The following is a 250,897-nucleotide window of genomic DNA, read 5'->3' on the forward strand; positions in this document are numbered from 1 at the left end:
ATTTTGAAGCAAAGGACAAATCGTACTACAAAAATGGTATCGAAAGGTTGGAGAGTCGCTATAATGACCCTTGTATCACCCTTGAAGGGAATTATATTGAATAAAAAAAAATTGCAAAAGAATGTGCTTTACTATGGTATGCTGGAGACTTTTCAATTGACCTGTTATTTCAACAGAATCAGAACTGATCATATATAATCAATCCACAGACATTGCAGCTGAACAAGAAAATGATCAGGTATTCATAAGAGCACATCAAAAGTGGTGACAATACGAAAACACTAGATATATTGACGCATAAAAATGTATATAATATTCAGCAAGCAAACCATTTCAATTCCACACTTAGAAAACATAAAATTAACGCTACAAGTGTTGAAGCATGGATAAATGAGGTCAAAAATACTGGATGTGTGTTATATAAGCCATAATATTAATTTCTGATTACCTACCCTACTTTAAAGAAAGAAGATTTTTTGTTAATTATAATAAATGAGGGAAAATATGTCATTAAATATGTTTATAAAAGGTTAAATATCTTACACGTAATATATAAGCTTAAAATAATAGATAACAAACTTAATTAAATTTGAAGTTAATCTCAAGTGACATTTTAGGTAAATTCATTAAATTATTCGTATACTTAAATAATATAATTTACAAGAACTATAACTTTGGTTTGTTATTGTAGTATTTATATATTGATAAATGATTACCTATTGTTTTATTTTCTCTTTTTTTCTTTTCAAAGTTATTTTAAAATGAAAGAAGTTTATAGGAGGTTCATTATATTACATTTTTTATATTATAGTGGACGAAAAATATATTAAAACATTTTTACTTGGGTCTCAAAAGAAATATTAGGTTCTATGATATCAAGTTAAGTTGTGAATTCAAGATAATTTATTTTGTTTATATTATATTCTTCAAATATACGTATAATTTTCAGCAACTGGCAACGTTGCAAACTCAAACCCTTTTATGCATGCGGTGAATCTCCAGAACCAGACTCTTGTTTGTTATTGATGACAAGTGTCAATTTTCTGTCAATCCAAGTGCATTAATATTTTGATAGCTACCTTTTTACGCTACACTTTCCATATATAGCAACAATATTTATATTAGTTATAACTCCTATTTGATTTGTAAATGGTTTCAACATTGACTTCTTCAAGACATTAATGTCATCCTTTGCATTATTAAATTATCGAGTTAATGATGATGCTCACTTAGACTTATATCCTCCGGCCAGAACACATATACGCACAACAAATTTGCGGATAATTAATATTCCAATAATTAACAACACAATAATTTACTCTTTAAACAGGGATACAACTTCATTTCTGCAATATCGTTTGAGTAGCCGGGGAGAATATCCAAACTCATTTAAATTTATGGCACGACCGTTTTGTATAAAATTTGTGGAGTCGAGTAACATTTCCAATATTACCTTGTCAACCTCTTAAAGAAATTTTAAAGTAGCCGATAGGAGGCACGAAGCGCTCGATATAATTTATTGTCTCGTAACGGTCGAGGAAATGTTTTGTTCTCCATTTAGCTTTAACAGTAAATTAATGTGTTTTAGTTAAGGGGGAAATTTTTCATACCAGACGATAAGAAAAACATGAGCCGCGGCAGAATAACAGCTCACAATGGAATTGCAACGGAACAATTAGAAAGTACGCTTAAGTCTTGCACCATTAATTATAACCATTATCATTTTCGATGTTCTTGTTAATATATGAAAACGCCATTTGCAATTAAACCAATTAAAGATTTATAACTTATTTGTACAAAAACGGCACTCAATACTATACACATCCATATTTAAAGCATCCACAACCTACATATTTAAAAAATGCTGTCACGTCTTATTAGTTCGGTTGCCTACTAACCAAAAACTATACCAACTTGATTATAAATTATATGATATAATTATATATAAAATATACCATAAAATAATGTTCCTTTTATTTAACAGATTACTTACATAATTTAAAACCATTTAAACTTTTATAATCTATTGCATAAAAACATTTTGTCTATACATATTTCATTACTTTATCTAGTATTTAGAATATATGTAACAACCTACTTGATATAAATACTTTATCAATTTATATAAACCCTCTAAATACCACAACTTTTATGATTTCAACTTAAATGTATAGGTTTTATAACCGCAATAGATTAAAAAACTTGTTTATCAATTAAATAAAAATTAAAAGTTTTTATCATCTTTATTATAATTATAAAATATCTACATTTGATATAAAAGGCAATGTAAATCATTTTTTTGCATGTATATATAAGATTTTTGCATATAAGCTACATATTTATATATATCGAATATCATTCAATATATATTAAAAATTGTTAAAACAATAAGAAATATTATAAAAATATATACTTCAATACTGTAATTAGTTTTCAAATAAATATTCATATAAGATTTTTGAAATTCGACAATATTAAGTTATTAAACATATTTTATACAATAAATATTACATTAGGTATATCTACAACATACCATACATTGTCATGAGCATAACTACCATTATGATCATCTATGGGTTCTACAATCAAAATTACTTTTTTACTAAAGTATATTTACCAATCGACTGTAAAGAGTTAAAGGAAGAGCATAAATTAATGATAATATAACAAATAATTATTTAGGGTATAACAAAATAGGATTACTTCTTAATTGAAGTAACAATTATAGCAATTAATATAGAAACAATAATAATACCAATTAGCACCAAAACAAACAATTTCATCCTAGACCTGTTTTGATACGTGGATGCTTTTATTAACTGCTCTGCACCTTCTTCAATATTTCCTACAGCATGATCAATATTATTCTCCAGTGTATCTGAATTTAAATAACAGATTAATTAAACATATTAAATGGAACTAGTATTAAAATTAACTACCTATAATTTCCCCTTGAGCAAATGTGACAGATTCTAAAGATCTCATAATGTCATTAATATTTAACACATCTGCTTCAATATTTCTGACCCTTTGTTCTCTTTCTATCATCATCTCCTGCTCAAATTCCAAATCTCTTGTAATTTGGGCTTGCTTCTGATACTCTTTATTATCCTCATCATCTGAAACATTGTGCTCGATGCTTGCAGCAACTAGGAGATGTGCCTTTTGTTTATCAACTAACTCCTGTAATGTGTAAAATAATGCTACAAACTACCAATAAACTACTGTCATTTAACCTTTTGTAACCTAAAGTATTTATTGACTGTATCACAAAAGCTCTCTTCGAGTTTTTCAACTTGAAGTTGTTTTGGTTTGTCATTTCTTGATATTTTGGATTTCAACGTGTTGATACCCTTTGTTGTAGCAGATACAACTTGGTTTGTGCTAGATTGAGTTTCATGACTGAAATATACATCATAACAATAGGATCAAAAATGCTGTATAAAAAGTATAGTCATTACTTACATATTATCTCTAACGCCTGCATTATCTTTAGGTGTGCCAATAACTTTTAAGGCATCTTGTAACTTTTTTATATTTGTATTTATAGTTAATACTTGTGTACCAATATTATCACTTAAACTATTAAATTCACTATCACTATTACCACCACTAAATCCAACAATTGGATCCGTAATAGAACCGTAATTTGTAGGGTTTCGATTCATTTTCAAAGTTATGTATGAGTAATTATATACTAGAATATTTTGTAACAACGTATTTTCTTCCTATGGTATTTAAAAGTCCATAATTAGCGGTGTTAATGGCATATTAAAAAAACGATAAGTAAAATCAACTGAACAAAGATAAAGAGAACCTAAATTTATTTTACTCGACTTCCGAACAAAAATCAGGAAATAACTATATTTCTGTATTTTGCCAAAAAATGTTATTGTTCACAATATTCTGTAAAAGTGACAGCAAACAGGTGATTAATACGTCAAGATAACGACAAGCAAATATAATCATTCATATTTATGGGTTAAATTATAAAACCCATAGAAAGATTAAAAATGTTTATTTTCTATTTATATACAGTCTAAATTATAAATATTATATACATATTAAACATGTATTTAATAAGGTATGTGTGTTTTATTAGTTGCATATATATGAGATAGTATTATTTAATTTTTATAACAGTTAAATTATAGTTTAAACTAAATTTTAGATTTAAATTCTAAAAATATATTTAAAATACTAAAAGTTTTACTATTTCATATTTGGGTATTCCAATGTAGAATTAAATAAAGACCTAAATTGATAAAATGTATTTTTATCAATAAATAACAAAAAGTAATAAATTCTCTTATTATTTAATAGTTAAACGTATGCTGGAATTGTTCAACAAAGATCTCTACAACGTTACATCAACATTGTTATTGTTATATCAACATTGATAACATTAAGCGACTGACATCAATTCCATATTGACATTTCTGTTGCAATAACTGAGTTGTCAAAGAAACAAATAATAAGAAATCTATAATAAACAAAAGAAAATTCATTAAAAAAATTGATTTGTCACTATCATAGAGTTTCCCTGTGATCACTATTTTACTATCTCAACTCTTCAGAAATCAAATGCGGTGAATCTGATTGTAATCAATATCAAAAGCCAACTTTCAATATAGAACATCCAAGTTTCTGTCTATTATAATAGAAAATATTCTTTATTTTCTTTGTTATAGGCAACTATCTCATTTATTCAAAACAACGTCTGTTGACTTAGTGATATTGGATTTTAGAATACTAATAGTGCTTAAGGGTATACCAATAATAGATACTTTTCACACTTCTGTTCACTCCTGATGTAGAAAACCAAAATTTATGGATTAATAAGGAATTAAATAAAAAAATACAAAGACTATAAAAAGTTTATTAATGCTGTAAATGTGGAACATGTGTTAATATGAATGAAGAAATTATGTAAAAACAATTTTAATAAAGCTACAATGTGAATTTAATTACATTAAAATTAAATTTAAGCGAAACAAATTGAGATTAGCATTGGAATTCCAACAAAATATAATTGAATTTGTTCAATGATAAAACAATGAAAGCCAAAATTTAATTAGAATACCGCCTAACCTTGACATTCGTTTGGCGAACGAACATCATCAATTTTTAAAATCATTTTAACAAGTTGTGTCGCCAGTAATAACTGTTGCCTTTTCGACCTTAGAGATTCAATCACATGTTGTTCCCTCATGTTAATGTTGCCAGTAAACATGCAGTCAATACCTAAGGCAGGATCATTTGTGGCAGCTTGTTTTGCTTTTACTTCACCAAGGGTATGAATGGCAGATAAACCACTGTTTTCAGCTAGAGCCAATGGTATTGCTTCCAAAGCTTCAGCAAAGGCCCTGAAGGCATACTGCTCCAAAGATGCTAGTTGATCAGCTTGAGCTGCTACAGCTAAGCTGCATGAAATTTCAGCAGCTCCACCTCCATAAACCACTCTTGGTTCCTACAGTAAAACAAAGTTAATTTATCTGTGATTGATTATTTTGTATTAAATTTACCTGCACCAAACTTCTTATGACACATAGGGCATCATGTAAACTTCTCTTGGCTTCTTCAACTAACATTTTATTACCACCTCTCACCAAGATAGTAACAGCCCTGAAAATTAAGTTTCATTTATTATTTATAAATATAACACAATCAATGCTTTGTTATACCTGGAGTTAGAACACTCTTCAATTACCAACATTTTATCACCAGTAGTTCCAAAAGATAGTTCACGTACTAAACCAGCACTACCCAATTTCTCAGGACTAAGTTCTTCAAATCTAGGTACTATGCGACCTCCAGTTGCAATTGCTATAAGCTCAATTTCAGGACCACCAACCTAAAACCCAGACAATATAATAAATGAAATGAATTTCTAACTGAATAGACAAAGAGTGTGTTAAACTGCTAATTGAAAATATTTAAACAAAAAAAACATACCCATCGGACAGCTGGTAACTGCTGCTGCAACAGAAGATGGTTCGCTTCATCATCAAAACCCCACTGACAAATTGCCAAAGTAGCTCCTGCTTTCTTAACCAAGTCAACCTGTGAAAATAAAAAATTAGTAATCTATAAGATACCAATAATTTCATGTAACTTAACCATTTCTTTAAATTTATCCTGCTCATACTGTCTGAGTTCTTTATAAGCAGCCACATCAGTAACATCCAACTTATGTTTAGTCTTGGGTTTAGGCGGCTCAAATGGGCAGGTGAGGATTGCCAATTTTACATTTCTAAGTTCTTTTGGCATTTGAGAATGTGACATAGTTTTATCTATAACAACTCCTTTTACTAATACTGTGTCCTCCAACTTTCCACCCACCTACAACATAAATTTACGCTAGGACCCTATTATTAAATAAATTATAAAATGTATGTACCTTTCCTTCAACTTTGATCAACTCAAAATTTACATCCTTTTGTTCTAAATCAGCTACAGCCAAAACACCATTAACTGCAATTTCAGCCATCTGCCTGTGGCATTTATTGATTATTTTTGACCCTAAAGTGGTCATAGCTACTTTAATTAGAGGTTCAGTATTCTTATCAGACACAGGAAAGAGTTCAGCAATTTTTTCCAAATGAGTTACTGCAGTTTGACAGGCCAATTCAAAACCATCTGCTATTCTAATAGGATGAATTCCACGATCTAATAATGCAGCAGCTTGTTCCAACAAAGCTCCAGCAAGAACAACAACTCCAGTTGTTCCATCACCTTAAAATTACCAATTTAGGCCACACTAGATATTGAAATAAAATCACTATAATACCTATTTCATCATCTTGTGATTGAGATAATTCTACTAAAAGCTTTCCAATTTCATGTTCAACATCCATCATCTTTAAAATAGTTGCTCCATCATTGGTAACAGTAACATCACCTAATATTAATATACCTCATTAATAATTCTCTTACAAAAATTATCAAATTAAAGTATTTTTAGTCGGAATAACTATTTAACGATATAAAACTAATATAACTTACCATCTGGTGAGATCATCATTTTATCCAAACCCTTAGGTCCCAAAGAAGTTTTAATAGTACTTGCAATTTGTCTGGCAGCCAAGATATGCGACTAAAACATAAATTATTGTGTAATTTAGGGTTGTTAGTACTGCCACAAGACATTTTTTAATCAAATTTCATTCACTTTTAATAAATATGAAGGCCTTAAAAAACATTCTTTCTGACACTCCTACACAAATTTGTAATAAAAACATAACCTACCTTTAATGCATCTAATCCGGTTAATCGATTATTCTTATCCTGATCTCGAAGAATGATAAAAGGTCTGCCATATTCGTCAAAAGCTATACTCCCTGGAAAGGCTGCCATGATTTTTATGAAATTCCAAGTTTAATTTTCTTGGATGATTCTGGATTTTTCTTTTCGTATACTTTTTAATAACTACACCTATCCTTCCCCAATGGCTGTCACCGGACAACTGTCAAATATGTAAACAATTCTTCTTTTCATATATATAAATCGGAATTAAAACGAAATATTTTAATATAAAATAATTCATATGCCGCAAAATTCATATTAAGAACTTATTTTAATAATTTAATCCGTATATAATTAGAACTACATAACTTAACACATATTATACATTTTTAAAGTTAATTGAAAAGTAGAGTTGGGTATAACCAATTGATATCCTCATTCGCTATATTTTAGTAATGTAAATGTTTAAAATATATATTTTTGCAAATATATAAACTTTTATAATGCAATATAATGACTACTTGAAATTAAAACAAAGACAGAAAGTAAAATATAAATATTCTATTAATTATATTTTCCGCAAGTTTTAATTGATTAAAATTTCATATTTTCATGCAGTGTTTTCACTTACTGTACAGATTCAATGTTATATCCGAATTCTATATATTCAATGTATAAGTGAAAAAAATCATTTAAAACAAAACTTTTCGATTATATGACAAAGGAGTGGTGATAAACATCGAAAAATACATATCGATAATAATGTATATCGATATGTTATAAAATAACGATATATCAATATATAGGAGAAAAATCGATATATGTTATTCAGCAAGTATAAAAATCTTGAGATGTTACAACAAACATATTGATATTTTTAAGAAAAAAAAAATAAATAGAACTCTAGCGAAATTTTTTTGCATCCCTATAGCAGTGTTTTAAAAAGAAGAAGAACTTTTAGATGAATAAAGAAGAGGTCTCCATTTTGAGGTTTTTCAAAAGAAAGTCTATAGTTAAACGTGTGAGTTATTTCAAATAAAAATGGCAGAAACTATGAAACAGACAGTAGCTGCCAAGTTAAATGGAATCGAACGGTAGGCCATAAAGAGATTTATTCCAATTTATTTGCTACTTATATTATTTTTTAGGTATAATCCCGAGAACTTACCTACTTTGGAAAGATATGTTGAGTTACAGTCAGTAGAAAATACATATGATTTGGAAGCTAATTTGGCCGTCTTAAAACTATATCAATTTAATCCAGCCACATTTAATATGCATATAACTTGTCAAATTTTATTAAAAGCCTTGACAAACCTACCACATACTGATTTTATTTTATGCAAATGTTTATTAACATCCAAACAAGTATGTAGGGTCTTAATATTATTTTACTTAATATTTAAGTATTTTTTTTGCTGTTAGTTAGGTGTTGAACCAATTAATCAAATTATATATCTGGCTGATATCTTAGAACAATGTGATTTTCAATTGTTTTGGACAAGAATTCGAAGTATTCCAGAATTAACCCAAAAAATCACAGGGTTCTGGGATTCTATTAGGAAGTTTGTCTGTCATGTTGTTGGAATTACCTTCCAATCTATTGAGCGGGGACATTTGGCTCAACTTCTAGGTAGTATCTGAAACAGTTTTTTTTCCTGTAATGTTAAAAAGTTTCTTGTTTTAGGTGACATTGATGATAAAACTTTAGATATTTGGGTAAAGAAATATGGTTGGAAATCTGAGCCAAACAATTTGATTTTTGTTGGCAATCAAGATGAAAACATTAAAACTAAGAATATCAGTGAGAAGATTGATTTTGAAAGTGTCGGTCATATAATGGCATCCTGTCTTTAATGTGTTTTTGTATAATTTTTTGTAAAAAAATTCATAATTTGAAAATATTAAAGTATTCATTATACCTTATTTGTTTAAATCAATACAGTTTTCTACCGTATTCACCTTGTGTTTTTATTACTATTTGTAAAATTCAGAGAGATAGGCATTTGATATACATGTTCAGTCATGAAGTTAATGAAGAAGGATTCTATAATTAAAATTAGTAGATTAGGTCTATTGCCAATAGATGTCACGACTAGCACGGTTTTTAATGGTTTTTGTAATTATTGAAATATCCTGTTTCAGTATAATTAAAAAAAAAAAATGTTTAATGTTTTTTAAATAACTCTAACTTTGTAACGAAATACTAAATAATATTAATTTAATTTGTTGATTTAAATACTTATGATAAATCTTATCAAAACATGGCGTAATAATAATTTATTAGAATAATAAATGAAAAAAAAATCAAATAAAATTTTGAAATTTTTAAAGTAAGTATACAAGAAATTGAATATGTTAAGTAGAAGATGTGTAAATAAACTACCATTATACCTGAATTAATTAAATTAGTTTGATCTAGTTAAATAATAAACGAATTGAAAATGTAGTTGTTATCACTTATGACGTTATATTTATATTTATTTTTTATCGGCCTTCGAAATTAACAAGTAAATCTGTCAAAATTTGATGTTATTTCAAGTGTTATTGATTGTTGAATAAATTTTAAAATTGATTTTTTTAGTTTTATATGTTGTTTGTTATTGACTGAAAAATTGCAACTCAAACTGTCAAAATTACCCACAACGTATATCTAAAAATAAATAAATAGACATTAAGCCTACTTGAGATGGTAATTTAAAAAGTGTTAATATGATGGGAGATATTACGCCGTTTGTTTTGGAATACGCTTATATAGGTATCTTTTTCTCAATCAAGTGCATTTTAAGACTGATAACATAAGCATTCTTATACATTTTATTTATATGTATACATATGAATATTTACAGTGTATTTAATAAATGAAATGCATGTAGGTTTGTGGAAAACCCAAAATAAAAATGTTACAATACAGTGAGGTTTAGGTATAAGATTTAATTTTTTCCTGAGAAGTAAATATTATTTAATGATTTTGATTATCTTTCGAAAGGTCAAGAATTGGAAGTAAATATGAAATTAATAAGGTGAAAAGCGTGTTAAAGATTAAGCCTAAAAATGTAATTTTCAACCAATATCTTGATTTCATTAACAAGATGAGATTGATATTTTGTTATACTTATTTCAGTCTACCTAGTATATAGCGCTTTAACAACTTAAATACAAACTTTTCAGGATTTTCTCAAAATATTACCCATTGTATATTCGCAATTATAATGGATATATTTACATAATTTTAATATTAATTGTTGGGTCACTACAGCAATTTCGCAAATGATCTGCGTAAATGTTTTAAAATGTTGTTTAATAACAATATTCTAAATAAATTATCGTATATTAATTAAGTTGTACGGTTTTACATTTAATGAGATATCGCTTTGGAGTTTTGGTATTAGACATTTCTCGCTAGTTATTTTCTTGTACTCCATGTTATAATAAAAAATCAGTTTACCACACCTTGATTGATTGTCATTTAAACGAGATACTACTTGAAAATTAATAATGAGTATATTTATTTCAAAATTGTTTTCGAGAGCATACTTCTGAAATGACAGGTGATACATTATTGAGTATATAATTTCAAAATGTTAGTGCAACTTTGTTTCAAATAAACAATATGACGTGAACATATTTTAACAAATGTTTTGGTTCATCAGATAAAGTATAATGACCAAAAATATTTATATATGACATAGACAATAATTCCTTATATGGTAATTTCGCAAAAATTCTTTCAAAATTAAATAATTATCCTAATGGTGTCTAGAAATTGTATACGGTTGATAATGGCTGTTTAACAGATGACATTTTATGGCAAGTAAAGAGTTTGTTAGTTTGTAACCTTTGGCATTTTAATTTAGCAACATGGCCCATATCAACCCAAATTCAATATGATAGACCGATTCCGTTACATTCCGATCTATTTTTAACTAGGATAACATGAGAAGAAAGGATTTCCACCGTGTTTAAAACAAAATTTACATTTTTACAATATATATGACGTCATCTATGACGTGCGTTAACTATTTTTTTACATGATAGAGCATTGCGATTTTATTTTGAACAATATTTTAAAGTTTTTCAAACAATATAATGTTATGAGATGAACCTTAACAGGTCAATTGAAAAGTCCCCGGCCTACCATATTAAAATACGCTTTGTTGGTAAAATTACCTTTTTTTATTCAACAAAATTCCCTTCAAGGGCGATATACTGATTATAGCGACCCTCCAACTTTTCGATAAGATTTTTGTAGTACGATTTGTCCTTTGCTTCAAAACAGGCCTTAGATTCGGTGATGACCTCTTCATTCGACGAAAATTTCTTCCTAGCGAGCATTCTTTTGAGATCTGAGAACAGGAAATAGTCACTGGGGGCCAGATTTGGAGAATACGATGGATGAGGAAGCATTTCGTATCCCAGTTAACTAATTTTTGCCATCGTTTTCACTGACTTGTGACACGGTGCATTGTCTTGGTGAAGCAGTGCTTTCTTTTTCTTCAAATGCAGCCGTTTTCGGCGATTTCGTCCTTCAAACGGTCCAGTAACATTATGCAATAGTCGCTGTTGATGGTCTTTCCTTTTTCAGGTAGTTAATGAAAATTATTCCATGCGCATCCCAAAATACGGACGCCATAACTTTGCCAGTCGACTGTTGTGTTTTCCCACGTTCTGGTGCGGGTTCATCGTGTTGGACTTCGGAGAGAAATGATGGAGCCATGTTTCATCCATTGTCACATATCAACGCAAAAACTCGGATTTGTTACGCTTGATCATGTTCAAACACTGCTCCGAATCATTAACTCGTCGTTGTTTTTGGTCAAAAGTGAGCACGCGCGGCACCCACTTTGCACAGAGCTTTCTCATACTCAAACATTCGTGAATGATATGATGTACACCTTCAATTGATATCTTTAGTGTCTGTTATTTCATTCAATTTTCATTTACGGCCATTCAAAATCATTTTATGGATTTTTTTAATGTTTTCATCGGTAACAACCTCTTTTGAGCGTCCACTGCGTTCACCGTCTTCGGTGCCCATTTCACCACGTCCAAACTTACAGACCAATCTTTGATGGTTGATATTCCTGGGGCCGGAAACTCGGCATCAAGCCAAGATTTTGCTTCAACTGTGTTATTTTCCTTCAAAAATCAATATTTTATCAACACGCAAATTTCCCTTTTATCCATTTTTTTCACAATAACAAAAGTTGCTTCACTCAGAATGCTATAATTCACAAACTAATGATCCGACAGCTGTCAAATTTATACACGCATCTTTTGAGGGTTAGGGCTAATTACAAACGGGGACTATTCAACTGACCTGTTATTTTCGCCTCATTAGTAGTTGAAATTGTCACATTTTGTGTACAAAGAATGTCAAAACATATAACATGTCAATATGTCAAAACTTACTGTTACTAGTAGTCGATGTTACCATAAGATAACACGGTTATGTCTGAGAAATTCGTTGATATTGGTGTGGATTACATGTACCTTCAACAAATCATATTATAAGTAGCGAAACAATTCAATTAGTTCATAAGGCATTCACTATTGTTTTGGTGAATAGAATGTACCTTCCCCCAATAAGGATAAGATCATTAATAAGTTAAGTAATTTAAAACCCCTCGACCTTGTAGTCCATAGCCATGGAGTATATTGTAGGAGGTTTAGGTTATTCAAAACTGCATCAACAAAATTCAATCAAATTTATACCAAAAGGTATCTCATACATAATCCAATAATTTACAGTGATTATGTAGTTTGTGATTTCTGTATATATTCGTTATAGTAATACTCCATTTGTGCTGTTTAAGTAAATAAAACCATTGAACATTTTTCAAAATGAAATACTCAGGTTACAACTAAATATTAATAGTATTTCCTTTAAATGTCATAGCTATTGATTTAAAAAATATATCGCCCTTATATTTAAATAACATAATAGTTGAGAATATACAGATAGGTACTGCAAAGGACTCCACTGGTCTCTAGCAAGATGAAGTCATTCCCCCAAAAAGAAAAAATCAAAAAAATTACAAAGGACAATTGTTTCATTTTCGAAGTTATCTTTAATATAGCTGATAATCTAAAGAAAACAATTTTAGCAAAACAAATAACAACAATAAATCATATTGGACTGTATTAAGATAAGACGCTATTTTGTTACATTTTTGTACTAAATTAATAAACAATCAAATATTAAAAGCTTCCAAATGTCAAGTAGACTCCTTATACTTTGCCATAATGCAAAACTCGAGATTTCACTATTTATTATTTACCCTTTTTAGTACTCCATTTTATTCTATTTTAGATCTAGAGGTTTCAATAAGGGGGGGAAATTTTTACAGCTTTTGGTAACAATGTTGATTTGGTGGTGTTTTAGTCCTATCAACCAAACTATCATAAGTTTACATGGATCGTCCAATAAAACAATCAAAGTAATGCTTTCCATTTTTCCTAGTTAAAAATTAAACAATAAATCCAGTTTCCAGACAGACAATTTTCCCCAAATTTTTTTTTTAATAAATTATGTTTATATCGATAAAATAATTTGTGTACTTACTGTTCTTGTACATTTCGTATATTTGGTCTCGAATAGAGCCAATATCAAGATGGTCAAGATTCGTCAACCACTTTGTATATAGACAGATTTTCTTGGGTGAATCTAACATATTGTTCTTCATTTTGTAAGCGATGTCATTCACAGTAACCACACTAATATTTAGCATTGAATTTATTAATTAAATATTATTAATATTTCATAAAATTGTAGGGACTTATATTATTTAATATCATCAATAATTATCTTTCTAACGGAAATTATAGGCAAAAATGGCGCCTCCATTATCTCCTTCCTTTTCAAAATATTTTATTAAAGCCGCAATCAATTTGTGAACCTGACTATCTATTATTTTCGGCATTTTCACACGAAATGATATCATATATTACAGAACTATTTAAAATTTATTAAAATATTCAAAGCACTGAAATAAAGTTTGTCGGTTTTTTAATTTGTAGTAATAATAACTAATACTTTTAAAAAAATTGGGTATGTCTGACAACCGGCCGCCGTCCGTTTGTCAGACAAAATGTTAAATTATCTAATGCAATAGTGTTAAGAGGTTTTAACTCTAACCTATTATTGTGGGTGTATAATTAATTGTAATTTTCAAATATACTATAATGTTAAAATAAATTTAAGTTTTGACAATATTTTTGTTCAATTATTTTATTTAGATTAGAATTTTCTTGTACGTCGAAGCCAAACCGAACTAAAACTCAGATTTGGTGCGGCAACATTGCAATGTTTCGACGTCACAAATATCCATGACGCATTACTAAAAAAAAATTGAATAGACTATATGGAGTTAGCAATTCTTATTTTTTAAATAGATATGTTGAAACATAATTAAACTGAATAATGAAAAAACTAAAATAATGACTAAACTAATATGAAGATGAAAAAAATTGATACTAAAACCTATTTTCGTAATAAACAAACGTTTTAGAAAAACCCGCTTACAATACTAAAAAACTATTTACAGCAACCAACAATGGTCAAAATAAGAATGATAACCATACCTAATCAAGAACCAACATTATATCGACAACAAAGGTTCGTTTGATTTTATTCTGAAAATTTGATGCTCTGGTTAGTTCGTTTCCATGAGACGATCTGGGACAATTTGCAGAAAGTCTAGACAAAAAATATCGATATTTGGCATTCCAGAAAACCGCTATGACTGACAAATTATAATGATTTTATCAAGAGTAATTTTAATGCGTAATCCTAGGCATACCTCATGTATGGTAACGTAATTTGAAATATAATAACCAAAGAAACATTACAAATAGTTGTAAAGCCAATATCGTTGCTAAACAAGACGTGTTTAATAAAATTTGAAAGGAATTTTTTATAATACACTCCAAATGAACTAAACTATTAATTTGGCTCTCTATTTTCTACAAATAATGTGATTGAAGCACGCCATTAAAATGAACAGCTAGAAGTGATGAATAGGAACGACATCTCATCATCAATCCATAGCAGGTGCTCACGGTGAGTGTCTACTTCTTTCAATAAACTGCTGTTGGTGCTACAGGACTTATTCAGGAATAGGACAGAACAGGAATATTCTTCACTTTAGAGACTGCCATCTGTGGAGAGATCGGAGCAATCGCTCTCAACTTCATCTGTTTCTTTCGAAGCCAACAGCCGCGTCTTCCACCACACGAGTTTGTAAGGAATTCACTAACCTTTCAATTATTAAACTTGTCAACATGATTGTAATCTGCATCCCTGAATTTGTTCCTCTACTGTTAATTTATTGTTGCTTCTTAAGAGTTTCAGCACGATGTCGAAAAGAAACCATATTGTTTTCCATCACGGCAGTACTAGACTAGATATTTAGTAGAATTGAGCCAGATTGGCTATGAAGTCTTAAGGCAACCACCGTATAGCCCAAACATTGCTCTATTGGAGTACTATATGTTCTGGTCTCTGCAATTTCGCTTTAAAGGTGTACAGTTGGTTTTAAAAATGACTTGTTAATGACTCTATTCAATTTTTTACCTAAAAATCTCATTTCTTTGTATATTTATTTTGCCCCAGTATTGTTAAATAATATTAATTTTGATCTGCATTTAGGCGGGTTATATATATATATCACGTAAATCAATAGTTTTTGTTTTCTAAACCTTTTCACATATTATTACTGGCACAGTGTGTAGGAGTAGTGTTCTATTCTGAATTCAGTCAATTAACTGGAATCAAATTGATTATCAAGAAAAGAAGACAGGTTGACGTTGGATTGGCCATCGTTCCGCAGTTACTCGAAGCGTTCCTTGGTGTAGTATTTTAGGGTTGTTTATAGGGCTCGGTGAATGGAGGTAGGACAAAATCAAACTGCGGTTTTTACGTTCGAATTACAGTAGATAATAGGGATTGGCAGCAGTGTTATCTAAAGACCAGGCTTCGGCAGTTGATGGTGGCACGTCTGAACTAAACGATGGTCAGTGACTGAATGATCCAAAATAACCTTTAATAATATCCAGGATACAATGGTCCACAACATCTCAGGATTTGGAGCATGCACATTCTCCTGCATAGAATAAACCACATAAAAGAATAAATTATATGAAACTATATTCCCTCGCTTTTCCAATGCTGGCCCATTCTTTTCGAGTCGGTCGGTACGACTGATCTCTAGCCGTTAACTAGTCCAATTATTCCAAGCGTTTCTTGGTGTAGTTAAGTGGAGTTCGCGCAAAAGTGTCGTAGCTGAAGCTGTAACTCACGTTACAAACAAAAAGTGACCTTGAAAAGATTGAAGGTACTCTACATCCCCTAGCCATAAAATATTCCAAGTAAGAAACGCTCAAGCTTTGAAAACACCCCTAGTCTTGCAAAAGCTTGCAGTTTAGAGCGAACAGCCACCAAAGATGCAGTAGCTCTGTCTGCTGGAAAACCATTCTATAGAGGGACACCATGGCAATTTGAGCAGAAACAGCGCCCTTTCGAAGATTCTCAAATGCATACTGGTGGACGAAGCTATAGGAGATACTTCAACATAATTGTACGACAACTATAAGCTGTTCAGACGAAATGACAACCACCTACATCCTTGTGGCCGTTTCTTTAAGAGAGAGGTGATATATAATATAGCCTGACTCTCCGGCAATCTGTTTTTTTTACTACCTGAATGATGAACAAGTAAGACGGGTTGGTCTCTTTTTATCTATAGTATCTCTTTGTATCTCCGTTCAATTAGTCGCCTCATCTTTCTGTTAAATAAAATAATGTTTTCAAGTAAATTATTTTTCAATTAAAATAGATCTTGTTCTTTAAACCCTTTAACATATTTCAACTTCCAGGGAAGTCCAACTAAATGAAAATGTGGACGTTCTGTAGGCATACAACAAAATTTTAAACTAAATAAAATAATGGAACAAAAATGTTATCAAATATAATTTATTTTAACATTATAGTACATCTAAAAACTACAGTTAATTATACAGCCACTATAGTTTATAGATTATAGTTATATCCTCTTATCACTATTGTTTTCAAGAATTTTGCATACGTCTGACAACCGGGCGACTTTGACAGGCTCATTCGTATACGTATTCGAACTAATCATACAGCATTATGTCTCTTTTTAACTAGAATAAAGTGAGAAGGAAAATATTGTCTGCTTCTAAAACGAATTTACAAATTGCGGCAGGCGATACATAAAACATCTTGATGACGTATATACAAACAACTTTGAATATACTATATGTTACAAAAGATGTGAAGACCTACATGAAAATGTAGTCTAATATAACATAGACCACATGCCATATTGGCCAGATATTGCTTCCTCCAATATCATCATTCGATCGATGATGGGTCTGACAGAAAAGCATTTCTATATTACAAAAATATGCAAAAATTTAAAGGTTTTGGGATAGCTCTTTTGAATATTAAATTTATAGAAAAATGGCTCTATCAAAAGTTCATTTTTCAGAATACTACGCTGCGAGAAAGACGAGAAGTAATGACCGTACTTTGTTTAGTAACTGAACATTTGAGTCTATAAAGGTCATATCGAAAATTAATTAGTAATCCTGAAAAAAGGCTTAAAATACTAAATAAACTATGTACTAGTAGATAAGATGTTATTTTTCTGCATTGCGATCTGTAACAAATAAAAAATTCAAAAAGATTAAGAATATTTATTATTGAGTAGCACTTTATCTAATAATTTCATTAAGTATATTTCGATACATGTACAAACACCCCTCTAGGTCCGATAATCTTCGATGATACGTTATCAAAATGTTTTATTGAAAAAAAAATGATGGACACTGGGTATAAAACACAACAATTTCCCACCTGCTCTTCATTTCACAGCTTGGCACTCTCGATTTCGGACAAACTGAATCGAATCACTTAAAATGAAGTGCCTGCTATTGTTGATTGGTTTGGTAGTGGCAATAAATGGCGCTGTCGTTCAACAGTCCGACGACGAGCTTGTTTCTCATATTCTTCACGAAATCGAACTGCTCGATGCTGCAAACTACACGGTGGTAAGTCAGGCGTGAATATTCTTCCATCATTTAAAATCATTCAATTGTTAATAAACATACATTTTTTAAAAAAATTATCATTTTTACGTAAATTGTTTTCGGTCAAGGACAATCAATCAACTGAAAAACAATAATTATTGACACAGTCGATTTACTTATAGATCAAAGCAAATATGAAATTGTATAATCTATTGATAAGTTTTCATTTACTATAAATTTTATTATTTCATGCCATTTATTACAGTTATAAATAACTAAACTTATTTAAAAATCCAACCACAACAATATTCGATCAATGAATTTTCTAATTTTCATAAATACATATTATAACGTAGTATTTCAGAGAATATATTAATTTTAATATATGAGCTACATTACATTTTCAGAATCTGCACAATTTATAGATTAAAGTATGTTTAGTTTTACTTTACATTTTAACTGGTTTCTTACTATTTTTCAATAATATGAATGGTTAATAAAAATAACTATATAAGCCATATATATTTTTTTTTTCTATAGTGAAATCCATTTATTATAAAACTAAGTACATCTTATAGATTGAAATGTGTTTAGATTTGTTAATTCCATTTAACTTTTGTGAACTGAAATCTATCAAACATTAAATTAAATTTTTCATTAATTTTTAAATAAATTAAACAGATAAAATTAAGAACTTTTATTATTTATATATTTTAATATTTCTTTACTTTCACTATGCAGTTCTTTTTATATTTACTCTTTAGTTTCTTTTTAGAATCTTTGATGTATATGTCATTTATGTACCATACATAACCTCAAATATTGGATATTTTTTTAAACCTATTTTTACTAATTTTTTTTGAAGGTGTTTGTATCCCAGTTCACTAGGTTATAACAAATAGTTGACCATTGAAGGAACATTTTGTATGTGCTGTAGTTTAAGATTTTAATTGCAAAAGTACCTTGGTGCTTGTAATCTCCTGCATCTTTACAATCGTTTCTTGTTATCTTTCAAAATAATTATTACATTCGGTCATTTAATGCGCACTTGACATTGGCTTGAAGACAATGAATTGGATAGTTTTTCAGTTGTTTTTTACGCACAATTTTTCTAGTGATAATGAACTAAAAAATTCAACTTTATCCAAGATTTTCTTACAATTATGTATCACTAAAACAATGTGATTTTGCTGAATTCATAATTGAATAAAGGAATAACTGATTAAGACGTGCTAATTAATCAATGCGCAGTAAATTTAAAAAAGGATTTTTTAGCAAAATGAATATATATTAAAAGAAACTAGATAGCTCAAGGCACAAAGAGCGATTTGTTTTATATGAAAAAATTTGAATTGCACCATCACATAATTATCATTTTTTTTATAAGTATCCAGATGGGTCTTAGAAGTTTAGTTCGAGATTCTTAACTGAAATTTAATAGCGTTCGAAGTAGTATTTTCAAACCTGATGTCACTTCTACGATTCATAAAGTAGTTTTTACAATTTTATATTAAAAAAATTATAGATTATAACGTGTACAAATTATAGATTATTCATTAACATCAAGCCTATTCATTAAAATTCATTAAGCCATTTGTTGACATTATTTTTGATGAAGCACCAATTTCTAAATGGACCAATTTTATTTTGGTTTTTATTTTAGGAAAACTTAATTGAAAATGATGGTTATCCAGTAGAAACCCACTCTGTCACCACATCGGATGGCTACATTCTTAAATTACATCGCATTCCGCATGGTAAAACCAGCAAAAATCTTGGAAGAGTGGCTTATCTTCAACATGGCATCCTGTCATCATCTGCTGACTGGGTAGTTTTAGGACCTGGAAAAGGTTTAGGTATAATTAGTATTTATTTGATAATACCAAGCAAGATACTATCAATTATCTTTTGTTTTAGCATATATGTTAGCTGATGCGGGCTACGACGTCTGGATGGGTAACGCCAGAGGAAACACCCAGTCCAGAGCCCACGTCAACTACAACCCAGATAAGGATTCGTCGTTTTGGCAATTCTCTTGGCACGAAATCGGGGTTATTGACCTTCCAGCCATGATTGATTATGTTTTAGAAACTACGCAAGTGGAATCGGTAATACAAAATGGATTTCCCGCTATTAATCGATAATTATCTTGATGATTTTAGGTATATTATGCGGGACATTCTCAAGGAACAACCACATTCTACGTAATGACGTCATCATTGCCAGAATACAACGACAAAATCAAAGCGCACGTCAGCTTGGCGCCGATTGCATTCATGAACCATATGACCAGTCCCTTGATGAAAATCATGGCCTTCTGGAGCTCATCACTTGAGGTAAGAAGTGTTGCCACATCAATCAAGAGTGCCATCTGTTCGCTTGTTTTTGATAATGCCACTGAAACCACATATAGACTGTTCAAAGTTATTTGTACATACGTCATCTAAATTTGTGACATCAAAACGTCGCAATGTTGCCGCATCAACTCTGAGTTTCAGTTCAGTTTGGCTTTAACATATAACAACATTCTAATTTAAATAAAAAAATTGAAGAAAAATGTTATCAAAAATAATTTATTTTAACATTATAGTACAACTAAAAAACTACAGTTAATTACACCGCCACCAATGTTTATAGGTTAGAGTTATAACTTTCGTTTACGTATTCCAACTAATCAGACAGCATTCTTTTTAACTAGAATAAAATGAGAAAAGAAATGTTTGATTATAAAACGAGTACCTATTGTACCAAATGATGCCTTGCCCTGTAAATTTTAATCAATCTTCAACTATAATTATAAGATTTTCATTTAATTTTTCTTGTGCTTACAGATTTTGCTCAATATCATTGGAATCAATGAGTTTTTTCCCAACGACGACTTTATTAAAAATGTCATGTCCGATGTAGTATGCAAAGAAGATTCAATTACCCAGTTACTGTGCACCAATGCACTTTTTGCTATATGTGGATTCAGCAGAGATGAAATGAACACCACATTGCTGCCCATCATGATGAAATATACTCCCGCTGGGGCATCAACGAAACAATTAATGCATTATGCTCAAGAAATTAACTCAGGTGATGTCGTAGATACCTTTTACGTCATGAGATTCTGCTAAATTAATATCACTACTTGAGAAAAATATTTTTAATGTCAAATCCCGAAATATAAAATACATCTCCTGTATAAATTTAAAACATGATCATTATATTTATACTCATTTCACAGATATATTAACTTTTATTCATACAAATTTATTGTTTTAACACAGATTTGTAATACTTTTTTATCATTCTCTTTAGTGCCATATCTATATTTTAACTAATAATATGATAGTAATTATAGCTAATAGTGTGTCATTGTCATATCATCGGCTATCACTTTTTTGTTGATATACTACAATTGGGATACTACAATTACATCTACTAAAATAACTATTATATGATCAACTCGTAATTTGTTTTTAGGTCAATTCAGACAGTACGACTGGGGGCTGCTGATAAATATGAGTAAATATGGATCATTATTCCCTCCAAGTTATGACTTGAGCAAAATAACAGCTCCAACCTATATGCTGTACAGTAAAAATGATTGGTTATCGGCTGCAACCGATGTCCAGAAGCTCTGTTCTCAAATGACCAAGGGGTGCAAAGGAACGATCCTATTGAGCGACTATAAATTCAACCATTTAGATTATATGTTCGGCATTCACGCACCAACTATAGTTTATAATAAAGTTATCAGCTTATTTGCAAGGAATTAATTGATTCCTATCTATGACGATTAATGCTATGTATTATACTACTTATACCTGCAATAATATATTTAATAAATATATTAATTTTTATATGAGATAAAAGAATTTTGATTATCCTGTGCCCTCTATTGCTTCAAAAAATTACTATAACAAGTGTGCTTCGTGTGAGACATCTACTGCTTCACCCTATTACTATAAAATAACAGGGACATCTGAAGTTATTAAAACGCATTAAAAACATTATCGAATTATAGAAGATAGGATTCTTTTAATTTGGTACTCAAAGTTCAAGTGAACGCTAACGGATGGAGCAAGATGATGAGTTTTTAAAAAACGATTACCTATTTCTATCAAAATTTGAAAAAATGTTTGTATAGATATATAGTATAATGATAATAAATTAAAGAAGTCAATTTTAGTAAAAAACTTAAATTAATTTTGTTCAAAATGTCTGTATGTTTAGTTGCATACCCATATACAATTTTTTTTAATACTATACATATAATGAATAATTTAGCCTTAGTTCTTTCTAATGTTAAAAGAAGTAACACCATAATTATTTAAAACAATATATACTTATAAGAATTAAAGAATATTTTATTCAATTAACTTAGGAAGATTATTTAACCAAGCAGACCTTTAAGTTCTGCTATGCTACAGTTTTCAAACAGCTATATATATATATATATATATATATATATATATATATATATATATATATATATATATATATATATATATATATATATATATATATATATATATATATACATATATATATATATATATATGATGTAAAATGCATAAAATGTCATAACTATGATTTTTGTCGTTAAATAATAAAAGAAAATCTTGGATAAAGTTGAATTTTCATTAACAATGTTGTATATCTGGTTGAACAAACTTCATAAAAAGTTTATAATTATATATTTTAATGTATTTGCATATATACATCTAAGTAACTTCTCGTATAGAATCTAATACCTAAAAATTATTTGTTACAGTTGCTTATAGAAAAGGAAAGCAACTTTAAAGTTGCTTTCCTTTTCTTAATTATTATCGATTTTATCAATAGAGTAGGCAACTAACTATTATTCAGTTTGACGGTTGTTAAAACAGTTTTCTGATATACAACTTCTTTTTGTCGAGATAGCTGTGGCACATGTTTTGAGCATCGGTAAGTTTTAAGTTTTTCTTATAAAATTGCAGCAATTAATTATTTTGCAGCATTAAATATATTTGTTAAACTAATCTTTGCTAAGATAGAAGAAGATTTTTATTACGAATTTTCTTTTTTAAGTAAATATAGCTTTAGCTTGACTCTCAGCTTCAGGTTATGTCAATTTCACCCTGACATAAAATTTTGTTTTGCCTTTTAGAACGCCATAATGCAAATTTTTGTGAAAACACTCACAGGAAAGACTATAACCCTCGAGGTTGAACCTTCAGACACTATCGAAAATGTGAAAGCTAAAATCCAAGACAAGGAGGGCATCCCTCCAGATCAACAACGTCTTATTTTTGCTGGTAAGCAATTAGAAGATGGCCGTACTCTTTCGGACTACAATATCCAAAAGGAATCGACTCTCCATTTGGTCTTGAGATTAAGAGGTGGTATTATTGAACCATCTCTTCGTATTCTTGCACAAAAATATAACTGTGACAAAATGATTTGCCGTAAATGTTATGCAAGATTACATCCAAGGGCTACCAATTGCCGTAAGACCAAATGTGGACATACCAACAATCTTCGCCCAAAGAAGAAGCTGAAATAGATAATTTACTGTTCGCTTATTCTTACATGAACAGCATAATGTAAGAGTTTTTTTTAACTTAATACATGTTTAATCCTGAATATGTTGTTTTTATTTCTCTAACTCCCATACTATTGTATTATATTGAAAGCTACTTTTAGTAAAGGATACTCTTAGCAGATTATAAGTCTTAATTATCTATATTTATTATTATTTTATGTTGAGTAAGTAATCTTAATAACAATTAGGGGAGTATATGACAATAGTCTACTAAACAAAAAGGTTTGGGTAGAAAATGCATAGTTTAAGTATGTTTAATCTGATGTGGGTTAATTTTGTACACAATAAATTTGTTTGTAAATGTATATATTTTCTAGGTACATTTCTGGCCTTTCAACCAATATCGGACTAAGCCACAACAAAGCATGGCTGGGTTTAGTTAGTGATATTTTAGTAATAATTGATTTCATATACCAATGTATCCATATCATTAAATGGGATTCATAAAAAAATAGTGAAAAGTAATTTTTAATATTTTATTTTAAATAAATACATAATAATAGTGGTTTTTGCGATTATATATTTAAGTATTGTTTTTGCTTTCCTCCTAATATTTATTTCAGACTGGCATATTTTCTGTAAACTTCCATATCTGCTTCGTTAGGTTTTTGTGGCCCATAGATACCAAGATTAACATAGTTTTTATATACTTCGATTGATTTTTGACTAACGGTTGGTGGTTTTACTTCGCAGGTTGTATCATTGGAAAAGTGACTAACAGGTTTTATATCAAACTTGTTAAAAGAAAGTACGTTTAAAGTAGTTCCATTTGCTCTTTTTCCAGTCAAAACGTACCTATAAACATTTGGTATGTTATTAAACCAAGTGATTGATTGTTTTACCTCAATACCAACCTTTTATAAGTTAGAATGTCTTCATGGCTGGGTTTCTTTATTACGAATCCATATACTTCTTTAGTCGAGGGGAACAACGATTTAAAAGTAATTGGTTCTGGAGTACTGGCTTTCGAGAATGATTCAGTGTTTCTGTCTGAATTTAAGCTCTCTTCATCATCTGATGAGTCTTCTTTATTACTGGAGCTAGAAGTAATGAACGAGAAACAAAGCCACTCAATCATGATTCAGTTATTTTTGTTCTCGGACTAACCTCGGGCTAGATGTTGTCGAGCTGGTTGAACTCTGTCCGGTAACTGAAGGGCTCTTGATTGTATTTCCCTTGTGCATCACATCTTCTCGGCGCTTGTCCGGTCTTGTACGTACAGCAAATGGACTATAGTTCACAGTGCAGTTCGGCATGAAATCTCTTATAGAATTACTAACAGTGAAGGCAAAAACATCGTCCAAAGCACTGACTTCATATGGCCTGAAATCCAATAATTAGGAGTCACAAAATAGGATTTTAGAATTTAAAACGACCATATGATGAAAAGTCAGTATTAATTTCATAAAAACCTGGATTTTTCGGTATTTTATAAAGAGGACAAGGATGATGATTGCTCTTCAGCCTTGCTGAAGATATTCTTAGGAATGGCAGTTGAAAATCTATCCCCAACCCATCATACCACTATAATTTACAGTGCAGTTCGGCATGAAATCCTTTATTGAATTACTTATAGTGAAGACAAAAACATCGTCTACTGCACTGACTTCATATGGCCTGAAATCCAATAATTAGGGGTCACAAAATAGGAATTTAGATTTTAAAACGACCAAATGATGAAAAGTCAGCATTAATTTCATAAAAACCTGGATTTTTCGGTATTTGATAAAGAGGACAAGGATGATGATTGCTCTTCAGCCTTGCTGAGGATATTCTTAGGAATGGCAGTTGAAAATCTATCCCCAACCCATCATACCACTATAATTTACAGTGCAGTTCGGCATGAAATCCTTTATTGAATTACTTATAGTGAAGACAAAAACATCGTCTACTGCACTGACTTCATATGGCCTGAAATCCAATAATTAGGGGTCACAAAATAGGATTTTAGAATTTAAAACGACCATATGATGAAAAGTCAGTATTAATTTCATAAAAACCTGGATTTTTCGGTATTTTATAAAGAGGGCAAGGATGATGATTGCTCTTCAGCCTTGCTGAGGATATTCTTAGGAATGGCAGTTGAAAATCTATCCCCAACCCATCATACCACTATAATTTACAGTGCAGTTCGGCATGAAATCCTTTATTGAATTACTTATAGTGAAGACAAAAACATCGTCTACTGCACTGACTTCATATGGCCTGAAATCCAATAATTAGGGGTCACAAAATAGGATTTTAGAATTTAAAACGACCATATGATGAAAAGTCAGTATTAATTTCATAAAAACCTGGATTTTTCGGTATTTTATAAAGAGGGCAAGGATGATGATTGCTCTTCAGCCTTGCTGAGGATATTCTTAGGAATGGCAGTTGAAAATCTATCCCCAACCCATCATACCACTATAATTTACAGTGCAGTTCGGCATGAAATCCTTTATTGAATTACTTATAGTGAAGACAAAAACATCGTCTACTGCACTGACTTCATATGGCCTGAAATCCAATAATTAGGGGTCACAAAATAAGAATTTAGATTTTAAAACGACCAAATGATGAAAAGTCAGCATTAATTTCATAAAAACCTGGATTTTTCGGTATTTGATAAAGAGGACAAGGATGATGATTGCTCTTCAGCCTTGCTGAGGATATTCTTAGGAATGGCAGTTGAAAATCTATCCCCAACCCATCATACCACTATAATTTACAGTGCAGTTCGGCATGAAATCCTTTATTGAATTACTTATAGTGAAGACAAAAACATCGTCTACTGCACTGACTTCATATGGCCTGAAATCCAATAATTAGGGGTCACAAAATAGGATTTTAGAATTTAAAACGACCATATGATGAAAAGTCAGTATTAATTTCATAAAAACCTGGATTTTTCGGTATTTTATAAAGAGGGCAAGGATGATGATTGCTCTTCAGCCTTGCTGAAGATATTCTTAGGAATGGCAGTTGAAAATCTATACCCAAACCATCATACCACTATAATTTACAGTGCAGTTCGGCATGAAATCCTTTATTGAATTACTTATAGTGAAGGCAAAAACATCGTCCACAGCACTGACTTCATATGGCCTGAAATCCAATAATTAGGAGTCACAAAATAGGATTTTAGATTTTAAAACGACCAAATGATGAAGTCAGCATTAATTTCATAAAAACCTAGATTTTTCGGTATTTTATAAAGAGGGCAAGGATGATGATTGCTCTTCAGCCTTGCTGAAGATATTCTTAGGAATGGCAGTTGAAAATCTATCCCCAACCCATCATACCACTATAATTTACAGTGTAGTTCGGCATGAAATCCTTTATTAAATTACTAATAGTGAAGGCAAAAACATCGTCCAAAGCCCTGACTTCATGTGGCTTGAAATAAAATAACTAGCAGTCACAAAATGGAATTTTAGATTTTAAAAAGACCAAATGATGAAAGGCCAGTGCTAATTTCATAAAAATTTGGATTGTTCAGTGTTTTATAAGAGAACAAGGATTGCTTGATTGCTCTTCAGCGTCGCTGAAGAAATATTTAGAAATGGCAGTTGAAACTTTACCTCCCAAGATGCTTCTTCAATCAAAATGACCTTAAAAAATGGTCCTAGAGAAAAATATTTTGATTTGGCTAATAAAAAAACCTCCAATAAAGTGTCTTAAAGAGCAATACAATAACAAACACTTAATCACATATTTTTGTTGTGTTTAAAAGTAGTGTAAAGCAGTGTTAAAGTCAATTCTATATTTTATTAGAGCTAATTAGACGTGAGCAACAAGAGTTGAAGAAGAGTTTTGTTCGTCAAATAATAAAAAACTTGATAGTTAAAATTTAACCCTAGTCAAATAAAGTGCTTGAAGTTAATTTTATTATACATTTTAAAAGGGCGACTATCTTGCTTTTGTATAATGAATAATTATTGAAGTAACTGACTGGGACTAGACTGAAAAATATTTCATGGGACTGCTTAAATTGGGTGTACAGTCACCATGAATCAATTGTAAAAAATTTCATCCTTTAAACATAAATATTGCGGGAAATTCGACAAAGGTGCTTTATTTTAATACATTTCTTTTTATCTAGAAAATCATCTTTTTTATTATTACCCTGAAATCCTACCATTAAATTTTGATTAAAAAATGATTGATTAATCTCTTAAAGTTATATCTTCCAGAAACATCAAAAATACCACTTTCGTATATAATAACATGGCTTAAAATGAAGGATAGGATTATCAAATACCTGTAATAATCAACATATGAATCTATCATTTCGACATCTTTGGAATGTACTTGTATCAGTTCAAAACATGATTTGGTCACATCATTATAAGCATAAGGTAAACACTTAAACACTCCTTGATCCCACCATTGTGTCAACGACTTCAGACTAAAGATGATCGGTTTATGATGGAAATAGTAGTCGTTCACGTAATCCCAAATCTGCGGTTGGTTTTCTTCCGGTTTGAACAAACCCAAGAACAAATTAATTGCATTCTGTTTTTCCGCATCTGAAAAGGTGTTGCTATAGTAGCGACTGAGGGTTTGCATGATATCGTTTCCTTGCGACGTCCAGGGGGCTGTTTTGCGGTAGGTTTTTATCCTATGTACCAACTGAGACCCGCCATATTGCAGAGCCAAAGTATCTCCATGGTCCTCATACAGGGATTCCAACATTCGAACGCAATCTGTATCAAACTCCAAGTTCGGTGTGTCTAATATACCTAGTGCACATAGTTGGAATCCAAGAGCACATTTACCTGAAATAACATGTTTTTCTTAAACAGTGGTTTGAAGTTGATCTGCTTACCGATGGCGAATTGTGCGGTATTTGTTCTATCTAAACAATCGACACAGTTGGTCCTGATAACACCAGTTTGTCTACTGCTAAAAATGCTTTCTCTGTGTCCTATGATAGTAGAATTTCTTTGTGAGAAATACTGTGGCTGATTATGAAAAATCCCAACTTTTGTAACGGCGTTTTTCGCTATGCCGGCTAATTTCTTCATTACGTTCGCGCTACTCTTATTTTTTCTCGCCATATCGAACGTTTTATAAATAATCTGATGTTCAACAGGTAAAAATTGATTCAAGTATTTTACCGCAGAACTTAATTGATCACTCAGCATGCTTTCTTGGGGTTTTCTTTCCCGTTTTTTCACGAGATTCAGAATTACTATCGGAGCGCCGTAACGCTTCAATAACTCATTGAAATGGGCACCAGCAGTTTCAGCAAATGGGTCATAAAAGTCTATAGTAATGGCCGGTTTTGCCACCATTTTCCCCATTTCTTGTTTCCAGTGACCTAAAAAGTTTATCATATCAACCATAGTTACTACATAGTATGTTATTTTTCCCTTATTGTCTCATTCATTTGTTTTCAAATACGTCAAATGTTAAAATGTCAAATTATAAAATTATTACATTATGTGTTTTTGAAAAACACAGGTGAGTTAATTTCAAATCCAGTACTACATTTAATTAATTTATTTTGTTTTATTTATTTATTTATTTTTGTTGTTTAAATAATTTTATTCTACATATGTTCGCGGTAAATCCGTCTTCGGCTATATTACTAATGTTTAATTGAATTTAGTCAGTATTTCATAAAATATCAAACTTTTTAAACTAGAGTTGCTAAAACATAAAATACCTGGTATTGAGCCTCTCATTTGTACAAAAGAGGTAAAGTGACTTTTAGTAAATGATGAAATGCATGAATCATGTACTATTTGTTCTGTTTCAACTTCGTTTGCTACATCGCCTTGAAAATTTGCGCCTCTCTTGAGAAACCTTGTCCCAGCATATTTACTTGATCTGTAATATAGTGGCATTTAACATAAATAACACTAAAACATAAATAATTCACCTTCTGGCTATAAGAGTAAGATAAATAGGCCTTCCATAAACATTTATGTTGCTTTGCCCTATAAATCCATGAGTAATAAATAAAACCCAATTAGGATGTAATTCAGATTTTAACACTAAAAATTACAATACTGTTAAGCACTGTACAGCACTCAGGCAATAATACAACCTTCAGATAATAAATGCAAATTCCAAACAAACTTTTTATGTGGATGAGTTCTGATGCCAAAATATTGAGTTTCTTTATTATCACTACCATTTGAGCCCTGTGAAATTATAGAGGTTCCCAATAATTTGGAATTATCCGTGTTTGGTACATTGTCTTCTGAATCTGTGCTATCATTTCTTGTTGAAAAATTTTTCGGTTCAGTAAAATTATGTTGTAAACTGTGAGTTAAATCATAACTATAACTAAAATATAACTTTACATATAAGTGGTCTTGTTTTATAGAATAAATATTTACAATTTTACCTAAAATAAAAATTACTTGCTAAATCTATACTTTGGAACATCTTCACATATCTTGATTCATCTGGATGTATCACTCTAACTGACTCATGTGGAATGTAAATCATAGTTGTATCTTCTATTTTATAAATTGTATGGTGTCCAATAACTGCAACTTTACGTCTCTTTGTGATAAGTATAATATAATATCCCTCCAAGAACTTTATAAAGCCTGGAAGCATTATTCCCAGTCTTCATATAATGCAACTTATAAAGCATGTTTTACCAACAATTCCAAAAGCTGATATTACTTTGGAAAATCCTCCACTACCTTTACGATTGCCAGACTCTATCATGTTTACAAGAATGTGAATTTCTTCAGGAGAGTACTCGACTTTATCATCTATAATTTCTAGATCTTTTGGGTCGGTACGGTCTATTTTCAATACACGAAATCGTGTTTGCGTATTATTTGACCCCACTAAGTAATATTTCTTATAACATAATAAAGTTAGTATATTTCTTATAATAAAACATTTATTTATTTATCATTACTTACAGATTTGGTCTCATATAGTGCCATTTTTTGTATGGAACTAATAATAGGACAAAATATAACTCCATTGTTTTCCATTTAGGCTAGATAAGCCTTTTAAACTTTGAAATTGATATTTAAATATAAGAAAATAAATAAATAACCTATATTTACTTCTTAAATGTCACTAGCTGAATTGATATATTGAAGTATAATTGGTTATCTAATGTTAAAAACCAAAATAAATAAATTTAGATGTTTTGTTTCTTAAATGTTCAGGTGTTAAAGAAAAAAATATTAATATTAGACGAATTGAAATATGAAAGTATATTGCTTAAATCAACCTTGTCTCTAATAGACCAAAAACCACAATATTGGTGTATATGACGTATTACTATTACTTTCTTGTAAAGTAAATATAATATAGCTTTTATATATAACGTAAATAAAATATTCCATTGCAGTAATGATTATGTTTCTCAGGGATAATAGAAATTAATTTGGTAATGAAAACTAGTTCCAACAAAAAAATTGTATATGAAATACAAAGGTTATTTTAAACATTAAAATAAAAAACATAAAAAATTGATTTTTCTCTGAAGATACAACATTTTTATTGTATTATTAAGGTGTATTTATGTAACATAAATATGTGTTATATTTCATATAGTCAATAACATTTTATTTTGTAATTATGGAATTAGTAAAAAAATACCTTTATCTCTTGAATTTGTTTTTCAAAATACTATAAAATGTTAAAATAGAAAATAAAATTTGGCGCACTTTTTCGATGTTTCGATCGGTCTTGTACTTGTTGAATTAATTGTATACCAATGCGCTTAAGGTCCAAAATATCAGTCCCAATGATACAATCGAACTAAAAAATAATTGTAAACCAACTGCCAATATTTTGGCGAGGTATACTTTGGCTTGAGTACCGAACTGGATAAATAAATGGCGTTTCAAAATAACTGAGAAAAAATCGATTTACGTCAATTTCATCACAAAGAAACATGCCATCGTTCTGAAATAATGTGTAAATGTAATTGTACGGTTATCTCTAGGAAAATTATTTAATTGTCATATTTTTTTCTTGTTAAAATGCGAAACAAGTTGATAGGTTAAAAAACAATCAAAACAAATTATTGACGCCAATTAACTTAATTATTTCTACGTTGCATTTATTTTAAAGTATTAGACATTAATGTTTAACAGTAATAAAATGTGGAAAACCGCAATTTGCTATTCTGTTCTTATTATGTCATTTAATTTATTTAATCATAATATTTATTTATTTAAGACGATATTTGGCTATGTATAATATGTAAGAGATAATCTCTTTATGTAAAAATAATTGGTTTGTTATTTTATGCTGACATGATTGTTCCCTTATATATTATGATCATTTTAACACCTTAAGACGCTATTTATCGAGAATAATTGGTCAGTATATGGGCGTTTTCACATCTGGCGGCACCGACACGACACCGACACGGCACCATATTTTGTTTTTATCATTTTCATTAGTGTTGTCCCATATAGAAGACTTTGATTCCACTAATTCAGTTAGTGTTACATCATATTTAAAGCTAGACATTTTCCTCTTTAAACCTTAAAAATATATTTGTACACAATAAAAATCGGCACCGACACTATACCGATATATCGGCGAGAGTGAAACGGTTCCATTTGTTTACGTGAGATTACAGGTCCACCGATATCGGTGTCGTGTCGGTTCCTTGTCGGTGCCGGCAGATGTGGAAACGCCCTATATTAATCAAAATATTTTCGTGTCCATATTTTATTGAAGGAACTACGTTAACTTGAAAGCAGCCCAATTAGCAATGTATTTTTACACTTCTTCAACCTTTTGAAACCGAGTGTCAGTCAAACAATGGAACAATGACAGGAGGTGCTATGTCTGGAGAGTAAGTTGGGTGATAGAATTTCTCATTCGAGCTGTGAAGATGTAGTCTTCATAATTCTGTTCAACGTCTTTTTTTTGTCACAATAAGTCGTTCAATTGATCCAATTAACCATTGAAAAATATTTAAAACCAGTTGTTAAAACCAAATATAGCAGTTATTTATTGTCCAAGAGATAGCAGCGTTTCTGAGAGAGTATTTCAGGTAAGCAGTAGGGATGCCAAAAAATATCGATATGTATATATATATATATATATATATATATATATATATATATATATATATATATATATATATATATATATATATCGAAATTTTATGAAAAAATATGGATACCTTTTTAGTCGTTATTTTTCGATAATTTTTAAAATAAATTAAAAATAATTTTTAATAAACCTTTAAAATTAGTATTTAATTTAAAAGGTTTAGTGAATTTTGGTGCTTAATTTTGAAGGTTCATAAAAATATCACTATTCTTTAAAATATTTGGAAAAATATATATTTTTAGGCAAATATTTCACTATTTTTATATTTTCCTAAATATATCGATATATTTTTCGTCAAATATCGATATTTTTTTATACTTGTTGCAAAAAATATATCGATATTTTTTTTTTCTTCGGATATATTTTTAAATATATCGAAAACGATATATCAAAATTTTTTAAAATATTTTTTTCGGTGGCCAACACCCTTAGTAAGCTGATCTTGTAACATATCATCTCTTTCACTTTCTCGGTCAGAACCCGGCTCACCTGGCTGGTTGCTGTACTTGTAAAATACTCAATTTTTAAATTAATTGAGAATGGATAATTTTTTAATGACTTTTGATAGGCTTAACATCGGTATATATCGAAATTTTTAGCCGATATTTTTTTGACCGATATATCGATATATTTTTTATATTTATATATTTTAAAGTCTCCTTTTACCAACGAGGGTTTATCTGGATTTGACCTACAACTGTTTAACATGGGCTCCGAATGACGGTCTGACGGCATTAAGCCTACAGAGTGGCGAGTGACCAACGTAGAATTCATCCCAGAAGACATCCGGTCTTACCCAGCCTAGTTACTGGCGTAACTGTGATCATTTTCCTTGTCGGATTTTGCACTCTTGCCTAAGGACAATCACGAACGTAAATTTACGACCATGTCCCGGCAGGATTCTAATCCGCCACCATATATATATGCAAAAGATTTCAATATTTTTTTCTCCGATAAATCGATATTTTAAAAAAAATATCGAAATCGATATACAAATATTAAATATCTACTGACAGCACTCTTTCAACATACCTATTTTATTTTCCGCACTTAATCAGTGTTCCTTGTTATTTAACAATAGAATTGTTGTCTGGCAAATTAATTTTCTGTATTTTAATATTTAAATAATGTCATATAAAAATTACAACAGTACTGAAATAATTTGAATTTTTTTTATAGAAAAAAGTAGTGCCTGGCACATTATAAATAATCATAAAAATGTCTGGCAATGAATTAAATAATTTCAAAAGTCATTAAAAAAAAGATCCACTTTTAATTAATTCCAAATCCCTTCCGCCAGCTGGATGGGTCGGGTGCTGACCGAAAGAGATCAAATGCCTAAAGATTCTCTTACTTGAAATTCGTGTTTTCTCTAAGTTGCTGGCTCCCGTACTATTACATTGATACTGTTCATTTTCTTCAATAGATATAGTTGATGCTAAATACATGCACAACTTAATAATATCGAGTTTTTAAGCTTAACTTGGATTTAAATAATGAAAAAATAGTTTGTTATGTCAGTATATATTTGTAGGGAAAATCAGATTTTTGTTTTCACGCAGTCTAGAATCGTCGATATAGAGAAAACGATGTAATTTCGATTTCAGATCGTTTTCATCTTGCACAACGTGTTAACCGCAAAATTGAACTTCGCCTTCGTTGATTACTTGTGACCAATCAATCGTACGAAATAAACTAACCTTTTGGGTTCGACCACTATAATAAGATTTCGAAATATACATAGTTTTTGTCTTTTTTAATGTAGTTCAATGCCGGATAATGTATAAGTTCTTCATTACTATAAAATGGAGTACATTCCCATTATTTGACAACAGTTCGTGTTGGAGTTTGATTTGTAGTTCCACGTGTTTCAATAATGAAGAGGAATTTACTGATTGTTTGTTGTCTCGGTCTTTGTGTTGTCGGTGTTTTCTCTAAACCAGCTGATTTTGACTTACTTGCTGACGATAGTAAACATTACGTACAAGGTAATAATGATATTTTCATATTTCACGTAATGACAACATCATTTGCCATTGATATTAATGCACTAAATTAATATAATAATATTATTATCATCATAATTGTATGTATAAGTATTCTCACCATTCAACACAACATTATTCAAATTATTTCGAGCTTAGAGATTGGATTAAAGCGTATTTCGCTAAGATCATTCTGCAAAATCGACCAAAATAACTGGTAGTCAGAAGGCACTAAGTTTGGATTATCGACGGGTTTAGTAGAACTTATAGGCTATTGCAAGTTGTTTTTAAATGATCATGTTACTGTAGGTTGAATATCCCATGTGCTAGACCAACTTTATATAGTGTATCGAGTCCAAAAATTATATTTTCGAACCTATGAATAACTATATTATCTTATTATCTTATTTATTCTCTTTTAATTTAATAACATTAAATATTATTAATCGCTGGATTGGTTGACACAGTGGTAGAGGCGACAGGACGGGCGACTTACTGTTGCGATAGTCGCGAGTTCGAATCCTGCTGGCCGTGGTCGTGGAAATTTATGTTTATGATTGTTTAATATTTGTGATTGCCTTAGGCAAGAATGCAAAACGAATTCCCGACAAGGAAAATGATCTCAGTCATGCCGGGTAAGACCGGATGTCTTCTGGGATGATTCTAAGTTGTTCGCTCGTCAGTAAAAAAATAGAAAATAAAAAAAAAACTATTAATTTATCTTTATATACTGGGATGTATGATAAAGTTGATAAGGATTAATAACTGCTTGCAAAAAAGTTGAAAATCAATAAAGAATTTATCTATTTGATGTTGTTTTAACTGGAAAATTTAATGTAATTATTTACTGCAATTAATCTAAATTTTACGCTAAATTAAATTAAATTAAATTATTTTTAATTATTTAAACTATTGTGGTTATATATGCATTAATAAGTTTTGCTTTTGTTTTTTTTATATTATATTGAAATTTTTAATTACTTTTTAAATCTTTTTTTGTTATCTATATACCATTTTACTTTTCATTAAACAAGAGAAGAAAAAACATTACAAATAATGATTTATTGACTTATAATTCGAAACACTTGGACCCTAGAAGGAAAATAATGGTTTCAAATTCTGTATTTTTTGTGTTAATTACATCTTACATTAAATATGCTTAGTACGGTCTTGATTTACAAAATTAATTTTATACTAATGTCCTGTTGTATTTGCATTAATAAATAAGCAAAACGACTACGGGGTTAATACATCAGTATATAATTCCAAAATGAAAGTAAAACTAAACTACTTAAACTAAAGTTAAGAATACAAGTATGGTGTGGTTTGGTTTGCTTCAATCTTCTGATTTCGAGCAGATTCTTCAGGACACAGGAGTGATCTCTAGACATGACCCTGCGGAACTCCTACTGAAATAGGTTTAAGTGTTGAGAATGGTATACCCAGTTAAAAGCTTGTGAGACTTCGAGGAATATTGCGGGCAGTATTTCTTTTCTTCGAATGCCTTTTCAAAAACCGCTGTTACCCTGTACAGCTGGTGGATTGTCGAGTGCTGATTTCGAAATCCAAACTGGAAATCTGGTATTTCTATAAATGGTTTAATACGTTTTAGCAGCAGTTCAAAGCTCTCCCTTTGTCTTCCAACAGTAAGGACTGTTTAGTGGTGATAAAATCGTTTCAAAGTTTCTAAACCTGCCAAGTTTCCTACCTCTACAACTTCTTTCGTTCATAATTTATGTACATTTATAATTATGTTTTTATCACATTTTCCTGTTGTTGTCTTCAGTTTTTCTCATGTGCCTCTATATTGATCCATCTCATTACCAATGACTGTTCTCGTTTGGTTTAAATTCATTACACTTATCTAAGTTTTGTTGTAATTATTTTTTTATTATACTTATTATTTTAAGTTATATATTGCTTTATACTATTTTTAATGTTTTGTTTTGTGTTATCTCAAGCGACAAGAGTCAAATAAAAAGAAACAAAATGCCACTTAATAATATAAAGTGATTTACGACTGATATTTTTTGTAATTTAGCATATGTTGTTATGCCATTATTTGTAATTTATTGTTGAAGTTTTAATAATTTATAGCCTTAACAATTGAAACAACTGATTACGTCACATTACTTAAAGGATTAAAATGTTAAAATGTACAATATACTATCAAATATTCCTGATAATCTTCGATTAGCTAATCGAGCGTATAATTTAAAGTACTAATAACAGTAATTTTATTAAGTATTTGTGGAACATTGTTGTAACTATATTATTAATTAAAGACTTTTAGGTCAGTTTTATTACTTAACTTTACATCAACAATTATGTAATTAAGAAAAAACTGTCGTATACATTGTTGACTGTATAATCATTATTTAATAAAAACCTTTTCATCATATATTTTTGGACGCAACTGTTTTACTATTTCCACTATAAGTCATATAGTTTCTTGAGCCATGAGACGCAAACCTTGGGATACAGTGTCATAATTGTGTTAGATGGTAATTATATGAATAAACAGTATTGATTAATTTTCAACAACCTAGGCAGAGACAAACAATTATGTTAAATCTTACCGAAAATATTATGAAATTGTTCAAATATTATGAAATGGATGATATTAGATGTATGGTAAAAGTTTTAATATTTCACTTACTTGAGTTTAAATATGAAAATATATGGACTGCAGAAGGTCCATTTTTTTATGAGATTTTGGTAGTTTTGATGTAAAATTTTAATGCATCTATTATGAACTTCCTACAGTTTACATTATTGGTTATAAAATATGATAATTAGCTTTATTTATTAAGTAATTAATATATGACTAAAAAAATAATATATTTCAATTAATTATTAGAAAAACTAAATTATCGTACTAATAAAATTTAGATTTTAGATACATTTATTTATTACATTCTTACTAGTCGTTGACGACGAACCTACAGTTTGTCTCCGCAATAACTTAAATCTTGGTATATATTTAGCAAGACGCATCGGCCCTGTCTTAGTCTCTAGTGTAATAACGTTTATGTATTAACATTACTGTTTTTCTATTAAATGCATATCACTACACTATAGTACGAAATATCAAATGGTTTGATCCTTTTGAGTCTGTGTCCTGTTATAGTGTTATCCAACAGTTCTATTACTTCGATATTAACATGATAATGTAGTCCATCCTCATATGTCGTTGCAGTTCAACTGATTTCCTGAGTGGCAGTCGGTATCTGAAGGTCTCGATGTAGGTAGTCAGTCCTGTAGTATTTGGGTGCGCCCACAATACTTCTCAGGACTTTGTTCTGAAATATTTGTATCTTGTTTATGTTACTCTTTTCAGAACATCCTCATAAGTGAACTCCGTATGTCCATATATGTTTCAGCATTTGTTTATACAATAGAAATTTATTATATACTGATAATTTGATGGATTATTAATATACTTTTAGTCACACAAAGAATAATATAAGTACTTTAAGAACTACTAGATACATATACAATATTTACATATATTCGGACTATATAAGCCTTATATAATAATCGAGGAATTTTATACGACGATCGTTATATAATATCGACGAAACTTTAGTTCAAATAACTACATAGTACTACTATCTATATAAATTATCAGAATTTTAAATTATTTAGGAAAAAATTTCAATTATTTCAAATGTTTAACGTCTAATTTTTTTGTTTGTACAGGTGCTGGACAATCTTACAATGAAGCTCAGCATTCTGAACATGGAGAAGCCGGAAATAAAGCGTACGATAGCAAGCACGAAGCCGAGCGAGGTCTGCAGGGGCATCACGATAAGGAGCGCCATCAAAAAGAGTACGCCGAAGAAGGTGAGTTCATCGAGGTCCAGTAATAATATATTCTGATTATCTTTCGTGGGTTTTTATGGCGACTGAGGATTTGTTTATTGTTCAGGTGGCAGCAAAAAGGCTCACAATCATGACGACGGGTATTACGCCTCCGGACATAAGGGTTCGCATGGAGAGAAGGGTTATAGTTTTGTAGATAGTGGCAGTTATGCTAAAGGTCATAGTACTAAAGGTAAGAACACGTTTTATAGAAATTTTACCAAAAATTATTGTTATTTATCACTTTTATTGCCTATTTATTGCACAATGTTTTGGGATTATTACAATCCTATTTACAAATTAATTTATTACTACTGTTGTGTTGTACTTGCATTAATATACAAGCAAGGCGAGTACGGGATTATTATATTAGTTTAATTTTCCCAAATTAGGATAAATCTAAACTACTTAAGCTAAAGTTAAGAATATACTTAACAGGTCAATTGAAAAGCCTCCCATAGTAAAACACATTTTTTTAACAAAATTAGTTTTTTTTATTCAACTTAATTCCCTTCAAGGCTGATACACTGATTGTAGCGACCGTCCAACCTTTCGATACCATTTTTGTAGTACGATTTGTCTCAGTTTCGGCGATCACCTTTTCATTCGACGAAAATTTCTTCCCAACGAGCATTCTTTTGAGATCTGAGAACAGGAAATAGTTGCTGGGGGCCAGATTTGGAGAGTACGGTGGATGAGGAAGCAATTCGAAGCCCAATTCATGGATTTTTGCCATCGTTTTCACTGATTGGTGATACGGTGCATTGTCTTGGTGAAGCAGCTCTTTCTTTCTTCAAATGTGACCGTTTTTGTCAGCGATTTTGTCCTTCAAACGTTATTGGACAACGCTATGTAATAGTCGCTGTTCATGGCCTTTCTTTTTTAAGGTAGTCAATGAAAATTATTCTAGCGGGTTCATCGTATGTAGTCCACTCGGAAGACTGTCGATTAGACTTCGAAGTGAAATGATGGAGCCATGCTTCATCCATTGTCACATATTGATGCAAAAACTCGGGTTTATTATGTTTGATCATCTTCAAACACTGCTCCGAATCATCAACTTGTCGTTTTTTTTGGTCAAAAGTGAACTCGCGTAGCACCCACTTTGCACAGAGCTTTCTCATATCCAAATATTCATGAATGATATGATGTACACTTTCAGTTGATGTCTTTAGAGTGTCTGCTATTTCATTCAGTTTCAATTTAAGGCCATTTAAAATTATTTTGTGCATTTCTTAAATGTTTTCGTCGGTAACAACCTCTTTTGGGCGTCCACTGCTTTCACCGTCTTCGGTGCTCAGTTTAACACCTTTAAACTTCGCATACCAATCCTTGATGATTGATTTTCTTGGGGCAGTGCCCGGAAGCTCGGAATCAAGCCAAGTATTTGCTTCAACTGTATTTTTTCCTTTCAAAAAGCAATATTTTATCAAGAAGCGAAATTCCTTTTTATCAATTTTTTTACAAAAAGAAAAGTTGCTTCACTCAAAATGCTATAATTCACAAACTAATGATCTAACAGCTGTCTAATTTATACACGCATCTTTTGAGGGTTAGGGATAAATAAAAAACATATGGATTTAATTCTAGTAGCGCCATCTATGTGCCAGGTCGGGGACTTTCCAATTGACCTGTTAGTGAAATATTTCCACATTTGGGTCCATAATCATTTTGTGGACCTGAAATGCAAAGAATAAACATTTTTGTTCGGAAGCTTGAGGAGATTGTAGCAGATTTTAAGAATTTTTCCCTCTAGACCAGAATCTCTTGGAAAACAATTATTTTTACTTGAATATTCATTGAATTTTCAAATAAAATAAATATTGAATATCAAATATTAAATATTCATCTTGGAAGATACCAATCTTATTATGACTTTGTTAAATGCAAAATAGAAATAATATTTATTTCTAATATTTAATAAAAAGTTTCAAAAATGACGCCAGTAAAATAATAAGTCCTTAAAATTATAGACAAAATAGAAAAAAAAATCAATGATAATATTTCAATACGTCTAAGAATGATTGATACGTCTGGGTACGTCCAAGAATTTCATCGACTTTTCCAGTGACTCGCTGACCATGACCAAGCCAATTTTGATACTGACATTGATTTGAATACCATACAATGAGCTTGTGCTGCATTTTTCTCTTTTCGTAGTAAAAAATGTAATCTGATGAAACGCTTCAGTGAGTAAATATTACTAGAGATATGCGACATTAAGGCCATGTATTAAAAAAATCTAATATAATTGTTTTGGCTATATTTTTTGGGTTTATTTAATTTTTTTGAATTGCCAATGCAGTTTTTTAATGTTATATTCTAATTTATGATGTAAATTTAGTCACAGAAATGTAGAAAAATGCATTCTTCTTTATGTACTGCACACGGAAAATGCTTTCCAAAATAAAAAAAAGCAACGAACCCACCATATAAATGAAATAAATAAATCAAACTAATTAAATTAAATAAATCAAAATTACACCATTCAAACAAACCAATTGAATGGACCGAGAGGGTGATTGTAGTGCCATCTAGACACTGTTAAATCATAAATTAAAAGTTAAATCTCTATTTACTCTGTGGTTAGGTCATCATGACGTTCACAAACTCGACGAATACAAGAAGAAAAAGGAGTTCTTCGATGAAGATCACGACGCAGCCCATAAAGAGCGACACGGCGGTTACGAGCTCGGAAAAGACTTCAAGAACGGCGAATTCAAATACGGAGGCCACGCGAAGAAAGTGTATTTCGAAGGCGAGTTCGGAGCAACCGGTAAAGCCGAAAAGGGCGCCCATGACTTGGAGGACGCCGGACATCTTCACGCCAAAGGCCGGGACGAATATTTCAAGGACGCCGAGGAGTTCGTGAAGAAGGGCAACGCCGAATTTTTCAATAACTTCGGTTATGAACTGAAGAAGCCCGAAGCGGTTTATTAATTTTAACTGATGCCGGTATTTTTTGTATAGGTGAGTTATTTTAGATAATAGCATAGTGTGATAAGTTTATTTTTGTTGTATGATATCCTAAAATGGCCTTTTTCGTCAAATTGTACCTGCTGAATACAAAAACTTAAACTGATTTTTTTGTAATACTTATTATTTTAACGTTATCATAATTTAAAGTACTGTGAATAAATAAAGACACTATGAAAATTTTGAATTAGTTTTATTTATTTAAATTATTCATTTTATAAAAAAATAGTATTATATATTTACAAACAGACAATAATTCAAAATAGCTCAGACTTAAGTGGTCAATACCAAATAAAATATTTTTGACAATTTTTTAAAAATATATTTTAAAGTCTCCTTTTAACAACTATGGGTTTATCTGGACTGGACCTACAGCTTAACGTGGGTTCCGAACCACGGTCCTCAGTATTAACCCTACCGACTGGCGAGTGACCAACTTTAGAAATCATCCCAGAAGACATCCGGCCTTACCCAGCCTGGTTACTGGCGTGACTGGGATCATTTTCCTTGTCGGATTTTACACTCTTGCCTAGAATATTCACACATTTTGAACAATCACAAACATAAATTTACGACCATGGCCCAGCGGGATTCGAACCCGCGGCTATCGCAACAGTAGGAGGACCGTCCCATCGCCTTTACCACCGCGCCACCAAGCCGGCTAACAACAAAAAAAATTAAACCGCCTTCAAAAAGTAACTAAGGAACTCACTGAAACTTAAAATATAATCAAACTTTTTGACACAAAAAACATTTTAAAATAAAATATGTACATAATAGTTGTAATAACTAATTAAAAATAAACAGGAACCTTATTTAACATATCTATTGCACGTATTTTATATTCTACTATATAACAGGTTAATTGAAAAGCCCCCTGCCTTACACACAGATGGCGCTACTAGAATTAAATCCTTATGTTATGTAGTTAGCCCTAACCCTCAAAAGATGCGTGTATAAATTTGACAGCTGTCGGATCATTAGTCTGTGAATTATAGCATTTTGAGTGAAGCAACTTTTGTTATTGTGAATAAATTGGATGAAAAAATGAATGGAAAGGAATTTCGCGTGTTGATAAAATATTGCCTTTTGAATGGAAAAAATACAGTTGAAACAAATATTTGGCTTCATGCCGAGTTTTCGGACACTGCCCCAGGAAAATCAACCATCAAGGATTGGTATGCTAACTTTAGACGTGGTGAAGTAAGCACCGAAGACGGTGAATGCAGTGGACGCCCAAAAAAGGTTGTTACTGACGAAAACATTAAAAAAAATTAACAAAATGATTTTGAATGACCGTAAATTGAAATTGAATGAAATAGCAGACACTCTAAAGATATCAAGTGAACGTGTGCATCATATCATTCACGAATATTTGGGTATGAGAAAGCTCTGTGCAAAGTGAGTGCAGCGCGAGCTCACTTTTGACCAAAAACAACGACGAGTTGATAATTCGGAGCAGTGTTTGAGGATGATTAAGCGTAATTAACCCGAGTTTTTGCGTCGATATGTGACAATGGGTGAAACATGGCTCCATCATTTCATTCTGTAGTCCAATCGACAGTAATCCGAGTAGACTGTACACTATTTTGGGATACGCATGGAATAATGTTATAGTGTTACTGGACCGTTTGAAAGACGACATCGCCGAAAAACCGCCACATTTGAAGAAAAAGAAAGTGCTGCTTCGCCAAGACAATGCACCGTGTCACAAGTCAGTGAAAACGATGGCAAAAATCCATGAATTGGGCTTCGAATTGCTTCCTCAACAACCGTATTCTCCAGATCTGACTGCCAGCGACTATTTGCTGTTCTCAGATCTCAAAAGATTGATCGCTGGGAAGAAAGTTTCGTCGAATGAAGAGGTGATCGCCGAACCTGAGGCCAATTTTGAAGCAAAGGGCAAATCGTACTACAAAAATAGTATCGAAAGGTTGGAGGGTCGCTATAATCAGTGTCACCCTTGAAGGGAATTATGTTGAATAAAAAAAAACTAATTTTGCCAAAAATGTATTTTACTATGGTAGGCCGAGGACTTTTCAATTGACCTGTTACACATAATTTAGCTTAATACCTGCCTAAACCTATTTATCTATTGACAATATTATTTTACCAACTACCACCTGATCATTTAGAAGTCGGTGCCGAACCCGAAGAGTTATATTAATTTTGATTTGTTGTGTTGGTAATTTAATTTTTTGTATGTTTTGATTTAAAATTTTGGTTTTTGTGGTTTACTATTTTTTAATTTTTAGTGAGTTCCTTATTTATTTTTTGAAGTCGGTTCAATTTTTTTGTTAAAAATATTTTATTTTTCTCTTTTTAGTGTTAGATATTCACTTAATAAATAGCGCAGTTATTTTATTATATAATTGGTAGGCCAAGTAAAGATGCAGCTCGTATGAGGAAAAGTAGGAAAAAAGAAACAACGATTGAAAATAGGAAGCGTTTCAGTCGTCGGGATACGTTACCTAGCCTAGGTGATTTGAAAAATGTTCTATTATCAACAAAAAGTTAATGTTCCTCTGAGAATCGAACCCGAAACCTTCGTTTGGGAGCTAAACACTTTAAGCATTACGTCATAAAAACAGTTGCCCAGAATATGTCTACGAGGTAGAACATCCTCCTTTTTCGAAGTCTGTTAAAAAATGAGCCATGTATTCTGAAAGAAAGTGACGAAATATTAACCTTTACTCTTGTGAACAGTAGATTTCCCTTTCATTACAAAGCAGCAGTAATTTGCTAACATTTTAGCATCCCATCTTCCTTGATAACGCTCTTCTATCTATTTTATATCCTGGTGAGAGCGTTCACTTTGTTCGTCACTCACCATTCCAAGATTATGAAGAAAAAATCGAAACGCGAATGTAAGAACTGTATTTTTAAAGATATTCTGCATCCTATCGTTTTAAATTGCCCTAACAAGTCATTCACTAAAAACTCGAGACTAGCCGAGCCGCTAACCCTTTCGCGGTGAGATTTGCATCGAATTCATTGTTTTTATAAGTTTTCTTCTTTGTGGGCCAAATGCCTTCTTTTAATTTAGCATCACTTAATTTAGAGAAGAAAGTTTTCAAATACAAAAATCCTTTATCATTTTTATCCATGGCCTTGACAAAACTTTTCATTAAATCAAGTTTTACATGTAAAGGTGGAATAATCACATTTTCTTGTGGAATAACAGGTTCATATTTAACGTTTGGTTTGGTTTGGTATAACGGTGGTTTTTGGTATCTCCACTCACCCGCAAACAGAGAAAAGGGCAGTAGTCTAAAATTATTTTCATGTTTTCATAAGTTTCTTTTAAAATTACTGAATGTGCAATAGGTATGGAAAGATATCGTCTGCCATTGTGGAGTACTACAGCTTTTAAGTACAAATGGTATTCACACTATTACTAACGAACGTGACGTGTTTCAAAAATGCGTGAATTCAAAAAACGTAGTATTATTTATGTTAGAAATATTATGTCACACAGTCTAATTATTATATTCGTCTATTACACTGTTAAAAACTGTGTTAAACCCCCGAGGGTTATCTAAGGTGTAAAATATTTCTCTAACGTTTCATAAGACCAAGACAATATAATGCAAATGTCTAGGGGATCGCAAATCTTGTCTCGCCTAATATTTTTTTGCAACATTGCCAGTTCTTGCAAATTGTATGTATACTCTAAGAATATCATAAACCACACAATGTTATTCCCTGGCTTTTCTCAAATTCACTTAAACTATCATTCAAATATAATTGTAAAGCAAGACAAGGTTTTTGGTTTTGTGTTAACACTTTCAACAATTTTATTTATGAATTGATTTATTGGAACATTTTAAGTAAGAATTTTGTTTAATGTATTTACAAACCTTACAGAATATAAACATTTTTTGTAAACATTTTTAAAGATGCATAAGGAATGCACATCAATATATTAATGAACTTAACAAAAATGTTGCCTCTGTTTTTTTGAAGAAAACGGTGGCATCGGAGTGTGCGTGAAATTTGACATGGTTAAATTTATATGGCAAATATAGTTTTTAAGCTTTAAATTATTAATACATATTTGTAACAATCCATTTAGTCTCACTAAAGAAATATTGAAAGAAATTTACTTGATACTTTGACTCTTGGCATATGATTATGAAGTTTAATTAATATTCTTACTGATATTTTGACGTAGAGATATTCATTCTGACCGATACTCAGGGTAGGTTTGAACAATTCTAAAAAAATTGAGTTCCTTAGATCCAAGAGGATCTGCCAATGGATAAAATGTTTTTATGTTCAGTAATAAATATACTTTACTACGTATTAAAGATAATTATATGCTTGGCAAATATAATAGATAATATTGTTGTTATTCATATTAGTAAACGTGTGTTTTTTCTTTATAATTTTAAAGTTTTGCGTACTTTTGACGTTGTATGTATATTAGCATCGTTATTATGTGAAATTATTCATTACGAACCATTTATAGTCATTATAAATTATGTGTATAATGAAATATCCGACAATCTTGCTGATGCAATAAGCGGTAATGACCGCTCGACTTTAAAAAAGCAAGTTTGAATTCTGTTTTGGGTGTAACTCTTGATTTATAATTGTTTAAGTCAGAGTTTTTCATGCCTCCAAAAGGTGTTAAACTAGGATAATCTTTGGCTGAGTTTCATAGTTGCCTCAGGTAGTATAATGAGGCCTACAATCAAAATCTTAGTTATAGTTGATATTTAGACACAACAATTTTAGTCTCCTAACGGGGACACCATTTCTCTCAGTTCCATCTTGCTTTTTTGGGAAAGCGCAGGGTGGATACTAAAGAAATATAACAGTACAGTCATCTTTAAACCAACAGGAAGATGTCGATGGAGATGGAATATAGTCTTAACAAAGATAAAAGGTATAAGAACAATTCTGTCATACTCATCATCCTAATGGCCTTTTTCAACACACTATGAAAAATCAGGGCAAGTGCAAGTTTTCAGTATTCAAAAAGGTCCCTGTTTGTATACTTCATATTCGCCGAGTGTCATATGTGATGATTTTTTTTTGTATTTTGCTTGTAAGTATCAATATGTTGTATATTAATATAGCGGCATTTTGGAACGATATTTTTCAAGATTGTTATTATAATAGGACAAAAAGATTACAATTTTGAATGACAAATAGTAAAATACTTTTGACTGTTTTTAGGGCAATAATAGGTAATATTTCTATTATTCTCTCGATTTTTGTTAAGAAAATATTTCCGTTCGATAATAAATAAAGCATTTACATCGTTTCATTCAGACCATTTTTATTATGTCAAGATCAGTTTCTTTCTATGATTAGATACATGTTTAATTTTTATTTAGTATTTATGGTTATTGTACATCTTTACTTTTTAGGTTTTGTTTAAGTTCTATTGTATTGTCTATATTTATTATAGTATATTATTTTAAAAATAGTAATTAACGATAAAACAATATATATATATATATATATATATATATATATATATATATATATATATATATCGTATCGAAATATTCCGAATACTGAGGCGACTGGTCTGGTAACTCCATCATACCAGTGAGACGAGATTCCTTTTCAAATGTTTTAAGTGATGACAAGTTATAATACCTGTCATGTTTTCGGTTAAAATCTGTTCGTATTGGCAGTATTTTAAGAGGTTCAGTGCTTTTAACAAGTGGTCAGTTCTTATTCTTGAAATAAATTATTTTTGTAATTTAAAAGTGTACAGGAATCTAAACCACATAAATACCAATTTTTCTTGATGTTAGCATTAGTTTAAGCAAGATAATCTGCGAATCTAATTAAAATATAATTAGAACTACTATTGCTAATATATTTTACGTAAATTACAATTAGTGAAAATTATAGCTGTAGTTATTCAGTTTTTTGTATTATTTGTTTTTTTATCCCTAATTACTTGTAATAGACGTATACCAAGTTGTTAATAGGCTTATTTATACTGTTAACGACCAATTTACACATAACAATTTTATTTTTATGTTTTTTGAGATATACAACACTTCCTCATTGGCTAAAACAAATATACGATGTGACACTTCAGATTCCAAATTAAAATTAATATTTTTGATATGTGATTGTCTGTAGCAGAGCTCCATGATTGGACTTGCTTTTATTGTAATCCGATTATATAAAATACAATAGGTAAATTTCCTCTTTAGAGAAAGCTTCAGTTGACGCAGTATAAGTTATTTCTCTCTTATAGAAGAGAAGGCCTTAAGATAGGTATGAACAATTTTGAAGCCACATCAGTCCATTTTGCTGCTGCATCATCTTCATTGGATGATTGTAGGAACTGTGAAAGCTTTCATATCCGCGCGTCAATTAAGTGCAATTTTCAGTAAATTAATTCCCACAAAATAACGTTATATAAAAAGCGATCTCCTATATATAAAGCTGTAACCAAGTTTAGCCTATGGGAATCATCAGAGGGCATGACATGCGACTTAAATTTGTATTCTTTAAGATACTAAATATAAATTATGTGAAAAATATTCCCTTCATTTAACATTAATGAAAAATGTTTCATTTATACAACAATATCTAATGCGAAAATAGACATAAAAGCGTGCTTTGAAATTCTATTGAATTTTTCGTTCAGCAAAACCAATAATACTTAATTATTATATTTTTTATTACAATGTCCTGTTGATGATGATATAGAGAATTGATTGGTTGAAGTTATAGGCAAAGATTTATCAGTTTAAGAAGAATATTTTTTTAAATTAATCCTTTAGAACTTCAACAATCTGTCCGTGGGCAATTTGTATTATTATATGTATTCTATTATACAATATAACTATAATGACACACAGAAGATGGCTTCAGTAAGTGATCTGCTGTACAAATTTATAATCTAAATCTTATTCTAGATACTATTCTAACTTATTCTAAAGACTATTTAAACTTATTCTTATATTATTATGTCTCACTCTATGTGTCTATTAATCAGTTCGTATGGTAGTTTGCGTTTGAGCCTATGCACTACAGAGTTTATTAGAATGCACTAACAGTCTTTCAGAGTACTTCGCACTAACACTTCGAATTACACTAGTTATGGGTTCTTTGAATGATTTTCTCTTTGAAGGATAGCTATGTTAGAATTGATAGTAGTGCCCCACACTTGAATACCATAGGTCCAAATGGGCCTAAGTATTGACATATACAGCAAAGCTTTGTTATCTAAAGATAATTTAGATTTACGCCCTATCAGTCAAACATTTGCTTTAGTTTAAGTCCAAACGGTTTTATGTGCCCGAAATATTAAATTAATGTTTTTATGCCTTGTTCTCTTAGGTAATATAGTGTTTTCTAGATATGGTAAATGCATTAGACAGAATTCACTGATTAATTTTAAGAAGAATGGTGTACACATATAGTAGCAGAAGAAATAAAATATACAGTGATGATACCAAGATGACTTAACAACTGGCCACACCATCGAAGGAAACAAGAACTAAACCTAAAAAGGTAAATATGCTCTCGAATGAAAGTAAAATCCGTTTATCAGATATAGAATTGTTAATTAGGTGGATTAATCTCCAGGGGGATACAACTACATAAAAAACGCGCCTAGAAACTCTACCTCATGGGTGGAAAAAGTTTAATGTGAACAAAACAAATCTAACCTACAGACCATTATACCTGTGTTCTTAAATGTATTTTAAGTTCTTCGATAATATATATATATATTAGATGTACTATAATGTTAAAATGAATTATATTTGATAACGTTTTTGTTCAATTATTTTATTTAGATTAGATTTTTCTTGTATGTCAAAGCCAAACTGAACTAAAACTCAGAGTTGATGCGGCAACATTGCAACGCAACGAAATCTCCATGACGCATTACTAAGAAAACTTTATAGGTACGACATATTTAGTTAACGAAATTCTTTTAAATTTTATCATATGATCATATTTAAAACATTTACAGGTATAATAAAATGCGCCGTATAGATAAAAATCAAACGATTATATTAATATGAAGAATTTAGTTTCTATTGAAATACCAATGACGAGTAAAGGTTAATTAAAACAGTACATAATAATTTTTATAGTAATATGGATAAAAAGTCAGAGAAGAAAAAATCGATAGTGTTTCATTATAGTTTTTTATTTATTATTTTTTATATAGTAATTATATTGTTATGTTTGCATATTTACGCAGTAATTACGTACTTATGTGCAAATAAAAGCATAAATAATGAACTTGTGAAATATAAGAATATAACAATGTCCATCAAACACAACATAAAATAACAACAAATTTAATTAGGATACAATTAGTTCCAAAGACAAAATACGAATAGAATTACTAGTAGTAGTTTTGTTCTAAATAAGATCATCCATTTCTTTTATTATTCAGGCGTGCGGATTGATTTTGTACTAATGGCCAATTATGAAGCAAGTGCAAGTAATACTATCTGAAGTTTACGTTATCTAAACGACTTTTCATTATGGATATGTTGTAACGCTGAAATGAAATAAAACAACTAGTGCGTGAGATTTTAACGAAATTCTTTCTTCCTTTTATTTGAAAGGCTTTTCACATGATGATATGGATTCGATTGTTCCAATTTTCAATGATTCTGTCGAATACATTTAAGTAATAGTCTGAATTTTGCTGCCTTTATGTTCAAATTGTTCATACGTAATATTCATCGTGCCATCTACTTTAAAAATACTGTTTTTGGAAGTAAAAGAGTAATATGTGATCAAAATTACCTTTAGGATTCTTTGGGATGGAAGACTGAGTAAATGAACGACCTTAATATTGAGAATGTTCTTTTGACTTTTATATTTCCAATACGCCATAGTGGCCCAATTTTCATTTCATTTTCAATGACTCAGCAAGTCAGATCAAATTCGAGCAGTAATCTGAGTAAGTCATCTTTAAGAGCATTCGTTGATTACTTCTATTAAATTCCACAAAAAAATTTATCAAAATCAATTATGGAATCAGTTTGTAGCACTTTTAGTTGAGGACCACAAAATTCTCACCAGACAGTAGCTTGCATATTTCGTCATCATTATCATTATCTTGAAGTTTGAGAAGCTTACTCTACAATAAAAAAGTTAAAGCAGGTGTACCACAACTTTATCTACTCTATACTTGTGATATACCACAAATGGAGAATATTACGATGGATACATTTGCTGATGATACTGCGATTGTAGCTGTCGGAGACAATAGTGAAGAAGCCTCACGAAAATTTCAACAGGCAAGTGACAATATAAATAATTGGACACAAGCTTGGAAAATAAAAATTAACGAAAGTAAATCTGTGCATGTGAATTTCACCTACAATCAGACCGTACAAGCACCATACCATTCCATATAGCAACAACGCTAAATAGCTTGGATTGAAACTTGATGCAAAACTTCTTTGGAAGGAACATATAAAAAAGAAAAGAAAAGAACTGGAATTGAAATATAAGAAAATGTACTGGCTAATTGGAAGTATATCCTAATTATCAATACATAATAAATTGCTATTATATAAGCAAATACTGAAACGTATATGGACATACGGAATTCAATTATGGGGATGTTCTGGAAAGAGCAACATAAATAAAAAGTAGATTTTTCAGAACAATGTCCTGAGAGGTCTTGTGGGCGCACTCACACTACATCGAAGCCTTCAGATTCCCACAGTCAGTCAAGAAATCAAGAAAATTGCAAGGGGGCATGAATAAAGACTACATTTTCATGTGAATGTTGAAGTATTGCAGCGTTTGGATACCAGCAGAACAGGACACAGACTCAAAAAAATCAAACCATCTGATCTTGTGTAGTGTTGTGTAGTGAGGTGTATATAATAAAAAATACAGCAGTGACATGTATAAACATTACTTCACCAGAGATTGAGATCGGGCCGATGGGTCTTCCTAGTTATATAAATAAATTTAAGTTATCATAAAGACAAAAGGTTAGTCGGAAACGACTAATAACAATGTAATAATTAAATAAAACAAAATCCTTTTTTTACACTTAGCTTTCACTCCGAAAATGTATAATTAAGAACTAAAATACACTAAAAGATTAAAAGATTATTAAATGGTTTTTATAATGTTTAAGAAATATAATTATTTATTTTGAAAAAATATCGAAATATTTTGGCTCACAGAAATATCGATATATCGATATATTCCGACTTTTTACCAACATAATTTTCGGCTACATTGCATCTATTGTGTTGTGTAATGGTCTAACTATTCGTGGTGATTTAAAAATACCCACTGCATAATAAACAACAAGTTAATAACAGGCCATTAACAATGAACGGTCCTTTTGGAAAACCAAACAAAGTCAAAGCTAATTTGGTCCAATTGGTTGAATAGCTTGGTTATGTAGGCCTTCGGGTGTTTATATCTAAGAGGAAACTTAATGGAAGTTTGATATAAAGAGGTTCCAATAGATGGAGAAAGTGAACTTAATTGAGTTTCAGACAATTAGCAATTATAAGTTTACAGCTGGACCTTGTCGATGAATTGTGGAGTGGAGCTAAAAATGTTTCACGTTCCTTTTAAGACTATCCAAAGAAATTGCCTTAGGAGAGAGGTTTTGTCTCTTCTATTTGGTCCAGGAGTCTTACAGTGAAAAAGTTAAGATTCATGTTAAATTTTCTTCTTGAATGATTGATTTCTGTACCACTAAAATATTGTCTATCAACGTCGAGTGTCATTATTATTGCAAAGTTGGTAAAAGTTATAAATACTAAAATTAATTTGTATTTAAATACAGATACATACGTGTTAATAAAATGTTTTTCATTAATAATTATTAGAGCGCATAATATGAATAGTATGCAACAGTTTGAACTGATACATTAAATAGTACGACCAATTATTAGAATCTCGGAATTTGGTCATAATAAAATGAAGTGGTGGGATGATGAAGGCTCCCTAAAGCGTCTGATTCTGTCAAATTTCAAACATGTTTCAGTATGTTTTAATTCCTCTTGTAAAACTGCTATTCGAAAAGTTCTCAGACTAAAATGGAAAGTAAAACGTCGAAATGTATACTTTTGGAGTACCCTTTTTGCATTCGTTTTGAAAATATTATTTTCAGTGCAAAAGGATTCGATAACAAGCACGGTACGTATCATATATAATATATGTAAACCATCTACAATCACTAGTGGACTATAATTTATAGCAAATGCTTATATAAATGAAAATATTTTTAAAAATACATTCAATGAAAATATTAATTCATAATTATTGCTAATTAAATTTAATTTACATATATTTTCGAGCTATAAATTATTTATATTTAATGGATTTTGTTACAAAGTAATGAAAATAATGCATTTATAGTAACTTATTGGTATTTTATATAGATGTAACTTGATACTTATATTTTTGAATGTACTAACTAAAAAGTACATAATATTTTCGATGTTTTGTGATAAGATCAGTAGAGATGCATGCTGTATTTGACGACTTAATTAGTGTTCTATAACAAGTCTAGTTGGTTGCATTAGAATATTAGCGAGTAAAGTGGTTTGTTGTTATATGTAAAACAAATTCGGGTCAAGTTTTTGTCCATTATTGTATCTATTATCACATCTAAAGCATCTTTATTTTTAATTATTGTTGACGTTAGCACGTATTATCATGATTCACATTGATTTCAGTTATTACCTTTGATTTCCTTTTGGTTTTATTCGCTTTTAATTTCATCAAATGAACAAACGACGTACTTGAGAAATTATTTCCTTAATTTAAGGAATAGTTAGAAAACTGATGAGGCTAGAGGAAGTGGATCCTATTGCAGTATAATATGAGTATTATTTTTGCTGAATAGGTCGAGAAAGTACAATGTGTAATTAAAAACACTACTATTATTAGCCATTAACGATGAACGGTCCTTTTGGACAACCAAACAAAGTCAAAGTTAATTTGGTCCAATTGTTTGAATAGCTTGGTTATGTAGGCCTTCAAGTGTTTCTATCTAAGAGGAAACTTAATGGAAGTTTGATATAAAGAGGTTCCAATAGATGGAGGAAGTGAACTTAATTGAGCTTCAGACAATTAGCAATTATAAGTTTATAGCTGGACTTTGTCGATGAATTGTGGAGTGGAGCTAAAAATGTTTCACGTTCATTTTAAGACTATCCAAAGAAATTGCCTTAGGAGGAGGGTTTTGTATCTTCGACCATTTGGTCCAGGAGTCTTACAGCAAAAAAGTTAAGATTCATGTTAAATTTTCTTCTTGAACGATTGATTTCTATACCACTAAAATATTGTCTATCAACGTCGAGTGTCATTATTATTGCAAAGTTGGTAAAAGTTATAAATACTAAAATTAATTTATATTTAAATACAGATACATACGTATTAATAAAATGTTTTTCATTAATAATTATTAGAGCGCATAATATGAATAGTATGCAACAGTTTGAACTGATACATTAAATAGTACGATCAATTTTTAGAATCTTGGAATTTGGCCATAATAAAATGAAGTGGTGGGATGATGAAGGCTCCCTAAGCGTCTGATTTTGTCAAATTTTAAACAGGTTTCAGTGTGTTTTAATTCCTCGTGTTAAACTGCTATCCGAAAAGTTCTCAGACTAAAATGGAAAGTAAAACGTCGAAATGTATACCTTTGGAGTACCGTTTTTGCATTCGTTTTGAAAATATTATTTTCAGTGTCAAAGGATTCGATAGAAAACACGGTACGTATCATATATAATATATGTAAACCACCTACAATCACTAGTGGACTATAATTTATAGCAAATGCTTATATGAATGAAAATATTTTTAGAAATAAATTCGATGAAAATATTAATTCATTATTATTGTTAATTAAATTTAATTTATATATATTTTTTCGTGCTATAAATTATTTATATATAATGGATTTTGCCACAAAGTAATGAAAATAATCCAATTTTGGTAACTTATTGGTATTTTACATAGATATAACTTGATAATTCTGTTTTTGAAAGTACTAAATAAAAAGTAAATAATATATTCGATGTTTTGTGATAAGATTAGTAGAGATGCATGCTGTATTTGGCGATTTAATTAGTGTTCTACCAGTCTGGTTGGTTGCATTAGAATATTAGCGAGTTTGTTATTATAGGTAAAAAAATCCGGGTCAAGTTTTTGCCCATTTTTAACCAATTTCGAAAAAGGAGGAGATTCTATGTTCGGCTGTATATTTTCTTTAATGTACATTCGTCGACTTCTCTGTCAATTATCCATTTTCAAAATTCTTTTTTTATTCGAAAGAAATTCCGAATGGGTCCCATTGGAATCAAATCAGAATTTGCTGGGGGGAAGGGCGGGGGGAAATCGAGGGAAACGTTCATATATTAAAGGCACGTACAAAGTTTTCACATATTTTTTATCTAAAATAATCAGATATTTGGGTATAATGTTATTGCCTAGCTGATGTGACGGAAAATCGGAAATGGTTCAGTATAAAAGCCATACAGTTTGCTTTTTAAGCACTAACTATAGCATATATAACCCCATAGATATGCTCCAGGCAATTGCTTCCATGATGTTATTGTTAAAGCTTTAGCTCCCAATCGGAGGTCGCGGGTTCGATTCCCGGCGCGGACGATAATATTTTTGATATTCTAGTTTTGTTAGAACGTTTGTCAAATCACCTAGGCTAGGTAGCGGACCCCGACGACTGAATCGCTCCTTATTATCAGTCATTGTTTATTTGTCCCTGTTTTCCCCATACAGGCTGCATCTTTACTTGATAGTTGTTGAAATAGTATTGTAAATAGATAACTAGATTTAGGTCGGTATTAAGCAAAATTGTATATAGTAGAATATAAAATACCTTTAATAGATACTGTAAATAAGGTTTTTGTTTATTTTTATTTAGTTTTTACAACGATTATTTTGTACAAATTTTATTTAAAAAAGTTTCATTATTTTTTTATTTTTAGTAAGTTCCTTTTTTTGTCGGCTCAATTTTTTTGTTAACAATATTTTTTGTATTTATTATCGCATCTATTGCATTATTATATTAAACTGTTATCGACGTTAGCATATACTATCATGATTCATATTGCTTTCACTTATTAGCTTTGATTTCCTTTTGGTTTTATTCGCTTTAGATTTCCTTAATTGAACTTCCTAATTATTTTCTGAATTTAAGGAATAGCTAGAAAACGGATGAGGCTAGAGGAAGTGAATCTTATTGCAGAATAATATGAGTATTATTTTTGCTGAATAGGTAGAGAAAGTTCAAGGTATAGTGAAAAACACTACGATTATTAGGTCTTACTATCTCATTTCTTTTTTAATATATGACGTTGATTAACATTATGTTTAAAATTAAATAAAAATGGGACTAAAGTAAATGTTAACTAGATTCTTATTTGAAACTAATTTCGCAAAGATTTACTGGTCAAACTAGTTTTACATATTGTGGTTTGATTTAATGCTACTTATTTCATAAATATTTAGTTGGTGGGCTAAATAACATATTATTGTATTAATTATAATTATCTATTATGAATTTTAAATATTCCTTATTAAGGGAATTTTAATCTATGATAAATTATGTTTGCTGTAAGATTTTCTTTTTCGATGTTAATTATGTTCTATGTAGAGTATCACCTATTTTAATAGAATATTGTTAAAATAGATTATTACCGATGGAGCTTTCGTTTCTATGCTTCTATGGGATTTTAATATCTTCTGTAAAACTCCAACAACTTTTAAAATCTTGAGTGACAAGTTCTATTTGATTATTTATTCAGTTGATTCATATCGAAAGCATATATGCATATTTATGGCAAGTTTTAATAAATAGGTGATTATTTTCAGCGGTAATTTCCATATTATTTGCATATCTCTCATGTCAAATGTTGCCTTTTGTTATTGAATTCTTTGTTACTATGAAAAGAATCTATACAAAATGATCAATCATTAATTTAGAGGGTTAATTATGGCACTAACAACAAATATACTGATAAATGTCCAGTATCAATTTTCCCTGGTATTTTCCCGATTTTCATTCTCTAGATATTAAATTACAGAAATTTATAAAAATTAGTTATAATCACCTGTGGTAAAACAAATAAATACTGAAAAATTGAAAATGTTCGAAAATTCAAGCATCTATTGGTATTTGAGATTAGCTCCAGTTATAAGAACATCATATAATTTATCTCATATTTGAGAGACAATACAATGGCTTGATGGGGAGAGATCAGTCTTTTATTGATGACATTTAATAGACAATTTTGTCATTGTTTCTTGTTAAAATCCTGGATTTGATGGAATGTTGCAGTCCTCTTATTAACCGTATAATTAAAGACATCGTTGTGATATCTTTCTCCCGATAACTCAGTGGTCATTATTTCAATGGGCTTTAAAAGTTGAACACATTCTGTTAAGATAATCCATTCGTTAACAAATAAAAACTGTGGTGCTCTTCTTAATAGCCAACAAAATGAATTGTTGAATATTAAAGTAGAGTTTTTCTATCAGAAAATGTATTTATTACAAATATTTAATATACTTTATTCACCTCTTTACGGTTAATATTTTTAAAAGAAATTTAAAAACTGCTACTGTAAAAAATTCTTCAAATCTTTTGGATCTATGCAATTTCTGAAAACTTTGGAATCTAATTTTAGTTTTCAAGATTTTGGGGAAAAAGTTTCGACAATCAAGAGGCTTGGACAAAAATCGTGAAAGTTGATCAAAAAAGTATTACCTATTATACCAGTCCAAAGTATTACCTATTATGCCAGTCAAAAGTATCTTACTATTTATCATTTACGATTTAATTTTTTTTTGCCCTCGAAAAGTAGCGTTCCAAAATGCTTCTATATTAATTTACAATATATAGTTATTCAAAAGTAAAGTACAAAAAAAGCATAAAACCACATATATTACATATAAATCTATATAAGCATAAATTCGGCGCATTACTTTCAAGGTCGCGGCTAGGACGGAAGGCCAGAACGTTAAAAATCAGTCGAATGAACTAGTAGAACTGAAAATAGTAACTAAAAGTAAACGACTGAAACAGTCGATAGTAAATAGTAATAAAATCAGTCGGACTGAAAATAGTGAAAACAGTTACTAGTAAAAACAGGCGAACCAAAAATAGCGACTGAAATAGTCGATAGTAAAAAGTAGTCAATTACTGAAGAGTCGCTAGTCGATTTCAGTCGATTGTTCCCAACACTAATTATTATGTACATGTTTTTTTTGTGTTAATAATTTAAGTTTGATTATTTTTTAATTTTTAGCAATTTCCTTATTTATTTTTTGAAGTCGGTTCAATTTCTTTGTTAAAAATATTTTATTTGTTTTTTTTTGTTAATATTTACTGAATACATTACGCAGTTATTTTATTTAATATTACAATCGGTAGGCCAAGCAAGGGTGCAGCCCGAATGAGGAAAAATAGGAGTAAAAAAACAATTATTGAAAACAAGGAACCCTTCAGGCTCCGGGATCGCTATCTAGTTTAGGTGGTTTAACAAATGTTCTAACGAAACTAGAACAATAAAAAGTTGTAGCTCCCGTCGGAAATCGAACACTCGACCTCCACGTATGAGTTGAACGCTCTGACCATTACACCATAGAAGCAGTTGTTTGCGATATTTCTACGGCTTCTTATACGATATGGTTAGTGCTTAAAAAGGTGTTTAAAAAAGTGGTTTTTATACTGAACTACTAATACTCAAATATCTTATTATTTTATAAAATATGTGAAAACTTTGTACATGCCTTTGAAATTTAGGACCACCTAGGAAGTGCACTCTTTCGAATAAAAAAAGAATTTCCAAAATTGGTTCATAATTGACGGAGAAATCGGCGAAAAAACATTTAAAAAAATATACGGCCAAACGTAGAACCTCCTCCTTTTTCGTAGTCGATTAATAATAATAATATTAGTGTACCATGTATTAATTAATTCAGCAGTTCGATGTTAGCACCACTAAATTTATATCGATTGGATAATTATAAACTAAAACTGCACACTTGATGCAATGGTTCATCATATTTACACAGTTCAGTTATCTTTATTTATAAAACGGGGTCGATAACGCTCATAGTCTGATGTGGAAAAATCAATTGATAAATGTTGAATGTTTCTTTGTCAATCAATACCAGTAAATCGAAACTGTGCCAAGCATTATGAGTTATTTTCTGTGATAGTATATATGTATCTTTTTACCATGTGGTATATTTAAAAGTGTTGCAGAGAATTTACGAAATATTCAAAGTAGGGGGGTTATTTTACCAGCGCTGTGTGGTGTTATTGATTGGTGTTAACTTATAGATGAATATATTTAGTTAAATTGTTTTGAAATTATAGTGTCGTTTAAGATGCGATAGTCGGGCTGCAGGTATATTTTTAAAACATATTTGGTGCTGGTTAAACGAGGTTTTGTGCTTTGGATACAGTGACGATGGGGAGGAAATTGATGAATTATTTACAAACTCCGTATAGCTTTTGTATTAACTTTGAACATGTTACTTTCTGTGTTAAAGAAAAGGAGGGTAAGTGATCCTGACTATTCTAAAAGATGGGGCCACTAAAGAATTATACCGCTATTTGTAAATATGGTCACTTCTTTGTAATTGACAAATTTACTTATTGATGAAAATATTTAGTTAAATTGTTTTTAAAATAGAGTGTCTTTTAAGATGCGATAGTCGGGCTGTAAGTATATTTTAAAAATATATTTGGTGCTGGTTAAACGGGGTTTCGTGATTTTGATACAGTGACGATGGGGAGGAAATTGATGAACTATTTACAAACTCCGTATAGTTTTTGTATTAACTTTGAACATGTTACTTTCTGTGTCAAAGAAAAGGAAGGTAAGTGATCCTGACTATTCTAAAAGACGGGGCTACTAATGAATTATACTGCTATTTGTATATATGGTCACTTCTTTGTAATTGACACATTTACTTATTGATGAAAATATTTAGTTAAATTGTTTTGAAATTAGAGTGTTTTTAAGATGCGATAGTCGGGCTGTTAGTATATTTTAAAAATATATTTGGTGCTGGTTAAACGGGGTTTCGTGATTTTGATACTGTGACGATGGGGAGGAAATTGCTGAACTATTTACAAACTCCATATAGTTTTTGTATTAACTTTGAACATGTTACTTTCTGTGTCAAAGAAAAGGAAGGTAAGTTATCCTGACTATTCTAAAAGATGGAACCATTAAATAATTATACAATAAATAATTATAATATTTCACTCGTTATTTATATCATATATTATTGCAGTTTAATCATTACAATTATTAATTATTACTTTTTAATTTGTCAGTCTATTGTATATCTGCCTTTTTTTAACTTTTTGATCTCATTCACATTTTTTCACATTCACACTTTTTGAGTTCGAGATGCTATGAGCTGAAAAATCCCGGATCTAATACATAGATGGCGCTTGTTTGCATTCACTGCTTTTTTATTTAGTACTAATCTTCAAAAGGAAGCTGTTAATATGTTATGATATTCTACTGATAAATTTGTGAGTTATTGTGTTAAGAGTGGCACTAATATTGTTATGTTAAAAAAAATGGATCAAGAATAATTTCGTGTTTTAAATTTACACTGCTGATGGGAAAAAATACCGTTCAAGTGAAGCAATGGCTTGACGAGTGTTATTCAATTCAAACGTGGACGTCGATACACCGTAACACAACGCGGTAGACGTCCAAATGAGGTGGTAACACCAGAAAACATAAAAAAATCCACAAAATCGTTTTGAATGATCGAAGTTGCGTGAGTTAGCTAACATCGTAAAGATATCAAAAGATAAAACTTGTTGGTTTTATATTGTATGGGCATTTATCTATGAGAAAACTCTGTGTAAAGTGGGTGCCGCGTTAGCTCACTGTTGACCAAAAACATGTTGATGATTCTCAGCAGTGTTTGGCCATGTTTAAACGTAATAAACCGGAATTTTTGCGTCGATCTGTGACAATGGATGAAACATGCATCAATCACTTCAAAAGGATCGTCATCTGAGTGGACAGCAGCAATTTGTGACAGGCTTATTTTGAGGTAAAAGATAAATCGTTCTATAAAAGCGGCATAGAAATGTTAGAACGGCGCTGGAATGATTGTGTGACTCTTGATAGATATTATATTGATGAATAAAGCCGAACAAAAAAAAAACGCGTTTACTTTGTTTCATGTATTAATATAAGCTTTAAGTTGTTTGTCAGAAATTGACCCTGTATGGTATTTACTCTTAGTATGTTAAAATGGTTGCAAACTTTCCGTAAAAGATCATTAGAATGTTTCTATGAATACCAACTTTATTTGATAATAGGGCCAGCCATTGAAGATGACAATATACATGGTGTTTAGAAAGTGGAGAAAATATTGAGAATATTTCTATGAAAATCTGAAATTCTGAAATTTTCATCACTTGAATTAGTATTAGAGATCACGAATTGTAATATGTTTCACTAGCCATGAATAATATAGCTATAATTTAATAAATTTTTTATTTTATTCTACCTCAGAGCTAAACAAGTTACGGTCCAGCAAAATAATAGAAGGCTGATGGTAAGTTTTTTGCTTTTGCCGTGCCTTTGAGGCACACATTACTTTTATAAAAGTGTCTGGTATAGGCTAATCCTAGACCATGCTCAAAACCATAATAACATGCGAAAGGTGATTTCAATAATTGAAATGTTGCGATTACAAGGTTCAAGAGAAAGAGTCACAATTTCTGAAGGATTACAAGTGATGGAACGATCCACATGAACTGGATTACGCTGAAATCAATAATTCAAAGAACTTAAAAAATGGCTCAAATAATGGTTTAGCTCAAAGGAGAAATATTCGTTTGGAACGATATCCATAAATTCTGATTGTCTAAGAGATGGGTTTATGGATATATTAAATGGCAATTCGAAGTATAATAGATGGATTTCAACATTTCATTCATTGTAACCACTTTTAAGTCAATGCCGAGCAACAAATTAGATTTGTTTTGTTCGTATTTGGATTTTGTGTATATGTCGGAAACTTATATTATTATTTTTGTTTTGTTTGGGCTCGCCATCGACTTCCAACTGATCTGTTGGTAGCAGTTAAAATAATATTGTAAATAAATAAATATAAATATAGTTAGTAGAATATAAAATACGTGTTGTAGATATGTTAAATAAGGTTTTTGTTTATTTTTATTTAGTTATTACAACGATTATTTTTTATATATTTTATTTTAAAATATTTTTTTTGCCTTAAAAGTGACTATTTTTACTTTTTAGTGAGTTCCGTATTTATTTATTTTTAATGTTAGATATTTACTTAATAAATTACACAGTTATTTTATTAAGTATTACAATGAGTAGGCCAAGTAAAGGTGCAGCCCGTATGATGAAAAATAGGAATAAAGAAACAAGTATTGAAATTAAGGAACGCTTCAGGCGCCGGGGACTGCTATCTAGTTTAGGTGATTTGAAAATTGTTCTAACTAAATTAGAACAATAAAAAGTTGTAGCCCCCGTCGGGAATCGAGCCCTCGACCTCAACGTATGAGCTGGACGCTCTAACCATTACACCATACAAGCAGTTGCTTGCGATATTTTTACGGTTTCTTATACGATACGGTTAGTGCTTAAAAAGCAAACTAAATGGTTTTTATACTGAACTACTGTAATAATATTATACCCAAATATCTGATTATTTTATAAAATATGTGAAAACCTTGTACATGCCTTTGAACTTTGGGACCACCTCGGAAGTGCACTCTTTCGAATAAAAATATAATTTTGAAAATCGGTCCATAATTGACTGAGAAATCGGCGAACATACATTAAAAAAAATATACAGCCGAACATACAACCTCCTCCTTTTTTTGAAGTCGGTTAAAAACTGCAAAGGAACAACTATGGGTACTTTCCTGCTTTTGTATAATAAATTATTGCTGGGATGTCTCGATTAAATTAGATTGAAATAATTATATTATTGTTTAAACGTATATTTTCATTGATGTCTATGTTCTCAACAGATCCGGGCTTTATCTTGATAAGCATATTATGTATTGATAACTCAAAAAACATATTAATTGATAAACTAATGTTTGTTTAGTTTAACAAACAGCCTTTTGTACAATATCAGCATTAGTTCGTTTAATTATAAATAATTTAGACCATAAATTAGATGCAAGTAGATTTATATCCATACAATCAAAATAATTATATGCATTTAAAAAATTGTGTTTACAGGAAACGATACGGAGAAAATAATTGCTTCTCTAATAAGATATATTTAGCGATGTATTAATAGTGTTCTAATGGTGTATGTGGGATCTTTCTGATATTCTGTAGCAACAACCATTTGAAATTATATAGTGACAAAATTATAGTTTAGTAGCAGTTTAAATTAGATATTATATATAGTCTATTCAAAGTTATTTTGTACGTACGTCATCTAAATTTGTTATGTCAAAACGTCGCAATGTTGCCGCATCAATTCTGAGTTTTAGTTCAGTTTGGCTTTGGCATAACTTATAACAAAATTCTAATCTAAATAAAATAATTGAACAAAAATGTTATCAAATATAATTTATTTTAACATTATAGTACATCTGGTAATATCTAATACGTAATCATCATCTAGTAATAGTTAATAGGTTAGACTTATAACCTCTTATCTCTATCGTTTTCAAGAATTTTGCATACGTCTGACAACCGAATGACTTTAACAGGCTCGTTCGTTTACATGTTCGAACTAATCAGACAGAATTGTGTCTCTTTTTAATTAGAACAAAATGAGAAGGAAAATATTGTTTGAATCTGAAACGAATTTACAAATTGCGGCAGGCAATACATTATATATCTTGATGATGTATGCACAAAAAAAAACTTTGAATAGACTATATCTAATTTTTCTGATAATTATTTTAAAGTTTTATTTATCATAATTATTACTAATTCAACACTTTTAAACGTATAGTAGTTTTCTACGGTTCTTACAACACGTATTATTGTTTGAAATGGGTATATTTTCAATAAAAAGCATATTATTTTTTTAGAATTTTGAGTGTGTTTAGCTGCTATTTTTGATTGATGAAAAAATGTTGGTTTGTTTCTTTCTTTAAGAAGCAAGACGAGTTCGACATACATCAATATGTATTTCCAAAATTCAAATTAGATTAGACTAATGGAGCTAAAATTAAGAGTAACACTATACAAGTTCCAGTAATTTATTTCGTTTCATTTTTTTGATTTCCTCTGTTGTAGCTATATCGTAGCTATATTATTTCCACGCTGCGGTTCTTTTGTAACTTAATTCATATATTAAGGCGAACTCTTGGATAGTTTTGTAGTCTTTTGATTTCGAGGTCAAGTTTCAGTTCTTCGTTAATTACGTAGTTAGTTTTAGCAATGTTGAATTACTAATCGGTTTGATGTTTTACTGTCCATATTTGTTCCCCATAAGTTGAAATCGATTTTTTATGTCAAGTTTCGGAGTATCATTCGATTGATCAGTACAGTTCTGTTTTGATCTACTTTTTGTTTAACGAGGTGTATTTAAATTTAATGTAGCATTTGAATAAGCTTCGGTTGGAAGAAATAATATCGGGAGAACATTGCGTTATTTTCTTTTAATCTTTTAAAAACGATTAAGGGATCGTGGGTGTCGAACATTGCGTAAGTTTTGATATAGCCTTCTTTAAAATAATCGCGAATATTTTCATTGGCTTCATAGCTCAAAAATATTATATTTTCCATTAATTAATGTTCCTTTTTTCAGAAAATCTTTGCAAGATATTCCTTTTGATTTGTTGCCAAATATGCATTAGTGATTTTTTTTAATCTAACACAGATAATTGGTATATCACCTGCTTGATTACACACAAAATACAAGTAGCGGTTATCAGATATTGCATTTTATCACTAGACGTTTCAAAAATGTTTACTTACGGATATTTTACAATTATTTGGGTAGTAATATATTATTTTGCAACAAAAATTCTTGTACCCATGTGTGCTTAAGTGATATAAGTGATTCAGTGATATGTCTATTAATATTTTTAATTTAGGTAGTGTTGTAACACTATTTACCGTGTTGTTTTAACTCCGAACTATATTTTTATGTCTTAGGAAAATGTCAAGATCATTTTTACTAGAGACACAGAAATTTCAATCATACATTTTTACTAGCCATTGTGAAATTTCGAATATTACTAAATACTATTGACCTTTTCCTTGGATTGAAACTTGGAAAGGAAATCTGTAACTAATTAAGGCAGTACAAGGACGGAGGTTCATGTTCGATATTTGTTTTTCGTGAAAACATCTCGGTTCTCATATTAAAAATAAAAACATACACGGGTATGAGTAAATTTAGACTACACCGGTATTTTTATTGAATTCGTTATGTGATGGGAAATTTATGGTGATTATAATTAAGGAGGTTCTAAAACCACAAAAAATAATACAAGGTCTCGAATATGTCCGAACATAGGCCTATATTAGTCGTTTGTTTCCCAGTTAATGATTTCAGTTTGTGCGGGTATCTATTGCCAAAGTGAACGTGATCGCATCGGAAAGTTAAGAAGTCCGTTATTATGGAAAAGAATGTGTTAAAAATGGTGACAACTAAAGATCGATTTAGTTTCGAATTTAAAAATATAATTTATACTGTGAAAAATTTTACAGGTAAGCATATATATATATATATATATATATATATATATATATATATATATATATATATATATATGAAATTAAAAGTACTCTGTAGATAAGATAATTTTTTTATTATGTTTTTTTATTATATTTTATTATTTATATAAGTGTTTCTTATGATAACTTTATATTAGGACTACAAATTAGTTCTCAAAATTTTTTTTTGGTAATTTGCGGATTACGGAAATCTGGAAAGAACGATGTTCGTTTCGATGCCATCTTCTTAAGACGTGAAGGACTCAGAAGGAGCAAGGTCTTGAAAATATGGCGGGTGGAGTAGCACTTCCCTTTTTAATGTTTCCAAGTATATTTTATATTTTTGTATATTTTTTTTCATAAGTTTTGCAACATGTGATCGAGCAGTGTTATGCTGAAGAATAATATTATAGTGTATCTGCTTATATTTCGGTTTTATCCAGATTTTCATTGTTATGCCTTCAAATCCTTGTTTTCAAAATCATCACATTTAAAACGTCGAAACCATTATTCACATGTTGAAGCAGATGAAGCATTAGTCACCTTTTTTTTTAAATTGTTGTAAAAAAGTAAAACTTCCCACAAATATGATTTACTCGGTACAAACTGAGATATTTTCCTTCAGATTGTTTGTACTGAAACAGTCTGCCAGTGAGGCTTCAACAAGAAGTTAACGATTAATTGTAAATATTTGACATGCAGAGTAAGCAATCGTTTGTGTGAAATATTTAGTTCTAAATCATACGCTAAAGTCTATATCTAACTATTGATCGGATATGTATTCTAGTCAGATAGAAATATACATTTTAATCTACGCACTGTCATTATGCAGGTTTAGCTGATTGGCAAGTACATTGGGTGCTCTAACATCGTATAAAGTACAACAAAAAATTCAATATCTTCAACGTATTTAAGACAAGTACTTTATATTATACTTTGTACTTGCATCTGTTGAATGATTGCTATACTAAACTTAGTATCATTACCCTATAACTGAATGACTCAAATGACTCTGGGTATTTATCTATTTATCACATGCTAGTTTTGTCCTCCTTGTTGATTATCACTTTCAAATGTTGTAGTAGAAAATGTAGAAAATGGTATATAGGATATGAAATTTTATGAAACGAAAAGAATATTGAAATACGTTAGGTCAATCTGCTAGTTCTTGGCAAGCCTTGAAGGCGATCAACCATCAATGATTTTCAGAATTCTACATTTTCCACAACATTTAGACTGGTAAAAAGATAAATTTAAATTTTCTTTTAATCTTTTGAACCAATTCCTAAAACATCCACAAAATTATTTTGAATGACCGCAAATTGAAATTGAATGAAATAGCAGACACTTTAAAGATATCAACTGAACATGTACATCAGATCATTCATGAATATTTGGGTATGAGAAAGCTCTGTGCAAAGTGGGTGCCGCGCGAGCTTACTTTTCACCAAAAACAACGACGAGTTGTTGATTCGGAGCAGTGTTTGAAGATGATGAAGCATAATAAACCCAAGTTTTTGCATCGATATGTGGCAATGGATGAAACATGGCTCCATCATTTCACTCTGAAGTCCAACCGACAGTCATCCGAGTGGACTGCACACGATGAACCGAAATGAAAAAAATGATGAAAACGCAACAGTCGGCTGGCAAAGTTATGGAGTCTGTATTTTGAGATGCGCATAGAATAATTTTCATTGACTACTTTTAAAAAGGAAGGACCATCAACAGCGACTATTATATAACGTTATTGGACCGTTTGAAGGACGAAATCGCCGAAAAACGGCTGTATTTGAAGAAATAGAAAGTGCTGCTTCACCAAGACAATGGCATCGTGTCACAAGTCAGTGAAAACGATGGCAAAAATCCATGAATTGGGCTTCGAGTAGCTTCCTCATCCACCGTATTGTCCAGATCTGGCCCCCAGCGTCTATTTCCTGTTCTTAGATCTCAAAAGAATGCTCGCTGGGAAGAAATTTTAGTCGAATAAATAGGTGATCGCCGAAACTGAGGCCTATTTTTTGGAGGATCGCTATAATCAGTGTCACCCTTGAAGGGAATTATGTTGAATAAAAAACTAATTTTGCCAAAAAAATGTGTTTTACTATGGTGAGCCGGGGACTTTCCAATTGACCTGTTAGATAGGTTAATTAAGGTTTTTGTTTGTTTTTATTTAGTTATTATAACGATTATATTATATATAGTACTTATTGTATTTTAAAATGATTTTTTGCGTTGAGAATATAAGTTTGATTATTTTTTACTATTTAGTGAGTTCCTTATTTATTTTTTGAAATCGGTTCAATGTTTTTGTTAAAAATATTTTTATTAAAGTATTTTATCTTTGTGCCTGCAATATTTCTCCATTTTTGTCACCATACTAATCCCAGGTTCTCCATCGGTTTCTTCGTAAAAAGTGAAGCAATTCTCTGCAAATAGTGGTGATCGAAATAAGTGACAGTGGAATGAAGCAATATCTGGTGGATATTCGTCGTAGGATAGCGTGACTCTGAAAACAATCAATGTATCTCGTCTGTTCATTTGCTTAAAAATTAATGAAGCAAACTTCAAACTAAAATAGAATAGATGATGCCGGTACAAAATTCCTGTCGCTTGATTGGAAGTAACTTAATTGATGTTTGTTTTATATACATTTAATACCTTCTTCGTATTTCTTTTCCTTTTCGTTATATACATTTAAATTATAACAGCTGTTAATTTATTCGAAGTAGTTTTCGTCTCGTTTTTTTTCTTGCCTATTTGGTATACATAAACAAGTTTTGTAATTAAAATAAACTTGCGCAATCATTAAGTGGGACTCTCGCTACCACACCAACATCATTATGATTTTTTTTGCTTCTGATTATTAGCATAAGGAACGCTGCTGAAAATTATTATTGGTTTTTATGGCAAAATTCCTTTTGTATTAAAATATTATTTATAAATAACAGCACATATAGTATAGTTACAAAATATTCTATATTTTGTAGTATTTTACAAATATTATGTTATACATTATATTCTTGTTTAATTTATTATATTAGTTTTTTACAAATAATTTTAAAAATGTTTTTAATTATAAATGGTAATATATTTTCGCTACTATAATTTATAATAATGATTAACTATAATCATTGCTGCCATAATATATTAATATATTAATACACGTGTCTTCAATCCTTTTTTTTCGGCGATCGTTTGACCGAATAATTATTAAGATATTATTAGAATGTAAAACAACCTCCTAGTATGCATTATCTATAATTTTTTGGACTTTCATACTCATACTTAAATAAACCCATGAATAGATCTTACTCCTACTTTTCTATTTCTACGTCACACTTATAAAGATTTAACAAGAAGCATCTGTAATAGGATCGATATTGTTCTTTAAAACGATACACTGTTCAATTTGTTTTCAATTTTTAAATTTTACAATAAGCAGATTATTGGTCTTTTAACTAATACGTTTTCTGTGACGCATTATTGTGCTAGTTATTACCGCATTTGTTATCTGTTAACAGTATGTTACGGTAATTGTAAAAACTACGAAGAATTAATATCAAAGTTCAGACATCTGTTCATATTATAGATATTATTTTAATTTTAATTTACATATATATAATAAATTTGCAGAATTTGCAGTGTATATAAGAATGTTGTTACGATATCCTCTATAAATATCTTAATATAGTTTGGATTGCTTTGTAGTTCCAATAATAATGATTAAGGCATAGTTTCTGTAGCTACTGGTCTATTAGTATTCATATTTATTTAAATTCTTATCATCATTATTCTTCATAATATCATATATAGAGAATAAGAAAAAAAGATACCATTAGGGTTGAATTTAGAGATGTGCGATTTTAATTTTATCACATTTTTATTACGGTTTTAAGTTTTATATCACGTTGCTAAAAGAAACAAAGTCCAAAGTATCTATATGATCAGTGGTGAGGGAATAGTCTTGAGAGCATTGACCCAGCTTAATATTAAGTGATAACTAGTAAATATTTTTCCTTTTTAACCTAGTTCGGATGCATTATAATGTTTCCATAGTTCAAACTTTATGTTTAATGAACAAACATAATTATAAAAGTTAATATCAATCAAACTATGTTTCACTGTTTAGAAATATAGGGTGTATCAAAGTTTACGAATAATTGTCTTTAATAATAGGTCAATTGAGAAGTCCCGGCCTACCATAGTAAAACACATTTTTTTTGTCAAAATTAGTTTTTTTTTTATTCAACATAATTCCCTTCAAGGGTGATACACTGATTATAGCGACCCTGCAACTTTTCGATACCATTTTTGTAGTACGATTTGTCCTTTGCTTCAAAATAGGCCACAGTTTCGGCGATCACCTCCTCATTCAACGAGAATTTCTTCTCAGTGAGCATTCTTTTGATATCTGAGAACAGGAAATGTTCGCTGGGGGCCAGATCTAGAGAATACGGTCGATGAGGAAGTAATTCGAACCCCAATTCATGAATTTTTGCCATCGTTTTCACTGACTTGTTACACTGTTCATTGTCTTGGTGTAGTAGCACTTTCTTTCTCTTCAAATGCGGCCGTTTTTTGGCGATTTCGTCCTTCAAACGGTGAAATAACGCTATGTAATAGTCGCTGTTTATGGTATTACTTTTTTCAAGATAGTCAATTAATATTATTCCATGCGTATTCCAAAGTATAGACGCCATAACCTTGCAGTCCACTCGGATGACTGTCGATTGGACTTCAGAGTGAAATGATGGAGCCATGTTTCGTCCATTGTCACATATCGATGCGAAAACTCGGGTTTATTATGCTTTATCATCTTCAAACACTGCTCCAAATCACCAACTCGTCGTTGTCTTTGGTCAAAAGTGAGCTCGCGCGGCACCCACTTTGCACAGAGCTTTCTCACACCAAAATATGCATAAATGATATGATATACACGTTGAATTGATAAATCTGCAGTGTCTGCTATTTCATTCAATTTCAATTTACGGTCATTCAAAATCATTTCGTGGATTTTTTAAATGTTGTCGTCGGCAACAACCTCTTTTGGGCCTCCACTGCGTTCACCGTCTTCGTTGCTCATTTCACCACGTCTAAACTTAAATCCTTGGCGGTTGATTTTCCTGGGGCAGTGTCCGGAAACTCGGCATAAAGCCAAGTTTTTGCTTCAACTGTATTTTTTCCCATTAACACACTTTGCTTCACCCAAAATGTTATAATTCACAAACTAATGATCCAACAGCTGTTAAATTTATACAAGCATTTTTTGAGAGTTAGGGCTTAAAAACATATAGATTTAGTTCTAGTAGTGCCACCTATGTGTCGGGCCGGGGACTTTTTAATCGATCTGTTAGAAAATGTAGCCATTTTATAGTCGTATATTTTTATTGAATTTTTAAGCAGCGTGCTTAGTTTCATATCTACCTATCTATAAAATTATCTGTAAGTCATGATTGAAAAAATTGAAAGAATTGGATGAAATAATTGGACAAGAAATTTTAGATGAAAAAGCCTTAATGACTTGGTGTTTTATCAAATATGTCTTAGATGAAGGCCAGGTGCTTAAAGGTAGTGAAGCTGTGTAAGGAGACGAAGAACAAAGGACAAGGAAACAAAGTATATTAAAAAACACAACCGAATACAGACTAATATTATTAGTATTACAAAACGACCGAAGAGAAAGTTATTCTAAAAATTATTTGAATAGTATAGAAAAGAAATATATTCTTAAACGAATAAAAATGATCAAATCAATGGTCAATAATCAAATAAAAAATGTTTCTCTTGTAGACAGTTCTGAAGATTAATTTATAGTAGAAATATCAGAAGAAGAGTTTGACGAAGAGGGTGTGATTGTGGTAAAGATTATAAAGCTTTCAAGCTCTTTGCACACGTGTTTGATACAAGAAATACTGTTGAGCAATATATTGGCCGAATTGTGTATATTAGTTACTCAATGGCACTAATTAAAATTATGCGATAGAGCAAAATACAAAATACTTTTCTGCCCATGTCCAAACCTCTCTATTATTTGGAGCTTTTGACATTTTTAAAATGTTTCAGGAATTATAATTCTTCGACACTTGAAATAAAAACCAAGTTTAACAAAGCTTAGACAGCTTTAACAACTCAAGATCTAAATAGTACAGGACCAGCAAATAATGCATCATGCAGTAACATGTCTAATAAAAGAAATGTGTCACGATCTGCCTGGCAATTGGCAAAGTATTGCTGATACCATATATCATCTATATGTCAGCATTATCCACTTCATCATGTCTCGATAACAGGAACTAGTACCAACAGCTGCTTGACCATCCTGATTTTCGAAGAACTAGGTCAAATAATACACAAACTTTAGCTTAAAATTCGCACCAAACAATGCCATGTTTTGGTTACACTTGTTCTGTTATCTGTGCACAATTTCGACAACAAAGTAGCGGTGAAGGTGAAAATGAGCTTCATCATAAGATGACTTTGGTCGAAACATCTAAATTCATCTGTTGATGTGGTTGTGCATCACTAATCTTTAATTATTAAGAAAAAACAAATACTTACAAAACAGATTGGGTTTATTAATAACCGTTCAACAATTGACCAGGTGCATAGAATAATAGATGCAATTGAAAAAGCTTATAGGGGTAGTTCAAGTATATTCTTAAAGGTAGTACGCTTCATGTCATACCTTAGATGAGGGTCTTGTTCATAAGCTACAGAAAATATTATTGAAACAACCCAATGAGCTAAAATTTTATATTACAGTGAGAATGTTTATAAACAGACAAGAGGTAGGTTATTCCTCAATAAAATAAGTTAAAATAGATGAATAAGTATCACATGGAAATGTAGTGGGACCCATTTTTTACCTACTTTACATTGACAATGATAATAAATTAGAAGGAACTGGCGTTTAGATATATGAAAGTGTACTGGTTAATTGGAAGAAAATCACAATTATTAGTATATAATAAATTGCTTTTATACAAGCAAGTATTGAAACCTATATGGACAAACAGAATCCAGTTATGGGGATGTTCTGCGAAAAGTAACATAAATGCAATACAAGTCCTGAGAAGTATCTTATCGCACCCATGTACTACATGATTGTTTACTTACCCAGAAGACATGGGGAGAGACCCGATTCTCATGTCAATATCGAAGTATTACAATTATTGTATATCACTAGAATACGATACAGACTCAAAAGATTCAAACCATTTGATCTTGCGTAGTGTAGTGTATTGAAATGCAGTTAATATAAAAAACAACAGCGTTAAGACATAAACATTATTACACCAGAGACTAAGATATGGTTGATGGGTCCTCCTAGATATATACCTAGATTTCAGTTATTGTAAAGAAACACACTGTAGGCTACTCGGCAACGATTAGTAAAAATATAATAAATACATTTTAGAACATAATCTTAATATTTTGTTTAAATGAAAATTTTAATTGATGCTCTTTGATTCTCAGTAATATTCTGGCGAACGATTTCGAAATAATATTTGAGTAACTCGTTATTGGATAGCCAGTAGATTTAGCATCGTTAATTTTTCTAATTTCCTTGAATATTTCAGTAATTCTCTTCGCGATTAACGAAGTTAAACCAATATTACGCCCAAACTTCCGCGAGATTGCGAATTGTACAGTACAAATTGTATAATTGCGAGTTTGAGATGGGTGTGACTGTTTAGCATTAACCGACAAATAGTAAATAATGCAACAATAACCTGATAAATGTTTCAAGTGAAAAAGGTTAACCAGTTCAATTTTTTTATTATAAAAAACTCCTCATTTATATTACAGTAATAAATAAAATCCAATGGGGAGCAAAAGACCTGTACAAAGAGACAGGATGTATTAAATTTAAGAATGATGTTCGCATATTTCAAAACTAATTGAACTACCGAAAGAACGTTAACAAGGCTAAGGTTAACTAGTTTTAATACTTAAAACATTGTTGGTAAATTATGTTTTATAATTGATTGTCATATTGTTATATTTTTATGATAACGTCGTTTTTTAGGAGTAAATAAAATTTTATTGTAAACAGTTATTACAAAAAGTACAAATAATTATATAACAAATTGAGGTTTCACTATATAAACTTTGTATTTTTATTTTAAATAATAATTATTATCTTTTGTAAATCTAAGTTATATTGCTTTAGCAGTTTATACAGTCCAGCTCATGAACAGTGGTGATATACTGTAGGACAATCTTAATTTAAAAATTAATTTATTACTACTGTTCTGTTGTAGTTGTATTAATAGACAAACAATATATATATATATATATATATATATATATATATATATATATATATATATATATTTATATTTACTAAATTTACTAAACTATTAAGCTAAATTTAATAATACACTTATAAACTAAACAAGTGCGTATGATTTGGTTCACTTCAATCTTCTGATTTCCTGCGTGCTGTCCAGTAGTTGTATTGCTTTCATGTTGCTGTAATTTAGTAACATTATTTCATGTTTTAAGGCCTAATCTTGAATCACTTCGTGTATCTAATTGATTTCGGGTCCATCGTGTAGCTCTTCGTTGGTTAAGTACCCACTGATAATTACTCTTAGAACTTTGTCTTCGCTGCGTTGGATTACTAGCTGGTTTGATGTTTTAGTGCAACCCCATATTTGCAGCTCACAAGTTCACAATGGCTTTAAGATTGATTGATTGGTCTCTTTAATCTCATGCTAAGTGAGAGTATCTTCCCACTAACCAGTACAGTTGCTTTACTTTCTGTCTAATCTTCTCTGTTTTTGTCTAACAAGATATTTTCAATTTTGAGCTATTAAGCTGTACTTTCTGTTCTTTACACTGTTCTTTTTGTTGTCGGGATATCAGTAGTGTAGAGAAGATACAGAAATTGTCCCAATATACTACCCTAGAGAACTCCAGCCGAAATTGATTTAATTGTCGAGAATGCGTCTTCATACTAGACGCTATATTTTCTTTTGAAATATTTGATTCCAGCACTTGATAGTAATTCGGCGGCAGCAATTCACTCAAATTGTGAATTAATCCCAAATGTCATACCCTGTCAAAAGTTTGTGAGACGCCTAGCAATATTATATAGCGATATTGTTTTTCTTCGACTGTCTTTTCAGTAACCGCTGTTACTCTGTGCACTTGGTCGATTATCGAGTGGTGATTTCAAAATTACAACTGGAAATTTGGTATTTCTATAAATCGCTTAATACTTTTTAACAGCAGCTTGTAAAATAATTTTGATATCGCAGGTATTATGAAATCATTTTTATGAAAGTCCTTTTAAGGTCGAGGAAGAGTCTGGTATATAATCTGTAACAATAACACTTCCTATTTTAATTTAGTGATTTTGACCATGTTACTTTTGAATTGCGTGAGCAGGTGCATTGGTTTATATTATCATATCTGAATTATATAATTTAAAATTTATGTATTACCAGCTTGAAGGCAATACAAGTGTTTCGACAACTATTTATAGTGTTGAAGCAGTTTCAGGATGTCTTTCGAGTGAATTGGCTTCAAAAAACTTAATCACGTGAGTGATTGATGTTTGATTTGGCTTTAACTACTTACATTAGAATTAGAATACTTTTATTTTAGTTAAACTATTTTATTTCAAGAATAATAATGGGTGGCATGTTGGATACACCGAGATACTAACAATACTGTAATATTAACAACTACTAACAATATTACAATACGGAGGTACTATCAATATTATCTTTTAGTATTTTTACTAGTTAGTAAAACTAGTATTTTAGAGAACAAACACTTAGTATGATGGAATTACCAGCAGTGCATCAACACGCTGCGTAAGATATCCGCCATAGAAAAGACAAGAGTGGTTGATGAATTGGCGAAGGCGAAGACAAAAACAGATTTACTAACTAACGAATAGTAAATTAATGTAACTAGTTATTAGTGAGGTGTGACAGATAATTAATAGAATGTGTTATGCATGTTTTTACGTTAATACACCTTCATTTCCTAATTAATTTTATTATCAATTTATAGAATGGAATAAAACAATTTGTTTGTTAATAATTAAACGTTCTTTTATTTGAAAGTTTAAATTTTATTGAAAGCTCTAATATTTGTCAATGATTTTACCCTAGAGATTCCGCTGAATTTCGGCGATGGCCATGAGTGTTAATTTTTATCGCATTTAAATTGTTGACGCTGTATCACTGAGGCTCATGTAGTTCCATTCCGCTGGAACCACATGACATCCATTCCCATATCGATTTTATTCGATTCTCATTCGTTTTTTTATGATAATGATTTGAATAATATCTGTTTAATAAATGGGGGACTTGAATTATTAAAAAATAAATATTAGATTATCTTAGGCCTTGACAACACTCTGTTTTCGCTGCTTAGTTTAGGCACTAATACTACACTATACCAGCTCAATAGTATCAACAATATTTGTTAATGTTTTGTTCCGAAGCCGCTCTAAACATTGAAATAATGTTGCTCTTACGTAGAGTGCGCTACTAAGCTACTAAGGTACGAATGCATATTTGGATGCTATATGTCTATATCCGTTTAAGACAGAGACATGTTTGGGTTGAGATAGAACAATATTTTAACATTTGTAGACACAGCAGAGTTTTTAATTGGCGAACGCTATAACAAAACGAGATTTACTAACAAATGAACACTAAAAAGTAGTTCCAATAAAACTACAGCAACCTAATATTTAATAGTATCAATATTTACCTTTCTAATACATTTACTGGCAAGAAAGGGTTCCCATTAATTCAGTCTTGTTCCAAGTAACTGATTAGAGACACAATTAGTTCCTAACTCTGACTATCTAATGGTTTTGGCATTTTTCAATCAATATCAAAACAAGCGCCAAAACAACCTTTGCTGGTTTGTACACATATGACAACAGTGTCGGTCAATACTGACACAACATCGAATTTTTAGACTGATTCGGTTACAGGTTTTGACGTACCGAACAGCGTTATGTCTCTTTTTAACTAAGGTAATGCTAATTAGTAAAATGAGACGAAAAAATCGGCTTCGAGTTTAAAACGAATATAACGTTTCTAGTAACTGAATTTGGCAGTACATTCGAAGTCATCTAAGACGTGCATTGGATATTTTATTGAAAGAACTATTAAAGACATCTCATTCATAACTATAGCTGCAAGATTTATTGGATGAAGATTAGGAGCAATGGTAAGATGGGTGCCACATCATTTAAATAACCTTCAAAGGGCAAAACGAAGAATCGTCTGTAAAATGCCCCTTCAATGGTACGATCGGAGGTCATTTCTGCATCGAATAATGCAGTGACGGGTGATTCCAAGGCCAAATTGTTTTGGTGGCAAGAAAATGCTCTGTGGCTGGTGGAATTAGAGTGGCGTGGTGTGTTACGAACTATTGAAACCTGGTGAAACAGTTAATAGTGATCGCAACTGACAAGAAGTGATGAATTTGAACCATGCATTGATATAAAAACGCCAGAGTGGTCACGAAGACATGGTAACGTTATTTTACAGCACGATAACGCGCCGTCTCATAGAACAATGCAGGTCAAGGAAGTGTTGAAAGCCCCTGGATGGGACATATTATCACTCGCCGTACTTTCCAGACCTTGCCCCGTTCCATCAACTTCTTATCACATCAATGGGACACGCGCTTGCAGAGCAGCACTTCGCCAATTCCGAAGAAGTTAGAAAAAGGCTTGATGAAAGGTTTTGCTCAAAATACAACAATTTTTTTTTGGGATGGCATCCATAAATTACTTTAAAGTTGTGTAGAATGAAACGGCCAATATTTTAAATAAATAAATGTTTTATTCCAATTTATTTATTAAATATTAAATTGATTTTGTAATGAAAACCTTTTTACAAGTTTTTGTATCATTTACATTAAATTTTGATGCAAAAACGTGCATCATCATTCTGTTCCCATCAATCAAAAAGCTTGTTTTCGAAAAAACACGGTCCAATGACCCCAACAATTTGGACCAAACTTTTTGTGGTCATTATTTGGCGCACAACCATTATTAATATTGACGCCGCTATTGGTACAAGACCAGTTGGTAAGATATCCAAAGTTGATATATCATATTAGCTTATCATAGAGAACCTGAGGAAACAGAATAATTTGGTATATGGTTCATAATAAAATAACTTAGCGACTAAAATACAATGAACTATAAATTGTTATCGAACAATTCCATTATGAGACGCGAAATGTTGAGGAACAAAGCGCATATCGTTTCCGTGACCTCGTCAAATTAGCAATGACCGCGTGTACCCGTCTGTACTTTTTTAAATTCCCGTACGTGTGTGCGCCTCAGTAGCGTAAAAGTATCGCAGCTTTTTAAGAGAAGAGCTCAGTCAGGTCGAAATAGAACTCGATCATTGGGGCGCGCGATTCCTTCTCAATACCAGTTAATTGGGTTTATGTTGGTGAATGGGGACCTTACCGGTAATCGCTATGGATGGTGAATTTTTGGGATGTGGCAAGAGCCCCAAATATTTGGATTTAACTTTTGAGAATATATTTTTGAACGTTAGAGCAAAACGCGGTAAGTTTAATCAGTAATTAGTTCTACTAGCATTAATTCATTATTGATAATTTATCTAATTTATCTTTAAAAACACTATAAAATAACAGATCAATTGAAAAGTCCCCGACCTACCATAGTAAAACAGGTTTTTTTTGGCAAAATTATTTTTTTTATTTAACATAATTCCCTTCAAGGGTTCGATTTTTGTAATACGATTTGTCCTTTCAATATAGGCCTCAGTTTCGGATCACCTCTTCATTCGACGAACATTTCTTGCCACCGAGAAATCTTTTGAGATCTGAGAACAGGAAATAGTCGCTGGTGGTTAGATCTGGAGCATACGGTGTAGGAGGAAGCAATTCGAAGCCCAATTCATGGCTTTTTGCCATCCTTTTCAGTGACTTGTGACACGGTGCATGGTCTTGGTGAAACACCACCTTCTTTTACTTCAAATGCGGCCGTTCTTCGGCGATTTCGTCCTTCAAACAGTCCAATAACACTATGTAATAGTCCCTGTTGATGGTCCTTCGTTGTTCAAGGTACTTAATTTTTTTTTACTACTCTTCGTGAGTCCACAATCTGCCCTATTGGCAATAAGTATTTCTTATGTAGATATTATATATAAATGGCATGTAGAAAATTATTCTAAAGTCTACATATGTCCAGTAATCAGATCAGGTGGTGTTAAACGTTGTAGTCTATGCACTTCACTATCACGTCGCATATTTAGCTGATTAGTGAGTACATTGGGATGCACTGACAATCTTTCGAAATACTTCACACAAACACGTTGAATTACACTCGTTATAGGTTCTAGAGGAATATCGCCTTGTATCATTTTATTTGAAATATAGCACGGAGCATCAACAATGGCACCCAACACCTTATTTTGGAACCGTTGAATGATGGATATATTAGATAAGGTAGTTAATGAAAATTATTCCATGCGCATCCCAAAATACAGACGCTACAACCTTGCCAAACGACTGTTGCATTTTCCCACGCTTTGGGGCGGGTTCATCGTGTGCAGTCCATTTGGATGACTGTTGATTGGTCTTCGGAGTGAAATGAGAGAGTCATATTTCAGCCATTGTCGCTGCATCTGCTATTTCAACCAATTCCAATTTATAGTCATTCAAAATCGTTTTGTGGATTTATTAAATGTTTTCGTCGGTAACAACCTCTTTTGGGCGTCCACTGAGTTTACCGTCTTCGATGTTTATTTCACTACGTCTAAACTTAGCATACCAATCCTTGATGGTTGATTTTCCTGAAGCGGTGTCTGGAAACTCTGGAAAAAGATTTTGCTTCAACTGTATTTTATTCCTTCAATAAACAATATTTTATCAACACGCAAAATTCCATTTTATCAATTTTTTCACAATAATTAAAGTTGCTTCACTCAAAATGCTATAACTCACAAACTAATGATCCGACAGCTGTGTGAAATTTATAAACGCATCTTTTGAGGGTTAGGGCTAAAAGCTTTAACTAAAAAACATATTGATTTATTACTAGTAGCGCAATCTATGTGTCAGGCCGGGGACTTTTTAATTAACATGTTATTAAAAATTAAATTATTTATTACATTGTTACTAGTCGTTGTTGACTAATTTACAAATTTGTCTTGTGATTGGAATCTGTCCACATGCGATTTTCTTGATCTCCTGAGTGACAGTCGGTATCTGAAAGTTTCGGTGTAATCAATCAATGCTCTAGTATCTGTGCTCTTAGGACTTTGTTCTAGAAAACTTGTATTATATTTACATTGCTTTTCGCGAAAAATCCTCGTTGAATTTTGTAGATTCATAAAGGTTTTAATACTAGTTTATACTAACTAATAATATAGAGATAATTCTGATTTTATTCCAATTAATCAATATATGTACTTATAGTTCAATCCCAGTTCTTTCCTTTTCTTTCCAGCATGTTCCTTCCAGGTTCCAAGTTTTTCATCAAGTGTCATTCCAAGATGCTTAGTGTTATTGATATATACAAGTATAGATTTATACTCGCGTACAGATATTTGTCTATTTGCCTACTTTTAATGTAGTCCTTCACTCGTCTCTATACACAAGATTTTTAGATTTTATTTACTTATCTCGGCAAACAATTATATGACTTTGCTTCCGCATATGATTTATAATATTGGTTTTAGTAAGCAGAACCTTGATAAAAAGTCTTTTCCTTCTTTAAATAGTGCTTTTGAAAATCGATTCAAAATGATATAATTAATCTGTGTTTCTTTTGTTACTATTTTGGAAGTAATCTATTCCCAAATTCAGTTTGTATTATAAAAACAGATTCTAACAAAACATTCCAAACTAAAAAAATGTTGAACAACATTGGAAAGTTGTATTAGATCCATCCGCTCCTGAACTTATTCATATTTGCCAGGAAGTAGATGATTACTAAATATACAGAAACATTGATTAATGGACAAAAAATGGATCAAAAATTATTGTACCATAAAAAACGTTAAACATTTAGCTACATTTTTCTAAAAGAATTGAAACTGGATCACACCGGAAATGCTATCTCACTTCAGGTTCATATTTAAATTCACTTTGCGCGTGACCTACATATGCGCAGATTTAGTTTGCTTAATAAAATAAAGATAACTAAATACATTCTAACAAAATAAATTAAATTTTAGGTTTACATTCACGTACAGATACTTGTCTATTTGCCTATTTTTAAGGGTTATCCGAATCTATTTTGTTGTGTTGGCATATGGAATTTGCATGACTAATAAAGACACGCTGCGGCGTGGTTCTCCTTTTTATGAAGTCGATGTGTATAGATTTTCCTTCGTTTAATTTGGTTCGCCATTTTTTGGTCCAGATAGCAATTTTATCAAGAGAAGATTGGAGTTTCCAGGTTGAGCTTTTCGCAGTTTGTGCTATTGTTATATTATCAGCAAAGGTAGCATTTGTGCTGTATAATGTTGTGGGGATTCCTTTGAGGCACGCCATCCCTTGTCGGTATCTGCTCAGAGTAAGTTCGTTCGAGTCTAAAACGGAAGTATCGATTAGTTAAATAATATTTAAATAGCAGGTAGAAATGTTGAAGGATAAGCGACTTTATTTTATATAGAAGGTCTTCATACAATACTCTGTCAAAAGCCTGTGCAACACTGAGACAAACAGCGGAGCATATATCTTTATTTTATAGAAATTACATCTGTAAGTCGATGTACTTAGTCAATTCTTGAGTTGGCATTCCTGAAACCTAACTTATGAGATGGAACTTACAGCTGGCTCTTGGGGAAATTGTTTTGAACCATTGTAATTTGCATCTTTGAAATTGTTCTTCAGCTGTATTGATTGTCGCATATTAAAGGAATGACCTCACTTTACTACGATTTAGGCTTTAAATATGCCATATGGACATATTTTGGAGCTTTTTGGTGTTAACTTTGAAAGCTTAAAAATTCGGAAATTTTAAGCTCTGGTGATAATAATTAATGATTAATTATAATTTAATCATTAGCATTAAAATATATAATATATAGACAGCATATATTAAAACTAAACTTTGATTTTCTGAGTCTTATATAAGACTGTAGACCTTTGAAAATTTCTATTAATTAAGCCAATTTGTGCCAATTATCCTTTTATTCTGTATTTGGTTTTTATTTTTGTGTTGAAATGTTAATAGGTATTCTATGTAACAAAGCACTTTTATTTAGCAAAATAATGTTTCTAATTAAGTTAATGAAGCGGTTCCTCATTAAACAATGTGTGCTATTTGACTTGAATTTTGAATCCAGAAATACTTAATATTTTTAAAATGTACTTGCATAACGCAGGCTTTTATGGCTATAAATTAAAATCCTTTGTTGAAGTCTGAACATCTGATTACCTTACCATCTAATTTGTTTACTAATTAGCTGATTTTAATTGATATCCAAACCAAATTGTGGTTTTCAATAAACTGGTTTTACGCCAACAAAAACTGTAATAAGTCATTTTATGAGACAATATAATTAATATACTTGTATCATCAATAATTTAATTCAAAATCTTATTATGGATAGATAATAGAACTTTTCGATATTCTGTCGTTTTTTTATTGCCGTTTAAGTATTTTTTTTTAAATAAGAAATATTATCCATTTAGTGTTTTTGCCAGTATTTAATTGATATGTTTCATTAGGATTTGTATGAATTAATCACAAGAACATTCTACATTCAGTGACACTTGAGGCTACTTAGGCTTTACGTTTGAATTGTTTAATTATCTATATATAAATAGCAAAACTTAAACTTAGTTTATTAAAACTAATACATCATGTTATAATATAATAAATATGTGTAATTCTATAATAATAAATATAATTTATGCAATAATATATTTGGTATATACTTTTATGTTAAATGTAGTACTCGCTGGATTCAAAATGTTAGATATGCTATTTAATTTAATTAAATAAAGCTCTCCGATTTCCATTTCACTTATTAAGAATCTAAATTTATTTTTTATTTCTTCCTCTCTTATTCCTATTTACAACTATTTTGGTTTTTTTAAAGACAATCAATTATTAAATGTTAAACATCTACGCCTGATATTTTTGACCTTTGGGAAATGCGCGCTGCAGAATATATATATCATTCAGAGAGTTCTGCTTCAGTAGCAGTTTTAAAAATAATTCATTCATATTCAAATCGTAGACATTTCTTAAATTTATTTATGGGTATTAAAATAAAATCTGTAATTAAATAAATATGATATCACGTTTAAAATATGGCTACTTGGATATAGTATTTACGAATGTTTATTTATCCGTAAAAGATAATATAGGTGAGTCTTTAGAATATATATAACAGTAATTAGTTAAACATAAATAATTTCTTTCTTGTTTTACTTTATACAAACTTGTAAAGCAAGTTTAGCTAACATAAATATTATAATATTATAATTTGGATTAATAAATGGAAACATAACCTTTTTTTAGAACAAATTCATGGTATTTAATGTAGTTTTTACTGATATACGTTTAATTTACATAAAAAGAAATAAATATCTATAAAATAAAGATAATCTATGCACGTGTATCAATAATAAAATATGTTAAAAGCATACAAGGTCAATATAATATAATACTACATTTGAAATGTATATAATAGTATTTTTAAGGGGTATATATATATATATATATATATATATATATATATATATATATATATATATATATATATATATATATATATATATTATTGATAATAATAATTATAAGGTGATTGTTTTATATTAAAATATAGATTCAATAAGTTTTCGGTTTACCTAATAAACTAATGAAATTCAAAAATTGCAGTAAAATAAAAAAGATATTAATTGAGTTACACAGATAGTAATGTATGTATACAGAGTGATATAGTTAATGAGGCTGGGCAAGGAATCATTTATCCTGCGTATTACTATAGGTTTTAAAATTTTCAACGATCACAAAGTAAATGGTTTTCCAAAACAGCACAACAAGGACACATTTTTTGCGGGGTAATTACGGAATAAAAGTTGACTTTTCTGTATCAATTAGTCTTTATTACCTAATTTTATTAATAACGCTTACCAATCAAGTTCTTGTCTCGAACATCAAAAAATTAATTTAATCAATTTAAGAAATTATGTTTGGCTATATTGTTCAAAAGCTTGTTTCTTTGAAAAACTTATACACTAATGATATTAAATGGTCTGCTAACTCTTTTGAGCGGCTTTTTATATTCATGTTTTAGTAAATTTTTGAAATACTGTGCACCTTTTTTCTAGGAACAAGATTACTGAAAAATGTTACTAATTATTAATATAATTCACATTAACGCCAATATAACTTGAAATACATCCACTCTAACTTCTACGAGCATGTAAAATGTTAATATTACTTATATTTAGGTGAGATAAATAAACAATATCAAGATAAGTTATTTAATATTCTAATAACGTAAAAAATGTATACACAATTATAATATATATTTCTATAGCAATTTTGAACTGAAACTGAATGAAAAATATGTTTTAAAATAATGTAAATTTTGTTTACTTTTTTGTTTGTTTTTTTATACATATATTTTGAACTCACTTTTTACCAACGAGGGTTTATCTGAACTGGATCTACAGTTCTAACGTGGGCTCCGAACCACGGTCCTCGGTATTAAGTCTACCGACTGGAGAGTGACCAACTTAGAAATCATCCTAGAAGACATCCGGTCTTACTCAGCCTGGTAACTGGCCTGACTGAGATCATTTTCCTTGTCGGATTTTGCACTCGTGCGTAAGGACAATCACTAATGTTAAACAATCACAAACATAAATTTGCGAACAAAAATGCCCTAACAGGATTGGAACCCGCGACTATTGCAACAGTAGGAGGACCGTCCTGTTGCCTTTACTTACTTTACTTATACTGCGCCAACCAAGACGGTACTTTTATTTTTAATTCGAATTGGAATAAATAATTTAAAAATATATTTCAAAATCATAATATGCTTTGATTAAACATATTGTTAGTTTTGTTTTGTGGTAAGAAAATAAATAATGTTGATGATTTTATAATTCTTGAACGAAGAAATTCACAATGAAGCATTAATTTTAATTGACGACATGTGCCTGATGCTTACCAACGACGGATTAATACAATTAGGAACGATAATGACCAATGTAAAAGCCATTTAATCAAGAGTTGAGATGTGAAACCCAATATGATTCCGAGGCATTGAACGAAACCGTTCAAAGAAACGTTCCTCTTTTAAATTAGCAATAAAAATATATCCACGATATGTTCATGAAAGTAATAAACAGACAAAGAAGAGTTTAGGAGCCAAATTCAAACGAAAAAATAGAATTGACTCTCTTAATCCAGCAAGTTCGGTATCGTTATCACAGCTGGCTTAAGAGTTGTGATTATTGGGTACTCTCAATTATTATTGTACAGGGTGGTAATGACTAGTTTGATTATTGTCTCGATTAGTCTTAGCAGGGCTTAAGTTCACGCTGTATTACTTATAACACGTCATATGGTATGACATACTATATTATTAACGTTTACTTGTAATTATGACTAAATTTTTGTGTGTGTTGATTTAAGATCAAACGAAATTCCATGTGTTTTTTATTATTTAATCAGTTGCTGATTGCAGTTTTAATTATAAGATATTTCAATGGTTCAAGATCAAAGCAATAGTCCGGTAATTATTCCTTGATATTAACAGCCATTATTCTTTATGATATTATTATGAACTGACCTCGTTCGATTAGAGAACAGAAGATAATACTTATTTGCTTATTGAAAATCAAGGGGGATCCTGAATATACCAGAAACAGTACCAGAATTGAGCAAATTGAAATTTTAAATATTCAGATAGTAGGCTATTGTCCAGTATTTGTTGATTTGTTTCAGTAACATAGTTATAATTTTGAAATGATTAAAATCTAGTTGATATTTTTAATATTGTCAAAGTTTAAAAAAAATAAGGGAAATTCATTTCCCTTAATTCACTAGTTAGTCATTTTGAGTTAGGCTTTGTAATATTTTAACTTTAGATTTTTTGATGTAGAATAGATTAACATTTTACATTTTAAAGAAAATATCAACATTTAAAGACTAATTCACATTCTCTGACATGACATTTACATTCCAAAAATGACTTGGATCTGTAAACAATGCAATGCATCTGCAAACAAACAATAATTCGTACCTCATGATATTGTTAGTTTTTGTTCTGTTCTATTGTAAGTAACCCTTGGAACATTTCAACACTAATAACAGAGGTCTTCAACAAAACGCTATTTTAGTATTTTCAACTGATTTATATGAATTTTAGTACGCTGAAAATAATATTTAAAAAATCTAGGACGTCAGGAGTTAGTAGATTCATCAGGATATTATTAACAGATTCATAAAAAAAGAAGCTGTTTTGTTTTACAATGACAGATGTATTCCTCTTGGCCATTCCATATACCTAAAAGATATCTACAACAAGACAACCTATAAACCAAACCAAACAAAGCCAAATCAAATACCCCCAAATATCAGAAATCATTGCAGGAAGAAGATCTGGCCGTTGAGGGAGTTTATAGTTGGCGAAAAGAGCGTCCTCCAAGAAATATTGGTACCTCCACATAAAGTCCTTTTACCACAGATGCACGTAAACTTGGGATTGCACAAGTAATTCTCAACTATGGAGATTGCTTCAAATATATAGTTTCAAAATTTTTCAAAGATGGTTTATGATTCTAAAACATTTTTAAAATTTTTACCTCGACAACTATGTAAAAGTTTTATATGTTTATTGACACACACTTCATTGAAGAGCAAGGTGAAAGATTCACTAGGTCATTGAAATCATGAAGAAAAGACAACAAGGAAAATGGAACACCTTGATGATATCAGATTACTGTTGGAGCTTGACAGAGATTTTCTAGATTTCTTGCAAAAGCAGAAAAAGGAGCACTTACACAGCAGAGTACTTAACATACTTACACAGCACATCCAAAAACATGAAGATTTATGATACAAAACTTTAACAGCTCTTAGAATTTTTATGCAGACTTAGTTGGTCATTATATCTAACATGATATATTGGCATGGAAAAGGAACAATTGAATTCAGAACGAACATTACGAAATAAAGTATATTTAGACGAAAATATATGATAATAGATTAATTTTAGATCTGAAACAATTTCATTGGTCTGAATTGTATTCAGAATTTATTATTACCTCTTGTTCTTTTAAAACAATTTTAAACATAATACACATTATGTATCAGGTGTGAACGTGGTGGAATGGAAAAAGAACAATTGACTTCAGGATAATAAAATACATGTAAATAGATTATTTTTGGGGCAGAACAATTCATTCTGTTTTTTTAAGAAACAACAATTTATTTTTAGAAACGATTTAAAGAGCAGCACAAACCTTAACTGCCATTAATTATTATTAAGTTGTCTTACATATTTAAGTTATAAGGTTCGTTATTTATCAATATTTTGTTGTCTTTTTCCTGCCTTTCATAGTATTCATAGTATTTTATATGAAAACTCTTCATTTAATTTAAATATATTCAAGGACTGCAGGTAGACCAAGAATCACGCTTGCTGTCGTGTTATTGTGATAAAAAATCAAGTCTTATTTGCATTTAATGTCAATGTATTTCTACACAAACATAAGCACCAAAGATACCAGAACCAGAAACATAAAATGTATTCGATATGACCATAGAACAATTTTCAAAAAATAATAATTAATGCTGGACTTTGATTATAATTATTTTTACTAATTCGCCTAATACTGTTGACACGTGGTTAATTATAAAAATTACATAATTTAGTAAAAGTTTTATGTTTTTATTGACATATCAATGAAGAGCACGGTGAACGATTTCAGGACATTAAACAAATGGAGAGAAGATACCAAGCAAAATTGAAAATCTTAATGTTATCAGACTACTGTCGGACGCTGAGAGAGATTTTCCAGATTCTTTGTAAGAGCATGAAAGAAGCACTTACACAGTACAGCACTTCACATACTTACGCAGCACATCCAAAAACATGACTTTTACGTTACAAAACTTAAACAGGTCTTAGAATATTTTTGCAGACCTGTGATATTGGCAAGAATTGCTTCATTCCAACGGAACCCTAAACATAGTTGGTCATTATACCTAACATTGAACAATTGAATTCAAATCGAACATTACGAAATAAAGTATATTCATATGGAAATATATGATAATAGATTCATTTTAGATCTGAAACAATTTCATTGGATTTCATCTGAAATGTATTCAAAATTTATTATTGATCAGGTGTGAACGTGGTGGGATCGAAAAAGAACAATTGATTTCAGTATAAGAAAATATATGTGAATAGATTATTTTTGAGGCAAGAAAATTCATTCTGTTTTTTTTATTTAGAAATAATAATTTATTTATAGAAAATATTTAAAAAGCAGCACAAACCTTAAGTACGATTAATTATTATTAGGTTGTGTTATATATTTAAGTTATTAAGTTCCTTATTTATTAATATTATGTTGTCTTTTTTTGCTGTCTTTTTTATTTGTTTTGTTATGTCATTGCACTTAGTATGTAGATGAAATTTCGGATCAAGGAAAATGTAGTTTCTCAGACCAAACATTTAAAAATATATAGTATAAAACAATTTAAAAAACAACACAAACGTTAACTGCGATTAATTATTAATAATTTGTGTTATACATTTAAGTTTTAAAGTTTGTTATTTATTAATATTTAGTTGTATTTCTAATGTATTTAATAACTTTTATTCATTTTGTTATGTTATTGCATTTAGTATATTAGGTGACATTTTGAATCAAGAAGAATATAGTTTCTTAGATCAAACACTTTAAAATATATGATTATATATAGAGAGATTTCGATTCGTAGCAACATTTTATTAATCTAGCTTTATAATTTTATATAAGATATATTAAAAAATTCTCCATCATGCTATTTTTTCTGTTCATTTAATTTAAATATATCCAAGGACTGCAGGTCGAACAAGAATCGTGCTTGCACTCCTTTTAGTGTAATAAAAAATCAAGTCTCATTTGCATTTAATGAAATTTAATGTAATGTATTTGGTTCCAAATATAAATACCAAAGATACCAGAACCAGAAAGAAAAATGTACTCGATCTGATATTAAAACAATTTTCGAAAAATAATAATTAATGCTGGACTTTGATTATAATTATTTTTAACAATTCGCTTAATGCTGTCGACACGTGGTTAATTATAACAACTATATGATCAAGAATTAAGTGTATTTTAAAATTTTGTATAACCATTATTTTCCATATTTAATTGTATAAAAAGGATACTTATGTAACGTAGTTGATATAAAATAACTACAGAAAACCTTTACACGTGTTTTAATCCTCATAATTATTTACATACATCTTTATATACTAATTGACATGTCTTAAAGGATTATTATAATTAAAGGCATAAACGTTTTCAATGCACTGGTTGTTATTATGTATAGATTTCATGCATAACATTTATGCTTTGATATGATTATGAATCATATCTGCTTAAAAAAAAACAAAGAGTTTTATTAATTATTACTTGTTTGTTGTACATTATGCTATATCATTGGGTCTTTTAATAAAGTAATCATCAGCAAACTTAGAGTTTTAACACAAAAAAATCTTTAAAAAATATAAGTACATAATAATCGTTGTAATAACTTACCTAAATCTATTTATCTATTTACAATGTTATTTTAACTACTACCTATTGATAAGTTTGAAATCGGTGTCGAGCAAAATATTGGATTTGTTTTGTTCGTAATTTAATTTTGTAACAAGATTATATTATTATATATGTATTGTTTGGGCAGGTATACATAAACATCTGATTATTTTAGATAAAAAATTATGTGAAAAATTTGTACATGCCTTTAAAATTTTAAGTTTTCCCTTGATTTTCCCCTTTCCCTCATCAGACCTTGAATTGGTGGTTCCAATGGGATCACCTATGAGGTGCACTCTTTCGAATGAGAAAAGAATTTTGAAAATCGGCCCATAATTGACGGGGAAGTCGGCGAACATACATTAAAAAATATACAGCTAAATTATACCTAAACCTCCTTCTTTTTTCTCGGTTAAAAAAAAGATTTAATGTTTTGTTTGCTTCATGATAACTATTAATTACATTTGCTGATGATTACAAATTAATTTTTACCCTAAAAGTTATTTTACTTTTGTAACAAATTAAGATCTTGAATGATTATTCCCCTCCAATTAGGTCCAATCTCTGTAGACTTTTTCTTCAAAATCAGAATCATGGGATTCTTAAGGCTTGTTGAGTTATTATTATTTGACGCTGTCTTGATTTTCTACTTCGAATTTATAATAATTTATTTTTAACGCATTGTCATATATCTATACAAGCCTATATAAGCTTCAACGGACTGTATTATTTATGTTCAGACATTAACAAATTAAAATATCAGAAAACATATTTCCCACAAAATAATAATGCGGAATATAGGAAATATAAAATGACACTTTATATGAAAATTTAGTATCATAAAACAATAATAGTGCATAAAATAACTATAGCTTGTTCATGCAAATATTTCTAATTTAATTGTATATTACGTAGAATTATTTATATGCATATAAATTTATAATTATCCTATATTTTAGTTCAGAGTTGTCTGCTTTTATTGTTAAAATAAAATTTGTTGATTCAACTTAATTTATAAAATTAATTATTCAGTAACTTTTAAACAAATAGGTTAATTAAATTTATTCTTTATGGAAGATATTCACGTTTGTCATTATTTTTGATTTTGTATTTATGACTTGCTATCTGCTTGAATATTAAGGTATATATTCTTCTGCTTCAAAAGAGTCTGTGGAGCAGCACATCTTCACTCTCAATTTATTTAATTTGAAAACATATGTCTACTCATTAATTCATTTTGAAGATTCCAATGCCAAGTGAACAACGTCTGCTAGTTCCAACACTGAATTTATATGGTCTATTCAAAGTTTTTTTTTATATATGCGTCATTGAAATTTGTGACGTCAAATCTTTGCGATGATGCGATCAACTCTGAGTTTTAGATCAGTTTGGCTTTAACATACAAAAAAATTCTAATCTAAATAAAATAATTGAACAAAAATGTTATCAAATATAATTTATTTCAACATTGTAGTATATCTAATACATATATTATCGAAGTATTTAAAATTACTATTAAGAACAAAGGTATAATAATATTTTGAAGGTTAAGGTTGGTTTATTATATTTACATTGAACTCCTTTCCACATCACCCATGAGGTAGAGTTCTGAGCAGATATGTTTAAGTAGTGGTATCTGCTTGGAGGCCTAATACACCTAGTTAACAATTATGTATCAAAATAATGTATTTTACTTTTATTCGAGATCATATTTACCTTTTTATATTTAGTTCTTGTTGCCTTCGATGGTGTGTTTACTCGTCAGGTCATCTTGATATAACTGTAGTTTTATTTCTTCTGCTACTACCTGTGTACACCATTCTTGATCAAATTAATCACTAAATTCTGCCTAATGCATTTACCATATCTACAAAACATGTAGTATTCATTCTCTCCTCATATTTAATTCTGAACAATTACAATCATATCTGTGAACACAAATCTTTCACGCCCTACAATTCCATTTTTTACAGTTATATTCTTCTATTATTTCCACTCTCACCACTCTGTCTTAGGAACTTCCAGCATTATCATATGTCCTGAAAGTTTTCTTTAGTGAATTTCACTTTCCGAGTCACTGTCCAAGGCAGTCACTAAACCGTTAATTTTCAATCTGCCTAAAACATTTTCACGATCCACCATTTATCAATTACTTCCTGTGTATGTCTTGTCGAGTTCAAAATAATAACTGACGGTTCCTCCAGATTTTTTAACAATTGCTTTTCAAACCATAACAAAAACAAGTTATGGTTTATTTCTCCATGGTAGTTGCCCTTAGATTTGTAGGAAAACACTAATACCAAGAATAAAATCATAACTGCAATTAATTATTAATAAATATTATGATCAACAAAACCTAATCAAATGCTATTGTAAATTTTACATTTTTCCATCAATTTTTGTTGTCTTTAGACTTATTTTTGTTACTGTCTTGCCAAAAGTTCCCCAATGAATCATTTTGACCTATCCAAGTTTCATCAAGATACACAAATTCAAATAATTTATCTTCTTTCGTCTTATTGTATGCCTTTAAAAATTGAATTATTTTTAAGGCAATGTCTGGAAGTTTCATCAGACCTCTTCGAGGGTTATCTTTACAACATTTAAACCCTATGACCTGTAAGAAAGTATGAAAAGATGTGTTATATCCTTGAAAAAGCTGCATGTTCCTCTAACTCTTTTATGTATACTTTCCAGACTAAGAATTTTCTCTTAAATACATTTATTAAATTATGTTTATATCGATAAAATAGTTTGTGTACTCACTGTTCTTATACATTTCGTATATTTGATCTCGAATAAAGTCCATATCAAGATGGTCAAGTCTTCTTGGTTGAATCAAACGTATTGTCCTTCAATTTGGAAGCGATGTTATTCACAGTACTTACACTAATATTCAGCGCAGCGGCAACATGCTAAAACATTTTTAATAAAATTTCATCAACTTATATTAGTTAATATCATCAACCCTTTAACTGAATTTACGGACAAAGGGGGATCTCGTTCCTTTTAGAAATAACCTACTAAAGCCGCAATCAATTTGTGACCCTAAATATCTTTTGTTTTCGGCATTTTCAAACAAAGTGATGTGATACATTACGGAACGACTTAAAATTTATTAAAATAATCAACGGGCTAGAATAACGTTTGCTGGTTTATAACCAGTAGTAATTGTAACTAATATTTTGAATAATTTAGTGTCTGACAACCGGATGGCGTCCAGCTCTCAGACCTATGCAAAATTCTTGACAGAAAGAGTCATAGGAGGTCTTAACTCTTACCTATAAATTATTCTGGCTGTATATTTAACTGTAGTTTCTAGATATACTGTAATGTTAAAATAAATTATATTTGATAACATGTTTGTTCAATTATTTTATTTAGATTAGAATTTTCTTGTATGTCAAAGCCAAACTGAACTAAAATTCAGAGTTGATGTGGCAAAATTGACGTCACAAATATCCATGACACATATATAAAAAAACTTTGAATAGGTATGGTCATATTTGTCTTTTCGTTTTTATCTCAATTCAATTTATTCATTTGAATTCAGTTATGTACATTGTAAGACTATTTAAAGTTTCTCACCCTCTACTTTCAATCCATGGGCTAGTTTTAAATCCTTTGAAAAAAAAACTTTATTTGAACTTTCACATGCTATAATATCACAAATTTTATAAAAATCAGGTTGCAGGTTATACGTATACACTACCTAATTGTAAATAAATAATTTTCATGAATAAATAAATAATATTAAAAGAATTATAAATTAAAAAACAAATATAACCAAAAATTTATAAAAGTTCAGACCAAAGTATAGAACCAAAAATATTATATCCGTCACATGCTTGCTTCTATATCTCCAGCTCTCTGGTTAAGATTTTAATTTAAATTCATTCTTTATGTCTCTATGTTCTATGATTGACCTAATATGGTGTAAATAAGTACATTCGAAAATGAAAAATTAACTAAAATTCATGTAAATATATATTAATTTCGTGAACAGTAGGTAATATTTTGTTGTTATAATATTGTATTTTGTTATACAATAATGGAGTACTTATAATTGAAATGCCTTGTTTTATGTCAGATTTTTAAGGATTGTTCCGATACAATATGTTTGTGGTTTTACGACGTTGTTTTTACTATTTCACGAACCTTATTATTTTTGACATTGATCGATGATAAAAGAGGAACGCAAACAACTTATGTGAATCATATTAAGTTTCCAAGTATCTCTTTAAAAAAACAATAAAAAATAATTGTGTATATTTTAGTATTAATTAAATCTCAACATATGGATGTTTTTTCGTACTTTGCTAAGTTTTAGCCGTGTGTGAATATATTTTCTGAATGTCTTGTATATATTTTATGTTAATCAACAAGCAGACGCTAATATAGCGTTTGACGAATAGTTCAAAAGTTAAATTCATTCTAACAATAGGCATGTCCTTCATAAATACATAGAAAAGCAATTTCCTATACAAATTAGATAACTGCATTCGTAATGAGGTAAATTTTATATTTTTTACAGTATTTTCAATTAAATAACATATATTTATCCGGTGTTATAAACGCGAAAAAGACAGTTGTTGTTTTTAATGGTGTCAATGACTGAATATCCAGTGCCAGAGGTTAATCATCATTAATAGATGAGGCCAGTCGAATTGCTAGTAGGGACTCTCAAAGGAGATTGGGTCTTATTCAGCTTCTTTATGGGCTACGTTCAGATATGTGGACATATTATTCTGCTTTTACAGAACTTTTGATTCGAATCCGCGAAGTATTAGAAACCAAACGGTTTTGCTGTATTTGAACTAATTCATCTGCAAGATGAATATACCAGTATATTTTTTCCAAATTAAAATTAAATTTATCTCAGTCAAGATGTGGTAACACTTTATAATATATATAGTCTATTCTTCTACATGCGTCATCAAGTTGTTTAATTTATTGCCTGCCGCCAGTTGTAAATTCGTTTTAGAATAAGTCAATATTTTCCTTCTCATTTATACTGGCTAAAAAGAGACACAAGGCTGTCTGATTAGTTCGAGCACGTAACATTTTGATTAACGCGACATTTTGATGTCCCAAATTTAAATAAAGTATGTACAAAATAACTTTGAACAGGCTTCATATAATGTACAAGTTATGTGGTTTGGTTCGCTTCAATCTTCTGATATTCTGGTCCAGTAGTTTTATTGCTTCCACATTGCTGTGACAGTAATATTTTTTCATTTCTTACAGCAGAATCTTGTATAACTTCATATCTCCTTCATAGGTTACAATATATTCGCTGGTTAAATAGCGAAAAGCATTGGTAATTAATTGAAGACATTTGTTTTGGCTGCGTTGGATTCCTAGTTGGTTTGTTGTTTTAGTACAACTCATGGGTTGTTATTTACACCCCATAGGTCCAAATTGGCTTTATGATTCACTGATAAACCAATCTTTTTGATTTTAGGTCAAGTTCAGAGTACCTTCCGACTGACTAACCAGTACAGTTGCTTGAGTTTGACTCTAATCTGCTCTGCTTTTTGTCTAACATGATATTCCCAATTTAACCCAAATCATCGAGATGTATTCCGTGGTATTATGGTATTCCTGATTATGCTTCAGGAATCGGGCATCTCGAGACTGATAACCAATACAACATTTTTGTGCTGCATAAGCCTGATAAATCAGTTTCTTTGATCGTAGGTCTAGTAGGGAGTTTCTTCTGACTAATCAGTACAGTTGTTTAAATTTGAGTCTGATCTACCCAGCGTTTGAGTTTTGTGTTCTAACGTGATGTTATTTATATTTAAGGCACAAATATTAATGTATTCGATAGTCTGAGTTGACTAATATATAATGGTTACTGTATTCTGTTTGAAAGGATACGGAAATAAACTCAAAAATTAAACGTTTTTGTATTAGCCGCTTTCTGAAGACATTTTCAATCAAAATGTTACTCTTTGAGAAAAATAGAGAGAATAATATACTAGGTTGTGCAACTCATACAACATACAAATCATTTGGTCATAGAAATGCAAATTTATGGCCTGAAATGAATTTTTAAAAATATTACATTATACGATACAATTTTTCCGAATTACACTACAGCTGTTTCAGCCAGTCTGTCTGTTATCTCTGATTTTGAAAGACTACCGGAAAAGCTTCGAGAACTATTATTTAATTTTTGACGAAAATTGATACTCACGCCAAAGAGAGTTTCACCAAATCAGGGGAAGCAAAGTTTGGCGAATAGAATGGACGTTGCACAAATTCGAACTTCAAATCATTGATTGTCGAGTGGGTTTTTGAGGAAGTCTGAAAAAGTGCATTCTTTTGATGCAAACTATTTATCTTTTGTGGTTTCCATTAATTTTAATACCTATGTGTTCAAAAAGTTTACAAAAATAAGCCGAGCTTATTATTTTACTAGCTTGAAGGCCAAACCATTTTTTTTATTATTTAATTATTACATTGTTACTAGTCGTTTCCGAATAACCTAAAATTTGTCTTTATGATAACTAGGAGGACCCATCGGCCCTATCTCAGTCTCTGATGAAATAATGTTTATACATATCACTGCTGTATATTTTATTATATGCACCTCACTAGACAACACTACACAAGATCAGATGGTTTGATTCTTTTAAGTCTGTGTCCTGTTCTGCTGGTATCCAAAATCTGCAATACTTCAATATTCTCATGAGAATGGAGTCTTTCCTCATGCCCCCTTGCAATTCTCTTAATTTCTTGACTGACTGTGGGTATCTGAAGGTCTCAATGTAGGTAATCAGTCCTATACTATTTGGGTGCGCCCACAATACTTCTCAGAACTTTGTTCTGAAAAGAAGGCCAAACCATGACCAACATTTCTTTTGCAATCCAAGCTCTCCAGATTTCTACACTATTAACTCTCTCCAGGTTTTTAATTGTTTCCTGATTCAGCTGATTATTTTATTTCCATTAATATATAGTATAGTCGGTCAGTTTATACAAAAATAACGATCTTTCCAATATTTTTAATAGGTTTTACTGTTTGCCAATGTAGCATCAATTGTGGAAGAAACAACAACATACCTTATAACTCAATCTCTTCTCAAGCTTGAAACATTCAAGAATCTACTGGTATATGGTTGTTGTTATTTTAATTAAATATTAACAATGCTTATTTTAATTTTGTATTTTGAACTTACATATTTTTACTCTTAAGTAGTTTTAAGGTGTTTTTCTATAACTAATAATTATTAACTAATAATTATTATTAGCAACGTGTTCATCAAGGTTTTTGTTGCAGCGTACAAGAAAGTTATTAAAGGAGTATGTGGCCGTTTTAAATCTGGAGAATTGACAGCCATCATGGGACCATCAGGGGCTGGCAAAACATCACTCTTGAATATATTAACAGGGTATCAGTAAGTAATTTAATAACCAAATTTATATATATGTTACGCGAAATAAAATTGAACGTCCTAATAGCTTTTTGAATAAATTGAAATATAATAGATTTTCTTATAGGTCTTATTCTTATAGTAAATGATTATCAGGATTATCCATAATAAATTTGATTTTTTGTTTCGTGTCGGTTTATTTTTATTAATGTAACAGGTTAATCGAAAAATCCCCGGCCTACCATAGTAAAACACTTTTTTTTTCTAAATTAGTTCTTTTATCCAACATAATTCCCTTCAAGGGTGATACACTGATTATAGCGACCCTCCAACTTTTCGATACCATTTGTGTAGTACGATTTGTCTTTTGCTTCAAAATAGGCCTCAGTTCGGCGATCATCTCTTCATTCGACGAAAATTTCTTCTTAGCGAGCATTCTTTTTAGATCCGAGAATAGGAAATAGCCGCTTTTGCAATCCGTTTCATTGTTTTGTGACACGACGCGTTGTCTTGGTGAAGCAGCACTTTACTTTTCTTCAAATGCGTTTGTTTTTCAGCGATTACGTCCTTCAAACTGCCCAATAACGCTATGTAATAGTCGCTGTTGATGGTCCTTCCTTTTTCAAGGGAGTGAACGAAAATTATTCCATGCGCATCCCAAAATACAGACGCCATAACCTTGCCAGCCGACTGTTGCATTTTCCCACGCTTTGGAGCGGGTTCATCGTGTGCAGTCCACTCGGATGACTGTCGATTAGACTTCGGAGTGAAGTGATGGAGCCGTGTTTCATCCATTGTCACATACCGATGCAAAAACTTGGGTTTCTTACGCTTGATCATCTTCAAACATTGCTCCGAATCATCAACTCGTCGTTGTTTTTGGTCAAAAGTGAGCTCGCGCGGCACCCACTTTGCACAGTGCTTTCTCATACCCAAATATTCGTGAATGATATGATGTACGCGTTCAGTTGATATCTTTAAACTGTGTGGTCAATTTCAATTTACTGTTATTCAAAATCATTTTGTTGATTTTTTAAATGTTTTCGTCGGTAATAACCTCTTTTGGGCGTCCACTGCGTTCACCGTCTTCGGTGCTCATTTCACCACGTCTAAACATGCTAAGTTATCAATCCTTGATGGTTGATTTTCGTGGGGCAGTGCCCGGAAACTTGGCATTAAGCCAAGTTTTTTCTCAACTGTATTTTTCCCTTCAAGACGCAATAGTTTATTAAGAGGCAAAATTCTTTTTATTAATTTTTTCCACAATAACAAAAGTTGCTTCACTCAAAGTGCTATATTTCACAAACTAATGATCGAACAGCTGTCAAATTTATAGAGGCATATTTTCAGGGTTAGGGCTATCTAAAGAACATATGGATTTACGTGTCAGGCCGGGGACTTTTCCATTGACCTGTTACTATGCTTTATATATTAATGGTGTCTTAAACTCTTCAGTACGTGTTATTATAGGAATCAACATTATTTTTTTCTAGAAAATCAGGTGTTCAGGGTATAATCAAATGTACCAATGAAAGAAAACGGAAAAAAGATCCTGTTCAGTATAAAAATTATTCCTGCTATATACTCCAGGACGACCATTTATTAGATTATTTTACGGTATCCGAAATAATGTATTCCACAACGAAGCTGAAAATTGATGGGCTGTCACACGAGGAAAGGGAAATCTTGGTAAGTTATCACATAAAATTGAGTTGTTTTCGCTTACACAATACGAAATTTATTCTTTACAACATTTTATTTGTTTCAAAGAAAACTTAACAATTATATTTATCATATATTAACAATCTTAGAAGAAATATTGTTAATATATTAGATATTGTTAATACTCAATGGAGTAAAAAAATATTTAATTGAACAATCTTATATAGGAGGATTTCCTAGGAAACAATTAAATTGGATGGCGGGTTTTTTGAAAAAATATCTGGCAGTGATTTATGGTAACAATGGAGATTTTATTATTGATAAATCTGATTAACGTTCAAAAAAAAGCCCAACATCATATACATTTCATATTATTTTTGACCTTTGGTATTCAAGAAAAAGTATATATTGATGATCAAGGTATTTCATTCATGATTACCTCTATATTTTCATTCAAATATACAAGAAGAAGAATACTTGAATTCGACAGTAGTTAATGTAAATATTAGCAAAAAATTGGCTGGCAATATATATCGTGCCAAAAGGATGATTTGCGAGAATTAATGACATTTTTTCTTAAATTTTCTAGAATCTATATAATGTTAAGAAATATATAAATCTCTTATTTTAAGATAGACGACATATTATCAACATTGGGTTTAATAAATCAAAAGAACACTCAATGTGGACGGTTATCGGGTGGGCAGAAGAAACGTTTGTCGATAGCCCTGGAGCTCATTGATGATCCACCAATAATGTTCTTGGATGAGCCTACAACGTAAGTTTTACATTGGTATAATATTATTGGAACTAGAGTAACTAGCATTAAATTTGTTAGAATAACTTTAACAGAAGATTTAAGGTGATATTTTCAAAATTATTATTTGTTTACACGTATTTTTATCAGCGATATCTATCGGTGAAATTTCACGATATTAATAAACAACCTAACCTAACATAATTGTTAAATTTGATGGATTGACATTTCTCTGCACATTCAAACATTTCAAAATACTAGTGTTTCATTTCCTATTATTAAGTCATTTAGTGTATCGTGGATTGACTGAAATTGCATTTTCTAAATTCATTACTTTCGTTTTTGTTGACGAAATTTGCTACCGAAGCCCATAAAACATATTTAGAAATTTGTGTTTATGCTTCTCTATTATGTCCCAATTGTCGGCACTTAGATGTGGTGATTTTGATGTGAATAATAACAAACAGTCTGAAGCACTAAAAAAGGTCGAAGACAAAGAATTGCAATACGTATTGGATGAAAATCTAGCCCAAACTCTCAAAGCACTTTCTCAAACTTAATAGTTTATGAAACAACATATTTGACAAAGGATATATTATAGTTATTAATTTTTTATCCAAATAAAATTTGATAAAATAGACGCTTTATAACATGTACTTTTCCGGACTTGTTTTGGTTTTTTAAACTCTTATGTAATAATTTCTAAAATTGATGAATTTATTGTAGGGGTTTAGACAGTAGCTCCTCAAGGCAATGCCTGGACATGTTGAAATCCTTAGCCGAAAAGGGTCGGACTATTGTTTGTACTATTCACCAACCTAGTGCTCCTCTATATATGATGTTTGATCATATTTACGCAATGGCGGATGGAAGATGTATCTATCAAGGTAGACCAGAAGACACGGTTTCGTTTTTAGCATCCCAAGGATTCTTATGTCCACAATATCACAATCCCGCTGATTTTTGTAAGATTTATTTAAAAAATCCTTAAATAGTAAGTGTTAAGAATTTCTGGTTGTTTTAGTAATGGAAGTAGCAACTGGTGAATATGGAGAGTCTATTGAAATGCTATCATCTGCTGTAACAGAGAACAATAGTGTTTATATAAGTCGAGGTATAAAATTTATAGTGATGATAATATATATGATGATATATATATATATATATATATATATATATATATATATATTACTTAAAAAACAATACTGTTTTATATTATACATAATTTACTGAATATATTTTTACATTTTTGGATTATTTGATAATATACTTCTACCCAATATTATTACATATTTGTACAAATGTGTTAAATATATACAGTGGGTGGCTCAATTATTGGGGAAAATACTGAGATTATTTAATTTTCTAGTTTAATTGGATTTCATTAAGAAATAATTGGGTAAGAGTCTTATATATTTTTTATTTATATTTGTAATCAATTGGGATCATAAAAAATACAACAAATGTTCCAAACAGTTTTATAATCTTTGTTTTAGTAATTTTAATACAATTAAAAATAACAGAATTAATTAGAGTTTATTAATTTATTAACAATTAGAGTTTCTATGCATCGGGGCATGCTTTCAATACATGTTTTCGCATCTTTCTGGACATTGGAGTGCAGTGTTGCTTCTGTTCATTCTCTGATAAGAATTTCAATTAACTGTTGTTTGGTGGTAATCACTTCTTTTGAAATCGTTCGTTTCGTGAGTTCCCTTATGTTTTCTATGGAATTCATATCTGGTAAACTCGCTAACTAAGACAAAACACTTCTGGCTTTATGGCACGGTGCCAAATCATCCATAAAATGTAGTTATCATCGTCAGGGAACCATTCGTTGATCTCAGGTAGTTTCTAGTAATCGCTTGTATTCGTCTTGATTCATTTTCCGTTCTACAATGTATAGTCTCATGCCTTTAGCTGAGATAACAGACCACGCCATGACATTAACTGGATGTTTAAACCTCTCTACAAAGAAATCGGCATAGAATTGCTCATCAGGGCGTCGCCTTATAAAGGAACTTTTGTTAACCAAAATTAGGAATGTGAAATTCCTGAAAAACACACTTGTAAATTAATAAAATAGATAATTGAAAATCGTTATTGACCAATTGTACTGTTCAAAAAAGTTATACATCCTCCAGTATGGACTCCAGTATGGAAAAGTCATATTTCGATGTTGTGTCTAGCCCATTGGAGTCGTTTCTTTTTAATGCTTTCGGTTAGGTGTCGTTTTTGGAAGACCTCCGTCCTATTAGATTCTTTCAACCAATTGTCTCCGCATTGTCCTCTCCGAAACATTTATTCCCTCGTCGTTTATTGTCAATACTATTTGCCTCAATCTTATCAATTTTAACTTTAATTCGAATGATGACAGACTTTGAAACCCCAGCAATAGCTGCTATCTTTCTCTGGGAATGTGCTGGGAGCAGTATCAACGTTTGTATCTCTCTACGTGTTCGTTTTTTGTTTGGAAACCTGTCCAAAGCCTTACACATCCTGAAGATTTGAAAATTTGAGATAACCAATGATTTTTGATTAGTTTAGACACAAAAGTCAGTTAAAAGTAATGAAATTGTAATGTATAGGCAATACAACAACAATACTGCAATGACTGAATGAGAAGAAACGTTACACAATTGGCAAATGACCCGTCTATGCTGTGTTGCCACTTCACACAAACATTAATAATGACATCAGTATCTATTTAAGATAAAATAACCCTTAAAAACATCATTTATTTAAGCAAATATAATAAATTATAAATTGCATAATATGAATACTGTCCCTAATAATTTGTTCGCCTGTATATGCATTTGTTTGATATTTTAGAATCTAGTTTTTATCAAGTACGCTTTATCTAGACTGGAACTACAGCTTAACGTGGGCTGCGAATCATGATTATCAGCATTGAGCCTACCGATTAGCGAGTGACCAACTTAGAGATCATCCCAGAAGACATCCGGTCTTGCTAAACCTGGTTACTGGCGTGATTGGGTTGATTTTCTTTGTCGGATTTTGCACTTTTGCCTTATGAACAATCACAATTATAAATAATTATTGTCTTGTCGCCTTAGTATTGGTTGACAAGTAGACACTCTTCCCTAACACTGGTTTAGGCTTGATGATTATGATGATGTCAATCTGTAGGCTTAATGTTGAACTGCACGGTCCAGATCACTTTAGGTACAGTTCAGGTAAAATACGATTGGTAAAGAGGAGGCTTTAAAACATGAATTAAAAAGAACCTTAAATATGTAATTACAATATAGATATAATAATTTTGTTCTTCAGTGTACCTTAGATGAATTATAATTTTGGTAAATTAAAATATGATTATCATCATTTTTAACAACCTGTTTGTTAATAAATTATTAAATGATCATGTTAGCTCATTAAAAAATGATGTTTTTTTTCATATTTTAATTAAATTTATGTTTCAGATGAAGATAAAGCAAGAACTACAGAATCTATTGCGGCTATAGAACCAGCGATTGTTGATGTTGACTTCAGTCCGAACAAGCCGCCATCAGAATGGAAGCGCTTTAGAATATTATTAAATAAACAACTAATATATGTTTATAGAGACTGGGTAAGAGATCCTCCACCAAAATGTTAATATTATTACTGTTGAATTATTTTTAGACAATGGCAAGGTTAAAGTTCCTTCTTCATTTTCTAGTAGGGTTATTTTTAGGGGCAACTTACCAAAAAAGCGGCTACGACGCTTCTAGGACAATAACAAATGTGTCTTTTTTTCTTGTTAGTGTCGTGTATTTGAGTTATACTTCTCTTATGCCTGCAGTTCTAAGATGTAAGTATCTATAGAGTTTAAGATTATATTAAATTTCATAATATAAGGGAAAATATAAATATGGTACATTAATTTTGAAGGTTTTCGTAAAAGTATTGTCCATCGCTTGGTACTAATTTTTTTCTGTTTTTCTGTTGAACTAAATTTCATACCGAAAGCATAATGATGAAATTCAGTTTATAAATAAAAGTCCTTTCGATTGGAACAGGTGGTAACCTGGTAAAATGCTATATATGGTAAAATGATGAATATAGCTGAGGTAGGGATCTCTATATAATTTTATTATATAGGCCTTCACGAACTTTGAAACAGATCTCAAATAAGTTATTACAGAAAATTCCTATATATATATATATATATATATATATATATATATATATATATATATATATATATATATATATATATATATATATATATATGTAAAATATATATATATATATATATATGATAAAAACAAAAACTCTAAATATACAATTTACATGATATTTCAGCTTTTATACTTAATTGTATATATATATATATATATATATATATACATATATATATATATATATATATATATATATATATATATATATATATATACAATTAAGTATAAAAGCTGAAATATCATGTAAATTGTATATTTAGAGTTTTTGTTTTTGTTTTGTTCTTCGCTTTTGGTTAACGGGGCTTTGATAAAAGTAAATCTTATAACCTTCAAAATTAATTCATTTAATTCACAGCGGGAGCATCATCTGAAATTATTATAGCTATTAATTATATTATATTCATACGTTATATATCATAATTGCTTATATTTCCATTTTATTTATAGTTCCATTAGAAATAGCAATTTTGAAGAAGGAACATTTTAATAGATGGTATAAATTGAGAACATATTATGCCTCATTCTTAGCAGCAGATACACCCTTACAAGTAATTTTCTATATATAATTTTACAGTATATCATTTACAAAATTATATAATGCTAACTTTTCATACAGGATATTGTTAAATAGATTGGATTGTTTTAGATTATATTTACGTTAGCCTATACAGTAGGTTCATATCTAATAAGTTCACAACCTTTGGAGTTGTATAGATTTGCTATGGTGTTCTTTATCCAATCTATGGCAGCATTAATTTCGTCTGGAATGGGAACCGTATTTGGCACTTTAGTAAATCCTGTGGTAAGTACATTTGAATATTTAATAAAACAGGTTAATTGAATAGTTCGGCTACCATAGTAAAACACATTTTTTTGGCAAAATTTGCTTTTTTCATTCAACATAGTTCTATTCTAAGGTGATACACTGACTCAAAATGCTATAATTCACAAAATAATGGTCCGACAGCGGTCAAATTTATACGCGCGTCTTTTCAGGTTAGGGCTAACTAAAAAACATATGGATTTAATTCTAGTAGCGCCATCTATGGGTCAGGCCGGGTACATATCAATTTACCTGTTAGGGCTAGAATAAACTTGTAACTAAATGTCGTTTATTTACTAAAAGTTGTGTTAAATCATATTCGTATGCTTATGATGGACATTAAATATTTTTCAGAATGGGACATTCTTAAGCGCCGTATTGACAGCTGTCAATGTCTGCCTTGCCGGTTTCCTGTGCACGTACCCTCACATGAATAAAATCATGTACTTCGTTTCAAACTTCCTCTACATGAGCTTTTGCTTGGAGAGCATTATCCAAGCAATTTATGGGTACAACAGAGAAAACTTAATTTGCCCAGAAGAAGAAACTTATTGTATGTACAAGAGTCCCAAAGAGTTATTACGAGAAGTAGGCATGGAGAATGTATCGTATTGGGTGGATGTTGGGTGGTTGATGTTGAATTTACTATTGTTTAGAGCATTGGGATTTCTGGCTTTAAAGTATAAGTTAAGAAATGCGTGAGAAAAGGGAAGATACTCGTAGCTAATGAAAATCTGCTGTAGTATGCAGCTTAAACTTGCCAATAATTAGTTCTATATTAATCAATAATTTGGTGTATAGATTATCAAAACTAATTTATATTATCAAATAGATCTTATTATAAAAATTGTGTATAGTATCTATAAAATAGGTGTAGATTAGATTGTGTTGGCTCAAGTCTGTTTTTTAATTATAGTTATATAATTGTGATTATACGTATACTACTTAATTTTGGTTGAATGGCTATTTATTTTGTGTGTTATAAAGTTTAAATATGTTTTATACAAATGTATAATTTTATTCTATATTTACCATAAAGCATTTGTATATTTTCTATATGTATATTAGATTCTACATTATGTCACAGTAAACCAATGATGAAATTAAATAAATTATCCATTAAGTGGTTGTATAGTTATAAGATATAATAAAGTTTATAATCTATTTATTTAGCTATTATTTGAACATACGTTATAAAAATTTTCCGTCACCATTTTATCAAAAAACGTTTCAAACGAGCTGCAGTGTTTCTTCATTGAATAAGTATCGCTATATGGTTTTTTTTTCACGAAACTGAAACCGTTGTATTTTTACACATAGTCTTCATCACTATCCAAATTTCATTGTGAAGGTTATGTAAGTAGGCAAAACTGCAGATATTCTTTCGCAAGTAATTCAAAATTGAGACGTCGAATATTGTTAGATACTTTGAGAGTAATTCGTGTGCTTTACGTTTTTCGTTAGAACATTATGTAGGAATTGATTGAATACTTTTGGAGGGCATGTCATACAAAGAAACAATAATATCCCGTCAAATTATGAACATTTTAATATATAAATACTTTTACACAATTACTTTTGTTTTAATTATAAACCTTGGAATTTTGAGCTTTCTTAATAGACACGCTGTATTTCCAGCTATTCATCAATATACTTTAATCATTAAAAACGATATTGTGGATTTTGTTGATAATTTAGGGAGTAGTAATTTCAACTAGAGGCATATAGTTCTTCGTTAACGACGTTAACGTTATAGTAATATTGGGAAATTTTAATATACTACAAATAAAAAGCTAAATGTTATACCACAAAGATCTTTGTAGTTAAATTGACTCATTTGTCCTGATGTTGAGTTGTGCAGTAGCACATTATATTGCAATAGCTCAAAATCTCAGATCCACATTAATCAGAAGTTGGAAGCCTCGACATCGACGTATAGAAGAAGTTATTGTTCATGATAGGTCCTATGCTCATGGTTATAGGTAATAGTGTCCCTTTCTACGTCTATGGAGATCCTTATTTTTGAAGTATCACGGAGCATTAGCTGTACTTTGATGTCGTATAACAATGTTTATGGGGCGCATGAATTATGTTAAATTTTTTTTGGATGCACTATCCTGAGCACTCTCATTTACTTAATTTGTAAACAGTTGCAAAGAGAGGTTTAAATATACTGGGAACTATATTCAACTCTGCTTGGACCTCTTTCAGTGCTTTTTTAGTTAACTTTAATCATTTTTCCATACTTGTTTTTCGTTTTACTAAAAAGTAAAGTTTTCTGACTCCATCAATGGATACAACTGACGTTTTTTTGGTATTTTAGACAGCGTTGTGAACTTGTGACGAGTTTCCCAAACTGCGAGAAATGTCATGTTGATTGGGGATTAGCGCTAATGGGTGAAAATGAAGAGAGCTTTACAGCTCATTGTAAATATAATATCGATTACCAATTCACTGTGGTATATTTATAATTTATATCTTATTTATTTTTACTGCTAATGAATTTCATTACATTGTTTCTGTCAGAAATATCCCTTCTTTACAAATTAAAATTGGAGATAGCTACAGTCTATCCAATAAAACGTGAACTCACGTCATCTAAATTTATGACGCCAAAACGACGCTATGTTGTCAGGTTTAACATCGAGTTTTAGTTAATTTTAGCTTTGATATATAACAAAATTTTAATATAAATAAAATAATGGAAAGAAAATTTTATCAAATATAGTTTATTTTAACGTTATAGAACGTCTAAAGCATCATAACATCAATAAGCATTATAGCTAAAAGGTTCTTGAATCTTGACTGAATCTAGAATCTCTTAACTGTTATGGGTATATTTTGATGTTCGCTGTAGATGCATCGTAATTTATTGCGGAAGATCCTCCCTCGGGTTCTTGGCGGTGGCTGAGAAAGTTGTTTCAAGAAATCCTTTCCTGCATCCTGATTTGTTTAATTTATCGGGGTGTTTATATATGAATTATCAAAATATTCCAGCTAGACCTTCTCACGCAGACGAAATACATGCGCGTACGACCTTGGGCCAGTTACAGTTTTATGGTCATGCTCACACTAAGGGATGTTCCACCAGATCCAACTAAAATTTAGGTAAAGAAATTATTCTTTTAATTAGCCTAGTGTATTTATGGTTTTTGTAATATATATTTCAGGAGAGAAATATGGATAAAAGACAGAACAGGGCAGGACATTTTTTATTTTAATTAATGTTTTATATCAAAAACATTTCTGATATTATATTCAAAATGTTGTGACAAGTTTTAGTAATGTATCATTTTTAAATCAGTTGTTTTACTCTATTATGGAAACAATATGATTATTCGATCATTAGCGATAACTAGTTTTCTTAGATACAGATAAATATAATTACGTCGCAACACTAAGGAAATATTACATCACGTATGTTCGATTATTATAGCAGTTGAAAAACTACATCTCCTAATAAATTTAACAATATTAAAGTAAATATGTTACTCGGAATTTATTTTATTAATTGGTCGTTTTTTAAGCGTTCCTCGTTTTGAACTTTTAATTGAAAACGCCGAATATTTTCACCCCATAATATGTAAGTTATCTAAAATTTACTAGATCAGTATCCTTCTTTCCGATATTTTCCCATCCATTATCGCGTTTTCCCTTTTTTTCACCCAAACGACACAAAGCTATCGGCGCATGACGACCAACATAACTGCAGGCCAATATCAGCCCGTAAATGGCGCTTGCGTCGCGCCATGTTAGAAAAGCCTTGAGTGGAAACTCGCTGGTGGTTTAGGGTCAGAACGACATGTCAGCTTTTCCCGGCCAGAGGCTGGTGTAAACGTGAAAAATATGTGCCTGATATGAGTGTCCTTGAAGGTAAGACATGCCAATCTAATTTTCATTTTCCATTGGTGTTTATTGTGTTCCCTTTTCCGTAACTGTTGTTTTTATTTCTTTTTATGGGATATAGAGTTATGCGTATATAAACGTTGGGAGCTCTATTTATGGCTTCGCTTAATTTTACTTGTGATATCATACCGCCGGAAGTTTAGTTCATAATGCCTGGAACCATAGAGTTTAATTCTGTTTAAATCAATAGCAAATAAATTAGTTTTTATTATTTTTAATTTATTTTTATTTACTTAAATCTGAGTGATATTATATTTGGGATATATAACCTAATTAAAACATCGATATCATTTGTATTTTTTATAACAAAATAACTTGTTTAACAATATATAACTTCTTAATAATAGTTTCTGTGAAATAATTTTTTTAACTCACTGTACTTGCAACATGTGTTTATGATATATGCGATAATATACTTCCAGATCTTATAGTTTCATTCTTTTGTTGTTGTGGCCATTTGTAAAAGTTTTTTTTAAAAATATATAAGCAAGAATCATAAAGGCATAAATATGTATATATAAACGTAGTTTAAAGTAAGTGAAGTTTTGTGTATTTATATCTTCAATCAACGAGTAGTTCTTGCTGCCACTTGTTTTTAATTTTATACCAGGATTATAAACTTAGTTACAATATTTTTTAGATCAAAGCATTACTATCAGTAATCGTGACCATCATTATTTCTCAAGGAATTGTTCATTGTTAGTTTTTATCATCTTTTTTATAAAATTTGAATGTCATGCCGGAAGATTACCACATCCTTTCAGGACTCATAAAAGGGAACTTCATGAGAACGTTTCAAAAAAACACAGCCATACTATACGGCATATATGATACAACGAAATCAGGGATACTTAATGCCTGTTAATACAAATATTGCTCTATTGCAATATATGTCTCTTGATCTTATTTTTGGATATATAATGACAAAAATCACTAGTTTTGGTTAATTTGTGCCTCTAATTCTCAATATTAAAACATTTGTTTCATTACAAAATATAGCAACCAATGTTTTTCCTAAATTTAGAGTAGAATTAAATGACCAGTCGTATTGCAGGGCAACAGAATAGTTGGTGTATTCTTTGTTGAAAAAAAAAATATGGCAAAAATATGTTGTTTACTCAAACGACAAATAGGAAGACGCAATGCCTAATAACAGAGGTTTGACCTTAATATAGGTACAGAAGTGTTCCATGAGATGTAACTATTTAATACCTCGTAAATATCTGGAAATAAATTGTCAGTCTATAAAAGCAATTGGCAGGCTTTATAGGTTTCTTTTAAAATATTCCTTTAAGGAACTTGGATATGCTTAATATATTGATATTGTATTAGCATGATATACTGAATCGATAGTATGATTATTTTAGATAGTTTTTGTGATATTAAGCGTTGGAATTAATTTGTAGCGTTTAAAATGAGGTTGGAAAGGCGGAATTGTGCATATTCATTACCATCGGACAAGAGTATAGACGTCCATGTTGAATTTAACCTACGCTTTTTTTTCTGTGCTTAATTTTATTCTATTAGATTGATTTCTTATCACCGACGACAATTTTCTCTCCTTTAAGTGGAATCATAAATCAAAAAACTCATATCAATGTGTCTTGACTTCATTTGACAAAGCAGGCAACCTCTTTTGTTCGTTATTATTCGCAAGCTATTAGGTATTTATCTACTCTTGGTCAGGGTAGTAAAGCTTTATTCATTTAGATCATGTTTCAAGTATCTAATACAATAGCCATTAAATTTTTCCATCTGTAGGGTTAGTTCAATATTATTATTACTTACTTATTGTTGTCTAACTTATTGTTTAACAAAATAAAATGTGCTGACATTGATGTTTATTGACAGATTTTTTTGGGGAATATATATGTTGTTGGGGAGAATAATTGAAGTGTTTCATTTAATCGGCTTATCGGGTCGATTTACTTATCTTATACTAGGACTAAAGAGATCGGTTAACAGTTGGTGATCAACTGCTCTTGACTACTTTTACATGAGATGTGACATATTCAAAAAGAGGGAAAATACACCGTTGAACCAGAGCGCTTTCATCGCTTGTCAGGTAAAAAGGAAGAATTTTCCGTGGCGTATTGTTATTAGTAGTGAATTTTCAATTTTCGCACAGGATCTGCTATGCCAATTTAAAGCTGGAAAAGTTATGGGTTAGCTGAGTAGAAGAAGCCGTTAGAATAGCGGAATATTCATAATCATAATCATAGTCATCGGTAAAGTGTAGTATTTTACCAACTGCTAAAATCGAATGAAACTGTTAGTGTTGATCTTTACGGATACCAATTAAACAATTCGAATAAGGTATAGTTACATGCGTATGTAGTAAGGTATGGTTAGTGCGAAAGGTGATCAAAGATTGGATCGCTACCAAACCATGGATTTGCTAAAGGAGTCATGCTGCTAAAGATATAGGAAAAATTTTCTTCTCCCAAGCTCGTTCTTTAATGTAACTGAAAGATATAAACAAATTCATTAAAATGGATAAATGATGATTTCTTATGGTACTAAATACAAGTTATATATAAGAATTTATATTATTTCTGTAGATTTGCTCGAATATTGGTATTTCTAACAAAATACAAAATGAAAATCAATAAAAAGTCACAGAAAATACTTATTTCAACATTTTCTCATTATTATTCAAAGTATACGACGTTTTTCTTCTAGCTGTAGTAAACACAAAGAAGGAAACACTCCAAGAAAACAATATTCAGTCAGAAACGTGTTTTTACATGAAAATCCCTCTGATAAAAAGGCTTTCCACGAACTTTAAGATAACATTTACCATTTCTTGTTTTAATAATTCCTTTGGGTGCAATATTTTGATAAAACACACGATATATTTATCGAACGCGTAATTATATAGTTTCGGTATATAAAAACAAGCTGTAAATAATGCCGTACCTATTTATATTAATATTATCTCAAATATACGTGGAAAAATAAATATTTCCGGGAAAAGATTTATCTCCGTCAATATATCACGGTTATTCTTTTATATCAGGTTTTGCGCTTTCCCTATTTTTCAACGTTCGTTTTTTTTATTCCATTTCCAATAATGTTCGAAGCTTAGAAACTAGCTGGTGAAACTTTTTTCTTTGCTACATATAAAAGTTTAATTCCCTGAGGATATACACTATAATAGCAAGTTACTTTAATGTATTTATCTAACTGGTAAGTTGCAAGACAACTCGGTTGTTCTGGGATTAATCACATAATAAAAAAGAGATATGTTATTTATTATTTCTAAATTGACTATTAATGCAGTTAATAATAGTGCTATAGTTCTCTAGTCTGATTAGCTTTCACAGTATTTTTCACCATAAAAAATAACATTTCATTAATACACGGATTTTCTTTTTTTTCTGATTTTTTTATCGTTGGTCTAGTAAAATCACTGGAAGTTAATAACTAGAATTACCTGAAGATATTGCTATGTAAGTTTAATACAATATGGATATTATATGGACCTGTCAACAATGGTTCCATATATATATATATATATATATATATATATATATATATATATATATATATATATATATATATATATATATATCAGATTAAATCTTAATAAGAACAGAAGTATTTAGAAGCAAAGCACAATTTCTTGATTTATTTAATGTTGTTATTATATGAAGCATGAGCTGAATGATGAGAAATCTTTTAATGTTTCTAATCGTTTTAGCGCGTTATCATGAAGTATCAGAAATATTTCCGGGAAAAGATCTGTTTATTGATGGTGCGCGTTTGTGTAGAAACGATTTTCATACACTACAATTCTGTGCATTAGTGGTTTGATCACTTGACAGTGTTTATAAACTATTTACAAAGGCGTATTGGTTGTCCATCTCCTTTAAATTTAGCACAGTAAATCCTTACCTTCTCAGACAATTTATTGTATTCCTGAAACTAGATTTCTTGGGCTTCAATATATTGGAAGGATTACTCGAAACTAGCAGATATAATCATATTTTGATAAGGCATAGAAATATTTTTCACTATCTTTAACGTCTCTAGACGGCATTCCTTCAAGCTTCACTTGCCGTGGGAGAAGAAGCCAGATAAAGTAGCGTTGCTACGCCTTATTTCATGAGAAACTGTGCTTTTCTTTGAGTTTCACTGGTTTATTATCGTTTTGTACATTTTACATTCATAATTTATAACCATTCTCTCTCATTACTTTTCCAGACTTCCATGGCGATTGCAGTCTTCTTTAAATTATAGGTTTCCTGAGCCACATGCTTTTCTCAATGATTCCTAATCGTTTTTAGATTAAGGCAAAATTTGATGGAGATAATAAATTATATTAAATGTATTTTTGAGAGAAACATTACTATCATTTATTCAGAATTATTTTACTGGAAGTCCCACCAATCTTCTTCATCATTTGTCATTATCTGGTAACCTTACTAATGCCCTGGAAAAAATACAGGAATCTTTTAAGACATCAACCTTTAATCTGTCTTTTATATACTATATATTAGCTCAATTTGCTAAATTATTTAAAAATATTTTCTAATTGTTGAGCTTAGTTTACAGTTAATGGACATATTAAACCAAAAGCATCAGAAATAAAAAAATCGTAGAGGGTTTAATACGTGGTTATTATTTCCGATATCGCATCCAAATCACCGCAACCACAGTACGCATTCTCAAATGAATTCTACATTTTAAATATCCAAAGTAATCTTTTACGATTATGTACTACGTATGACAATTTCTTTTATAAATATCTTTAAATGTTTTCCTGTTTATTAGTGAAACATAATGAGAAATTGGAGACAATTGATTTAGTGCTTATGAAAGAAAAGTTAGGAGCTAGATTACTCTATCTATAAAATTCTTAGACACCTAATTAATCAAATAATTACTTTGTTCGTATCCTATAACGCCGAGGGTACGATTCTGTAATCAATAGTCGTTAACTCCGGAAGGAATATTTCATCTTACATTTTGAGCGGAATTTCCTTACTGTGAACCTTTCAGTCGAAGATGATATTGAAACAACCGAAACATTTTAACAGTAAACGTTATACAAAGGTTTGTTTTTTTTATGACTCGTTTCCCGATAATTGTTAATCGATATAATATTCGTGTTTAGTGGGACAGATCTTTTGATCGATAATTACGCATTGTATTGCGTAATAAGTCTTTGATTAGATTATGTTTGTAGATGATAAAAGCTTTTAAAAGTTGGTAAGTAACTATTGTATAAACGTAAGTGGAGTATTGTCTTCCCCCCAACACCCACCGTACATAACAAGTTTTTAATGGCAAAAAACTGGGGTGGCATGTTATATTTCTGTAATACTTTTAAATATATAACCTGTCAATTGAAAAGTCCTCGGTCTAGTATAACGAAACACATTTTTTGACAAAATTAGTTTTTTTTATTCAAAATAATTTTCTTCAAGTGTGATACACTGATTATAGCGAACTTCCAACTTTCCGATACCATTTTGTAGCATGATATGTCCTTTCCTTCAAAATAGGCCTCAGTTTCGGAGATCACCTCTTCATTCGACGAAAATTTCGAAAAATTCTAAGCCCAATTCATGGATTTTTGCCATCGTTTTGACTGTCTTGTGACACGGTGCATTGTCTTGGTGAAGCAGCACTTTCTTTTTCTTCAAATGCAATCGTTTCTCGGAGATTTCGTCCTTTAAACGGCCGAATAACGATAGGTAATAGTCGCTGGTGATGGTGCTTCCTTTTTCAAGGTAGTCGATGAAAATTTTTCAATGCGCATCCCAAAATACAGACGCCATAGCCTTGCCAGCCGACTGTTGCTATTTCCCACGCTTTGGAGCGGGTTTGTCGTGTGCTTTGTCGTGTCGGGCACTTTGGAGTGAAATGATGAAGACATGTTTCATCCATTGTGACGTATCGACAAAAAAACTCGGGTTTATTACTCTTGATCATCTTCAAAAATTGCTCCGAATCATCAACTCGCCGTTGTTTTTGGTCAAAAGCGAGCACTTTGCACAGATCTTTCTCATACCCAAATATTCGCAAATTATATGATGTACAGGTTCAGTTGATATCTTTAGAGTGTCTGCTATTTCATTAAATTTCAATTTACGGTCATTAAAAATCATTTTGTGGATTTTTTAAATGATTTCGTCGGTAACAACTACTTCTGGGCGTCCACTGCGTTCACCGTCTTCGGTGCTCATTTCACCACGTCTAAACTTGGCATCCCAATCCTTGATGGTTGATTTTCCTGGGGCAGTATCCGGAAACTCGGCATCAAGCTAATTTTTGCTTCAAGAGTTTTTTTTCTTCAAAATGCAATATTTTATCAACACGTGAAATTAATTTTTATCGATTTTTTCATAATTACAAAAGATGCGTCGCTCAAAAAACTATAATTCACAAACTAATGATCCGTCAGGTGTCAAATTTATACACGCATCTTTCGAGGGTTAGGGCTAACTAACAAACTAACATCAAAACACATATGGATTTAATACTAGTAGCGCCATCTATGTGGCAGGTCGGATAATTTTCAATTGACCTGTTAGACGACGGACAAAATAACTTGAACACTTGATATATACATGTGAACATCCATCCTGTATCAGAACAATTAGTGATAACAACAATCTGAATTGGTCTTTGTAATTGGTATGATTTTCCTCAGGAGACAAAAGGTTTTTAGAGAATTCCCAAAACTAAAAGAGAAAACACCCAAGTTCCGCCCTCAATAAAGGACCCAACGATGGAGCTAAACCTATAAAAACCCCGACACAGATGTTCGACTATCTTTGGCGCAGCCCACAGACGTTAACCATCATCAACGACACTATCCTCTCCTTGAAGAATGTAACAATAATGAACAAGATTAATAGCAAACAGTGATAGAAGACTGAAAAGGGAAACGAGTGATGAAATAAAGCAGAGTTTATTTAGGTTTACTTGAATTTCTTTTTACCAACTATAAATGTTGATCCGAGATTATATTAACAATCAAAACAAATAGAAATGATTGAAAATATTGAAAAAAATCATGAGCTCCTAGTTATTTTTAATTGAAAATAAAATATATATTGAAGACCGTTGAAGATTTTGGCTGAATGTGGATTCATAAAACATGCATTCAATCATGATTATACCATTTATTAATTCTCCTTGTTAATGAACACTTCTTTTGTCGTAATACATGCACCATATTGGCCACACTATATAATATGTATACACGAATTATTTGAACTGTATAGTTCTAATTAATGCTACTCTACAATGTATTCGGCTCAACAGTTCAAGCACATAACAAGTTAGCAATTAAATGTTATTGGTTGTAATGTCCTTATTGTAGTGCCGGCAATACTTGATTAATGTTATTTGTATACTCTGGATAATGCCATGACAAGGTTCCTTATGAAGTACATTAAGCGAAAAATATTATGAGATACGTACTTATGGTTAAGTATTTCTTTAGTATATCTATGATTAAGGTTATTAAGGTGAATTTTTAGTATGATTTTGTTTTTAATTCCAATGCTTGATGATCTCTGGAGAAATGTTAAATATTATTGTGTTTTACTTAAATAATAATTTAATAGAAATATCAGAAGATCAAAATAAGAACTGATGTAAACTGAGTTAATATTAAAATATCTGTTTCTTATAAATCAAAGTAAATGAAAGTACAGGCGATATGGAATTGAGAATAAGTAGAAATAACTCTAGAAATAACTACTTGTATACATGATAAGGAGTCGGTTTCGTTCGCGCAGTGGTCAAGGCAACAGGACAGTCCTCCTACTGTTGCAATAGTAGCGGGTTCGAATTCATTTTGGGAATAGATATACCTCATGTTTCTAATTGTAATTGTAAATGTCTTAATAGAGAACAGTAGAAAATCTGACAAGAAATAACAATCTCAGTAACGCCCATAATCAGGCTGGGTAAGGTCTTCTGGAATGGTCTTTAAGTTGGTCACTGCCAAGTTGGTAGGCTTAATGGTGAGGAGCGTGGTTCGAAGCCCACGTTACACTCTAGGTTCATTTCATATAAACCCTCGTTGGTAAAAAGGGGACATTGCAATATTGAAAAAAACAAATAAGTCAGGAAGATAATGAAAAAATATACAAATATTATAGAATAAATTAATATTATTAATATTAATGTGATACTATTCAGAAACAACGTAATGAAAATGAGCTCAAGAAATTAATGTTGACAGTTAATTCTGACTCATTTATTATGCCCAGAGTCAGAATAATGTTGTAGCTTTGATATGTTTTGAAAAGGTAAAACAATGGGCTCAATCAGACATAGAACAGATGAAATAGAACATCGGCACTAGGGTTTGGTAGAGAAAAGACAATTGAGTTTCTGGGGTTGTCTGCAGATGACAGCTAGTGATAAGCAAACAAGAATATTATGGGGAGGTAGATAAAAGAAATAATAAAAAATGAGACCTAAACTTGAATTAGAATGGTGAACAAAGCACTTATTCAGTCTCAGGAGAAATATATGAATTCAACTAAGAATTTTTTAAATAATTCTTTAAAAAATACGTTACGTTACATAAAAACCGACAATAGATTTTTTAGTTTGGTTTTCAGGTATACCACTATTTTAATTAGTTAATATACTAATTATAATAAACTTCAATAAGTCAGGCCGTGGTGTTATATTTTTAACGTTTAACTTTTAGTCTGATTTGAATTTATGTGCTCATTATATCAAGCGATTTGTTACAGGTCGAAAGTTCGGGCGAACCCGCAAACTTTAAATTATTTTTTTAATAATTCAGTAGAAAGATTGCTGCGTAATTTGGATTTGGAATACCATCGGGGTATTTCCGACAAATAGTGGGGTTGCGAGACGTGTACTCCCTCTGGAATTTTAATGTTTTACGTGGGGGTTTCTTAATATCATTTCGGAGGGTTGCAATTGTTTTTATGTACTTAAAGGGTAGGTTAAACTCTTGAGAGTCATTTGAAATACAGTAATATAATGTGTGATGATATGTCAACAAAATTATTATTATAAATATATATAAATATTGCTTTTTGAAGGAAAAAATACAGTTGAAGCAAAAACTTGCCTTGGTGCCGAGTTTCCGGACACTGTGCCAGAAGAATCAACTATCAAGCATTGGTATGTTAAGTTTAGACGTAGTGAAATGGGTACCGAATGATTTTCAATGACCGTAATAAACCCGAGTTTTTGCGTCTATATGTGACCATGGAAGAAACATGGCTCCATCATTTCACTCCGAAGTCCAATCGACAGTCATCCGAGAGAACTGCACAGGATGAGCCGCTCCAAAGCTTGAGAAAACGTAACAGTCGGCTGGCAAGGTTATGGTCTCTGTATTATGGGATGCGCATGGAATAATTTTCATTGACTGCCTTGAAAAAGGAAGGACCACCAACAGCGACTATTACATAGCCTTATTGGATCGTTTGAAGGACGAAATCGCCGAGAAAATCCGCATTTGAAGAAAAAGAAAGTGCTGCTTCACCAAGGCAATGCACCCTGTCACAGGTTAGTGAAAACGATGGCAAAAATCCATGAATTGGGCTGCGTTCACCGTCTTCGGTGCTCATTTCACCACGTCTAAACTTAGCATCCCAATCCTTGATGGTTGATTTTCCTGGAACAGTATCCGGAAATTCGGCATCAAGCTAATTTTTGCTTCAAGAGTGCACCCTGTCACAGGTTAGTGAAAACGATGACAAAAATCCATGAATTGGGCTGCAAATCGCTTCCTCATCCACCGTATTGCCCTGAAGTCATCAAGATTTATAATGCAAGGTTGTCACATCAAATTTAGATTTTAGTTTATTTTAACTGTGGTACAACAAAATACTAATGTAATCCAAGTAATGTATTTTGCCTTCATTACAGGGCATATTTACTTCCTTCCTGCTTTCTTGTAAAGTAATTTTGATATCTCTGAATATCTCCTGAGTTTTTTTTGTTACTACCAATGTACGTTTTTCTTTGTGGATTTAGATTTAATCACTATATTCTACCTAATTCGTTTTCTATATCTGAAAAAAGTTAGTATTAGATCCCCTCGCATTTTCTAAACTAATGCTGGCTAATCCAAACCAGAAATCTCGTCCTTTTAATATTATCATCCTTAACATTATTAAACTTCCATTTTATGTCGATATTCTCAGTTCTCAAGCTAATATACACACAGAATAAATATATGGAGTATTTATTTAAACAGCCCCATCTCTAACCATAATAGACATTATAAAATGGCTGGACTGTAATATTATACTAAGCAATTCATATTCATCTAAAAGTAATAGCTTAGTAAACTAGTGTAAACTTTATTATATTATTCGTTTGGAATAAAGTAGATGGCATATAAGAATATAGTTAATAATTTTACCAGACAACATCTATATATACTTAGATTATAATAAATTTTTTCTGGCTAATACAATGTAATATATCTATAGTATAGAAACTTATACCTAAATATGTGTAGATTTCATTATTGGTAGAAAATTGTGGTGTACAACACAAATAAATGACATTGAATCCCATGTGTGCTTGTATCGAGAAACTATATTGGTTTGTTGGCCACGAAGTCATAATATTTACTTTATTAAATTAGATAAATTACCTTTAGCGGTTGATGGTTTTTAGCTATATGAAAGAAATTTAATTTTCTACAAACCACTAGAGAGAATAAGGTTTTTCTTCAAGTTTAAAATGATATTTAAAATAAAAACAAATAGGCGGGGGACAATTATTTCGATTTCCATTTGAAGCCCAATATCTCTTTAGTAGTACTTCATGGGACCATGCTATACCGTGGATCATATATTCGTAGTTACTACGCTTTGATGGTTTTGAAATGGCCTCATTTTGGACCATTAAAAAAAAAATTTCCTCTCATTGGAAGTGGCAGTATTTTTGTTTTTTCTAGTTTGCTCATTTGTGCTACAGACATTTCGATGTTAAAGGTGATTTTGGTGTTAAAATTCATAACCATATGAAGACTTATATATAACTGTATATCAAAAGAATCTTAAAACTTGTTATGGTGGGAATTATGGTCAAACTATTAATTCTAAACCACATTTTAACCAAATGCTCATGTATATTCTGAACAATTTCACACATATCTGTGCACATAAATCTTTCACAATCTACAATAAGAGTTCTCACAGTTACTGTTACTAAATATTAATTATATAAATCTGAGTTTAGTTGTTTCCACTCTCATTACCCTGTCTTGGAAATGGTCAGCATTGAATCATAATTCCATATTCAGAAACAAGCGAATAACTAAGATGTCAATTTCTAATCTATCTAACATCTTCACGAATTCATCATTTGTCAATGTCTTCCTCAATGTGTCTGATCGAATTCATCCAAATCGAAGGTGTTATCCACCATCCCTGTTTCCAGTACAAAGTACAATATATCTGCAATGAATTATTAATAAATGTAATAAAACCTAATCAGTTGTAGTTCCATTATTTGCATTTTGCCACCAACTTTTGTTGTCATAAAACATTTTAATCTTCTTGCCATGAGGGACCATTACGTATAATGGTCTCATCTTAGTACACAAATTGAAATAATAAGCCTTCATTCTGGAAGTCTGGATGTTCTATTAGACCTCTTCGTGAGTTCTCTTTACACCATTTAAGTCCTATATTACCCAACAGTGAATGAAATGAAGTTCTACATCCCGCTGCATATTTCTAAGCTTTGTATGGATACTTCTCAGACTAATAGTTTTCTTTGAAAGAATTGTTATTTCATTTTAAGTTAGGTCTTATTTCATATATTTAATCTCTAATAGAGCTAGCATCAAGCTGATCTTAATTCGGCACCCGCTATGTATAAGGGCGGTTTCTTTTCGGTGAATCCAATATTATAATTTAAATTTTTTGAGATGTTTGAGAAACCATGCCCATACTAATATCTAGTGCAACTGCAACACGCTAAAATATTTTCAATAAACACAGCAGCCACATAACATTGAATAGTAAATATGCTTACCTCTCTAACGGATTTTACCGACTAGCGGGGGCCTCCATTTTTTCGATCTTGTTAGAAGTTACTGATTAAAGACCCAAAACTGTTCTGTCTGGCTTCGACATTTTAAATGGGAGCAATAATAAGCAGCGATTTGAAATTTATAAAAACAAGCAAAGGATTAAAACAGCTTTTGCCAATTTATAACTTCTAGTTCTTTTAAGAATTTTGTAGACGTTTAGACAAGTGTTTAGACTACTTTTGCAGGCTCATTCGGTTACATGTTTGAACGTTCCAGACAGAATTTTGTTTCTATTTAACTAGAATAAAATGAGAAGGATAATATTGTCTGACTCTAAAACGAATTTACAACATTAAACATTTTGATGACGTAAGTTCACTGTTACTTTGAATAGACTATATATATATATATATATATATATATATATATATATATATATATATATATATATATATATATATATATATATATATATATATATATAGTGTATTGATAGATCCAACAAGTTTCTATTTCTTAATCTACTTAATCTATTGTAAAACGTTTTAGCCTATGTAAAACGATATTTTTCGAACACAAAATATTAAACAAAAAAAAATCACCGATAATAAATACATCAAGAGGATCTATGGTAGCTTTCCTTTCGTTTCGATAGACCATTAAATCAGTTCATCGAGACCGATAGAGAGAGAAAAAAAAACCCGATAGGTCGAGACCTATTTCACAGTTAATAAATAGCCAGTAAAAATCGATCACACCCGACGATTATGACGCCGCCAAAAAAAATGGAGTTTACTCGTTGACGCAACTACACCCACATCAGAACGTAACGCTCAGTTTGGTAATTATGTGACACAAAATTCAGCCCGGAGACGAAATTAAAATAAGTATGTCCGGAGTTTGACTTGTTTGAAGAATGCCAAAGAAAAACAACGGCTTACTATAAATAGCTGTAAAAGTGTTTGTATAAAGAATCGTAAAATGTAGATGTTCGTTATCTCTGTGTAGGTTGTATGGTAAAACAATGTGTTTACTTTCGACGATATAGAGTGAATGGAGCGAATTTTCTCAAGTTATTGTTGATGTATAAATAATATTACTATGAGGCTATTAATATGAATAACATAGGTCTGAAACCAATGACTTCTTCAATAAGTTTGTGGAGTATCATATACTCATCAGTAACAGAACAAAAATATTAATGCAATTTTAATATTTTGCCTTTTATAAGAATATAACTTGATTGCATGCAATTTAAGGGGATATTACGGTCTAGAAATTTAAAAAAATGCACTTTTTATTTATTTTTAATACTTAATCCTTCAAGAATAAGCCTTAAGAGGATTTTTAAAAATTTATATTTTTTAAGATAAGCTCCAAATTCGTAAATAATAACTTTTTGTGTCAATTGAATGTAAATATTCTTGAAATAAAGCAAGAATACATAAAATCTGCATTTGCTTATACATAAGAGAGTGAATGGTTAAATAATTGAAATTAAGTGCAAACAGAGTCAACATTAATCTTATTCGCTGGATTTTGCCTCTCTTTCTAGCGCCTATGTTTTTTTCTTGTTTTAAAAAAAATGTTTTTCTTCAATGGAGGTACTAGTTGCTGTGGAGCAAAATTTTGTAGTCGTCGTAAGAACCATTATAGTGATAATGAAGTTAAAATAAATTGCACTCAAAAATAAAAGAAAGGCAGAGTGATTCTTGAGAAACAGATATTTCCAGAATGTTATTGTTTGTTGCTGATAGATGTATTACTTGACCATTTTTCCACTAAGATATGGTTGATTTATGGTGGTGTCACTGAAACAATTCGAGTCTGAAGATATAAATTAAATTAAGATATATTTAACAGAACGATAATAGAATATTTCACCAAAAAGGAGTATTTATTTCAGCAAACACTAGATGCTTTATGAGTACATAAAATAGAAGAAAAAATATTTAAATATCTAGTTCTTGTGACAAAACTAATTCATCATTGGATTAATTTTATAATTTAGTAAGTTTTCCAAGAAAGACTGAGTAACACTGAAACTGGTTATGGTTTGGTTTTAGGCTGTGTATCATGATGTATATATTTAAATTTGAAAACATAATTGATTTATAATGAATAAATTATTTTTATGTAATGTATTAAAAATGATTAAACTAGTCTCCATTCGCTGTAGTTTATCCCATCATGAGCTTTACTTCTAGTTTGTTCTTTAAAAAAAAACTTAAAAATATTAGTTTATTTACATTTTAAATACATTTTAAGTTTTAGTCAGAGAATATTTTAATATAAGTAATTTTCTGAATAATTTAAATGAATAGTAAACCATTATTTTTCAGTTATTTTCATTATAAAGTAAACTTATAATAGTTTAATATATTGCCGGCTTGGTTGGCGTAGTGGTAAAGGTGAAAGTCGCAGGTTCGAATCCTGAAAACAAAATCACACCAGTCATACAAGGAACCAGGACGTCTTCCAGGACCCCAGACCAGTCAGTAGACATGCTTAATGGGGTAAAAAGCATACTCTAAATATACTATAATAAGAAAAAAAATATGGGATTAAATTCTGAATAAATGATTAATAGAAATATAGAAGTTTGAAATATTTCATTTTAAGCAAATATTCGAAATACATTTTATATTTTTTTTTTATCGATAAGTACCGTAAGGGAATATTTTTTCAGTAGCGAAGTAATTAAAAGACAATAATAGTCATCTATATTGAACCCTTATTTCAAGTTTTAGCTTCTTTTCTTTGTTTTCAATAATAAATATACCTACAATATCGATTTATTATCTATCAACTTCTTTAAAATTATATTTCACTTAAATTCACATAAAGTTCAGTAACATCATTAGTCTAGCCTTATTGATCTCCAATCAGTCAGTGTAAGAAACTTATATGAACTTGTTTAAACTTCAAATTAATTGACTACGTAGTAAATTAACATCGTCTTGGAAAATAGTCATTAAATATTGAAAACTTGAACAAGTTTTCGTTGCTTTCCAACATATTTGTAAATGTATACATATTGTGGAACTCTATATAAAATTAAACCCACGGGAATTCTGACATGATTCTTATAATTTATGGCCTAAGTCTATATAGTTTTACCGGCCCATTAAAATGGACAGCTCGGCTGCCGTTTATTTCAGTTTTATTGAAACATATTGCTTTATGGCGCAATATTTATTAAACGGATTCATTCATGGATTCTATTTTAGTCACGTTGCAAGGAAAATGTCTCAAAGTAATTGAATTTATATCACGAGTAGGTTGAAGTATAAAATGGAACCGGATTTAGCATACTTTATTACTACAGCATTAGTAAAATGTTTAAAAATAATACAACGTGATTATTGTAATATGTAACAATGAATTGTTTTATTTTTACGACACAATTTATATTGTTAGCAATCAATAAATATTGTATATGTACGTAATATAATAAAATTCGCAGTTGAATTTAAGGCTATTTAATTAAAAACACATTATTTGATGTTTATTCGTATTTAAGACCTCAAAAACTTATAAAACTACAGTAGATTGATCATATTTTATTTGGTCAATTATATGATAGCTTTTGGTGTATCTAAGTAGTTGCACATAGAAAACATTTCGACTTATCTTAGTTTTAATTCGTATTTTACTCAGTATCTTTCCCTTTAAATGTTTTTGATTCTTCTTTTTTTTTAATCTTCGACTATTTGTGCGTGAACTTCCAACGAACCTACATGAATTAGTATATATTTGTTTTTCTTCAAATATACTAAACGTTTTTGGTAATGTTTAATATCGCAAAAAAATGTTATATGTATATATATATATATATATATATATATATATATATATATATATATATTTATATATATATATATATATATATATATATATATATATATATATATATATATATATATATATATATATATATATATATATATATATATATATATATAAGGCGTCAAAAAGCAGACTTAAAAAGTTTTAGTTTGTATTAGCTTTTATATATTACAATATTCTAATGCAAATAAAATTGAAATTGAAATCAAAAATGAAATAAAAATGTTCATGTTAAAAAAAAATCATTTATTTTAACATTTTATTTTACTGCTCACTGCTACCTTGGCTAGACTATATGTATTTCTGACAATATTCAATAAAGGAAATTTTCAATACCTTTATAATGAAGCCTCATTATTTTTATGACATTTATATATTACTATATAATTAGTTGACCTAAACACGTAAGTTCATTGATAATACCCACTGGAGATATATTTCATAGATAATATATTTGATTGTTTGCTTATATGGCATAAAGAAAATACATTAAAATTTGTTATAAATAATAGTCCAAGGTCTCAGTGTTCGCTAAATCAATAATTTGGCTTATTATTAAATAAAAAATAAATAGATAAATTTTGGTAGAGTAGATAGAGTAGAGGTAGACCTCTAATGTTTAAATAAATTGATACATTTTAGTTGGATTGAAAAACAACCAAATTAAAGAAGAATTATGTATATATATATATATATATATATATATATATATATATATATATATATATATTTATCACGTTTATTAACTTAACAATATTAATATAATGGATTTTATTAAAATTTGAAATAAATACTATCGGAATAATATACCAATTTGATTTGATTAATTATCTATAGATCAAGGAAAGAAAACTAATAAAATGGGTTCATTTAAACGAATTTATAGAAAATTTTAATTTCTACGAATAATTTAGATGGCTGATTATTAAAAATAATTAACTATTAAATTATTTAGTTATACATCAACTTTTATCAACATTCGTAACTGGGTATGTTTAAAGCGATCATATTTTGATATAAACATTACTTCCTTTTTGTATTTGAAGGAAGAAGTTGGTTTTCTGATTCTTCTTTTCTATGGTCTCTTAGTTGTTAATCTATAACTTTTCAAATAACACTGGACTCTTATTCCTAAGTTTTCGTTTGCAGAGAAGTTGTAATGAAACATGTCTCATGTAAATTGTTAGGAATTTGAAAAAATATATTCTGAAAATACATAAAATAAAGTGTAACCTGTACATTTCCAGCAACTTTTAAACTCTTGAAACTAAATAATAAAAATTGATGAATTATCGCAAATAACAACCACCGAATCTGACACTGTAGATAATCATTAATATTAAAATTAGCTCTAATAGATGGCACTGATCATAATAATTAATTCCTAGCCCTAAAAAATTAATATTAAGATTAGTATTGAATTAGAGACCTTCATTAATTCAACGAATGACTAAAAGGCAAGTTATTTTTAGTATTCAAGAATAGCGGAAGAAAAAATAATAGAGTTAAAAGATAGGTGGGAGCTGATTAAGAGTTAAAATACTACTAGGGTAAATATGACGCCATATCCGTATTAAATTTACACATAGAATGTATAAAGGAAAGGAGGACAATCTAATATGGAACGGAGCTTATGGGAATCCCTTGTCGAAGGAAATAATTGGGTCAGGGAAATTCCTTTTAGAGACTTCAGCTTTCGCCGAGACCTAAATAAACTAACGTGGATATTCCAAATATGATAACAATTTCTGCTTAACCGGCAGCATTATGTAGATACGGAATTTATTGAAGTTAAATAGAGCAAACCGTCTGATTTTAATTGCTCTCTTGTATTATGTGCTAACGAACGAATTAATGGTAAATTATGTTTTCAAGCTAGGTTAAATAGGGAACAACGAATAGAGGTGTACTGAAATATAAGGGTCGTTAGACGTTTATTGTCTCCAAATATTTCCTTTTCGGTAGAAATTTTGATTGTATAAATCATTGACGAAATTTAACAACTTAGTTTAGTTGACAATGTTAATGTAATATAAATAAACTAGCAGATCCGACAGACTTTACATTTTTGTTTGTTTGCTTTTAAACATAAGTTTTTGAGTTATTGTGCTGAAAGCGATTATTTTTGTTTTTTTCAAAACAATGGCTTAAAAACAATTGCGAGTTTTAATTTCATACTGCTTCTTGATGCGAAAATATACCGTTCAAAGAAGCAATGATTGGAAAAGGGTTATAAGGACTCTGCTCTATCAGAATCAACAATAAAACGTCGGTTAACTGACTCTTATATTCGATCGATGATGCAGAACGCAGTGGACGTTCAAATGAAATGGTAACACCGGGCAATATCAAAATAATCCTCAGAATCGTTTTGAATGATCGAAAAGTGAAGTTGCGTGAGTTAGCTAACATCGCAAAGATATTAAAAGAACGTATTTGTTTTATATATCATGAATATTTAACTATGAGAAAGCTCTGAGAAGGCTCTGTAAAGTGGTTGCCCCGTTTCATTTTTTCATCAAAAGGGAGCTAAAATTTTCGCTAAGGAATTTCCGATTAAAATGTAGGAGAAGAAGAGAGCATTTTTATTAGATATTTAATCTAAAATTTGTTGTTTCAATGGTTTTCTTTTTCGTCGTGTAATAAATTACAAAAATTAATTTTGCGAGAGTGTTTTAAACTCGTGAAATATGACGAAAATGTTGCGACAACATCATTCAAGCGAGATTCCTAACATTTCTAGATCGGGAAGATATTTTAATAGCGCCCGAGTTTTACAAACGCTCCGGTTTTCCATGTTCTATATAAATTCCTGCAGATGCATGAGAACATTTTCATAACTCAATTTATTAAGGCATATTTTTAAAAACACGAAATGCGCTTGGAGATGAAACAAGCGTTTGGAATTATACTATTAAGAAAAAAGTTGTTATTTTTTTAGATAGAAATAGAAAATATAACAAATAATATAACAGAATTTTTTTATTTATTATTCAGTAGTTTTCATATCGCATATTTTATAAATTTATATTTTATACTTTATATAGCATATCGAAATTGGGAAAGCATTTTGATAACATGTTTCTTTTGATAATATTATAAAGATTACAATTTTTATGACTCTCTTTGCATTTTCATTAAATTTCTTGAATTACTCCTAAGGATTGTGAAATAATTTTGAAAATTATATATAACAAACCAGGAAAATTACTATACTGAAGGTATTTAAGAGTTACCTGGGGTAACCTGGAGGCCTGATTAAAGCTCATATCGTGGAAGATATTTTAGGGTTAATATTTTTGTGTAATATGCGCTACAAATAAATATATTCTAGTAAAAAGAAAAACGTGTAAATGAAGCAACCTGGAAAAGCTGTCAGATCGGAAGCACAAAATATATAAACAAACTTAGCGGGCTGAGAGTTTAGCTCGCATAATTTTAAATTTTAATTTAGTCGTTTTAGTCTATTAAGAGAGAACAATGAGGCTTCCGAATTATATCACAATCACTAACTACACATATCTACAAAATCAAGGGAGATTTAGCGTAATTAAAATCCTGCTATCGATAAAAACGATAAATCACTAGGTTAAGTTGATAGCAACAAAACGAAATATAAGTCTCTGTTTCGCATTGAACAAGCCCGTTCCGTTGCCCGTTAAAGTTACCACGGGGAAGCTCTAGAAATATTTCAAATTTGACGGTATATTTAAAGTAAACAAGTCGGCGGGAGGCAAGAAAGAAAATGCGAAAGTGAAAAATTGGATTGAGGTCGCACAGGGAACAAAAGGCTTTTACTATACAAAGGTTACAAAAAATAAAATAGGACCATGTATTATGTCATGTATATACATAATTTATAATCTAATCTTAAGAATATTAATGATTTTGTTCGTATCAAAGTTGATACAAGTCTAAATTTAAAGAGACCGATTTAAAATTTAGTTTTAGGACTAACCAACAGTCCAAAGTTAAGTTTAGTTCACTAAAATTTAAAAATTATTCTATAAACTAATTTTAATGGATTTACAACAAACGATATTACTCATTTGTACATTTGTAACCAACTTAATGCTGAAGTCTCACTGACAGACTTCACTTTTGCATTTTAGTTAATTTTTTTTAACATACTTAACATTTTACTAAAAGCTTCTAGCAAACCATCGATTTCAACATGTGAATATTGGTTTTGACGTTTTAAAGATGGCGATTTTGATTCCAAAGACAAAGAGCTCTTCTGGATAGCCAAGACTCTTTGACGACGAGGATTTGAAGAACATCCGAAATACGAGCAAAGACAACAGTGTTATTCTTCGGTAAGAAAACCCTCGATTATCTGTTGGAAAACCAGTAAAAACATACTTGGAGACATTAAAATGGGAAGTGCTACACCCCATATTCTCCACTTTGCTGAATGTCAAATCCGAAAAACACCTATCTAAATCATTTTATCTATTTACAATATTATTTTACCTACTACCAACTGACCACTTGTAAGTCGGTGCCGAGCTCAAAATACAAAAATAATAATATAATTTTAGTAGTAGTTTACAAAGTAGTCAGTTGGTAGTAATTAAAATAGTATTGTAAATACATAAATAGATTTAGTCAGGTATTAAACTAAATAGTGAGTTTTTAGTTATTATAACGGTTATTTTAATGTACATATTTTATTTTAAAATGTTTTTTTTTGTGCTGAAATTCTAAGTTTGATTATTTTTTAATTTTTAGTGAGTTTCTTATTAATCTTTTAAGTCGGTTTAGTTCTTTTGCTAAAATATTTTTATTTTTATGTACCAGTCCAGTACCAGTCTTTTGGCTGTTTTTGCTATACCTTCATCTGTTCCGATTTTTTCCGTGTAATCATATTATCCTTACATAATAAAATATAAATAAAAACAGAATCTCAGCAAAAATGCAAATCCAAATTGTTCGGTTATTTTATCAGTTAATTATTCGGAACGCACGTGACATCTGAATAAAACAACGTATATTTGAGCTCCCAACTAACTGGGTAACGAATGGACTGTTATCAACGTATGATAATAACCCACATAGGTCTGGAATTGTTTGGCATTTTTTGTTTAAATTGCTGTTTACTGAATGTCGCAACACACTTTTTTGAATCGATGATTATGTTACTAGCATTAGTTGTGTTAAAGGTGATGTAAAGTAACTTTTTCTGAAACAACTAAGGTACGTAAATTATATTTTCTTATATGAAAAATAGATAATTAAACTGATAAAATAAAAATAGATGTATAATAAAACTTGAGTATGTTATAAGTGTAAACATTTTAAAATTATTGAGTATTATTTTATTATTACTTCGGCTTATTTTAAGCTTTTTTCTTTTGTTGACTCGACCTCGACGCTTAGTGATATTTCCTCGAGGTTTTTTAGCATTTTGTCGATTATTTTTTGCGCCCTTCTAGGAGCTATGCTTTTCTAGACAAATGACTTTATTTACTGTGACTAATAACAAATATTTTAAAATTGCTACGTAACAACCAATAAAATAATTGGTATGAATAGCAATTCATGGTATAACGAGGATGGAATATTTTTTTCTATTTTGTTTTAACAGGTCTCGCCTTTATAGACTCTACCACAATGTTTCCCTTTATATATAAAGCCCTCTTTTTCGCTTATCGTAAAGTAAATCGTCTATTGGTAATAAAAAAAGTTCAAACTAAATTATGCAGCACACGGGGTAAGCTGTGGAAACGACATGAGCGATAAAAGCTTCTCCTTAATCGTATTCCATCCAGTCGGGCAGAGTACTTTGACAAAAAAATTGAAAGTTCCATATACTGGTACATTTTAAATGTAATATATTTTTTGATGGAAAAAATAATCATGAATACTACTGAATACTTCATGTTGCACCTGTAGGGGAACTCTGAACTGATAAGCAGACGTGTTAGTATTATTGTTATTGCAAATTTGGATTATTTAACGACTATGTCTTCAGACTTCTCATCTCCATTTCTGATAGATATCTTCTGGTAAACAGTTACCCCTATTGAACAAAAAGTCATTACTTAATTAGGAAGCTGTGATAAATGACAATTACCTGACCTTATTTGTAGATCTAGATAGATTGAGGATATTTATAGATTACTGGAGAATCAGCCACATTATACAGATTTATCTTATGTTTATTCATTATGTTTTTTCAGTATATGAAAAATCGATACGAGATTGGAACGTTTAAATATAAAAATCATAAATCGTCTTATTCGAGAGTTATTATACCTGTCTGGTGTATTTATATCTGTTTCGAATCTAAAGAAGTTTTTCTTCAATTATATATTGTATCTACATTTTGAAATGATGTTATGTAATCAACAAATGTATTGATTAAGCAATTATAGGAGTTAAAAAACATTTTTTAAAACATATTTTAGCAACAGTGGCTGTAAACCCATATATATATATATATATATATATATATATATATATATATATATATATATATATATATGTTGTATATTTTAAGGCATCAATAGCAAGATCATTCGGACGATTTCTAAATATTACGTATTTTTTAATATATTTTATTTATTTTAACAAAAATGTCCTTTGTGAAGGCTTCTAGCTGTATAGGAATTAAAGAATTTTGAAACAAGACAACGTTTGATCATATATATTGCAAAATCTGTGAATACTTACATAGAACGCCTAAATGGGATCCAATTTGCTAGCCGTATTTGCGGGAAATTATTCCATTAAATCATCACTTATTTTGACTAAAAACGTTTGACTTAGATGAATAGTAACTTACATAATTAGAAAATATATAAGCCTTATATGGAAGCCTCAAAAGATGTCCATGATTGCCGTCTGGTGCCGAAATTTTTTAAAATTAATTACAATCGTACATAGTACAATCTTAATTTATAAATTAATTTATTACTACTGTTCTGTTGTACTTGCATTAATACACAAGCAAGATGAGTACGGGATTAATACATCAGTATTTATTTACCAAATTAAAATAAAACTAAATTACTTAAACTAATGTTAAGAAAAATACTTATACGCTATACAAGTTCATGTATTATGATTCCCTTCAATTTTTTAAATTCCTGCGAGTTGTCCAATATCTCTATTGCTTCCATGTTGCTGTAATTTATCCGCCTTATTTGATCTTTTTTATCCATTTGATTTCGATAGCATCGTGCAGATCTTCGTTCTTATTTGTGATTAACTGTAGAACTTTTGGCAGCGTTGAATTACTAGTGGGCCTGATGTATTAGTTACAACCCCATATTTGTACCCCGTAGGTTCAAATTAGCTTTATAATGACTAGACTGATGACAGTAATACAGAATAGAGATGGAGAACTTGCGATTGGCAATATTTAAGCTGGTTATACTACTGAAGTTGATTAAATTATATACAATAAATTGACAAATTTTATTATTTCGTAATCTAAACACGTATTAACGTTAATACGAAATCTATTAAAAAACGGAGAAAACTTTCCAGAGATTTTTAACAATATCGGGAACTTTTTCAAAGACGTTCGAATCATTCTCGAGAAGTTTCCGAGAGTTAACATTATCGTTGTTTTATCGACAAAGCCCCATTCAAATTTTAATGAATTATCTAAGTTTAACGTAGCACCACTGGAATACGAATCTCATAAAACATTAAGACGTAATCTTCTTCGCGTCATATGAATCGGATAATTATATATCTCTCGATTTTTCTTTATATTTTATAATGGGTTGGTTTTTATAAATCATTATTAAAACTTGGAAATAAATTCAGCTCATTGTTTTTAATATATTGAGATAATAATCTTATGATAAAATTAAACCATGTGTTTCTATTCAACGCTTATTATATCAATCCTTCTGTATGACTCTGAAACTAGGACATTGTTACAGTCTGATATCTGTAAGCTTGAGGTCTTTCAAATCTCATGCTTAAGGCTAATTCTGCATATCCCTCCAAGATTGAATTTTCAATAAAGTAATTCATATATGAAATAAATAGAATGGATTGATTATTATGACAATGTTGTCAAATACATGAAAATTAAATTACAAATTTAATCATATGTTAAGATTAAAATCATATATTATATTTTATTAATTATGTTTTATTATATATACTTATCAATATTATGACAGCCTTATAGAGCACTTTTTTTTGACAACAGTTTAAATCAAATAATAATAAAAAATACCATAACAGGGTAATGATGATTAGTTAGGTTTTTTTTTAATTATTACTTAACCTATAATATATAAATATATTTCTATATAGTATCATTTATGATACAGAAGAGACTCATTAATGTTGACTAACTCAAACTTCAAATCCATTAAAGCGTAGTTTATGTTAACGAATGTTATTAAAGTGATTTGAATAATGAATATTTTATTAAAAGAAATGTGCAATACTTTTAATAACAATAATACATTAACCAAATACTTCAAGAGCGATAATTATTTTTTAGCTAGAAGAATTTGTCTCAAATTTATTTATTACATTGTTACTAGCTGTTGCCAACTAATCCATTGCACATAGATTCCACATACACAGATTTACTTTCATTAATTCTTTCTTTTCACTTGCACGTTATAAAATTCGTGCGACTTCTTCGCTATTGTCTGCATCAGCTAGAGCCGATGTGTCACCAGCATATGTAGGCATCATGATATTTTCCGCTGGTGATATATCAGATTTGTAGAGTAGATAAAGAATAGGTTCCAATATACTTCCTTGTGTCTCACCTGCCTTAGCTTTTGTTATTGTAGAGTAGTTTATACTTGTTTCAAAACATTCTGGCTGTACTATAAGATTTCAACAGTTCCGTGTGCTGTTTCGGTAACTTTTTCTGTAAATTTTAAACAAGGCCATCACGACATGCTTTATCAAAGGCATGTGCTGCCTCTAAGAGTATAGCGGAACATAATTTTTTACCCTTACAGGTTTTTTTATTTTGAGTTTTCATTCAAATCATCAAAATTTCATCAAAAGTCCTCATATTCGCAATAAAAATCATTTTCATAAAACTAAAAATTGTTAAGTCATTCACAAAATCATATTGTTTCACTCTCAATATTGTTTAATATTAACTTTTTATTTAAAATGGAATTTAACAGGTCAATTGAAAAGTCCGAGGTCTGCCATAGTAAATCGCATATTTTTGGCAAATTTAATATTTTTTATTCAACATTATTCCCTCCAAGGGTGATACAATGATTATAGCGTCCCTTCAAATTTTCGATACCATTTTCGTAGTACGATTTGTCTTTTGCTTCAAAATAGACTTCAGTTTCGTCGATCACCTTTTCATTCGACGAAAAATTTTTCTCAGCGAGCATTCGTTTGAGATATGAGAACAGGAAATAGTCGCTGGGGGCCAGATCTGGCGAATACGGTGGACGAGGAAGCAATTCGAGGCCCAACTCATGGATTTTTGACACGGTTATAAGAAATCTTGGTGAAGCAGCACTTTTCTTTTCTTCAAATGCGGCCGTCTTTCGGCGATTTCGTCCTTCAAACTGTCCAATAACGCTATGTAATGGTCGCTGTTGATGGTCCTTCATTTTTCAAGGTAGTCCTTGAAAGTAAGTAGTGAAAATAATTCCACGCGTATCCTAAAATACAGACGCCATAATCTTAGCAGGCGACTGTTGCGTTTTCCCATGCTTTGTCAATCGGATTTCGGAGTGAAATGATGGAGACATGTTTTATTCATTGTAACATATCGACGCAAAAACTCAAAAAAGGTTTATTACGCTTGATTCTCTTCAAACACTGCTCCGAGTCATCAATTCGTCGTTGTTTTTGGTCAAAAGTGAGCTCGCGTGGCAGCCACTTCGCACAGAGCTTTCTCATGGCCATATATTTGTGAATGATATGATATACACATTCAGTTGATAACTTCAGAGTGTCTGCTATTTCATTCAGGTTCAGTTTCAATTTAACGGTTTTCCAGAATCATTTTGTGGATTTTTAAAGTGTTTTCGTCGGTAACAACCTCTTTTCGGCATCCAGTGCATTCACAGTCTTCGGTGCTCATTTCACCACGGCTAAACTTAGCATACCAATCCTTGATAGTTCATTTTCCTGGGACAATGCCCGGAAACTCGGAATCAAGCCAAGTTTTTACTTCAGCGGTATTTTGTCCCGTCAAAAAACAATATTTTGTTAACACGCGAAATTCCTTTTTATCCATTTTTCTCACAATAACAAAAGTTGTTTCACTCAAAATACTATAATTCACAAACTAATGATCCGAAAGCTGTCAAATTTATACACGCACCTTTTGAGGCTTAGGGCTTACTTAAAAATATACGGATTTAATTCTAGTAGCGCCATCTATATGTCAGGTAGGGGACTTTCAATTGACCTGTTATTTTATTCATTCGATATGTTCTTATACATTTTTTATATTTACAACAATACATAATATGTAAAAGAAATAATGGTAATCGAGTTTGGTGCAGTTCGTACCCGAAATAGATTAGACCGGAAAATATTTTCAGGAAAATATGATCCCGAACTAGGATTTATTAGTTTGCCAGAATACTAAATCGAATTTGCAATTACAATATAGATTAAAGCAATCTCCATTATAGAATTACCATAATCAGGGGTTTATATGGGATCCGCAAGAAATGCAATTAAAGGGGACCTTTTTTTAGCTCGGTAACCATCCGCTTTTTTACGCAGAAAATTCCGTCGGGATCGGTTAAAAAGGCCGCCATATTGGCGGCTTGTGCTCTACTAATTATTGTTAGTTTTCTCATATTCCTTTTCTTACCACGCGACAAATTATAAAGCAGTTGTTGCGTTGTGGGTAGGCTAGACGAAATCAATTGACCTTGCAAAATATGACGGAAAAATTATAGACCAAATTCTTGAGCATTTTTATTTAGCGAGTGTGGAAAAAATATATTTTCATTTTCTTGATTATAAGATAGGAATATATTTAGAACGAAATTAATATAAAGGGATTACTAAAAGAGAGAAAAAAAAAGAAAACGCATAATAAAATACAAAATGAATAGTTTAAAATAAATATTAATTAAAGTTTTTTATATTTTAAAGTATTCTTTTAACCAACGAGGGTTTATCTGGACTGGACCTACTGTTTAACTTGGGCTCCGATCCACGGTCCTCCAAGCATTAAGCTTACCGACTGGCGAGTGACCCACTTAGAAATCATCCCAGAAGACATTCGGTCTTACCCAGCCTGGTTACTGGCGTGACTGGGATCATTTTCATTGTCGGATTTTGCCTAAGACAATCACAAATATTAAACAATCGCAAACATGAATTTACGACCACGCGCCTGTGGAATTCGAACCCGCGACTATCGTAACAGTAGTTGGACCGTCCTGTCGCTTTTACCACTGCGCCAACCAAGCCGGCAATTGAAGTTATTTTTAAAATATACTAAACTAGTTTATAATGTCCCTCAGTTATTTCTTATTATATTGTAAGGACATTTAGTAATAAGTGAGATATATTTTTTAAATAAAATGAAGGTTAAATTGAATTTAACTCGAACTAGTTAAAATTAAAGAAGTTAATTATAAAAGTAAACCAAGTAGCAATGAAAACATACTAAAATTATAACGTAAAAAAATATAAGTATAAAGTTTTTGAAAGGAAATATTTATTAATATCTAATTGTACATACTAAAATAATATTAATAGAATAGTTAAACTGTTCAATATTATTTTGAAAATGATTGGGATTATTTAGAAAAAAAAGGGGTTTAACAATCAATTTTTGTTTAATTAATAAATATAATTTGTATAAATCAATCGTAAAATTCTAGTTAATGTAGCATCTATTAGGTCCATATTTATTTTTTATTTCTAAAAAGCCTATATAGCTATGAATTTTATTTGGAATAATTGTATTGACAGTCCCTGATAATAACAATATTGGCACAATCTGTTCAATATTATTTTAAAAATGATTGGATTATTTGGAGAAAAAATTGAAAACAACTCATTTTTGTTAATACATATAATTTGTGCAAATAAATCTTAAAAAGAGACTTAATATAGTAGCTATGAAGTCCATAATTATTTTTTATTTGTAAATGGTCAATATTGCGATACGTTTTAATTTGGTATAATGGTGTTGACGTAAAGGTTATTCATTACATTTAGTGATTTTTAACCGTGATAAAATATTCTGGCGACTACTACAACTCTTCAGGCCATCATAAATATTCCCGCACGCTAGATGAGTAGTACCAGGCGGTTTTAGATTTAGATTAGTACAAAGACCAGCATAATGACGTCTCCCTCTGATAAAGCTCCTAACCTCTGGCACCAGAGAGTCACACACCTCAGTCTCCATTTCTATCGAAGATCCCAGTAGTCATTTCAAATCCAGTACGCCATTTGCAAAGGAAATGGCCGCTCATTTACGGAAATAGCAAACTCCAAGTTCGAAGTGTTTGCCTCTATGGTGCAGAGTTATTTTGGTACAAGTACGTCTCTGAGACAACTTATACAATTCTTGGTGTTTCAATTACAAAAGTTCACGCGTTAGGAGTAACATGAATGCCCATCTAGAACCAGATATTCCATTCGTGAAAATCTTTACGAATATGATCAGTGTAGGGTTCTCCCTTGGCATCTTATAACATTTTAACCTTTTATGTTTCGCGTTAGATAACTAAATACGACAATTCCAATTGCAACATTAGCAAAAGACCATTTGATACTAGCTGGATAATCTAGTTTAACAAGAAAACGTCTCTTTTTCTCTATTTTCTTTACTGTTCCATCATATCCCATAACACTTTCGCAGAACCTTGACCTAACATAATATCCTATCCATATTTCTCTCGATCACAAGTAAACTTGAACAACTTCAGTGAATGAACATTCCCACGTATATTCTATTTTGTAAAAATTCGTTTTATTTAGGATTAGTTGTGATATTCGCTATATTCGTTAGATTTAGTTTCATCTGACTTTCTTGGTCTATATCTCAGAAAGTTTCTATGTAAAAATCGATTTTCCATTTCGGCGCAGTTTCACTTATGGATTTAATAAATATTTTTAAGAATATAGAATCAAACTTATTGAATTACCTGATATATTCGAACAAAATTTGATTAACGATTGTTATTGTTGCAGATATTCGGCGAAACAATATGATAGTGACCTTAATCGCGACCAAACCGATTCTAACAAGTAGTTGACCGAATTTCGCCACAGTCTTGAAGCATCATGTCGATGGGCACCGAAAAGCAATTCCTCTGTCCTCGGCTAATTGATTATCTGGCCATTGTGGGGACCAGAAATACTCCCGCCTCCATTAAACAGAGTGCCAGTCCCCACATACAGGTAAGTAAATATCTTCCCTCGTTAACTGTTATATATTTAATGGCGTATCGTGAATACCAATCAAATATTCATTATAGAACTTAATAGTTATATACTTTTTTATGAATTTTTTTAACAATTATTTTTATTGTCTCAGTTTGATTTATTTTGAAATAAATTAGTTGCAAAGTTATTAATCGCCTTTTTTAGAGAAAATTAACGTTAATAGTGAACAAAATAAGAATTTTCTTTGATGGGAAGACATATCTTCCAAACAATAGATTCGTTTCATAAGTATATAGGCGGCACAACAATTAATAGCTAATTAAATAAGTTGCTTCAGAAAGTACAAAGAAGTCACCCTAGTTTTAATTTAATTCCTAACGTAATATTGGAAATGACAAACAGCTAAATTGTTAAGGCATTCTGATTTATAAATTTAAAAATATTTATATATTTTCGACTTGCTGTGAGCTTTCTCTACACATTGTTCTATTGCATCAAAGTAAAAAAAAATCAAATAAATTTGTCCTCACCAAATTACGCTTGTTCGAAGAAACGATAATGTTTTCTACCATTTTTTTCAAATGTCTGAAAACTTCATTTTTTAATTAATGTTATCATTGATTCATTAGAGGAATACATAGGGAATTATCACACCAAATTTTAAGTAAATCGGTTTAGTAGAACTTGAGATATGTCAACCGTCTTGAGGAAAGGTAGTCTTGAGACAAACCTGTGTAAGGTTTCGTTTTTAGATGGCACGTCACCAAAGAACCTATATCATCAAAAATAATTTAAATTTTGAAAAATCCTCTTCAGTTAGAATAATAAGACTTAACAACAAATGAAGAAAATAGTATAACAAATAGCAAGAGATGCGACATTTGCTATTGTAAATATCAAAGGAATCTGATTTAAAAGCAAGTGCAAGTATTTGGAAACAGTATTTAAAAAAGTTTGTCTACAGTAAGCTATTCAAGAACAACGTTTAATAAACATTCTGTGGGTTTTTCTCTGAATGAAAGAAGTGATAATTCGTAATCGATTAATAGATTCAGAGGAGACGCAGATTACAGTGATTGTGACATGCTTTTAGAGTAAATATTGGATGGAAAACAACAGTCTGTCTTGAATATACTTAGAAAGAATCTGATAATAGAAAGTTAACACAAAATGTCTGTAGCTGATCTTCAGCAGTAGCGAGAGAAGGCACGTCGATAAAGAAGCTATATTATCAAAAATAATTTAAATTTTGAAAAATTCTCTTCGGGTAGAATAATAAGATTTAACTATAAATGAAGAAAGTACTATAATATATAGCAAGAGATGCGACATTCGCTATTGTAAATATCAAAGGAATCTGATTTAAAAGCAAGTGCAAGTATTTGGAAATAGTATTTAAAAAAGTTTATTTACAGTAAGCTATTCAAGAGCGATGTTTAATAAACATTCTGTGGGTTTTTCGCTGAATGAAAGAAGTGATAATTCATAATAGATTAATAGATTCAGAGGAGACGCAGATTACAGTGATTGTGACATGCTTTTAGAGTAAATATTGGATGGAAAACAACAATCTGTCTTGAATAGACTTAGAAAGAATCTGATAATAGAAAGTTAACACAAAATGTCTGTAGCTGATCTTCAGTAGTAGCGAGAGAAGGCACGTCGATAAAGAAGCTATATTATCAAAAATAATTTAAATTTTGAAAAATCCTCTTCAGGTAGAATAATAAGACTTAACAATAAATGAAGAAAATACTATAACAGATAGCAAGAGTTGCGACATTTGCTATTGTAAATATCAAAGGAATCTGATTTAAAGACAAGTGCAAGTATTTGGAAATAGTATTTAAAAAAGTTTGTCTACAGTAAGCTATTCAAGAGCGACGTTTAATAAACATTCTGTAGGTTTTTCTCTGAATGACAGAAGTGATAAATCATAATCGATTAATATATTCAGAAGAGACGCAGATTACAGTGATTGTGACATATTTTTCGAGTAAATATTGGATGGAAAACAACAATCTGTCTTGAAAACACGTAGAAAGATTCTGATAATAGAAAGTTAACACAAAATGCCTGCGGCTGATCTTCAATAATAGCGAGAGTTGCTAGAAATATTGAAAGACCTGTGACAACAACAGAACTTTTCATTACGGGAATATTTGGTTGGAGACAAATATCACTTTTATTTGCAATTTAAACAAGAAAGAAACATAATATAATCGAGGATATAATATAATAAAGTGAGTTAATGCACCAAAATGATAAAATACGACAGTATGTAGTAGAAAGAAACTTCTCTTTCAACAAAACGTTTGTCTTTTGCTATTAATTATTTGTTTCAATCTAATGAAATGATCCAATTTATCTTTTCAAAGATTATTACCTATGGGTAATTTCCACAAGATACTTGCAGAGAAACATTGTTCTATAACTTAAAACAGAAAAAATGCTGGTAATAAAATAAACTGATTTTATCCGCCTTTAAAGAAATAATTAAATTGAATATGGATTAATTAATTACTTCTTACAGATTCTTTAATGTTATTGAGACTTCTTTGTTATCGTTACTAGTGAAATTGGTACCAAAATGTTAACGAATTTCCTTGTATCCGAATTTCCAGACTCATTTATTAAATGGACGTATTTCCGGGTTTTTATGTCGCATACTCTGTTTCATTCTTTTCTTTTTTCGTTTAGTAATATGAGGTTGTTGGTCTAATATATCTAATTTATGAAGGAAAGCTTTTCGTCCGCCCATGTACTTCACAAAGGTAACGAATGCTACGAATATACGGACAATAACGTGGTTCTTCTATTTTTCCAAAGAGCGAACTTGATAAATGGCTGGTATATACGTGATCTAGTGCTGTTGTATCAAAGCCAGCCCCCTTTACATTGTGTGTTTGACTTTTTTAAATATATATATATATATATATATATATATATATATATATATATATATATATTTAATTTATAAAACTTCTAATTACATACATGTTTTCTGTATGCGCGTTTTATTCTGTATATTGCTATATATCTTCCTGGGATTAGTGTAACTGAAGCCACCAAAAGCGTACTGAAGTGGCTATGAGATAGCCCAGTGTATTGGAATTTGGACATCAAAATGACACCATCAAAGGTGGATAGTTCGGTTGCTCAATTGAAAATTGGTAAAATTATCAAATGTAAACTCACGGACCAAAATACAGGCGATATTCACAAATAATTTTGTGATAACTATAAGCTGTCTGGACGGAATAATGTCCATACATATCCCTTTGATTATTTCTTTAGTAAGGAGATGTTATATAGCGCGGCTAATACGGTCCTGGCAATGACGACTGAATGTATATGTTTCACTTAATGGTGTATTGAGTGAGACGTCTAGGTCTAAGGGTTTGGTTTATATTTTTATAGTTTTTATAGTAAAATAAAAGGTTTTGTGATTTCGAACGCTTCGGATTATATAAATTATACACATCAACAAGTTTTTTCATTTTTTCGCACTTGTTAATTGATTCACTTTCGGGTTTTATTGAAACCATCATAATTTCGTCAGTAAACAATTTACTTCTTCTACAGTCTTCTTCGTAGGCGTTTCCTTTATATATAATTAATGAGGAAATTGAAGCAGATTATGCTACACATCGATGACACTTATACCCTTGCAAGTCCGAAGTTTCTAGTTTTAAGGGCCTGGAAGAGAATCAACTAGATGGTTGAAAGAGGAATACAGAATGCCAAAATATATCGTTCATATGCCTCGATATATATTTAAGAATATGAAATGAATTAAGGTGCATTTAAGATGACGCCTAGCATTTTGGATTGAAGCAGAATTTATTTAATATTAATGATCATGTGGATTTTATCAGAATTAAAAACATCGTTTCTCTTAGTGTAATATTTAAAAAAGGTTTTAGTTTACTAGAAATTTGGTCTATTTTAATGGGAAAAGTGGCTAGTTACGACTTTACAGACAATGCAATCATTCCAATGCTTTTAAAATATAACCAAAACCGTTAATGGAATAATATATAAACGTCTATCATTAAATTTCGCGTCACTAAAACAAGTATATCACTGAAATATGCTAAAGTATATATTCTTAAAAAGTTAAGCTTTGAAAATATGAAAGAAAAATCGATTTTTTCAAATTTATACTCTAGTCAGTGAGTATACCCTTAGGTGACTTGATGTTCGCTGAATACAATGTTATTACATTCCTCACAATGCAATTTGCATTTGCATTTGCTACTATAATTGCTGTCATAACAATAAAAATAGAAAATACTATAACAGAGAGTAACAAATGGGTCATTTGTAATTGAAAATTTCAATGGTATCTGATTTAAAAGAATGTGAAAGTAGTCATCATGTGGATTATTATCGTTCTTTCTAGTGTAAAGTTGAAAGAACGTTTTAAGTTTGTAGAAAATAGGTTTATTTTAATTGTAATGAGTGGCTATTTGTTACAACGACTAAACAGACGATACTTTCTAATGCTTTTTAAATATAATGAAATCCGTTAATTCTAAATAAGTGTTTTATCACATTTTGCATTCAGATGTAAAAACATAAAAATTTTAATAGCCAAGTGTGGCAATTTTATTGAATATTGATTGATCAAACGAAAATTGATGAAGATAAATAGACATAGAATAGAAACAAAACAACATGGAAATTACATTATTGCCCCCACATATTTTCTTAACTAAACATTGCTAGTTAAAACAAAAATACCTTTTGGAAAAATAAAAATATTTATGCCAACTGAGCGTTTTCGTTCAATTCGGATCATATATTTCCATTTGTTGTTCGGTGTAAAAATAAATTGAAAACCTTCCAACACCTACATCAAAACAAACGACCTCTTAATACAAGGGAAGAAATCCGCAAATACATGATATATCGCCTTTGTCAGTGGATCTTTGATAAATTGAGTTGAATTATCGGGATGTTTAGAAACTTAATACAGGAAAGATAATAAAGAGTATTGCTATAACCTTTTAGTGCTTTCTCCACGAATGGTATAATGTATAGTAAATAAATATTAACGAGTAATGGCGCGACTAGAATTAAATCCATATGTTTTTTGGTTAGCCCTAACGCTCAAAAGATGTGTATAAATTTTACAGCTGTCGGATCATTAGTTTGTGAAGTAAGGCATTTTGAGTGAAGCAACTTTTGTTATTGTGAAAAAAAAATGGATAAAAAGGAATTTCGCGTGTTGATAAAATGTTGCTTTTGAAGCAAAAACTTGGCTTGATGCCTAGTTTTCGGACGCTGCCCCAGAAAAATCAACCATCAAGGATTGATATGCTAAGTTTAGATGTGGTGAAATGAGCACCGAGACGGTGAACGCAGAGTTAACAATTTGGAGCAGTGTTTGAAGATGATTAAGCGTAATAAAACCGAGTTTTCGCTTCTTCGTCAATCGTATTCTCCAGATCTGGCGCCGAGCGACTATTTCCTGTTCCCTGATCTCAAAGGAATCCTCGCTGGGAAGAAATTTTCGTCGAATGAAGGGGTCATCGCCGAAATTGAGGCCTATTTTGAAGCAAAGGACAAATCGTACTACAGAAATGGAATTTGAAACAAAGACATTAAATTGTCAGGCTATAATTCAACATTCCTTAAAAAAAGGGTTTATGACAAAATGTTATAAATAGTTAGTACGATATTTGGATTGAAATAAAATTAATTTTCATGTAATAATCAATATTTATTGTTAATTAAGTCATAACCCATTTTATATTAAATATTATATTCTTCATATCTCCATTTTAATATATATCTGAAAATTTAATAAACAAAGATTTATTATATTTACAGCTTGATGAGATAACACCAAAGTTTTAGTTGAATAAAGTCAACACCCCAGTATAATTAATGCAGGAGTTAGACGTTTCTAGAGGGAGGTTAGGATAATGCAAATAGCTCTCATTAATATTAGTTAATGATCTTAAAAAATATTTGTCGTTGGATTATATTAAATTAAGATAGAGTTTTTTCAATGAGTTTTTTTTATAGTATAAGAAACATTTAATTTTATATTTTAGTTCAAACATTAGACATAGAGTTTCCTAATGTATTTTATTTGTTTGTTATTTTTATTGTTTGATTAAAATCCTTTCTTTTGCCGAAGTTAGTTGTATTTGATTTGAGTAGTTAATTTAAGCTACCCCCAAATGACTATTAACATTAAATATAATAGCTATTTTTTATAGTTTATAAAGAAATTACTTTAGCTGGTTTTTGACGAAGCATGGTTGTTTTAGCCCTCAACAAAATATATATATATATATTTAAGTTACAAATAAAAGATATTAGACCATATACAATTGTATGTTGTCCTATCCATGTACCAAAATATTCCAATACCAATACCAATATACCAATTATTTTGAATAAGGAAATCTGCTTTTCAGTCTCTGTTCTAAATTATGTTTATGTTGAGCAACTGTGCTGATTAGGGACTTTGTTTAATGATATTCTGACGTTTCTTTAACTAAGAATGGATCTCTTTTGCTATTAGTGTGGGTACATTATCATTTTGGAGTATATACAGTTTTAGTAATATGCTAGTAATAATTATAATTTCATTATTTACCTATTTTCAAATTTTGAGAGCATCATATAATATATTGAAATATAACCCACAAGATTTGGTATGTAAACTGAGCATCTCATACGAGCCGAGTATGAAACATTATATAGTATATTCAAAGGTGTTAATTTTGTTTTGTCTATTCCCCATAGGTAAAGTGTAGTTTTAGATGAAGAATTGTAGTATAAGGTTATACATAAATACTATTATATATTACGTGACAGGAAATTTAAAATAAAAACCATAAAAAAACTACACAACACTTACAAAGTGCTGGTAACTTCTTTGGTTTGTAACTAAATTGGTTTGAAATAAAATCTCATAAATATTTTCATTTACACTTTATATTTTATAGTGAGAATAAAATAATAGTTGGAAATTATCTTCCCTGTATTATACAAAGTAACCCATGCTTTAGTGGTGCCCAAGAGAAATTCAATTTACTAGAGTGGAACTACTGATCGTATATACGTCGTTATTTGATTTAATGGAGGTAGAGGGGATTATTAGTAAAGGTACAGCTAATACAGTGTATTAGAGAAAAATCCATTTCTAACATTATCCATGCAAATTACATTATGAATTATAGAGAACCTTTAGAATGCAATATATTTTAGATACGAATGTGATGTCCGAAATAAAGGTGAACTTTACTAACATACAGTGATTATCAGTATTTATTTTAGTCTTTGTTTAATATTTTTGCCCAATAGGACTCATCCTCAGATTGTTTTAATATTGAGATTGCTCTTTTTCTAGATTTCAAAGGTTAGCATATTTTTATCAGCGAATATCAGTATTATTATTTGGAACATCAGAAACAAATGATTCTTTTACTGGTTCGATGATGACTTTTGTTGACGAAATGTGGCAAGTTTTATATTTAAATATTATACAGCTGTTGCCTAAACACGATGCTTGACAGAGTACATCAGAATGAATCAGTGCATATTGATTTCACCAACACAACAATCAAGCCCAAGCTCAATGCACTATATATAATTCAATAAGTAGATCCGTAAGGAAATGCGAACAAATATCTTGGCATGATTCTTGATATTAAATTTAGGTGGAAGCTTTATGTTAAGAAAAAATGTGAAGTACTTAAGCTGAACTACAAAAAAATGTACTTTTTATTGGATAGATATTCAGCCATGCCACTATATAATAATTACTATCTGCATAAGGACCTGAAGGTGGAGACTCTCAATTAATTTATCAAAGACTAAGCCCAAAGACATGAACGGAAGCTCCATCAGTATGTCAATTTTTAGGTCATCTAGCTTCTAGATTAAAAAATGTAAAACTATTTGATCAAGTTCAGTCAAGTTATAAGCAAAAAAACTTAGTGCGTATTAGAAACAGGGACGTAGATGTATGTGCCCAAACAGTCTATGGTAGAATAAGTACATTGTAATTTTATAACCGTAGTAAATTATGATAATAACAAATAGTTTAATAGTGTTCATTTACTAGGTTGCTATAATAAAAAATAATAATTTAAAAATATATCATAGGTCTCATCTATTTCTAGATTTATTTTCTAGTGAGATAAACAATCTGTTCTAGCCACTCACATACCAACATTTCTGCTGATTATAAAAGTTTTTTCATTTACTAATAGTTTATATTACATCCACTAAATGAAAAAAATCAGACTAAATTCAAGAGGTGTCAAGAATATGCGTATGTTGCAAGAATATGAAAATTGTATGCAAAACGCGCATGCATCGAAGCCAAAATACGTCAGTGGCTATTCTTTAGTTTCGAACTCTTCCTTCAAAAATTAAAATATAAAATAAATACATTAAAGATAATGTTGATAATATGACAAGGTCTTTCACATCAAATATTTGAAATAAAGCCTATAAACATTGAACAGTATCTTTTAAATGTCAGCAACTCCTCCAACGTCAGAGTTATTGAAGACGAAAGTGAATTCACTATGAGGACCTCCAGCGAAAGCAGTCGTAAGGATACATCAACCTTTTTGCACCTACAATGAATCCAAATTTTAATGGAGTGAAAGTTTTGTTGAGTATAAGGTTGAAACAACTCAGCCTTGTATGTTACGAGTTGCTAAAACCGGTCGAGACGATTACATGGGCATGCTATCAAACTCAACTTCTGCGCTTGAGCTGGACATTTAAAGAGAAACGAGCGCTATATCAAGAAGGTCTGTTAAATCAATCTTGTCACATGACAATGAACGTTCATAGGATCATCAAAAGGTTAAAACTTATATTGAAACACTAAAATGGAATATGCTTCTCCACACTCCATACCATCCAGATATTGTTTCTTTGGATTATTATTTATTCCGATCAATAACACACGATCTGGCTCTACGGTAGTTTCTTTCTTTTGAATTTTTCAAAATGGGGATCGATTCTTGGATCACCTCCAAGGAAGACGACTTTTATCGACGAGGAATCTGCATTTTATCCGAAAAATTGGCCAAGATCGTGAATAATGGGGGATAGTATTTAACTGAATAAATATATAATACGGTTTGTGTAATAAAGCTTTAAAATTTGAAAAATAATGGTGGTACTATTAAGATAATAAGAAAACAATTAATTTTAAATGAACAAATATTTTTAATAAAATTTCTTGGTTAAAAAATAAACAAAAACAAAGCAATTTTCGTATACATTTCAAGTTCTGTTAGTTTGCGTTAAAATTTGTAGTTCTATGAATATCGTTTCAAAGTAATTATAAACTGCCATCCCACGTTTCTTGTAGGGAATGCAAATAATCTTCTACGCCTACAAAAGCATCGCTCACTCATGAAAGTGAAATATCTCGAAGATTGACTAATCGACGAATAGAAATTTCTTGACGTAACAGATAAAGCTTCCCCCAAGCTCTTTATGTGGCCGTTATAATGAAAATATTTTGGTATACATACATTTATCATTTTGAAACGTTTTTTTATAAGATTCTATCCTAATTTGAAATGAAATAAATTAAATGATTGATTATTCGTTTAATTTATTTCTAGTTGAGTTATATTATATATATATATATATATATATATATATATATATATATAACACATATCTATGTTTTACATATTTTATTATGCCTGAAAGCTTTTCGTAAGAAAGACAGACATATATAACATACACAGATATAATTTAAGATAACTACTGAATGCTCTTTAAAAGCTAGATGATCCAGCGAATTTCGTATCATATATTTTGCAAATTTTCTTCAACAATAACATCAGCTACATCGATTAAATTAAAACACTCGCGCGCTCACCGGCAGGTGGTTTGTTAAGTCTTATGATGATGTTATTAACGTCCGATGGTATTCGATCCAATGCTAGATTGAACATTTTGTCTCAATTGTTATTCTGATGAAGAAACGTGTGTGGTTCTTGGACCATAATTCGCTTCACAGTACTACATGAGAACCATAAAATAAATTTGTGAGAATGAATGATCTGCATATAATAATGGTAACAGCGCTTTTAGTAAGCCGTAAATCTGCAATTGTTTAATATTTTAACTTCGTCATTTAATAATTAATAATCCAATCACTTGGATGCAACCATAATATTTTTGAATGTTGCCCAAGAAGTGGTTAGCATCATTTCCCATACGGGAAATCAATGAGTGTAATGGTAGAAGAGCTAGTGGCATTTAAAATTTTTCACCTGCACAACGTAACCCAGTAGGTTCACCGCTGAGAATTGCTGTATATTATGCTGTATTTTAATGCCTTACAATACTGTTAAACGATTGTTATTTCCCCAATTATAATCAAGTTGTTGACACCAAGATGTATTTTTGAATTGAGATTAAATACTGCTCATTCCTGCAGGATAGCAGCGCTGTGCCTACGGAATCGCTCAATTTCATAGTGTCCGACATATTGCAAGTTAACTGTATTCATTCATCTGCATCTGCTGCACTGTGCATTCTGCATTTATTTCAGACGTACCCATAAATATTTGATAACCAACAATTCTGCAGATCCTTTGTAACAGGCATGTGAAAACAAAATTGCTGCTTTTAGTATTCTACTTACAATTATTCTATATTTTTCACCATATAAAGCTTTCTGAGCTTGTAGAAATATTGGAGAATTAGTCAAATAGGTTTAGCCGTTCTCGAATTTTAGTACGAGACTATCGAACTATATACATATATATCTCTATATCTATTTCTATATCTTCTATAAAACCTATATATATATATATCTTTCGATATAATTTCCTTTCGAAAATGTAAGAAATTAGCATAGAATATATAGTTCATAGAATATTTTGTGATATTTATAGTGATGCATGGGTGAATGCCAATGTCGGAAGTGGCTGGCTTCATTTTGATTTCTAACCATTCGATGTTAAAAATGAAACTTTAAAACGTTTGAAACGTTCCATACCGATGCCCAAAATCAGATGGTCAAATTTCCTTAAACTACAAAATCGATTCCCTAGAGTCAATAGCTTACTACAGTTAGAAAAAGTCCAGAGTTAATCGATGAGAAAGGGATTTTCTTCCATAAAAACAAGAGGCAAAATTTAGAGAAATGCCTCTATAACAAATTTTGAGACAATCGCCGTATAATCTGGAGTTTGTTCCATCCGACTACCATTAGCTTGGGTCTTTGTAAAGCTTAATAATGCCTAGCTGTCTTCAAAAGTATTGTAGTTTTACCAGAAAAGACATCGATCAAAATGGTATATATATAATTAGCGCATTAAACTTGTACTAATAATTTCGAACCCATAATTTGTAAATTATATCTGATATTATTGCGCTAGTTTTTTAAATTTTCCGTAAGTTATTGATTATATCGTTCAAAAACAAGAGTTTATTTAGAATTACTATATACATTTTCTCTATTCTAAATTATAGTATACAATAAATGTTAAGATATAAATTCATGCCTGACAATTTTGATTTTACTACAGTGTTTGACTCCTTGTCACAAAAAAAATAAAGCTGATAACAAATACCTTACTACATATGAATTCGAGATATTGTTTTGTCCTATTGCCAATTATTAAGTAGCTTTTAAAATAAAAATATACTGACATCTTAATTCAATTAACTGAAATTTCAATTTAAATAAATACGTTTAGACTATATACATTAGAATGAATTTTGCACCCACTTTTTTTTGGGAATATACAAACCAATTTACCAAAGTTATAAAAATTATTCACATCATCAGCGACTGATATTTATTTCGAGACCAACGGAATACCTGTTAAAACAACCTGCTCGATCTCAGACGATAAACCACTAGTCACAAGCAATAGATGAGGAAAAAAAACAAACCCTCCCAGCAAGGAAAGGTGTACGAACCTTTGAGCTTTGACCTAAGTTCATCTGGATAGCAGGAGACGTCAATAACACGTGTTTTTCCTTTCATTTGAAATCAACCCCGCAAAAAAACTGACGCAAAAAGAATGTTGACTTAATTCTAAATTTAACGTTGTCGATGTGAACCCGGGACTAAATTTAATTTCGCGAATTTTACTGTGAACCTGGATTTACTGTAGTTGTTTGTAGTAAATCAGGAAAAACTGAATTAGTTTTCTCAGGGTTTTTATAAAAATTAGGTTTATAAATTTAGTTTGGTGTAAACAGTTATAAGAAATGGGAATCTCAAGAATATGTTGAGTTTTTATATTATAATAATAATATTTATTCTGGAATCCATTGTGAAATTGTATTAAAAACATTAACGTTTGAATGGATTTTGTTGTGTGTTGAAAATTTAACAACATATCGTAACTCCTTTCGAGAAAAATGTAACCGCCCTTCCAAGTAAAACACATTTTTTTGGCACAATTAGTTTTTTTTATTCAACATAATTTCCTTCAAGGGTGATACACTGATTATAGCGACCCTCCAACTTTTCGATACCATCTTTGTAGTACGATTTGTCCTTTGATTCAAAATAGGCCTCAGTTTCGACGATCACCTCTTCATTCGACAAAATATTTTTCTCAGCGAGTATTTTTTGAGATATGAGATCAGCAAATATTTGCTAGAGGCCAGACCTGGAGAATACGGTGGATGAGGAAGCAATTCGAAGCCCAATTCATGTATTTTTGCTCTCGTTTTCAGCACTTTCCTTTTCTCCAAATGCGGCCGTTTTTCGGCGATTTTGTCTTTCAAACGGTCCAAGAACGCTATGTAATCACTGTTGATGATCCTTCCTTTTTCAAGGTAGTTAATGAAAATTATTCCATGCGCCTCCCAAAATACATGCGCCATAACCTTGCCAGCAGACTGTTGCGTTTTCCCACGCTTTGGAATGGGTTCATCGTGCGCAGTCCACTTGGATGACTGTCGATTGGACTTCGGAGTGCAGTATTGGAGCCATGTTTCATCCATTGTCACATATCGACGCAAAAACTCGGGTTTATTACTCTAGATCATCTTTAAACACTGCTCTGAATCATCTCGTCGTTGTTTTTGGTCAAAAGTGAGCTCGCGCGGCACCCACGTTGCACAGAACTTTCTCATACCCAAATATTTGTAAATAATTTGATGTACACTTTTAGTTGACGTCTTTAGAGTGTCTGCTATTTCATTGAATTTCAATTTACGGTCATTCAAAGTCATTTTGTGGGTTTTTAAAATATTTTCGTCGATAACAATCTCTTTTGGGCGTCCACTGTGTTCACCATCTTCGGTGCTCATTTCACCACGTCTAAACTAAACACAATAACAAAAGTTGCTTCACTCAAAATGTTATAATTCACAAACTAATGATCCGACAGCCGACAAATTTATGCACGCATCTTTTGAGAGTTAGGGCTAACGAAAATACATATGGATTTAATTCTAGTAGCGCCATCTATGTGTCAGGTCGGGGACTTTTTAATAGACCTGTTAATTAAAATTAATAAGTTGGTTTTAATTAAATTTCTGAATATAAGTGATGTTGCTTGTTCCATATGACAGCTAGCTCAGAGTAGTTAGTTACTTTGGAAGTTGCAGTGTCAGCATTGAAATATATTCAGTATAAGTTTATAAAAGTGTTTAGATAGGAAAAGTAATAAATGCAAATGGGTAACTGGTATTTTATCTGAAGAAGTGCCGAAGCCATCGAATTTAACAGTTGGGCTAGTCTGTTTAACACCAAAAATTAATTAGTTCACATGTCATTCGACAGGCGTATCTAATCCATTACAATCTGTGTTTCTGAATTTGTTCCTGTACACTCATTTTCACATCTTGAAGCTCATTTCTATTGTCGTCTCGGAGAAGAAGATGTAGAATTTCCGTTAACCTTAGCATTTTCACAAAAAGAAGCAGAAATAATTTTTGCAGCTTGATTAATTCTCAAATAATATGGCTCTGCAACGTGGACTATGTCAGGAAGAATATTACGAGCCTGACTATCTGTATCAACGAACCTAAGATTGGTCAAGAATTTAATAGTATCACATGAGCGTCATGGCTGTAGGAATAAATGGCCAGAAATTATTCCTAAATTTTCTTCATCAATAATCGAATGTGAGAGCTGGTCAAGGACAAATTTTTAGTTACTGAACAGAAAAGGTATAAAACAATCCAGCTCAGATATTTACGTAAGAAATATAAGAAGTAATATATTTCTTCGGCTTTCTTTAAATAGCCAGCTACTTTACCCCTGTCATTTAATGCAATATAACTTAATTTTGAACTAAGTAAAGGTGGGTAAGGAATGATGATAGGATTCTTTCTTTGTATATAACTTTGTAAAATGTTTCCAATTCTCCAAAAGTCTCTTTTTATTTCGAGAAAAGATTGGTCTGTAGTTTCTGAAAAGGAAAACTTTTCGCATACAAACTTTTTTAACATAACGTAAATATTCTTTTAACTTTTGCTAGGCGTGCGTATACGATAATAAGTGCAGTTTTTTCTAGTTATGAGTCTTATCATTTTAGGTTCTAAATAAACTAGATTAATTTCTACTGAAAATATGAGAATATTAGACTATAAGGTATGGTGCTAATAATATTAGGGAGCCATATTACATATTGGGTCTCTCGTATTAGTTGAATTTCGCACAAATTATGTCATATATGTTAACAAAGAAAACAAAAGAAAATATTAAAAATGGGAAAAACATGAACGAACAGCCGACTTTTAAATAGTTATTTCAATATATTAACGGTAAATAAGTATATTTAGAATATTCTCAATCTTACACCTTTCAATCCAATCAATTATCAATTGATCATCATTCAATTATCCTTCTACATCAAAAATCTCTCGAGGGAGGTTGGTTACAAATTGGAAACATTAGTAGACTTTTAGTGAATCACTACATAGTATAAAACAAAGTCGCCTTTTCTGTCCCTATATCCCTATGTGCGCTTAAATCTTTAAAAATACGCAACGGATTTTGATGCGGTTTTTTTCAATAGATAGAGTGATTCAAGAGGAAGGTTTATATGTATAATACATGCATAATATACTAAGGCAACATTGCTAATTTTAAAGGTTTCTAACGTAATGTCGTAAATTAACCTATTTTTTTAGGCTTATTTAGCAATTAGCAAAAACGCTGCCTAACACTACGAGTTAGATCAAATTAATGTACTACAGTATTGTACACCATAAAAAGGTCTACAAAAAAGTCCGCGATGGTATATGTTTATCTTTTAGGGATAACCCACATTAACCATTTTTATTGTTTACTTTTTACGTGAGAAAATGGCTTATTTACGAAGCTATTTTAAGCAATACGGCATTAATCCTTATCGAATTAAGTACCTTAAATACAGTGTGCAATTAATATAGATCAATATGGTTCCTTACAGCATGTAAATTAAACAAATATTTTCGGAGATATTACAAATTTAAAATTTGCGTTTAAAAATGTGTAATGTAATAAAAATTGTATGAATTTAGATATTACAAAGATAGCAGGAAATCTTCATAGTAAGTATAGGGGAAGAGGAATTGTTTTACTCTAAATTTAATGCGTGCAGGCCAAGGGCAGTAATGAATGAACCAAAAATACTGGATCGATTTTAATCATGTTTTCACTGAGTGACATAGGCATATATATTTTATGCCCGTGCAAAGTTGGAGCGGGCCGCTATGTTTTAATATACAACGTTCATATTTTTTCTGTAGTGTATTCAATTTAGTATCAGCATTGCACCCGTGCGAAGCTGGGGCGGGTCGCTAGTTGAACAAGTCAGGTATAGAAGTTTATATTATATTTATTGAGAAACATTTGCATTTTCTTCTTCTCTATTACTGATTCCAAATATTTCAACTTTTGCTCTTTCTGTAACCGGATACCGTTAATATCTAAAATACTAGCCTATTTGCGATTATTTCTTTCTCTCCATCACTAATCCTGAAGCAATATGGCTTTGCAGTGTGATCTATAACATCATATGAAATAGTGAATGAACTTTTTATTATAGTTATAATAATAATTACATACTCCAATAATAAATATAGTTTTACATATTGTGTATCGTAATTACGTATAGTCTATTCAAATTTATCTTGTACATACGTCATCTAAATCTGTGACGTTAAAACGTTGCAATGTTGCCGCATCAACTCTGAGTTTTAGTTCAGTTTGGCTTTGACATACAACAAAATTCTAATCTAAATAAAATGATTGAACAAATGTGTTATTAAATAAAACTTATTTTACCACGATAGTACATTTAAAAACTACAGTTAATTGTACAGCCACAATAGTGTATAGGTTAGAGTTCTCTTATTACTATTGCTTCGAAGAATTTTGCATACGTCTACAATAATTATACAGTTACAATAGTTTATAGGTGAGAATTAACTATAATCTCTTATCACTATGGCTTTCTAGAATTTTGCATACATTTGAAAACCGGACGACTTTGATAGACTCATTTGTTTACGCGTTCGGACTAATCAGACGGCATTGTGTCTTTTTTTTAAACTAGAATCAATGAGAAGGAAAATATTGTCTGATTCTGAAGCGAATTTACAAATTGCGGCAGGCAATACATTAAAGATCTTGATGACGTATGTACAGAAAAACTTTGAATAAACTATAGGTTGTTCACGTCATTTTAAGAAATATTTTTGTATTGTTCGGTTTGGTGTTAATCCACATCCTTGAACTATGTTTTTAGTAGTAATAATTCTCTATTGTTGATTTTGTAAGTTCACCTAAGAGTTGAGAAGTGCTTTATATAAGAGTAACTTAATTCACCCGATAAAATCTTCATTCTAGACCAATGTATTTGTAGATATCGTGCTGGCCAATATACAAATAAGTCTCTTTCACTCAATAACAGACCAATAATTAACTAATAGAAAACGTTCCATCGTAACAGAAAATTATATTCGAGTGTGACCTAATTGGTGTAGGTATCCCACTTTATTTTCTTTAATACTAGTTTATAATTCAACTTGAAGAAATCTGCGGGTCAGACAACTCATTTTAAGAAACTTTTGATGATGATATAAGTTCTCAGGAGTGGTTTTAAAAGTTTCTCTAAAAAATCTAACAGAATCATCATGGTAAATCACTATTAATTAAAATTAATACGTTTGAAGTAAAAATATCATCAGCTATTTTGCAATATGATGAAGTCCAGTCACTATCGCAAAACTTGAGAAAATTTCCATGGCAATACTAAATTACATTCTACCTTTTCTGCGGAGCTGCTGACAATCTACAATGCTCTATCTGCCTTGGAAAAGTCATCGATAAGCGGACCAATACTTATAATAACAGATTCAAAGAGTTCCTTGGAGAGCCTGAGACCGGCAAAGGCAATCCACCATCTGGTTACATATATAAGAGAGCTGCGTACAGGTTTACAAGCCAAGGGGGTAAGGATTACAAACTTCTGGGTTCCCCACCACAGGGAATACCCGGAAATGAAAAAGCCGAGTTTTTGGCGAGCAGGATAGAATATTTTATTTGACCAAACTAATTGTGCTGTTTTGCAAGAATGACGCTAAAACACACATGCTCTCTATAAACAATTGGACCAACTAAATTGGGACCTCCTTATGAAGAACAATAAGTCATGGGAGATCAAGAGGGTCTTTCACCAGCTTCCAAATATCAATAATATTAGTAGATTGAAACTGAGTATCCTCGCTCGTCAGAAGATAGGGCATTGCCGATATACCTACGAATGCTTGTTAAAAGGATGAGGCCCACCCCTGTGTGACCAGTGTCAGGCTCAGCTGAGAGTCAAGCACATCCTAATAAACTTTGAGAAATATGGAGTTCTAAGGTAACAATTCGGGATGCCGAGGTCATTGAAACAACTGGTCCAACCTGAAGAGTTAGACCTGCTGATTAACATTTGTAACAGCCACGGACCTGCTCCAGGACTTAATTAATTTGTTGTTTTAAATGTGTTGTATTTTACTTATTTTACATTTTATTTATCCTATATATTGTTAGTGTTATATTATGTGTTATGTATTTACTATATTGCATATTATATTTAAGTTAAATACTATATTGTAACCGACCCTAAATAGTCCAAGAGGTTGATGGGCTGTAAAAACAAAGAAATAAGTAAATTACATTGTACCAATTATAAAACACGCCACAGAAATAAAAATAGGTTTATGTTTATTTCCGATAACTATACAAACGCCGTTTCTATTTCTTTTTCTATTAAGCTATTTTTGCAAACGAAACTCTACGTAAAATGCACATAAAAATGTATTGTTGCGAACAATCAAGTTAGGAGTCGGGCATTAGCATAGTATTCTTGGAAAGAAGAGAAAATTCTTTCTTTCGGGAATATATTTACACCTACCGACGAATAAATTTGAATAAGATTTTTCATCAAAAAGTCATTGTTCCTGCAGCACATCTCTTTAGCATATAAATTATTTATTACATTCAGAAACATGTATGAGCTTCTGATATTTTCTATCTTTTAACGAGCAAAATCTCTTGATTAATATTTACATAATAATTAGAATGAATGCAAATTTACGGACATATTTGATAGAACTAATATAAATATTAAACAGCAGCACTATATAAAAATATAATTTAATGTTTCCCTTGTTGGTTCAATATCAGACATTTTAGGTTGAGAAGTGATTAGGTCATTCTTAATGATATTTACGTTGTTTGAAAATTTCTACTGGTTGATCAGATTTATATTTATCCACTGGTGGCTAATAATATCATTGTTTTCTAGTTTTTATCTTCAAAGAGTAATTGATATCATTCTACAGAACATTCCATTGTTGTAACCTTAACGTTTTATATTGTCTTCATTTTCTACTTCCAACTCATTATATTAGGGTGTAAAGGTAACTGGTGAAATCTGTCTGGATCTCTTATAAATCGAAGAATACATGCAAAATATTCATTGCTGCCTTCTTTTCATTAGGAAACCTACTTTCATTGAATCAAGTAGTTATCTGTATGGTTTATTTTTATATTTCATTGACTAGTCTAATAATTGAATATAACTTATAACGTATTTGTGGAGTCCATGCGGATGTTATCCTAGTCTAACTTCACAAGAAGTACTAAATTGCTTTTCTATTAAGAAAAACTTCTTTTAGAAAGCGAATAAGGAAACGAGTCTAAAATTTTATATCATTTATATTTCTAAAACTGGTATTTTTTTGTGTTTGTGATATCTATTCAATTAGTATATAAAAACTTGAGTTTATTCGAATGCAATATTAAGTGAATATTTCAAAGAAATCGGTTGGGAAATTCTTTTGTTAAGTGATTCTTTGAAAAGCATATTTTCGTTTCTTTTATAGATTATTTTGAGTCAATATATTTATATTGCCACAAGCTATTGAGAATGAAATTATTACATTATACTTTTTTTATTTTATATTAATTAATTATGAAAATATAGAACCTAGTAATTTTCAACAACTTTTGTCTTAGTAAGATATTTTTATTGCATAATTCTTATGCATAACCTGTAAATACTTTTAAAATAATTCTGGAATATTATTCGTCATCTTTTAGATCTTGCTGAATAATGAATATTTTTAATTAAAAGGCTTGTGCCGAAATTTTAAACAAATATTTGAAAGGGATCTTTCTTTGCAAGGTTTTTCTTTATTCTTTTTTTCTCTTAGTTCTTTTCAATGCGTTGTTTATTTGGGGTTGATAATTCAAGGTCGAAATGTGCTAAATAACTGATGAAAAAAATTCGAACTTTGATATTTATTTTATTATATGGGTATTTTGTTAATTGTCTGTATGAAAAAAAAGTGGAAGGAATTTATTGTATGAACCTACGCCGCTAGTGGTATAAAACAGTAATTTTTGATTTTTTGAAAAAACTGGCCTGTGATATTTCGAGAAATAATATATTTTTAGTAAAATAATAAAAAATCACTATGTTTATCTTTCAATATGCTATTGTTGAAGATTTTTACGTAACTTTTTCCTCTCGAATATAAACCGAAAAACTGGTAAAGTTAAAACTTAAATTAGCATAGATAATAGGCCAATAATAAGATATAGTTTTTTTATGATTTTTATTATTTACTTAACTAAACTTATAAAAAAATTATAAAAGCCAAATGGATATAGTAAACGGGTTAATGAGGACCATCTTCTACACTATCAAGTGGCACAAACTCTGACTAGATAATTTTCGATCTAAATATTCTTGAAAACTCATACTTAATTTTATTTTCAATCCTCAAATTTCCTCCCTTGGGTACCTTGTACTGATAAAGATGGCTGGCTAAATAATTTTCTAGCAGCCTGATTAGTAGTCATTTCTAGTGAGAGAAATAACAATTCAATGGTGATTTCCTCTATAAAATACAATAAAATACTACAGGTCAACACGCTAATAGGTATTTATCTGCTTATTTATGCCTTCTGGGACCTTTCAATGGGTCGAGATCTGGTACTTGACCTATTCAATTTTCTTATCTCGAGTGTCTTGCGCGGTCCCAAATACACCTGGTTTCACATGTAATTTTTACACACCATTAGCTAGAAACTCAAATAAATAAATAAGCAATACTTGCTTGTGCAATGCGTACAAGGGAAAAAGCCAAAACCTACACGCTAATTACATTACCGGCACCAACAGCCAATAGAAATTACTTTCAGTGGCGTTTATGTATGTTTTAATGTATTCATAGATCATAACTACACATCAGTAACTCCGACCACTGTGAGTTTAGTTTCTAGATTATAAAATAGTTTGTTAAACTATAATAAAATAAATTATAAATATTATTATAATTAGAATTAAAATAAATTACTTAGATACATTTATAATTGCAGTTGCCACCATAAAACCATCATCCATAAAATACTACAATTTAAAAATTATGTGGAATATACGACGTTTCAAAGAATTAATAAAATAGAGTAGAATAAAATAGATAACGATAAATGAATAAATAAATAAATATGTAGAGGACAATTAACAGTGATTCACAAATAGAAAATAGTATATAGAGAATAATAAGTGATGAATAATAAATTAAAAATAGATTGAATATAACAAATAAAGACTAATAAATATTATATAATAAATAGAAATAAATATATGGAAATTTACTAAATAATACAACGAAATTAAAAAGAGAAAGCTGGAGTATTCTGTGAACAACCTCACCATTTGATGAAGTTCATCTTGGACAGCTAGCAAAATAAACTGAATACGAAAAAGTTAGTGACTCTGAGTGTCGCGTCTTTAGAAATTAACTTTGATGAAGTCCTATAATCCCTAGGACATGTTAAGATATCACATCTGGCAAATTCAACCCCCGAAGAAACATCAATAATGTTGCTGTTCATAGTAATTGCTAAGTATTCGCAAAGGTGACAAATTGTACAATTAAAAAGGAGCGGCAATGCCATCTAGTTCCTTTACATTATCATTCAAACCTTTAAAAACAACATAAAGGACCCAAAATGAAATGGTTTAAAATATCGAACTACTAGATGGAATTCTAAGTATCATGGATATTTGGAACGATTTGTGATTTCCTTGAATGGTACATCTTTGTCTGTATTTCAGGAAAAAAAATCCAGAAAATAAAAATCCTCCCTTTCACTTTCAAGCGATACGTTACATTTAGAAATCATACTTTTATTATTATTGATTGGTAACCTTTTTTACAGCCTCCGGAATTGTTACGCCGCTATCCGATACAAGACCACAAGGATTTTCCGATGCCGCTAGACATGGTGTACTTTTGTCAGCCGGAAGGATGTTCGTCGGTGGGACCGAAAAGGACGGCGTTGAGAGAAGCCACGTCCTTTGTGTTTACATTGACTGACAAAGACTCGGGCAAAACCCGGTACGGGATTTGCGTGAACTTTTACCGTTCGGTCGAAAAGTCAACTGGTTTAGTCGGTCTGACGAAATCGAGAGCAAACACGGGCATGAGGCGGGACAGTTGGAGGAAGAGCATGGAGAAAAGTTCTGATTCGGCGTTCTCCAGGTAAATATTAGATCAGCATTTTGGTAAATCTTGATCCTAAAACTTTATTATAATTCAATCATATTTTTATTAAATTTTATTTATATTTAATAATTACGATACATATTATTACATTTTTTATACATACCAGTGATCGTCTTGTGGTCGAAATTGGACAACAATTTATTAAATTGGCTTGGCACATAGATGGCGCTAGTGGAATTAAATCCATATGTTAATTAGTCAGTCCTAACTAATCCTCAAAGTTGATCTTCAAAAGATGCGTGTATAAATTTGATAACTGTCGGATTATTAGTTCGTGAATTATAGCATTATGAGTGAAGCAACTTTTGTTACTGTGAAAAAATGGATTAGAAGGAATTCGACAGTCATCTGAGTGGAATACACACGATGAAGCCACCCCAAAGCGTGTGAAAACGCAGCAGTCGTCTGGCAAGGTTGTAGCGTCTGTATTTTGTGATGCCCATGGAATAATTTTCATTGACTACCTTCAAAAAGGAAGGACCATTAACAACGACTATTACATAGCGTTATCGCCGAAAAACTGCCGCATTTGAAAGAATAGAAAGTGCTGCTTGAACAAGACAATGCACTGTGTCACAAGTCATCGAAAACTATGGCAAAAAATCGTGAATTGGGCTTCAAATTGGTTCTTCATCCGCCGTATTCTCCAGATCTGGCAACCAGCGACTATTTCCTGTTCTCAGATCTTAAAAGAATGCTTGCTGGGAAGAAATTCTTGTCGAGTGAAGAGGTGATCGCCGAAACTGAGCCCTATTTGTATTACAAAAATAGTATCAATGTTGGAGGGTCGCTAAAATCAGTGTATCAGCCTTGAAGGGAATTATGTTGAATAAAAAACTAATTTTGCTAAAAAAATGTGTTTTTAAAACCGTAACCGTAAAGACTACTTGATTTGAAGGCCATATATATAAATATAAAATTAACATTTTGTTGTCATCCAGTGAATGTTACAAATTATCAAGAGCTATTACGAGATTATGTTTTATCTTTAATTACTTGATTGAAGATGGAAATATATTTTTCGCAGGGCAATGCCCTCTTGTATTTTGCGATAATTAAAAAAGTGAGTGAATATCTGGTACAGAATAAAAATGGTAGTGTTTTTAACATAACTTTCATAGTCTATTTTATAATATAATATGTTAGAACATATTCTTTTATAAAAGGAGTTAGTTAATATCGTATCTGATGAATTAATTAAATATATTATTAGAAATACCAGTGCCCACTGAATAATGGACTTAGTGTATCGAATTACAGAAAAATTTTTTACAAAATGTCTTTAGAAAATAGTGGTGTGCCCTCTGTAGCCTTTCTAGATGTTGTACAGGCTATTGACAGAGAGTGACATAAAAAAAAGTCACATATCTCTAAGTCTTTCTACCTACTCTTAAAATCTTATTTGATTAATTGGTACTGCTGTGCTAAACCTGAATTAACATATTCTTATTTCAAACTTATAAGCTGGACACAATGTTACGTAGCACAACTGCGATCATTACTGATAATACAGCTATATTAACAGCAGAAGTACCTCCAGAGAGCTCAACCCGTTAACTCCAACCTACGCTTGATAACTCTTGCTCTTAATATTCAAATTTCCACCTGTACTAGACAATGATGAATTCAATTTAATGAATCAAAACCAACAAGCATAATTTCGCAAATAAGAGGATTATGCTGTATTGTGTCTTCATTTAGTGCATGTAAATTTCATATGCCATTACATCAAAATATCTTGGTATGACCTTGGATGCCAAGGTCAAATGGAAGTAGCGTACGAAAAAGAAAGTTGAGGAAAATTGGTTGTTTGTCCGAAACTACGAATTACCAATTTACAACAAACATAATTTATATATTTTTTATATATAGGCAAGTACTAGGACCAGTGTGAGCTTATGGAATTCAAGTATGGAACAGTGGCAGGTCTCCAAGTGATTTAAAGGTCCCAAATTAAATTGTTGAGATATATTGTGAATGTGTTTTTATGTAAATGTTTGTAACCTGCACTGCGGGCTAGCAATAGTGATCGCGGGCATTACCAATAGACTTACCATTCCCATCAATGAAGATTCCAAAACCTATGTGTATAATATAATTAAGCGTCTCAAATGAAAAAAATCTGATCTTATTGATAGGGTAGAAAATATGTTGTTGTAGCAATTTGTTAGCATGTTAAGACAATGAAAAGTTGATTAAAAAAATTATTATAAATGTAATTTCAAATGGATGATTTTAGAAACATATATTTATTTTATACAACATTTCTGAAATTTATATACTACTGAATACTTTCATACATTCAAAAATGAAACCTTAACTAATCCTTATTTGCGGAATGTTTTAGATTTCTTCTTTAATGCATGTGTGCATTATTTAGACGTTGACTCCTTCCGACTCTCACTTGTTTCTATTAATATTTGTGCTGTGTTGTTTCCTTCTACGTATCACTTAAAATATTGGATGCTCATATTATATGTATCGTATTCTAATTAAGATTGGACTATATCGTACTCATGTAATAGTACGTGAGCTAGCAACGTAGAGGAAACAAGAATTTCAGGTTAGCTAATCTTTTAACATTTGATCTCTTTCACTGTCTCGGTCAGCACACGGCCCATCTGGCTAGCGGCAAGAGTTGCACTGCTATCTTTTAGACTATAAAACCTTAATACAATGTATTTTATTCAAAGAATTGTTGATCGATATCCCTTTGATTTTTTAACTCTCAAGGAATATGGAAGCCATCTCAAGAGAACAATGTATCTTTTGAGACTATAAATAAGTCGATCCATTCTTCTAAATAAAAAGTGAAGTCAGCACAATTAGTACGCAGAAGGGGCAAAGCCTTTTTAATTTCTCAAATTCTTCAAATCCTCTTAACATATTTCTGACTATCCAGAACGTTTTTGATGTTAAATTCACTACTTTTAAAAAGTCAAGACCAATGTTCACATAATGAAATCGATGGAGCATGGTTTTCATAAGCTTCATACAGCTTTCGGTGATCTGCGGCCACCTTTTTCCTTAAGCTGATGTAAAAAAGTAAAACTTCCCGAATATCCCATATACTCTAAAAAAAAATCAGACTTTTAACGGACGGAAGACATTTTTTGCTCTTACTTCAGCGAAATGACACGTACTCAACATATTAAAGAAATATATATTTAAATCACAGTAGCACTATCTGTCGTAATTTCTTAGAATTAATTTACAGGATAACATTGCATAATCTTTTAAATATTTCATTTATATTTAGTTGTTACGTAAATATAATTGTGATTTGTAAGTTGTAAATAAAATATGCTTACAACCTCTTACACAAGCAAATCCTTTATTGAAGTGTGGTATTTTTATAAGTATAATGACATTGAATAATGTTAGATACCTCTCAGATTACGATCCAAAGGTCAATCGATCCATCATTAGGTTATTACTCCCAAGCATTTAGATATTTCGGTAAATGTCGCCGGGTCCTTTTATCTGATTAGATCGGGTTTATTTATATTAGAAAATAGATTTATAGGGTTAAATAGAGGTTGCCAGACAGTTTGAAACATCAACAACCTATATCGCATTAGGGCCCGTCTAGAGATTTACTTGTTTCGGTTTGTTCAATATGTGCCTAGGGTATTTGTCATTTATTCGGTTTACCATTGTCCTAGTGTTGATTCTATTTATTCTCAACGAAGTTTTGTTTACTGACAAATATGTTTCTATTAATGGAAAAGTGTTTTTATTGCGATTTTATAGGCTTAACATTTCTATTTCTGATGAATTTTAAAATGTGAATACGGAATATTTGTCACTTGTATGTGCCAAAGACAAATATCTTCACTAATTAATTTTTATCGAAAATTTAGTCATTTTATTAACGGTATAATTTGATTTTGTTATTAAGACTTAATGTATATATATATATATATATATATATACTAGCGACCCGCCCCGGCTTCGCACGGGTGCAATGCTGATACTAAATTAAATACACTACAGAAAAAATATGAACGCTGTATATAAAAACATAGCGGCCCGCTCCGACTTTGCACGGGTATAAAATATATATGCCTATGTCACTCAATGAAAACATGATTAAAATCGATCCAGTATTTTTGGTTATATATATATATATATATATATATATATATAAAAATATATATATATATATATATATATATATATATATAAATATATATATATATATATATATATATATATATATATATATATATATAGGATAAGTTCTGGGTGATCGTTAGATAGTTAAATGTTGTCTCATTCGGCTTGATACGCCATGTTTTCTTCCACAATATAGATATTAGATTCTCGTAAGATGATGAACTCGCAATATTGTCAGCATCTGTTGCCACAGTAGTGATGTTTGAGATTGGTACGTTAACTATATCGAGTACTAAAAGTAAAGGTAGTATTGTTACATCGAGTATAATTTGAGAAAATATATATTTTGTTGTGTAAGGAAAAATATATTAAATATTTAATGAAAAAGGAGAAATATGTTATAGTATTAAAATATAACATGTCATGTATTATGTTATTTCTATATAAATTACTTAATATATCATCAATTTGAATCATTTTCTAATAGGAACAATATTCAAGTAAATTGTTTCTTTCAGTTTGGATTTTTTTTCATTTAGCTATCATCTAAAGACAAGAAACGTCTCACTTACCCTGGCACTAAGATTTAATTTTATTTCAGCGACTACAGGAGCAGCAATATCGGACCCAGTGACTCGGAAAAGGATTATCCTCCAAGCAGGAGAGATTCGGAATCGACGGGTCCGAACAATTTGCCATCTTCAAGGCTGGCCGTTGCTGGGAATGATTCCGAAAGCGGTGGCAGTCATTCGCCGTCACCTAGGGCTAGTCGAAGGAGACAGGTATTTATATAAAGAGTTTCACACTTTATATATATATATATATATATATATATACATATATATTCACGGTTTTGATGGCATTTTGTGTGTGTTATTAAAAAACTATTTGTAGTTATAATTAGAGCTGGTAAGTGGTAAGGTACCTGGAGGTTTTTAAAATATTTTTTATTTCAACTAACTCATATATGTTGGTTAAGGATTGACCTTTTCATGGTAATCGCTGCAATAATGGAAGTTGCTATAGGAAAATTAAATTAAATATTATATTATATTAAAATATTATTTGTAATTAAAAGTGTTGTCTTCAGTAGACAGAGTTAAACTGAACTTAATTCCAATAATACCAATGTATTCATTCATTTTAAAGGCATTTGCTGACTAAGCCCGTTCATGGGAAATAATATGTGTTACAATATATAGTGTGTGTTAATTTACCGTAATAAATTGAATAATGAAAATAACATTGCCAACATATGGTAATATTTTAGTCAATGTACAAATAGTGCAGGAATATTCCGTAATTAGCGGTGAAATACACAACAATTTACAGATACTGTAAATTTAAGAGACCAGATTGTTAATATACGTTTGAATAGAAGTCGATAGCAATACAATAAACGTCTTCGACTTAATAGATTGAGACAACAACAGGCACAACAAAAATGCAGACATTGTCATGCATTTAAGTATAAAGGTGAATCGGTCGGTATTTGCTGCGCATCAGGAAAAGTTTTACTACTGTTATTAAATATACTACCAGAATCATTGAAAGCACTGTTATATCTCAGTCGAAATTGCAGAATTTGAGCTCGTTGGTATATTAGAAATTATCTCTTAAAATCTTGATAGTTCTAAATCCTCTACTACTGATGTCAATGCGTCATTGCAATAATTTGTGAAACTTCTTGGAGGTCCGGGGGATACGACAACCGTTTTTGCACATTATTGCTGCATGTGCTTCATTTTTCTTTACCTGTACTTATTCGTTTCGAAAATAGCTACATTTTGTTTCCTTTCAACAGCTACTCTCAAATGAAAACTCGGTTAATTACATTCTTCGCTGTTACTTGACTCAGTGCCCAAATATATAAAATTTGAAGTTAGTTTCACATAATTGAAAATAAAATTGTACATGAATACGTATATCTCCGACTCACCTATGACACGTTGGAATGAAATAGAAATGAACCAATTATTTTTATTATATTATGTCATTGCTACATTCCGTATATTAAAACACGATGAAACATATTTGGGATCATTATTCCATTCATTAAAATTATTTAAAATCAACTGATTTATACAGCACATAAATTCAAGCAATTATCTCCATCCTTTTCTTTATCAAAGTTAATACGGGAAGGAATATTTACATTTCCGTTTGTTATCACGAATGAAAAAAGTACAAAGACTACTTTTTTAGCTATCGATTAGTTCGACTGTTTTGCGTCTATCGACTGTTTGCTTGAATACATTTTGGGTTTACACTACGAGGAAATATTTGTACTGCATGTGAAAAATAGGTGTCTTTATGGAAATAAAATAAATGTATGTTATTTATATACATTATGCATATAATGAACCAATCTTGGTTATAATTTAGTCACAAAAACGTAGCAACATACTAAACGTATTCTTTTCTATGTCATGTGCACATAAAATGGCGTCGAAAACTAAAAAACAGTCTAATAAAAATGAAATTATCCAATCAAAAGCCAAAAGCATATTGTTATGTCATGTGGATATTGGACGTGAAGAAACATTTCTCTAACGTTGCCTATACTGATATAATTTTATATTTATTTTCTCTCTTTACGCTACACTCAAAATCTTTAAAAAAACATATTAAGTAGTGTGCTATGCATTGCCTAAATTTTTGCAAAAAGAAACAAAAATATCTACCCTTTACAAAGTTAGAGATTATTAATCCCTAAGCCATGCTCGCTGCCTAAACATTACATTTTAATAAAGCATAATATAAATGTAAATACATTGCGGATGTCGGAGCCGAACTCAATAACGAAAATAATTATGAAAGGATAACGCTGGAAGCCGAAAGGGAAGGAAATGATCGAATTCGGCGTTCCTTATAAAACCCTTTATAATTGCAGATGCCCAAAACCTAATATGGAAAGTATATATGAAAACAATGGAATTTCCTTATGATAATAATGAAAGCTCAGTATTATGAAGGAATATAATATAAAATAAGAGTTTAATTAAAATTGATTATGTTTATTTTTTATTTAGTTGCATGTGGCTTCTCTGATATTGGACATGTTGCTTTACCACGTGTGAGTATTAGGGCCCTTTAATTAATCGAGAATATATGCCCACTAGTATTTTTCGTTATAAAAATAATGTAGGTCGTGCACTATCACTAAATTAAAGAAACAAAAAATTTGGATCTCTATTATAACTTTTAGTTAAATATAACAAAAGTTTAAAAAACTTCCATAACGCTCTAAGATTTCGTCATCCTCTTTAGATTATTCTAATTAATGGTAATTTTATTATTTATACAGGCAATGTCTCTTAACTCACTTAGCAACTGCATCAAGTTTAATTTATTATTTATGTAAGTCTTTAATAGGTATCTTAACAGATATATTTTTAAAAATCTAAGTTTTACTCTTTAGTTGCAGAAGGTAATGGTAATAGAATAGTACATTAGTCAAATAAATTGACAATCCATCTTTCTTAGACTACATCACTTATTAGATAAACTAATAATTTAATTATTTTATTTTTTTTTATTTTTGTTTATTTTAACCAAGACATTTTTGTTTTCAGCCCATCCTTATTAATACGTTTTATTACTGGTTTATAATTAATGTTCTTAAATAATAACAATTTTTTTCAATTAATATAACCTAAAAACTAAAATCATTTGAAATGACAAGTTTGTTGAAAAAACTAAAAATACTAAAGTTCGTCATAACATTATAGAATAGTAAAAACTTTGCGAGAACCGATTATTGTTCTGAAAGTTTTTAATACTCCAAAAAGTTTTTAAAAGTCTTGAAGAAATATTATAAATGGATACTTATGCTACGATGAATTAAAATAATCCGAAGTTATTGTTAGGAGACTGACTGAAACTTATTGAATTATGTTTCTTGTAATCCGATTGCGGTTTATGCCATCATATGTCAGGTTTAAATTTAAAGGGTTTTTACTGCCCATTCTATGAAACTGTACGCCTGGCCGGCATCGATCAGTCTCCAGTATATTCATCCTTTTCTATTAAACATCATCATCCTAGTTTCACACGCTCCAAAGTTTCTGCAAACTTCCCTCAATTTATCTCGATGGAAGTTATGACTTAATTTTTTTAAGCTAGTAGAAAATTAGTTTTATATAGTTAACCCTGTTAATTTATATTAATGTTAAACATTATCATCTAGAATGTTAATGTGTTACGTTTTATTACATTAAAATAACATTTTGTTTGTAAGCAGTTTAACAGCCACTTGTTCGTAATTACATGTAATAATAAATTGAATTGGTCCTCATCCTGGACTTGTTTGTGTTCGTCTGCTGATCTGATGATATATAAAATAATTAGATTTGTGTAAAATGTTATTGTTGAACTGATGTGACGGAAAATCGGAAGTGATTCAGTGCAAAAGCCGTTCAGTTTGCTTTTCAAGCACTAACTAGAGCACATAAGATCTCATAGAAATATTGTAGCTTGTTTAGCCCCAAACGGAGGTCGCGGGTTCGATTCCCGGCGGGGACAATAGCTTTATGTTGATGTTTAGTTAGAACATCTCTCAAATCACCTAGGCTAGGTAGCAGACCTTGCGGCCTGAAATGCTTCTTATTCTCAATCAATGTTTCTTTATTCGTAGTTTTCCTCATAGGGGCTGTACCTTTACTTGCCTACACATTGTGATATAAAATAACATAACTGCGTATTTTATTGAGTAAATATCTAACACTAAAAAGGGGAAAATAAAATAATTTCTCGTTTTGTTTATTTTTATTTAGTTATTACAACGATTATTATGTACATATTTTATTTTTGAATAATTTCTTTTGTGTTGAAAATCGAAGTTTGATTAATTTAAATACCAGTAGCTCCTGTATTTCAAAAACTTAAAAGCAATAAAAACAAGACGACATATATAATCGCATACTAGTATTTGGAATATTTTTAGATATTAGTTGAATTTTCCTCTAAAAATGTATAAAATGTTACAAATTTGTGTATCTTATTTGTCTTTTGGTCACATTTTACATATCAGTGCAGTAAGTAGCTAAATTCATATCTTTAGCTATAATAATTATATAAATAATAAATCTTAATATGAAAAACAAAGATATTAGAATCAGTGAAATGTTTTTAAATCACCATATAGTTCAGTGTTGAATGTATAATTGTGACTCAACCAATTAAGAAGACGCAGAAGATACGTGTTATAAATGGTGTCTTATAAGGCTCTAGCAAGATAGAAGGATGCACAATATTAGAAATAATAAACTTCTAGATTATGTACGGCCGTTTTGGTCACGTGTTATCATAGGATAGTAAAAGATACTTTCGTATAATATTTTACTTTATTATATGACTAATATAGTGAAAAACGATTATAAATATTAAGATGCCTTGAACTAGCTATAGAGGGAAACATCTCAAAATATCAAAATAAGTGTCTACAACAAATGATAATAAAAACAAATCTTTTACGTTAAAGAAAACATAACTTTTATTAGATATTATGACTATAGTATGCGGCCCAAAAATAGCAATTAGTGTCAACACCTTATCATACACACGTTCCAAAACATGTTCCAGATCAAGATATTTTTTTTTGTACAGATATTGTTGTTTGTCCCTATATCGTAACATAAATCGGATAAAGTTTTTTATTGTCTATTTTATACGTTGTTATTCTTATATTTTTTTATTATAGAACCTTTATAAACCTTTTTATACAGTATGGATGTCTGAAATGTATCTATATTTAGATTTCAAAAGATTTACTTATAGGATATACTCACAATAAAACATAGTTGTTTTAAGATTACCAAAATATACTTGTCCTGAATTCAGGGTTTCATAATAATATTTGATTTTTTTTCGACATTTAAGAACATTATTTCTTGGTTCCTTAAGGAGTTATCTAGAGAACGCGAGGTTTATCCTTTATTCTTCAAATTATCATCAGAACATTCGTCATTATTATATAAGGTGGAGCAAAAGTTTCGCAACCATTTTGATTGCGTGTCATCTTGGTTATGTGACGTTTAGCTCAGTTTCATTTTAACCATTGTGTTGTGTAGACGTCTAAATTTTATTATGGATAAATATACGCCACAAGAACGAGCAGAAATAGTGACAATATTTAATGAAAATAATCGTTCCAATATTGCCACTCAGGGAACATTGCGTCAATGGTAGCGGGACTTTTTCCCCACGTTATAAATAAAAATATATATGATTTCGTTCGTCAGTATACGTCACATTGAAAACTAAGCGGCTTAGGTCTTTATTGCTTTAATGGAATTTAAAAATATCCCAAATCCCGGACTTGAAAATGTATTGAGGTTGTAGTTCCATTATTTCAGATACAGTTTAAGGATTTATTTTATATAATACCGCTTTTTTAAGAAAATCTTAAATGTTGCAGGGAAAATAAAGAAGTTTCTTAGGTCTGGCTTAAAAGAATTATCTCCACTTATGAAATAATATAAGATTGTTTTATTTTTCAGGCTATTACGCGCAATCTACAATAGCTGCATAATCGGTATGTTTGAGCTTCTAATTCTTCATCTTCGAATATTTTAGATTGTCTTGACAGCCTTTCATTATGTACCAATATTTTAGATTTTAATTTTTTTTTGTTCTGGCCTAATGTATGCCTTACGCATACCTGGTCGTGGAAACTTACTCTGGAGTGACAAGCTGGACCGGGTTTGGTAGGACTGCCTCTGGACTTACCAATACACTAAACCGAAACCGCTTCACAGTTGACCCCTGTGGATTGCTACTGCTACTGCATTAAATTTGGGTATGTGGCACCCGCTGATGTGGCAGCCGTTATTGGGCACGAGGAACCGGCGATTCTATTGATTCGCGAACTTGAGTTAACACACGACTGGATACTGTCGTATGGGGGCAAAAGTTATGACTGCAGCGGCGAATGAGGTCGTTTCAGCCTGAAAAAGGGGGGGAGGTTAGCAGTGATGCGGTGCTAAGCTCCCAGCATGTCAACCAGCTCGCGAACAAGCACGTTTTCAGAAGAACTTGAACTGAGTTGTTGTTTGTGGAATGATTGAGATATGAAGTGCTTGATTTCTGGAGTGCCAGTTTCTCTATGAATTTGATTACTTCTGACAAACCATGGAGCTTTTAAGATTTTCCTGACGAGTTTATTTTGGAAAATATGAAGCTGTTTTACCTGGTTGAGTGTAACAAAGTTGAAGTAGATATTAGGTCCGTAGAGGAGATTTACATCCTATAAAATAAGCATTTGATGGAGATCAGAGAAGATAGCAGGTTTGCTATCCCCGGACCTTTCTGGATTGCTTTCTGGATTTGGGAATGCCAACCGAGCCGTCGGTCGAAGTGGAGATCTAGGTACAGCCATGAAATTATTGCGGTGTCGATCTTAAGTTGCGAGACGCGCAGTGCGTAACGCTTCTTATGGAAAATGATGGCTTGGGTTTTCAGGGGGTTGATTTGCAACCTCCAGAACCACTTTACCGCATGATCGAGCTGCTTCTGTAAACGTTCAAGAATTTTAACTTCGAACCTGGGGGCCGTGAAGTATCGTCAACGTAAAACGCGACGTCAATGTGCTCTTTTCTCGGCATATCTGAAATAAAGAGGTTAAATAAGGGTGTGGCTAGCGGGGAACCTTGGGGTACGCCAGCATCCACTTGTTTTCGAGTGGAAAGTGTTTTCCTTTAGCTTTTAATCCATAAACATTTATTTTAGTTGATACTTGATAAACGATTTTTAATATACTTTCGGTTAGAATTAAAAAAATAAAAAACTTTGTACTTTTTTCGATACAATGTTTTTGAGGCTAGTCAGTGGAGAGCAGTCTTTCAGCAATTTTACACAAAAACGAAAGCTTGAAGGTTTATAGTACTTGAACAAAAATGTCAATCCCAGTAATTATAATTTTTTCAGTTGTCATACTGTAACACCCTCATCATTGTGATTCTGGACTATATGCTCATAAATAGTTTTCAGCAGGTTTTCTACACTTAATAGGTCCTGTCAATGATTTTCTATGACATTTTCCCATATTTTTGATAATATAGCCTGAATCAAACTGTGTCAAAAGAACGAAGTTTGTTTGTAAGTCATGCCTTTTAGAAGTTATTCAGAATGAGGAAGGTTTTGTGCATCAACCATATGCATATTAATACCTTATGGCTTTGGACAACTCTTATGGACTATATGATGATGATTTTGTCCATGATTTCTTCACTTGGAATTGCTGTCGCCACTATCAATATGCTACAAAAACTGTTTACTTTTGTTTCTGGAACGCAACGAAACCGTGTTGTTGAAACGGTACAAAATACATTTCCATTCAAATCCTCATTTCAAATCCGATTTTTTTCGTCCTATGTGAAAGTTATTGATTCAACAACTGCTAAGCTATCTGGAAGCTACTTTAAGAGTTCGAGCTAATTTTTCATCCAATAAGTCTTGCATTATGTCTGAACTGTTTTAGTGGTCAAAATCACTACTTTTAAATTGTCTGAACTAAAACTGAGAGTTTGAATATGACGGGGCAGCATCACTACAAATTTCTAAAAGTATTATCTGGTTTTCGTAACATATTTCTTCAAATGAATGTCTGTAAATGTATAAAAATAATTTTGTTCGAGAATACCTCTTACCTATTATTGGTAAAACGAAGTTAAATTATAATTGAAAGCATGGAGAAATTGAATAATTAATAAGAGCCGAGATGGTTTAGGGTTTAATAATTCTATCTCCAGACAATAAGACAATCTACTTCACCAATTTCCTCCGACATCTTGCTTTTCACATAAAAATATGCGGGTGTGAGAAGCGACATTTTTTGACAACATTTTAAAACGGATGATATAAGGAATCTATTGAATAAAAAAATATATTTTAAACAACAAAATCGTAACAAAACCTATTGAGTATAATGTTTTCTTTTTGTATGTTTCAGAGAGTTCGAAATCACTCACTCACGTCACTATGCATTCTCTCGCATCACCCTTTCTTCACAATGTTCAGGGAGTGCCTTTATATATTGAAAAAATTGATAGACGCCTGTAATGAGTCATCAAATCCAAGAAGAGTAGGCGGATCGAAGCTGACCTGCAGGTAAACAACGGAGTCTGTGTGGAGCTTATTCAATAGCCGTTAGCTGTGAACGAACTGCGTCGGCGGCCAGTTAAAATCGGAGCCTAAAATTATCTTTCATTTCCTGATACGGACTCGTTCGGCAAATATGAGTTGCATCTCAGCTCCGGATGATTAAAATCAAAGCTCGGTAATTTTCTAGCCGGTTACGCAAATATAACTAGGCATTAATTACGTTTCAAATATAAATTCTGTATTTGAATTTGGAAAAACTGTATTTTGCAACTTTATTTTGCAGGGAACGGCTTTAAACTAACAAATTTATGAGATATTTTAGTGTCCGTACAGAATTTTTCATGGTAAAACAGTTTGGGGTAGTCTATATTTTAGTTAAAACTGGAAAACTGGACATCTACGGGTCAATTGAAAAGTACCCGACCACCCATAGTAAAACACATTGTTTTTTTTTTGGAAAAATCAGTTTTTTTTATTCAACATAATTCCCTTCAGGGGTGACACACTGATTATAGCGACCCTCCAACATTTCGATATCATTTTTGTAGTACGATTTGCCCATTGCTTCAAAATAGGCCTCAGTTTCGGCGATTACCTCTTCATTCGACGAATATTTCTTCCCAGCGAGCATTCTTTTGAGGTCTGAGAACAGGAAATAGTTGCGGGGGCAGATCTAGAGAATACGGCCAATTCATTAGGTCAATTCATTCAATAAGCCCAACTCATGGATTGGATTTTTGCCATCGTTTTCACTGACTTGTGACACGGTGCATTGTCTTGGTGAAGCAGCACTTTCTGCTTTTTCAAATGCAGCCATTTTTGGCGATTTCGTCCTTCAAACGATCCAATAACACTATAGTAATATTCGCTGTCGATAGTTCTTCCTTTTTCAAGGTAGTGAGAAAATTGTTCCACACGCATCCCAAAATACAAACGCCATAAACTTGCCAGCCGACTGTTGCGTTTTCACACGCTTTGGAGCGGGTTTATCGTGTGCAGTCCACTCGGATAATTGTTGATTGGACTTCGGAGTGAAATGATCGAGCCATGTTTCATCCATTGTCGTGTATCTTCAAACATTGCTCTAAATCATCAACCCGTCTTTGTTTTTGGTTAAAAATGAGCCCGCGTGACACCCACTTTTCACAGAGCTTTCTCATACCCAAATATTCGTGAATGATATGATGTACACATCAGTTGATATCTTTAGAGTGTCTGCTATTTCATTCAATTTCAATTTAGACTCATTTAAAATCATTTTGTGGATTTTTTAAATATTTTCGTCGGTAACAACCCCTTTTGGGCGTCCACTGCACGTCTAAACTTAGCATAACAATCCTTGATAGTTGATTTTCCTGGGACAGTGTCCGGAAAATCGACATTAAGCCCAGTTTTTGCTTCAACTGTATTTTTTCCTTTCAAAAATCAATATTTTATCAACACGCGAAATTCCTTTTTTTCAATAAAAACCCCGGCGATTTGCAATTTTTATCAAGCAACGTTTGTCGGTTTATAACCGGTAAGTATAATATTTTGAAGAATTTTGCAGACGTTTAACAAACGGACAACTTTTGCAGTCTCTTTTGGTTACATGATCGAACTTCTCTAACAGCATTCTATCTCTTTTTATATAGAATAAAATGAGAAGCATAATATTGCCTGACTGTAAAACGAATTTACAACTTTAGACAGACACATATTGATGCACGTGTCACTACTGTTTTGAATTGACTATAGATACTATATAGATTAAATATTTATGAGAGAATAAGTAATTTTGGTATCATTTTTCACGTCTTTACGGTCGTTATATTTTCAGGGACAACGTATGGAGCGTTCTAACTGGACAGGCTGGGGAAGCGGCGTCATCAATCGTGCTGCATGACGTTAGAGAAATCGAAACCTGGATCTTGAAGTTGTTGTCCGCTCCAGTTCCCATTCCAGGAAAAACCAAGTGAGATTGGGAAACTAACGACTGAGATAATTTGATTGTATTTTGTGTTTTTTTTCCAGGATTGAAGTTGAGGTTTTGTCCCCTAGTGTATACGAACCTCTTGTTTTTGCCTTACCTAGTCATACTAGATTTAGTCTAGTCGATTTTCCTTTACATCTGCCATTAGAATTATTAGGTAAGTTGGTAGTGGTTTACATATTTTCGCGCGGAGTTAAACTGATAGAAATTTAATCAAAGTTTTGGTTAAAAAAAAAATGAACAGAAACAATTTATTAATTGTAATTCGGTAAGCTTACCTTTGTTTTAGAAATTTATAAGAATTTTAGTAAAAAGAACCCTGAAGTAGGGAATTTGTGGTATTATCGGTACCAATTTTGGATCTTATGCAACGTATAAGTATTGACGTTTTAAACCTTTTAAATTACTTTATCTCTACTCAAAGTTTGCATTATTCTTTCGCGAAAACTTCTTTCTCGCAGATTCTTTTGTATTTTATCTAAGAAATGATATAATTAATATGTATATATAACAACAATAATAAATACTATTTCTAAAACTAGGTTTGTTTTACCAAAATTTGTAAATATTAAGCGATATATCAAATAAATTATAAAATAGGATTCGAAATAAGGTCAGTTGAAAAGTTCCCGACCTGACACATAGATGGCGCTACTAGAATTCAATCGATATGTGTTTTAGTTAGCCCTAACCCTCAAAGTATGCGTGTACAAATTTGACAGCTGTCGGATCATTAGTTTGTGAATTATAGGATTTTGAATGAAGCAGCTTTTGTTATTGTGAAAAAAATGGATAAAAAGGAATTTCGCGTGATGTTAAAATATTGATTTTTGAAGGGAAAAAATACAGTTGAAGCAAAAAAATTGGCTTGATGCCGAATTTTCGGATATTGTCCCAGGAAAATCAACCATCAAGGATTGGTATGCTAAGTTTAGACGTGGTGGAATGAGCACCGAAGACGGTGAACGCAGTGGACGCTCAAAAGAGGTTGTTACCGACGAAGACATTTAAAAAACCCACAAGAGAATTTTGAATGACGCTAAATTGAAACCTTAAAGGGAATTATATTGAATAAAAAATGTAATTTTGATAAAAACGTGTGTTTATGTGTTTTACTGTGGTAGGCCGAGGACCTTTCAATTGACCAGTTATGTGGCTTCAAACAATGTCAGTTAGCTTCAAAAATACAGTAATAAATTGAATTTCAAAAACAAATTTGCATTAATTTGAGGAAATATAATATGAATTTAGAAAAGGACGTATTACTTTAGTAAATACGAAATACTGATTTTGTCGATTTTTAAGAAATTAATAATTAATTTAATTATTTATTACAAAAAATGCGTTTATGTTTTAATCTTTTTAAATATCTTACTGTAGGAAAAGATTAACAAAATAGGTTATGATCAGGTTACGGACAGAAAAAAAGTGGTAGACTATGGAAAAAATAATGTAGAACTATATCATATAATTATTAAATGCTTTAAAAATAAGAAAAACGCCACAAAACAATTAGATAAATACTCATCAAACAGTAATATTTGGCTGATAAAAATATGTTATATTCCAAAAATAAAGGGTAGGTCGTATTGGAAATAGGCATATAATTAATATATAATGCAAAGGCAAGGATCGGGATTGTAGTTTACAGAGAAGGGTTGTGATATTTTGCATAAAAAGGCGAATAATGTTATCTAATTTAATTAACTTATAAATAATATAAGCAACATTGAAATTTATGAATAAAATTAACAAAATATTTTTCGAATTTTGAAGATTGTTCGGATATAAACAAAAATCTTCTGGTATATATGAAACACTGACGATACGTAGCCAATTCTGACTGTAGCGATATTGTTGATGCATTGGAATATCTGGTTTAACGTGATAATATTGTTCATATTGATTGAATATAAAAACAGATATTAGAAAATTCCTTTTTTATATAAATTTTTGCGTATATCAGATCTGTTCTTTTGTCCGATTTATTTCCAATTCACCACAAGATCGTAATATTTTTATTGCTACTTCTCGAGCCATAATCATTACAATTTACGATGTTTTTATTGTCTCGTATCAATTTGCTAGTCATTTAACGCAACATTTTATTCAGTGATTCATCCGAACTGACTAAAATGTTGTAGTTGTATCTTACGTAATCTTGATGCAATAATTAACGAAATATTCTTTTTTTTTCAGGTGTTGAAACCTGTTTGAAGGTGTTGACGATAATACTTTTGGAAAATAAGGTTGTGTTTCAATCACGGGACTATAACGCTCTCTCTATGTCTGTGATGGCCTTTGTTACCATGATATATCCTTTAGAGTATATGTTCCCTGTTATACCCCTTTTACCTACGTGTATGACTTGTGCTGAACAGGTAAAGTAATAGTATATGAATTTGATGCATTATGAATGAGAGTCTCATTCAGTCTGAATTTAGACGAACGCAGAAAGCAATTTACTCTGTAATATTATTTATTTTTAGTTATTACTGGCACCAACTCCCTTCGTCATTGGATTACCCGTCAGTTTCTTGATGTACAAGAAGAACTTTAAGTAAGTTTCATCAAAAATTAACAAAATTATTCGATAAAATTTGTTGAATTAATTTCAGATTACCTGATGATGTATGCTTGGTAGATCTGGACTCAAATAAGCTGCACTCCAATACGGAAATTCCTCCATTACCCGAACCAGAAGGAACCATCTTGAAGAACCATTTAAAACAGGTGCAGTGGTTCTATTAATTCTTAAAAGATCTTAAAATGTTTTCTTTCGAAATCAGTAAAATTAAATCTATAAGATATCATATATTAGGTGTGGTACTTAATTTTAAAATATTGTGTTTAGTAATATTATGAGAACTTATGTAACTAAGCAACATCACACTTGAAGTCAGTTGTACATTCTTGCTTGGAAGATAGAAAGTAAATCATGTTTACACTAAATTTTGATAAGTGTTCGATCATTTCGCTATAACGGGTGTATCAACTTTGATATATATATAATCCTTTAAAATTAAATACCATACCTAATTTTACATAAGAAAGTCAAAACTATATTTATATTCGATATCGTAATTTTGATATAGTATTTGTAAATTCGTAGTTTAAAAATATAATTAAGTATCAAAATAAATTAATTTTCTTTTAGTAAGTGATTCAAAATTCAAAATCTATAATTGATTTTATTTCGTATCAGTAAGTGTTGAAATTGTTGAAAGATAATTCGTAACTTTTTAATTCGAATCTTTGTTAGACATTTGTCTAATCGAACTTTTTGTCTTTTGGTTTTGAAGGCAATGCAGCTAATGGATCAAGTTGGCACCGGAGTAAATATTTTTTTTCAAAAATTTGCCTCATTGTTTCAAACTAAAATAATTGATCGACTGAAACTTCTTTACTAAAAATCAGGTAGCCATTAAGTAGTTTAGGAATTAATTGAAACCCACTTTGCGAGTTAAATTAGAGACTTTAATGGTTGCTGATAATTTAGTAAAAAGTTTTTTATGATAGTTATATAGTGTAGTAGGGCTAATTTGATAGTGTTAGAACATAAAATATAAGTTTTCAGTTCCCTGTAGAAGGCTGGATTTAAAATTACTCTAAATATATGAGGTTTTAAAATGTCACTGAAAATGAAAAACAAAACAAAACTATAAAACAATGAATTTAAGATGTATTAGGTGCTCGCAAGTATTATAATCACTGTGTCATTTTTAAAATGCATTCATAGAGAAACCGATCTGCACAAACATTAATCAGTAATGCTATGTCTGCTGGGTAGGCTGGGTGGGGCAGAATTTCCTATTGGAGCTACAATAGTGTACCCTTCACAACTTTTGTAACAGGTGGCAGAGGGTTGTCAAGCAAGTGGATATCTTTCTATCTGTTATTTGGCATTGCTGGATTTTTTTGCAACGATACATAGGTCAATTTATTTAGTTGACACCGGTAGGTATTTGTAATAACAGTTTCATGGGAATTTAGCAGTTCGTAATGCTCTAAACATTACTAATTTCACAATATGTATATTAAGACTTTATGGACATACACATTCTGCTTCGCTGTTTATGTGAATGGTGAAGACTAACCCATGAATTTTTGGTCTTTAAATTCTCGCCGTAGATCTACTCTTCATCCAAGCCACAATACTTCACAGAAACTTCTTCTTTTATCCTGAAAATGAGTGAAACCGACGCTAAATAACATTTTCCTTCAGTTCGTCTGGTAGCCATTTTTCTTCCTTTTAGTTTGGTTCTCAAAGCATGTAAAGGCTTGAAAACATTTGATTTATTAAACTGTCTCAAAGTTGCGTGAGCTTTTAGTCAAATTAGACTTGATTGTCTTCAAACTCTTTTGGCCACTATTTGATATATTGGCATCACCATAAGTTTTAAAGGTGATTGATTTACTTCATCAGTAGATTTCTTCAATTGCAGTCTCAACAATTCAATAATTTCTAACAGAAAATTGTTATTTTACGCAGAAAAATGTCAAAATCATCGAATCTATCAATTAATTTAGGCAGTTAAACTGTTGTTGCATTAATAACATTATCAACTCGCCTTCCCACCAATAGATATCGCTTATAAAAATACACGCAAGCACCTAATATCATTCCTATCTTAGCCTTCTATATTTTAATTAGTGTAGACCTGTTGTTTGATTGATTTAACATATTTATTGTTTATTTTAAACACAATTAATTTGACCAACATGAATTTTTGTTCGTAGATGTAATGAAAGGCCTAAAGTTGATGTACATTTTTCTGTTGACATTGAAATTTATTATGTTATTATTTTCTTTAGGCTATTTCAAATTTGTCCACTCCAAGCAGTACTAATGCCCAACTGCAGCCCTCTAGAAGAGAAAGCGTATCATTATCGCCAAATACATTGGGGTAAGTTTAAACAAAAAAAATAAAAAACAAGCTATTTAAAATTAAAAAAGGTTTTGTATAGGTTCTATGTTTAATTTTGATGCAACTTTTCATATATTCAAGGTTACTTTTGCCCATCTTTTTGGTACGATTTGAATACCATATCTAATGATGCGATGAGATAAAGACATTAAAATTGAAAAATAAAGCCCATCACTTTTATAGTTTAAATTATAGTTATTAAAGTATCAAGGCGATATAACATAGTTTAATAAATCTATTGTAATTCTATCACAGTTATTTCATAGTTTTACCATTTTAATGTAATCTAAATATTGGTATATTTAGGGTAACATCAGCTCCATCAAGAACACCAGATATCTCCCCAGTTATGCCCAATCAAAGATTTTCATTAACACCTCAATCACCAGTACCTCCATCTACACCTAGAATGTTCTCACCTACTGTTCAACAAGGATTCAATCCCTTTATCTACGGCAATGACGTTGATTCAGTAGATGTAGCAACCAGAGTTGCAATGGTATTTATCAGTGCATATATGCGAGATGGTTTGTATCAATTGAGTATATTAATTTATATTATAGGTACGTTTCTTCAACTCTCAAAATCTTTTGGCTAATTTCACGGAACATACTAGGACTTTACGGTTATATCCACGTCCAGTGGTGGCTTTCCAAATCAATAGTTTCTTAAGGTCCAGACCCAGGGCGTCCCAATTCTTGAACAAATTCGCTCGTACTCAAGCGGTGGAGTTTCTAGCTGAATGGTCCTTAACACCGACAAACGTGGCCTTTCAACGAGTTCACACGGGTGTTTTGGATCCAGTTTTGGTGGGTGACAAACCCAAATGGTTCCTTCATACCCTGGAGCCGATTAGGTTTGTTGTATGGGACGATGGAAGTTCATTAAATGGTAATGCTGATAATATTTCGTTATTCTTATTGTTATGTAAAACATCATAAACATATCTAGGTGCCCTGCGGAGCATTCAATGCCAAGAAAGTCAACCCACAGACGAAAGCGGTTCTGATTCCGAAGAAGGTGAAAGCACTAGCTCTAGTTACTCCTCATTAAGTGACTTCGTGTCAGAGATGGCATCCTCTGATTTGTCTCCAGGTTATCTTTCTTACCACGATCAAAGGAAAGCTTCCGCACAAAGCATGACTTTCTCGTCGAACATCGACGCCGACAGCATCTACAAACCACCGTCAGAATTGAAGTACCCTGACGGTGAAGTACCGATACCAAGATCGGTCTCGCCCGCTTCATCCACATCATCCAGCTCTGACTCCGATCTTAGCTCGCCGTCGTTTAACCGTGATTCCGAATTTGAATTTAAGAAAGAGAAGAATGAACACGTTCCCCATAAGTTGGAAAGAGAGGATGCCTTGAGTAATGAGAATGAATCTGATTCGAACTCAACAACTACACCTAAAACTATTGTTAGTAATAATAATCAGAAATCTGAAACATCCTCAGTGGAAGGCGATAAGAGTGTTGCTGCAAGGAGACCAAGGAAATCGGTAAGTATCAGGAATGTGAAAAATTGTTCCTAATTTTTCGAACATTTTATTTATATTTTTATGAACAATTTAATTTATTTTATTAATTTATTGTTCAAATGAATAATCTTTACATATTTTGTTCTTCAGTTCTAAAATTATTATTATTATGATTGAATATCGAATATAAAATCATATGTGTATTATGTGAATATTCTTTGGATAATGACCTGGCTAATTGTTTTGGTGCAAAAGTGGAACTGTATTAATATACTGGCAAATAAACAAAGTATTATGCATCTTATAATTTGGTTTCAAGTCCAAAGAAGACGACGTTTTCTTGTTAATTAATCAGACGCAGGCTGTAGATATATTAACATCTTAAACCTCAAATAAAATTTTCAAAATCAAACAGGAGGATGAATATTCGGAGTCAAAATAGATACTAAGAGTAATACACCAATGTATATACAAGGAAACATACTTTACTGCATATACTCTACTGTATATACCTAAGATATAACTGGATATTAAAATAAAACGAAAATAGAACTTCTAACAATAAGCCAAGGCTCAGTTATAATGTAGGTTTAAAGATTTAGCGGGGGGATCAAACAATGAAGAATAAAACTCAATGAAGACAAATCTGTCCTTGCCAATTTCACCAATACAATAATAAAAAAAACCCACCAGAAATGTTAGCACTATACAAACATGAACTCGCGGTGTTATAATCACTTTAATTAATCGACCTAATAATCAACATAAAAACATCTAATGGGTTTAATTTGAATTAAAAAATAAACAGATGCAAAGAGATCCTTTTCCAACATCTGAGGCTTCTCGTTAAAACTTGCGAGAAACAATTATTTCATCAAAATCATCAAATTGATCTACTAAATAGTTATGTGAATGAAGACTTTTTGAAATTAATTTCTTAGAACTTCAACAATCTGTCCGTGCGCAAGAAGTATTATTATATGATTTCCGTTATATAATATAACTATCCTGACATGAAGAAGATCACTTCAGTAAGTGATCTGCTATATAACTTATAATCTAAATCTTATTCTAGATACTATTCTATCTTATTTTAAAGTCTATCCTAATTTAGTCCAAAGACTACTCGAACTTATTCTGGAGATTATTAAATCTAACTCTATGTGTCTGTTAATCAGTTCGTATGTAGTTTGCGTTTAACTCTATGCACTACACTGTTATCGCGCACATTCAACTGTTTGGATAGTGCGTTGGCATGCTCTGATAGTTTCTCGGAGTACTTCGTACTAACACTTCGAATCACAATCGTTATGGGTTCCCTTAGAACCCATTGAGAATGACTCACAACACTTTATTCTGGAACATCTGAAGAATAGTTATGTTAGATTTGCTAGTTGTACTTCACAGTTCAATACCTTAGGTTAAAATGGGCCGAAGTATTGATTTATACAGCAAAACTTTATTGCCTAATGATAATTTAGATTTACTCCCTATCAGCCAACATATTTAGTTTAGTTTAAGCCCAAGCTGTTTGCCTTTTTTCGCTATATGTTTTTTCCATGTCAAACGTCGATCAAAATACATTCCTAGATATTTAATGTTGTCTGCTTGCAGAAGTTCATAATTATTCAATTTTATTGAGGGACAAGGTCTTCTACAAAGGGCGAATGTCACATAGATAGATCCTGTTAAATGAAGAAATTGATTAGCTTTAATAAATCGAAAAGTTCTTGAAGATCAATTTTGAAATAATTCATATGGATTTTCTTTTCATGTAACCAAATCATCAATTGTTGTATATTCCATTTGAGTTTGTATTATAGAGAAATCGAGTGTCTACTTCTTCTTTTAAGAATCTGGTAGAGAATCCGTATAACTAGAAAACTGTAGAAGTATATTTGTTACGTATAAATATATGATTTTAACGCCTTCCATTCCTTTCGCTTGTCATTTTTACGTCTTGAAGTATTAATAATACTTGTTTCATTCAATGGTAATTATTTTGTTTTATAAGAGATCTGTTGAAGAAACTTATGACATATAATGATGATATTTATATAATATTTTAAGATTAAAGAATGGATTATTTGATCAAACATGTAACTCACGTCCAATTTCAGTGATCATCAAAACAGTTACGCTTGTACTATTTTGAAATCTATAATTAACTTTAGGTACCACCCGTTACACCAGCACCATTACAAAAGCAGCCAAGTGTTGGTAACGTATTCTCTAAAACAGCAAGTGTTGGGTCATCTGGAAGTCCTGGACCTCTGCACTCCGCCAGCAGTAGCAGCAGTGGCGTAACAAGGCAAAGCTCCCAAGGCTCCTTATTCGAGCGATTCGCATCAGAGGCAAAAGAGTTGGTTCGAGAAACGACCAGACAGAGCAGTCAGGACGGGATACTGGCTCAAATGGATAAAGTAATTTTTTATTTGATATTACTGACATTGTTCCACTTTTCATAACATAACATTTATATTATAGCCAATGTACACGAACGTTTTATTTTTAGTTTAAAACACAAGCAAAAGAAAAACTTTCTGAAGCGGAAGAAAGCCATATATTTGCTCCTTTCGATAAGGTTTGTTGGTTTAACGTAATCATTTTGATCTGGAGTGAGTTCATAAAGTCGTTGTTCAATTATCTCCTTATATTCATTCATTCTAACTAGAAGACCCTTTTCTTAAAAATGATAACAGGTCAATTGAAAAGTCCCCGGCTTATCGTAGTAAAACACATTTTTTTGTAAAATTAGTTTTTTTATTCAGCATAATTCCCTTCAAGGGTGATACACTGATTATAGCGACCCTCCAAATTTTCGATATCATTTTTGTAGTACGATTTGTCGTCCTTTTCTTTAAATAGGCTTCAGTTTCAGCAATCTTCATTCGACGAAAATTCCTTCCCAGCGAACATTATTTTGAGATCTGAGAACAGAAAATAGTCGCTGGAGGCCAGATCTGGAGAATACGGTAGATGCATGGATTTTTACCATCGTTTCCACTGACTTGTGAAATGGTGCATTGTCTTGGTGAAGCAGCACTTTCTTTTTCTTCAAATGCGGCCGTTTATTGGCGATTTCGTCCTTCAAACGGTTCAATAACGCTATCGACTATTACGATGTTAAAGGTACTTCCTTTTTCAGGGTAGTCAATGAAAATTATTCTATGCACATTCCAAAATATAGACGCCATAGACTTGCTGGACGACTGTTGCGTTTTCCCACAATTTGGAATGGGCTCATCATGTGCAGTCCACTCAGATGATTGTCGATTGGACTTCGAAGTGAAATGATGGAGCCATGTTTCATCCATTGTCACGAATCGACGCAAAAACTGGGATTTATTATGCTTGATCACCTTCAAATACTGCTTCGAATCATCAACTCCTCGTTGTTTTTGGTCAAAAGTGAGCTCACGCGGCACCCACTTTGCACAGAGCTTTCTCATACCTAAATATTCGTGAATGATATGATGTACACGTTCAGTTGATATCTTTAGAGTGTCTGCTATTTTATTCATTTTCAATTTACGGTCATTCAAAATCATTTTATCGATTTTTTTAATGTTTTCGTCGATAACCACCTCTTTTGGGCGTCTACTGCGTTCATCGTCTTCGGTGATCATTTTACCACGTCTAAACTGGTTGGTTCATGTTTGATTTTCCTTGGGCAGTGTCCGAAAACAGGGCACCGAGCCAAGTTTTTGCTTCAAGTGTATTTTTTCCCCTCGAAAATCAATGTTTTATCAACACGCGAAATTTTGTTTTATCTTTTTTTTCACAATAACAAAAGTTGCTTCACTCAAAATGCTATATTCTCAAATATATACACGCATCTTCTGAGTGTTAGGGCTAACTAAAAATCATATGGATTTTATTCTAGTACCGCCATCTATGTGTCAGGCCGGGGACTTTTCAATTGACCTGTTAATTACATGAAACGCAATTTGCCAAATTTAATTTACTATAAAACATATTTTTATGTTACTTATTACTAATTTAGTACCAAGTTTGACACAACTTAGTATATCAGAATTTAGAAATTCCTAAAGTAGTCATTAATTAATAAATTATATGTTATATTTTGTATTATAACAAAATTCTGTATTTTAGTTAACAACTCAAGCGAAAAAAGCAGCTGAAGAGGCGACAAAGAGCGTCCAAGAGGCTAGCAAAACAGCTATTGAAGCAAGTAAATCTGCAACAGCGATGAGCAAGAATACACTTGATGATCTAACGTATGTTGGCAAGTCAACGCTAGGAGATTTAACAAAAAGCGCTAAAGAAGCAGTGAACATGAAAGGTCTTCTACGGGTAAATATAAGTATAACGGTTTCAACGTACATTTTAATATGCCTTTATTATTTTTCAGACGGAATCATTCTCTAAATCGGATTCTAGACGTGAATCAACTGCTAGTACTACCTCAATTGTTGCTCATTCTGCATTAGCCGGTGCCGGTCGAGATTTTTTCTCCAACATACAGTCAGATCTAAATGGACTTGCTTCAAGCACGACCAGTATGTTCTCAGATTTGTTTGGAACTAAAAAGGATAATGTCAGGTAATTGAATGTTTTTATCAGCTATAATTCATTTATAACATTAATTAGTCAGAATAGCTCCCTATGAAAGTTTTATGAAATAACATTTGTATTAAAATTTAACGTAAACTTTAATCCTAATCAAAACAGATATATTTTACCAAGCTAATTCTATGATACGCTTTAAATGACCCCCAAAATTTTCAAATTTTTAATTAATTTTTTTCTCATATAGGTATGTCTTTGATATACAATAAAACAAAGAATAAGTAATGTTTATTGTGATATTATTGTTTTAAATTTATTAAACTATTAGACTAGTTTATTTTTAGTTTATGCACTTTTATTATAAATCATAAGCAATTGGCCTACAAAAGCATAAAAACACTCAAATATCCTCAGCAAAAGTTGCTATATGTCGTGTTTTAGACAAGACCCTGTACAAGTTCAAAGGCCAAAAGAAACCAAAACTAGCTTATTTGGTCCATTCCAAAGAGGACCCAAAGGAATTGTTGAGAAAAGCCCGCTGATCAAGCACGTACCCAAGAGACAGGATGAACTGCAACGGAAACAAAGTGTCGATAAAACAGCAACCAATAGTGACAATCAAGCATTTCTTAAAGACGTGAGTGCTTATACGTGTTCGGTACATTAAATAATATCACTACAATCGTATTTCAGATTGTCACCAATGTTCTGGATGGTGAAGGAGTGGGTTGGCTGAAATTAAATCGACTGAAGAAGCTGATGGAAGAAGAAACGTATCGTAATTTTGTGTTGAGTAAAATCAATAAAACGTTGGATAAGAAAATAGCGCCTGATGATCATATCGATGATGTGGTAAGTAATATATATAAGATGGAAAGAAAATAGTTAATTTAAAATTAATACTAAATTAAATCGATACTTATTATGTGTTATGTGTGGCAGGGTTGCCTTTTATATTTCAGATTTAGGCTACATTAAAATTTACTACACGAAACTTTGATATATACTGTAGCGAATTGAGGCATGTCGAATTTTACATCGTGGAATAACGGTCTACAAAATACCCAGAAATATAATCCCAGATGTTGAACACGGGCGGGGTGCCAACTGGAACCCGACAACGAATAGCTGGCGGCAACCCCGAGACGTTTATCTGGGATATTATTGAAGGGTATTTCGGTCATTCAGTGCTCAACCCTCGTTCGGTTAAGACGTGCCACCATCGACTGCCCAAGCCTCGTCTTCAGGTAACTCCGCTGCCATCCTTTTTATCTTTGTATTTTTCTCATTTTTTATATTGTCAATAAATAACGGTCACATCATGTAAACACCACTGTTTCATTTCGATTTACCTCCATTCACCGAGCCACATCATTTTACCCTAAAGTGGTGACCCCGACGTGATCTTTCGGAAAATTGGGTTTGGACTCGTGAATGGAGGGTACGTGGAACATGGTGTTTGGTATGTATTTTACGTGGCCGTTATATTTTTTTTTGTTTCAAAATTTTAAATATTTTTAATTCGATTCCTTTTCAATTTTACCTTCTAGATTCATTTTCATTTTATTCCGATTAATTTCATTATTTCCAATTCATTTTTTTAAATTTTTTTTTGTCAAAATTTTATTTCACAATCTTTTGGAATATTTTTACGTCACTGCTTAATCATCAGCGTCTCGGCTAAACATTTCTTTCGGCGCTATGTTTAAATCATAATGTCTTCCTTCGCTCGCCGTCTCCGTCATAATGGCAGATATTTTGATTTAAAAGGCTTTGGGCAGCTTCGGTCGGATACCGTCGTTATTTGTTTTTTATGAATTAACCTAACGTATGTGACTACGGATTAGTCACAGAGCAGCTCCAGAAGCTAGGTACCGATTGCAGTCACCGTAGACTCGTCATGTCTTCGCCGAAGTACCAGAATTGCTAACGTCTCGTCGTCGAAGAAAGTAAGCTACCACGTCGTCGAACAGTCGATCCTCCCACAGCGTCGATTACGGGAGCCCTGTCTGAAGAATAGCTTGTTTTCAACGTCGTCGATGGACCACATTCAAGTGCCAAAGCGACGATGATGCAACGGTATCTGTAGGACCGGAAGATATCAACAGCCGTACCAGATCGCAACCGTACCAACCACAACCGTTTCGAACTATCATATTTTTTCAAAGCCCATTTTACACAGCACATTTTGTTTGGTATATGTTTTTTTTTGTATTTGATATTTTTTTTGCAAACATTTTTGTATTTTTGTTGAAGTAATTTTATGTAAAATTCTGGCAGGGGAGTATTGTAGCGAATTGAGGCATGTCGAATTTTACATCGTGGAATAACGGTCTACAAAATACCCAGAAATATAATCCCAGATGTTGAACACGGGCGGGGTGCCAACTGGAACCCGACAACGAATAGCTGGCGGCAACCCCGAGACGTTTATCTGGGATATTATTGAAGGGTATTTCGGTCATTCAGTGCTCAACCCTCGTTCGGTTAAGACGTGCCACCATCGACTGCCCAAGCCTCGTCTTCAGGTAACTCCGCTGCCATCCTTTTTATCTTTGTATTTTTCTCATTTTTTATATTGTCAATAAATAACGGTCACATCATGTAAACACCACTGTTTCATTTCGATTTACCTCCATTCACCGAGCCACATCATTTACCCTAAAATACCAATGTTAAATATCATTGTTATATAATATAACCAACCAGCTGACCAATTTCTTCCCTGTTTTCTTTCCACAATATTATGAACAATATTAAAATTTAAGATATTATGTTATCACAAATTCGAATTTTAGTGCATATCAAAGCCCGTATGGAAAGGAATGTTAAAAGTTATTCAAGCCATTCAACATGGGCTGGAGGTTACATATGGCAACTATGGTTTGGGAGGTATGGCATCAGTGTTTCAGATGCAGGAAATAGCCCATACTCATTACTGGACCAAGGATGTCAGTGACTCTGGATTATCAACTGACATAACTCAGGTATACCTTAGTAGATAAGAAATACCTTTAATAACTGCTATGATTTATGTTGCAGACCTCCAGTCCAAAGTCACCGCAAAGTCCCAGGTACTCCTTGCATTCATCCGAATGGGAAAATGAAAGCAGAAAATCGTCACAAGCTGGTAAGTTCGTAACTCAATATGGCTACAGCTATCTTCTATACATTGCATTAATTTTCTTAACAATTTATCTGATTCTTGAGCATACGTATATTGTAGAGCCACCAGAAGTTCGACTGATACAAGGAGATGACTCAGATAAGGAACAGAGTACTACCGATATATTTAAGGACATGATTACACAGAAGAAGAATTTGCTTCTCAGCAAACTCACATCATTTGACTCAGATGTAAGTGATTTTATTCATTTTAGTGACATAAAAATAATAGAAACTTAACTTAGGGTGATGGGACCCTACATGGATCTGGAGGTACAGTATCTCCATCTACAGGATCTATAACAACGGGGCCTGCTTGTGGATTGAACAGAGGTGGCGGTCAAGCTTCATTCAGGTCCACAGTATCTGATACAGAAGTTGAAACTTTACAGGTAAAATGCAGTTTTGCTAATCATTGATAAAGCTGTGAATGAAATTTGGGGAAACACTGTCTAATATGCCTAGATGACGTTTAACAGCACGTTTCTTTAAAGGCAATATTATTAGTACAGTAATTTAGTTTAATAATAATAATAATAATGGTTTTAATTATTAATATTTAAAATGTACTTTTTTATACTAGTTTCCCAAACTACCTAAACAAAGAACTTCAAGCGTATGGTCGAGTAAATCATCACTAAGCACAGGCTTCAGGTACCATGGAGGGCACATTATCAACACTGTACAATCACCATCGCCTGAAGCAACCAGAACCTACCTGTTTGAAGGACTCTTGGGTAAAGAGCGATCGAATTTATGGGATCAAATGCAATTTTGGGAAGATGCGTTTTTGGATGCTGTTTCCCAGGAGAGAGATATGATCGGAATGGATCAGGTGAGTACTGTTTCGAACAGATCATGTCATCTTTTATATCGAACTGATTTCAGCCATCAGTCCTCATGTTATTTTTGTGTTTTCTTCTATTTTGGTTAATGTATTTAAAAAATTATTTAATTGATATTGATTAACTGAAAATGACAGGAATTAGAAAAATAAGAAGAAATAATCAATAATCTATACACATTAATAATATAAATATCAATTTTAGGGTGCTAGAGAGATGATGGAAAGATATAAAGGACTGAGTGATACAGAAAGGAAGAGATTGGAACACGAGGAAGACAGATTACTAGCCACTATACTTTATAACTTAACTGCTGTTCTAGTAATGTTAAGTTGCAACAAAGAGGAGATCAAGAGGAAGATCCGAAGACTCTTAGGAAAAAGCCACATCGGCTTGATATACAGCCAAGAAGTTAATTTATTGTTGGACCAAATCCATAATTTGGTAAGTACTTTTATTGAATTACAATCATCTTCACTATACTATAATCTCTTTTATTTTTAGAATGGAAACGATATTGATCTTAAACCTCTTGGATCCAGATCACTTCACCGTCAGAGCTTCACCGTTCATCAAGGCGTGGACTGCTCTGGCGATCTCAGGTTCATGGAAGTGAGAGATGACGGTTTGGTCATTCGATCAGTCACCGGAGTTATTATCGAGAGATGGTGGTTCGAGCGATTGGTTAATATGACGTATAGTCCGAAGAATAAGGTGCTCTGTTTGTGGAAACGTACCGGTGGACAGACACAGGTTCATAAATATTATACCAAAAAGGTAATTAAGTTTCAATTGATTGTACTATATTATAGACATAAAAATATAGGCGTCCAAATTTTATTATGGATAAATATTCGCTAGTAGAACGAGTAGAAATAGTGACAATATTTATTGAAAATAATTGTTTCATTATTGCCACTTAGCGGAATTGGCGTCAATGCCAGCGGCTCTTTTTACCTCACGTTGTACATGTCGTTTATTAATTTAGTGTTATAAATCTATCTATAATTAAGATAATAATTATGATATAATTTATCTAATTATTGATCTTATCCCAATATTAGAAAATAAGTAGTTTTAATATTATATGAACTTTCTTCTTCATATTTTGAAGAAACATTTATCGAGGGTTGCCTTTTATATTTCGGGATTTTAAATCAGGTTTACTTATTTTCCAAAACGGAGTTATACAATAAAATAAAAAACCACTGTTTTTTAAGATGTTGAAAAATATTCTCGAAAATAGGTTGTCTTTGATATATTGGTATAAAAAACAATTCTTAACTACCAAATCAGGACTGATGCAATAGCACATATGTATTATTATTCAGTAAACCTATATTTCAGCGTGACAACCTTTTTCAGTGTTGTCAATACTACAAATTGTCTTTTAGCAAATTTTCAATAACCTATAACTGTTCAATTTATTTATACATTCACATATAAGTTTTCAACATTCAATAATACAAATAATATGATATTCAAAATTTCCACTAACATATACTAGTTCAGTGCACTGTTGAAAAAAAGCACGCTTAATTATGCTCCTTTATATGTCCTATTTTCAAAACAAAACCAAAATGAATTATATATATTATATACAATAATCTATAATTATCTACTAAATAAATTTTTTTATATCTATATGAATACAAGGACTGTTCAAACATGCACAGTTAATAAAAATATATTTTCTTCATCAGACATTATACTTTTGGAGAGACAGATAAATATATATGTAATATGAATGTGGGGCCAAGCCTTAACTATATGTCGAGGGGTACTACCAGTGTAATTTAATTATTTTATCACGAGGTCACTGATATATGTGGTAGAGACCAGTCAGTATGGTTAGTATGGTGTAATCTGTTGTGATAAGCAGAAGTGGTCCCAATCAACATTATAATTTTTGAGAACAGCAGTGATTTTTATCTCTTAAACTTCTTGGTTGATTTGAACATATTCAATATCAATTATGTTTATTTTGCAACACCAATATATCATATCGGGCACATCGATAATTCGAATGAACAATATTCTAGTTTATGAATGATTCAGGATAACTATTGTACGTTTATATAAAAATAATTTATTAATATTTATAATTTTGTTTTTTTTAGTGGAAATAATAATGTTTTCGAAATTTTTAAGAGTTTGTTTTACAAAAAATAATTTAATTGTTTTGCATTACATTGTATTAATAAATTGTTAATATTGTTGACGCACTGCTCATTGTTTTCTTCTTGATTTCATTGACAGTGCAAGCAAGTATACTATTGCATTAAGGAGGCTATAGAAAGAAGTGGCGCTATACAGAGTGTTCCGGAATTGGGCGGCGAATTTCCGGTTCAAGACATGACAACTGGGGAAGGAGGTCTCCTACAAGTGTGCATGGAAGGTGTTGGTCTTCTATTTGCCAACAGCAAGGTAAGACCAAAGCAGTTATTCAGTAGAGGCTTCAAGAATTTGAAAATTACAGATAGAACTAGAGCAAAAAATAAACATATTTCGTGTGCAAAGTTAAAATATTTTCCAAAGAATTTTAAAATGATTTGCGCACTAGATATGTGTGATTTTCAGAGAAATATGTATTTTCTTATAATATAGAGTTTATGAAAATAAACATTTAAGGGACTATGCAACTAAAATGGTGTACTTAATACTTGATATCTAGCCCTAAACGTCTATAGTGATTAAATAACATAAGCTACATACACCATTTTGGTTTTGGTTGTACAATTTTATTTCAGTGTTGTTCTCTGCCCTGTGATGTGCATTTATTTTGTGCAAGGACCACTCAAAACTTTCCTCTATGCTGCGCCACTCTTTATATGAGCCATTTCGAATTTTACATATACGTTTGTGTTTTGTTTAAACGTAATATTTTACAGATTGGATCAAATTTTCCTTCTGCTCTACTCTGTAAATATTATATTTAGTATTGTGATTCGTCTTTCAACGGCGGCTGCAGGTTCGAAATCGATGGAGAATAATTAATTTAATGGATCAGTTTTGTACAATATGAAATCAAATATGTTTTCATACAATTTATGAAGTATATGACTATACTATATTAATTATATAAAATACTTTTTTCTAGATTAAGATAATTATGTTTAGATTTCTATTTATTTAGAAAGATAGATATTAGAAGAAAGATATTCGAATGATTTTGTTTTATTTTATAGAAAATAATATTTAATTAATTATTATAAATGGTTACAAAGGTATGGTCCTTAATTATTAAATATAATTTAATTTTTTTTTAATATTATTTTTATTTAGAGTTTTTTTAGTGAATGATTGAAAATTATCCTCCATTGTTGTCTATAAGTTGTTGTCTATAATTGTCCGAAGTAGGTGATAGTCAAATGGTTTTTGCTAGTGGGAAACTGGATTAAGCAGCATTATATTTAGCTTTTCAATTTTAATTAAGTGATTAATTGCCATTAAGGAAATATCTATGGTATCCTTTAACATATTTAAATGTAAAACGTATTCTGGTTTATTGATTTGTCTCTTTATTCATAACATATCATGAAATAATTATTGTTGTGATAAAATTTACCAATTTTTGCTTTTAATGCAGTGTTAGCGCGTCTTTAGTCTCCAGTAAGTTTTTCAATATTTCCTTCAGAGTTCGCAGTATTAATGTTTCTTTGATTGGATTATTTCCAACATTCTGAAACAATATTTATTGTTCATGTAATCGCCAATTTGCTTGGAATTGTTCTTTATCTCTTAAGTTACAAATATCTCTAAATTAATTATCCCTGAATCGTTATTTATCTCTAATACTCTCTAAAGCTACTAATAATTGTTTAATGATTTTAGTTTAAACTTCTATAATTTATTTTAGATTTATTATATTTTTATTTTATAAAAATACTAATTCGTTGTGAAAAATAATATTAATTTGAAATATTATATCGATTTTTTGCATTTTTAAAATTTTTGTTTTGACTTTACGTTCAGTTTTTTTTTTGATGTTCTTCAGTTTTTGCAACAATGACAATGTATTCCTCAAACTTTATTTTCTTGTAATTCAATTGTAGTTATTTTAAGACATTATTTTCTTTAATATTTCAACTACTCATTTTAAAAATTAGATATCTGTTAGATAACTTGTTGAACTAAATCAAACCTGTAGCTCTTGTTGAAATACTTTTTGTGTAAAATTATTTAAATTATTGGCATCACTTGGCATGGCAGTTGTTTCTAAATTTTTTAGTTTCTTTTGCTACAGAATTCAAATCATTAGTTTTCATCACCTTCTCGTACATTTAAAACCGAACTGTTAGCTTCTTTTCATTTGGATCTTATTAGGGAACTATTATAGTTTCCTGTTTTTAAGCATGAATTTAATTAAATATAGAAAATATCAACTGCCAGGAAAATAGAACAAGGAAACGTTATTATTTTTATATCGCCTAGCTTAATACTTATTGATTAATTATAATTACTACTGTTATCTCTTTTTATAGTAATTTTTGTCTGTTGCATGCTGCTCAATGTTGCCATTTTTTTCTTCTTTCTTCTTAAGATAACTTTTAACAGTTTGTATATCCTTCTCTGCTTTTCGATGTCTCTTTTATTCACTTTGTTACTGATGAGAAATGAGTGGTCATACTTTAACATCAATCATCTTTGAATCTGAATCGTTTTCTTTGAGACAGTTGGGGTTTTGCAGACAAGTTTGCTGTTCATAAACTCTATAAGACCTTGTAAGAAAGCTCGGCACTGTCGACTGTTGTCGCGGTCACGAATTCGATGGCCATTAAATATGCAAAACCTAGAAACTTCTCGGGAAAGTTTTCGAAAGCTTAGCGGGAACTTTTGAGATGGTCCGTCTTTGCCAGAAAAAGAAAAGAGCAACATAAATAGAAAATACTAATTGTTTCTTTTATTTTTTTTTTTTCGTACATCTGTCCACGTCGACACGCTGCTTGCAGGATTTTGAGGTATTAAAAATGGTCTCTATTAAATTTGGTCGTTAGTTTTTAGTCATAGTTTTTGTTTAGTTAGCTGCTTTCCCTGTAGATCTCCGCTATCCAGCACTTCTAGAGTGCGACGATAAGTCTCTATTCGTGTACGAACTGTTACGTTTAAATCGCATTATTAGAGAGCTTCAGCACCGATTACCGTAAACGATACGCTATGTCGCTATGTACGTAGCGTATCTGGTAGAACGAAATCTCCGGCACAACGTACTCCTTGATGCACTTATTTCGATCACACTACAATACCAATAACACTTTAATGATGACATTTAAACGTATATTTGAGAAAAAAGAACTAACCTGGGAATAAAGAAATGTTAAATAACGGCGCGTTTATTGTAGTCTTTGTAGCAGCTTTTCGCGAGTTATTCTCGCATGGCAACTAACACTGATTTAATTTAATTGCACAATAATTTACAAGAATATATGATACGACACTCACATCACCGACACCAACACCCTCTTAACCGAATCTAGGTTTGTCTTAAACCATCTCTAAAGTTGCCTAGGGCTTTTAGCATGTTTGTGCCAGTTTATTATGCATGCGGATACGTTATCAACTTATGTTGAACGAGAAGTAAGTAGATGCTTTCTAACTTTTGCCTTTTGCAGGTCTGTGTTCGATTTAGGTCTTTAATATTTCTTGTATAAGGTTATTGGAAGTTTTCTTCAAGTGAAATATTGATTATTGTGATTTGATTTACACAGTTTAGTGGCTATAGCATTTGTTATAGTTGATCTACAACAATAACAATGAATATTTAACAAGGTGGCATATATTTGTATGATATATTTATAATGAATTAATTATTTTATTACATGCTAGGATATAAAGTTTCTAATTAACTAAATTAAATAATTTACGAAAAATAACGCGTGTGAAGATAAGTTAATTTTTCCAGAAGTATGTGTTTATAATAAGTGATAGATGACTGAAACAACATCTTAAAAGTTTATGAGGGGACTAGGATTTTTCACATTAGTTTTGAGATGGGTTGATAAGAATTTTTGTGCTGAATGATATTGTTGTACCATTCAGAAAACTCCTGCCATTTTCCGGTGAGTATCACATGGAAAATTGCTTTCGTTTTTGTAGTTACAGCAGATTATTTCTAATCAACAAACGCCTTCTAAAATTTAATTTTAGTTTCAGTTCCTAAGAAAACCAATCTTATTCCTAATTTATAATATCTAACGTGTTTACAACTAGTTGGTTGTTTAAGTTTATCATTACCTTGAAATTCAAATTCACTACTTTTCAAACACTCAATATTTAAGTGTTTTCTGTAGCTTTATAGGGAATGCAAATTAAGAGGATGCTCTTACGCATTTATGGTTGACATGACCGCTTTTGTTTCGATTTTTATATGTTGATTATAGTAACATTTCTCTTATGCTTTCTTTGACAGTGCATAGATATTTTTCATATATATTCTCTTGATATTTATTTGTAGTTAATTACCATGGAAGTCTGTATCTAGCACGTAAAAAGATTCATTTATTCGACAATCTTGATGCATGGCAATGTTCATGCAGCTTAAAGTGAATATTCAGAGGATTCACATTGTATTTGGCAGAACTTGAGAAACTTTTAAAGAACATGAGGAACTATGCAGTTCTTGATCTCTAAATTTATGCGTTCCGTTCAGTTAACAGTCATCACGATATCATGAAATTTGATACTGTTTTCGAAATTGGTTGAATGTTATCCAGAAACAATTAGTTTAGGAGGGATTGAGAATCAGTTATATATCAACTTGTTATTGTTTTCTGATATTATGGGTATATTAAGATTAACTATTTAATTGTGTTATAAATGCATAATTACTTTTTAGTTCACTCAATAATAGTTAGAGTAAAACTTACTTACTTATATTTTATAAACAAATAACCAATATATATTAACATTGACAGAGCCACAATTACACCAGTTACAGATTTAATTAAGTAAAAATAGAGATACAGCATATAATGAAATGGTACTTAGGCATATAAGTTATAAAAATGTTTATAAAGTGGCAATATTAATAGATTTCCAGAAATAAAAAATACTGATGATATAATAATAATGATACTGAACGTAGTCACTATTATTGAAGATTACTCATACGTGCTTGCATTTTATAGTAACTAATTAACAATAAATAATACTAATATGACTCATAACGACGAGCACACTTAGTTTATATATCGCTATTGTAGATACACTTTTTATATTCAACATAAACAACATAATAAACAGAAAAAGTGTGCCTGTCTAATATTATTATATTTGACACTAATCTAAAGTTTTGATTTGCAGTTCTTTGTTCGAATAGCACATATTAGAAAGTGCTATACGCAAAAGGGAAGCATTTTCATTATTGAGGAATTCAGTAAGTATAAAACGATTTGAATGAAAATGTTTATATATTCATATTTAATTCATTTATTGGTGGTATTTAACCGTTTGATGTGATTATATTATGTCAAAAACATGCCGATAATTGTGTAATTTCGCGGGTTCGAACCCTATTGTTTTTTAAACATTTTTTTGGATTTTAACCCCCCGGATTTTAACTTCCTGTTTCTTCATCACTGTGTGACAATTTTTTATATTCTACAACAATAAATAAAACTGCTTTTTTGATCAAATTGTATCTGCTGAAAACAAAAAATTAAATGGATTTTTTTGTAACGTATCATTTACATACAAATAGATAATGAATCAAAATAGCTCAGGTTTAAGTGGTCAATAAAAAAAAAATTAACCATATATTCTGAAAGTAGAATCCTTTTTCATTACAAACCAGCAACTAGCATTCTATCTTTCTTGATAACGCGCTTCTATCTATTTTATGTTATATCCTGTTGAAAGTGTTCACATTGTTTGCAACTCACCATTCCAAGATTAGGGGCGAAAAATCGAAATGAGAATGCAAGAAATGTATTTTTAAATACGTTTGTCCATCCAGCTCTCCATCGTCTTAAATTTTCTAAAAAGTTGTTCAAAAAAATACTCAGTATTGCCTAAAAATCCATGAATTACTTTATTTAGAGATCACAGCCAATAACTCTTTCGCAGTAAGGCGTTCCCGAATTTATTGTTTTCTTAATCCAACGTTTCCCTATTTGTGGTCCAACAAAAATAACTTAGCATAACTCAGTTTAGAGAAAACAGTTTTGAAATACAAAAATCCTTGACAGAGTGAGTTCTTTTTGGTCAATCTTTGACCTCATGGTGGTTTTTGATGCCTCTACTGTCCCACAAAGAGAGAAAATAACAATATTTCGTGAAACCTCCATGTAGTCCAAGCAATATAGCAACACCATTTAAATCAGCACAAACTTTCTGCTGCTTTTATTCCTTCTAGTATCACCAAATATGCCAGGCATGAAAGGATATCGATTGCCATTGCGGAGTAATACGGCTTTAACGTGCAAATATTATTCACATTATTACTAAGGAACGTGATGTGTTAGACAACCATAACTATAGATAAAGTTTTTGACTATAGAATGAGGCATTCAAAACACGTATTTTCTATATGATCATCTTTAAAATTGGTCATGGTTATTACAACTCCTCAACAATTGTTCCAGTGTGAAATATTTGTTATATGTTAGGTATTTTTTGAGCAATTAAAGCCATCCTCGATTCATCTCAATAATTGGTAAAATGAGTAGCATTCAAGTAATTGAAAGCTTATCGGTGAGTTTTGACATAATATAGATTAACTTCAAGAGACAAGTAAATAAAATAGTAGTATGAAAATATAGAACAAATCAACGTTTTGGTCAATAATTAAATAAGGTTAACCTTTTTAAGTCATTGAATAAGTTCTTGCTGTTGATTTTCATAAAAATAAATTATTTATTTAATCAAGCTTGAAACTATATTACGGAAAGAGTTTTGTGTATTACAGTGTCATTATCATACATCCATAAATGGCGCTAGGGGAGAATTCGTAATTATCAATCGATACGCTGCTGTTAGTATAGCATTTGTTAGAATATTCTTCACCAAATTTCAACACTGCCGATTAGCTACATAGGTTCAGGCCTCGGATAATGTTGGTCAGATCGTTGTTTCATAATCCATATATGGATGATGAGATCATCCATCCATTATAACCCGCATCTTCAGATTTGTTCCTCAACTGTGTAATGATTATCGCATGCATCTTAAAAGAAATATGATCTCATGGAGATCAAGCATCGCTAGTGTCAAGTTCTCGGAGCAATATAGAAGGATGGGTAAAATAAGCGTTCGAAAGAATCGACTGCCAAGATCGTCAGCACACCTCAGATTGCTAAAGAAGTTTGTAGCATCACATTTCATACCATACATTTTTGGCACTAGAGAAAGGAACTTTGTGATATTTTTCATATTTAATATCTTTACATGTATCGGATCAGGTCTGTCCTAAACTATCAATAATTTTGCATAGGCAAGCCACCCTCGAATAATCTCATTAATTGGTAAAATGAGTAGCATTCAAGTAATTAAATTTTAACGAAAAGCTTATCGGTGAGTTTTGACATAATATAGATTAACTTCAAGAGACAAGTAAATAAAATAGTAGTATGAAAATATAGAACAAATCAACGTTTTGGTCAATAATTAAATAAGGTTAACCTTTTTAAGTCATTGAATAAGTTCTTGCTGTTGATTTTCATAAAAATAAATTATTTATTTAATGAAGCTTGAAAATATATTACGGAAAGAGTTTTGTGTATTACAGTGTCATTATCATAAATCCATAAATGGCGCTAGGGGAGAATTCGTAATTATCAATCGATACGCTGCTGTTAGTATAGCATTTGTTAGAATATTCTTCACCAAATTTCAACACTGCCGATCAGCTACGTAGGTTCAGGCCTCGGATAATGTTGGTCAGATCGTTGTTTCATAATCCATATATGGATGATGAGATCATCCATCCATTATAACCCGCATCTTCAGATTTGTTCCTCAACTGTGTAATGATTATCGCATGCATCTTAATAGAAATATGATCTCATGGAGATCAAGCATCGCTAGTGTCAAGTTTTAGGAGCAATATAGAAGGATGGGTAAAATAAGCGTTCGAATGAATCGACTGCCAAGATCGTCAGCACACCTCAGATTGTTAAAGAAGTTTGTAGCATCACATTTCACACCATAGATTTTTGGCACTAGAGAAAACAACTTTGTGATATTTTTCATATTTAATATTTTTACATGTATCGGATCAGATCTGTCCTAAACTATCAGTAATTTTGCATAGGCAGCTAGCGTCTGATATCTTCTATAACTCCTTTAGTCGCCTCGTAAAGAGCGTTATGGTGTTAAACAATATTTCATCATTTTAGAATCATCTATTGAAATATCTACGTGTAGACAGTATGACAAAAAACTGGGTACATCATCTGTAACGTTTCCTGATTAAAGTATTTTAATAATAGTTTTGAATATGGTATTGAAGACAGTTAAGAAGATTATGAAAATAAAATATGACACATAATTTTAGTCTTGCTTGAATGTGTTGAAGAAAACAGTGCGAATTTATTCAATTTTGGATTAATTACTGATGTGATATTAACAATATATCTTTTACAGATCCTAAAACTCGTCAAGTAATTCAGCGGAAGTACAAGTCCCCTATGGTGAGATATATCTTTGTCACTTAGACGTTGTCGGTGTAGTACCTTGCATCAGAATATTTGATTTATACTTTATTTATTATTTTTTCATATCACTACTTTTATTTACGTGGATTAGTTTTAGTTAAATCATTGCATGTAGTTTAATTTGGATGTTATAGGCTAGCCAGATGTTGCAATCTTTCCATAGGATATTTGCATCAAGCTTAGCGGACTACCTTAATAATTTAACGTTTGGAACGTGATATTATTTTGTATTTGATGTAAGCTTATTTTATAATTTCCATAATTTTCGTTATAGTTTTAGTATTACCCTTATGCTTTTTCTAGTGTTTATTATGATGTAAATTTGTTAAGCGGATGAGTGTAAGAAGTACATTTAATTAAAATATTTTTCGGAATATTATTTTAGATGAATATTATACTAGATTATTCAATAAGCATCATATACTTCAATTCATCATCTAGTCCTATCAGTTTTTATTTTAATATTACATCTTTCACTGTCTGTACACTACACTTTTCACTATCTACCATTGTGTTCTGAATCAAAACAAGGCGTTAATGAGCACTTAGAACTTGACTTTTCACTTCTGGAGTGAGTTTGAGTTCATAAATTAGCCAAATATTTTTGTGTTTGTTTTTGTTTACTTCTAACTTATAGCTTCTAATTAAAAGAAACCAATTGCTTGTAATTAGAATCACATCTAAAAATACATCAAATAACTTCTTTTTACCGAAGAGAATATAATTTTCCATCAAAACAAAGCATTTGATTACACAGCTCAATAGCAATCACTAAAATTAGTATATTAAGGGACAACGAATTATTTCAACATTCTATTAGATTTCGATTTCTACGATTCTTTGCTCTTTTCACATCTCAAAATGTCTTGTAGCGAGATATTTTATAGGCTTTCCAAAAAGTAATTACAACGGAAGGATCCAGAAATATGAGTTTGTTAGTACACTGTGAGTGCTCAAAAATAAAATTATGTAACTACACATTCATTTAAATTCTGTTTATGGAAATATCTGTATTATTTCTGTACACTCCTGTTTGTTGCTTGTTGATTTTCGGATATTAATGTGTGGGTATTCTGAAGAGGATTGGTTTTTATCTTCATAATGTTTTGGCAGAATTAGATCTAATCTCTTTAGGTTTTCTTTTGTTTGTTTTTTAATAACTTGATCTTTATTAAAACTAGTGAATATGTACTGAAAATATGGACGAAAAGGAATGTTAGAAGAAGTTATTGGTTTTCTGATTGGAGCTGCGTTTGTTGATTAAATTTTCTAGCTAAATCTATTTTAAATCTCTATCTCTAGAACTCGTCTCTTCTGGACTATGCCGTGTCTTTTGAGCTCTTGGTATTACCGTAAAAGATCTAATTTTTATCGCCAGTTATAATACGCCTCAGAAAACTCTTATTTCATTTACCTGGAAAGCAAAGAAACCGCTATATTTAAAATGTTCCAAATGGCATTAAAATTTTCCCATATTTTGGATCTTTCCTATTATACATTAAGATCTGAAAATAGTTGGCTTATTTTCTGCTAGGTTGTTTAATGTTTCTTTAGCACCAGATTTCTTCAAATCAAACAATTGACAAATACATTTTTTTATTCAACATAATTCCTTTCAACACTGATTATAGCGACCCTCCAACTTTTCGATACCATTTTTGTAGTACGATTTGCCCTTTGCTTCAAAACAGGCCTCAGTTTCGGCGATCACCTCTTCATTCGACGAACGATTCTTCCCGGCGAGCATTCTTTTGAGATCTGAGAACAGGAAATAGTCGCTGGGGGCCAGATCTGGAGGATGCGTTGGATGAGGCAGCAATTCGAAGCCCAATTCATGGATTTTTGCCATCGTTTTCACTGACTCGTGATAGAGTGCGTCGTCTTGGTGAAGCAGCACTTTCTTTTTCTTTAAAAGCGGCCGTTTTTTTTGGCGATTTCGTCCTTCAAACAGTCCAATAACGTTGTTGATGGTCCTTCCTTTTTCAGGATAGTCAATGAAGATTATTTAATATCAAGGTATCTAGATAATAATTTGTACATCTTAAGTGCCTCAATGTTTTCTGATTCAGATTGAATTTATTTATTAAAATTAAAGCAACGCGATTTTGGCTGTATACAGTACCAGGCAATTTTGATATTTCTTCTATTGATAAACATATATCAACCAATTTTATTATTGTTTCATCAGAAGTTTTTCAGTCAAAATATATGTTCAAGATTATAACGAGATAATATACTTGTATTTTCTAACTCTTTTGTGTTATTCTAGGCGGACCAAATCTGTTACTCAGTCCTGTGCGTATTCTCGTACGTAGCTGCGGGAAAAGAAGGAAAGGAAAAATTCACAATGCCTCCCCAGCACTCGCTACACCAACGCCCTCATTCTATAACTCCCCAGCACAACTTGACCTCCACCGTTCGACCTGCCGTCGTACCTCAAGAGAAATACCAGCAGGATCCCTCGACTCAACTATCTGCGTTGACACACAGTTCGAAATCGCACCTGCTGCCAAGCCCGCAACCCGGCATACCTCCCCCTACCAGCCCGGAGCCTGGGTCCATCACGCCAGTCGGCGGACCTCCAGCCTATCCCCCGCCTGCTCTACCTCCAGGCGTAGCCCCACCTGCACCACCTCCCGGTCCGAAGACCCTCACGTCGCAGATGTCGATGCCGAACCCACTGAAACCGCCACCGGTGCCCACTAGGAGTTCGCTGCCCTACCGACAGGGGTCGCTGGCCTTGCCTTTAGGTCAACCCCCACCTCCACCGCCGCGAAACAAGTGACGTCATAAGCGATACTCGATACCATTCATTTATGCGAGACAGTGTGTCGGGCCATCTTGTCTTCCGTGGGTTTAGGCTAGCGTAGGTGATAAATCGGTGTTTTGTATCATGTAGTCAGGCATTTGTAAAAAAATAATAGTTAAATAACTAAATTAAGTGAGTCTATCGTACCGCAGTAATTTATGTTCCTGCAGAAGGTTAATTTACAGATGAATATTTCCAGAGGCATTATCTTACTATATGTCTATGTCAAGTATGTCAATATTTAATCATATACTATACACATATACTTTTTAAAAACATTGATATAAACTAATCCATCATTTTTAGAATATTTCAAAATGCTATTTATAATTTGAACCTACAGAGGGTGGCAAAATTGTTAGGACAATATTGAGTAAATAGTGTCAGTCTGTTTTTAAGCTTAATTCAATTTCTATTACAAATTATTAGTTGGGGCTCTCTTATGTGACTAAGGAAGATAATTATTGGTCAAAAATCGAAAATGTTTACTCCATTTTATCATTCAGATACAAATATCAAACCACTGTAAACAACAAAACTTATGCTCTAACGACAAAACGTTCTGAAGAAGGCTAAACTTTCAATCGGAAACGTCAGATAAAGTTTAACAACACTTATTGCTAAGCCTTTAAATATAAATAGCAATCCTCATATAATACAGGTTATTAAAAAAAATTCTATCAAATATACTTGCTTTTATTTTAGTTCAACAATATTTTTTATTATTTTTTATAGGCAATATAATTTGGATGTTATTAAATTTATTAATAAATACGAATATTGAAATTTTAATTAAATCAAAAAGGCTATAGGTTCATTTATAATTCCTGGCAAATACATTTAGGCATATATAAATTAAGTCAATTGATCAACTCATAATAATTTGTTATTAAATATTTTTATTGGAATCTAACAAAAAAAATGGTTGCAAAATGTGAATAATGTGATACCGACTGGTATATTTCCAAAATTAATATTTATCTGGCTTTACGTGAAAATTATTAACTATAACATTCAGGGTGAGAAGTAGAATTTCAAACAAATATTTCTAAGAGTCGGATTTTTCACGGTTGATTATAAAGTTATTTACAATTACAATCTCAAACATATAGTACATCCATGCCCCAGTATGATTCCAACCCGCCACTATCGCATTAGTAGGAGGACCGTCCCGTCGTCCTAACCACTGCACCACCAAGTCGGTTCTAAGAGTTTTATGAAATATAGCTATCTTGCTTTGAATATTCTTCGAGTCTCCAGAAAACAGTTATTTATGGAAAAACAAAATCACATTCTTTAAAAACATCAAGCGTATCTCTCTGACAAGAAATATTCTAACAAAAACAAAAAGTTTAATGCCTACTTAAGGCTGAAGAATGAGGGGAATCATAATTTAAAAAGCTTATCTAGACACACATTCTGAAAATTATTTGATCTAATGATATTATTATAATTTTTTAAAAATATTTAACGAATATCAATGTATATCCTCCATTATTTGTCTACAATTCAATTGTGTAATTACAAATATTACTTAAGTATAGTTTGTTTCAAACTCCAATAGATTGAAATGTTGCTTTTTTGTTTTAGCATTATCTTGAAGAACAGACAGTAAGTTAGATAGTGCCAGGTCAGGCCAATAAAGCGAATAGAGTAACAATGGATATATAGTGCTTGACGGTCATAGCTATTGGAAAGAAATTATATCATTTAGTGAGATTATGCCTTTACTTAAAAGGAAACAGATTTAATGAAATACATTCCTCGTCATATTCATATATACTTACTGAAATACTCTAACATATAATTCCAGACCGTTTATTTATTTAGATAATTGGTTGTATAAATAAAGAAGTATTATTTAGTTGCTTGTATAGATTTTATTCTGTAAAGCTCCAATGAAAACGTGTATTTTTAAATAAATATCAACGCCAACTTATAATCGTTTAAACATTTGGTGAGTTCCATAAAGAGTTGCACAAATTTTAACACTAATATTAATGTTGTAGTTCATAAATATGTGATTATTTTGTCATATCTGTGTGATATTCTAGTTTAATTTACAAAAGATATTTGATTTTTTTATATGTATTCATAGGTGTCTTTAAGTTTAAGTTAAAATTAAGTACCTTTGTATTTCAAATATGTACTATGAAAAAACTAAACATTTGTATACATAGTGGCTCTAAATGTTGGTTAATAGAAATATATTATATTGTCATACTCAGAAGGAAAGTAGTTTTCGGTTATTTTGTTGTAATGTGCCTTTTTAAGATTTTTATTATTTCGCTTTGTGTGAATATACTATTTTATCCATAATGTGTAAATAACTATATTTAATATTATTTGTTTTTATATTTTAACAGAGAATATTGGTGCAGCTACTTCAAACATGTGGTTTAACTATATTATGTTTAAATATTATTAAAAACCTCAAATAATAATAAAGAAGAAATAACTTTGTTAAAAGGAATTTTATTCTAACTATTGTCAATCACCAACAATTTAATTTGAACCACATTTTTGATTAATTTACCCTATTTTTGATATGAAGATAAATATGAGAAGCAATATAAAGCGATTAATTGAATATTCTAAATCCATGATGTAGTACTTTCAAAGAATTGACACATACCGAAGTGATTGCATGCTAAACACCAAATAAATGCCTTAACATCGTACAGAGAAAGAACCCTTTGATTTGTTTCGGTTTTGTGCAGGCATATTAAACGATTCTAGGCAGAATAAATATTTATATTGTGTGTAACTACAGTTTTATAGAGCAAAATTTATTGAAATTATAATAAAGATAATTAAAGCAGATTATATAGTTTTATTATAAATAAATTATGAAATTTTAGGAAAGACTTTACAAAGACATAGCAAAAAACTTTAATTTTACTTCAGAGACTATTTTATTTCTCGGAAATAATAGGTGTTGATGAACAGCGATACAAACGACATTTTTATTTAAAATAATGACTTAAATCTATTTTAACTTAAATCAAACCCCTATTTAGACGTTCTACTCGTTATAGCATTCAGTCTTAACTTAAACAGATGACCTTGCTCTTTGGAATAGTCAGTTTTCGTAGCCAAGGCTGTATAGTGGCAAGATATACCACCTTTCTTCTTAAGACATTTCCAAAAGGAACTTATATTGCACTAAAATTATTTATGAGTAACGTATGTACCTTGGTCCCAGTTTGGGTTGAATAATACTCTGACTAGTACTGTTTTGCCCAAATTTCCGTGATATGTACTGTAGGGAATGGTTTCCCATGTTTTGATCACTTCAAATTCGGATGGTCTACGTCTGAGAAACAGTAGTGGCATTATGGAGAATCCCAACTAGTATTCGGTAAATTTCATTAGCTTTCTCCTGATTTTGCGACGTTATCATTTACAAGTAATAGAGAGGTAGAATCCAGCGTAGTATAACAGTTATTTTGGATAAAAACTGTTAGTGGTAGGAGCTTTGTTTGGTAGGGCTAAAATTTGTATAGTTTATTTGGTTTATTGACACTTTTTATATTGTGGTGGATAAATAATCGATTTATAAATTCTGTCAAAAGCTAATAAGTTGGTTATAATAAACTTAAAAGCATAATGGATTAAAATCAGTTAAACATATGATTGCAGCCAAGCTAACTGCCAAAATTTCAATAGTATTTACCAGATATAAAAGTGATGCTACACATATTGAAGCATGAGTAAATGAGGTTAAAAATACAGGATATGTGTTTTATAATACACAAAGGGTACCTTGATAAAACTGTTCCCCGTAACTGCGTTAAATAAAGAAGATTTTGGCTAATCTACCGACCACAAAAACCACTATTGTGGCTACATATCTTGACAATAGGGCACTCTTATCTCAAGACGCGTCAACATCAGCCGCAAAGAATATCCAAGATCATCTCAACAAAACACAGTTATGATTGAAAAAGTCTTGAATACATTCTTGGATATAATCGCCGGCTTTTAGAAAAATTGTTTCAATTAATCCAAAAACAATTAAGATCGAATGTAAATGCTTTAAAAATTTATTGCTCTTAAATTATAACTCAGAATTTTAAAGTTCCGTGAATTTAAAATACAACATAATGTACAACAACATGTATTGTGGTATTTATAATATGTTCGTAGAATTCCCGTTCATTTTATTTGCGTATTCATGCAGTAATAAAGTAGTTATCTCAAAATACGTTTCTATAAAATGTGCATATTTTAAGAATAATGGTTTAGGTAAATTATGAGAAAACCTCAAATAATTAATATATTTTAAACTATTTGTTACAATTTGTCAAACAAGATGGAAATTCTCTATTATAACAATAAGTAAAAAAACTATCAAACTATAAACTACTCCTGTATATTCTGTAACATTCTGAGAATTTGAAAGCACACGTATATCGTCAAGGCGCGTGTGTGTGTGAATAGGTTTTAGAGGGACCTTTGGTCCAACCTTGTGAAACAGTAGGAGATGACAGTACAATTCAAAGTAAAGTATTAGGACAGAGGCTCTCAAAAAGTGTATTCTTAAAATTTAGTAAAAACGAGAACAGAACAGAGTACACTTGAAACAGATAAAATTTTCTGTATGTCCATTTTCTACCACGCATCAACACATATTTTTTCATCTACTCGTATGTCGATATAATTTTAAGGTGTTGAGCTTATTTTTATTCTATCTTACCACTTTAAATCTTATGTTAATGAAATAAATCGAATAATCATGGAAGCTTACAGTAATAATAAGTGAAATCGCGTGGTTATTAAGTTTGACCTATTAGAAGTAGTCTTCCTTAGAAATGTCTTTAAAAGAAAAGTAATGAATGTATTACATAACTGAATAAAACCATATTCTATTCAAAGGTGTTAGAAAATGGGGGTTTTCAACGTATAATATTATAGCGACTAGAAATGTGTGCCCATATATATATCAGAGAGAGAATATTAATAAAAAATATGTATCTCTAATAGTTTGGTAAATAAAACAGCATTTTTCTAATCCATTCTCTTTTAATCTAATATAATAATTCGTTTAACATATTTACCCAAATTGTCAACAAAACTATCATCCTATGATAAAAAAAGATGCCATTTATAACAGACAAAAAAAGGAGGAGGTTCAATGTTCGACTGTATATATTTTTTAATGTATGTTCCGCCGTTTCAAAATTCTTTGTTTTTTCGAAAGAGTGCTTGGTACACTTCCGTGGTAGTAATTGGAACCAAGCCAAGATCTGTTGAGGGAAAGGGGGGGAAATCGAGGGAAACCCTCAAATTTCAAAGAAAATGCAGTCTTCACGTATTTTTTTATCTAAAATAATCAAATATTTGCGTATAATGTTATTGCTGAGATAATGCGACGGAAAATCGGAAGTCACGCAGAGCAAAAGCCTTTGTTTGCTTTTTAAGCAATAGCTATATCATATGAGAAGACGTAGAAATATTGTAGGCAATTGCTTCTATTGTGTAACGGTTAGATTATCGGGGACAACAACTATTGGTTGTTGTTCTAGTTTGGTTAGAAGACGCCGGCGTCTGAAGCGTTTCTTATTTTCAATTATTGTTTCCTAATTCCTATTCTTCCTCATACGGGCTGCAACTTTACTTGCCTTACACGTTGTAATACTTAATAAAATAACTGCGTAAATTATTGAGTAAATATCTAACACTAAAGTAAAATATTGTTAACAAAAAAAAATGAACCGAAATAAGTAAGGAAACAACACACAAAAAAACAAATCTAGTCCCTTGCTTGGTACTAACTTCAAAGTCATTAGTTGGTAGTAGTTACAAATATTATGAAAAAAGACAAATGGGTTTAGGTAGATATTAAGCTAAATTTTGTGTATATATGTTAGTAGAATATAAAATACCTGCAGTAGATAGGTTAAATAATTTTTTTTTTATTTAGTTTGACCAAAGTTTGATTATTTTTTACCTTTTAGTGAGTTCCACATTTATATTTTGAAGTCGGTTCAGTTTTTTTCAGTTTTGTTGAAAATATTTTATCGGATTTAGCATACCCAAAAGCATTACAAAACCTAAACGGCATTTAGGCATGTCTATACTATACTATATTACGCAAGATCATCTAAAAATTAAATAAAACAGCTTTAAGATGTATTCCTTCAGATCCTTCATGATAATTTAAACAAATGAGATCGAATTAATTAAATAGCCTCGACAAGTTTAATTTAATATGGTTGTTCCAAGTAGTCTGAAACATTTGAATAATTCAAGCATTCAGTGCTACTTGGCTCTACCACGAAAACGCTCTGTAAAGCTGCCTATCTCATATTGGCCCAGAATCTGCATTAAAATGATTGAAGTTAATTGACTTTGTCGAGTTTCTAAGCCGTAATGGCATTCTAACGGTTAAGATTGTCTATATGCAAATAAGAGAATAGTTCTCGCGCATTAACATGCAAAGCATTACAGTATTTTCGAAGTAAGATTTGCGTAATTATCACGAAAATCGTCTCGCGAAAATAAAACCGCCGTTTCTTCGGGATCCGTTTCGACATCCTCTCTCTTGTTCGACTAAACCCGATTGTTGGGCATGGTAGTTAAATAATTTTTAGCAGTGACTGGTTGTCGAAATTCAACCAGGATTTATTAGATTAATTATGGTTCTCTCATAATAAAGAGATTGTTTTATGATTGTCTGATAAATCAATCTCCTTGATTTTAGATTAAGTTGAGAGTATCTTCCGACTAACCAGTATAGTTGTTTCATTGTGGTTCTAATGTGTTTTGCGTTTTGTCTAACATGATGTTAAATATAAATACGGAACAATAAAAGAATATGTGATAAAAATAATTTTGAATACATGAATAAAATAATTTTGAAATTGATATTTGAATTTAGCATGTATATAAAAACAATAACGAACCCAACTAGGCTTTTAACTAAGGACTATTTTTTACAATATACGAATGTATATTACAGGAATGTATTTGTAATTATTAAAGGAATTATTGACCATTCAAAACTCAAAAATCAAAATAACTGATCTTATTGTATTAACATAGACACCTTAATCCTTTTCAGTTCTTTAAACTGTCAACAAAATTACTGTTAATAATTCATAATTTCTTCTATTTATCCCATGTGTTCATATAATATTTATCATCTATCCATATTTTTCACCTAAAATATATATTGAAAAATAATAAATACACCAGCTTGATTAGAAGAATAATTCTTTACTTTTTTTTTAAAACGAAATTGAATTGTTCTTTGCTTATTCATTCTGCAATTCTTAAAATAGCAGTTGTAATTTTTTCCTTGTCAATACACTTATTACGTATTTATTTCAAGCCCTTATTTTATTTAGATAGGGAATCTCGCAGCTCAACTTTAATTTGTCTTAAATTAATTTTGTTAATCTACTGCATTCTTCTTTGTATGTTTGCACAATTAATTCATTGATAACCTAAAATGTTCGGTTACTGCTTCAATAAAATTTATTCATAAAACCTCAAATTAAAATATACAGAAAATCATAAATACTCTAGAATTCCTTTAATGCAATGATACTATGTAGTGGTACTATGTCTCCAGAAGCATATCAATTAATATTAGTTCTTAAGCAGGTACAACTTCTTACGAAAATTAGAGCTTTATAAACAAAGAAGACAGACTATTACTGGTATTTTCGAATATTGTTAATATCTTATATAATAACTCTAGTCTTAATTGTTCTTTATACAAACTTGTCACTAATATTTCCAACAATACTGGAATAACCTAAACTTTAACTTAAACAAAAATCAACAACACTGTTTAAAGTTAATTAACTTCAATAATAATGTTTTAACAGCCGGCTTGATGTATATTTTTGATTATCCTAGCTTTATAAGAGTGTAAAATCCGACAAGGAAAATGATCCCAGTAATGACAGTAACCAAGACTGGTAAGACCGGATGTCTTCTGAGATGATTTCTAAGTTGATCACTCGCTAGTTGGTAGGTTTAATGTCGAAGGCCGTGGTTCGGAGTCCATGTTTAACTGTAGGTCCGGTCCAGATAATCTCTCGTAGGTAAAAAAGAGTCTTTAAAATATTTAAAAAAATGTTTTAACACACATACTTTCCTTTTATAATATCGTTTCAAATATTATATATAGGGTTTATTTTGATTTTAAAAATTACGCATCTGAGGTTGATTTATGAACAGAAAACATGATAGAAAATGTAGATTAACAGAAACTACGAATGATAAAAATATATGAGTATAAGATATAAGACCGTACGTATTTATATATAACATACAAACATATAAGAGTTGGAGCTGGCAACGCCTCTGACAGCTTTTCTGGTTGCCATATTTGGGCGCATTTCATTTTATTAGAATTTACATATTTGTATTTGTATTTATAAAAGTTATTCCTCGATATAAGCTTTAACTGTGTGTCTACAGGTATCTCAAAAAGGGAGACAACATTTTTGCTAAGCCGATTAATGCTCATATATATATATATATATATATATATATATATATATATATATATATATATATATATATATATATATATATATATATATATATATATATATATATATACATTGTAGATCTGAGTTCAGCACAACAAGTAACATTAAGATTCGGTCTCATCCACTCGGATCCAAAGGTTGACCCGAATTTGTAAAGTTATATTTAGATATAATTAAATAATTAATAGAATGAAATAATTATATTTAATAGAAGCTGAAATTGTACAGAAAAGTTTTATAAAAAAAAGGGATAGTTTTATTTCAGCTCGATATAATAAATATTAATAAGCGAACTATAATTTGCATGACGAGAAGTATTCTAGCAGGAAAATTACATTTTCTTGAAATGTGTTGCAGAAATTTTCAGTTAAAATGCAAAATGCTTTATCGTAAAACTAAAACTGGCTTAATTAGAGCAAAGGCAAATTATAAAATTTTAAAGAGTTTTACGGAGGAATGTGCAATTTCAAAGAAACGTGAGCAATTTAATGCGAAACATTAACTTAATTATTTGGTATTTCGAAGGTTTCCCATTTTAAAAACTTCTAAGGTACCGCGTAGTTTTTTTTCTTTAGTTATGTTGACATTAGAATTTTTCTGAATACCTGACGGGCGTTAGTTTTAATAGAGTCGCTCATTGGACCAAGCAGTATGAATATTCACAAAGGTATTCCTATTTTACTTTTTATAAATATTTTTATGCTTTACCTTAAAATTTTCTAAAATGCATTTTTTTATTTTTAATTAATTATGAAAATTAATTATCAAGAGAAAGTGGTTTGATTGGCAAAGGTGGCAATTTAGTTCTAAATGCGGAACTTTTAGAACAAAATAGTTGTGACGGACATCATCAATATGTGGTTGTCGAAAATTGTAAATTCGTTTTACAGTCAGGCGGTATATCCCATCTCATTTTATTCTACTTAAAAACAGATAGAATGCTGTTTGACAAGTTCGACTATGTAACCGAATGAGCTTGCAAAATCGCAGCGGCTCTTATTGAAAATCACTCAAATATGGCAAAACATAAAACATAATATAACCTTAAATTCACCAAAAAGAAACCGTCTTTATGCGAAACAGGTGACGAACGAGGTGAAGATCAGTTTGATGTTAGCTGTATTAGAGAACAAATATGCGAAATGGATAAAAACGGTGAAACAAGTTCAATCGAAACATAATTTACTAAAATTATTTCAGAGAAAACTGTTGGTCTGAAAAGTATCCATAAAAAGCCAGAAGATATGTAGTTATTTGAGGGATGTAGAATATCCCTTCATACACTTCTGGGTGAATACAGGATTTAAGTGGTGTAAAGATAACCAATGTATGGGTTTAAAGAAACTTCCAGACATTGCTTTTAAAAGAATGCGATTGTCACTTTACAACACTTTTTTTTTTAAAACAATTTTCACTTTAGCAAACAAAATATAATAGGTACATAATAATCGTTGTAATATCTAAATACCGCTCCGACTTTGCACGGGCATAAAATATATATGCCTATGTCACTCAATGAAAACATGATTAAAATCGATCCAGTATTTTTGGTTCATTCATTACTGCCCTTGGCCTGCACGCATTAAATTTGGAGTAAAACAATTCCTCTTCCCCTATACTTACTATGAAGATTTCCTGCTATCTTTGGAATATCTAAATTCATACAATTTTTATTACATTACACATTTTTAAACGCAAATTTTAAATTTGTAATATCTCCGAAAATATTTGTTTAATTTACATGCTGTAAGGAACCATATTGATCTATATTAATTGCACACTGTATTTAAGGTACTTAATTCGATAAGGATTAATGCCGTATTGCTTAAAATAGCTTCGTAAATAAGCCATTTTCTCACGTAAAAAGTAAACAATAAAAATGGTTAATGTGGGTTATCCCTAAAAGATAAACATATACCATCGCGGACTTTTTTGTAGACCTTTTTATGGTGTACAATACTGTAGTACATTAATTTGATCTAACTCGTAGGGTTAGGCAGCGTTTTTGCTAATTGCTAAATAAGCCTAAAAAAATAGGTTAATTTACGACATCACGTTAGAAACCTCTAAAATTAGCACTGTTGCCTTAGTATATTATGCATGTATTATACATATAAACCTTCCTCTTGAATCACTCTATCTACTGAAAAAAACCGCATCAAAATCCGTTGCGTAGATTTAAGCGCACATGGGGATATAGGGACAGAAAAGGCGACTTTGTTTTATACTATGTAGTGATGTAAATAAAAATTAATATGAAATATTCTAAATCGTTGTTGCTCAACCTATGGTTGTACATTTGCGTTTCTCCAAATCTACCGTGACGACAGCGCAGAATTGAAAAGTCAATAATAAAATTGTTTTTCGGGAACCTAACTTTTCTTTCAACATGTAAAGTGGTTAGGGATGAAAAGTTTATAAGCAAGTTAAGTCCCGCCCCCTCGGCCCCATGTCTATCGCTCGAGATAAAAAAAAGAGGAAGAAACGGGAAACTTTCAAATTATATTTTAGCTGACTCGGAATTCCTGAGCTTTTAATATTGCAGACACGTTATCATTCCTCGGGTGTGATGCCTGAATTCAAAAAGGCCTCTTTCTTTTATGAGCACCGAAATACATTACGGGCCTTGAATGGAAGCATTCGTTTTGATTTGCTATAATATCACCTGTTACTGAGATATAATATTTAATAAATTATCTAGGTGTAAGTATAAATAGCCAGAAAGCGTAAAGAATCAGCAGGACTGATATTTTAGACTTAATTTTGATATATACGATGACCTCATTTTTTTAATTATTTTAAAAAGTTTCTAATGTAGAACAAATACCCGACCTATATTTATTTTCATTCAATTTCCCAAACCTTCTCTTATATTTTATAGGGTATATATATTGAGTTAACTTTGATGTTCTCTTCAGAAAGATTCGTAAAAGGTACTTGATTAATAATACTATTTAAAACGTTACAAGAAATTGTCAATTCTTTTGTCTTCTTTGTAATAAAATTAAGTGCTCTTTAGCCAGGTGACGGGTCACTGACTGAAACAAGGGATAGTCGGATGGGGTCATGTCAGGTGAATCCAGAAGATGAGAGAGAGCATTCCATTGGGGTCTCGAAATTTCTTGATATATATGGCATGTGGCAGAGTATTGTTGTGCTCCAATGCTCAGCCAAATTATATCAAGTATTATTGCTAACGTCTCACTAGTGATATGTTGATTAAGGTGAATTAGTTTAGAGTGAGCTCAAACTGTAGTTTCAAAATTTTAATTTCTTGGTATGGATATTCGGTTTGACCGTTAAAGAAGTTTTTTAATTTATTGTAGAGCTATACCCATGATGTCGAGACGGTTAAAAATCATGTTTTGAGTTGCTCTCAGAATAACAGTGGGCTCCCTTTGAGTTTGGAATGAATCTTGGTCCAATAACGCCTTAAATTCACTAGATTCAAGTGTTTGAGGCCTCTCTTTTTATTAACAAGATTATTATATTAACCATCACTGTTAAAAGCCATTGAAAATTTAGGGTGAGTATAAGTTATAAGCTATCCAATATGAGTTAACTATTTTCAATATATTTGCACACCTTTTATATTGAGATATGAGTTTTAATATTACTTAATTTAACTTAGAAAAAATAGACAACATAAATGATGAACATATTCTCATTTTAACTCAATAAACTATTCCCAGAGGATTGTTCAATTATTCAACAGTACTGCAGTGCAAACTAAAGACTTAGCCTTTGGCAAGTTTTATAATTCCAAGTTCCCAAAAAGAAAAATGAAAACACCTTTCATCTTTCTTGGGACTTACCTTCCTGTTTTAGTACGTTGTGCTAATTGATCGTTTTTTGATTGATGTGATTTCTTGGTTTTAGATCTGATTATTAATTTATACTGTAATTATTTCGATTAAGTATTTTTCAGTACTATATTGCTGATGATCTTTGTCACTTCCCAGAAAGTTGAAGGTGTATATATGGAATAAATGTGGAGTATTATATGTTTATAACAGAAAAATAGAGTTTGAAGAAAAGAATAATATTTTTTTAGTTTACTGTGTAAGGCTTCAGTTCATTCATCACGTTAGATTCAAATTCAAGTATTTGAATTGTATTGGTTAGTAATTGTATTGGAAGATATTCCCAATTTGGCGTAAAATCAAAAAGATTCAACAGATCTGTAAATAATAAAGCTGATTTAGATTTATGCGGAGTAATTATGGGTTTACACTGTCGAACCGTGCATTTGATGTGACTAGTTTTTTGATTATCGACTGTTTCGACTGTTTTCAGTCGATAGTTCCCAACGCTATAATAAAACAAATTCAAGTTGTAGTTCTATTGCAAAAATAGTACGACTGGCAACACTGGATGTATATTTTGTATATTGTAATAATTAAAAATATACTAATTCGTGATATAACGAAACTGGTGTATAGTTATTTGTCATAACATATAATAATACTTCATTATAATAACTTTTAATCGCATCAGCTGTTGTAATAGGCCTTCAAATGGCAAGTTTTACAACATTAATTGGCAATCAGATCTTGTTGGAAACACCTGCCGCTCGAAACTAAATTCCTATGAGGAAAAACCATATTCTATACATAATATTACGGCGTGCTGCTAGTTCCTTTGTTTTCCTTGTTGCAATTTCGTCCTAACAAGGCCACGAGATCATGTAAATTGGATCAGCTACAAGAAAACGGGGAAGAAGAGGACGGAGAATTAATTTAGTATTTATGTGGCTTGAGTTTGGAATAGAGCATTTCACTTGTTTGTTCCGACGTTGCGGAATATAAATTGACTAGTAAGTGTCTTTATGCAAGTTGGGACAATTGAAATAAAAAACGGACGTTAAAAAATCAACACAATATAAATATTGACTCGTTTTGGGATGTTTTATTTGAAGCCTAAAAACTGCTTTGAATTCGGCCGCTTTATCATTTTTTGACCTTGAAATATATATTTTTTTAATTAATTACATCTTACATTAGATCTATTAGGTACTACTTAATCTTAATCTTAATTTACAGATTATTACTTTTCTGTAGTACTTACAATACATAAGTAAGGCGAGTACGGGATTAATATATCAGTCTGCATTTCGTAAACTAAAATAAAACTAAACTACTTAAGTTAAGTTCTTGTGGTTTGGTTCGCTTCAAACTCAAGAAAGGAAATCAGTCTGTGTGTTGTCCAGTCGCTGTATCGCTTCCACGCTGCGATGATTTAGCAACTTTATTTCATGTTTTCATGCGAACTATTGGATCCACTCGTATAACAATTTAAATTCGAGGTCATCGTGCACCGTTCTGTCGCTTACGTAGCGATAAGTATCATTAATTAATCATAGCACTTTGTTTTGGGTACGTTGGATTACTTGGTTAGTTTAAAGTTTTAGTGCAACTCCATATTTGCACCCCATGGGATCAAGTTGGCTTTATGATAAACCTTATGATCCAATATCGTTGATTTTAGGCCAAGTTGAGACAATCTTCCGACCAGTACAGTTGTTCAAGTATAATCTGCTCTGCCTTTTCTCTAACATGATGTTGTCGATTTGAACTACTGTTGAGATGTTTCCGAGTTATTTAGCTAATTATGCTTAAGCAATCGGCCATCCGTCAAGTGATATAAAGAGGTTTCCTTCATTTCGCCGTAACGCAAAATTAACATGGCAGATTTGGAGCTATTAAGCTGTATTTCCCAGTCTCTAGTCCACTTGTACAACTTGTTGACTGCTTACATTTTTTCTACTGCCATAGAAAGAGACACATATTTGGCAATGATAACTGTGTTATCGGCACTGAATATCGAGTCAAAATAGGTTTTAGGTGTCGAGAATGCACCAATTTACTTAAGTGAAACAACAGAAGAATGCAATTTTGAGCGTTTCTTAATTAATATCTGGGTAACTTAAGAATATTAAATGAAAAACTGTAATTTTATGAAGAGAAATTATATCTATCGAATTTAGCAGTTATGTTAGGTGGTTTAGCAGATGTTTACATTGCATTTTCTTAATAACATAAGTAAGTATTTGAAGTATTTGATAAAGTATTTGAAGTTTTATTGTGAAAAATCGGTAACTTGTATTTTGTTCAAAGTATTGTCCGATATAAGTATCGATTGCCGTAATTTCTTCCCATCTTTCAACCAATTTTCGGATCATATTTCGAAAGGACGCATCTTGTATGGCTATCCGCGAATCTTCCCATTTTTGGTATACTCATAAGAAGTGAAGGGCTGTTCAGTCAGGTCAAGTATAATGTAGGAACAAGTAGTAATCAGAAGGAGCAAGATATGGAGAATACGGGTGGAGTAGCATTCAGTATTTAGCAGTAGGCTCAGACGTAAACTAACATATGAACTGATTAACAGACATATAGAGTGAGATATGATAATCTTTAGAATTAGTTAGAACAGTCTTTAGAATAAGTTAGAACTCTTCTAACTATATCAAAATCTAGGTTCGATTTAGATCAGAAGTTTCCATAGGAGATCACTTGCTGAAGCAATGTTCTAACATACATGTCAGTTCTAATTAAAAAAAGATTAATAGAGATTTATAAGAAAAACATTTCAAGGGAATGACGCATAATGAAAAGTGACGGCTGTCGGTGAAGCTTCAACATTAATTTATAAGCCTGAATTGATAAAATAGCAATAAAATATATTAATTTCGATATATAATTTGATACACTCAACAATGCCTAATTGGTAAATATATAGTTAGAGGAAAAGTTAATTAACGGTACCTTTATTATGTATCTTATTTTCGTGACCTACAAAGTTGGGGAAAAAAGTGACAACAACACGGCATTCGTCAAGAAGAATTAGCTTCTAGACAAATCGATCGAGGAGATAATAAAGCAATAGTGCTTTCTGTGGAAAAAAATGCGCGCCAGCGAGACGAGATCCTCAAAGCTATTTTTGTATTATTAAGATTGCCCCGTCTGCTTTTTCGGCTTTACAGCGGAAAACAATTTATCGAGAACTTTGCCGCTACGAATTCGAAATTAACCCGAAGCTGTCTTATATCATAATTCCCATTTTCGCTCGGCCATTGTTTCGCCAGAACGAAATTATACCTGCTTCGTCGACTTCAAAAGATTGTTATTTGTGGCGCACAACTTGATATAAATTAATTAATAGTTAACGCGTGTTTAGCTGCAGTTACAATATTTCAAAGTTGGCGGAAGTTTATTAGAGCGAGGGATAAGTTTGCGGGTCGGATGCGATGCGGCAGCTTTAAACCCCTTTTAAAAACTAGGTCGATGTTCGAGATAAATGTAATGGGTCTATAATTCGGTATAATGTGAATTTTAAAGAGATAAATTAACGCCGTATACAAACACCTGATTAGGGACCGGTTGATTGATTAGCCTGCGATAAATGTCTAAACCATTAGCTGTATTACTTGTACATTTCTTCGTTTATTGTACGTATTTATGCTGGGTGGGCCTCTGGGTTCGTTCTGCATGTTTCATTTGAAGCATATTTTTGAAAATTATTATTCTCTTGGTATTCCACAATCTGTTCAATGGGCAATAACTATTTGATGAGATTCATGTTATGTAATGACATGTAGAAGATATCTTCCTGTACAAACATCAAACTAGTATTATACTTATAGTATATCCAAAAAAGCAGTGAATCCACGTCACCAAGATATATAATGTATTTCTTAATGCAGTTTGTAAATTTGTTTCAATACCAGACAATATTTTCCATCTCATTTTATTCAATTTAGAAAGTGATAGAATGCTGTTTGATCAGTTCGAACACGTAACTGAATGAGTCTCTGCAAAAGTCATTCCGTTGTCAAATATCTGCAAAATTCTTCAAACTATTAGTGGTAATAAGAGGTTATAAACCGGCAAACGTTGTTTTGGCGCTGATAAATGTGATAACATTGAAATCGCTGCTTAATATTTTTGTCAACTCTGGTTGAAAATGTCGAGGCCAAAAAATAAGTGTTTTAAAATAAAATATGTACATAATAATCAATCGTTGCAATAACTAAATAAAAATCAATTTAAAGTCGATACCGTGCCCAAACAGTTACATTAAATTAGATTTTTTTGTTCCTTTTTAATTTTGTGTCTATGACATGAAATTATGTTATTATTTCCGTATATATAAAATTCATACCCCGAGTTATTAGTAAAATGTTATATACTACATTATACACTAATTATCTGGATTGCTAAGGAACCAAAAGGATGTTTAAGTAAAATAATATAAAAATGGAAATTACTTGAAGACTATAGTAAAATGAAAAAATGGTCATCTTTGTACACGCTATACTTAAAAGATTCTGATATTACAGTGTTCAAAAGATCAAACCAAAAGTAAAGATATAGTTAATAGAAATAGAAAGTGTGTGAAATAAATTGATAACATAAGATTTACAGCTTTTTATTATTTCTTTTAGTTTATATAACTGCTCAGACCAGATAAATAACTCTCACTTAGGAAGAAGAATTTCTGGTATATTTTAAGAATGTATTGATCATGTTAAATATTCAAAATTGGCTATATTTATATTGAATTATTTTTTAATTTGTTTTTAGTATATTTGTCATATAATTGCATAAGTTTGTTTTAAGCAATTTTATTCTAAACCAAATATTTTATTCTGAAATTGATTGGGCAGTATAATGTCAGGTCTAAACACTAGAAGTAACTGTATAAAATATAGTCATAACTGTGAACATTGTAGTTTTTATATCTATTGTATATTTATAAATTCTGTGTATTGTGAACGTTAGTATCTGTAACACAAGAATCATACAAAATTAAATGAAGTGACTTTAATAGTTGACAAAATTAATAAAGCAATTAAGTCAACGCCATGATTATTACAATATTTTAAGCTATTGTTCCTTTTTTTAACATTCGTTTATTCACAATTAATAGAAAAAAATCGCAGTCGGTAGGATTCGAACCTACGCTCCCAGAGGGAATCTGATTTCTAGTCAGACGCCTTAACCGCTCGGCCACGACTGCTGTATTTATGTAAGATTAACATAGTCAGTTCTCAAGATTTTGTGACTTTCTGAATGTAAGTAATTCCAAAAATATACTGTTATTAAAATATATGTTAACTTCAATTTTTCAATGTCTTGGTTATGTATATTTCAATTTTTTGGAAACTTGTGTTTAGGATCTTTATTTTTACTTCAGTTTATAATTTGACAATTCGTGAGGGTAACACGTCGCATTGTAACTGGTTTAATAAAAACCTAACTGTAAAAATAATAGGTTATTTTTTCATATAAAACCTTTTTCTTCCAAAATTGTCATTTTGTACCAATCCAAATTAAATTTTTTTCAAAGTTCCTTGGGTTGAGCAAACCATTGTTGATAAGTTGGTTGCATCACCTCCAAAATTATAATTGTTTACAACGCTACTCATAAATGAATTATAATTTAATTTAGTTTTTAATACATTTCTTCTTTTTTATTTATATTGTCGATATTTTGTACATACGTAAACTTAATATCGTTGATACAATTTTATAAATGCTTATGTGTTCATTTTAAAATTTACTTAATAGTATAGGAATTTTCAACGATTTTCAGTTGTGCATGAAGGAGAAACAAAAGGAAGAAATCTAGCGGGGTTAGTAATTGTCAAAACAGTTAAGCCAATTTCATTATAAAATTTTAATAATTGTGAAAGAACGACGACGGTGTTGTTAATTATGGTTACCTGAATGAGCAATATGAACGAAGAAATGTTGCAAAAGTATGAAAGTAGTTGACCTTTACGTATTTATTTATTACAAAATTGAGAAAGCTGGTCAATATATGCTGAAATCTGAGGTTAATAAATATGTGAAAGCAGAGCAGTCGTGGCCGAGCGGTTAAGGCGTCTGACTAGAAATCAGATTCCCTCTGGGAGCGTAGGTTCGAATCCTACCGACTGCGACATAATTTTATTGCGTGTTAATGAAATTATATACTTGCGTATCTATACGGATAAAGCATGTATACCATTCGTCAAAATATCCTAACCGTCCAATGCCTCACAAAACCACAATTTATCGTTTACAAGCGAATTTTCGACAGTACGGTACGAAAGCAAACTGGCCTCGTTCTGGAAGACATCGGAGGTCTCGTAACGCTGAAAATATGGCTATGGTAGGCTGTCTGGTGAAACTGAAGATAATTCGTCTAAATTGATAATGAGCGATGAAGCCTATTTTCTTCACGTCAATAAACAGAACAGTCTGTTTTGGGGAACACAGAATCCTCAGTTAACTCATGAAACATCATTGTATCTGCTAAAAACAACTGTATGGTGTGGTATTCATGCTGGAGACATCATTGATCCTTATTCTTTTGAAAATGATCAAGGTGTTGCAGTTACAGTTACTGTTTAACGGTACAAAGACATGACTCGAAATTTTCTTGTGCCTGAAATGGAAGAGAAAGGACTAGAGGACATGTGGTTTCTGCAAGATTGGGGCTACAGCATGTACAGCTCGTTCAACCGTTCAATAATTGAATGACTAATTTCGCGAAGTGGCGATTTAGCATGGCCAGCCAGATCTCCGGATTTAATAGCACCAGACTTATTCTATTAAATATTCTATAATATATATAATATTCTGTAATATAAAATTCTATATAAAACAATATTCATCACGAATTAAGAGAAATTCAGCCTCATATGCTGCAGGATGTCATGAAGAATGCCTTGAAAAGTGCCGAAAATTTCATAGCGAATCGCGGCCATCTGCCTGAGGTATTCATGAATTTCCTTTTGTTAAAAAAAAGAAACATTCAAAAAATATGAATGTAATTGATCTCTACGAATTTAGTTACTACAAAATTGAGAGAGCTGGTCAGTAAATGCTGAAGTTAGATTGTAATAAATGTGTAAAAGCAGAGCAGTCGTGGCCGAGCGGTTAAGGCGTCTGACTAGAAATCAGATTCCCTCTGGGAGCGTAGGTTCGAATCCTACCGACTGCGAAGTTAGTTACTTTTTTCTAATATATATGTATATATGTATATATGTATATATATATATATATATATATATATATATATATATTATGATATATATATATATATATATATATATATATATATATATATATATATATATATATATATATATATATATATATATAATAATTGATAAATAAAAAGAGAAAACTGGAATACTTTGTGAACAAACTCACCACTTGATGAAACTCATCTTGGACGGAATAAGACACAATAAAGTAAACTGGACGATGAGAACGTAGTGACCCTGACCGTCGCGTCTTTAAAAATGGACTTTTGTGAAGTTCTAACATCCCTAGAACGTGATCGCACCTTACAAATACAACCCCCGAAGAAAGATCAACACTGTTGCCATTCATGGCAATTATTTCTCTTAATAAGTACTCGCAACGATGGCCAATCATATAATTTCAAACCCTTTCTTAAAAATCACTTGAACGATCCAAATGTTAAAAGGTCTAAAATATCAAAGTACGAGATGGCATTCTATGTACCATAAACATTCGGAACGATTTATGATTTCCTTGTATGCTACATGTCTGTGTCTGTATTTTAGAAAAAAAAATTCGATAAAATATAAAAAATAGTTAAGCTGCGAATATATTTTTATTATTTTTCAAAGTACTCGCCACATCGATACTTTTTTGCATATGCTTAAACCAATTTTCAAAGCATTTATTCCATTCCGAATGAGGTATCTTCAAAACATGATTTTTGAGTGCTTCAGTAGCTTCTTCGGACGATGACTTGACCACGCAGTTTATTCTTCACGGATGGGAACAAAAAGAAGTCATTGGGTACCAAATCAGGGCTGCGCGGCGGATGATCGATCAATTCGATGTTTTCAGTGATCAAATAGTCTTTTGTCACACAATCACACATCGAGACAAATGTCGATGTGTGAGAGCTCGCATTGTGATGATGAAGAACAATCCGGCGTATCTTCTTTGTTTTCCTTATTTCACCGAAGACTTCTGGCAAACGAATGGTTTTGTAGTAATCAGAATTTACTGTTCTACGATCCTCTAGAGGGACTGTTACAATATGACCAGTTTTGACGAAGAAACAGGCCACCATTTTCTTCATAAAGAGCTTTGTGCGCGAACAAATTTTGTTGGATTTCGTTCATCTTGGAACACCCATACAAGTCGACTGCTGCTTACTTTCGGGCTCATAAGATTATATCCATCATTCGTCACCTGTCACGATTTTATAAACGTCTTTCAAAGCACCACGATTGAATATCTTAAGCATTTCTCTAAACCGATTAACATGAGCATTTTTTGAACGATTGTTAAATCCTATAGGATCCAACGCGACCATAACTTTCGCACTGTTAAGTGTTCATGTAAAATTGCATATATGCTGGTGGAACTAATACTTAGAGATGCCGCAGTTTTACAGTAGATGACATAATGATCTTGCTTAATCATTTCGCACACAGCGTCCATGATTTCTGGCACAACAGCCGATTTTGGACGATCTTTACGAAGCTCGTCGGACAGCAAACTACGACCGCGATTGAATTCACTAAACCAGCGATACACGGTGGTTTTTAATGGAGCTTCATCGCCAAAAGTCAAATCAAGTTGATTGATGCATTCTTGTTGAGATAATCCACGTCGAAAATCGTAAAAAATCATCGCACGAAAATTTTCACGATTCAGTTCCATTTTTTGCCGAGACGATATCTTCAACTAAATACAAAATAAACAAATAGCGTCAGTGCGACAAAATGTTCTAAGTACGTATATCGTCAAAAATGTCAAACTTTATGATGGAACCGTCGGATGGACTCACATGCCAACAGTGTTGCCAATTCCCGATATATAGTGACCCTCGTACAGTGATGATTTTCGAAATATTTTAAGGTTAAATTATTTTATTAAGTAACTTTGTAATATTTTCAAAACAATAACTTCTCAGATTACTTTTCAAGCCCAATAAACCGGAATTAAAAATATTTCACGAATTATTCCCCCGAACCCAACGTACTTAATGAAAATCTTAATTTTTACGATGGGTACGGCGGCAGAACTATGCAGATATTTCGCAAAGTTAAAAACCAACAAACGCCCCGAGGATCGAAAGCAAAGCGCGGCCAACAATACGAAACTTAAAATTGTTTCTGCCGGCGAACTTTTCTTAATAAAATGTTTTAGCCCCGACAAGAAATTCGAGAAAGTTTTAATTTTTCGTCTGGCCAACCTATAAAACTGCTCTGTGTTTCCGGGAATTGAATTCTTTGCCTTTAAGTAATTTGACTAGAGGAAGAAAATGCTTTGCAAGTCCCAACTACCGAGAGGAAAAATAGCTTAATAAAAACGTCAACTTGGCCGAATAAACATGATTCTTGCCGAGATAAAGTGAGCGGTATTAGAAAGTTACTTTTGCGCAATCGAAATCGAAAAGAAGGTGATAAAATTGGAAAAATAAAACAAAAAATTACGAAACTTAAAATCATCACAAAATAAATGAGCTAGTATCAGAAATAGAAGAGTGCAGTAATTTTCTCAGACAATAGCCTTCACAAGATACTTCACAATAATCTAGGTATTAATTAATGTGATAACTTAACACGGCATATCAAAATGCAATTTTTTGAATGCTTGTTTCGTTTGGTAGAACATATATTAATTTTAAGTGGACACAAGTGAATGTAAATAGGGATAAAGTAAATAATTCTTGATTATAATACATTATTTTAACATTATAGCATTTTTACATAACATCTACTATATTATATTATCGAAGGACTTAAAGGTACAACTAAGAACACGGGTATAATAGTTTGTAGGTTAGAGTTGTTTTATTTACATTGAACTCTTTTCCATACCACCCATGAGGTAGAGTTCTAGGCACTTTTTTTATACAGTGGTATCCCCTAGAGGCCTAAACTACCTAATTAACATTTATATATCAAAGTAATGTATTTTACTTTAATTAGAGAGCACATTTACCTTTTTACGCTTAGTTCTTGTTTCCTTCGATGGTGTATTTACCTGTCAAGTCATCTTGACATCATCATATTTTTTATTTCTTCTGCTACTAACTGTGTACACCATTTTTTTTAATAAAATTAATCACTGAATTTGTCTTAATGCTATATCTACAAAACAGTTAGTATTCGGGAGGATGAATACATATATTCTAACATTATTCTTCCCCTGTATATCTTATTAAGTTAATCCAAACCGAAGGTCTATAGTTAACAATGCTTCCTTCCACATATCCAAACAGTCTTTGAGGGAATATCCGTCTCGACGATCATACATCCCATATCAACCATATTGAATTGAATATTCAGTGATTGGGAGGAAGTCGTAATAGTATGTGGCCAGATTGTTCAGCTATCTGACCTACAATATATCTTTTTTCGAGCTTATTTCTAAAAAAAGTAAATTGCAGAAAACGCAATGAAACTTTTTGTTTATATTTACCTAGCAACGATTTGAAATAGTTGAGTCTTTAGTTTCATTACAGCCTTTGTTGATGCTATTGTTGGGATTTTCTCCACCAGTGTACTACGATATGGTGCATAGTCCATAATAATAGCTGATGGTTACTCCATGTTATTTAACAATTGATTTTCAAACAATAACAAAAACATATAGCCGGTGAAAACAAAAAGAAGAGAAGCAAAATTAGCCAAATCAGTTCACCCCTTCTCGAGTTTAGAAGGACTTTTGAACAGCAATAATGTTATTTTGAAATATAAAAATATAGACAAAAAAGGTTTTTCGCAGTCGGTAGGATTCGAACCTACGCTCCCAGAGGGAATCTGATTTCTAGTCAGACGCCTTAACCGCTCGGCCACGACTGCTCTGCTTTCACATATTTATTAAAGTCAAGCCTCAGCAAGTTTTAACCAGTTTTCTTAATTTTTTAATATATAAATACTTAGAGGTCAACCACTTTCATACTATTGAAGCGTTGGTTGCAAGTGAGATTGCAAGTAAATATAAATAACAACACAGTCGTCGTTCTTTTGATTTTAGTTTTGACACGGAAGGATTCTAGACTGTTTTCTTTTTTTTTGATATGCAAACATTATTTTCATTAATATGTCAAGCATATTTTTCCTAGATTATTTAATCTTATTTTTCTAGTTTACGTATTTTATATCAACATCGACTCATCTTTATTGAAAATCCTACTATCCTAATATTATTCAGATAATTTTATAAAATCATATAATTCTTTGAAAAATATTACCAAAAATAAGTTTACATATACACAAAGTATAAATATTATAAATATATAAAATATGTTACCTAATAAATCTAAAAACTAATTTACATGCAACCAATTTAAATTTGACAATGTTAATCAATCAAACTCATTAACCAAACTAAAACTAGTCAATCTAGAATACCTGATGCGTTCTTCAGAAGGACAGCAATATTACGTCGCAAAATTTAGTGATCCAAATTTAGTTAAAATGGTCAATAATCTTTTAGAAAGTTTTGAAATTGATGACTTAAGTATTTTCAGTCGCTTAAAATGATGGGAATGAACTGAAAGGAAAAAACTTGCTTCCACACAAATTGATTTAAAATGCAATTTCAAACTGCGATGGTGTCACTGTTTATTAGACAAAAATAGTTGTCTGTTGCGTGTTGTAAATGTTCATCAAAAATAAATCTACTGTGAATTTGGTACGACCAAACAGTCGCAGGTTGTTCCAGGAGGGAGATCCACATAGCAAGGTGAAGTGCCTTTCAAGCTGCTGAAGCTAAATGAACGTCAGTGGAGCATTTAGAACATTGTATTGTTGCCAATATTATCAATAATAGTCAATCACAAAGACAAGTCTTTCTTGTATGACAATACTCGGACAAACAGTTCAAGGCAGAAAGAAGTTCTTCCATATGAAGCACATTTACCACATGCAGCATTAACAAAAGTAGCTGCTCTGTTGCTGCAATGAATGTTGGTACAAAACTTCACTGGAAAAAACATGTAAAAAAGAGAATGAAAGAATTGGCGTTAAATTTATTGATTAATTGGTAGAAAATTATCAGTATATAATAAATTGAAAATATACACACAAGTATTGAAAACAATATGGACATACGGAATTCAATTACGTGAATGTTCCACTAAAAGTAATATAAATACAAGTTTTCCAGAGCAAAGTCCTAAGAAGTATTGTAGGAGCACTCAGGTACTCCATAACTAATTAGTTACACCGAGACCATCAGATACCGATTGTCGCTCAGGAAATCAGGAGAATTGCATGGAGACATGAGAACATACTCCATTCTTATGTTAACATCGAAATTGTACAACTTTTGGATAACACCAGAACATAAAACAGATTTAAAACAATCAAAATCTTGGATCTTGTGTATAAACATGCCTAACAGGAATAGAAATTTTGCACCAAAAGTTGGCAACTAAAACAAATTACACACAATATTACTATATAAGTATTTGAAACACGAACAATGTTAGTGTAACAAAGTAGTGTAACAAAATTAATTTTGTAGAAAACCATCAATGTTAGTACATAAACATTACTACACTAGAGATTAAGAAAGGATGGAATGAAGGACCACTGTATATTAAGTTAGTCGGCAATGAAAAGTGCCAATATAATAAATACATTAAAATAAAATTGAAATTATGCTGAATATATATATATTCCCATAAGAATATTTTGAATATATATGATCGTACTATATTTTCTTATCTCAGAGCTAATATGACAAAGGAAAGAGGCCTTTCATGTTCATAAGCAAGTAACCTGCCGCATAAAATGTAACAAAAAGACGTTTCGGAATCCACCAGCTAGGAACTGTCGATTGAATTTGGGTAATGAAAAACTTTTCATAGCTCCCGCTCGTCTGTAACAAAAGTTATTTCGGTCTGATAAAGTTTTATTTTAATTTGTAGCCCATTCTTACCTGAATAGTTAATCGCAGCTTTCGATAGTTTCCGCCGCGGACAAAAACGCAAACTTCCAAAGTTCACAAATATATTCTATTCGAGTTTAATTAGTTTTTCGGTAATAAAAGAAGTTGGCGGCATCGCTCGAGGGCATTTTAATATAATAGAAAACAAGATTCGAACTGCGGAAACTTTCAACGGCAAATATAGAAGTTCAGGATCGCTAACGGCCATTGACCGATATTGAGGATGCACGTTATTCAAGTTGCCAACGTTAATGCGAAACTGCATCGCCGCGCTTGTTTACTTGTTACCTCAGAAAGAGATATTTGATTCGAAACAAATTTTTTATCCCGGGAATAGGTACGTGATTTTGCGAAGTTTTTATTAACAACGGTTGTTTACATCCTGTCTGCATTGGTTATTTGAGTTCGACGGTAATTAGAGCAGTCGTAAACTTTTTCTAATGAAAAAACTAGAAAAATGGCAGTACTCTTTTACACAATTATTTATGTATTTTAAAGTCTCCTTTTTACCAACGAGGGTTTATCTGGACTAGACCTACTAATTAACGTGGACTCCGAACCACAGTCATCGGCATTAATCCTACAGACTGGCCAGTGACCAACTTAGAGACCATTCCAGAGGACATCTAGTCTTACACAACACTGGTTACTGGTCTGACTGAGATGGTTATTCCTTCTCGGATTTTTCACTGTTGCCTGTAAAGATATTTACAATTACAATCATAAACATAAAGTACATTCGTGCCCCAGCAGGATTCAAATCCGAGACAATCGCAACAGTAGGAGAACCGTCCGGTGGCCTTGACCACTGGGTCAACTATGCTGACTATTGGTTTAATATTATTAGTCAATATTATATTAAAAATATTTTTAACTAGCGACCCGCCACGGCTTCGCACGGGTGCAATGCTGATACTAAATTAAATACACTACAGAAAAAATATGAACGTTGTATATAAAAACATAGCGGCCCGCTCTGACTTTGCACGGACATAAAATATATATGCCTATGTCACTCAATGAAAACATGATTAAAATCGATCCAGTATTTTTGGTTCATTCATTACTGCCCTTGGCCTGCACGCATTAAATTTGGAGTAAAACAATTCCTCTTCCCCTATACTTACTATGAAGATTTCCTGCTATCTTAGGAATATCTAAATTCATACAATTTTTATTACATTACACATTTTTAAACGCAAATTTTAAATTTGTAATATCTCCGAAAATATTTGTTTAATTTACATGCTGTAAGGAACCATACTGATCTATATTAATTGCACACTGTATTTAAGGTACTTAATTCGATAAGGATTAATGCCGTATTGCTTAAAATAGCTTCGTAAATAAGCCATTTTCTCACGTAGAAAGTAAACAATAAAAATGGTTAATGTGGGTTATCCCTAAAAGATAAACATATACCATCGCGGACATTTTTGTAGACCTTTTTATGGTGTACAATACTGTAGTACATTAATTTGATCTAACTCGTAGGGTTAGGCAGCGTTTTTGCTAATTGCTAAATAAGCCTAAAAAAATAGGTTAATTTACGACATCACGTTAGAAACCTCTAAAATTAGCAATGTTAACTTAGTATATTATGCATGTATTATACATATAAACCTTCCTCTTGAATCACTCTATCTATTGAAAAAAACCGCATCAAAATCCAAAGGTTTTCCACGTAAAGCTTTTTGGGCAATTTCCATAACTTGATTTACATATGGTCCAAAAATAATTAATGTTTTGTGGTTAAATTCGTATTTTTTTCTTTCCATAATTTTCAGTACCTTTAAAATCAAACTTCTTTTAGCTTTTGGTTTTTGTGCCAATCAATTTTATCCAACGTGGGACAAAAGTCCCGCTACCACTGACGCAATTTCCGCTGAGTAGTAATGATGGAACAATTATATTCAATAAATATTGTCACTATTTCATAATAAAATTTGGACGCTTACACAACACAATGGTTAAAGCGAAACTGGGCTAAACGTCATATAACCAAGATGGCACGTAATACTATATAATGTTCTACAATATAATGTTCTTAAATATACATCCTTTTCTCTATGTATTTTGTGCTAATATATCTTTTTTGTGCAACAGGGTATTGTAAAATGGGTATTCTGATTACAAACTTAGAAGGAAATTGTTTTTAAATATTTCTTATTAACACATTTAGGTCAAGTAATGATACACTGAAGAACAGATTTGAGAGATATTGTGTTAAGAATATAAGAGAGCCAAATTGACATCCAGTAATTGTGAAGACCATTAGTGAGAACTAATAAGGACTCTTTTTTATACCTTGCAAAGTCTTCGAGAATTCACATTGAATTACTTAAATAGAAAGCCTTATCTTACACGCTGGCCATATCAGGTTTAAGAGAAAATGGAGTCAATTCTTAGATCTCCTTAAGGAACAAGGAACTCTTTCAGTGTAACTTGTGTCTCATACTGGTTAAAAAGTAAAAATAAGCTAAAATAAGTATTTGCTAACAAACAAATAGTTCTTGAAATTGATAATTTAACAGTGCAAAATAGAACCAATTTGTATTTCAGCAGTCAAGGCGATCAGGCGAGCTCTGTTGATGTTATAGTTACAGGTTGGGACCTCATTATAAAATTAGAGTTATATAGTTTAAATTTGTAATTGCTTGTTAAAATTCATATAAAAGAACACAATATCTGATCAAATGTAATTATTTTCTGGTAGATTGTTCGCATACCACTACAAGTTCGGTTCATACATATATACATATATATTTTAATGTTTGTTCGCCGATTAATCTGTCAATTGTGGGTCGATTTTCAAAATATTTTCTTTATTCGAAAGAGTACTTATCATATGGTCTCATTGTAACCAAATCAGGATCTGTTGGGGACAGGGAGGGAAAATCGAGGGGAACGAATAAATATCTAACACTAAAAACAGAAAAGTAAAACATCTTTAACAAAAGAATTGAACCGACTTCAAAAAATAAATAAGGAACTCACTAGAAATTAAACGATAATGATTTTTAACGCAGAAGAGAAACATTTTAAATTAAAATATGTACATAATAATCGTTGTAATAACTAAACAAAATTAAACAAAAATCTTATTTAACCTATCTACTACATGTATTTTATATTCCACTATATATACACAACTTACCTTAAAACCTACCTAAACCTATTTATCTAGTTACAATATCATTTTAACTGCAACCAACTGATCACTTTGAAGTGATTTTGTGACATATAAAAATAAAATTACCAACAAAACACAGGTTTTTTTTTATATATATTTTAAAGTATCTTTTTATCAATTTACGGGTTACTGGCGTGACTGGGATCACTTTCCTTGTCGAATTTTTCACTCTAGTCTAGAACATTCACAAATTTTAAACAATCACAAATATAAATGTACGACCATGCCTCAGCAGGATTTGAACCCGCGGCTATCGCAACAGTAGGAGGATCTTCCTATAGCCTTTACCACTGTGCCACCAAGCCGGCAAACAAACGGAGGTTTTGTTTAATTAACTTAACTGTAACTTAAATATAAGCTATATTTTTTTGTTAATTTTTTTGCAATTCACATTTGATTTTATATTTATTCCCTAGTCATCAAGCAATGTTTGCTAGTACTTAAATATTACTGTTATTTAAATAGATGGTCAGACTATCGAGACAGAATTAAAATAAATTACCGGAATATATGTCCACTTCAAAAAATGCCTAAAACACTCTCGTAAAACGATAACAACAAGAGCGGCTAAATTAATACCGATCTGTTTTTTAAACACTTGACGTTGCTATATAAAATCAATTACACAACAGTAAACATTGATAAAATAAACTTTAAATAATATATATTTTATAGAAATAACTTTGTTACTGGAAATTATTTTAAAATTTAATTAACGTTCCAACGATATACAAATACGGTCATAAATTAGTATTAGTATTAGTTGCAGTAACCTACTCTTTTATAATTAATTAAAAAACCATCAAGAATCAAGTCCACCGATCATGATTGTTGATAAGGCGTAAACAACACTTTAAAAAACGCAATGTTTATCGGTATGACTTTCTAATAATTATAAGAAATAAAACTTGTCGTATATAGATTAGGATGCTCAATAAGTTAAAAGTAGAATTATAATATATATACATATATATTTATTTATTAAATATATTTAAAGCCACCTATTTACCAACGAGAGTTTATCTGGGCTGGACATACATTTTAACGTGGACTCCGAACCACGATCCTCGGCATTAAGCCTACTGACTGGCGAGTGACCAACTTGGAAATCATCCCAGAAGACATCCGGTCTTACCCAGCCTGGTTACTCTAGTGATTTTCCTTGTCGGATATTACACTCTTGCCTTTACACAATCACAAATATTAAACAATCATAAACATATATTTACGACCATGTCCCGGCAGGATTCGACCCGCCACTATCGCAAAGTAGGTGGATCGCCCTGTCGCCTTTACCACCACTCCAACCTAGTCGGCATTTTACTATTCTCATTGTAACTATCTTCCAATTTGTTGATTCCTTCTTTGTAGGGTTAGACATTTAAAATACCATTTCACTGTAACTATTACGGTTTTCTAAAAAAATATTTCTTGTAGTGTGAGAAGAGCCATCAGCCAGAAGATCTAGATCTGGAGAATAACATGCCTAGAATGTCGACTTTAATACGAAATACAGTTGCAAATACGAATAGAAAAGAAAAGTACTCTTCCCATCTGTCAAATGGATATTTTTTAACGATGTGTTGTATCAAATTAGCTCAAAGGTTCCAGTAAATAATTTATTGGCTTTACTGGTTTTGAGGTAATATACCGACATTTTCTTTGTCCCCTAAAAATGCGGTACCGACAATAACTTTTTGGAAGGTTTCGGTTTTGTTCTCAAGTAATATGAAATATTAAAATAGCATCTCTAGTTCTACAGTTTAACTGTACTCTGACCCTTGTTTTTTGTTAAATGGCTTCAGGGACTAGCTCGTTTCATTTAGGTTCTTTGTTAATAAACGCCATATGTTTAATGTTACTTGTGATAGTATTTATGTATAAAATGGTCCGTTCTAAAAATTAAACATTATTAACTATATATAATAAACTGTTAAAATAATCTACATTAGCAGGAAATTAATTAAGTAATTTTTTAAATCAAACTAAATTATTGGTGTATATAAAAGAATTTTAGCGGATGTTTGCTTATAATCAAAGTGCTCGCTGGAGTAGATTCTTTCATGTATTTAAAAATAAATTTGGTAATTGAGATTATGGCGTGATAAAGCAAATTTTATTATTTGTGGATATATATTTGACGTAAAAAATAATACGGTTTTGAATGTACTTATAAGTGCACTTATATCAGTTCACTCAGACATAAAATGATACGTTAATTACACCTTTCCTTGGTTATTTCAGTCAGAGTCAGACGTAATAATGTTCCACTGTTCAGTACATTTTTATATTGAAATAGTATTATTTTTGATATAATCAGTCCTGTGGTATCTCGGTAGATCTACAATGCTTCTCTGTATTTTTCACACTAATATTAATACAATACAAGTTTTCCAGAACAAAATCCTGAGAACCGTTGTAGGTATACTTACACCGAGACCTTCAGATATCTAATGTCAATCAAGAGAATTGCAAGGAGACATAATCTATTTTCATGTAAATATCACTGTAATATAACTTTCGGATAACACCAGAACAGGACACTGATCCCAAATGAATTAAACCATTTGATCTAGTGTAGTGAAATATTGTGAGGTGCATTTAATATGTGCTAATGCATAAATATTAATACACTAGAGACTAAGATACCATCGATAGGTCCCACTAGTAACAATGTAATGAAAATAAAAGTAATACTGTTTAATATTTTTATTAATTATAATAGCATTAAAAAGTTTTTAGAAATTTTTTTATATCTTTATATCATATGATCAAGAGAGTGTCACAGAAGACAGTTAGAACATCGACAATTTGAGGTTTTTTTTTAAATTTGGGTACTGAGTATAAAGGGACTCAATTTAGCCATTTTAGTTTTACCATTTGTTAAATTAAACTGTTCTTTTAAATAAATAGTATTATTTATATTATATTATTTATATTGAAATAATATTATTTTTGATATAATCAGTCCTGAGGTATCTCGGTAGATCTACAATGCTTCTCAGTATTTTTCACACTAATATTAATACAATACAAGTTTTCCAGAACAGAATCCTGAGAAGCGTTGTAGGTATACTTATACCGAGACCTTCAGATATCGAATGACAATCAAGAGAATTGCAAGGAGACATAATCTATGTTCATGTAAATATCACTGTAATATAACTATCGGATAACACCAGAACAGGACACTGATCCCAAATGAATTAAACCATTTGATCTTGTGTAGTGAAATATTGTGAGGTGCATTTAATATGTGCTAATACATAAATATTAATACACTAGAGACTAAGATACCGTCGATAGGTCCCACTAGTAACAATGTAATGAAAATAAAAGTAATACTGTTTAATATTTTTATTAATTATAATAGCATTAAAAAGTTTTTAGAAATTTTTTTATATCTCTATATCATATGATGAAGAGAGTGTCACAGAAGACAGTTAGAACATCGACAATTTGAGGTTTTTTTTAAATTTGGGCACTGAGTATAAAGGGACCCAATTTAGCCATTTTAGTTTTACCATTTGTTAAATTAAACTGTTCTTTTAAATAAATAGTATTATTTATATTATATTATTTATATTGAAATAATATTATTTTTGATATAATCAGTCCTGAGGTATCTCGGTAGATCTACAATGCTTCTCAGTATTTTTCACACTAATATTAATACAATACAAGTTTTCCAGAACAGAATCCTGAGAAGCGTTGTAGGTATACTTATACCTAGACCTTCAGATATCGAATGTCAATCAAGAGAATTGCAAGGAGACATAATCTGTTTTCATGTAAATATCGCTGTAATACAACTTTCGGATAACACCAGAACAGGACACTGATCCCAAATGAATTAAACGATTTGATCTTGTGTAGTGAAATATTGTGAGGTGTATTTAATATGTGCTAATACATAAATATTAATACACTAAAGACTAAGATATCGTCGATAGGTCCCACTAGTAACAATGTAATAAAAGTAATACTGTTTATTTTAAATTCTATCGATAATATTTTTAACCTCATCGCTCTGGAGTATTTATGAATTTCATAGGCTGAGTTAAAAGTACGTTTGTGTTATTTTATTTAAAATTACATTAAATTAAATCCTATTAATATTCATAATGAAGATAAATAAATAATTCCGTATAAATTAAATTAATTATGACGATATATATACGTATTTGTATATCAAAATTAAATTATGCCCCTTTTGAAATGTAAAGAGCGTGGAATTGGTTTAAAATTTAATTAAGCTACATTAAAATTAACAGGAGTATTTTAATTAAAGGAAAGGCGTCGTTTTTTCTTTTCTATTGGGCTAATAATAATTACGGATTTCTAATTTTGTATTCCGGCTTTTTTGTGTGCTATTAAACATTGATTATATGTTTTATGATTTGTTTGTTGCACTAACAAATTTTATTCAGTAATATTTCATATGTTCTTTAATTCCCATGAGTTTTGGCGGAAATTTTGTTGTTATCATGTTGTCACATATATTAGACGGCTTCTTTTTTGTTCTGTTCTTTATTATCAGGACAAGGTTTGTACAAAATAGCATTAAAAAGTTTTTAGAAATTTGTTTATATCTATATATCATATGATGAAGAGAGTGTAACAGGAGACAGTTAAAACATCGACAAATTGACGTTTTTTTTTAAATTTGGCTACTGAATATATAGGGACTCAATTTAGCCATTTTAGTTTTAAAATTTGTTAAATTAAACAATTCTATTAAATAAACGAATTAACATAAATGAAACAAAATAAGATAAATTAAGGTACCACCTAGTACAGTTCACATCCTTCTTGTATATATATGTCCTTTAATACTTACGTGTTCATTATATCGCCCTTATTGTCTTAATATATTATTTTAGTTTCTAAAAATATAGATTTTTTGCCTTATTTAGATATATGTGCATGTGATAATAGAAAGCGAAAAATATTTTGTTAAAATCGAGATATTAAATATTAAGCAAATGCCACTGCGAAAGATGATTCTGCGCCTTCACTGGATGAGACAGCATTGTAAACAAAAGCTGTTTCGCGTTTGTATACTATTGCTGTAAAATGTTGGCAATTTGTTTGAAAAGCCGTCTCCGTCGAGATATACCACGTACAAAAATATAAAAGTTACGCTCTTTGTTTGTGTTAGCATTTTTTCCGTCGTCTTCCTTGCGGATATTTCGGAAGCGCGTTATATTTCAGTTCAACGACGTTGGGTATGGTTTAAATGCCGATTATTCATTTATATTTAGCATTTGCGTAAAATATGCGTAACATTAATGAAATACATGTTTTAATCACATTGACTAGATGTTCCTTAGGCTAAGGAGTAATCATACTTAATTAATTAGAATTCATTTATTTAGGTCTCCAATAGGTCTGTAGTTAGACTACAGGGAAATGAATCAGATCTAGTTATGATGAAAAGGGAAACTGGGAACCTTATGAAAAAAGCGAATTCCTTTATTGGCAATCAAGTTAGCTTATGAACATATAATTAATTCCAGTAAGTTTCTGTTGCTATTCCATATACTATCAGTAAAAATTCATTAGAAAACATAAAATAAAAATATGTATAAAATTATGACTAGCGTTGGGAACTTTTGACTGAAATTAACTATTGACTGTTTAATAATTGACTATTCTTTACTGTCGACTATTTCAGTCGCTATCTTTGGTTTAACTGATTTTACTACTTTTTTCTAGTTACTGTTTCAGTCGTGTACTATTAGTTATTATCTTCGGTTCTACTAGTTTCATTCAAGTGACTTTTAACATTTTGGTTCTGTCGTCCTAGACGCGACCTTGATAAAAATGTGCTGAATTTAGGCTTACCTAGATTTATATCTAATATATAACAGGTCAACTGAAATATCCCCGGCTTACCATGGTAAAACACATTTGTTTGGAAAAATTAGCTTTTTTCTTTCAACATAATTCCCTTTAAGGGTGATTATAGCGACCCTCCAACTTTCCGATACCATTTTTGTAGTACGATTTGTCCTTTGCTTCAAAATTGGCCTCAGTTTCGGCGATCACCTCTTCAATCGACGAAATTTTCTTCCCAGCGGGTATTGTTTTGAGATCTGAGAACAGGAAATAGTCGCTGGAAGCCAGATCTGGAGAATACGGTGGATGACGAAACAATTCGAAGCCCAATTTATGGATTTTTGCCATCGTTTTCATTGACTTGTGACATGGTGCATTGTCTTGGTGAAGCAGGGCTTTTTTCTTCAAATGCTGCCGTTTTTCGGCGATTTCGTCCTTCAAAGAGTCCAATAACGCGATGTAATTGTTGCAGTCAACGAAAATTATCCCATGCGCGTCCCAAAATACAGACTCCATAACCTTGCCAGCCGACTGTTGCGTTTTCCCACGCTTTAGAGCGGGTTCATCGTGTGCAATCCACTCGGATGACTCTCGATTGGATTTCGGAGTGAAATGATGGAGTCATGTTTAATCCATTGTCACATATCGACTCGATAGCGAAACTCGAGTATATTAAGCTTGATTTTCTTCAAACACTGCTCCGTATTATCAACTCATCGTTGTTTTTGGTCAAAAGAGAGCTCGCGCGACACCTACTTTGCACAGAGCTTTCTCATACCCAAATATTCGTGAATGATATGATATACACGTTCAGTAGATAACTTTAGAGTGTCTGCTATTTTATGCAATTTTAATTTACGATCATTCAAAATCATTTTGTGGATTTTTTTAATGTTTCCGTCGGTAACAGCCTCTTTTGGGTGTACACTGCGTTCACCGTCGTCGGTGCTCTTTTCACCACGTTTAAACTTAGCGTACCAAGCTTTGATGTTTGATTTTCCTGGGGCAGTGTCAGGAAACTCGACATCAAGCTAAATTTTCGCTTCAACTGTATTTTTTCCCTTCAACAAGCAATATTTTATCAACACGCGAAATTCCTTTTCATCCATTTTTTCACAAGAACAAAAGTTGCTTCATTCAAAAGGCTATAATTCACGAACTAATAATCCGACAGTCTAATGAATCGAAGGAAACGCCCAAATTTCGAAGGATCGTACAAAGTTTTCACATATTTTTTATCAGAAATAATCAAATATTTTGTTATAATATTATTTCTGAGTTGATGTGACGGAAAATCGGAAGTTGTTCAGTGCAAAACTACCTAGTTTGTTTTTTAAGTACCAACTAGAACATATAAGACCTTGTAGAAATCTTGTAGAGAAGTGCTTCTATGATGTAATGAGCTAGATGATAGAGCGCTTAGCTTACTAACGGCGGTCTCAGGTTCGATTCCCGACGAGGATAATAACTTTTTGTTGTTGGTTAGTTCGAACATTTGCCAAATCACTTACGATGGACCTCTAGGCCAGAAGCGTTCCTTATTTTCGATCGTTGCTTCTTTATTCCTATTTTTCCTTATACGGGCTGCACCTACTTAGCCTAGCCATTGTAATATTTAATAATATATCTGCGTAATTTATTGAGTAAATATCTAACACTAAAAAGAGAAAAATATTTTTTAGCAAAAAGTATAAGTATAGCAAGTATATGTGTAGTAGTTAAAATAATATTGTAAAGTTTAAGTTGTGGGTTCTTTATTTATTTTTTGAAGTTGGTTCAATATTTTTGTTAAAAATGTTAATTTTAAATTAAGTTTTTCAAAACAAAATTGCATTAGGTATCATTAAATATTGATAATTGTGATAAATTGTTTTCCAATGAGAAACAAATTCATCGGAAACATATACGTCTAACATAACATAATATCTAACTTCAGCACTTCAAAAAATATTACTACTGAAATTAAGCCATATTTTAATGAAATAATAACTAATACAAAATAAATACAAAAACAGAAACAACTTTATGTTATCAAATTATGTACTATATTATAATATATATAGAGGCATTTTAATTATTATTTTAAGGTCCAATAAATAACAACAAAACCATATGCCTGGTGTTTATGACGGTAGCAGCTTCCGCAGTAATTCGTAATTATTTTAGAAATGTATTATATTTTAATAGACCCCCTTACCCACATACGATTTAATACACCATTTGAGGGCATAACTAAGTTTGGGAAATAAAATAATATTATTGTTGAAGCTAATCAATGAATATAAAGCCCACCAGCTATTTAAATCTTGATCAATATAATAAAACATTATTATATTCATCAAATACTAGTATAACCGTAGGAACATGATACCATTATATTAAAAATTTACGCTGTTTTTTTGTTAAATGCCTATATATTAAACAAACTTTTCATACCGAGGAAACAATCTGCAGAAACTAGTATAAGGGTTTGTTTGTTTCGTCTAAAATTAACTGAAAAATAGGTATTTCTTATTCTTAAACTAAATATTGATAACAAGTCAATTATTTAAAACAATACGTTATCCTTGAGATATTTAGTTAAACGTTTAATAATATTAATCATCTATTAGAATTGTATAATAAATATTGAAACTCTGACTTTTGTTCCTCAATATTTGGTAAAATTTACTGACGCTGCTTTTTTTTATAAACTAACTAGCGACCCGCCCCGGCTTCGCACGGGTGCAATGCTGATACTAAATTAAATACACTACAGAAAAAATATGAACGTTGTATATAAAAACATAGCGGCCCGCTCCGACTTTGCACGGGCATAAAATATATATGCCTATGTCACTCAATGAAAACATGATTAAAATCGATCCAGTATTTTTGGTTCATTCATTACTGCCCTTGGCCTGCACGCATTAAATTTGGAGTAAAACAATTCCTCTTCCCCTATACTTACTACGAAGATTTCCTGCTATCTTTGGAATATCTAAATTCATACAATTTTTATTACATTACACATTTTTAACCGCAAATTTTAAATTTGTAATATCTCCGAAAATATTTGTTTAATTTACATGCTGTAAGGATGTAACCATATTGATCTATAATAATTGCACACAGTATTTAAGGTACTTAATTCGATAAGGATTAATGCCGTATTGCTTAAAATAGCTTCGTAAATAAGCCATTTTCTCACGTAGAAAGTAAACAATAAAAATGGTTAATGTGGGTTATCACTAAAAGATAAACATATACCATCGCGGACTTTTTTGTAGACCTTTTTATGGTGTACAATACTGTAGTACATTAATTTGATCTAACTCGTAGGGTTAGGCAGCGTTTTTGCTAATTGCTAAATAAGCATAGAAAAATAGGTTAATTTACGACATCACGTTAGAAACCTCTAAAATTAGCAATGTTGCCTTAATACATTATGCATGTATTATACATATAAACCTTCCTCTTGAATCACTCTATCTATTGAAAAAAACCGCATCAAAATCCGTTGCGTAGTTTTAAAGATTTAAGCGCACATAGGGATATAGGGACAGAAAAGGCGACTTTGTTTTATACTATGTAGTGATATATCTGTCATTTATTAAATGAAACCATTTTAAAAAGACACTTACTAATTAAAATTGTAATATATATAATTTAGGGTTACAAAATTACTGTGTTTTAAAAATTTTATTCATCAATATATCTGAACTCTTTTAGTTTATTCGTGATATTATCTTTTAGCATTTTCTATAATATGTTTTTAAGCGACATAAATTTATATTTCATATAAAAAATATTTCACCGGCTGGGTGGCGTAGTGGCAAAGGCGACAGGACGGTCCTCCAACTGTTGCGATAGTCGCGTATTCGAAACCTGCTGGTGCATGGTCGTAAAATCTGTTTGTGATTGTTTAAAATTTGTGATAGCCCTAGGCAAGAGTGTAAAATCCGACAAGGAAAATGATCTCAGTCACGCCAGTAACCAGGCTAGATAAGACCGGATGTATTCTGGAATGATTTCTAAAATTGGTCACTGGCCAGTCAGTAAGCTTAATGCCGAGGACCGTGGTTCGGAGCCCACGTTAAGTTGTAAGTCCAGTCACTAAAAAATCCAAGAGGTTGGCGTGACTAAAAACAATATAACATTTAACATTTTTTTATAATATATTTGTATGATGCTTTGGTTAATATAATAATACCTTTCAAAATACAAGTTAGCAGTTCAGGATATCAGAATAATGTAAAGTTTAATGGAATATGATTTTGCTACCACTGTATGAGTAGATTGGTAAGAACAAGCTGTTAAAAATTTAACTGCCACTGTGGAAAGCTATTGACAGGGTTTATAAAACGCTATTGCACTATATACGAAGTAATATGCTCCACTATTAATCTCTTGCAGCGATCTGTAATAAATATTATATTTCTGAATATATATATATATATATATATATATATATATATATATATATATATATATATATAATATAAATATTATCATATTAATATAAAATATTATCATTTTTTTATCACAGTTTTACTAATGGATTACAATAACAACTTTTAAATACTACATACGAATCTGCGGAGAATTAACTAAACCACCTTGGTATGCCAACAATATCTAACATTCTGACTTATCAGTATTTGACATAATTGCCACTTAAGTGATTTTGTTTACATGTCGTACACAAAACACTACACTATCGAGCATATCTTAGATAATAAGCTAGTTGAACTCAAGGGTGCCAAACATATCTATATAAAGGTTGTCAGTGCAATTTTTGAATATTTAATGTGATATAATTTGACAAATTATGATTGCCATAATAACTTTCGGGGTTTTAACTAGTTTAGTGCTTGGCTGCCAGTAAGTAACAATAATAATTGTTATTATATTTTATGTTATATTGTGTGATCTATGATTGATGATATCCATTATTTTCAACATCAATAAATATTCATAAGTCAATGTATTTCAACGATAAAACTGTAGCCTTTGAAGCCTTTGTAGTTTTAATAAAAAGCAATCGTTTATAGCATTTTATGATTTACCTGAGACGATTTTTTTACTGTGAGGTTAGACTGTTTGTGAGGGTGAACTGATATAAATCTAGCAAAATTTCGAAATATAAAAGACTGTTGTTTTGAATTAACTCAAATCTTCTTCTTGTCCTCAGAGGCAGTCTAAGTGCTAGTTCTCCCACAATTCAACTGATCACCTACCCAATTGACCATGCGGAAGGACCTTCCTGGGATGGAAGGAAAAACATTTTGTATTACGTAGATATCCACACCGGAAGAGTATTTAGTTGGAACTACGATACTGAAGAAATTAACTATATTACTTTAGATGGAACGGTAACTCCTGCTGTTCAGGCAGAGAATCCTGATATCATTCTGGTAGGACTGAATCGATCAGTGGTTGCTGTTGAATGGGATGGCACAAATGCAATTGGAAATCAAGAAGTGAGTACATAGCAGTGTCTATAACTATCACTATAGCTTCTAATAGTATGTAAAGCGTAAATGTTATATATTGTACATGGAATTCAATCATCAATGATTAGAATGTATAAATGAAAACCTATGGCGATAACCTATGACGGATTGATGTTCCATCTTTTGGTTTTGGCTTTTGTTTCTTGTTTAGTCTCCTGATGGTAATTATTCTAATTGCATCAATTAACCAGGTCCCTTTGGCGATCATTATTTTTGAAGTACCATGGGGAATTGTGTCTGTTCTTGGAGCATCTTAATATCTGGTTGTCATACGTTCATACTTTTAAGCAACCAAATACGTTTTTCTTAATTTTATTCTTTTCTTTATTTTAACCATAGTTAACTAGAATCGTATTTATAAAGACAGAACATCAAAACCTGCAATAATTTGCAAAAACGTAGCTGTCAAAGTGATTTTTAAAACACAAACTCAAAAAATACCCAAATAGTCTCTGTTTCATATAATATTTTTGCTTACCAATTAATAATAGAAGAGGGTTTCTAAAATTAGGTTAAAAATTAATTAGTAATTTAGCTTAACCCTAATAGTCTCTGTTTCATAAAATATTATTGTTTACAATATCTGCTTACCTGTTAATAATAAAAGGGGGTTTCTAAAATTGGTTAGTAATTTAGCTTAACCCATATAGTTGTTTACAATATTTGCTTACCTATAAATAACAGAAGAGGGTTTCTATTATCGAAACATTTATTACAGATTTAGTATAACAGGTGCTTAAAAATTAGTTAGTAATTTAGCTTAACCCAAATAATTTCTGTTTCATATGATATTATTGTTTACAATATCTGCTTACCTATAAAAAACAGATGAGGGTTTTTGTTATCGAAACATTTATTACAGAATTAGTATAACAGGTGCTTAAAAATTAGTTAGTAATTTAGCTTAACCCAAATAATTTCTATTTCATATCATATTATTGTCTACAATATCTACTTACTTATAAAAAACAGAAGAGGGTTATTGTTATCGAAACTTTTATTACAGCTTTAGTATAACAGGTGTTTTAAAAATTGGTTAGTAATTTCAGTATATTTAGAGTTATTATGTTAATATTGCAGTTATTCTATTTTTTTAAATTGGTATTTCATGATATTTGTAATTGTTATTTGCTTACAAAATATTATTATTTATAATAAGAGCATTGTGCTAAAATTTATACGATCACTACACCGCATCACTGAATAACTCCCCATTCTGACAAATAAACAACAACTTTTACACAACTCTTAACATTACTCATCAAGATACTCTTCTTCAAGAGTCTAGAGATTGATATAACTTTGCTTGCAGAATATGCTTCAACTTTTCCAGTCAATTCTTCTTTTGAGCTAACCGCAATTAAGTTTATAAATTAAATGTTATCAGATAATCATGAGAAATGTATCATTCGAAGCTTTTTATTACTAGGACTGCCTATTTCTTACCTCATTAGGAGGGTAAATTGGAGGCCTCGTCTATATGTCAGGCCGGGGACTTATCAAGTGATGTCCTACTCTATTTTATCGTCAATATTTTTTGTAATTTATTAAATATTTTAGATACTAGCGACTGTAGCTGAGCAGTTTAACACAAGTAGGTTTAACGATGGAAAAGCTGATAAGGAAGGCCGCTTGTGGTGGGGTAATTATATATTTATATATTATTAATATGTGATATGTAAAGTAGTAAAAATTGAAACTGGAATACTAGTTAAATATAAGGACAGAATAGTATTATTTAGGATATTTTCTAATTGATTTTAAATGGTATATAAGAGTGACTTTTAAATCTCTGATAAAAGGTCTCAGATTTTTCAAAATATCAATCTTGAACATCACCAAATATTATTTAGTACTTTACTATATATTGCTAGACTGGTTTTTATTGAAATAAGTAGTTGACATATTCTGCATTAACTGTTACTCTCAAATAGTATACCGCAGCAGATTGGAATAAATAACGGTATGTTGTATGTCGTACGAGACATTTTCTAAAGCTTTATGAGTTAACTCACACTACCGATATTAAGCTGAGGAAAAAGTAATTTCGATATGTATTTATAGATGACCTTAAACCCGCGTATATTTTATAATAGTTTTCTTATGACAACAGCGCGTGTGAAAAGCAGCAGGTTCCAGTAACTTTCTAAATGTAAAGGTAAGGTCATTACTGAGCTAAATATTATTGCGCTTTGTAATTGGGGATTTTAGACGATCCATTTCTTCAAATTTTGCTTTTTAATATTTAAAATGATAAAAAATCAACTCAGGATAATCCAAAATTGCTTATGTAAATGCCAGCGTCAGAATTGGTTTGCCGGTTGGTTCGTTTCGATATTTCGATGTTAATGATTATCATCACCCTGATCAGTCACTCGTTATATTTCATCTCGTCACACCGTCATGGAGGTAAATGTCGGCTATGAGATCATTTCAAAGATTCATTAAAAACCGGATACCAAAAAAAATCATACAAGGGTTCTACATTAATTGAAAGAAAAAAAAGACATTTTCATCTATACATCGCTGCGGGAACAAAACGAAAACAGGTCATTTTTGAAGGAAAGTTTGATTAAATGTCAAGTGTGGCGTGGCACTCTGGCAGAATATCTGCTTAGAACTAAAATAAATGCTGCTGATAAGTCTTATATTTTTAAGATGATATTGACCCATATACTTTTCGGAGTTTTCCTGATGAAAAATATAGGTTTTCTAACAGAAATGAAAAGTTTACCCTTCATTTAACAGACATTTCTACGCCATTGTAATCTGCGTCTCTGATTTCCATTTCTTAAAGGAATGACTACTTTAAATATGTTCTAGGAGATAAACATGTAGAATATATCTCAGGCACCGCACTTGAAATATCTCAAACTTGGATATAATCATATTGGAGTTTAAAAATATGTTTTGATTGTAATATTTCCTCTCTTTCATACGCACGATCTTATGGAAGCAAAAGCTTTTACAGCTTTGCCAATTCGGCTTATTCATTGAAATTCAGCAGTAGAAGCTGAACTCCCGTTCTTACTCTGACTGGATCCCGTTAAAATGACCGATCCCGACTCGTCGGTTGTCAAAACTTAACGCGTTATTATTTTCATCGCATTATTTTGAATGACAACTATTTATGCCCTAAACTACGTAGTGACTGAACAATACCATATAAACTGTCTGTAAACTATATATATATTGTCATATAAACCATTGCAGACTAATAGAAATTTAATAAATAAAATGGTTCTGTACAAATTCCAGATCTAGGGAAAAAATCCAAGAAAGAGAAACGTTATGTCTGAATAAAAAACGATGTTTTATTTCCAGGCACGATGGGAGCCGAAGACACGTCGACCGGCGACCTTACGCCAAATAACGGCGTACTTTATAAAATTACCAAAGAAAACTTAGGCGATCCCACCGTCGAAATTGCTCCCGTGAATATTAGCAACGGCCTGGCCTGGAACAGGGCAAACGACAAGTTTTATTACATCGACACCCCCACCCTCCAGGTGAGTAGTAAAAGAACAATTAGAGTTTTATTCGAATTTGATTGGTTCCGGATCGAGTCATTTAGAAGGGGAAGTTAATGGGTTGATCATTTACGAATATTTTTGGAATTAAAATAATTATCAGTTTTAAATGCCACACTAAACTCGCTCCCTCTGTTCTGAAATTACCTGTTTAAAGAATACAAATGAAAATTGAGGTGTCGAAAATAAAATTAACATAAGTAATAGTATTTTATGGACTAACAGGACGTGGTTTGTATAATGAATTAAAAACATTTATTAATGGGATTTCTTAAGCGTATATCAATCTAGACCAGCTTGATATTTTGTCGTGGAATAGAAACGTACTTTTCCTTCTTAGACATTTTTACAAGTTATTTATAAAATACTATTGTATTATTAGCACAGTTTTATTTTAAAATTTTATAGATATTTAATGATAATAACACAGTTAAAAGAAATAATTTCAGATAGATAATTCTACTGAAATTGTTCGTCCAAAGATTAAAATTTGCTAAATCGTGCGAAAAATATACGTAATATAGTCATTTCAGTAAAATCATTTCATAAAATCAGTCATCAAATAAAATTAAAGAAGACCAAATTAAAATTCTGGTATATTTTGACTCTGATATAACATTCTAATATAAATGAAATAATAGCGATATAACATAAAATTTATTTTAAAATCATCTGATGCATATATTATAAAATAACTAACTACATTTAATTATTAGCGGTGCTTAGTTTCATTTTAAAGTGGCGTTTGTTGTTACAATGTGTGTTAATTGTAATATTTTTTATCATTTTGTATAAACTTTTGGCAATATTTTGGCAAGACGGCAATAATTGGATAGAAAGAACCATGTTGTATTGGGAACAATTCAATCATCAATCTATATTTCCATATTTTCAGCACTTTAAGCAATGCTTCCAGCTGTAGCAGTGTGTCCTTCACCAAATGTTGTAAGGCAATATTTTGCGTCCGGTTCTCGATATTACTGGTAATTCTTGCAACAATATGTCATTAAATTTGCTTAATTGACTCCAAGAAATTAATATGTGCAGCAGGCAGCACGTGTAGGAGTTTGCAGATACTTAATTTATCAACTATTGGGTTCTCTGAGAGTACCTTTGAGAATTTAAACTGGGTTTTCGTCCAATAAGTAACTTGGTACTTTAATCAACTTAATGATGACTTTTGGTGACAATACAATACTTTTGTAGTTTTTGCAGTGTAAGTTAAGGGATACTAGCATGGGGCAATTGGTGGTTAGAAGTCAAGTTGTCTTTTTTTCTATTAGAAGTTTCAGCCCAATTATTTTAATACATTAAAAAAAGCAGATGCTTTCGCAACATAGTACTACCGCCCGTCCGTTAAAAATGCACTATACATATTGCTAGTCAAACGTTTTTATTGCAAGAGAAAAAATAGCCACTTTAGTTAGATTAGCCTGGGTAAAAACGAAGAAATGAAACTTTCTAATGTACGTTTTGATCATGATCTTTTAAATTATTTGTTTAATTAATTAAGTTCCCATATTCTTAGAATCATCAATAAAATTAAAAAAATAGCATTCAATATTATTGACGTAAGATTCCTCTATGCAATTCCTTTTTCTCGAGCATGAAAAAATGGCGTCGAAAAAAAGTCACGAAATCGAAAGAAAGTTTCGCTCTAATCATAAAGCGTTAATAATGCTTTTTTAAATGATGTCTTATCGCCTCAACCATTGTGAAGTTTCCGATGTTTTATGAAGAAGACCATATGTTTCTTGTTTAAGATTATATATAAATGTTTCTGCATTCCATTTCATTAAATAACAATGTAACATAACATGAACGTAACCTAAAAGAAAGCATTTGAAGAAGAACATAGTTTTGCTCTACTACATACATACTATTATGTCAGTGTTATATTAAAGACTATCGTTTATTTAATTTCTATTATTTTTCATCAATTCATCAAACGATTTTTTTATGGCTAAGCTAAGTGTATGTTTCTAAGACATATTTATAAAAAAATGTTTTGTTTAAAAAATTAATGTTTATTCTGTATGTTCTGTTATAATATTTTCAAAAGCTGCTTATATATATATATATATATATATATATATATATATATATTTGGGATACATTTTGTAGAAAATAACACTTTTATCTTAGTTTCAGTTTATATTTCGTCACATAATTTGTCTATCAAATGTTCAAATTAATTTTTCTTCTCTACTAGGTTGTAGAATATGATTACAACAATACTGATGGTACGATTTCAAATCGCCGCGTAGCAGTTGATGTTGCTAATTTCACATCACTCACTGGTAAACCTGATGGTATGACCATTGATATCGATGACAATCTATGGATAGCATTATATGGCGGAGGCGCTGTCATCCATGCCAATCCCAGGACAGGCGAACTGTTACAAGTTTGTATTAATATTGCCATGTAATATATGAAATATAACTGTGTTTTGTCACTTTCAGGTCGTAGCTTTACCAGCTAGGGATGTAACATCAGCCATGTGGGGTGGACCAAATCTTGATATATTGTTTGTTACCACTTCGAGAGTATCATTAACAGACGAGGAAAAGAAATATTATCCAGCCGCTGGAGGTGTATTTGCCATCAGGCATTTGCATACCAAGGGGTTGCCAGTATTTAATGCTAAAATTGTAGACTCTATATAAATGTATTATATTATTAGGATTTCATTTAATAAAATAATTTAAAAATAATAAATTTTCTTTTCTATACATTCTTTTAAATTTTTAAATCAAGTCAAATAGGATATGCAATGATATTGAAATTGTATAGTCAAAGATTTAAATGTATCAAACCATGCGAAACATACACATATACACACAATATAGTCCTTCCAATAACATATTCAATGCACGTCATAAAATTTTATGATGTAACAACGTTGCAATGTTGCTGAATTAAATTTAAGTTTTGGTTTATTTTGATTCTGACATACAATCCTAATGCAAATAAAAGAGGGAAACAAAAATAACGAATAATTTATTTTAATATCGTCTAATGCATATATTATCGAAGGACTTGAACTACAGTTAATTAAATAGCCATAACAGTTTGAAGGTTAAGCTTTCGTCTAATGCATTTATTATCGAAGGACTTGGATTGCAGTTAATTAAACAGCCATAACAGTTTGAGGGTTAAGGTTGTTTTATTATATTTACATAAAGTCTCTAAAACTCATAAAGTTTTTTGTACATACATCATCAAGAAGTCTAATATATTTCCTGCCGGAATTCATAAATTCGTTTCTGAATCAGAAAATATATTCCTTCCCATTTTATTCTAGTTAAAAAGAGACACTCTGCTATCTGGTTAGTTCGAAAACGTAAACGAATGAGCTTGTCAGAGTCATACAGTTGTTAGACGTACGCAAAGTCCTTGAAAGCAATATGATAGGAGGTTATAACTCTAACCTATAAAATAATGTGGCTATAAAATTAACTGTAGTTTTTAGATGTAATATAATGTTAAAATAAATTATATTTGTTAACATTTTTGTTCAATTATTTTATTTAGATTAGAATTTTCTTGTATTTCAAAGCCCAACTGAACTAAAACTCGGAGTTGATGCGGCAACATTACGACGTTTTCATGTCACAAATTTAGATGAAGTATGTACAAAATAATTGAATAGACTATATAACTCATTTTCACACCACTTATGAGGTAGATTTCTAGACGCGTTTTTTATGTTGTGGTATCTTCTAGAGACCTAATTCAGCTAATTTGCAAATGTATATCGAAATAATATATTTTACTTTCATTAGAGAACATATTTAATTTTGTGCGTTTAGTTCTTGTTTCTTTTGTTCCTGTGTTTCCTTGTCAAGTCATATTGATGTCACTGTATTTCTCTTTAGTTTCTTCTGTTACTACCTGTACACATTTGTCTTGTTAATATTACATTCAAACACTGTATTTCAAAGCTTTGCAATTCAAACACAATGCTTAATTAGTAAAATAAGAAGGAAACATCCGATTCAAGTTTAAAACATTTTACGTTTTAACGTCTTTACAAACTGAGTTTGGCAGTATATTTGACGTCATCTATGACGTGGACTGTCTGTTTTATTGGAAATACTAGACATTTTGCAATACCATAAAAATATCTTGCTAATTTTTAGCAATATTACCTTTTTTCAATTTCTAAGTATTAGTATTGTTATTATTAAAATAAAAAAGCCCTTTTAGAGAAGTTGTTCTTTAACAATTCCAAAAAAGCTTGCATAAACCAGACATAATTATTCTTTTTAAAAATAATGACAAAAGATGCAGGATTATATATTCTACTTATTAAGTTCAAACATCCATCATTACCATAACGATTCCCTTAAAAATAGGTTACCTGTATTTGACATTGAGTTACCTTCACAAGCATAAGAATAAGCTGTCTCATTATTTGAACGTACACGTGTAGGTAGATATGACACAGGGCTCTTTATAGAGTTTATAAATCTACGTATTTTATTAAGTAGCGTAATAGGTGCCCCGGATTTTCTTTAAACGTTTGAATTTCGGTTAAATTGCGCGGAGTAAATAAAGAAAAAGGTTGTTTCCTTGTGCCTTATAATATATTTGCCCTTTAGACTACTTATTAGAACCGCAAAGTATTTGCTTATATATTTCTATTTAAATATA

General features: G+C 31.0%; 10 protein-coding genes and 4 non-coding genes across 39 annotated transcripts; 9 read left to right on the top strand and 5 right to left on the bottom strand.

Moving 5' to 3' along the window:
- Positions 1–2,224: 2,224 nt before the first annotated feature.
- Syx13 (Syntaxin 13) lies at positions 2,225–3,934 on the bottom strand. The gene is made up of 4 exons (XM_076400680.1): positions 3,466–3,934; positions 3,237–3,402; positions 2,940–3,183; positions 2,225–2,878 (listed from the first exon to the last, which is right to left on the bottom strand). The coding sequence occupies exons 1-4, from the start codon at positions 3,666–3,668 to the stop codon at positions 2,700–2,702; spliced, it is 792 nt and encodes a 263-aa protein (XP_076256795.1). The 5' UTR covers positions 3,669–3,934; the 3' UTR covers positions 2,225–2,699.
- A 931-nt stretch (positions 3,935–4,865) lies between these two features.
- CCT5 (Chaperonin containing TCP1 subunit 5) lies at positions 4,866–7,973 on the bottom strand. The gene is made up of 10 exons (XM_076398298.1): positions 7,877–7,973; positions 7,249–7,465; positions 7,006–7,096; positions 6,791–6,901; positions 6,401–6,735; positions 6,121–6,342; positions 5,956–6,063; positions 5,685–5,854; positions 5,526–5,625; positions 4,866–5,470 (listed from the first exon to the last, which is right to left on the bottom strand). Exons 2-10 carry the CDS (start codon positions 7,354–7,356, stop codon positions 5,087–5,089), a joined length of 1,629 nt encoding a protein of 542 aa, XP_076254413.1. The 5' UTR covers positions 7,357–7,465; positions 7,877–7,973; the 3' UTR covers positions 4,866–5,086.
- Positions 7,974–8,181: 208 nt separating this feature from the next.
- On the top strand, positions 8,182–9,166 carry eIF3k (eukaryotic translation initiation factor 3 subunit k). The gene is made up of 4 exons (XM_076400707.1): positions 8,182–8,339; positions 8,394–8,613; positions 8,671–8,878; positions 8,933–9,166. The coding sequence occupies exons 1-4, from the start codon at positions 8,287–8,289 to the stop codon at positions 9,100–9,102; spliced, it is 651 nt and encodes a 216-aa protein (XP_076256822.1). The 5' UTR covers positions 8,182–8,286; the 3' UTR covers positions 9,103–9,166.
- An 8,936-nt stretch (positions 9,167–18,102) lies between these two features.
- LOC143193920 (lipase 3) lies at positions 18,103–22,157 on the top strand. The gene is made up of 6 exons (XM_076400359.1): positions 18,103–18,318; positions 19,961–20,153; positions 20,215–20,405; positions 20,460–20,633; positions 21,129–21,375; positions 21,766–22,157. The coding sequence occupies exons 1-6, from the start codon at positions 18,187–18,189 to the stop codon at positions 22,059–22,061; spliced, it is 1,233 nt and encodes a 410-aa protein (XP_076256474.1). The 5' UTR covers positions 18,103–18,186; the 3' UTR covers positions 22,062–22,157.
- Positions 22,158–23,110: 953 nt separating this feature from the next.
- Positions 23,111–23,910, top strand: RpL40 (Ribosomal protein L40). The gene is made up of 2 exons (XM_076400029.1): positions 23,111–23,232; positions 23,435–23,910. The coding sequence occupies exon 2, from the start codon at positions 23,444–23,446 to the stop codon at positions 23,828–23,830; it is 387 nt and encodes a 128-aa protein (XP_076256144.1). The 5' UTR covers positions 23,111–23,232; positions 23,435–23,443; the 3' UTR covers positions 23,831–23,910.
- Positions 23,911–24,331: 421 nt separating this feature from the next.
- Positions 24,332–30,918, bottom strand: FIG4 (polyphosphoinositide phosphatase FIG4). 2 transcript variants are annotated; one of them, XM_076400027.1, is made up of 11 exons: positions 30,745–30,918; positions 30,472–30,679; positions 30,210–30,417; positions 29,907–30,148; positions 29,739–29,853; positions 29,523–29,686; positions 28,680–29,174; positions 28,113–28,629; positions 24,977–25,192; positions 24,724–24,909; positions 24,332–24,664 (listed from the first exon to the last, which is right to left on the bottom strand). In XM_076400027.1, exons 1-11 carry the CDS (start codon positions 30,817–30,819, stop codon positions 24,424–24,426), a joined length of 2,667 nt encoding a protein of 888 aa, XP_076256142.1. In that variant the 5' UTR covers positions 30,820–30,918; the 3' UTR covers positions 24,332–24,423. The 2 variants fall into 2 exon arrangements, with proteins under 2 accessions (XP_076256142.1, XP_076256143.1); XM_076400028.1 differs by lacking the exons at positions 24,332–24,664; positions 24,724–24,909; positions 24,977–25,192 and adding an exon at positions 26,748–26,956 and having other exon boundaries at positions 30,745–30,909.
- Positions 30,919–34,685: 3,767 nt separating this feature from the next.
- LOC143192750 (uncharacterized) lies at positions 34,686–41,919 on the top strand. The gene is made up of 4 exons (XM_076398300.1): positions 34,686–34,899; positions 38,599–38,742; positions 38,828–38,953; positions 41,351–41,919. Exons 1-4 carry the CDS (start codon positions 34,788–34,790, stop codon positions 41,698–41,700), a joined length of 732 nt encoding a protein of 243 aa, XP_076254415.1. The 5' UTR covers positions 34,686–34,787; the 3' UTR covers positions 41,701–41,919.
- A 10,826-nt stretch (positions 41,920–52,745) lies between these two features.
- LOC143192746 (ATP-binding cassette sub-family G member 1) lies at positions 52,746–105,152 on the top strand. Of its 12 annotated transcripts, none has more exons than XM_076398288.1 (11): positions 52,746–52,860; positions 96,466–96,583; positions 98,053–98,248; positions 98,854–98,999; positions 99,705–99,943; positions 100,003–100,092; positions 102,422–102,570; positions 102,624–102,792; positions 103,613–103,713; positions 103,812–103,967; positions 104,343–105,152. In XM_076398288.1, the coding sequence occupies exons 1-11, from the start codon at positions 52,761–52,763 to the stop codon at positions 104,688–104,690; spliced, it is 1,812 nt and encodes a 603-aa protein (XP_076254403.1). In that variant the 5' UTR covers positions 52,746–52,760; the 3' UTR covers positions 104,691–105,152. The 12 variants fall into 12 exon arrangements, with proteins under 12 accessions (XP_076254403.1, XP_076254401.1, XP_076254405.1 ...); XM_076398286.1 differs by lacking the exon at positions 52,746–52,860 and adding an exon at positions 54,293–54,446; XM_076398290.1 differs by lacking the exon at positions 52,746–52,860 and adding an exon at positions 58,864–59,265.
- Positions 105,153–107,755: 2,603 nt separating this feature from the next.
- Rab3-GEF (Rab3 GDP-GTP exchange factor) lies at positions 107,756–202,845 on the top strand. 14 transcript variants are annotated; one of them, XM_076398280.1, is made up of 34 exons: positions 107,756–107,861; positions 136,885–137,094; positions 158,771–159,093; positions 163,838–164,018; positions 172,187–172,344; positions 174,158–174,292; positions 174,352–174,467; positions 176,510–176,691; positions 176,800–176,870; positions 176,929–177,043; positions 177,613–177,645; positions 179,126–179,217; positions 179,545–179,737; positions 179,802–180,129; positions 180,190–180,740; positions 182,894–183,142; positions 183,235–183,303; positions 184,836–185,036; positions 185,095–185,285; positions 185,673–185,889; positions 185,946–186,104; positions 188,051–188,239; positions 188,295–188,382; positions 188,479–188,609; positions 188,663–188,809; positions 189,001–189,252; positions 189,467–189,706; positions 189,767–190,039; positions 191,522–191,689; positions 194,215–194,223; positions 196,565–196,637; positions 199,844–199,890; positions 200,049–200,150; positions 202,184–202,324. In XM_076398280.1, the coding sequence occupies exons 2-33, from the start codon at positions 136,978–136,980 to the stop codon at positions 200,130–200,132; spliced, it is 5,382 nt and encodes a 1,793-aa protein (XP_076254395.1). In that variant the 5' UTR covers positions 107,756–107,861; positions 136,885–136,977; the 3' UTR covers positions 200,133–200,150; positions 202,184–202,324. The 14 variants fall into 14 exon arrangements, with proteins under 14 accessions (XP_076254395.1, XP_076254385.1, XP_076254389.1 ...); XM_076398270.1 differs by lacking the exon at positions 200,049–200,150 and having other exon boundaries at positions 202,184–202,845; XM_076398274.1 differs by lacking the exon at positions 200,049–200,150 and having other exon boundaries at positions 185,694–185,889; positions 202,184–202,845.
- Positions 202,846–220,172: 17,327 nt separating this feature from the next.
- TRNAS-AGA (transfer RNA serine (anticodon AGA)) lies at positions 220,173–220,254 on the bottom strand. Its single transcript has one exon. It is a non-coding gene; the product is annotated as a tRNA-Ser (tRNA).
- An 842-nt stretch (positions 220,255–221,096) lies between these two features.
- Positions 221,097–221,178, top strand: TRNAS-AGA (transfer RNA serine (anticodon AGA)). Its single transcript has one exon. It is a non-coding gene; the product is annotated as a tRNA-Ser (tRNA).
- Positions 221,179–222,143: 965 nt separating this feature from the next.
- On the top strand, positions 222,144–222,225 carry TRNAS-AGA (transfer RNA serine (anticodon AGA)). The gene has a single exon. It is a non-coding gene; the product is annotated as a tRNA-Ser (tRNA).
- A 3,777-nt stretch (positions 222,226–226,002) lies between these two features.
- TRNAS-AGA (transfer RNA serine (anticodon AGA)) lies at positions 226,003–226,084 on the bottom strand. The gene has a single exon. It is a non-coding gene; the product is annotated as a tRNA-Ser (tRNA).
- A 15,850-nt stretch (positions 226,085–241,934) lies between these two features.
- Positions 241,935–248,959, top strand: LOC143192656 (regucalcin). Its single transcript, XM_076398131.1, has 6 exons — positions 241,935–242,076; positions 242,387–242,675; positions 244,269–244,350; positions 246,033–246,217; positions 248,451–248,645; positions 248,704–248,959. Exons 1-6 carry the CDS (start codon positions 242,024–242,026, stop codon positions 248,905–248,907), a joined length of 1,008 nt encoding a protein of 335 aa, XP_076254246.1. The 5' UTR covers positions 241,935–242,023; the 3' UTR covers positions 248,908–248,959.
- Positions 248,960–250,897: the final 1,938 nt, after the last annotated feature.

Source organism: Rhynchophorus ferrugineus, unplaced genomic scaffold, assembly GCF_030347505.1.
Source record: "Rhynchophorus ferrugineus isolate W39M unplaced genomic scaffold, kcgeb_rfMv2 rfM3, whole genome shotgun sequence".
NCBI classification, from domain to species: domain Eukaryota; kingdom Metazoa; phylum Arthropoda; class Insecta; order Coleoptera; family Curculionidae; genus Rhynchophorus; species Rhynchophorus ferrugineus.

Coding starts and splice junctions, on each gene's coding strand:
- Syx13 (XM_076400680.1), bottom strand. CDS start 3,668: ATGAATCGAAACCCTACAAATTACGGTTCTATTACGGATCCAATTGTT. Junction 3,403..3,465: donor GCAGGCGTTAGAGATAATAT/GTAAGTAATGAC, acceptor TGTATATTTCAG/TCATGAAACTCAATCTAGCA. Junction 2,879..2,939: donor TGCTCAAGGGGAAATTATAG/GTAGTTAATTTT, acceptor ATTTAAATTCAG/ATACACTGGAGAATAATATT.
- CCT5 (XM_076398298.1), bottom strand. CDS start 7,356: ATGGCAGCCTTTCCAGGGAGTATAGCTTTTGACGAATATGGCAGACCT. Junction 7,097..7,248: donor CCGGATTAGATGCATTAAAG/GTAGGTTATGTT, acceptor TTTATGTTTTAG/TCGCATATCTTGGCTGCCAG. Junction 6,064..6,120: donor AGGATAAATTTAAAGAAATG/GTTAAGTTACAT, acceptor TTATTTTCACAG/GTTGACTTGGTTAAGAAAGC.
- eIF3k (XM_076400707.1), top strand. CDS start 8,287: ATGGCAGAAACTATGAAACAGACAGTAGCTGCCAAGTTAAATGGAATC. Junction 8,614..8,670: donor GTTTATTAACATCCAAACAA/GTATGTAGGGTC, acceptor TTTTGCTGTTAG/TTAGGTGTTGAACCAATTAA. Junction 8,879..8,932: donor ACATTTGGCTCAACTTCTAG/GTAGTATCTGAA, acceptor TTCTTGTTTTAG/GTGACATTGATGATAAAACT.
- LOC143193920 (XM_076400359.1), top strand. CDS start 18,187: ATGAAGTGCCTGCTATTGTTGATTGGTTTGGTAGTGGCAATAAATGGC. Junction 20,406..20,459: donor AAACTACGCAAGTGGAATCG/GTAATACAAAAT, acceptor TGATGATTTTAG/GTATATTATGCGGGACATTC. Junction 21,376..21,765: donor TGCTCAAGAAATTAACTCAG/GTGATGTCGTAG, acceptor ATTTGTTTTTAG/GTCAATTCAGACAGTACGAC.
- RpL40 (XM_076400029.1), top strand. CDS start 23,444: ATGCAAATTTTTGTGAAAACACTCACAGGAAAGACTATAACCCTCGAG.
- FIG4 (XM_076400027.1), bottom strand. CDS start 30,819: ATGGAAAACAATGGAGTTATATTTTGTCCTATTATTAGTTCCATACAA. Junction 30,680..30,744: donor CACTATATGAGACCAAATCT/GTAAGTAATGAT, acceptor TTATGTTATAAG/AAATATTACTTAGTGGGGTC. Junction 30,149..30,209: donor GCAAGTAATTTTTATTTTAG/GTAAAATTGTAA, acceptor GTTATATTTTAG/TTATAGTTATGATTTAACTC.
- LOC143192750 (XM_076398300.1), top strand. CDS start 34,788: ATGAAGAGGAATTTACTGATTGTTTGTTGTCTCGGTCTTTGTGTTGTC. Junction 34,900..38,598: donor TAGTAAACATTACGTACAAG/GTAATAATGATA, acceptor TTGTTTGTACAG/GTGCTGGACAATCTTACAAT. Junction 38,743..38,827: donor AAAAGAGTACGCCGAAGAAG/GTGAGTTCATCG, acceptor TTTATTGTTCAG/GTGGCAGCAAAAAGGCTCAC.
- LOC143192746 (XM_076398285.1), top strand. CDS start 77,868: ATGGGGACCTTACCGGTAATCGCTATGGATGGTGAATTTTTGGGATGT. Junction 99,944..100,002: donor TCACAATCCCGCTGATTTTT/GTAAGATTTATT, acceptor TGGTTGTTTTAG/TAATGGAAGTAGCAACTGGT. Junction 103,968..104,342: donor GCACTTTAGTAAATCCTGTG/GTAAGTACATTT, acceptor AATATTTTTCAG/AATGGGACATTCTTAAGCGC.
- Rab3-GEF (XM_076398270.1), top strand. CDS start 136,978: ATGTCGATGGGCACCGAAAAGCAATTCCTCTGTCCTCGGCTAATTGAT. Junction 177,646..179,125: donor TGGATCAAGTTGGCACCGGA/GTAAATATTTTT, acceptor TATTTTCTTTAG/GCTATTTCAAATTTGTCCAC. Junction 189,707..189,766: donor TGGACCAAATCCATAATTTG/GTAAGTACTTTT, acceptor TTTTATTTTTAG/AATGGAAACGATATTGATCT.
- LOC143192656 (XM_076398131.1), top strand. CDS start 242,024: ATGATTGCCATAATAACTTTCGGGGTTTTAACTAGTTTAGTGCTTGGC. Junction 244,351..246,032: donor GGAAGGCCGCTTGTGGTGGG/GTAATTATATAT, acceptor TTTTATTTCCAG/GCACGATGGGAGCCGAAGAC. Junction 246,218..248,450: donor TCGACACCCCCACCCTCCAG/GTGAGTAGTAAA, acceptor CTTCTCTACTAG/GTTGTAGAATATGATTACAA.